At 44.4% G+C, this 288,358-nt stretch overlaps 2 protein-coding genes, 1 long non-coding RNA gene and 1 pseudogene across 3 annotated transcripts; 3 read left to right on the forward strand and 1 right to left on the reverse strand.

The window, feature by feature from the left end:
* Positions 1-18,380: 18,380 nt before the first annotated feature.
* On the forward strand, positions 18,381-118,555 carry LOC134921338 (uncharacterized). The gene is made up of 3 exons (XR_010177477.1): positions 18,381-18,456; positions 99,498-99,702; positions 118,468-118,555. It is a non-coding gene; the product is annotated as an uncharacterized LOC134921338 (long non-coding RNA).
* Positions 91,246-91,364, forward strand: LOC134953301 (5S ribosomal RNA; annotated as a pseudogene).
* On the reverse strand, positions 117,381-193,381 carry EDNRA (endothelin receptor type A). The gene is made up of 8 exons (XM_063920586.1): positions 193,211-193,381; positions 186,934-187,375; positions 153,909-154,036; positions 139,917-140,115; positions 128,649-128,801; positions 127,071-127,204; positions 122,676-122,784; positions 117,381-120,731 (listed from the first exon to the last, which is right to left on the reverse strand). Exons 2-8 carry the CDS (start codon positions 187,330-187,332, stop codon positions 120,594-120,596), a joined length of 1,260 nt encoding a protein of 419 aa, XP_063776656.1. The 5' UTR covers positions 187,333-187,375; positions 193,211-193,381; the 3' UTR covers positions 117,381-120,593.
* A 37,297-nt stretch (positions 193,382-230,678) lies between these two features.
* LOC134980899 (uncharacterized) lies at positions 230,679-232,350 on the forward strand. Its single transcript, XM_063947956.1, has 3 exons — positions 230,679-230,735; positions 230,811-231,023; positions 231,642-232,350. The coding sequence occupies exon 3, from the start codon at positions 231,653-231,655 to the stop codon at positions 232,307-232,309; it is 657 nt and encodes a 218-aa protein (XP_063804026.1). The 5' UTR covers positions 230,679-230,735; positions 230,811-231,023; positions 231,642-231,652; the 3' UTR covers positions 232,310-232,350.
* The last annotated feature ends 56,008 nt before the right edge of the window (positions 232,351-288,358 follow it).

Raw genomic sequence — 288,358 nt, forward strand, 5'->3', positions numbered from 1 at the left:
TAATTGGTTATATACCCTAGCAAATAAACAGCAGCACATATTGCCGGATTTACAAGTCTGATTACTTGTCAATACTGTATATCACTGTAATCATACGGATACGCTGAGCAGAAAATCACAACTGTACAGAGAAACTCTTAGAGTATCAGCAAAGTAGAAAAATCAGTAATGGTTTGAAAACTACAAATATTAATTCCTCCGTTTAGTATAGGAGGAAATGCTTATTGTATTATGTCTTATGTTCTCATATCTCATACACCATCCAGTATACCAGTCCCACTTCTTGCAAAGAAAAACTTTTCATTGAATTAATCTCATCTGCAAATATTAAGTAAAACAGGTATTCCTTGCAATTTTTACACCATATGTCTGTTTACCAGTGTACAGATATAAGTATGGAGACACACCTGTCTTTGGTGCCAGCGGAACAGCTGCTCCTCACTGTGTGCTAGGCATTAATACAGCGAGTGAGCGTGTTCCTTGTGCACCTCAGGGTTAGACATTTAGGCAAGTATTGTTTCTGCTTTTGTGGTGATAGTCTGGGTCACCTTGTCAAATCAGCGCAAGGGTCCCCAAGATTACCAATCACAATGAGAGAGCATAGAATAAGTATAAATATGAGGTAGTAGTAGGGAGTGGAAAAGCAGGGTGCACCATCCAGCAATGCTGCTTCTCTGCATATGCCTATAGCCTTGATGCAGAGTGAGCGATATACTGTTTAAAAGTGCTGGAAAGAGGCAGTCAAATGGTTAATTCCATTCCCTTAATTGTGGAGACACCCTGATACTGCATAGTCTTGCAGGATCTCTGAGCCACCATGCGGTCATGTACCTTAACCATGGATTGAGTATATGAGGTACCTGTACAGTAGTGTGATGTGAATATGGCTGCTTCTACTGCTATGGTCCGGCTATGCTGCTGTAGCGGTGGCCCACTGGTGCACTCGCGGCCGGACGCACCTCTCAGACAGCTGTTTACAAATGAGCTTCGTCAGTGAGACTTCTGGGTGCCATTAGTCACTAGCACTTTGGGAGAGCACACATGAACACACAGGGATCTGTAAGTACTAGCCACTGTGTATAGATGGTTAAATGATTATAGACTTGGATACAATTTATATTCATATTGAACAAATTCATTGTAGGTTTAATCCACCTGTGGTTAAATCCATTGTTTATTTGAAGCTCACCCGAAGGGAGTAGGTATATACATATATTCATATATTTATTAAATATATTCACATTAAATGTTTTGGGAATAACTGACCCCATTTTTGTTTAGGATTTTTCACCCGTTTTGATAGTTGGACCTTCACACATTATGAGTAGAGGTCCTATTGGTTCATAAGTAAGTCCTTATAAGAGTTCATACAGGTATTTCTCCTCCTTATATGGAATGTAAATTGATTAAATGAACACAGACATTACATATAGATAAAAAACATAATTGCTCATATGCAGATAGGTTTGAGTAATGAGATGGTTCTCAGAATGGCAAGCTTAGCGAAGTGTTATTATATAATGCTAAATATCATGTGGGGTACTGATACCCTTTACTAATCAAATTGATATCTTAATTGGTTATATACCCTTGCTATGTAGCAAATAAACAGCAGCACATATTGCCGGATTTACAAGTCTGGTTACTTGTCAATACTGTATATCACTGTAATCATACGGATACGCCGAGCAGAAAATCACAACTGTACAGAGAAACTCTTAGAGTATCAGCAAAGTAGAAAAATCAGTAATGGTTTGAAAAATACAAATATTAATTCCTCCGTTTAGTATAGGAGGAAATGCTTATTGTTTTATGTCTTGTGTTCTCATATCTCATACACCATCCAGTATACCAGTCCCACTTCTTGCAAAGAAAAACTTTTCATTGAATTAATCTCATCTGCAAATATTAAGTAAAACAGGTATTCCTTGCAATTTTTACACCATATGTCTGTTTACCAGTGTACAGATATAAGTATGGAGACACACCTGTCTTTGGTGCCAGCGGAACAGCTGCTCCTCACTGTGTGCTAGGCATTAATACAGCGAGTGAGCGTGTTCCTTGTGCACCTCAGGGTTAGAAATTTAGGCACGTATTGTTTCTGCTTTTGTGGTGATATTCTGGGTCACCTTGTCAAATCAGCGCAAGGGTCCCCAAGATTACCAATCACAATGAGAGAGCATAGAATAAGTATATAGATGAGGTAGTAGTAGGGAGTGGAAAAGCAGGGTGCACCATCCAGCAATGCTGCTTCTCTGCATATGCCTATAGCCTTGATGCAGAGTGAGTGATATACTGTTTAAAGTAGAGATGAGCGGGTTCGGTTCCTCGGAATCCGAACCCGCCCGAACTTCAGGTTTTTTTACACAGGGCCGAGCGACTCGGATCTTCCCGCCTTGCTCGGTTAACCCGAGCGCGCCCGAACGTCATCATCCCGCTGTCGGATTCTCGCGAGGCTCGTATTCTATCGCGAGACTCGGATTCTATATAAGGAGCCGCGCGTCGCCGCCATTTTCACACGTGCATTGAGATTGATAGGGAGAGGACGTGGCTGGCGTCCTCTCCGTTTAGACTAGAGTACTAGAGAGAGACACAAATTTTGGGGAGCATATTATTAGGAGAAGTACTACTTGCTGCTGATAATGTGACCAGTGACCACCAGTTTAATTAATCCGTTCTCTGCCTGAAAAAAAACGATACACAGTGTGACACAGTCACATACCATATCTGTGCTCAGCCCAGTGTGCTGCATCATATGTAATACTGTATATCATTATCTGACTGTGCTGAGTGCTCACTGCTCACACAGCTTAATTGTGGGGGAGACTGGGGAGCAGTTATAGCAGGAGTACATATTTTAAGTACAGTGCACACTTTTGCTGCCAGAGTGCCACTGCCAGTGTGACTGACCAGTGACCACTGACCACCAGTATTGTGATTGTCTGCTGACCACCAGTATATTGTGATTGTCTGCCTGAAAAAGTTAAACACTCGTCGTGTGGTGTTTTTATAAACGCATTCTGCAGACAGTGTCCAGCAGGTCCGTCATTACATAATATATACCTGTCCGGCTGCAGTACTAGTGTGATATATATATATATTTTAATTTTATCTCATTATCATCCAGTCTATATTAGCAGCAGACACAGTACGGTAGTCCACGGCTGTAGCTACCTCTGTGTCGGCAGTCGCTCATCCATCCATAATTGTATACCACCTACCAGTGGTTTTTTTTTTCTTCTATCTTCTTGATACTAGTAGCTTACTTTAGGAGTCTGCAGTGCTGAGTCTGACAGACAGTGTCCAGCAGGTCCGTCATTACATAATATATACCTGTCCGGCTGCAGTACTAGTGTGATATATATATATATATTTTAATTTTATCTCATTATCATCCAGTCTATATTAGCAGCAGACACAGTACGGTAGTCCACGGCTGTAGCTACCTCTGTGTCGGCAGTCGCTCGTCCATCCATAATTGTATACCACCTACCCGTGGTTTTTTTTTTTCTATCTTCTTGATACTAGTAGCTTACTTTAGGAGTCTGCAGTGCTGACAGACAGTGTCCAGCAGGTCCGTCATTACATAATATATACCTGTCCGGCTGCAGTACTAGTGTGATATATATATATATATTTTAATTTTATCTCATTATCATCCAGTCTATATTAGCAGCAGACACAGTACGGTAGTCCACGGCTGTAGCTACCTCTGTGTCGGCAGTCGCTCGTCCATCCATAATTGTATACCACCTACCCGTGTTTTTTTTTTTTCTATCTTCTTGATACTAGTAGCTTACTTTAGGAGTCTGCAGTGCTGACAGACAGTGTCCAGCAGGTCCGTCATTACATAATATATACCTGTCCGGCTGCAGTACTAGTGTGATATATATATATATTTTAATTTTATCTCATTATCATCCAGTCTATATTAGCAGCAGACACAGTACGGTAGTCCACGGCTGTAGATACCTCTGTGTCGGCAGTCGCTCGTCCATCCATAATTGTATACCACCTACCCGTGGTTTTTTTTTTCTATCTTCTTGATACTAGTAGCTTACTTTAGGAGTCTGCAGTGCTGAGTCTGACAGACAGTGTCCAGCAGGTCCGTCATTACATAATATATACCTGTCCGGCTGCAGTACTAGTGTGATATATATATATATTTTAATTTTATCTCATTATCATCCAGTCTATATTAGCAGCAGACACAGTACGGTAGTCCACGGCTGTAGCTACCTCTGTGTCGGCAGTCGCTCGTCCATCCATAATTGTATACCACCTACCCGTGGTTTTTTTTTTCTATCTTCTTGATACTAGTAGCTTACTTTAGGAGTCTGCAGTGCTGACAGACAGTGTCCAGCAGATCCGTCATTACATAATATATACCTGTCCGGCTGCAGTACTAGTGTAATATATATATATTTTAATTTTATCTCATTATCATCCAGTCTATATTAGCAGCAGACACAGTACGGTAGTCCACGGCTGTAGCTACCTCTGTGTCGGCAGTCGCTCGTCCATCCATAATTGTATACCACCTACCCGTGGTTTTTTTTTTTCTATCTTCTTGATACTAGTAGCTTACTTTAGGAGTCTGCAGTGCTGACAGACAGTGTCCAGCAGGTCCGTCATTACATAATATATACCTGTCCGGCTGCAGTACTAGTGTGATATATATATATATTTTAATTTTATCTCATTATCATCCAGTCTATATTAGCAGCAGACACAGTACGGTAGTCCACGGCTGTAGCTACCTCTGTGTCGGCAGTCGCTCGTCCATCCATAATTGTATACCACCTACCCGTGGTTTTTTTTTCTATCTTCTTGATACTAGTAGCTTACTTTAGGAGTCTGCAGTGCTGAGTCTGACAGACAGTGTCCAGCAGGTCCGTCATTACATAATATATACCTGTCCGGCTGCAGTACTAGTGTGATATATATATATATTTTAATTTTATCTCATTATCATCCAGTCTATATTGGCAGCAGACACAGTACGGTAGTCCACGGCTGTAGCTACCTCTGTGTCGGCAGTCGCTCGTCATCCATAAGTATACTAGTATCCATCCATCTCCATTGTTTACCTGAGGTGCCTTTTAGTTGTGCCTATTAAAATATGGAGAACAAAAATGTTGAGGTTCCAAAAATAGGGAAAGATCAAGATCGACTTCCACCTCGTGCTGAAGCTGCTGCCACTAGTCATGGCCGAGACGATGAAATGCCAGCAACGTCGTCTGCCAAGGCCGATGCCCAATGTCATAGTACAGAGCATGTAAAATCCAAAACACCAAATATCAGTAAAAAAAGGACTCAAAAATCTAAAATAAAATTGTCGGAGGAGAAGCGTAAACTTGCCAATATGCCATTTACCACACGGAGTGGCATGGAACGGCTGAGGCCCTGGCCTATGTTCATGGCTAGTGGTTCAGCTTCACATGAGGATGGAAGCACTCAGCCTCTCGCTAGAAAAATGAAAAGACTCAAGCTGGCAAAAGCACAGCAAAGAACTGTGCGTTCTTCGAAATCCCAAATCCACAAGGAGAGTCCAATTGTGTCGGTTGCGATGCCTGACCTTCCCAACACTGGACGTGAAGAGCATGCGCCTTCCACCATTTGCACGCCCCCTGCAAGTGCTGGAAGGAGCACCCGCAGTCCAGTTCTTGATAGTCAGATTGAAGATGTCAGTGTTGAAGTACACCAGGATGAGGAGGATATGGGTGTTGCTGGCGCTGGGGAGGAAATTGACAAGGAGGATTCTGATGGTGAGGTGGTTTGTTTAAGTCAGGCACCCAGGGAGACACCTGTTGTCCGTGGGAGGAATATGGCCATTGACATGCCTGGTGAAAATACCAAAAAAATCAGCTCTTCGGTGTGGAAGTATTTCACCAGAAATGCGGACAACATTTGTCAAGCCGTGTGTTGCCTTTGTCAAGCTGTAATAAGTAGGGGTAAGGACGTTAACCACCTCGGAACATCCTCCCTTATACGTCACCTGCAGCGCATTCATAATAAGTCAGTGACAAGTTCAAAAACTTTGGGCGACAGCGGAAGCAGTCCACTGACCAGTAAATCCCTTCTTCTTGTAACCAAGCTCACGCAAACCACCCCACCAACTCCCTCAGTGTCAATTTCCTCCTTCCCCAGGAATGCCAATAGTCCTGCAGGCCATGTCACTGGCAATTCTGACGAGTCCTCTCCTGCCTGGGATTCCTCCGATGCATCCTTGCGTGTAACGCCTACTGCTGCTGGCGCTGCTGTTGTTGCTGCTGGGAGTCGATGGTCATCCCAGAGGGGAAGTCGTAAGCCCACTTTTACTACTTCCACCAAGCAATTGACTGTCCAACAGTCCTTTGCGAGGAAGATGAAATATCACAGCAGTCATCCTGTTGCAAAGCGGATAACTGAGGCCTTGACAACTATGTTGGTGTTAGACGTGCGTCCGGTATCCGCCGTTAGTTCACAGGGAACTAGACAATTTCTTGAGGTAGTGTGCCCCCGTTACCAAATACCATCTAGGTTCCACTTCTCTAGGCAGGCGATACCGAGAATGTACACGGACGTCAGAAAAAGACTCACCAGTGTCCTAAAAAATGCAGTTGTACCCAATGTCCACTTAACCACGGACATGTGGACAAGTGGAGCAGGGCAGGGTCAGGACTATATGACTGTGACAGCCCACTGGGTAGATGTATGGACTCCCGCCGCAAGAACAGCAGCGGCGGCACCAGTAGCAGCATCTCGCAAACGCCAACTCTTTCCTAGGCAGGCTACGCTTTGTATCACCGGTTTCCAGAATACGCACACAGCTGAAAACCTCTTACGGCAACTGAGGAAGATCATCGCGGAATGGCTTACTCCAATTGGACTCTCCTGTGGATTTGTGGCATCGGACAACGCCAGCAATATTGTGTGTGCATTAAATATGGGCAAATTCCAGCACGTCCCATGTTTTGCACATACCTTGAATTTGGTGGTGCAGAATTATTTAAAAAACGAGAGGGGCGTGCAAGAGATGCTGTCGGTGGCCAGAAGAATTGCGGGACACTTTCGGCGTACAGGCACCACGTGCAGAAGACTGGAGCACCACCAAAAACGCCTGAACCTGCCATGCCATCATCTGAAGCAAGAAGTGGTAACGAGGTGGAATTCAACCCTATATATGCTTCAGAGGTTGGAGGAGCAGCAAAAGGCCATTCAAGCCTATACAATTGAGCACGATATAGGAGGTGGAATGCTCCTGTCTCAAGCGCAGTGGAGAATGATTTCAACGTTGTGCAAGGTTCTGCAACCTTTTGAACTTGCCACACGTGAAGTCAGTTCAGACACTGCCAGCCTGAGTCAGGTCATTCCCCTCATCAGGCTTTTGCAGAAGAAGCTGGAGACATTGAAGGAGGAGCTAACACAGAGCGATTCCGCTAGGCATGTGGGACTTGTGGATGGAGCCCTTAATTCGCTTAACAAGGATTCACGGGTGGTCAATCTGTTGAAATCAGAGCACTACATTTTGGCCACCGTGCTCGATCCTAGATTTAAAACCTACCTTGGATCTCTCTTTCCGGCACACACAAGTCTGCTGGGGTTCAAAGACCTGCTGGTGAGAAAATTGTCAAGTCAAGCGGAACGCGACCTGTCAACATCTCCTCCTTCACATTCTCCCGCAACTGGGGGTGCGAGGAAAAGGCTCAGAATTCCGAGCCCACCCGCTGGCGGTGATGCAGGGCAGTCTGGAGCGACTGCTGATGCTGACATCTGGTCCGGACTGAAGGACCTGACAACGATTACGGACATGTCGTCTACTGTCACTGCATATGATTCTCTCCCCATTGAAAGAATGGTGGAGGATTATATGAGTGACCGCATCCAAGTAGGCACGTCAGACAGTCCGTACTTATACTGGCAGGAAAAAGAGGCAATTTGGAGGCCCTTGCACAAACTGGCTTTATTCTACCTAAGTTGCCCTCCCACAAGTGTGTACTCCGAAAGAGTGTTTAGTGCCGCCGCTCACCTTGTCAGCAATCGGCGTACGAGGTTACTTCCAGAAAATGTGGAGAAGATGATGTTCATTAAAATGAATTATAATCAATTCCTCCGTGGAGACATTGACCAGCAGCAATTGCCTCCACAAAGTACACAGGGAGCTGATATGGTGGATTCCAGTGGGGACGAATTGATAATCTGTGAGGAGGGGGATGTACACGGTGATATATCGGAGGATGATGATGAGGTGGACATCTTGTCTCTGTAGAGCCAGTTTGTGCAAGGAGAGATTAATTGCTTCTTTTTTGGTGGGGGTCCAAACCAACCCGTCATTTCAGTCACAGTCGTGTGGCAGACCCTGTCACTGAAATGATGGGTTGGTTAAAGTGTGCATGTCCTGTTTATACAACATAAGGGTGGGTGGGAGGGCCCAAGGACAATTCCATCTTGCACCTCTTTTTTCTTTCATTTTTCTTTGCGTCATGTGCTGTTTGGGGAGTATTTTTTTGAAGGGCCATCCTGCGTGACACTGCAGTGCCACTCCTAGATGGGCCAGGTGTTTGTGTCGGCCACTAGGGTCGCTTATCTTACTCACACAGCTACCTCATTGCGCCTCTTTTTTTCTTTGCGTCATGTGCTGTTTGGGGAGTGTTTTTTGGAAGGGCCATCCTGCGTGACACTGCAGTGCCACTCCTAGATGGGCCAGGTGTTTGTGTCGGCCACTAGGGTCGCTTATCTTACTCACACAGCTACCTCATTGCGCCTCTTTTTTTCTTTGCGTCATGTGCTGTTTGGGGAGTGTTTTTTGGAAGGGCCATCCTGCGTGACACTGCAGTGCCACTCCTAGATGGGCCAGGTGTTTGTGTCGGCCACTAGGGTCGCTTATCTTATTCACACAGCTACCTCATTGCGCCTCTTTTTTTCTTTGCGTCATGTGCTGTTTGGGGAGTGTTTTTTGGAAGGGCCATCCTGCGTGACACTGCAGTGCCACTCCTAGATGGGCCAGGTGTTTGTGTCGGCCACTAGGGTCGCTTATCTTACTCACACAGCTACCTCATTGCGCCTCTTTTTTTCTTTGCGTCATGTGCTGTTTGGGGAGTGTTTTTTGGAAGGGTTATCCTGCGTGACACTGCAGTGCCACTCCTAGATGGGCCAGGTGTTTGTGTCGGCCACTAGGGTCGCTTATCTTACTCACACAGCTACCTCATTGCGCCTCTTTTTTTCTTTGCGTCATGTGCTGTTTGGGGAGTGTTTTTTGGAAGGGCCATCCTGCGTGACACTGCAGTGCCACTCCTAGATGGGCCAGGTGTTTGTGTCGGCCACTAGGGTCGCTTAGCTTACTCACACAGCTACCTCATTGCGCCTCTTTTTTTCTTTGCGTCATGTGCTGTTTGGGGAGTGTTTTTTGGAAGGGCCATCCTGCTGTTATGCACACCAGTGCCTGCAGGAAAGTACTGGTGTCAGAACTGTTATGCACTCCAGTGTCTGCAGGAATGTACTGGTGTTTGAACTGTTATGCGAAACAAATGGACTCACAGACAAACTGGGGAATATGACATAACGTACACAGAAGGTGATAGGGTAACAAAATACACACAAAGTGAACAGAGAAGCCCAGAGGCTAAGGAACTGGGTATCTCCCTTGTATTAGAACTGCACAGATGGAAAAGCAAGATGTTGTGTTTTAATACGTAGAGAACCCGAAATGCTGTTGCTAAGGGCAACAGCAAAACCCTAAAGGGTTACCAACGGGTGTGGCAGTAAACTCCTTGGTCAGAGATGGAATGATAGACACAAGGAGAATCTCCACAATCCTAATTCTCACTTGCAGTGCACAGGTTTTAGCTTACTGCCACTAAACTGACCCCTGACACCTAGCACAGTGAGACAGGATTTAGGCAGGCAAGTCTTAGAATACAGCCGCAAACTTGCTAAGTTCACAGAGTAGTAACAGAACCCCAGCAAGCTAAACGACTGACTCCAGTCTTACTGCTAGGTCTGGATTGGCAGAGTGTAATACCAAATCCCCAGGCCTATTTGCAGTAAGCAACAAACAAATACAAAGCTACACAGTACTGGCTAACTTTCATGAACTGACTAACCAACAAAGATTCAGCAGCATCTGCTTACTCTGAAAAGAGGCCTTATAAAGCAGGTGCTGTCCACGCCCCACTCAGACCTCACAGACTGTGAGCACAAAAACCAGCACCGGATCCCCTGCTGTGCACAGAGCCTATAACCACTGCACAGCAAAAGACCCGAACCGGAGTATCAGCTGCGCTCAGGTTACTCCACTAGCACTTGTCTCCCGGTTGCCATGACGACGTGGCAGCACAGGGCAGGAGACCCTAACAGTACCCCCCCTCTGACGAGGGGTCAAAGAACCCCTACCACCGGGTTTATCGGGGAACTGCGAGAAGAAAGAGCGTATCAGTCTGGGGGCATGAAGATCACAACTGCGCACCCACGACCGCTCCTCCGGGCCATACCCCTTCCAGTGCACCAAAAATGACAGCCGACCCCGAACCACCTTGGAGTCAAGAATCCTTTCAACAACAAACTCCCTCTGGCCACGTATCAGAAGAGGGGAAGGTCTTCCACTGGAAGAAGGATTACTAATCGCCCGTTTTAAAAGGGAACAATGAAATGTTTTATTGATACCCAAAGAACGGGGCAGATCTAACTGAAATGCCACCGGATTGATAACCCTGGTGATCTTATAAGGGCCGATGAACCGGGGGCCTAACTTATGAGATGGCTGTCTCAACTTCAAATTCTTGGTAGACAACCAGACGAAGTCTCCTAATTTGAAGCTGCAGGGTCTTTTCCGCTTATCAAAAACCCTTTTGGTCACTAATGACACAGACACAAGGGCTTTCTTCACTTTCCGCCAAATACCTCTAAGGACCGAAACCACAGAGGAACCACCAGGCGTGGAGTCCAGGGGGTCAAAAGAATTGGCCTTAGGATGATGCCCATACACACAAAGGAAGGGAGAGATCCCTGTAGCAGAGTGAGCCGCGTTGTTATAGGCAAACTCCGCCATGGACAGATGAGCAACCCAGTCAGTCTGACACTTGGAGACATAACACCTGAGGAACTGCTCCAAGGACTGGTTCACCCTTTCAGTCTGCCCATTAGACTGCGGATGGTAGCCTGACGACAAGCTGACAGAAATCTGGAGATCGGAACAAAATGCCCTCCAGAATTTGGCCACAAACTGGGATCCGCGGTCAGAGACCACATCAAGTGGCAACCCGTGGAGACGCACAACATGCAGCATAAATAATTCAGACAGGCGTCTGGCCGATGGCAGCCCAACCAGTGGAACGAAGTGCGCCATCTTCGAAAACCTGTCAACGACAACCCAGATGGCTGTCATCCCCGAGGATTTGGGCAAGTCCACCACAAAATCCATTGAAATGTGGGTCCATGGCTTAGATGGGATAGAGAGTGGATGTAATGGGCCAACAGGAACCCCTCTAGGAGTCTTATTTCGGGCACAGATGTCACATGCCCGAACCCACTGATCCACATCCTTAGCCACCGAGGGCCACCACACCGCCCTAGATAGCAACTCCCGAGTTCTGGCAATACCCGGGTGACCTGCCGACTTCTTGGCATGGAATTCCAGAAACACTCGCTGTCTTAACCTAGGAGGCACAAACAAAAGACCTACCGGAAGGTCTGGAGGAGCCTGCTCCTGTGCTCTAAGGACTAATGATAAGAGGTCCTGGGTAATGCCCACTTTAATACATGATGGGGAAACAATGGGCAACGGCTCCTCGGTGGTCTCCTGGATTGGAGCAAAACTCCGCGAGAGCGCATCAGCCTTGATGTTTTTTGACCCAGGGCGATATGTTATCAAAAAATTAAAGCGAGCAAAAAACAAAGCCCATCGTGCCTGCCTGGCATTGAGACGCTTCGCTGACTCTAAATATGCCAGATTCTTATGGTCAGTGAGAATTGAGACCACAAACTTAGCCCCCTCAAGCCAGTATCTCCACTCCTCGAGTGCATCCTTAATAGCCAACAATTCCCGGTTACCCACGTCATAATTCATCTCGGCAGGCGAAAATTTACGGGAAAAGTAAGCACAGGGATGAAGGCGATTATCAGACACTCCCATCTGAGAAAGCACTGCCCCAATACCCATCTCAGAGGCATCCACCTCCACCACAAAAGGACGCTCTGGATCTGGGTGTCGCAGCACCTTGGCCGAAACAAATGCCCTTTTGAGACGGGCAAAAGCCGCTTTAGCCTCACAAGACCAGTGAGCAACATCCGCCCCTTTCTTAGTGAGTGCCACCAAGGGCGCCACTATAGACGAAAATCCAGCGATAAATCGTCTATAAAAATTCGCAAAGCCCAGGAAACGCTGAAGCGCCTTCAAACTAGTGGGCAGCACCCAATCCAGGACTGCCTGTACCTTGGAACCCTCCATTTGGAAACCTTCTGGGGAGATAATATATCCTAGAAATGCGATTTGCTGAACTTCAAATTCGCACTTCTCCAGCTTCGCCCCAAGCCGGTGGTCTCTGAGTTTCTGGAGGACTAAGCGTACATGCTTCCGATGTTCCTCCAGGGAATGGGAGAAGATTAGGATGTCATCTAAGTATACAACTAAGAATCTATCCAAATATTCCCTGAGCACATCATTCATGAAATCCTGGAAGACTGCCGGGGCATTACAGAGCCCAAAAGGCATCACCAAATATTCATAATGCCCTGAGTGGGTATTAAAGGCAGTCTTCCATTCATCCCCCTCTCTTATTCGGATTAGATTGTACGCACCGCGTAGGTCAATCTTAGAAAAAATGGTGGCAGTACGAAGCTGGTCAAACAAGACCGAAATGAGAGGCAGTGGGTATGAGTTTTTAATTGTGATACGGTTCAATTCCCTGAAGTCGATGCAGGGTCGCAACGAACCGTCCTTTTTACCCACGAAGAAGAACCCCGACCCAACTGGAGACTGTGAAGGTCTGATAAATCCCTTAGCCAAGTTCTCCTGAATGTACTCTGCCATAGCCTGAGTCTCAGGACGTGACAGGGAGTACAACCTGCTCTTGGGAAGCTTAGCATTTGGCAACAAATCAATGGCACAGTCATAGGGGCGATGGGGAGGTAGTACCTCTGCAACTTTTTTGGAGAACACGTCCGCAAAATCTGCATAACACCCTGGCAATCCTGGCAAATTTAGCTGCGAGAGCCTGACTGGAAGGCTCAAGCAACTCCTGAAACAATCAGTACCCCAACTAAGAATCTCCCCAGAGACCCAGTCAAATTGAGGATTGTGGGCCCTTAACCAGGGTAACCCCAACACCAATGGGGCAAAAGTACAGACAGTCACATAAAAGGACAATTTTTCAGAGTGTGTGGCTCCAATAAACAAAGAAATCTGGCTAGTGCAAGAGGTAATTTTACCTTGGGATAATGGTTCCCCGTTTAACCCACAAATCTCAATTTCCGATGCCAAGGGTACTAAGGGAACAGAGTGTTTCAGGGCGAATTGGCGGTCCATAAAAACCCCGTCTGCCCCACTGTCCACAAAGGCCTCAGTCTTGACAGTTTGACCGAGGATCTTCAAGGTCACCGGAATGATAAAAGTCTTCTTGGGAAATTCTGACTTCTGGCCTGACAGGATATTTCCCATCACCCTCAGGCCCTGAAGTTTTCCGGCTTTTCTGGGCATGATACTACCACATGACCTTTATTCCCACAGTACAAACACAACCCCTGCTGTCTCCTCCGCGTCTTCTCACGCGAGGAGAGGCGGGTAGCTCCAATCTGCATAGGCTCCTCAGAAAATTCCTCAGAGTCCGAGGTTCCCTTGGGAAGGAAGGAAATCTCAGTCTCCCTTTCAAGCCTACGCTCTCTCAGCCGTCTATCCACCCGGATGGATAACTGCATGAGCTGATCCAAGCTATCAGGCAAGGGATATTGTACCAGTTGGTCCTTTATCTGGTTAGAAAGACCTCTTCGGTACTGGTGTCTCAGGGCTGGGTCATTCCACTGGGTATCATGGGCCAACCTCCGAAACTCCGTACAGTAAACCTCAACTGGCCTTCGCCCTTGCTTAAGGATCGAAATCTGAGCCTCGGCTGAGGCCGTCTTGTCAGGGTCATCATACAACATGCCCAGTGCCGTAAAAAAAGCATCAACACTTTTAAGCGACGGACAGTCAGGCTGCAACCCATATGCCCAGACCTGTGGGTCTCCTTGTAGCAAGGAAATCACTATGCCCACCCGCTGAATCTCCGACCCAGAAGACTGAGGCCTAAGCCGGAAGTATAGCTTGCAGCTCTCCTTGAAACAAAAGAACTGCGAGCGATCTCCAGAAAAACGATCCGGGAGATTTACTTTCGGCTCCTTAACCCCTGCAGGTGCTGCTGCTGCGGGAGCTCCGCCAGCAGCCTGGGAGGTGTGCATTTTAATGGACAAATCATTAAATTGTCGGGTCAGGACCTGCACCTGATCGACCACCTGTTGCAACGTATTTTGAGGGGTATGCTCCATATTCCCACAAAATTTCAACAGGAGTATTGGGCTGCTGAATATGTTATGCACACCAGTGCCTGCAGGAAAGTACTGGTGTCAGAACTGTTATGCACTCCAGTGTCTGCAGGAATGTACTGGTGTTTGAACTGTTATGCGAAACAAATGGACTCACAGACAAACTGGGGAATATGACATAACGTACACAGAAGGTGATAGGGTAACAAAATACACACACAGTGAACAGAGAAGCCCAGAGGCTAAGGAACTGGGTATCTCCCTTGTATTAGAACTGCACAGATGGAAAAGCAAGATGTTGTGTTTTAATATGTAGAGAACCCGAAATGCTGTTGCTAAGGGCAACAGCAAAACCCTAAAGGGTTACCAACGGGTGTGGCAGTAAACTCCTTGGTCAGAGAAGGAATGATAGACACAAGGAGAATCTCCACAATCCTAATTCTCACTTGCAGTGCACAGGTTTTAGCTTACTGCCACTAAACTGACCCCTGACACCTAGCACAGTGAGACAGGATTTAGGCAGGCAAGTCTTAGAATACAGCCGCAAACTTGCTAAGTTCACAGAGTAGTAACAGAACCCCAGCAAGCTAAACGACTGACTCCAGTCTTACTGCTAGGTCTGGATTGGCAGAGTGTAATACCAAATCCCCAGGCCTATTTGCAGTAAGCAACAAACAAATACAAAGCTACACAGTACTGGCTAACTTTCATGAACTGACTAACCAACAAAGATTCAGCAGCATCTGCTTACTCTGAAAAGAGGCCTTATAAAGCAGGTGCTGTCCACGCCCCACTCAGACCTCACAGACTGTGAGCACAAAAACCAGCACCGGATCCCCTGCTGTGCACAGAGCCTATAACCACTGCACAGCAAAAGACCCGAACCGGAGTATCAGCTGCGCTCAGGTTACTCCACTAGCACTTGTCTCCCGGTTGCCATGACGACGTGGCAGCACAGGGCAGGAGACCCTAACACCTGCGTGACACTGCAGTGCCACTCCTAGATGGGCCAGGTGTTTGTGTCGGCCACTAGGGTCGCTTAGCTTACTCACACAGCTACCTCATTGCGCCTCTTTTTTTCTTTGCGTCATGTGCTGTTTGGGGAGTGTTTTTTGGAAGGGCCATCCTGCGTGACACTGCAGTGCCACTCCTAGATGGGCCAGGTGTTTGTGTCGGCCACTAGGGTCGCTTATCTTACTCACACAGCTACCTCATTGCGCCTCTTTTTTTCTTTGCGTCATGTGCTGTTTGGGGAGTGTTTTTTGGAAGGGCCATCCTGCGTGACACTGCAGTGCCACTCCTAGATGGGCCAGGTGTTTGTGTCGGCCACTAGGGTCGCTTATCTTACTCACACAGCTACCTCATTGCGCCTCTTTTTTTCTTTGCGTCATGTGCTGTTTGGGGAGTGTTTTTTGGAAGGGCCATCCTGCGTGACACTGCAGTGCCACTCCTAGATGGGCCAGGTGTTTGTGTCGGCCACTAGGGTCGCTTAGCTTAGTCATCCAGCGACCTCGGTGCAAATTTTAGGACTAAAAATAATATTGTGAGGTGTGAGGTGTTCATAATAGACTGAAAATGAGTGGAAATTATGGTTTTTGAGGTTAATAATACTTTGGGATCAATATGACCCCCAAATTCTATGATTTAAGCTGTTTTTTTAGTGTTTTTTGAAAAAAACACCCGAATCCAAAACACACCCGAATCCGACAAAAAAAATTCGGTGAGGTTTTGCCAAAACGCGGTCGAACCCAAAACACGGCCGCGGAACCGAACCCAAAACCAAAACACAAAACCCGAAAAATTTCAAGTGCACATCTCTAGTTTAAAGGTGCTGGAAAGAGGCAGTCAAATGGTTAATTCCATTCCCCTAATGGTGGAGACACCCTGATACTGCATAGTCTTGCAGGATCTCTGAGCCACCATGCGGTCATGTACCTTAACCACGGACTGAGAATATGAGGTACCTGTACAGTAGTATGATGTGAATATGGCTGCTTCTACTGCTATGGTCCGGCTATGCTGCTGTAGCGGTGGCCCACTGGTGCACTCGCGGCTGGTCGCACCTCTCAGACAGCTGTTTCGCAATGAGCTTCGTCAGTGAGACTTCTGGGTGCCATTAGTCACTAGCACTTTGGGAGAGCACACATGAACACACAGGAATCTGTAAGTACTAGCCACTGTGTATAGATGGTTAAATGATTATAGACTTGGATACAATTTATATTCATATTGAACAAATTCATTGTAGATTTATTCCACCTGTGGTTAAATCCATTGTTTATTTGAAGCTCACTCAAAGGGGGTAGGTATATACATATATTCATATATTTATTAAATATATTCACATTAAATATTTTGGGAATAACTGACCCCATTTTTGTTTAGGATTTTTCACCCGTTTTGATAGTTGGACCTTCACACATTATGAGTAGAGGTCCTATTGGTTCATAAGTAAGTCCTATAAGAGTTCATACAGGTACCGTATTTGCCGGCGTATAAGACGACTGGGCGTATAAGACGACCCCCAACATTTCCACTCAAAATATAGAGTTTGTTATATACTCGCCGTATAAGACTACCCCCTCTTCCGCACACCTTCCACACACCAAATAAAACGTAAAAGAACAAAGAAGTTTAAAACTTGCATCATATTTCTTTCTTTTTGCTGGTGCCATGATAGGGTTGATAGGCGTTTGACGGCTGGACTTTTTCTATGCTGTATTGTACTGTATTGTACTGTACAATGGTGCAGTACTGTGGTTGGCTGTTGGCTGTATACAAAGCCTGATTGGATTGGTCCCTGCTCCCTGTCTGCCCTCCCTGTCTCCCTGTCACTAGCAGCAGTCTATTAATACCAAGTGACATTACTATATTATGACCGCAAGGGGCGGGCCGGAGCGACGCTGCTTCCCGAGCAGAACGGGCTGGTCACGCCGAAAAGGCTGGCACCCCTGTATCGCCGCAGCCACGCTGATGACCCGCCGCGGCCGCAGTGCATCGGGAGGCACTGCGGCGTATACGACGTATAAGACGATCCCCAGCGTATAAGACGACCCCCGGCGTATAAGACGACCCCCCCACTTGGTGGCATGTTTTGCAGGGCCAAAAAGTCGTCTTATTCGCCAGCAAATACGGTATTTCTCCTCCTTATATGGAATGTAAATTGATTAAATGAAATTGTTTTTTAGAATTGCGGAACAAACCAGAACTATAAAGTGGCTTAATGGGCCCGAATATTCCTCTGATTGCCATTGTTTGAATTGATGTTGTAGGTATATACTGTTATGAAGCATCTGATTATAATCTGTACCTCATGAGTTATGAAGGAGATGGACCTGGTTTGGTATTCTATAGCACCACCCGGGTAGCATTCATGACTGTATGTCTCCATCTCCTCGGAATTTAATGTTTTGATAATGATTTAGGCAAGTATTGCTTCTGCTTTTGTAGTAGGGAGTGGAAAAGCAGGGTGCACCATCCAGCAATGCTGCTTCTCTGCATATGCCTATAGCCTTGATGCAGAGTGAGCGATATACTGTTTAAAGGTGCTGGAAAGAGACAGTCAAATGGTTAATTCCATTCGGAGGGGTAACTAAGGGGGGTCGAGCAGGGCACATGCCCTGGGCGCCGTGGCAGGCCCTGCAGAAGGGGGCGCCGCCGGCCAGGGCATCGTACCTGCTCGCCTGCCCCCGCCTCCATTAATGTGCTGCTGCTGCAGCCGAGTGCCTGCTGTGTGATAACGAGGAGCAGCAGCAGCAGCAGCAGCAGCAGAGAATAACCTGCTGACAGTGGGGGTCAGAGGAGCATGTGCTGAGCCCAGATTGGTGATCCCAGCACATGCTCATCTGACCCGATTAGGGGGCGGGGCTACATCAGCATTTTCTACAGCTCTTCTCCTGGGCCCTGGCTGGCAGCGTGGAAGAGGAGGGAGGAGCTGCTGGAGGCTACAAGTTATCAAAGGTGAGTGCACCTCTGTCTGCGTGTGTGTGTGTGTGTGTGTGTCCCTGAGTGTCTCCATGTCCCCCATCAGCAGTGTGTGTGTGTCTCCATGTCCCCCTCCCCCATCAGCAGTGTGTGTCTTCATGTCCCCCTCCCCACACCAGAGTGTCTCCATGCCCCCTACCCCCCATCAGAAGTGTGTGTGTCTCCATGTCCCCATCCCCCATCAGCAGTGTGTCTCCATGCCCCCCCATCAGCAGTGTGTGTGTTTGTCTCCATGTCTCCCTCCCCACACCAGAGTATCTCCATGCCCCCTACCCACCATCAGCTGTGTGTGTGTGTGTGTGTGTGTCTCCATGCCCCCCATCAGCAATGTGTGTGTCTCCATACCCCCCAACAGCAGTGTGTGTCTCCATGCCCCCTTCCCGCCAGCAGTGTGTCCCCATGCCCCCTCCCCACCAGCAGTATGTCCCCATGCCCCCTCCCCACCAGCAGTGTGTCTCCATGCCCCCTCGTTTAATACATCCCACCCTCTCTGTCAGAATGCCAGCACAGGGCGCTCAGGTGCGGTGCAGTCTCGCTGACTGCAGCAGCATGGGCTCCTAGCGCATGGGACACACACAGAGACACAGAGTGCGATGGCATGTGCTGAGTGACAACGCAGGGGGAGGTGATGGTGTGCTGTGTGACGACGCAGGAGGAGGTGATGGTGTGCTGTGTGATGACGCAGGGGGAGGTGATGGTGTGCTGAGTGACGATGCAGGGGGAGGTGATGGTGTGCTGAGTGACGACACAGGGGGAGGTGATGGTGTGCTGAGTGATGACGCAGGGGAGCTGATGGTGTGCTGAGTGATGACGCAGGGGGAGGTGATGGTGTGCTGAGTGATGACGCAGGGGGAGGTGATGGTGTGCTGAGTGATGACGCAGGGGGAGGTGATGGTGTGCTGAGTGATGATACAGGGGGAGGTGATGGTGTGCTGAGTGACGACGCAGGGTGATGTGATGGTGTGCTGAGTGACGACGTAGGGGGAGGTGATGGTGTGCTGAGTGACGACGCAGGGGGAGGTGATGGTGTGCTGTGTGACGACGCAGGGGGAAGTGATGGTGTGCTGAGTGACGACGCAGGGGGAGGTGATGGTGTGCTGAGTGACGAAGCAGGGGGAGGTGATGGTGTACTGAGTGACGAAGCAGGGGGAGGTGATGGTGTGCTGAGTGACGAAGCAGGGGAGGTGATGGTGTGCTGAGTGACGAAGCAGGGGGAGGTGATGGTGTGCTGAGTGATGATGCAGGGGGAGGTGATGGTGTGCTGAGTGACGACCAGGGGTAGGTGATGGTGTGATGAGTGACGACTCAGGGGCTAGGTGATGGTGTGCTGAGTGATGACGCAAGGGGAGCTGATGGTGTGCTGTGTGATGACGCAGGGGGAGGTGATGGTGTGCTGAGTGATGATACAGGGGGAGGTGATGGTGTGCTAAGTGACGACGCAGGGGGAGGTGATGGTGTGCTGAGTGACGACGTAGGGGGAGGTGATGGTGTGCTGAGTGACGACACAGGGGGAGGTTATGGTGTGCTGCGTGACGACGCAGGGGGAAGTGATGGTGTGCTGAGTGACGACGCAATGGGAGGTGATGGTGTGCTGAGTGACGAAGCAGGGGGAGGTGATGGTGTGCTGAGTGACGAAGCAGGGGGAGGTGATGGTGTGCTGAGTGACGAAGCAGGGGGAGGTGATGGTGTGCTGCGTGACGACGCAGGGGGAAGTGATGGTGTGCTGAGTGACGACGCAATGGGAGGTGATGGTGTGCTGAGTGACGAAGCAGGGGGAGGTGATGGTGTGCTGAGTGACGACCAGGGGTAGGTGATGGTGTGCTGAGTGACGACCAGGGGTAGGTGATGGTGTGCTGAGTGACGACTCAGGGGCTAGGTGATGGCGTGCTGAGAGACGACCAGAGGCGTAACTAAGGGGGGTCGAGCAGGCCCAGCAGAGGGGGGCGCCTCCGGCGGCCAGGGCATCATGCTCACTCGCACCCGCTACTATTGCTCAATGGTCTGGCACCCCCCCCCCCCCCACACACACACACACACACACACACACGTCTCCCATGCGATCCCATCATCGCTGTCTATGTGCTGCTGTTGTACACTGATAGCGATGATCGGATTGCTGCCCGGGTCACCCCCTCCTGCTGCGCCGCCGGACTCTTGACTCAGAGTCCGTTGTGGATGGCTGGCTGCCCAGCCCACCCCACCCCACCCGCCGTCATTTCCTTGTGGTGTGACATCAGCACGTCACACCGCGCGTCCTCCTTCCCTCCCTTCCCACCTGCCCTGCGCTGCCACTAACAGTACAGGACTGGAGCCCCTAGGACCGCCGGAGGAGAACATAGTGGTGGTGACACTGACAGTGTAAGTATATTTTCTATTTGTGTATATGTGTTCAGTGTGTTTGTGTATAATTGTGTATTTCCTGTGTTTGTGTATGTGTTCCATGTATGTGTTTTATGTGTGTGTATAAGGAAGTGTATGTGTTCTATGTGTGTGTATAAGTAAGTGTATGTGTTCTCTGGCTATGTGTGTGTTTTATGTGTGTGTGCGTGTGTGTGTGCGTGTGTGTGTGGAGAAGTGCCACATATATATATATATATATATATACTGTATATATATATATATATATATATATATATATACACATACCAGATAGATATACCCTTGTCCTGCGCTTTTTTGCTGCTGCCCTCTGATACGATCCTTCTGTTAGCCAGGACCAGACACAAAACACCTCAGAGCAATGAATCAGAGGGCGCTAATAATCACTTCCCAATTATACCAGCAATATAATTGACCACACCACATATATCAATTAATAGCAATTTATTAAAAGCACATAATGCAAACAGAGATAACCCTTTCAAGTACACAGTCAATAATTTGTGTCATAGATGAAATGAAGGGTATTGTTTCTCTCTCTTCAACCCTGAAGCATTTCGTCTTTTACGGACTTCTTCAGAGGGATGATCAAAGTAGCTGGTAAAGATATATACATTTCAGTAAATACTAGTGATGAGCGGGTTCGGTTTCTCGGAAACCGAACCCCCCCGAACTTCACTCTTTTTACACGGGTCCGAGCAGACTCGGATCCTCCCGCCTTGCTCTGCTAACCCGAGCGCGCCCGAACGTCATCATCCTGCTGTCGGATTCTCGCGAGATTCGGTTTCTATATAAGCAGCCGCGCGTCGCCGCCATTTTCACACGTGCATTGAGATTGATAGGGAGAGGACGTGGCTGGCGTCCTCTCCATTTAGTTATAGAGCCTTAGAGTTAGTTGATCTGATTGATTGCTACTGCTTAGCTTATTGTGGGGAGGATTGGGGAGCAGCTGTTACGACAGGAGGAGTACAGTGCAGAGTTTTGCTAGGTTTTTTTTTATCCGTTCTCTGCCTGAAAAAAACACTCCATACCATATCTGTGCTCAGCCTTAGTGTGCTGCATGATATATCTGACTGTGCTGAGTGCTCACACTGCTTAATTGTGGGGGAGACTGGGGAGCAGCTATAGCAGGAGTACAGTGCAGAGTTTTGCTGACAGTGACCACCAGTATACGTTTGTCTGCCTGAAAAACACTCCTGTGGTGTCTTTTTTTCTTTATACTATAAACGCAGTCTGCTGACAGTGTCCACCAGGTCCATTATACTGTATATAGCAGTACGGTAGGCCACTGCTGTACCTACCTCTGTGTCGTCACTCGTCGTCATACATAAAGTATACTAGTAGTATATCCATCCATCTACATTGTATACCTGTGGTGTCTTTTTTTTTTTATACTATAAACGCAGTCTGCTGACAGTGTCCACCAGGTCCATTATACTGTATATAGCAGTACGGTAGGCCACTGTTGTACCTACCTCTGTGTCATCACTCGTCGTCATGCATAAAGTATACTAGTAGTATATCCATCCATCTACATTGTATACCTGTGGTGTCTTTTTTTCTTTATACTATAAACGCAGTCTGCTGACAGTGTCCACCAGGTCCATAATACTGTATATAGCAGTACGGTAGGCTACTGCTGTACCTACCTCTGTGTCGTCACTCGTCGTCATACATAAAGTATACTAGTAGTATATCCATCCATCTACATTGTATACCTGTGGTGTCTTTTTTTCTTTATACTATAAACGCAGTCTGCTGACAGTGTCCACCAGGTCCATTATACTGTATATAGCAGTACGGTAGGCCACTGCTGTACCTACCTCTGTGTCGTCACTCGTCGTCATACATAAAGTATACTAGTAGTATATCCATCCATCTACATTGTATACCTGTGGTGTCTTTTTTTCTTTATACTATAAACGCAGTCTGCTGACAGTGTCCACCAGGTCCATAATACTGTATATAGCAGTACGGTAGGCCACTGCTGTACCTACCTCTGTGTCGTCACTCGTCGTCATACATAAAGTATACTAGTAGTATATCCATCCATCTACATTGTATACCTGTGGTGTCTTTTTTTCTTTATACTATAAACGCAGTCTGCTGACAGTGTCCACCAGGTCCATAATACTGTATATAGCAGTACGGTAGGCCACTGCTGTACCTACCTCTGTGTCGTCACTCGTCGTCATACATAAAGTATACTAGTAGTATATCCATCCATCTACATTGTATACCTGTGGTGTCTTTTTTTCTTTATACTATAAACGCAGTCTGCTGACAGTGTCCACCAGGTCCATTATACTGTATATAGCAGTACGGTAGGCCACTGCTGTACCTACCTCTGTGTCGTCACTCGTCGTCATACATAAAGTATACTAGTAGTATATCCATCCATCTACATTGTATACCTGTGGTGTCTTTTAGTTGTGCGCATTAAAATATGGAGAACAAAAATGTGGAGGTTAAAAAAATAGGGAAAGATCAAGATCCACTTCCAACTCGTGCTGAAGCTGCTGCCACTAGTCATGGCCGAGACGATGAAATGCCATGAACGTCGTCTGCCAAGGCCGATGCCCAATGTCATAGTACAGAGCATGTAAAATCCAAAACACAAAAGATCAGTAAAAAAATGACCCAAAAATCAAAATTAAAAGCGTCTGAGGAGAAGCGTAAACTTGCCAATATGCCATTTACGACACGGAGTGGCAAGGAACGGCTGAGGCCCTGGCCTATGTTCATGGCTAGTGGTTCAGCTTCACATGAGGATGGAAGCACTCAGCCTCTCGCTAGAAAAATGAAAAGACTTAAGCTGGCAAAAGCACAGCAAAGAACTGTGCGTTCTTCGAAATCACAAATCGCCAAGGAGAGTCCAATTGTGTCGGTTGCGATGCCTGACCTTCCCAACACTGGACGGGAAGAGCTTGCGCCTTCCACCATTTGCACGCCCCCTGCAAGTGCTGGAAGGAGCACCCGCAGTCCAGTTCCTGATAGTCAAATTGAAGATGTCAGTGTTGAAGTACACCAGGATGAGGATATGGGTGTTGCTGGCGCTGGGGAGGAAATTGACAAGGAGGATTCTGATGGTGAGGTGGTTTGTTTAAGTCAGGCACCCGGGGAGACACCTGTTGTCCGTGGGAGGAATATGGCCATTGACATGCCTGGTCAAAATACAAAAAAAATCAGCTCTTCGGTGTGGAATTATTTCAACACAAATGCGGACAACAGGTGTCAAGCCGTGTGTTGCCTTTGTCAAGCTGTAATAAGTAGGGGTAAGGACGTTAACCACCTCGGAACATCCTCCCTTATACGTCACCTGCAGCGCATTCATCATAAGTCAGTGACAAGTTCAAAAACTTTGGGCGACAGCGGAAGCAGTCCACTGACCAGTAAATCCCTTCCTCTTGTAACCAAGCTCACGCAAACCACACCACCAACTCCCTCAGTGTCAATTTCCTCCTTACCCAGGAAAGCCAATAGTCCTGCAGGCCATGTCACTGGCAAGTCTGACGAGTCCTCTCCTGCCTGGGATTCCTCCGATGCATCCTTGAGTGTAACGCCTACTGCTGCTGGCGCTGCTGTTGTTGCTGCTGGGAGTCGATGGTCATCCCAGAGGGGAAGTCGGAAGACCACTTGTACTACTTCCAGTAAGCAATTGACTGTCCAACAGTCCTTTGCGAGGAAGATGAAATATCACAGCAGTCATCCTGCTGCAAAGCGGATAACTGAGGCCTTGCCAGCCTGGGCGGTGAGAAACGTGGTTCCGGTATCCATCGTTACTTCAGAGCCAACTATAGACTTGATTGAGGTACTGTGTCCCCGGTACCAAATACCATCTAGGTTCCATTTCTCTAGGCAGGCGATACCGAGAATGTACACAGATGTCAGAAAAAGATTCACCAGTGTCCTAAAAAATGCAGTTGTACCCAATGTCCACTTAACCACGGACATGTGGACAAGTGGAGCAGGGCAGACTCAGGACTACATGACTGTGACAGCCAACTGGGTAGATGTATTGCCTCCCGCAGCAAGAACAGCAGCGGCGGCACCAGTAGCAGCATCTCACAAACGTCAACTCGTTCCTAGGCAGGCTACGCTTTGTATCACCGGTTTCCAGAATACGCACACAGCTGAAAACCTCTTACGGCAGCTGAGGAAGATCATCTCAGAATGGCTTACCCCAATTGGAATCTCCTGGGGATTTGTGGCATCGGACAACGCCAGCAATATTGTGCGTGCATTACATCTGGGCAAATTCCCATGTTTTGCACATACCTTGAATTTGGTGGTGCAGAATTATTTAAAAAACGACAGGGGCGTGCAAGAGATGCTGTCGGTGGCCAGAAGAATTGCGGGCCACTTTCGGCATACAGGCACCGCGTACAGAAGACTGGAGCACCACCAAAAACACCTGAACCTGCCCTGCCATCATCTGAAGCAAGAGGTGGTAACGAGGTGGAATTCAACCCTCTATATGCTTCAGAGGATGGAGGAGCAGCAAAAGGCCATTCAAGCCTATACATCTGCCCACGATATAGGCAAAGGAGGTGGAATGCACCTGTCTCAAGCGCAGTGGAGAATGATTTCAACGTTGTGCAAGGTTCTGCAACCTTTTGAACTTGCCACACGTGAAGTCAGTTCAGACACTGCCAGCCTGAGTCAGGTCATTCCCCTCATCAGGCTTTTGCAGAAGAAGCTGGAGGCATTGAAGGAGGAGCTAAAACAGAGCGATTCCGCTAGGCATGTGGGACTTGTGGATGGAGCCCTTCATTCGCTTAACCAGGATTCACGAGTGGTCAATCTGTTGAAATCAGAGCACTACATTTTGGCCACCGTGCTCGATCCTAGATTTAAAACCTACGTTGTATCTCTCTTTCCGGCAGACACAAGTCTGCAGAGGTTCAAAGACCTGCTGGTGAGAAAATTGTCAAGTCAAGCGGAACGTGACCCGTCACCATCTCCTCCTTCACATTCTCCCGCAACTGGGGGTGCGAGGAAAAGGCTAAGAATTCCGAGCCCACCCGCTGGCGGTGATGCAGGGCAGTCTGGAGCGAGTACTGACATCTGGTCCGGACTGAAGGACCTGCCAACGATTACTGACATGTCGTCTACTGTCACTGCATATGATTCTGTCACCATTGAAAGAATGGTGGAGGATTATATGAGTGACCGCATCCAAGTAGGCACGTCAGACAGTCCGTACGTATACTGGCAGGAAAAAGAGGCAATTTGGAGGCCCTTGCAGAAACTGGCTTTATTCTACCTAGGTTGCCCTCCCTCCAGTGTGTACTCCGAAAGAGTGTTTAGTGCCGCCACTCACCTTGTCAGCAATCGGCGTATGAGGTTACATCCAGAAAATGTGGAGAAGATGATGTTCATTAAAATTAATTATAATCAATTCCTCCGTGGAGACATTCACCAGCAGCAATTGCCTCCAGAAAGTACACGGGGACCTGAGATGGTGGATTCCAGTGGGGACGAATAAATAATCTGTGAGGAGGGGGATGTACACAGTGAAAGGGGTGATGAATCGGACGATGATGATGAGGTGGACATCTTGCCTCCGTAGAGCCAGTTTGTGCAAGGAGAGATTGATTGCTTCTTTTTTGGTGGGGGCCAGAACCAACCAGTCATTTCAGTCACAGTCGTGTGGCAGACCCTGTCGCTGAAATGATGGGTTCGTTAAAGTGTGCATGTCCTGTTTATACAACATAAGGGTGGGTGGGAGGGCCCAAGGACAATTCCATCTTGCACCTCTTTTTTCTTTCATTTTTCTTTGCGTCATGTGCTGTTTGGGGAGTATTTTTTTGAAGGGCCATCCTGCGTGACACTGCAGTGCCACTCCTAGATGGGCCAGGTGTTTGTGTCGGCCACTTGGGTCGCTTATCTTAGTCACACAGCTACCTCATTGTGCCTCTTTTTTTCTTTGCGTCATGTGCTGTTTGGGGAGTATTTTTTGAAGGGCCATCCTGCGTGACACTGCAGTGCCACTCCTAGATGGGCCAGGTGTTTGTGTCGGCCACTTGGTTCGCTTAGCTTAGTCATCCAGCGACCTCGGTGCAAATTTTAGGACTAAAAATAATATTGTGAGGTGTGAGGTGTTCAGAATAGACTGAAAATGAGTGGAAATTATGGTTATTGAGGTTAATAATACTATGGGATCAAAATGACCCCCAAATTCTATGATTTAAGCTGTTTTTTAGGGTTTTTTGAAAAAAACACCCGAATCCAAAACACATCCGAATCCGACAAAAAAATGTTGGTGAGGTTTTGCCAAAACCCGTTCGAACCCAAAACACGGCCGCGGAACCGAACCCAAAACCCAAAAAATTGCCGGTGCACATCACTAGTAAATACACAAATAAAAATCCAAAACCATAAAAATTATAGTAAAAAATGGACAAACGATAATAACATTATTACCAAAAAGGAGAGATTAGGACATATGATAAAATAATCAAATCATTATCAAAACATAAAATTCCGAGGAGATGGAGACATACAGTCATGAATGCTACCCGGGTGGTGCTATAGAATACCAAACCAGGTCCATCTCCCTCATAACTCATGAGGTACAGATTATAATCAGATGCTTCATAACAGTACATACCTACAACATCAATTCAAACAATGACAATCAGAGGAATATTCGGGCCCATTAAGCCACTTTATAGTTCTGGTTTGTTCCGCAATTCTAAAAAAAAATTTCATTTAATCAATTTACATTCCATATAAGGAGGAGAAATACCTGTATGAACTCTTATAAGGACTTACTTATGAACCAATAGGACCTCTACTCATAATGTGTGATGGTCCAACTATCAAAACGGGTGAAAAATCCTAAACAAAAATGGGGTCAGTTATTCCCAAAATATGTAATGTAAATATATTTAATAAATATATGAATATATGTATATTAGAGATGAGCGCCTGAAATTTTTCGGGTTTTGTGTTTTGGCTTTGGGTTCGGTTCCGCGGCCGTGTTTTGGGTTCGAACGCGTTTTGGCAAAACCTCACCGAATTTTTTTTGTCGGATTCGGGTGTGTTTTGGATTCGGGTGTTTTTTTCAAAAAACACTAAAAAACAGCTTCAATCATAGAATTTGGGGGTCATTTTGATCCCAAAGTATTATTAACCTCAAAAACCATAATTTACACTCATTTTCAGTCTATTCTGAATACCTCACACCTCACAATATTATTTTTAGTCCTAAAATTTGCACCGAGGTCGCTGTGTGAGTAAGATAAGCGACCCTAGTGGCCGACACAAACACCGGGCCCATCTAGGAGTGGCACTGCAGTGTCACGCAGGATGTCCCTTCCAAAAAACCCTCCCCAAACAGCACATGACGCAAAGAAAAAAAGAGGCGCAATGAGGTAGCTGTGTGAGTAAGATTAGCGACCCTAGTGGCCGACACAAACACCGGGCCCATCTAGGAGTGGCACTGCAGTGTCACGCAGGATGTCCCTTCCAAAAAACCCTCCCCAAACAGCACATGACGCAAAGAAAAAAAGAGGCGCAATGAGGTAGCTGACTGTGTGAGTAAGATTAGCGACCCTAGTGGCCGACACAAACACCGGGCCCATCTAGGAGTGGCACTGCAGTGTCACGCAGGATGTCCCTTCCAAAAAACCCTCCCCAATCAGCACATGATGCAAAGAAAAAGAAAAGAAAAAAGAGGTGCAAGATGGAATTGTCCTTGGGCCCTCCCACCCACCCTTATGTTGTATAAACAAAACAGGACATGCACACTTTAACCAACCCATCATTTCAGTGACAGGGTCTGCCACACGACTGTGACTGATATGACGGGTTGGTTTGGACCCCCCCCAAAAAAGAAGCAATTAATCTCTCCTTGCACAAACTGGCTCTACAGAGGCAAGATGTCCACCTCATCTTCACCCTCCGATATATCACCGTGTACATCCCCCTCCTCACAGATTATCAATTCGTCCCCACTGGAATCCACCATCTCAGCTCCCTGTGTACTTTGTGGAGGCAATTGCTGCTGGTCAATGTCTCCGCGGAGGAATTGATTATAATTCATTTTAATGAACATCATCTTCTCCACATTTTCTGGATGTAACCTCGTACGCCGATTGCTGACAAGGTGAGCGGCGGCACTAAACACTCTTTCGGAGTACACACTTGTGGGAGGGCAACTTAGGTAGAATAAAGCCAGTTTGTGCAAGGGCCTCCAAATTGCCTCTTTTTCCTGCCAGTATAAGTACGGACTGTGTGACGTGCCTACTTGGATGCGGTCACTCATATAATCCTCCACCATTCTATCAATGTTGAGAGAATCATATGCAGTGACAGTAGACGACATGTCCGTAATCGTTGTCAGGTCCTTCAGTCCGGACCAGATGTCAGCATCAGCAGTCGCTCCAGACTGCCCTGCATCACCGCCAGCGGGTGGGCTCGGAATTCTGAGCCTTTTCCTCGCACCCCCAGTTGCGGGAGAATGTGAAGGAGGAGATGTTGACAGGTCGCGTTCCGCTTGACTTGACAATTTTGTCACCAGCAGGTCTTTCAACCCCAGCAGACCTGTGTCTGCCGGAAAGAGAGATCCAAGGTAGGCTTTAAATCTAGGATCGAGCACGGTGGCCAAAATGTAGTGCTCTGATTTCAACAGATTGACCACCCGTGAATCCTTGTTAAGCGAATTAAGGGCTGCATCCACAAGTCCCACATGCCTAGCGGAATCGCTCCCTTTTAGCTCCTTCTTCAATGCCTCCAGCTTCTTCTGCAAAAGCCTGATGAGGGGAATGACCTGACTCAGGCTGGCAGTGTCTGAACTGACTTCACGTGTGGCAAGTTCAAAGGGCATCAGAACCTTGCACAACGTTGAAATCATTCTCCACTGCACTTGAGACAGGTGCATTCCACCTACTATATCGTGCTCAATTGTATAGGCTTGAATGGCCTTTTGCTGCTCCTCCAACCTCTGAAGCATATAGAGGGTTGAATTCCACCTCGTTACCACTTCTTGCTTCAGATGATGGCAGGGCAGGTTCAGTAGTTTTTGGTGGTGCTCCAGTCTTCTGTACGTGGTGCCTGTACGCCGAAAGTGTCCCGCAATTTTTCTGGCCACCGACAGCATCTCTTGCACGCCCCTGTCGTTTTTTAAAAAATTCTGCACCACCAAATTCAAGGTATGTGCAAAACATGGGACGTGCTGGAATTTCCCCATATTTAATGCACACACAATATTGCTGGCGTTGTCCGATGCCACAAATCCACAGGAGAGTCCAATTGGGGTAAGCCATTCCGCGATGATCTTCCTCAGTTGCCGTAAGAGGTTTTCAGCTGTGTGCGTATTCTGGAAAGCGGTGATACAAAGCGTAGCCTGCCTAGGAAAGAGTTGGCGTTTGCGAGATGCTGCTACTGGTGCCGCCGCTGCTGTTCTTGCGGCGGGAGTCCATACATCTACCCAGTGGGCTGTCACAGTCATATAGTCCTGACCCTGCCCTGCTCCACTTGTCCACATGTCCGTGGTTAAGTGGACATTGGGTACAACTGCATTTTTTAGGACACTGGTGAGTCTTTTTCTGACGTCCGTGTACATTCTCGGTATCGCCTGCCTAGAGAAGTGGAACCTAGATGGTATTTGGTAACGGGGGCACACTGCCTCAATAAATTGTCTAGTTCCCTGTGAACTAACGGCGGATACCGGACGCACGTCTAACACCAACATAGTTGTCAAGGACTCAGTTATCCGCTTTGCAGTAGGATGACTGCTGTGATATTTCATCTTCCTCGCAAAGGACTGTTGAACAGTCAATTGCTTACTGGAAGTAGTACAAGTGGGCTTACGACTTCCCCTCTGGGATGACCATCGACTCCCAGCGGCAACAACAGCAGCGCCAGCAGCAGTAGGCGTTACACGCAAGGATGCATCGGAGGAATCCCAGGCAGGAGAGGACTCGTCAGAATTGCCAGTGACATGGCCTGCAGGACTATTGGCATTCCTGGGGAAGGAGGAAATTGACACTGAGGGAGTTGGTGGGGTGGTTTGCGTGAGCTTGGTTACAAGAGGAAGGGATTTACTGGTCAGTGGACTGCTTCCGCTGTCACCCAAAGTTTTTGAACTTGTCACTGACTTATTATGAATGCGCTGCAGGTGACGTATAAGGGAGGATGTTCCGAGGTGGTTAACGTCCTTACCCCTACTTATTACAGCTTGACAAAGGGAACACACGGCTTGACACCTGTTGTCCGCATTTCTGGTGAAATACCTCCACACCGAAGAGCTGATTTTTTTGGTATTTTCACCTGGCATGTCAACGGCCATATTCCTCCCACGGACAACAGGTGTCTCCCCGGGTGCCTGACTTAAACAAACCACCTCACCATCAGAATCCTCCTGGTCAATTTCCTCCCCAGCGCCAGCAACACCCATATCCTCCTCATCCTGGTGTACTTCAACACTGACATCTTCAATCTGACTATCAGGAACTGGACTGCGGGTGCTCCTTCCAGCACTTGCAGGGGGCGTGCAAATGGTGGAAGGCGCATGCTCTTCACGTCCAGTGTTGGGAAGGTCAGGCATCGCAACCGACACAATTGGACTCTCCTTGTGGATTTGGGATTTCGAAGAATGCACAGTTCTTTGCTGTGCTGCTTTTGCCAGCTTGAGTCTTTTCATTTTTCTAGCGAGAGGCTGAGTGCTTCCATCCTCATGTGAAGCTGAACCACTAGCCATGAACATAGGCCAGGGCCTCCGCCGTTCCTTGCCACTCCGTGTGGTAAATGGCATATTGGCAAGTTTACGCTTCTCCTCCGACAATTTTATTTTAGGTTTTGGAGTCCTTTTTTTACTGATATTTGGTGTTTTGGATTTGACATGCTCTGTACTATGACATTGGGCATCGGCCTTGGCAGACGACGTTGCTGGCATTTCATCGTCTCGGCCATGACTAGTGGCAGCAGCTTCAGCACGAGGTGGAAGTGGATCTTGATCTTTCCCTAATTTTGGAACCTCAACATTTTTGTTCTCCATATTTTAATAGGCACAACTAAAAGGCACCTCAGGTAAACAATGGAGATGGATGGATTGGATACTAGTATACAATTATGGACGGGCTGCCGAGTGCCGACACAGAGGTAGCCACAGCCGTGAACTACCGCACTGTACTGTGTCTGCTGCTAATATATAGACTGGTTGATAAAGAGATAGTATACTCGTAACTAGTATGTATGTATAAAGAAAGAAAAAAAAACCACGGTTAGGTGGTATATACAATTATGGACGGGCTGCCGAGTGCCGACACAGAGGTAGCCACAGCCGTGAACTACCGCACTGTACTGTGTCTGCTGCTAATATATAGACTGGTTGATAAAGAGATAGTATACTCGTAACTAGTATGTATGTATAAAGAAAGAAAAAAAAACCACGGTTAGGTGGTATATACAATTATGGACGGGCTGCCGAGTGCCGACACAGAGGTAGCCACAGCCGTGAACTACCGCACTGTACTGTGTCTGCTGCTAATATATAGACTGGTTGATAAAGAGATAGTATACTCGTAACTAGTATGTATGTATAAAGAAAGAAAAAAAAACCACGGTTAGGTGGTATATACAATTATGGACGGGCTGCCGAGTGCCGACACAGAGGTAGCCACAGCCGTGAACTACCGCACTGTACTGTGTCTGCTGCTAATATATAGACTGGTTGATAAAGAGATAGTATACTCGTAACTAGTATGTATGTATAAAGAAAGAAAAAAAAACCACGGTTAGGTGGTATATACAATTATGGACGGGCTGCCGAGTGCCGACACAGAGGTAGCCACAGCCGTGAACTACCGCACTGTACTGTGTCTGCTGCTAATATATAGACTGGTTGATAAAGAGATAGTATACTCGTAACTAGTATGTATGTATAAAGAAAGAAAAAAAAACCACGGTTAGGTGGTATATACAATTATGGACGGGCTGCCGAGTGCCGACACAGAGGTAGCCACAGCCGTGAACTACCGCACTGTACTGTGTCTGCTGCTAATATAGACTGGTTGATAAAGAGATAGTATACTCGTAACTAGTATGTATGTATAAAGAAAGAAAAAAAAACCACGGTTAGGTGGTATATACAATTATGGACGGGCTGCCGAGTGCCGACACAGAGGTAGCCACAGCCGTGAACTACCGCACTGTACTGTGTCTGCTGCTAATATATAGACTGGTTGATAAAGAGATAGTATACTCGTAACTAGTATGTATGTATAAAGAAAGAAAAAAAAACCACGGTTAGGTGGTATATACAATTATGGACGGGCTGCCGAGTGCCGACACAGAGGTAGCCACAGCCGTGAACTACGGCACTGTACTGTGTCTGCTGCTAATATATAGACTGGTTGATAAAGAGATAGTATACTCGTAACTAGTATGTATGTATAAAGAAAGAAAAAAAAACCACGGTTAGGTGGTATATACAATTATGGACGGGCTGCCGAGTGCCGACACAGAGGTAGCCACAGCCGTGAACTACCGCACTGTACTGTGTCTGCTGCTAATATAGACTGGTTGATAAAGAGATAGTATACTCGTAACTAGTATGTATGTATAAAGAAAGAAAAAAAAACCACGGTTAGGTGGTATATACAATTATGGACGGGCTGCCGAGTGCCGACACAGAGGTAGCCACAGCCGTGAACTACCGCACTGTACTGTGTCTGCTGCTAATATATAGACTGGTTGATAAAGAGATAGTATACTCGTAACTAGTATGTATGTATAAAGAAAGAAAAAAAAACCACGGTTAGGTGGTATATACAATTATGGACGGGCTGCCGAGTGCCGACACAGAGGTAGCCACAGCCGTGAACTACCGCACTGTACTGTGTCTGCTGCTAATATAGACTGGTTGATAAAGAGATAGTATACTACTAATATTATATATACTGGTGGTCAGGTCACTGGTCACTAGTCACACTGGCAGTGGCACTCCTGCAGCAAAAGTGTGCACTGTTTAATTTTAATATAATATTATGTACTCCTGGCTCCTGCTATAACCTATAACTGGCACTGCAGTAGTGCTCCCCAGTCTCCCCCACAATTATAAGCTGTGTGAGCTGAGCAGTCAGACAGATATATAATATATATAGATGATGCAGCACACTGGCCTGAGCCTGAGCAGTGCACACAGATATGGTATGTGACTGACTGAGTCACTGTGTGTATCGCTTTTTTCAGGCAGAGAACGGATATATTAAATAAACTGCACTGTGTGTCTGGTGGTCACTCACTATATAATATATTATGTACTCCTGGCTCCTGCTATAACCTATAACTGGCACTGCAGTAGTGCTCCCCAGTCTCCCCCACAATTATAAGCTGTGTGAGCTGAGCAGTCAGACAGATATATATAATATTATATATAGATAATAGATGATGCAGCACACTGGCCTGAGCCTGAGCAGTGCACACAGATATGGTATGTGACTGAGTCACTGTGTGCTGTGTATCGCTTTTTTCAGGCAGAGAACGGATTATAAATAAAAGTGGTGGTCACTGGTCACTATCAGCAAAACTCTGCACTGTACACTACTGAGTACTCCTAATGCTCCCCAAAATTAGTAAATCAAGTGTCTCTCTAATCTATTCTAATTCTAAACGGAGAGGACGCCAGCCACGTCCTCTCCCTATCAATCTCAATGCACGTGTGAAAATGGCGGCGACGCGCGGCTCCTTATATAGAATCCGAGTCTCGCGATAGAATCCGAGCCTCGCGAGAATCCGACAGCGTCATGATGACGTTCGGGCGCGCTCGGGTTAACCGAGCAAGGCGGGAAGATCCGAGTCGCTCGGACCCGTGAAAAAAAACATGAAGTTCTGGCGGGTTCGGATTCAGAGAAACCGAACCCGCTCATCTCTAATGTATATACCTACCCCCTTCGGGTGAGCTTCAAATAAACAATGGATTTAACCACAGGTGGATAAAATCTACAATGAATTTGTTCAATATGAATATAAATTGTATCCAAGTCTATAATCATTTAACCATCTATACACAGTGGCTAGTACTTACAGATTCCTGTGTGTTCATGTGTGCTCTCCCAAAGTGCTAGTGACTAATGGCACCCAGAAGTCTCACTGACGAAGCTCATTTGTAAACAGCTGTCTGAGAGGTGCGTCCGGCCGCGAGTGCGCCAGTGGGCCACCGCTACAGCAGCATAGCCGGACCATAGCAGCAGAAGCAGCCATATTCACATCACACAACTGTACAGGTACCTCATATACTCAATCCGTGGTTAATGTACATGACCGCATGGTGGCTCAGAGATCCTGCAAGACTATGCAGTATCAGGGTGTCTCCACCATTAAGGGAATGGAATTAACCATTTGACTGCCTCTTTCCAGCACCTTTAAACAGTATATCACTCACTCTGCATCAAGGCTATAGGCATATGCAGAGAAGCAGCATTGCTGGATGGTGGGTGCACCCTGCTTTTCCACTCCCTTCTACTACCTCATCTATATACTTATTCTATGCTCTCATTGTGATTGGTAATCTTGGGGACCCTTGCGCTGATTTGACAAGGTGACCCAGACTATCACCACAAAAGCAGAAACAATACTTGCCTAAATTTCTAACCCTGAGGTGCACAAGGAACACGCTCACTCACTGTACTAATGCCTAGCACACAGTGAGGAGCAGCTGTTCCGCTGGCACCAAAGACAGGTGTGTCTCCATACTTATATCTGTACACTGGTAAACAGACATATGGTGTAAAAATTGCAAGGAATACCTGTTTTACTTAATATTTGCAGATGAGATTAATTCAATGAAAAGCTTGTCTTTTCTCTTACGTCTTAGAGGATGCTGGGGTCCATTTTAGTACCATGGGGTATAGACGGTTCTGCAGGAGCCTTCGGCACTTTAAGGCTTTTCAACAGTGTGAACTGGCTCCTCCCTCTATACACCTCCTCCAGACCTCAGTTTTGAAAATGTGCCCAGGATACTGGATGCACACTAGTGGAGCTCTACAGAGCTTTGCTGGAAAAAGACTTTCTTAGGTTTTTTATTTTACAGGGAAGCTGCTGGCAACAGCTTCCCTGCTTCGTGGGACTTAGAGGGGGGGAAGTAAGAACCAACTTCTCAATTAGTTAATGGTTCTGCTTCCGCTGACAGGACACCATTAGCTCCTGAAGGGTATTGAACACAGCCCAAGCCTGGCCAGCGTTCACTCCCACAGTACTGCCGCCACCCCCTAACAGAGCCAGAAGTCAGAAGGCTGGTGAGTATACTACCGGAGTCCTGCAGAGAGGGGATCCTCCGGTCATCTTTGGTGGCATACAGATACACGGGCAGCGGAGGGACGCTGCGCGCCATGTCTCTCAGCACAAGGGTGAAAAGCGCGGGGGGGGGGGGGGGGCGCTCTGAGGGCATGTTTTAAAACCTTACTCTCACTGGCAAAAAGGGTACATACATGTACAGCCGCTGATGTGCCATCCCCAGCCAGTAAAAATATTACATTGCTGAGGCTGAATGGCGGGGCTTTCTCCTCAGACTTGCCAGAACACTCACTGGGTGCCATTTTCTCCTGCAGAAACTCCAGTGTGAAGCTCCTGAACGCTGTTTCTCCTCATGACAACGCTGATACAAGTACAGGGTGTTATGGAAGGGGCAGAGAGTGTTCATTATAATTAGGTCTGTGGACCTATTATTGGTATATGCGCTGTAAGTGGGTAGTATTTCCACAATTCACAATAAGGCGCAGTGTGTGGACTGGCAAATCCCTTTGTGTCTCTGTGACAGACTTTAGTGTGGGTCTGTCCCCAATAGCTCCCCTGTGTGATAAGGGTGTGTGTGTGTGTGTGTGTGTGTGTGTGTGTGTGTGTGTGTACACAAGTGTGTAACATGTCAGACATTGGGGAGGGTTCTTCCCAGGAAGAACCCATTTTAGATGCACAAGAGGGTAATGTGGTGGCCCTTCCCTCTCAGAAAGAGCCGGAGTGGGTGCGAATGTTGTAAAAGAATATGTCAATGCTTGCAAAGAAATTCTCTGAGTCTGAACAACAGACTAAATATTGGAGGCAGTCTGTGGAGGATGCACTGTTTACTGACCCCTCAGCCCAGATGTACCCTTTGACTCATATATTGTGTGTAAATCTGGCTCTGGGGCCAGGTAGTTCCACCTGAGCCATTTAGCTCACCGCACGTCCCTACCCTCCATATCATACACTCGGGTCCCATCCAGTTCCCAGAAAAGGTCTCTGGCCCAGATAATGTAAGGGGACACAGACACAGATTCCGACTCTGACGTAGACACTGGGGATTTGAGAGGGGTCGATCCAAAATTAGCCAAAAGCATACAATGTATGATAATTGCCATAAAGGAAGTATTGGAGTTTCTTGAAACAACACTGGTCCCAGAGGAAAAGGATTATTTTAAATTAAATAAAAAGCAGGTTGTGACTTTTCCTACTTCAAAGGATTTGAATGCGTTCTTTGAAGAATCCTGGGATAACCCTGAGAAGAAGGATACGTGTAGCGTACCCTTTCTCTGAGGAAGACAGGCACAAATGGGAGACTCCCCCAATGATAGACACCTCAGTTTCTCAGCTGTCTAAGAAAATAGTTTTGCCTGCCCCTGGTTCAGCCTCTTTAAAAGATCCAGCTGACCTTAAATTAGAAACAACCCTGAAATCCAGTGCTCAGGCCCACCATTGCTTGTGAGTGGGTGGGTAACACTGTGGAAAAATGGTCTGACAACTTGCTTATTAACATCGACACAGTAGACAGGGATGAAATAGTCCTAACTCTCGGCCATATCAAAGATGCTGCAGGTTACTTAGTTGAAGCTATGAAGGATATTGGGTTGCTGAGTTCAAGATCCTCTGCTATGGCAATTTCAGCCCGCAGGGTGCTATGGATCCGCCAATGGAAAGCTGATGCGGAATCAAAACAAGAATATTGAGGCGCTCCCTTACAATGGAGAAGCCCTCTTTGGAGACAAGCTGGATGCCATGATTTCAACAACTACATCAGGCAAGTCAGCATTTCTGCCTTCCGCAGCTGCTCCACCTAGGAAAGGATATCATTCTCATACAATGCAGTTCTTTCGGCCCAACAAGTCCAAAAAGGCAAAGGATACCCCCTTCTTCGCAGGAAGAGGGCGAGGAAGAGGTAAAAAATCTACAACACCATCAGGCTCGCAGGAGCAGCTACTTCTGCTAAAACTTGAGCATGACGCTGGGGCTCCCCTGCGGGAGTGCGATCGGGTGAGGGTACGTCTACTGTTTTTCAGCCAGGTCTGGATTCACTCAGATCTGGATCCTTGGGTATTACAGATAGTATCCCAAGGGTACAAATTGGAATTTCAAGACCTTCCCACATGCCGATTTTTCAAATCAGCCTTACCAGCTTCTGTTCAGGACAGAGCAAAAGTGCTGAACGCACTACAGAAATTATGTCAAGACAACGTAATTTCCTTAGTTCCTGTGCCACATTAGGAAAAAGGGTTTTATTTAAGCCTGTTTGTAGTGCTGAAACGGATGGCTCGGTCAGACCGATTTTAAACCTAAAGACTCTGAACCTCTATTTGAAAAGGTTCAAATTCAAGGTGGAATCCCTGAAAGCGATGATCTCCAGCTTGGAGGAAAAGGAATTTCTGGTGTCAATGGACATCAAAGATGCTTATTTACTAGTTCCCATCTACCCTCCGCATCAGGCATACCTGAGGTTTGCGGTGCAGGACTGCCACTACCAGTTCCAAACATTGCCTTTCGGGCTCTCCACGGCTCCGAGAAGATTCACCAAGGTGATGGCGGAGATGATGGTGCTTCTTCGCAAGGAAGGAGTCAACGTAATCCCATACTTGGACAATCTCCTCATTAAAGCGAGATCCGGGGAGAAACTAGTGCAGAACATTGCGTTTTCCCTGACGGTGCTTAAACCTTCCAAAATCACAATTGGAACCCACAATGAGGTTAGCATTTCTGGGAATGATATTGGACACGGAAGCACAGAAAGTATTCCTATCGGTGGAAAAGGCTCTGGAGATCCAGAAGACCTACGAGGCTCTACAATTTGGCCGATTACATGCCAGGGTGTTCCAATGGGACCTACTGGACAAGTGGTCAGGATCGCTCCTACACATGCACCGGAGGATAATCCTGTCAATAAAAGCCAGAATTTCACTCCTTTGGTGGCTTCAAAGTTCTCACCTCCTGGAGGGGCGCAGGTTCGGGATTCAGACTTGGATCCTGGGGACCACAGATGCAAGTCTCCGAGGTTGGGGAGCAGTCACACAAGTGGAAAGCTTCCAAGGAAGATGGTCAAGTCAAGAAGTACTCCTTCACATAAACATTCTGGAATTGAGAGCTGTGTACAACAGCCTTCATCAAGCGGCACACCTTCTTCAAGGTCGTCCCATACAGATACAGTCAGACAATGTAACGGCAGTAGCTTACATAAACCGTCAGGGCGAAAAAAAAAAAGCAGAGCAGCAATGGCAGAGGTGACAAAAATTCTCCTCTGGGCAGAAAGACATGCAAAAGCTCTGTCGGCAATTTTCATTCTGGGAGTGGACAACTGGGAAGCAGACTTCCTCAGCAGACACAATCTCCATCCAGGAGAATGGGGCCTCCACCCAGAAGTCTTTGCAGAGGTAGCAGGTCATTGGGGCGTTCCTCAAGTAGATATGATGGCATCACGTCTCAACAAGAAACTTCAGAAATATTGTTCCAGGTCGAGAGACCCACAAGCAATAGCAATAGATGCACTGGTGACCCAGTGGGTGTTTCAGTCAGTGTATCTGTTCCCTCAACTTCCACTAATACCAAAAGTTCTCAAGATCATCAGAAGAACAAGGGTTCGAGCAATTCTCATTGCTCCAGACTGGCCAAGGAGGGCTTGGTATCCAGATCTTCAGGAGTTACTACTGGAAGATCTTCGACCTCTTCCTCCTAGCGGGGACCTGCTTCAGCAGGGGCCGTTAGTTTATCAAGACTTACCACGGCTACGTTTGACGGCATGGCTGTTGAGCGCCAGATCCTAGCCCGTTAAGGGTATTCCCAATGAAGTAATTCCCACTCTTATTCTGGCCAGGAAAGGGGTAACGTCTAAACATTACCATCGTATTTGGAGAAAATATGTATCTTGGTGTGAATCCAACAAGTCTCCTTCGGTGGAGTTTTAATTAGGACGTCTTCTCCTATTTCCACAGGCGGGTGTGGATGCTGGCTTGAGATTAGGGTCTATCAAGGTCCAAATTTCGGCCTTGTCCATTTTCTTTCAGAAACAGTTGGCTTCCCTTCCTGAGGTCCAGACGTTCGTGAAAAGGGTTCTGCGCATCCAACCTCCCTTTGTGCCTCCTGCGGCGCCATGGGTTATTAATGTGGTGTTGCAGTTCCTTAAATCGGACTGGTTTGAGCCTCTGCAAGAGGTAGAATTGAAGTTTCTCACTTGGAAAGTCGTCATGCTGTTGGCCTTGGCCTCAGGCAGACGAGTGTCTGAATTAAGGGCTCTGTCACACAAGAGTCCTTATTTGATTTTTCATGAAGATAGAGCTGAAATGCGGACGCGTCAGCATTTTCTTCCAAAGGTTGTGTCTTCTTTCCATATTAACCAACCTGTGGTGGTGCCAGTGGCTTATGACTCCTCAGCCATTTCAAAGTCCTTGGATGTCGTCAGAGCTTTGAGGACTTATGTTGCAAGAATGGCTCGGATAAGGAAAACAGAATCTTTGTTTGTCCTCTATGACCCCAACAAGATTGGGGGTCCTGCTTTTAAGCAGACTATTGCGTGCTGGATCAGAGGTACCATTCAGCACGCTTATTCCACGGCAGGATTGCCGTTACCGAGTTCGGTAAAGGCCCACTCTACAAGGAAAGTGGGTTCTTCCTGGGCGGCTGCCCGGGGTGTCTCGGCTTTGCAAATTTGCAGAGCAGCTACTTGGTCAGGGGCAAACACGTTTGCAAAGTTTTACAGGTTTGACACCTTGGCTGCTGACGACCTTCAGTTTGGTCAGTCAGTTCTGCAGGAACATTAGCACTTTCCCGCCCGTACTGAGAGCTTTGGTACATCCCCATGGTACTAAAATGGACCCCAGCATCCTCTAGGACAGGCATTTTCAACCGATGTGCCGCGGCACACTAGTGTGCCGTGACTGGTTGTACGGTGTGCCGCAGAGCCAGAACCGCTGCCGCACCTTCAAAACAAACTGTGTGCCCAGGCAGCAGCAGCGCTGGGATCCTCTGGGAGGCACAGACTCAAGCGCGCATGGGCCGTGACCTATGCCATGGAGATGCAGCGGTGACATCATAGGTCACGCCTGCCGCATTCCACAAGCCAGGCAGCCCGCCCGCCTGCATCCACACCTACCCTCCCTCCTGCCCGCCACGCTCCTGTATCCACACCTGCCCTGCCTCCTGCCCGCCACCCTCCCGCATCCGCACCTGCCGCCCGCCCGCACGCATGCAGGCACCCACAGCTGCCCGCCTGCTGCTCAGTGCTCACAGCACTGTATGCAACCCCCGCCATTGAGGGACCGACAAGGCGGAGGACAGATGACGGTAGGGGCTAATATTTGTGGGGAATAAAGTATGGGGGGGCAATGTAACTTATGTGGGGAGCAATGTATGTGGGGGGCAATGTAACTTATTTGGGGAGGAATATATTGTATGTAGGGAGCAATGTAATTTATGTGGGGAGGAAAATGGTTTATGTAGGGTGCAATGTGATTGTTTTTTCTATGGGGAATAATGTAATCGTTCTTTTCTGTGGAGGCCAATGTGTGTGTGTGTGGGGGGGCTTTTTGTTTTACTGTGGGGGGGCAACGTCTTTGTTTTTTTTCCTCGTGGGGGACTGATGGTGTGCCTTGGCAATTTAAAAATATTGTTCGGTGTGCCACGAGTTAAAAAAGGTTGAAAATCACTGCTCTAGGACGTAAGAGAAAATAGGATTTTATGTACCTACCGGTAAATCCTTTTCTTGTAGTCCATAGAGGATGCTGGGCGCCCGGCCGGTTCTCATTTTTCCTGCAGAATTACTTTTTGTCTTTTACACAGGTTCTCATGTGTTAAGATGTTCACAGCTGTTGCTATTGCGTTAGGCATTTCACGTTGGCATGGGTTATGTTGAAGGCCATGTTAGGCGGCGTGTTTTGTTAGGTGTGAGCTGGTGTGAATCTCGCCACTAGTTTAATGTAAATTCTTCTCTCGAAGTTGTCCGTCTCCTCGGGCACAGTTCCTATACTGAGGTCTGGAGGAGGGGCATAGAGGGAGGAGCCAGTTCACACTGTTGAAAAGTCTTAAAGTGCCGAAGGCTCCTGCGGAACCGTCTATACCCCATGGTACTAAAATGGACACCCGCATCCTCAACGGACTACGAGAAAAGGATTTACCGGTAGGTAATTAAAATCCTATTTTTCTTTGCAAGGAGTGGGACTGGTATACTGGATGGTATATGAGATATGAGAACACAAGACATAATACAATAAGCATTTCCTCCTATACTAAACGGAGGAATTAACATTTGTATTTTTCAAACCATTACTGATTTTTCTACTTTGCTGATACTAAGAGTTTCTCTGTACAGTTGTGATTTTCTGCTCGGCGTATCCGTATGATTACAGTGATATACAGTATTGACAAGTAACCAGACTTGTAAATCAGGCGATCTGTGCTGCTGTTTATTTGCTACATAGCAAGGGTATATAACTAATTAAGATATCAATCTGATTAGTAAAGGGTATAAGTACCCCACATGATATTTAGCATTATATAATAACACTTCGCTAAGCTTGCCATTCTGAGAACCATCTCATTGCTCAAACCTATCTGCATATGAGCAATTATGTTTTTTATCTATATGTAATGTCTGTGTTTTTCTGTCTGTTTGTCTTTTGATATACTCAACCCCCATTTTTTAATAGCTCTAATAAAAGTTAATTTTTAAATATATCATACAACATAAGAGTGCCCCCCAAACCAGAGAGTTTCTTTTTCTTTCCTTTGCGCCATATTACCTGACTCTTCGGGGTGCACCTCCACATGAGATATTTCATAGAATAAACACAGCCACTTGATTAAATTATTGTGGATCACATCACAAATTCCTACCCTGTGTAGGGAATAATCATTACCTGTGATTGGTTTCTCCCAATCTCCCCTTTCCCTCAAAAGCATACTTAGCGGGATGCCGGCAGTCAGGATTCCGACGTCAGCTTTATGAATAGTGTCGGAGTTCCAGTGCCGGACTTCTGACCAGTGTTGGGATTACAGTGTCTCGATTCCGACTGCCGGCATCCCCAATGCCAGCATGCCAAACTCATCCCATTTTATATATTTATCAGTAAACAACACTTCTATGTAATATAGATATGTGGAGCTAATTTGTTTAATACAAGTTGTACTGTAGGTATATGACCATTTTATGTTCACACAAGCATGTGTGTTCAGTCAGTAAATAATTCCAAAGGTCAAAATAGAAAATCCTTCTTTTTCCCCTCTTTAAGATAATTGTGTTTTGAAATACACAAGATCCTATTTCCAATTCTTCAGTATTTGTTCAGGTGCAAAATGCAAATACTAGTTGAGAGTGGATGAGGGTTTAAGTGTAATAGGATTAGGTATAGAGTTACAGGCAGGTATTGTTTCTTCACCAGTGTTTATTATTGTATTTAAATGAAATCTTTCATAGTTTTTTTTTTTTTTAGTTTTTTTTTTAATTAGAAGTATTATTTTCTTTCCTGTGTATTGCTGCCTATATACAGTAGGTGATAATGTCAATTATTACCATTAAACATAAAGCTATACACTATTACAGACTGAGTACGCTATTTGCGTACTGAGTACCATAGGGGTGCGCACTTAGCGTAACAGACGCTAGGCCGTGGGCGCGACGCACGAGCGACACGTACGCTCACGGATTCACGATTCATATCGAGCACGTTATAGGCGTAGCGAGTACCGTACTGCTACGCTATTGGCATAGCGGACGCTGATCCGTGAGAGTGAGACACGAGCGGCGCAGACGCTCACAGAATGATACGCAGTAAACCTTATTAATAAAACACAGTAAGAATATGCTTATACTCTAAACCTAAGTAGTCAGATACTACAATGATGTAACGCTTAAAAACCTTAACAATGTGTATGCTGTTTGAGCGATTGAGACGCTAAGAAAAGCCCTTTGCAGTAAACAGGGAAAACACAAGACATGGTTTGGATTAAAAAAACCACAGCAGCTCTGACACCGCCGTGGATGGTTTAGAGAAAAAGGGAAACACAATACAAGTTATACACTACAAACTAACATAGAAATCTAAACAGAATAACAGAAAATAATGTGAACAATGGCGAATAATTGCAAACAAGAGCGAACAAATGAGAACATACATGGCGAACAAAATGGCAAACAAAATGGCTACAGAGAATATACATACGTGGGGATGATTCGCAGGCGCGACCTGGATCCAGTCCTCAGCATTCAGAGAGAAAGCCTTCAGAGAGAGTGAGGCTGGCCAATCTAGCACCGGTGATAGCTTAGATTTTAAGCAGCGATCGCTCCGTGAGTACCCCCCTTTTCTTTATTTCTTTCATTCCTCCATACAGTGTCGGACTGGGGCATGAAGGGCCCACCGGAGGGGATGCAGTTATAGGGGACCATACTTAGGGGTGTGGCCAGCCTCCACAGAGGCTTGAAATACACAATAGTTCAGTGTAGTGTAATGCAACATATCTACCATGTATAATACAAGTGCACAGTCTGGAACCTGATCCCTAGAGGACGTAGTGGGTCCTCAGGCAGTGGGGCCTACCGGTGGTTTCCCTGGTACCCCTGTGGGCCAGTCCGACCCTGCCTCCATATATTTTAGTCTTTAGAGAGTACCACACTCAGTGCAAATATAGATAGAAGGCAATATCATAGCATAATACTGTTTTATTACAGAAATTAAAAACATAGGTAAAAACATAAATGGACAAAAAGTGGTTTGCAAGTGACAAAGAGATATGGAGGAATAAAAGAAATAAAGAAAGACAAGAGAGTAGAGTGATGTGCTGCTGTCATAATGCAGTGCTGCTGTCAGTGAGGCTGCGATGTGCTGCTGTCAGTAGGGCAGTGATGTGCTGCTGTCAGTGAGGCTGTGATGTGCTGCTGTCAGTGAGGCTGTGATGTGCTGCTGTCAGTGAGGCTGTGATGTGCTGCTGTCAGTGAGGCAGTGAGGGGCTGCTGTCAGTAGGATAGTGATGTGCTGCTATCAGCAAGGTTCGGAGGTGCTGCTGTCAGTGAGACGGGTACGGGCTGCTGTCAGTGACGCAGGGGTGTGCTGCTGTCAGTGAGGCAGTGATGTGCTCCTGTAAGTGAGACAATGATGTGCTGCTGTCAGTGAGGCAGTGATGTGCTGCTTTCAGTAAGGCTGGGATGTGCTACTGTCAGTGAAGCAGCATTGTACTGCTGTCAGTGAGGTGGGGATATGCTGCTGTCAGGGAGGCTGGGATGTGCTGCTGTCAGTGAGGCAGGGATGTGCTGCTGTCAGTTAGGTTGGTATGTGCTGCTGTCAGTGAGGCAGGGATGTGCTGCTGTCAGTGAGGCAGGGATGTGCTGCTGTCAGAGAGGCAGGGATGTGTTGCTGTCAGTGAAGCAGGGATGTGCTGCTGTCAGTGACGCAGTGATGTGCAGCTGTCAGTGAGGCAGGGATTTGCTGCTGTCAGTGAGGTTGCTATGTGCTGCTGTCAGTGAGGTAGTGATGCACCGCTGTCAGTGAGGCTGCGATGTTCTTCTTTCAGCAAGGCAAGGCAGTGTTGTGCTGCTCAGTGCCATCTTACCGTAGAGTAGGCCCCTGGGCAAAGCAGTGCACTGAGGCCCCTACCCATCTTCCAGTGGGGTAGGGGTGGGGGTGCTATTAGCGGCAGCTTTGATGTCCCGTGGGTAGTAGGGGGTGTTCTGTTTTCCGCTCAGCATGTAGGACCTGGAGCAGTAATTTTTGCTAATTACTCCTTTACTGTAGAGATGGTGGGAGGTGGGGCGGGAGGGAAAACACTAAACTGTAGAAGGGGGCACTGGGCTGAATGAAGGGGCTGTTTTCTGGCCAAGACTGGTCATGTTGCTACCATGCCACTCATGCAGCAGCACAACATCACTGGGGACTGGTACGCCTACAATGCCTGTCACAAGTGCCGAAAGCCATTTCCAGGCGCCATCCAAGAACTCATGCTGGTGGTGCCTTTCTCAATCACTACAATGTACCTGCCAGCAATTCCAACAAAGTGGTGGATTTTCTGGCCCATGAACTCATCTTACTCTTTCATAGTAATACAGTACGTCTGGCTAGATAACAGTTCACCAGAACACAGAACAAGTTCTTCATTATGAGTTTGTTAGAACTTACAGCAATATTCCAGCTCACAGATGATATTATCCCACTCCCAAAAGTGCAAGAGGGGTGAACAGGTACTGTTTTCAATGACTTGTTGGTACGCATACCTCATCTTCCCGTAACACTTTTCACCTGTCAGCAGCAGCAACCGCTAGTCCCAACCACACTGCAGTGTGCTTGGCTGAGGAGGGTGCAGGGAGGCTGCTCGCTTTGCATGATGTGCAGATCTGCTCCTGACTTAGCAGCGTGTGGTGCCCCCTGTGCAGAGCATTTTCTTTATATTTTTATTGGGGGTGTGGCAACACAGCAATGATTTGGCCATGCTGATTAGTACCTACCCAGACTCGACCAAGGTGACCCTATAGAGACCCTATTGACAGGCTAGGAGAACTGTATTCTGGAAAATATTTTGATTGATACCATAGTAAAAATATAGAGATTTATACTGTGATGGCACATCTAACCATGGCTAAAATGTAATTACAGGTCGGATATCCGTTATCAGGATACCTGTTAACTGAAATATTCAGAAAACTGGAATATTTTGGCCCTCTAGTGTGTCACTGACCTAGGTTGGGGGTGTTGTGAACTCGGGGGTTCTCCCGATGGTAGAGGAGAGGAACCACAGTTGGGTCGGAACAGGGATGGCTTGATATAGGTCTTCCTCATACAGGACTCTGACAGAGAAGCTTGGTGAAAATATTAAAGGAATTTATTGCAGGAAGAGAGCAACACAATGTCACATAACAGAGAAGGAGCGTATGGAGAAATGTCCAGGAAGTACTTGTGAGTGATGGTAATAGATACTGGTGACTGAAGAACTTGAGAGCGGTGGTTAAAAGACACTGATGATTTGAAGAACTTGAGAGCAGTGGTTAGAACTCTGATAATTTGAAGAACTTGAGAGCGGTGGTTAAAGACACTGATGATTTGAAGAACTTGAGAGCGGTGGGTTAAAGACACTGATGATTTGAAGAACTTGAGAGCGGTGGTTAAAGACACTGATGATTTGAAGAACTTGAGAGCAGTGGTTAAAGACACTGATGATTTGAAGAACTTGAGAGCGGTGGTTAAAGACACTGATGATTTGAAGAACTTGAGAGCGAGGGTTAAAGACACTGAGGACTTGTATAACTTGAGAGCGAGGGTTAAAGACACTGAGGACTTGTATAACTTGAGAGCGAGGGTTAAAGACACTGAGGACTTGTATAACTTGAGAGTGAGGGTTAAAGACACTGAGGACTTGTATAACTTGAGAGCGAGGGTTAAAGACACTGAGGACTTGTATAACTTGAGAGCGAGGGTTAAAGACACTGAGGACTTGTATAACTTGAGAGCGAGGGTTAACCTGCAGCCCACGCTGACTCCAAGAAGCACTGGTGACTGGAGCGCAGTGGAACCCAGCAGCGGCTGGGAACGCTGGAAGCTGTGCAACAACTGACACCTGGAAATGCCGGAGACACTGGGGTATGCTGCAGAGAGATCCGCCGAGGACAGAAGCACTGGCATCAACTTCAGAGGAAAAGACGATACTCAGGCGCCGAGGCGCTGCCCGGCGTCTGCCTTTGAATCTCCCGCCTCCGCTGGATTGGCGGAACAGTCTGATGACGTCACCTGCTCCCCGCCCACGTGATGCCGGGTGTCATGGCGGCGCCCCTGCCCCGGGGAACCGCCGGGAGCCGCGCCAGCCAGGCGCCGGAGCCCGTGGACCACCGAAGGTGGAGGCCGCAACACAGACCAGCAGGCACGCAGGGGTAAGCGCGGTGAACGCCGCCTATGGCGTGTGACATAGTGACGTCTTGGCATGGCAGGCATCATGATGTCATTGGAGCCCATGGCCAATCACAGACAGGTGGGGGAGGGGCTTTGCAGCCATTCACTCACCATTGCTACTCCCAGGTCCTGCTGCTGACCCGCAAGACCCCCCCGCCGGCGTGCCAGACTCTCCCGCCAATGCGCTGGACCTGCCGCCGACCCCCTGGATCCCCCCGCTGACATGCCGGACCCTGCCCCTAACCCCTTGGACCCCCCTGCCGACACGCCAGACTCACCACGAACCCCAGGGAGCCCTCCAGTTAACAGGTATTCTGTTATCTGGAAAATACCATTATACTCGACCTGTACTGTATTTCTGTTTTATATGCTATACAAAAATGCAGCAAATGGAAAAAGCACTATGTCGTGCATTTCCTTAATCAGAATAGATCAGAGACTCTCAAACGTGGTCCTTAAGGCACCCCAACGGTCCAGGTTTTAAGTAGAGATGAGCGGGTTCGGTTTCTTTGAATCCGAACCCGCACGAACTTCACTTTTTTTTTCACGGGTCCGAGCGACTCGGATCTTCCCGCCTTGCTCGGTTAACCCGAGCGCGCCCGAACGTCATCATGACGCTGTCGGATTCTCGCGAGACTCGGATTCTATATAAGGAGCCGCGCGTCGCCGCCATTTTCACACGTGCATTGAGATTGATAGGGAGAGGACGTGGCTGGCGTCCTCTCCATTAGAATAGATTAGAAGAGAGAGAGAGAGAGAGAGATTGTGCAGACAGAGTTTACCACAGTGACCAGTGCAGTTGTTGTTAAGTTAACTTTTATTTAATATATCCGTTCTCTGCTATATCCGTTCTCTGCCTGAAAAAAACGATACACAGCAGTCACACAGTGTGACTCAGTCTGTGTGCACTCAGCTCAGCCCAGTGTGCTGCACATCAATGTATAAAAGCTTATAATAATTGTGGGGGAGACTGGGGAGCACTGCAGGTTGTTATAGCAGGAGCCAGGAGTACATAATTTCTCTATCGTCCTAAGTGGATGCTGGGGTTCCTGAAAGGACCATGGGGAATAGCGGCTCCGCAGGAGACAGGGCACAAAAAAGTAAAGCTTTACTAGGTCAGGTGGTGTGCACTGGCTCCTCCCCCTATGACCCTCCTCCAGACTCCAGTTAGATTTTGTGCCCGAACGAGAAGGGTGCAATCTAGGTGGCTCTCCTAAAGAGCTGCTTAGAGAAAGTTTAGTTTAGGTTTTTTTCTTTACAGTGAGTCCTGCTGGCAACAGGATCACTGCAACGTGGGACTTAGGGGGAAAGTAGTAAACTCACCTGCATGCAGAGTGGATTTGCTGCTTGGCTACTGGACACCATTAGCTCCAGAGGGATCGAACACAGGCCCAGCCGTGGAGTCCGGTCCCGGAGCCGCGCCGCCGACCCCCTTGCAGATGCTGAAGCGTGAAGAGGTCCGGAAACCGGCGGCTGAAGACTCCTCAGTCTTCATAAGGTAGCGCACAGCACTGCAGCTGTGCGCCATTTTCCTCTCAGCACACTTCACTGGGCAGTCACTGAGGGTGCAGAGCGCTGGGGGGGGGCGCTCTGAGAGGCAAATATAAACCTTATACAAGGCTAAAAATACCTCACATATAGCCCATAGGGGCTATATGGAGATATTTAACCCCTGCCTGACTGGAAAAATAGCGGGAGAAGAACCCGCCGAAAAAGGGGCGGGGCCTATCTCCTCAGCACACGGCGCCATTTTCTGTCACAGCTCCGCTGGTCAGAACGGCTCCCAGGTCTCTCCCCTGCACTGCACTACAGAAACAGGGTAAAACAGAGAGGGGGGGCACATTAATGGCTATATATATATATATATATTAAAGCAGCTATAAGGGAGCACTTAATATAAGGATATCCCTTGTATATATAGCGCTTTGTGGTGTGTGCTGGCAGACTCTCCCTCTGTCTCCCCAAAAGGGCTAGTGGGTCCTGTCTTCATTAGAGCATTCCCTGTGAGTTTGCGGTGTGTGTCGGTACGTGGTGTCGACATGTATGAGGACGATATTGGTGTGGAGGCGGAGCAATTGCCAAATATGCAGATGTCACCCCCCAGGGGGTCGACACCAGAATGGATGCCTTTATTTGTGGAATTACGTGATGGTTTATCTTCCCTTAAACAGTCAGTTGAGGACATGAGGCGGCCGGACAATCAATTAATGCCTGTCCAGGCGCCTCAAACACCGTCAGGGGCTGTAAAACGCCCTTTGCCTCAGTCGGTCGACACAGACCCAGACACGGGCACTGATTCCAGTGACGACGGTAGAAATTCAAACGTATTTTCCAGTAGGGCCACACGTTATATGATTTTGGCAATGAAGGAGACGTTACATTTAGCTGATACTACAGATACCGTAAAACAGGGTATTATGTATGGTGTGAAAAAACTACAAACAGTTTTTCCTGAATCAGAAGAATTAAATGACGTGTGTGATGAAGCGTGGGTTGCTCCTGATAAAAAGTTGATAATTTCAAAAAAGTTATTGGCATTATACCCTTTCCCGCCAGAGGTTAGGGCGCGCTGGGAAACACCCCCTAAGGTGGACAAGGCGCTCACACGCTTATCCAAACAAGTGGCGTTACCCTCTCCTGAGACGGCCGCACTTAAGGATCCATCAGATAGAAAGATGGAAGTTATTCAAAAGAATATATACACACATGCAGGTGTTATACTACGACCAGCTATAGCAACTGCCTGGATGTGCAGTGCTGGAGTAGTTTGGTCAGAATCCCTGATTGAAAATATTGATACCCTAGATAGGGACAATGTTTTACTGTCGTTAGAACAAATAAAGGATGCATTTATCTATATGCGTGATGTACAGAGGGATATTTGCACACTGGCATCTCGGGTGAGTGCTATGTCCATTTCAGCCAGAAGAGCCTTATGGACACGACAGTGGACAGGCGATGCGGATTCAAAACATCACATGGAGGTTTTGCCGTATAAAGGGGAGGAGTTATTTGGAGTTGGTCTATCAGACTTGGTGGCCACGGCTACTGCCGGGAAATCCACTTTTTTACCTCAAGTCACTCCCCAACAGAGAAAGGCACCGACCTTTCAACCGCAGCCTTTTCGCTCCTACAAAAATAAGAGAGCAAAGGGCTTGTCGTACCTGCCACGAGGCAGAGGAAGAGGGAGGAGACACCAACAGGCAGCTCCTTCCCAGGAACAGAAGCCCTCCCCGGCTCCTGCAAAAACCTCAGCATGACGCTGGGGCCTCTCAAGCGGACTCGGGGACAGTGGGGGGCCGTCTCAAAAATTACAGCGCGCAGTGGGCTCACTCGCAGGTAGACCCCTGGATCCTGCAGATAATATCTCAGGGGTACAGGTTGGAATTAGAGACGGATCCTCCTCATCGTTTCCTGAAGTCTGCCTTACCAACCGTCTCTTCCGAAAGGGAGAGGGTGTTGGAAGCCATTCACAAGCTGTACGCTCAGCAGGTGATAGTCAAAGTACCCCTATTACAACAAGGAAAGGGGTATTATTCCACTCTATTTGTGGTACCGAAGCCGGATGGCTCGGTAAGGCCTATTCTAAATCTGAAGTCCTTGAACCTCTACATAAAAAAGTTCAAGTTCAAGATGGAGTCACTCAGAGCAGTGATAGCGAACCTGGAAGAAGGGGACTTTATGGTATCCTTGGACATCAAGGATGCGTATCTACACGTTCCGATTTACCACGCACACCAGGGGTACCTCAGGTTCATTGTTCAAAACTGTCACTATCAGTTTCAGACGCTGCCGTTCGGATTGTCCACGGCGCCTCGGGTCTTTACCAAGGTAATGGCCGAGATGATGATTCTTCTTCGAAGAAAAGGCGTATTAGTTATCCCATACTTGGACGATCTCCTAATAAGGGCAAGGTCCAGAGAACAGCTGGAGACAGCTTTAGCACTATCTCAAGAGGTGCTAAGACAACACGGGTGGATTCTGAATATTCCAAAATCCCATTTAATCCCGACAACTCGTCTGCTGTTCCTAGGAATGATTCTGGACACGGTTCAGAAAAAGGTTTTCCTTCCAGAGGAAAAAGCCAAGGAGTTATCCGATCTGGTCAGGAACCTCCTAAAACCAGGAAAAGTGTCAGTACATCAATGCACAAGAGTCCTGGGAAAAATGGTGGCTTCTTACGAAGCAATTCCATTCGGCAGATTCCATGCAAGAATATTCCAAAGGGATCTGTTGGACAAATGGTCAGGGTCGCATCTGCAGATGCACCTGCGAATAACCCTGTCACCAAAGACAAGGGTGTCACTTCTGTGGTGGTTGCAGAAGGCTCACCTATTAGAAGGCCGCAGATTCGGCATTCAGGATTGGATCCTGGTGACCACGGACGCCAGCCTGAGAGGCTGGGGAGCAGTCACACAAGGAAGAAACTTCCAGGGAGTATGGACGAGTCTGGAAAAGTCTCTTCACATAAACGTTCTGGAACTAAGAGCAATCTACAATGCTCTAAGCCAGGCGGAACTTCTCCTGCAAGGAAAGCCGGTGTTGATTCAGTCGGACAACATCACGGCGGTCGCCCATGTAAACAGGCAGGGCGGCACAAGAAGCAGGAGTGCAATGGCAGAAGCTGCCAAGATTCTTCGCTGGGCGGAGAATCACGTGATAGCACTGTCAGCAGTGTTCATCCCGGGCGTGGACAACTGGGAAGCAGACTTCCTCAGCAGACACGATCTTCATCCGGGAGAGTGGGGTCTACATCCAGAAGTCTTTAACATGTTAATAGACCGTTGGGAAAGACCAATTGTAGACATGATGGCGTCTCGCCTCAACAAGAAACTGGACAAATATTGCGCCAGGTCAAGAGATCCACAGGCAATAGCTGTGGACGCACTGGTAACTCCTTGGGTGTACCAGTCAGTGTATGTGTTTCCTCCTCTGCCGCTCATACCAAAGGTATTGAAGATCATACGGCAAAGAAGAGTAAGAACAATACTAGTGGTTCCGGATTGGCCGAGAAGGACTTGGTATCCGGAACTTCAAGAGATGCTCACGGACGAACCGTGGCCTCTACCTCTGAGAAGGGACCTGCTACAGCAGGGTCCCTGTCTTTTTCAAGACTTACCGCGGCTGCGTTTGACGGCATGGCGGTTGAACGCCAGATCCTAAAAGGGAAAGGCATTCCAGAAGAAGTCATTCCTACCTTGATTAAGGCACGGAAGGAAGTCACCGTGAAACATTATCACCGCATTTGGCGAAAATATGTAGCGTGGTGCGAGGATCGGAGGGTTCCGACGGAGGAATTCCAACTGGGTCGTTTCCTACATTTCCTGCAATCAGGATTATCTATGGGTCTCAAATTGGGATCCATTAAGGTTCAAATTTCGGCCCTGTCAATATTCTTCCAAAAAGAATTGGCCTCTGTCCCTGAGGTCCAGACTTTTGTCAAGGGAGTACTGCATATACAGCCTCCTGTGGTGCCTCCGGTGGCACCGTGGGATCTAAATGTAGTTTTAGATTTCCTCAAATCCCATTGGTTTGAACCATTGAAAAAGGTGGATTTGAAATATCTCACATTGAAAGTGACTATGTTACTAGCCCTGGCCTCTGCCAGGAGAGTATCTGAATTGGCGGCTTTATCTTATAAAAGTCCTTATCTAATCTTCCATTCGGATAGGGCAGAACTGCGGACTCGTCCGCATTTTCTCCCTAAAGTGGTATCAGCATTTCATCTGAACCAACCTATTGTGGTGCCTGCGGCCACTAGCGACTTGGAGGACTCCAAGTTGTTGGACGTTGTCAGAGCCTTAAAAATATACATTGCAAGGACGGCTGGAGTCAGAAAATCTGACTCGCTGTTTATATTGTATGCACCCAACAAGTTGGGCGCACCTGCTTCTAAGCAGTCGATTGCTCGTTGGATTTGTAACACAATTCAACTTGCACATTCTGTGGCAGGCCTGCCACAGCCTAAAACTGTAAAAGCCCACTCCACAAGGAAGGTGGGCTCATCTTGGGCGGCTGCCCGAGGGGTCTCGGCATTACAACTCTGCCGAGCAGCTACGTGGTCGGGGGAGAACACGTTTGTAAAATTTTACAAATTTGATACCCTGGCAAAGGAGGACCTGGAGTTCTCTCATTCGGTGCTGCAGAGTCATCCGCACTCTCCCGCCCGTTTGGGAGCTTTGGTATAATCCCCATGGTCCTTTCAGGAACCCCAGCATCCACTTAGGACGATAGAGAAAATAAGAATTTACTTACCGATAATTCTATTTCTCGGAGTCCGTAGTGGATGCTGGGCGCCCATCCCAAGTGCGGATTATCTGCAATACTTGTACATAGTTATTGTTAACTAATTCGGGTTATTGTTAAGGAGCCATCTTTAAGAGGCCCTTTCTGTTGTCATACTGTTAACTGGGTTTAGATCACAAGTTGTACGGTGTGATTGGTGTGGCTGGTATGAGTCTTACCCGGGATTCAAAATGCCTCCCTTATTGTGTATGCTCGTCCGGGCACAGTACCTAACTGGAGTCTGGAGGAGGGTCATAGGGGGAGGAGCCAGTGCACACCACCTGACCTAGTAAAGCTTTACTTTTTTGTGCCCTGTCTCCTGCGGAGCCGCTATTCCCCATGGTCCTTTCAGGAACCCCAGCATCCACTACGGACTCCGAGAAATAGAATTATCGGTAAGTAAATTCTTATTATTATATTAATTTAAAATTAAACAGTGCACACTTTTGCTGCAGGAGTGCCACTGCCAGTGTGACTAGTGGTGACCAGTGCCTGACCACCAGTATAGTAGTATATTGTTGTATACTATCTCTTTATCAACCAGTCTATATTAGCAGCAGACACAGTACAGTGCGGTAGTTCACGGCTGTGGCTACCTCTGTGTCGGCAGTCGGCACTCGGCAGGCAGTCCGTCCATCCATAATTGTATAATTATATACCACCTAACCGTGGTATTTTTTTTTCTTTCTTTATACCGTCGTCATAGTCATACTAGTTGTTACGAGTATACTACTATCTCTTTATCAACCAGTGTACAGTGCGGTAGTTCACGGCTGTGGCTACCTCTGTGTCGGCAGTCGGCAGGCAGTCCGTCCATCCATAATTGTATTATTATAATATATACCACCTAACCGTGGTTTTTTTTTCATTCTTTATACCGTCATAGTGTCATACTAGTTGTTACGAGTATACTACTATCTCTTTATCAACCAGTGTACAGTGCGGTAGTTCACGGCTGTGGCTACCTCTGTGTCGGCAGTCGGCAGGCAGTCCGTCCATCCATAATTGTATTATAATATATACCACCTAACCGTGGTTTTTTTTTCATTCTTTATACCGTCATAGTGTCATACTAGTTGTTACGAGTATACTACTATCTCTTTATCAACCAGTGTACAGTGCGGTAGTTCACGGCTGTGGCTACCTCTGTGTCGGCAGTCGGCAGGCAGTCCGTCCATCCATAATTGTATTATAATATATACCACCTAACCGTGGTTTTTTTTTCATTCTTTATACCGTCATAGTCAGTCATACTAGTTGTTACGAGTATACTACTATCTCTTTATCAACCAGTGTACAGTGCGGTAGTTCACGGCTGTGGCTACCTCTGTGTCGGCACTCGGCAGGCAGTCCGTCCATCCATAATTGTATTATAATATATACCACCTAACCGTGGTTTTTTTTTCATTCTTTATACCGTCATAGTGTCATACTAGTTGTTACGAGTATACTACTATCTCTTTATCAACCAGTGTACAGTGCGGTAGTTCACGGCTGTGGCTACCTCTGTGTCGGCAGTCGGCAGGCAGTCCGTCCATCCATAATTGTATTATAATATATACCACCTAACCGTGTTTTTTTTTTCATTCTTTATACCGTCATAGTGTCATACTAGTTGTTACGAGTATACTACTATCTCTTTATCAACCAGTGTACAGTGCGGTAGTTCACGGCTGTGGCTACCTCTGTGTCGGCAGTCGGCAGGCAGTCCGTCCATCCATAATTGTATTATAATATATACCACCTAACCGTGGTTTTTTTTCCATTCTTTATACCGTCATAGTCAGTCATACTAGTTGTTACGAGTATACTACTATCTCTTTATCAACCAGTGTACAGTGCGGTAGTTCACGGCTGTGGCTACCTCTGTGTCGGAACTCGGCAGGCAGTCCGTCCATCCATAATTGTATTACAATATATACCACCTAACCGTGGTTTTTTTTTCATTCTTTATACCGTCATAGTCAGTCATACTAGTTGTTACGAGTATACTACTATCTCTTTATCAACCAGTGTACAGTGCGGTAGTTCACGGCTGTGGCTACCTCTGTGTCGGAACTCGGCAGGCAGTCCGTCCATCCATAATTGTATTACAATATATACCACCTAACCGTGTTTTTTTTTTCATTCTTTATACCGTCATAGTCAGTCATACTAGTTGTTACGAGTATACTACTATCTCTTTATCAACCAGTGTACAGTGCGGTAGTTCACGGCTGTGGCTACCTCTGTGTCGGAACTCGGCAGGCAGTCCGTCCATCCATAATTGTATTATTATAATATATACCACCTAACCGTGTTTTTTTTTTCATTCTTTATACCGTCATAGTGTCATACTAGTTGTTACGAGTATACTACTATCTCTTTATCAACCAGTGTACAGTGCGGTAGTTCACGGCTGTGGCTACCTCTGTGTCGGCAGTCGGCAGGCAGTCCGTCCATCCATAATTGTATTATAATATATACCACCTAACCGTGGTTTTTTTTTCATTCTTTATACCGTCATAGTCAGTCATACTAGTTGTTACGAGTATACTACTATCTCTTTATCAACCAGTGTACAGTGCGGTAGTTCACGGCTGTGGCTACCTCTGTGTCGGAACTCGGCAGGCAGTCCGTCCATCCATAATTGTATTACAATATATACCACCTAACCGTGGTTTTTTTTTCATTCTTTATACCGTCATAGTCAGTCATACTAGTTGTTACGAGTATACTACTATCTCTTTATCAACCAGTGTACAGTGCGGTAGTTCACGGCTGTGGCTACCTCTGTGTCGGCACTCGGCAGGCAGTCCGTCCATCCATAATTGTATTACAATATATACCACCTAACCGTGGTTTTTTTATACCACCTAACCGTGGCAGTCCGTCCATAATTGTATACTAGTATCCAATCCATCCATCTCCATTGTTTACCTGAGGTGCCTTTTAGTTCTGCCTATAAAATATGGAGAACAAAAAAGTTGAGGTTCCAAAATTAGGGAAAGATCAAGATCCACTTCCACCTCGTGCTGAAGCTGCTGCCACTAGTCATGGCCGAGACGATGAAATGCCAGCAACGTCGTCTGCCAAGGCCGATGCCCAATGTCATAGTACAGAGCATGTCAAATCCAAAACACCAAATATCAGAAAAAAAAGGACTCCAAAACCTAAAATAAAATTGTCGGAGGAGAAGCGTAAACTTGCCAATATGCCATTTACCACACGGAGTGGCAAGGAACGGCTGAGGCCCTGGCCTATGTTCATGGCTAGTGGTTCAGCTTCACATGAGGATGGAAGCACTCAGCCTCTCGCTAGAAAACTGAAAAGACTCAAGCTGGCAAAAGCACCGCAAAGAACTGTGCGTTCTTTGAAATCCCAAATCCACAAGGAGAGTCCAATTGTGTCGGTTGCGATGCCTGACCTTCCCAACACTGGACGTGAAGAGCATGCGCCTTCCACTATTTGCATGCCCCCTGCAAGTGCTGGAAGGAGCACCCGCAGTCCAGTTCCTGATAGTCAGATTGAAGATGTCAGTGTTGAAGTACACCAGGATGAGGAGGATATGGGTGTTGCTGGCGCTGGGGAGGAAATTGACCAGAAGGATTCTGATGGTGAGGTGGTTTGTTTAAGTCAGGCACCCGGGGAGACACCTGTTGTCCGTGGGAGGAATATGGCCGTTGACATGCCAGGTGAAAATACCAAAAAAATCAGCTCTTCGGTGTGGAGGTATTTCACCAGAAATGCGGACAACAGGTGTCAAGCCGTGTGTTCCCTTTGTCAAGCTGTAATAAGTAGGGGTAAGGACGTTAACCACCTCGGAACATCCTCCCTTATACGTCACCTGCAGCGCATTCATAATAAGTCAGTGACAAGTTCAAAAACTTTGGGTGACAGCGGAAGCAGTCCACTGACCAGTAAATCCCTTCCTCTTGTAACCAAGCTCACGCAAACCACCCCACCAACTCCCTCAGTGTCAATTTCCTCCTTCCCCAGGAATGCCAATAGTCCTGCAGGCCATGTCACTGGCAAGTCTGACGAGTCCTCTCCTGCCTGGGATTCCTCCGATGCATCCTTGCGTGTAACGCCTACTGCTGCTGGCGCTGCTGTTGTTGCCGCTGGGAGTCGATGGTCATCCCAGAGGGGAAGTCGTAAGCCCACTTGTACTACTTCCAGTAAGCAATTGACTGTTCAACAGTCCTTTGCGAGGAAGATGAAATATCACAGCAGTCATCCTACTGCAAAGCGGATAACTGAGGCCTTGACAACTATGTTGGTGTTAGACGTGCGTCCGGTATCCGCCGTTAGTTCACAGGGAACTAGACAATTTATTGAGGCAGTGTGCCCCCGTTACCAAATACCATCTAGGTTCCACTTCTCTAGGCAGGCGATACCGAGAATGTACACGGACGTCAGAAAAAGACTCACCAGTGTCCTAAAAAATGCAGTTGTACCCAATGTCCACTTAACCACGGACATGTGGACAAGTGGAGCAGGGCAGGGTCAGGACTATATGACTGTGACAGCCCACTGGGTAGATGTATGGACTCCCGCCGCAAGAACAGCAGCGGCGGCACCAGTAGCAGCATCTCGCAAACGCCAACTCTTTCCTAGGCAGGCTACGCTTTGTATCACCGCTTTCCAGAATACGCACACAGCTGAAAACCTCTTACGGCAACTGAGGAAGATCATCGCGGAATGGCTTACCCCAATTGGACTCTCCTGTGGATTTGTGGCATCGGACAACGCCAGCAATATTGTGTGTGCATTAAATATGGGCAAATTCCAGCACGTCCCATGTTTTGCACATACCTTGAATTTGGTGGTGCAGATTTTTTTAAAAAACGACAGGGGCGTGCAAGAGATGCTGTCGGTGGCCAGAAAAATTGCGGGACACTTTCGGCGTACAGGCACCACGTACAGAAGACTGGAGCACCACCAAAAACTACTGAACCTGCCCTGCCATCATCTGAAGCAAGAAGTGGTAACGAGGTGGAATTCAACCCTCTATATGCTTCAGAGGTTGGAGGAGCAGCAAAAGGCCATTCAAGCCTATACAATTGAGCACGATATAGGAGATGGAATGCACCTGTCTCAAGTGCAGTGGAGAATGATTTCAACGTTGTGCAAGGTTCTGATGCCCTTTGAACTTGCCACACGTGAAGTCAGTTCAGACACTGCCAGCCTGAGTCAGGTCATTCCCCTCATCAGGCTTTTGCAGAAGAAGCTGGAGGCATTGAAGAAGGAGCTAACACGGAGCGATTCCGCTAGGCATGTGGGACTTGTGGATGCAGCCCTTAATTCGCTTAACAAGGATTCACGGGTGGTCAATCTGTTGAAATCAGAGCACTACATTTTGGCCACCGTGCTCGATCCTAGATTTAAAGCCTACCTTGGATCTCTCTTTCCGGCAGACACAGGTCTGCTGGGGTTGAAAGACCTGCTGGTGACAAAATTGTCAAGTCAAGCGGAACGCGACCTGTCAACATCTCCTCCTTCACATTCTCCCGCAACTGGGGGTGCGAGGAAAAGGCTCAGAATTCCGAGCCCACCCGCTGGCGGTGATGCAGGGCAGTCTGGAGCGACTGCTGATGCTGACATCTGGTCCGGACTGAAGGACCTGACAACGATTACGGACATGTCGTCTACTGTCACTGCATATGATTCTCTCAACATTGATAGAATGGTGGAGGATTATATGAGTGACCGCATCCAAGTAGGCACGTCACACAGTCCGTACTTATACTGGCAGGAAAAAGAGGCAATTTGGAGGCCCTTGCACAAACTGGCTTTATTCTACCTAAGTTGCCCTCCCACAAGTGTGTACTCCGAAAGAGTGTTTAGTGCCGCCGCTCACCGTGTCAGCAATCGGCGTACGAGGTTACATCCAGAAAATGTGGAGAAGATGATGTTCATTAAAATGAATTATAATCAATTCCTCCGCGGAGACATTGACCAGCAGCAATTGCCTCCACAAAGTACACAGGGAGCTGAGATGGTGGATTCCAGTGGGGACGAATTGATAATCTGTGAGGAGGGGGATGTACACGGTGATATATCGGAGGGTGAAGATGAGGTGGACATCTTGCCTCTGTAGAGCCAGTTTGTGCAAGGAGAGATTAATTGCTTCTTTTTTGGGGGGGGTCCAAACCAACCCGTCATATCAGTCACAGTCGTGTGGCAGACCCTGTCACTGAAATGATGGGTTGGTTAAAGTGTGCATGTCCTGTTTTGTTTATACAACATAAGGGTGGGTGGGAGGGCCCAAGGATAATTCCATCTTGCACCTCTTTTTTCTTTTCTTTTTCTTTGCATCATGTGCTGATTGGGGAGGGTTTTTTGGAAGGGACATCCTGCGTGACACTGCAGTGCCACTCCTAGATGGGCCCGGTGTTTGTGTCGGCCACTAGGGTCGCTAATCTTACTCACACAGCTACCTCATTGCGCCTCTTTTTTTCTTTGCGTCATGTGCTGTTTGGGGAGGGTTTTTTGGAAGGGACATCCTGCGTGACACTGCAGTGCCACTCCTAGATGGGCCCGGTGTTTGTGTCGGCCACTAGGGTCGCTAATCTTACTCACACAGTCAGCTACCTCATTGCGCCTCTTTTTTTCTTTGCGTCATGTGCTGTTTGGGGAGGGTTTTTTGGAAGGGCCATCCTGCGTGACACTGCAGTGCCACTCCTAGATGGGCCCGGTGTTTGTGTCGGCCACTAGGGTCGCTAATCTTACTCACACAGCTACCTCATTGCGCCTCTTTTTTTCTTTGCGTCATGTGCTGTTTGGGGAGGGTTTTTTGGAAGGGCCATCCTGCGTGACACTGCAGTGCCACTCCTAGATGGGCCCGGTGTTTGTGTCGGCCACTAGGGTCGCTAATCTTACTCACACAGCTACCTCATTGCGCCTCTTTTTTTCTTTGCGTCATGTGCTGTTTGGGGAGGGTTTTTTGGAAGGGACATCCTGCGTGACACTGCAGTGCCACTCCTAGATGGGCCCGGTGTTTGTGTCGGCCACTAGGGTCGCTTATCTTACTCACACAGCGACCTCGGTGCAAATTTTAGGACTAAAAATAATATTGTGAGGTGTGAGGTATTCAGAATAGACTGAAAATGAGTGTAAATTATGGTTTTTGAGGTTAATAATACTTTGGGATCAAAATGACCCCCAAATTCTATGATTTAAGCTGTTTTTTAGTGTTTTTGGAAAAAAACACCCGAATCCAAAACACACCCGAATCCGCCAAAAATAATTCGGTGAGGTTTTGCCAAAACGCGTTCGAACCCAAAACACGGCCGCGGAACCGAACCCAAAACCAAAACACAAAACCCGAAAAATTTCAGGCGCTCATCTCTAGTTTTAAGTTTATCCATGCTTGGCCACAGGTAACTTAATTAGCATCTCAGTCAATTTGATTTAACCATCTGTGCTGAGCCATGGACCGTTGTGGTGCCTTGAGGGGGTGTGGTATGTAAGGTCGACCAGACTTAGGTCGACAGTGTCTAAGTCGACAACTATTGGTCGACAGTAAGTAGGCCAACATCGTTTCTAGGTCGACAGGGACTCCAGGCAAACATGTTCTAGGTCGACATGACAGAAGGTTGACATCAGTTTTTTCACTTTTTTTGGTTTAGTTTTCTCCGTACAGTGACCGGGAACACCAATTAGTGCACCGTGTCCCCTCGCATGGCTCGCTTCGCTCGCCATGTTTCGGGCATGGTGCCTCGCTCTGCTACCGCTGCACTCGGCACAGGTTATTGTTCCCAATTGTAGTCCACGTGGATCGTAAAGTATGAAAAAGTTCAAAAAATGGGAAAAAAATGGGAAAAACTCATGTCGACCTTTTGTCATGTAGACCTAGAGTCCCTGTCGACCTAGAAACTATGTCGACCTACTTACTGTCAACCAATAGTGGTCGACCTAGACAGTGTCGACCTAAGTGTGGTCGACCTAGAGATAGGATACCGCCTTAAGGACCTTTGAGAACCTCTGGGTTAGATCTTTACGCTGTAGCTGCATCTCCTGCTTTATAACTGAAACACTTTCCTAATAGATACTAAAAATTTAATTATTAAAGAAAATAGTTAGGCACTTTGTTTCAGTGCTCTGTTTTGCGTTGAGTAATTACAGAGATTCTCTACTGTGTGAAGTCCTGAGAACAGGACATTTTAGATTCTAGGTAAAGTGTTTCCCAAGGTGCCATAATAATGCTATATGTCTCCTGGCTCTGCAGTGTTCCACTCAATTCCCATAGCTTATTCTGCAAAGAGAATATGCCACTAAGGGGGTCATTCCGAGTTGATCGCTAGCTGCTGTTGTTCGCTGTGTAGCGATCAGTGAAAAAAATGCGCACGCGCGTCGTACTGGTACAAAGTCCTTTGTGGTTTTGCACTGGTTCTAACGACGATTCCAAACGCACAGCCGATCGCAAGGAGATTGACATGAAGTGGGCGTTTCTGGGTGGCAACTGACCATTTTCAGGGAGTGTTTGGCAAAACGCAGGCGTGGCTGATAAAACGCAGGCGTGGCTGGGCGTTCGCTGGGCGGGTGTGTGACGTCAAAAGCCGTCCCTCCGTCGTTAGAATCAACACGCACGAAGAGTAACTACAGGGCTGGTCTTGTTTTGCACAAAAAGATTTTGCAGGCGCTTTGCTGCACAAGCGTTCGCACTTCTGCAAAGTGAAAATACACTCCCCAGTGGGCGGCGACAATGCGTTTGCACGGCTGCTAAAAACGGCTAGCGAGTGATCAACTCGGAATGACCCCCTAAATCAAGAAAACATTTAATGTCTGCTTTATATACATCAGTTATACACATCTCATTGAAATCTTCTACAATAATACAGTCATATACAGGTTAATAGAATATTTCTCTTTGTCTTCTTCCACATACAAAGTAATATAGAAGAGATGATGGTGTGAATAAGTCAGAAAGCATCACTGAGTCTGGAAATGTGTGCGGCTGATTTTTGTCTTTGTACCAGAGAATAGTTTAAGGCCAACAAATAAGAGTACACCAAGGTCAGCTAACATTGAGAAAACAGTACTAGAGGAAATGTCGTGGGACCTTACTAACAGGCAGAACAAAAAGTTCAACACAAACGTTCATTACAGCCAATTTTCCAGCTAACAAGAAAAATCAGTTAGAATTGTTTTTTAAATGTAGATTTTATTGAAGTTTTTAAAGATAGCCAGACACAAATCAACATATCATACTTGCCTACTCTCCCGGAATGGCCGAGACACTCTCGAAAACCGGATGACCCTCCCACCCCCCCAGAAGAGCAGGCAAGTCTCCCGATTCTTAAATTCCCCCCTGCCCGGCCCCCCACTTTGTGAGTAAAGTGGGTGGTCCAGGCAGTCGATGACGCAATTCTTGTTGAATCGCGTCATCATAGCCACGCCCCCAGAGGGGTGGAGCGGAGGATATAGGGTGGGGTGGAGGCGGGGCGGGGCATGGCTACAGAGGGACGTCATTTAAGCCATGCCCACCCCGCCCTATATCCTCCGCTCCGCCCCCTCTGCTCGTCATTGTCCTGCCCCGCCCTCCTGCTGAGCCGACCTGGCTGCTCTCTCCCAGAGAGAGCAGCCAGGAAGTAGGTAAGTATGACATATACAACAGTGAGAAATACAGTGTCAAAGAGAGCGAATGACCAAACCAACGAAACGGCGGCCAAATGCCGCAGTTCCTCCCCCTCCCGCCCAGCGATCGCCTCTGCCTGTCAATCAGGCAGAGGCGATCGTATCCCTGCTACAGCCTTTGGCCGTCTGGCATGCGCCGGCGCACTAAAACACAGCGAGCGAACGGGTCAGAATGACCCCCTAAGTACCACTGATATACAATAGACATTTATAAGTGTTTTCCTGGATCCTAACACAGATAGAGGATTTGGCCACATTTTCAAGAATTTAAATTCACTAATCTGGCTCTAGAGGCCCCTGAAGTCTCTCTCTAAGGTAAGCTCATGGGACTCCTTTGGAGGGTGGTTGTGGGAGAGCAGAAGACCATAACGGGAAGAAATAAGGCCCTTAGAATAAGATAATTGAAGACAGAATGTTTCCAAGGGGGTTTAGGTAGGGCACCTACATGAGCCCAAAAGTGAAGAGTAGTGATGGCAGAGTTGTAGACAGAGGTGTAACTAGGGTAGGGCGAGGGGCGCCTTGGCAGGCCCAGCAGAGGGGGTTGCCGCCGATGGCCAGGGCATCATGCCTCACTCGCCCCTGTGATGCCGCAATGTGAGGGGAGTAGAGCGCAGCGTCTCTTCCTCCCCTCACCGCCGCTGCCAGAACCAGCAGCGCTGGTGTGTCCAGTCTCCGGCGGCGTTAGCCAATCAGAGCTTGCGGACCGGCTCCTGATTGGCTGCCGGTCCGCGAGCTCTGATTGGCTAGCGAACCGGCGCCACATAGCCGCCGCCGGAGACCTGGAGCGGTGAGGGGCAGGAGAGGCGCTGCGCTCTCCTCCCCTCTCATAGCACAGCCACGAAACGGGAAGAAGCGGTGAGTGAGCGGGGGGGGGGGGGGGAGGCACTGTGGGGCATGTATCTGGCACTGTGGGGCAATGTAACTGGCACTGTGGGGCAATGTAATATGCACTGTGGGGCATGTATCTGGCACTGTGGGGCATGTGTCTGGCACTGTGGGGCAATGTTACTAGCACTGTGGGGCATGTAACTGGCACTGTGGGGCATGTAACTGGCACCGTGGGGCATGTATCTGGCACTGTGGGGCATGTATCTGGCACTGTGGGGCATATATCTGGCACTGTGGGGCATGTAACTGGCACTGTGGGGCATGTATCTGGCACTGTGGGGCATGTATCTGGCACTGTGGGGCATATATCTGGCACTGTGGGGCATGTAACTGGCACTGTGGGGCATGTATCTGGCACTGTGGGGCATGTAACTGGCACCGTGGGGCATGTATCTGGCACTGTGGGGCATGTATCTGGCACTGTGGGGCATATATCTGGCACTGTGGGGCATGTAACTGGCACTGTGGGGCATGTATCTGGCACTGTGGGGCATTGTAACTGGCATTGTGGGGCAATGTAACTGGCACTGTGAAGCATGTAACTGGCACTGTGGGGCATTTTCAGTGGCCACACCCCTTCTAGTGCGTGGCCACACCCCTTCTGGTGTGTGTCCAGGCCCATTTTTTCACCACTTTGGCGCGCGCACATACTTCTTTTGGTGTGTTTTTTTTTTTGGGGGGGGGGGGGGGGGGCGCCACTCTTCATCTTGCCTTGGGCTCCGAAAACCCTAGTTACACCTCTGGTTGTAGATATTGATGAGAACACTTGGGGAGGAGATCAAATCTATTTTGAAAAGAACTGGAAATATGCAGAAGGGATCAGTGTCAATAAGAAATTTTATGTTTTGATAAGTCCAATAGACAAAAGGCTTAGGGTGAAGCCCAGAAGAAAAGTCTTGGTTGTTCCACAAGGGAGTCATAAGTAGCCGGTTTTGGATCAGTGAATAGGTTTTATTACAATAGTCCCAGATCGATAGAGAGAAACGGAGTGTCACACGCCATAGGTGGCGTTCACCGCGCTTACCACTGCGTGCCTGCTGGTCTGTGTTGCGGCCTCCACCTTCGGTGGTCCACGGGCTCCGGCGCCTGGCTGGCGCGGCTCCCGGCGGTTCCCCGGGGCAGGGGCGCCGCCATGACACCCGGCATCACGTGGGCGGGGAGCAGGTGACGTCATCAGACTGTTCTGCCAATCCAGCGGAGGCGGGAGATTCAAAGGCAGACGCCGGGCAGCGCCTCGGCGCCTGAGTATCGTCTTTTCCTCTGAAGTGGATGCCAGTGCTTCTGTCCTCGGCAGATCTCTCTGCAGTATACCCCAGTGTCTCCGGCATTTCCAGGTGTCAGTTGTTGCACAGCTTCCAGCGTTCCCAGCCGCTGCTGGGTTCCACTGCGCTCCAGTCACCAGTGCTTCTTGGAGTCAGCGTGGGCTGCAGGTTAACCCTCGCTCTCAAGTTATACAAGTCCTCAGTGTCTTTAACCCTCACTCTCAAGTTATACAAGTCTTCAGTGTCTTTAACCCTCGCTCTCAAGTTATACAAGTCCTCAGTGTCTTTAACCCTCGCTCTCAAGTTATACAAGTCCTCAGTGTCTTTAACCCTCGCTCTCAAGTTATACAAGTCCTCAGTGTCTTTAACCCTCGCTCTCAAGTTATACAAGTCCTGTGTCTTTAACCCTCGCTCTCAAGTTATACAAGTCCTCAGTGTCTTTAACCCTCGCTCTCAAGTTATACAAGTCCTCAGTGTCTTTTAACCCTCGCTCTCAAGTTCTTCAAATCATCAGTGTCTTTAACCACCGCTCTCAAGTTCTTCAAATCATCAGTGTCTTTAACCACCGCTCTCAAGTTCTTCAAATCATCAGTGTCTTTAACCACCGCTTTCAAGTTCTTCAAATCATCAGTGTCTTTAACCACCGCTCTCAAGTTCTTCAAATCATCAGTGTCTTTAACCACCGCTCTCAAGTTCTTCAAATTACCAGAGTCCTAACCACCGCTCTCAAGTTCTTCAAATCATCAGTGTCTTTTAACCACCACTCTCAAGTTCTTCAGTCACCTGTATCTATTACCATCACTCACAAGTACTTCCTGGACATTTCTCCATACGCTCCTTCTCTGTTATGTGACATTGTGTTGCTCTCTTCCTGCAATAAAGTCCTTTAATATTTTCACCAAGCTTCTCTGTCAGAGTCCTGTATGAGGAAGACCTATATCAAGCCATCCCTGTTCCGACCCAACTGTGGTTCCTCTCCTCTACCATCGGGAGAACCCCCGAGTTCACAACACCCCCAACCTAGGTCAGTAACAGTATACTCAGGCCTCATGGACCCGGGGGATCGGAGCCCAGAGGCAAGTACCATCCAGGACTTGATTTCTCAAGTACAAAGTCAGGTAGCAGCACAGGGCCAGGTGATGCATTATCTCCAGGAATTATCTGGCTGGCTGGATCAAATTCAGACTTCTCTGGCTTCAGTAGTACCGGCCCCAGCTCCAGTACCCACTCCAGTGGTAGTCTCTAGTAATATTCCATCCTCCTCTGGAACTAGGTCACGCCTTCAGCTCCCTACTCCTTCTCGCTATAATGGGAATTCAAAGAATTGCCGTGGTTTTCTCAATCAGTGCGAGGTACACATAACTTCCCTACTGATCGGTCCAAGGTGGCATACATTATTTCTTTGCTCGAGGGTTCAGCGTTGGATTGGGTGTCTCCGTTATGGGAGCGATCTGATCCATTGGTTTCTAGTTACACCAATTTCATTACGTCGTTCCGGAGGATCTTTGATGAGCCTGGCAGGATGACCGCTGCCTCTGCAGACTTGCTTCGTGTCCGACAAGGCTCTCGTTCAGTGGGACAGTATGTGATTAATTTTCAGACCATAGCCTCAGAACTGCGTTGGAATAATGATGCTCTTAGGGCTGCCTTTTGGAACGGGCTATCCGACCGCCTAAAGGACGAGTTGGTCACTAGAGATTTGCCGGATTCTTTAGAACAGTTGATCTCGCTCTGTGTAAAGGTGGATCTTCGCATGCAGGAACGAGGTGGCGAACGTAGTCGGTCAGATCGATCAAGGGTCCGATCTCTTCCGTCTAAGCAAACGATTATTCCAAGTCCTGATGAACCTATGCAGATTAATCGATCCCGGCTGTCCCCAGAAGAACGTCAGTGTCGTCGTGAGGGTAGACTCTGCCTCTACTGTGGAGCCGCGGGAAACGGGCAGTCCTAGCTTGTTCCGGAGGAGTCGAGCTAGGAGTTTCTGCTAAACCTTCTCCGCCAGTGGACTGTTTACTCTCCGTGTCTTTGTTCTCCGAGTCAATAGCCAAACCCGTTAAGGCTCTGCTGGACTCAGGGGCTGCAGGGAATTTTAATTCCCTTTCCTGTGCCCAGGATCTGGGTTGTCAGCTACGGTCGGTCGAACGACCTATTACGTTGACTGCTATCAATGGTACCCGAATTTGTAACGGTCTGATTTCAAGTTGTACAGTACCAATCAAACTGCAAGTGGGAGTTCTGCATCAAGAACACCTAGAGTTCCTAGTGATTCGGGAGATGCCCCACGATCTGGTTCTTGGCCTTCCTTGGCTTAAACTTCACAACCCTCACGTCGACTGGAGTTCGACACAAATAACATCTTGGAGTTCTTTATGTCATTCAAATTGTCTCACCCCAGTCTATCCGCTCCGTGTATCTTCCAAGTCAGATGAAGGGCTCATTCCAGAGGCCTATCGGGAGTTCTCTGACGTGTTCTCGGAGCAAGCGGACGATCAGCTACCACCGCATAGACCCTGGGACTGCCCCATTGAGCTCATTCCGGGGAAAATGCCACCTTGAGGTCGCACTTATCCCTTGTCATTGCCCGAGACCAAAGCTATGTCGGACTATATTAAGTCCAGTCTACAGAAGGGATTCATCCGCCCCTCTACTTCTCCGGCGGGGGGAGGTTTCTTTTTTGTGAAGAAGAAGGACGGAGGGCTGAGACCATGTATTGACTATCGTGGTCTAAATGATGTCACCATTAAGAATAAGTATCCTTTGCCGCTCATTACGGAGCTTTTTGATAGAGTTTGCGGAGCCCGAGTTTTCACCAAGCTTGATTTAAGGGGAGCTTATAATTTGATCCGTATCCGACAAGGGGACGAATGGAAGACGGCCTTCAATACCAGGGACGGGCATTACGAGTATCTGGTAATGCCGTTTGGCCTCAGCAACGCCCCTGCCATCTTCCAGGGATTCATTAACGAAGTCTTTCGGGATATGCTATACCTAAGTGTAGTGGTATATTTGGATGACATTCTGATATTTTCTAAAAATCTCACAGAGCACAGAATACAGGTCAAAGAGGTACTTCTTCGATTGCGAAAGAATCATCTTTATGGCAAGATTTCCAAATGTACTTTTGAGGTTCCTTCTATTCCATTTCTTCGTTACATCATTTTGGGCACGGAGCTTCGTATGGATCCAGAGACACTCACTGCCATCCGGGACTGGACTCAGCCTCTTTCCTTGAAAGCGGTACAACGATTTCTGGGCTTTGCAAATTACTACCAGAAATTCATAAAGGGATTCTTTACCATCGTGGCACCCATTACTGCCCTAACCAAGAAGGGTTCCGACCCAAGTCATTGGTCCTCCGAAGCTGTAGCAGCGTTCGCTCAGTTAAAGGCAGCCTTTATGTCCGCTCTAGTCCTTCAACAACCAAATTTTTCAAAACCATTCTTCTTGGAGGTTGATGCTTCCTCTGTAGGCATAGGTGCCGTGCTTTCGCAGTACGCTCCAGATGGGAAGTTACATCCATGTTGTTTCCATTCTCGCAAATTCTCTCCTGCGGAACAGAATTACACCATTGGAGACAAAGAGCTTTTGGCAATAAAATCTGCTTCGGAGGAATGGAGATACCTTTTGGAAGGTGCTAAACACCTAATTACACTTTTCACTGATCATAAGAATTTGCTGTACCTCAAGATGGCCCAGTGCTTGAATCCCCGTCAAGCTAGATGGGCGCTCTTCTTTACCCGGTTTTCGTTTGTTATTAAGTACCGGGCTGGGACTTTTAACACCAAAGCTGATGCTTTATCCCGTTCCTTAACAGCTTCGGATGAGGAGAATTCCGTTGAGAAGGCTTTGATTCTCAGTCCAGTTTCTATGTCAGCGGCTCCCACCGCTTTGGGTCCTCCACCTGGGAGAATGTCTGTGCCAGCTAAATTTCGACCAAGGTTGTTGCAGTGGGCTCATGTTTCCAAGTTTTCTGGTCATCCGGGAGTTCAAAAAGATGTGGGAGTTTCTACGAAGGTCTTACTGGGGGGACACTATGAAGAAGGATATTCAAGATTATGTCAACTCATGTCCTCAGTGTGCTCAGCACAAAATTCCTCGTTTGCCTTCTGCGGGGTTATTGCATCCACTGTCCATTCCTCGGAGGCCTTGGACCCATATCTCTATGGACTTTGTCACCGAATTGCCCCTCTCCAAGGGTCACAATACTGTCTGGGTAATTATCGACCGTTTCTCTAAGATGGCACATTTTGTACCTTTGACTGGGTTACCCTCAGCTCCCAAGTTGGCATTGTTATTCATCCGAGAACATTTCCGCCTGCACGGTTTACCTCAGGAAATCGTCTCTGACCGGGGGGTACAATTCACTGCAAGATTCTGGAGAGCTCTGTACGGCCTTACAAATAAAACTCAAGTTTTCATCCGCTTACCATCCACAAACCAATGGGCAAACTGAACGCGTCAATCAAGATTTAGAGACTTTTCTCCGTGTTTATCTTTCTCCTTCGCAAGATGATTGGGTGGAACTGTTGCCATGGGCCGAGTTTGCCCATAATCATCTGTACCACTCTTCGACTGGTGAGTCCCCATTTTTCATTAATTATGGGTTCCATCCTCAAGTTCCTGAATTACCCATTTGTCCTCCGAAAGAAGTTCCTGCTGCAGCTTCTACTCTTCGGCACTTCAGTCAAATTTGGAGTCGAGTTCATGCTAATCTCAAGAGAGTTTCCGGTCGCTATAAGTTCTTTGCGGATAGAAAGCGACGAGCAGCTCCCCAATACAAGGTTGGTGACAGGGTATGGCTTTCCACCCGCAACCTCCGGTTAAGGGTGCCCACTATGAAGTTCGCCCCAAAGTTTATTGGTTCTTACCCCGTGTTACAAGTCCTGAACCCGGTTGTCTGCAAATTGGGATTGCCTTCCCACCTCCGGATACCAAACTCCTTTCATGTCTCTCTCCTTCGCCCCCTTATTTTAAACCGGTTCCATATAAAGTCCCAGAGGCCAACCTCTGCAGAGTCTGAAGCTGGAATGGACTTTGAAATCAAAGCTATTCTTGACTCTCGTTATCTTCACAAGAAGCTACAGTATTTGGTGGAGTGGAAAGGTTTTGGCCCCGAGGAGAGGAGCTGGGTCAAGGCTACTGAAGTTATGGCTCCCCGACTGGTGCGGATTTTCCATTCCAGACATCCGACAAAACCTGGAAAGTGTCCGGGGGCCACTCCTGGAGGAGGGGGTACTGTCACACGCCATAGGCAACGTTCACCGTGCTTACCCCTGCGTGCCTGCTGGTCTGTGTCGCGGCCTCCACCTTCGGGGGTCCACGGGCTCCGGCGCCTGGCTGGCGCGGCTCCCGGCGGTACCCCGAGGCAGGGGCGCCGCCATGACACCCGGCATCACGTGGACGGGGAGCAGGTGACGTCATCAGACTGTTCCGCCAATCCAGCGGAGGCGGGAGATTCAAAGGCAGACGCCGGGCAGCGCCTCACCGCCTGAGTATCGTCTTTTCCTCTGAAGTGGATGCTTCTGTCCTCGGCGGATCTCTCTGCAGTATACCCCAGTGCCTCCGGCATTTCCAGGTGTCAGTTGTTGCACAGCTTCCAGCGTTCCCAGCCGCTGCTGGGTTCCACTGTGCTCCAGTCACCAGTGCTTCTTGGAGTCAGCGTGGGCTGCAGGTTAACCCTCGCTCTCAAGTTATACAAGTCCTCAGTGTCTTTAACCCTCACTCTCAAGTTATACAAGTCTTCAGTGTCTTTAACCCTCGCTCTCAAGTTATACAAGTCCTCAGTGTCTTTAACCCTCGCTCTCAAGTTATAAAAGTCCTCAGTGTCTTTAACCTTCACTCTCAAGTTATACAAGTCCTCAGTGTCTTTAACCCTCGCTCTCAAGTTATACAAGTCTTCAGTGTCTTTAACCCTCGCTCTCAAGTTATACAAGTCCTCAGTGTCTTTAACCCTCGCTCTCAAGTTATACAAGTCCTAAGTGTCTTTAACCTTCGCTCTCAAGTTATACAAGTCCCCAGTGTCTTTAACCCTCGCTCTCAAGTTATACAAGTCCTCAGTGTCTTTTAACCCTCGCTCTCAAGTTCTTCAAATCATCAGTGTCTTTAACGACCGCTCTCAAGTTCTTCAAATCATCAGTGTCTTTAACCACCGCTCTCAAGTTCTTCAAATCATCAGTGTCTTTAACCACTGCTTTCAAGTTCTTCAAATCATCAGTGTCTTTAACCACCGCTCTCAAGTTCTTCAAATCATCAGTGTCTTTTAACCACCGCTCTCAAGTTCTTCAAATTACCAGAGTCCTAACCACCGCTCTCAAGTTCTTCAAATCATCAGTGTCTTTTAACCACCGCTCTCAAGCTTCTCTGTCAGAGTCCTGTATGAGGAAGACCTATATCAAGCCATCCCTGTTCCGACCCAACTGTGGTTCCTCTCCTCTACCATCGGGAGAACCCCCGAGTTCACAACACCCCCAACCTAGGTCAGTGACACCTTGGTCTGGGCTTCATCCTGAACAGCGAGTAGGGGGAGAGAGAGTTCAAAGTATCTGCCTCAAGATCAGCCCATGCTCTGCAGTGTCAACTGGTGTGAGCGAGGTCTGCCTGGATTAGATGAGTCGCTAAGTAAAATTTCTGAAAGTTCGGGAGACCCAAGCTACTATCTTTGGAGCAATAACATATTATTCAAAATCACAGTAAGTGGCATATTCAATTAGCTGTGTGGTTAAATGCTCTTCAATTAATTAACCTTTTCCCCACATTGAAAATCAGGGGATAACGCATGGAAAAGCACTGATTTCACGTAAGCTGCGGGAGCAGTGGGTTTTCCCCATACGTTAACCCCCGATGGTGCCTTTTTCCCCCGCACACTTTTCTTTGCATCTCCTGAAGCTATGAGAAAAAGTAGACCTTCTGGGATTAAAGTGCAGGTTAATTCTGATAATCACAAAAAAATGGGAGTGCTAAGGAGGAGTATATGTTTAATAAAATAACAAGAATAAAAAGCAAGATAATTGCAACTATGTACATATATTAATAATAGATTCACAGAAACATCAATAGTAGCTCTATAAAATGGTAATTAGTGAAATAAAAACAATTGATGGACATCAGGCTGTAACAATGTTGAGAAAGCAGTCTTTTTCAAATATACACCGTATTCACAGCAATATGAAACAGAGGAGGATGCAGGTCAAAAAGTTGTGGTATTATGGCCCTCATTCCGAGTTGATCGCTCGCTAGCTACTTTTAGCAGCCGTGCAAACGCATAGTCGCCGCCCACGGGGGAGTGTATTTCCGCTTTGCAGAAGTGCGAACGCCTGTGCAGCCGCGCGGCAACAAACACATTTTGTGCAGAACAAGACCAGCCCTGTAGTTACTTATTCTGTGCGATGATTGTTGCGACGAGTGACACGGTAATGACGTCAGATACCCGCCCAGCAAACGCCCGGCCACGCCTGCGCTTTTCCAAACACTGCCTGAAAACGGCCAGTTGCCACCCAGAAACTCCCTCTTCCTGTCAATCTCCTTGCGTTCGGCTGTGCGATTGGAATCGTCGCTATAACCAGTGCAAAATCACAAAGGACTTCGTACCCATATGACGCGCGTGCGCATTGTGGTGCATACGCATGCGCGGATTAGCCTTTTTTTCACTGATCGCTACACAGCGAACAACGGCAGCTAGCAATCAACTCAGAATGACCCCCTATATCCAACTTAGGGGGTAATTCAGGGTTAATCGCAGCAGCAAATTTTCTAGCAGTTTGGCAAAACCATGGGGGTCTTTCCGAGTTGATCGCTAGCTGCATTCGTTCAAGGTGCAGTGATGAGGCAAAAAAATGGCACTTCTGCGCATGCGTATGCGGCGCAATGTGCACGCACGACGTACTATTATAATGAACAATGTATTTTCACACAGGGTCTAGCGAAGCTTTTCAGTCGCACTGGTGGCCGCAGAATGATTGACATGAAGTGGGCGTTTCTGGGTGTCAACTGACCGTTTTCAGGAAGTGTTCGGAAAAACGCAGGCGTGGCAGAAAAAATGCAGGCATGGCTGGGCGAACGCACAGCGTGTTTGTGACGTCAAAATAGGAACTGAACAGTCTGAAGTGATCGCAAGCGCTGAGTAGGTTTTGAGCTACTCTGAAACTGCACAAAAACAAATTGTAGCCGCTCTGCGATCCGTTGGTTCGCACTTCTGCTAAGCTAAAATACACTCCCAGTGGGCGGCGGCATAGCGTTTGCACGGCTGCTAAAAACTGCTAGCGAGCGATCAACTCGGAATGACCACCCATGTGCACTGCAGGGGGGGCAGATATAACATTTGCAGAGAGAGTTAGATTTGGGTGGGTTAGTTTGTTTCTGTGCAGGGTAAATACTGTCTGTTTTAATTTTACACTGCAATTTAGATTTCAGTTTCAATACACCCCACCCAAATCTAACTCTCTCTGCACATGTTATATCTGCCCCTCCTGCAGTGCACATGGTTTTGCCCAACTGCTAACAAATTTGCTGCTGCGATCAACTCTGAATCCCCCCCTTAATGTGCAGGTTTTGAAGAATATTTTCACCTCGTCAGACATCCGCCCTCCAAACGCCTGGACACATCTGCGTTCAGATCTCCACACCCGAAAAACGGCGAGTAGATGCCCCAGAACTCCTCCCCACCATCAATCTTTTTGCGATCATCGCTGCAATCACTTTCAGCCCTGGCGACGTTGATGGCGCGCGGGTGCATTGCGGGCACCGCACAGCCGCAGTCCCGACCCGTTTGCACCACGGTGAAGAACCACTGCGTGTGAATGAGTCGGAATGACCCCCTATCTGTTCACAGCAGTGCAAAAAAACCCTAGCGAGAGATCAGGTCTTATTTAGGCCCAATGTGCCTTACCCCCTTAGTTCCAGACCATAAGTTAATGCCGCTGTGTACAGACTGGTTAGACTGCAAAACACTAGAATTAGCAGAGTCTGTATACCTGCCGTTCGTCCACGGATTAAGCTGTAGGTCCGTCCCAAACCGCAGCATTAACTAAGTGGCTGTAAATTGTAAAAAATACAGGGGTGTTGTATAAATAAAGGTACACTGGCCATGTCTTGTATGCTGTAAAAATACAGGGGTGTTGTTAAAATACAGTGGTGCTGGCCCTGTCCTTTATGCTGTGAAAAATACAGGGATGTTGTATAAATAAAGGTACACTGGCCCTGTCTTGTATGCTGTACAATTACAGGGGTGTTGTTAAAATACATGGGTGCTCGCCGTGTCCTGTATGCTGTAAAAAATACAGTGGTGTTGTTAAAATAAAGGTACACTGGCCCTGTCCTGTATGCTGTAAAAATACAGGGGTGCTGGTCCTGTCCTGTATGCTGTTAAAAATACAGGGGTGTTGTATAAATAAAGGTACACTGGCCCTGTCTTGTATGCTGTACAATTACAGGGGTGTTGTTAAAATACAGGTGTGCTGGCCCTGTCCTACATGCTGTAAAAAATACAGGGGTGTTGTTAAATTACAGGGGTGCTGGTCCTGTCCTGTATGCTGTAAAAATACAGGAGGGCTGTGAAAATACAGGGGTGCTGTGTTCCTGTATTGTATGCTGTAAAAATACAGGGGTGTTGTTGAGTAAAGGTACATTGGCCCTGTCCTGTATACTGTAAAAATACAGGGGTTTTGTTGCTAAAATACAGGGGTGCTGGTCCTGTCACGTATGCTGTAAAAATACAGGGGTTTTGTATAAATAAAGGTACACTGGCCTTGTCTTGTATGCTGTAAAATTACAGGGGTGTTGTTAAAATACAGGGGTGCTGGTCCTGTCCTGTAAGCTGTAAAAATACAGGGGTACTGTGAAAATACAGGGGTGCTGTGTCCCTGTCATTGTATGCTGTAAAAATGCAGTGGTGTCGTTACAATAAAGGTACACTGGCCCTCTCCTGTATGCTGTCAAAATACAGGGGTGTTGTGAAAATACAGGGATACTGGTCCTGTCCTGTATGCTGTAAAAAATACATGAGCGTTGTTAAAATAAAGGTACACTGGCCCTGCCCTGTATGCTGTAAAAATACAGGGGTGCTGTAAATATAAAGGGGCACTGCCCTGTTTGCTGTAAAAATAAAGGGACGCTGTCCTGTGACATGGAGAACCAAAATTTGGAGGAAAAAATAGTGAAAGATCAGGAACCACTTCCAGTTCCTAGTACTAGTGCTGAAGCTACTGCTGCCACCAGTCATGACATTGACGATGCAATTCCATCAACGTCGTCTGCTAAGGCCGATACCCAATGTCATAGAGGGCATGTATAATCCAGGAAGCAAAAATTAATAACCGGAAGAAGAAGAAAAAATCTGATGAGAAACGTAAAATTGCCAATATGCCATTCACGGCATGGCCTATGTTCATGACTGGTGGTTCAGCTTCTCATGAAAATGGAAGCCCAAGAAAAAACAAGCCCAAGAAAAAACAACTGTGCGTTCAGACTCACAAATCCCCAAGGAGAGTCCAAGTGTGATATCTAGGCCTGACCTCCCAAGACTGCATGGGTAGAGGAGGCACCTACCACCATTTGCACGCCCTCTGCAAGTGCTGGGAGGAGCACCGCCAGTCCAGTTGCTGAGTTTGAGATGTCACTGTATAAGGAGGATATTGGTGTAGCTGGCGCTGAGGAGGAAGTTGATGATGAGGATTCTGATGGTGATGTGGTTTGTTTGAATAAGGCACCAGTGTAGACAGTTGTTGTCCATGGGATGAAAAAGCCCATTGTCATTCCTGGGCAAAATACCAAAAAAGCCACCTCTTCGGTGTGGAATTATTTCTCCACAAATAAGTAGGGGTAAGGACGTTAATTACCTAGGAACAGCCATCACTTGCAGCGCATTCATCATATGTCATTGTCAAGTTTAGAAACTTTGGGTAATAGCGTAAGCAGTGCACTGACACCTAAATCCCTTTTTCCTGTTGTATCCAAGCACCCTGCAATCCACACTACCAACTCCCTCAAAGTCAATTTCCTCCTCAGTCAGGAATGTCAGTAGTCCTGCAGGCCATGTCACTGGCATGACTGATGAGTCCTCTCCTATCCGGGATTCCTCTGAAGGATCCTTGAGTGCTAAGCCAACTGCTACCGCTGCTGTTGCTACTGGGAGTCAATCGTCATCCCAGAGAGGAAGTCGGAAGACCACCTGTACTACTTTAATTAAGCAATTGACTGTCCAACAGTCCTTTGTGAGGAAGATGAAATATGACAGCAGTCACTTTGTTGCAAAGCGGAATACTGAGGCCATAAGAACTATGCTGGTGTTAGACGTGCATCCGGTATCCGCCATTAGTGCAGTGGGATTTAGACAGTTGGATATACCTTCCTACCTCTATGTCTGTCTGTTTTTACCCAGTTTTGTTCTATTACTATTGTTCTAATTGTAAAGTGCAACAGAATATGCTGCGCTATATAAGAAACTGTTAATAAATAAATAAATACTGTGTCCCCGGTACCAAATCCTGTCTATATTCCACTTCAATAGGCAAGCGATTCCCTGACTGTACAGGGACATTAAGAAAAGTGTTCTTAAAAATGCGGTTGTACCCACTGTCCACTTAACCAGGGATATGTGGACAAGTGGAGCAGGACAAAGGACTCCATGACTGTGACAGCCCACTGGGTAGATGTATTGCCTTCCGTAGCAATAACAGCAGCAGCAGCACCAACAGCAGCATCTCACAAACGCCAACTCGTTCCTACTAGGCAGGCTATGCTGTGTATCACTGGTTTCCGTAGGAGGCACACCACTGACAACCTCTTACAGAAACTGAGGGACATCATTGCACAATGGCTTACCCCACTTAGACTTTCCTGGGGATTTGTAATATCTGACAACGCCACCAATATTGTGTGTGCATTACATCTGTGCAAATTCCAGCACATCCCATGTTTTGCATACACTATTAATTTGGTGGTGCAGATTTTTTTATTTTAAATGACAGGGGCGTGCAGGTGATGCTCTCGATGGCCTGAAAAATTGCAGGCCACTTTCGACATTCAGCGACTGCGTGCCGAAGACTGGAGTGCCAGCAAACACTCTTGAACCTGCCCTGCCATCACCTGAAGCAAGAGGTATGCTTCAGAGGATGGAGGAGCAGCAAAAGGCCATTCAAGAATATACATCCACTTATGATATAGGCAAAGGAGGGGGAATGCACCTGACTCAAGCACAGTGGAGAATGATTTCTGTGTTGTGCAAGGTTCTTAAACCCTTCGAACTCAGTTCAGACATTGCCAACAAGAGTCAGGTCATTCCCCTCATCAGGCTTTTGCAGAAGCAGGAGCTAAGATGGAGCGATTCCACAAAGTATGTGAGACTTTTGAATGGAGCCCTGCATTCGCTTTGCCAGGATTCAAGGGTGGTCAATCTGTTGATATCAGATCACTACATTTTGGCCACCAAGCTCAATCCTAGGTTTAAAGCCTACGCTATATCTCTCTTTTTAGCGGACACAAGTCTGCAGAGGTTCTGGGGAGAAAATTGTCAGCTCAAGTGGAACGTAACCCGTCAACAGCTCCTCCTTCATTTTCTCCCGCAACTGGGGCTGCGAGGAAAATTTCCTAGCCAACCTGCTGTCGGTGATGCAGAGCAGTCAGGAGCAAGTATTGACAGCCAGTCCAGACTGAAGGAGCTGCCAACAATTACTGACATGTCTACTGTCACTGCAAATGATGCTATCACCATTGAAAGAATGGTGGAGGATTATATCAGTGACAGCATCCAAGTAGGCATGTCAGACAAACGGTATGTATACTGGCAGGATAAAGAGGCAATTTGGAGGCCTTTGCACAAACTGGCTTTATTTTACCTCCAGTGAGTACTCCGAAAGAGTTCTTAGTTGAGCCGGTAACCTTGTCAGTGATCGGTGTAGGAGGTTACTTCCACAAAATGTGGAGAAGATGATGTTCATTAAAATTAAACTTATAAATTCCTCCGGGAAGACCTTTGCCAGCAATTGCCTCCAGAAAGTACACAGGGACCTGTGATGGTAGATTCCAGTGGGGACGAATTAATACTCTGTGAGGATGTAAACACTGAAAGGGGTGAGGAATCGGCGGATGAGGATGACATCTTGTCTCTGTAGAGCCAGTTTGTGCAAGGAGAAATTAATTGCTTCTTTTTTGTTGGGGCCCAAGCAAACCAATCATTTCATCCACAGTGGTGTGACAGACCCTGTCGCTGAAATGATTGGTTTGTTAAAGTGTACATGTCCTGTTTATTCAACATAGGGTGGGTGGGAGGGCACAGGGACAATTCCATCTTGCACCTCTTTTATCCTATTATTTATTTATTCTTTGCATTATGTGCTCTTTGGGGCCTAGTTTTTAAAACTGACATCCTGTCTGCCACTGCAGTGCCCCTCCTAGATGGGCCACATGTTTGTGCCGCCCACTTGTGTCACTTAGTTTAGTCATCCAGCTACCTTGGTGCAACCTTTTGACCTAAAAACAATATTATGAGGTGTTCAGAATAGACTGGAAATGAGTGTCAATGAATGTTATTGAGGTTAATAATACTGTAGGATCAAAATTACCCCCAAATTCTGTGATTTTATCTGTTTTTGTGGGGGGTTTAAAAAAATCCAGATCCAAAACCAAAACCCAAAAGGGTGGTTTTGGCAAAACCAATCTAGATCCAAAATATGAACAGAGATTCAGATCCAGATCCAAAACCAAAACCCGAAAAGTGTCCGGTGCACAAATTACAAATTATGTGATTTTAGCTTTTTTGCAAATTTTTGAAAAAAGTAAATACAAAACCAAAACCAGTGAAAGTGGCTTTGGCAAAATCAAATCCAAAAAACGAATTAGACCCAAACCCAGTAAAAATGATCCTGCGTACATCTCTAGTGCCGTCCTGACAATCCTGCTAATTCTGAATAAACTTCAGTAAGCTGGTTCTACGAGACATCTGTGGACATTCAATTATACCTGGATTGCCACATAATGTATTTTATCAATATTGCAAATGATCACCCGACCACACTGCATTATCATTAATTACACAAAAAAATTACAAAAATAAAAAAACTAAACAAAAAAACCCCCAAACTTTTGTTGAGGGGCATATCTCTATCTCTGTACAGGTTAAATAATATCCCACTTATGAAGTGAAGCCATCCAGGCAACTTTACCAAAATGGGTGTTGGGAGAATCACTGTGCATGCGCAGCCCCACGCAATTCACCATGTTAAGTGTTGCAGTGCTGCATGGATGTGCATCACCTAGCTCCTCATAAGTGTGAGTACCTGTTACCCAGTGGTTCAAGTAGAAATATTTTCTTAGTGGTACTGAGTGCCGAAAAATGGGCGTGACCATGTGTTATGAGGGGGCTTGGCCACATGTCACAAGTGGGACTGGCTACATGACACTAGTGGCGTGGCGACACTACAAAGCCCCTTTTCTTTGCACTCTGGAGGCAAGGCTAGAAATATATAGTACTATCTCCAGTATAATAGAAATATATAGTGATACCCCCAGTATAGTAGAAATATATAGTAATGCCCCCAGTATAATAAATATATATAGTAATGCCCCCAATGTAATAACAATATATAATAATGCCTCCATTATATCAGGAATATATAGTGTTGTAGTGCCCCTGGTATAATAGAAATATATAGTAGTGTCCACATTATATTAGAAATGATTGCACCCAGCAAGAGACGCTGCGGGAAAGTGCAATGAGGCTCCTATCTTCACACCAGCCACAGCCACCAGAGGAGGAAGTGTGATGTGGCGTCATGATATCACTGTTGCGCTCCCAGTAACTCAGACAAACTGAGAGGCACTGTCATGCTGCCAAGCACATGGTCTTGTTACTTTGTGGCGCATTATAATTGTGGTAATGGCGGCCACGGGTGCAAAGTGTGTGTGGCAGGTGGTACTGAGTACCCGCTGCCATATTCTTAAGGGTACTCCGCACCCGAGTGTACCCGCATGCTTGCACCACTGCAGTTACCTCTGTGCCACTTGTAGTGTAGGCTGACCATTCTAGCCCTTTAAACTGGGACACTCATGAATTACACAGGTTCTGGGGCTGGCTGACTTCAAGCCTGCATGTTACCTGGTTTTAATCAGCCACAGAACCTGTGTAATTCATGAGCATTCCAGTTTAAAGGGATAGTATGGTCAGCCTACTGTAGTGTCTGTGTAAGTGATCACTCATACCAACAAACATGGGGGGTCATTCCGACCTGTTCGCACGCAGCAGTTTATCGCTGCGGTGCAAACGGGTGAGGAATGCGCATGCGCGGCATCCGCAGTGCGCGTGCGCGATGTTGCCCGGCGACAGGGGTCACAGGTTACGTCGCGACTTACAAAGGAAGCGGTCGCAGAGCCGACCGCAAAGAAGATTGACAGGAAGGAGGCGTGCCAGGGCTGGTCCGGACGGTTTGGAGCCGTTTTCGGGGAGTGGTGAGTAAAATGCAGGCGTGTCCATAAGAATGGAGGGCGGATGTCTGACGTCAAAGCCGGCTCCAGCATCGCAGGGATTGTCGCACAGGGTAAGTATGTATAGGGCTAGTTATCTTTTGCTTGAAATTTTTTTAGGTTAGCAGGGCTGCACAAGCGTTCGCAGCCCTGCTAAGCTAAAATACACTCTCCCATAGGTGTGTACTAGTTGATCACAGCAGCAGCAAAAAGTTGCTGGCTGCTATCAACTCAGAATGACCACCTTGGAGACAGAAGCTGTGATGGGTATGCTGTCAAATACTCCACTGAACTGAATAACAAACATAGGGCCTAATTCAAGGTTGATTGCAAAATAAAATTTTCCCCTTATGGGCAAAACCATGTGCACTGCAGGTGGGGCAGATATAACATGTACAGAGACGAGAGAGTTTTGGCCATTAGGGGAACATTTTATTTTGCAATCAACTTTGAATTAGGCCCTTAAGCAACACATTTTTGCAGAAGGCTGCATAACAGCACCGTAAAGCAACACAGTGGTGAGGCATGGTACTGCAGGAATAACACAGCAATGTGAATCTAGCAGAGGCAGATTCCAATATCTCACACCATATTACTTGGTTACACCACCGCTGTATCGTTTACAGCTATTGCTGTTATTACTGCTGTTACCACTGTTGCTGCTGTTCCACTATAAATCTGAATAAGAGTAACTGTGTGGCCTTAACTCCATTCCACAATTACGCTGGTGCCTTTTGTTAACATCCTAGGTTTTACACCAATAGGACCTATCAACAACCTGAGCCATTTTCTCATAGATTTATTTGAGGCAACAGCAAGGTAAGTATGTTCAATGGGTGCATTGGGTGCAGTGTGGGCCAGGGTACATGTACAGTACACAGCACACGCTGCACCCAGAATAGATAGCCTATACCAATGCATAGAAGCAGTGGTGTATCTATAATGGGTGCGGTGTGCACACAGACCCCTGGGTCCAGAGGGGGCCCACACTGCACACACTGCACCCATTTCTTCTATACTTACCTTTCTGGAGTCCGTGCGTGGGCGTATCCAAGAAAATGGCTTCCGCCCCATTTTTTCAGAGACTTGCGCATGCGCTGTAGACTCTGGCACTGTGCCAGAGTCTCTAATGTTCAGACACTGCGCTAACAACGCTGCTGCCGGCTACGGGACGGGAGAGGAGGGGGCCCACACACGGTGACTGCACACGGGTCCCCTCCTCTCTAGATACGCCCCTGCATAGAAGTATAATTCCTTTATATTGCAAATATAAATGAAAGAAAAATCACTGGTAAAAGTTTGATACAGTTTAGAATCTTAACTACCACAAAATATGCCAAATAAGAAATCATGTCATGTGGGAAGGTGATTTTTATCATATAGAAGCATGCATACATTTTACTATTTGTCTAAAATCTGCAGAATGCAAGTGTAATTGTAGGGTGTGTTGCTCTTCCTGATTGGATATCCTGGCAGTGATTCAAACTGCCGGAGTTTTCTGCCTCCTAAGTGCAGCTGGCTGGACTGATGCCAATACCCATCACTCCATTCAGAGCCGGCCATAGGCATAGGCAAACTAGGCAATTGCCTAGGGCATTTGATATGCCTAGGGGCATCATCAGCTTCTGCTGATTACAATGATATGCGGCATGCCTATATTCTGTATGTAGCAATTCATATGCAGATACAGCCACAGTCTCACACAGTATATAGGCATGCTGCATATCAGTTTAATCAGCAGAAGCTGCTTGTGCACCCTAGCCACATAGCAATGCAAATATGATGCATTTTCATTAAAAAAAGGTGCCCGACGTTAGCATTGATGCAAGATTTGTGAGGACACATCTGTATCCAAGCAGAGGCCACAGTGTTAGTGGAAGTGTGAGTGCTGTGTGCATGTGAGTGGGTTGGTTGTGCAGTAGTGTTCGGAATATTTGTAAGGAGCATTATGTGTGTCATGTAAAAATACATTAATAATGTGCGGTATATGTGTAACAGGGTACTACTGTATGTGTGTTATTATGTGTATAGGGGCACTAATAATGTGCAGCAAATGTGTAGGGGGCACTATGTGTGTCATTATGTGTATAAGGGAATTAATAATGTGCGGCATATGTGTAAGGGACATTATGTGTAAAAGGGCATTAATAAAGGTTGTCATAATGTGTAAGGTGCATTATGTTTATAAGGACATTAATGTGTCTCATATGTGTAAGGGGCACTACTGTGTGGAATTGTGTATAAATGCATTACTAATGTGTGGCATTATGTGTATAAGGTGCTCTACTATGTGGCGTTGCATATAGAAAGGGCACTACTGTGTCGTCTAATGTGAATAAAGAGCAATAACGTGTGGTGTAATGTGAATAAGGAGCAATTCAGTGTGATGTAATGTGATATAATGTGAATAAGGGGAGTTATGTTTATAAGATAAAGTGATACTACTGTGGGATGTAATATGAATTATGGACACTATCGCAAGATAAAATGTGAATACAGTTGCAGTACTGTGTGGCGTAATTGGAATTGGGGTTACTATTGTGTGGCCATGCCTCTTCCCAGCAAGAAGATGCCCCTTTTTGGGCTGTGCGTCAAATGTGTGAACTGTTCCTATTTAAAATATAGGGGGTACAAGGACCGCTATGGGTGAGGGGTGATCGTGCTTGGAAAGAAGTGCAAGGTCAGAGGCAGAACCAGCGGTGGTGCTAGGGGGCACCTAACAAAATCTTGCCTAGGGCATCATATTGGTTAGGGCCGGCTCTGACTCCATTACATTACTGACCTGCTTGCAACTGGTACTAAGAAAAGTTTTTTTTTTTATGTTTGCCCTGAGAGCTAAACATGGGGTTTGCAATACCACCAAAGGCTCCTATCTATCTGACTGCCCCTATCTGACTGTCTGTCATCACAAAATATTGATTGAAGACTGCAATGATTAATACAAATGGTTTACAGCCTGTGGAATTTGTAAGAATATTGTTATTAGAATTATTTGTAAACTAGTTAAGAAGCCCGTCAAAATGACAGAACAACAGTAATGTCAGCGCTGGCGGTTGTGCTCGCCAGAATGTAGCAACACTTCAATTGCTCTGTCGGGTGACATCTAGTCGCCGTCGGTGCGCAAAACATTTGAATTCCCCCATAAAGGTGAGGAGAAGCGTTAGCCTTTTATTATATTGGATGTATTCAAAGATGCTATTGAGAACTGACATTCTTTATACTCAATAACTTGCTTTGCAAAAAGTATTACAAACAAATAGCTGTATATGACATAAATTGTGGTTAGCTGTGAAATGTAACATGGTGATGCAAATAAAATAATTTACAGTCAGTATATAAATTTCTGTTTTTCTTCTTAGTGGGGCAATAATAATGATAATATAGGGTAAGATTCAAAAACAGTGGCTATCTTCTTCCCCAGCAGTGCTAAGATAGGACTTCCCTGGCCTTCGCAACTACTATTCTTGGATGCTCATATTATGCCAGAAGCTACGTAACACATTTTGGAGTAAATGTATTACAGCGGCATGGATCGTGCTGCTATTTCGCATTATTACTAGTGATGAGCGGGTTCGGATCCTCGGGATCCGAACCCGCCCGAACTTCACCTTTTTTTGCACGGGTCCGAGCAACTCGGATCCTCCCGCCTTGCTCGGTTAACCCGAGCGCGCCCGAACGTCATCATCCCGCGGTCGGATTCTCGCGAGATTCGTATTCCATATAAGGAGCCGCGCGTCGCCGCCATTTTTCATTCGTGCATTGGAGATGATCGTGAGAGGACGTGGCTGGCGTCCTCTCAGTTTCTATGTTCAGTGGGCTGCAAATATCTGTGCTCAGTGTGCTGCAAATATCTGTGCTCAGTGTGCTGCAAATATCTGTGCTCAGTGTGCTGCAAGTGCAAATATCTACGTTCTCTGCCTGAAAAACGCTCCATATCTGTGCTCAGTGTGCTGCAAATATCTGTGCTCAGTGTGCTAATTGCTTTATTGTGGGGACTGGGGACCAGCAGTATTATATAGTAGGTGGACAGTGCAGAGTTTTGCTGACCAGTGACCACCAGTATTATACGTTCTCTGCCTGAAAAACGCTCCATATCTGTGCTGCATTGTAGTATATAGTAGGAGGACAGTGCAGAATCTTGCTGACCACCAGTATATAATATATAGCTGTACGGTACAGTAGGCCACTGCTCTACCTACCTCTGTGCTGTCAAGTATACTATCCCATCCATACCTGTGGTGCATTTCAGTTTTGCACAGTTTGCTGACCACCAGTATATAATATATAGCAGTACGGTACAGTAGGCCACTGCTCTACCTACCTCTGTGTCGTCAAGTATACTATCCATCCATACCTGTGGTGCATTTCAGTTTTGCACAGTTTGCTGACCACCAGTATATAATATATAGCATTACGGTACAGTAGGCCACTGCTGTACCTACCTCTGTGTCGTCAAGTATACTATCCATCCATACCTGTGGTGCATTTCAGTTTTGCACAGTTTGCTGACCACCAGTATATAATATATAGCATTACGGTACAGTAGGCCACTGCTGTACCTACCTCTGTGTCGTCAAGTATACTATCCATCCATACCTGTGGTGCATTTCAGTTTTGCACAGTTTGCTGACCAACAGTATATAATATATAACATTACGGTACAGTAGGCCACTGCTGTACCTACCTCTGTGTCGTCAAGTATACTATCCATCCATACCTGTGGTGCATTTCAGTTTTGCACAGTTTGCTGACCACCAGTATATAATATATAGCATTACGGTACAGTAGGCCACTGCTGTACCTACCTCTGTGTCATCAAGTATACTATCCATCCATACCTGTGGTGCATTTCAGTTTTGCACAGTTTGCTGACCACCAGTATATAATATATAGCATTACGGTACAGTAGGCCACTGCTGTACCTACCTCTGTGTCGTCAAGTATACTATCCATCCATACCTGCGGTGCATTTCAGTTTTGCAGTTTGCTGACCACCAGTATATATAATATATAGCAGTATGGTACAGTAGGCCACTGCTCTACCTACCTCTGTGTCGTCAAGTATACTATCCATCCATACCTGTGGTACATTTCAGTTTTGCACAGTTTGCTGACCACCAGTATACAATATATAGCAGTACGGTACAGTAGGCCACTGCTCTACCTACCTCTGTGTCGTCAAGTATACTATCCATCCATACCTGTGGTGCATTTCAGTTTTGCACAGTTTGCTGACCACCAGTGTATATAATATATAGCAGTACGGTACAGTAGGCCACTGCTCTACCTACCTTTGTGTCGTCAAGTATACTATCCATCCATACCTGTGGTGCATTTCAGTTTTGCACAGTTTGCTGACCACCAGTATATATAATATATAGCAGTATGGTACAGTAGGCCACTGCTGTACCTACCTCTGTGTCGTCAAGTATACTATCCAACCATACCTGCGGTGCATTTCAGTTTTGCAGTTTGCTGACCACCAGTATATATAATATATAGCAGTATGGTACAGTAGGCCACTGCTCTACCTACCTCTGTGTCGTCAAGTATACTATCCATCCATACCTGTGGTGCATTTCAGTTTTGCACAGTTTGCTGACCACCAGTATATAATATATAGCAGTACGGTACAGTAGGCCACTGCTCTACCTACCTCTGTGTCGTCAAGTATACTATCCATCCATACCTGCGGTGCATTTCAGTTTTGCAGTTTGCTGACCACCAGTATATATAATATATAGCAGTACGGTACAGTAGGCCACTGCTCTACCTACCTCTGTGTCGTCAAGTATACTATCCATCCATACCTGTGGTGCATTTCAGTTTTGCACAGTTTGCTGACCACCAGTATATATAATATATAGCAGTACGGTACAGTAGGCCACTGCTCTACCTACCTCTGTATCGTCAAGTATACTATCCATCCATACCTGTGGTGCATTTCAGTTTTGCACAGTTTGCTGACCACCAGTATATATAATATATAGCAGTACGGTACAGTAGGCCACTGCTCTACCTACCTCTGTGTCGTCAAGTATACTATCCATCCATACCTGTGGTGCATTTCAGTTTTTGTGCGCAGTATATATAGTAGTAGGCCATTGCTATTGATAAATATATTACTGGCATATAATTCCACACATTACAAAATGGAGAACAAAAATGTGGAGGGTAAAATAGGGAAAGATCAAGATCCACTTCCACCTCATGCTGAAGCTGCTGCCACTAGTCATGGCCGAGACGATGAAATGCCATCAACGTCGTCTGCCAAGGCCGATGCCCAATGTCATAGTAGAGAGCATGTAAAATCCAAAAAACAAAAGTTCAGTAAAATGACCCAAAAATCAAAATTAAAATAGTCTGAGGAGAAGCGTAAACTTGCCAATATGCCATTTACGACACGGAGTGGCAAGGAACGGCTGAGGCCCTCTCCTATGTTCCTCATGATTAGTGGGTCAGCTTCCCATTAGGATGGAAGCACTCATCCTCCTGCTAGAAAACTTATAAGACTTAAGATGGCAAAAGCACAGCAAAGAACTGTGCATTCTTCTAAATCACAAATCCCCAAGGAGAGTCCAATTGTGTCGGTTGCGATGCCTGACCTTCCCAACACTGGACGGGAAGAGGTGGCGCCTTCCACCATTTGCACGCCCCCTGCAAGTGCTGGAAGGAGCACCCGCAGTTCAGTTCCTGATAGTCAAATTGAAGATATCACTGTTGAAGTACACCAGGATGAGATTATGGTTGTTGCTGGCGCTGAGGAGGAAATTGACAAGGAGGATTCTGATGGTGAGGTGGTTTGTTTAAGTCAGGCACCCGGGGAGACACCTGTTGTCCGTGGGACGAATATGACCATTGACATGCCTGGTCAAAATACAAAAAAAATCACCTCTTCGGTGTGGAATTATTTCAACAAAAATGCGGACAACTGGTGTCAAGCCGTGTGTTGCCTTTGTCAAGCTGTAATAAGTAGGGGTAACATCCTCCCTTATACATCACCTGGAGCGCATTCATCAGAAGTCATTGACAAGTTCAAAAACTTTGGGTGACAGCGGAAGCAGTCCACTACCAACTAAATCCCTTCCTCTTGTAACCAAGCTCCTGCAAACCACACCACCAACTCCCTGAGTGTCAATTTCCTCCGTAGACAGGAAAGCCAGTAGTCCTGCAGGCCATGTCACTGTCAAGTCTGACGAGTCCTCTCCTGCCTGGGATTCCTCCGATGCATCCTTGAGTGTAACGCCTACTGCTGCTGGCGCTGCTGTTGTAGCTGCTGGGAGTCGATCGTCATCCCAGAGGGGAAGTCGGAAGACCACTTGTACTACTTCCAGTAAGCAATTGACTGTCCAACAGTCCTTTGCGAGGAAGATGAAATATCACAGCAGTCATCCTGCTGCAAAGCGGATAACTAAGGCCTTGGCAGCCTGGGTGGTGAGAAACGTGTTTCCGGTATCCACCGTTAATTCACAGGGAACTAGAGAATTGATTGAGGTACTGTGTCCACGGTACCAAATACCATCTAGGTTCCATTTCTCTAGGCAGGCGATACCGAAAATGTACACAGACGTCAGAAAAAGAGTCACCAGTTTCCTAAAAAATGCAGTTGTACCCAATGTCCACTTAACCACGGACATGTGGACAAGTGGACCAGGGCAGACTCAGGACTATATGACTGTGACAGCCCACTGGGTAGATGTATTGCCTCCCGCAGCAAGAACAGCAGCGGCGGCACCAGTAGCAGCATCTCACAAATGCCAACTCGTTCCTAGGCAGGCTACGCTTTGTATCACCGCTTTCCATAAAAGGCACACAGCTGACAACCTCTTACGGAAACTGAGGAACATCATTGCAGAATGGCTTACCCCAATTGGACTCTCCTGGGGATTTGTGACATCGGACGACGCCACCAATATTGTGCGTGCATTACATCTGGGCAAATTCCAGCAGGTCCCATGTTTTGCACATACATTGAATTTGGTGGTGCAGAATTATTTAAAAAACGACAGGGGCGTGCAAGAGATGCTGTCGGTGGCCTGAAGAATTGCGGGCCACTTTCGGCATTCAGCCACCGCGTGCCGAAGACTGGAACACCAGCAAACACTCCTGAACCTGCCCTGCCATCATCTGAAGCAAGAGGTGGTAACGAGGTGGAATTCAACCCTCTATATGCTTCAGAGGATGGAGGAGCAGCAAAAGGCCATTCAAGCCTATACAGCTACCTACGATATAGGCAAAGGCGGGGGAATGCACCTGACTCAAGCGCAGTGGAGAATGATTTCAACGTTGTGCAAGGTTCTGCAACCCTTTGAACTTGCCACACGTGAAGTCAGTTCAGACACTGCCAGCCTGAGTCAGGTCATTCCCCTCATCAGGCTTTTGCAGAAGAAGCTGGAGAGATTGAAGGAGGAGCTAAAACAGAGCGATTCCGCTAGGCATGTGGGACTTGTGGATGGAGCCCTTAATTCGCTTAACCAGGATTTACGGGTGGTGAATCTGTGGAAATCAGAGCACTAGATTTTGGCCACCGTGCTCGATCCTAGATTTAAAACCTACATTGTATCTCTCTTTCCGGCAGACACAAGTCTTCAGAGGTTCAAAGACCTGCTGGTGAGAAAATTGTCAAGTCAAGTGGAACGTGACCCGTCAACAGCTCCTCCTTCACATTCTCCCGCAACTGGGGCTGCGAGGAAAAGGCTAAGAATTCCGAGCCCACAGGTCCGGAAGTGAACCAGCCCGATACTGGTGAAACGCGTCTTCCTACGGGGGTCCGCATATGGTGTGACTACATGGCACCAGACTTCTGCACCTGACCATGCGCTGATCCATTCGTCTGCCCTCTGATTGGAGTGCTGTAAGCCCCCGCTGTTCTGTGGACACACAGACAGCAATATCACACTCAGGCACACCACCAGTGCATCTATACTAATTGCCTATTACAGCATAGAATTTTTTCCCTATGTAAGGTATTGTCCTCTGATACGGGCTACATTTCCAGTCTCCAACAGAGGCCAGCACATTATTATCCTTTACATTTTCACCTACATGTTTATTCATTTATTTCTTTGCGGCACCTGACAGATATAGCCTGTCAGGTTCATTCCTAATCACAGGTCAGCTGTTTTGTTCTTCCTATTTAGGATTATGAATTTGTATGATACTGTTTGATTTTTTTGCATTTGTTTGCATTTGATCTGTATGAATTGTGAATTGTTGGCATGCTAAATTCATCACTGTGTTCTCTGTGTAGGAAATTCATTGTGCATGCTATATACATGCCTGTGTTCATTTACTATTCTTAGAGCATTTTTGGGCAGGCTGCCTAATTAACTTATTTGTTTATTGTGGCGATAATACCGCCGCCTAGCACCATACTCTGTGATAACTGATATTTCCTAGGAAGATCCTAGTGACAGCATTTGGGGGCAGGCTGCCTAAACAATTTACTGTGGTGATCATTTTTGTTAGATAAACCGTATCCACAGTAATACTCTGTGTCATTAACTTAATCTATTACCCAGTCTGGGTCATAACCCTAACAATCAAGAACACCAATCTAGATTCATTCACTTCTTCACCTGTCTCGTGGACTCTCATCCATGATCCACGGAGCACAGAACCATGGACGTGGGTACTGTTGAACCGTGCCTAACGTGGAAAGCAGATCCACCTGTTTTTGCTTATCTTTCAATTTCTTTCTCATTTTTTCTATCATTTCCTACCTATTACTTCCTATATAGGTGCACTCTCATTGGCGTACTGATCATACTATTCTCTACTATCATACCACGCTGCCATCGCCCGATCTCGTCCGATCTTGGAAGCTAAACAGCGTTGGGCCGGGTCAGTACCAGGAAAGGAGACTGCCTGGGAATACTTGGTGTTGTAGAGCAGGAATCTGTTTCCTCTCTGTGTGTGAAGAACTCGCCAACAGCAGTATCACCACTATTTCTATTCTATATCTCTTTATTTACTCAGTGAATGTTCAGTGCAGCCCAATGTCTTCTCTACTCATAATTGTGATATTTGTCAAGTGATTCAGGTGCTAAAGTCTGGTGATCATTGATTAACAACATATCCACTTAATAATAGTGATTATAGTTGGATATTCCTACAATAATGCTTTGACCACTCCTCGGTCCGATTAATACAGAAATCTGTACTGGTCAGGGGAAATGGTGGTATGACAATTCTGTGTCTACAACCTTTCCAATCACTCTTCTTAACAAGAGACCAGAACATTTTAATATTTTTTATAAATCCCTATTTTTTTCATGGATCATTTAGATGGGTAAATTATGTTTACATGAATACCAATAAAAGTTATGTTTTAAACATTCTTTGACATATTTCATAGGAACTTTTTCCTGTACAGAGTGCGCCCACACAAGAGCCTTCTTTCTCTCCCACTCCTAGATGGGCCAGGTGTTTGTGTCGGCCACTTGGGTCGCTTAGCTTAGTCATCCAGCGACCTCGGTGCAAATTTTAGGACTAAAAATAATATTGTGAGGTGTGAGGTGTTCAGAATAGACTAAAAATGAGTGGAAATTATGGTTATTGAGGTTAATAATACTATGGTATCAAAATGACCCCCAAATTCTATGATTTAAGCTGTTTTTGAGGGTTTTTTGTAAAAAAACACCCGAATCCAAAACACACCCGAATCCGACAAAAAATTTTCAGGGAGGTTTTGCCAAAACGCGTCCGAATCCAAAACACGGCCGCGGAACCGAATCCAAAACCAAAACACAAAACCCGAAAAATTTCCCGTGCACATCACTAATTATTAAGAAGGCGAAGCAGTAAGGGACATTGACAAGATGTCAGATGTTAGTTACATTACATTCAAAGAATACATTAATGATAATTTGACTAGACAGGGGCTATTGTGCTTGAATGCAGTAACCATACACAAATGGTATACACGTTATTATCGTTCATACCGAAATTATTTGAAAGACTCCATTCAGCCTGAATTTATACAAAGTTAAACTTAAGTGGTAGATGTGTTTCTTCTGGATACAATGAGTTTTTTGTGATGCTCTTTAGCTTAGCCGATGACCCTACAACATTCCAAAATTTTCTAAACAATATTTTCTGGGACAACCTTTGTCTGCTCATTGTCTTATGTGTTGCACTAACTTATCGCTCATTCAGAATTTGTACATATGGATCCCTAACACCTGGCATGGTTTAAAAGTGTGTGCAAATGTGCTTCCTTCTAACCTGTCTAAGATTAGAATCCCACACCGTAACACTTAAACTGAGACCTTACCTAGCAGTCAATGCTAGTTGATTGTTCTTTAAACTTGCTCTTGCGCGAAACCCTGCGAACATTTGAATGAGCCATCTGACTTCTAACTCTTTTTGACTACTTTCCTGTCCAGTGTTTTCACTTTCAAATTTATAGATTTCCTGTCCTCTTCCTTTTTTTTCTCCTTGTCAAATGCTGTACTTAAAATGCTGTGCTGTGGTAAGTACATAACAGGAGAGCTAACAAAACATAATTGGATAAAGTTGTCTTCTCTGGTTAAACGCATTTCAAGAATCAAATCTCCCTGTGACCAGGAAAAAAATCACTGCCTGCTCCCATATTGGATTTAACCATGTACTGGCCTGGCATGTTTACTGACTCTGCTGTGCAGTCCCTTTGCTAACAACCACTGTGTACCAAATATTGGACTTGTCTTTAGATCATGTTTCTATTTCACTCATGCATGCTAATATTGCCTTCCTATTGACTATTATTCGGACCTCACTTAGTATATTATTGTCTGCTGAACAGTATGGATTTACCACTAGGCAACATGAGCAGCCGCTTAGGGCCCGGCGGGGCTCAGGGGGCCCGCCGATAGCAGCCGCATGTGTGATAAGATCTGAATACTGTACTTCTGGGTTCAGATTGCCTCTGGGGCCCGCCTCCACCCTGCACCCAGTCATACACCAGCAGGCCATCAGTAAGGGAGGGTGGAGGGTCTGCGAGTGTTAGGGTGCGTGCTGTGTGGAGAGGATAATGCGGGGATCAGAACGTGTGTTTCAAACGACAGTGCTGCAGTGATCTGACATATGTGGCTGTGGGCACTGGACAGACAGCTGAAGAGAAGTTTTAAAGTAAGGGCTCTATTTATTAAATTCCTCTTTATACTTTACTTTATATTCTTTGCATTGTATTGTTGACACTGTGTTGGGGAATGTAGGGGGGAGAGAAGCAGCCAGACTGTGATGGTGAGGGGGGAGACAGCTGGCACTGCGATCAGGAGGAGGGGGTAGTAGAGATAGAGACAGCTGGCACTTTGATGGTGAGGGGAGACACAGCCAGTGCTTATATCAGGTGGGGAGGTGTGAGGGGAGAGAGACAGCTGTCACTGTGATGGTGAGGGGGGACACAACCTGTGCTGCAATTGGGATGGGGGGGGGGAGAGACAGTCGGCGCTGCAATCAGACGGGAAGGGGGGGGGGGAGTTAAGAGAGCCAGCACTATGATGTTGAGGGGACACACAGGCGACGCTATGATTGAGGGGTGGAGTGTGAAAGGAAGAACTTTGATGAGTGCACTCACAAATAAGTAAAGCTCTGTCTCTGGTGGCTCATCCCTACCTTAACTAACATCTGTAATCTCTCTCTCTACTGGTATTTTTCCTTCACTCTTCAAGCATGCAGTGATTACTCCCATTTAAAAAAGACAAAATTCTGACCCTAACGCTCTCTCAAACTACCGCCCTTTCTCTCAGCTCCCTTGTGTCTCTAAGTTACTTGAGAGACTTGCCTACACTCGACTCACACATTTTCTTAACTCACACACTTTCTTGGACCCACTTCAGTCAGGCTTCCGTTCCCAACACTCCACAGAGACAGCACTGACTAAAGTGGTTAATGATTTGGTCACTATGAAGTCTAAAGGCCATTACTCACTACTTATTCTTCTAGATCTATCTGCTGCATTTGACACTGTTGACCACTCTCTTCTCATACAAACACTACAATCCCTAGGTCTTAAAGACACAGCCCTTTCTTGATTCCTATCCTACCTATCTAATCGCTCCTTCAGTGTTCGCTTTCTGAATCTACCTCCTCTTTGCTACCTCTTTCAGTTGGAGTACCGCAAGGCTCAGTCTTGGGTCCTCTGCTTTTCTCTATCTATACCTCATCTCTTGGTAAACTAATCAGCTCTTTTGGATTTCAGTATCATCTGTACGCAGATGATACTCAAATCTACCTATCCTCCGCTGACTTGTCCCTATCTGTACTGGACCGTGTCACTGAATGCCTTTCTGCCATTTCATCTTGGATGACATCTCGCCACCTCAAACTTAATATTTCAAAGACAGAGTTAATTATATTTCCACCGGCCAATAGTAGGTACCAACCTGATGTCTCTATCACTGTTGAAAACTCGACTATCTACCCTACCTCACAAGCTCGCTGCCTAGGTGTCATCCTTGACTCTGATCTGTCCTTTGTTCCCCACATTCATTCTGTCTCAAGATCATGTTACATGCATCTAAAAAACATATCCAAAATACGACCATACTTTACACAAGACACTGCTAAAACTCTAATCCATGCTCTCATTATCTCCCGCATTGATTATTGCAATAGTCTCCTAACTGGTCTTCCAAAACGAGACTCTCACCACTACAATCCATTCTGAATGCAGTGGCAAGGCTAATCTTCCTCGCTATACGTTCATCGTCTGCAGATCCACTCTGTCAGTCCATCCATTGGTTACCTGTATTCTACCGTATTCAATACAAAATACTTTTATTCACACACAAGGCCATTAACCAAACTACACTAACGTACATCACTTCCCTTATCTCAAAATATCTCCCAACCCGACCTCTTCGCTCTTCACAAGACCTGCGTCTCTCACCCACACTCATTACTTGCTCCCACTCACAATTGCAGGACTGTCTTCAGGCTGCACCCACTCTGTGGAATGCCCTACCATACACAATAAGACTCTCCTCTAGTCTCCAAACCTTCAAGTGTTCCCTGAAAACTCACCTCTAGGCAAGCATGTTAAATTCCAGAACCGCCCACATAACTTTCATAAACCTTCCTATCAAATTGCATCCACTCTGCACAGTCTACACATATCCTCACATGTCTTGTCATTCTTCACTTTCCCTTCCTCTCGATCCCGGTTCATCATTGCTGTATGACCATATCATACAGCCCACCAAGAACCTTTGCAATCTGGCGGACAACTATGCAATAGATAGCACCTTTCCTTGTGCATACATGCCTATTTTCCTATAGATTGTAAGCTTGCGAGCAGGGCCTTCCTACCTTTATGACTGTTTGTTATTACCTAGTTTTGTTATATCATTGTTATTTCCAATTGTAAAGCGCAATGGAATTTGCTGCGCTATATAAGAAACTGTTAATAAATAAGTAATAAATAAATGAGGAGACACAGCTGGCGCTGCAATTGTGTGGGGGTGGGGAGGGAGACAACAGGCACTTTGATGGTGATGATGGAGACAGCTGGCACTTAGATGTTGAGAGGGGAGACGGGTGGCTCTGTGATGGTGAGGGGGACACTGCCAGCGCTGCGATCGGGTGGTGGTGGTGGTGGTGGTGGGTGCAGAGAGAGAGACAGATGACACTTTGATGGGGAGGGGGGAAACAGCCGACAATTCGATTGGGGCGGCCTCTTACATGTTTTACACACACACGCACACACACACACACACACACACACACACACACACACACACACACACACACACACACTATGCCCTCCAATATACTACATATCAGTTGTGCCCTCCTGCTATATATATATAAATACACACACACACACATATATATATATATATACAGTTGTGCTCGTAAGTTTACATACCCTAGCAGAATTTGTGATTTTCTGCCCATTTGTCAGAGAATATGAATGATAACTCACAAACTTTTCTTTCACTCATGGTTAGTGATTGGGTGAAGCCATTTATTGTCAAACAACCGTGTTTCCTCTTTTTAAATCATAATGACAACAGAAACTACCCAAATGACCCTGATCAAAAGTTTACATACCCCAGTTCTTAATACCGTGTATTGCCCCCTTTAACATCAATGACAGCTTGAAGTCTTTTGTGGTAGTTGTGGATGAGGCTCTTTATTTTCTCAGATGGTAAAGCTGCCCATTCTTCTTGGCAAAAAGCCTCCAGTGCCTGTAAATTCTTGGGCTGTCTTGCATGAAATGCATGTTTGAGATCTCCCCAAAGTGGCTCAATGATATTGAGGTCAGGAGACTGAGATGGCCACTCCAGAACCTTCACTTTATTCTGCTGTAGCCAATGACAGGTCGACCTAGCCTTGTGTCTTGGATCATTGTCATGTTGGAACGTCCAAGTACGTCCCATGCGCAGCTTCCAGGCTGATGAGTGCAAATTTTCCTGCAGTATTTTCTGATAACATGCTGCATTCATCTTGCCATCAATTTTGACCAAGTTTCCAGTGCCTTTTGTAGCTCACACATCCCCAAAACATCAGCGATCCACCTCCGTGTTTCACAGTAGGAATGGTGTACCTTTCATCATAGGCCTTGTTGACTCCTCTCCAAATGTAACGTTTATGGTTGTGGCCAAAAAGTTCAACTTTGGTCTCATCACTCCAAATGACTTTGTTCCAGAAGTTTTGAGGCTTGTCTTTGTGCTGTTTGGAGAATTGTAAGCGGGATGCTTTGTGGCATTTGCGTAGTAATGGCTTTCTTCTGGCGACTCGACCATGCAGCCCATTTTTCTTCAAATACCTCCTTATTGTGCATCTTGAAACAACCACACCACTTTTTTTTCAGAGAGTCCTGTATTTCAGCTGAAGTTATTTGTGGATATTTCTTTGCATCCAGAACAATTTTCCTGGCAGTTGTGGCTGAACTTTTTGTTGGTCTACCTGACCGTGATTTGGTTTCCACAGAATCCCTCATTTTTCACTTCTTAATTAGAGTTTGAACACTGCTGATTGGCATTCTCAATTGCTTGGATATCTTTTTATATCCTTTTCCTGTTTTATACAGTTCAATTACCTTTTCCCGCAGATCCTTTGACAATTCTTTTGCTTTCCCCATGACTCAGAATCCAGACACGTCAGTGCAGCACTGGATGAAAGATGCAAGGGTCTTTCAGGAGTCCAGAAACTCACTGACCTTTTATACACACACACTGATTACAAGCAAACAGATCACAGGTGAGGATGGTTACCTTTAGTAGCCATTCAAACCCATTTGTGTGAACTTGTGTGGATGTTATCATGCCAAAATCTCCAGGGTATGTAAACTTTTGATCAGGGTCATTTGGGTAGTTTCTGTTGGCATTATGATTTAAAAAGAGTAAACACAATTGTTTGACAATAAATGGCATCACTCAACCACTAACCATGAGTGAAAGAAAAGTTTGTGAGTTATCATTCATATTCTCTGAAAAATGGCCAGAAAATCACAAATTCTGCTAGAGTATGTAAACTTATGAGCACAACTGTATATATATATATATATATATATATATATATATATATATATGTTTGTGTCTATGTACCATAACATATATATGTATATATATTATATGTTTAAATATGGTCGACCACTATGCCTGTCTTTGCACAATATAATTTTTCCTTTATCCAGTCTGTGGCGTGCTGCCTGTTCTTTCCACTAATGGGGTCTCTATCATCTTAATTTGTCAGAACACAATCATCTCTATCTATCTAGATATATTTGGCCTGATTCAGAGGTGAACTTAGTTGTAGCTGTGACTGCATTTTTTGGCGCAGCGCATCTACAATAATATACTGAGACGCTCAAGTGCTGCATCACATTTTCCCGCACTAACATACCAATGGACACAATACACCGCCAGAACATGGCAGGTGATGCCAGTGCAACTGTGTCTTTGGACGCAGTCACTGGACAGGGCATGACTGCATCTGACTAGCCACCTTACCTACTAGGATTGCCCCCAAAATTGCTTCTGTCTGTGTCTAAAATCATTCTGCGATCCGCCGGTAGGTACAATCAGGATACATGTGCAGTGCGACTCATATGCATGCACAGGTGGAAAACATTGGCTGTTTGCTTCCGACATCTGCGTTGCATACACCTATGCAGGGATCAGTAGGATTTACTGGTGGTTGGGATGCCGGCTGGCAGTATACTGACAGCGGTATCCTGGCTGCCAGTATGACGGCAGCAGGGCGAGTGCAAAGAGTCCCCTTGCGGGCTCACTGCGCTGGCCACGCTGCAGGCTTAGTGTCTAGTTACACTCACCACACGAGTGGGAATAGCCCCTGCTTGCTGGGATACCAGCTGTCGGCATTGTCGGCTGTTGGGATTCCGGTGTCGGTATCCTGACCATCGGGATCCAGACAGCGGGTAAATTAACTGCATATCCCTGTGAATCAGGCCCAATATGTGCGCATGGGAATGTAGTGCTGACAGGGTACTGAGGGGAAAGTTTACATATCACCATCTGGAGAAGCTGCACCCACCTCTAAATCAGGCCCACTATGTGTGTATGGGAATCTAGTGCTGACAGTAAGGGTACTGAGGGGAAAGTCTACTGACAGTATCACCATCTGGGATGGAGATAAGTTAGTTATAAATAAAAGAGATAAATATCTCTTGTCCAGTTAATATAAATATCATCAGGAAAAAGCCCCCATTAGATTCTAAGGGGGAGGCACTGTGTTTTGAAAAGTAAGTGACATCAGTAATTTCTCCTAGTTTTCACTGTACTTAAATATGGAGAAAACATAAATATCAAATTTTCCAGCTTTTACGCTGGAATAATGAGATAATTATGTTTAATAAATATGGCCCTAAGATAGGAGTTAGCACGCAGATCCTCTCCTGGCACAGAATGTAAGGGGCTGTCTATGTAGTGTCCAAGCTTATATCGGACTGGGCATGATTGAACAATTGTATTATTCGCATTGCCTGATGTATCAATGTATTGTAAAAGTTGAATGTCTTCGCATGTCAAATGGTAGAAAGTTAATTGATCTGCTGGAATGTGCTCATTTCCAACAGACGTTCAGAGACAGATGCTAATCAGCCCTAGAATCCTGTGTAAACACAGCAGGGGTCAAGCCTTCAGTGCATGGAAGACACATTGTCTACGCAGGTGTGAAATGGTCTTCCTGGCCTGGTGTACCAGAACAACAGTCTGTTTGCCCAGGAACCAGGTTCAGGGCTTTAAAGCAAGCCATAAAGATGAAAGCATTCGACTCTACAGGTAATTGTAACGTAGTCTTTTTTCCCCTTATTGTTATTTCTTGAAATTGTGATTACTGATGTGACTATTTACACTATTATATTCTTGTAACCATTCTTTTTTTTGTAACTATTTGCAACTATAAGGTTTGAAGTTTTTACTTGAATTAAAAATCTTAATTTTAGGTCTGGATTCTGTGTTTTCACACCCAAACCCAGAGAGGCTCATGTCACATTTTTTTGTTTATGTATTCATAATGGTGTGTGTGAGTTGGAGCAGAGCTTGCCCTGGGCGTGGTCTCTCAAGGTCGCTTGGCCTGACTGGCACAGTAATCAGTACTTCTGTTGGTGGCAGTAACTGCGTTGATTAATCACATGCGTTAAGGCAATCAGTAAGGTGTTACGGGCAGCGGTTCTCAGATTGATGTACAGATGGAGCCGTGCTCATCTGAGGCTTCTCCATTACAGGTGTGTACTCCGAGCATGACTAGGCGATCCGTCCACCTAGCCCCGTTGGGAGTGCACAGAGACGCTCTCCATTCTAGTGAATGTGGCGCATTTCTGCCAGCGTCTCCGTCACGAACGCCCTGGATGGAAACGCTCTCCCATTCTAGTGATTGGGGCGCGTCTCCATCATGGGTGCATGCACACCCGGACGGAAATGCTCTCGGAATTAGGCGCGTCCGGACGGGCATGCCCAGGCACATTCGGAGCCACGACTGGTGTGGCTCCATCTGTATATGGAGAATCGCTGCGCTGGAATCATGACAGGAGGGATCAGAGTAAATAGGCTGTGGGAGGAGGAGGAAGAGAGGTGCTGCCTCCCACTTCTTACACTGTGGGGAAGATGCATTGAAAAATAATATATTTCATAGTGATAAAGTACCAGCCAATAAGCTCCTAACTGCCATGTCACAGGCTGGGTTTGAAAAATGACAGGAGCTGATAGGCTGGGACTTTATCACAAGGCCTAGTACATCTGTCCCCAGGACTGCCATCAGAAATTGTGGGGCCTGGGACTGACAAAATAGGCAGGGCCGCCCCCCACCCCACTATATATATATATATATATATATATATATATATACAGGTTGAGTATCCAATATCCAAATATTCCGAAATACGTAATATTCCAAAATACGGACTATTTTGAGCGAGAGTGAGATAGTGAAACCTTTGTTTTTTGATGGCTCAATGTACACAAACTTTGTTTAATGCACAAAGTTATTAAAAATATTGTATTAAATGACCTTCAGGCTGTGTGTAAAAGGTGTATATGAAATATAAATGAATTGTGTGAATATACACACACTTTGTTTAATGCACAAAGCTATAAAAATATTGGCTAAAATGACCTTCAGGCTGTGTGTATAAGGTGTATATGAAACATAAATGCATTCTGTGCTTAGACTTAGGTCCCATCACCATGATATCTCATTATGCTATGCAATTATTCCAAAATACGGAAAAATCCGATATCCAAAATACCTCTGGTCCCAAGCATTCTGGATAAGGGATACTCAACCTGTATATATATATAGTAAAAAAAAAAAAAAATTCTAAAAATAAATAAATAATTCCTGTAAACAGTAGTGGTGGTGTTTATACATGCCTCCAATAGTAGCGCCGCACCGCTTACACATAATGACAACACACACACACACACACACACACACACACACACACACACACACACACACACACACACACTTTCTCTTACTCTCCCTAACTTACCTATCACAGGAGCTGTTGCAGAGCATACTCCTGTGACCTGTGGTAGCAGCCAGCCTGGTCCCGTGTAGACTCACCCCCTCCATTCTGGTCACCCCGCCCCTTTTCATACCCGAGTTCTGACACTGACACAGGAGAGGGAGAGAGGATGCTGCAAACTTCAATTGAAAACGTCCCTCCCAAAATGGCCGCCGCCTCAGAGGGGACAGCTATTAAAGATACTAGAGGAGCCTCCTCTAGTATCTTTAATAACTGTCTCCTATGAGGCAGCGGCCATTTTGGGAGGGATGCTTACAACTGATGGTAGCAGCGTCCTCTCCCCCTCCTGTGACTGTCAGATTTCGGGCACGAAAAGGGAGCGGAGCAAAGCGGCGGGCGGACGGCGACATGAGCGGTTTTGGCTGTTAAAGAGACTGGGACCGGGACTACTGTGCCCGCAGCACCCCCCTGGTTCGGGCCTGTCTGTCCCACAATGTGATTGTGCAGGTGAACCATTGAGCATTCCATGCACCCAGCAGAGCAGCAGAGTGGATCTGACCGGAACTCCTCTTAGACATGAACACTCCCAGCTTTCCCCAGCCCATCACACACTGACTGCTGATAATTGCTAGCAGAGCAAACAGTGCAGCTCTAATGCATATTTTTGCCTATTACATGTAATATAGTATTTATTTGCCCTGATGTACTAGGCTATTTGTTGTACACAGTGGGGGTGAATCATAGGTGGGTGAAAAGTCAATGGGCCTAATTCAGACCTGATCGCAGCAGCATATTTGTTAGCAGTTGGGCAAAACCATGTGCACTGCAAGGGGGTGGCAGATACAACACGTGCAGAGAGAGTTAGATTTGGGTGGGTTATATTGTTTTTGTGCAGAGTAAATACCGCCTGCTTTATTTTTACAATGCTAGATTTCAGTTTGAACACACCCCACCCAAATCTAACTCTCTCTGCACATATATCTTTCCCCCCTACAATACAAATGGTTTTGCCCATTAGCTAACAAATTTGCTGCTGCGATCAGGTCTGAACTAGGCCCAAAATGTATTTTCTCTAACGTCCAAGAGGATGCTGGGGACTCCGTAAGGACCATGGGGAATAGACGGGCTCCGCAGGAGATAGGGCACTTTAAGAAAGCTTTGGATTCTGGGTGTGCACTGGCTCCTCCCTCTATGGCCCTCATTCCGAGTTGTTCGCTCGCAAGCTGCTTTTAGCAGCTTTGCACACGCTAAGCCGCCGCCTACTGGGAGTGAATCTTAGCTTATCAAAATTGCGAACGAAAGATTAGCAAAATTGCGAATAGACACTTCTTAGCAGTTTCTGAGTAGCTCCACACTTACTCGGCATCTGCGATCAGTTCAGTCAGTTTCGGTCCTGGTTTGACGTCACAAACACACCCAGCGTTCGCCCAGACACTCCTCCGTTTCTCCAGCCACTCCCGCGTTTTTCCCAGAAACAGTAGCGTTTTTTCGCACACACCCATAAAACGGACAGTTTCCGCCCAGAAACACCCACTTCCTGTCAATCACATTACGATCACCAGAACGAAGAAAAAAACTCGTAATGCCGTGAGTAAAATACCTAACTGCATAGCAAATTTACTTGGCGCAGTCGCACTGCGGACATTGCGCATGCGCATTAGCGACTAATCGCTCCTTTGCGAAAAAAAAAATAACGAGCGAACAACTCGGAATGACCCCCTATGTCCCTACTCCAGACCTCAGTTTTACACTGTGCCCAGAGGATGAAGGGCGCACTGCAGGGAGCTCTCTTGAGTTCTTTGCTACAGAAAGCATTTTTGTTTGGATTTTTACTTTCTTCACAGGGAGCACTGCTGGCAACAGGCTCCCTGCATCGAGGGACTGAGGAGAGAGGGGCAGACCTACTTAACTGATAGGATCTGCTTCCTCGGCTACTGGACACCATTAACTTCAGGGGGGTGAACACAGGTTCGTCCTGGGCGTCCACCCCCGGAGCCACGCCGCCGTTCTCCTCACAGAGCCAGAAGAACAGAAGCAAGAAGACGTCTCAGGCGGCAGAAGCCTTCAGCTTCACAGAGGTAACGCACAGCACTGCAGCTGTGCGTCATTGCTCCACATCACCTCACACACTACGGTCACTGTATGGCTGCAGGGCGCAAGGGGGGGCGCCCTGGGCAGCAATAATAACACCTCTTAGATGGCAAATAGGTATATAGATGTACAGCTGGGCACTGTACATGTATATAATTGAGCCCCCGCCATTTTACACGATTTTGAGCGGGACAGATGCCCGCCGCCGAGGGGGCGGGGCTTCTTTCTCAGCACTCACCAGCGCCATTTCTCTCTCCACAGAACGCTGAGAGGAAGCTCCCTGTACTCTCCCCTGCTTTCACACGGTGAAGGGAGTTTAAAAAGAGAGGGGGGGGAGGGGAACATAATTGGCGGATAAAGTATAATACAGCGCTGCTGGGGAAAAGCATTCTGTGTTGGTCTCCAGGTTGTTGCGCTGGGGTGTGTGCTGGCATACTCTCTCTCTGTCTCTCCAAAGGGCCTTTCAGGGGATACTGTCTTCAGAAAAAGTTTCCCTGGGTGTGTGCAGTGTGTCGATACGTGTGTGTCGACATGTTTGATGAGGAAGGCTCGCTTAATGTGGAGGGGGAGTGCTTGAATGTCAGGTCGCCGTCTGCAACGCCGACACCGGACTGGGTGGATATGCTGAATGTCTTGAATGCAAATGTAAATCTCCTGCATAAAAGATTAGACAAGGCTGAAGCTAGGGATCAGTCAGGTAGCCAGTCCGTGCCTGTCCCTGTGGTGCCAGGACCTTCAGGGTCTCAAAAGCGCCCCATATCCCAGGTCGCTGACACAGATACCGACACAGATACTGACTCTAGTGTCGACTATGAGGATGCAAAATTACAGCCGAAGGTGGCAAAAGGTATTAGGTACATGATTATTGCCATAAAAGAGGTTTTGCATATCACGGAGGAACCCCCTGTCCCTGACACGAGGGTTCACATGTATAAAGGGAAAAAGCCTGAGGTCACGTTTCCGTCCTCATTTGAGCTAAGCGAATTATGCGAAAAGGCTTGGGAATCTCCGGATAGGAGACTCCATGTTCCCAAAAGGATTCTCATGGCGTATCCTTTTCCACAGAAGGATCGGATACGATGGGAATCTGCGCCTAAAGTAGACAAGGCGCTGACACACGCTTATCCAAGAAGGTGGCACTGCCTTCTCCGGAAACTGCTTCCCTCAAGGATCCTGCTGATCGCAAGCAGGAAATTACCATGAAGCACATTTACACACATTCAGGAACTATAGTTAGGCCGGCCATGGCGTCGGCCTGGGTTTGTAGTGCTGTCGTGGCATGGGCAGACTCCTTATCTACGGAGATGGACACCTTAGATAGGGATACCATTCTAATGACCATGGAGCATATCAGAGATGCTGCCTTGTATATGAGGGATGCTCAGAGAGACATTTGTTTACTAAGCTCTAGAATAAACGCTATGTCTATTTCTGCTAGGCGGCTCTTGTGGACCCGACAGTGGACGGGAGACGCCGACTCAAAGCGGCATATGGAGTCATTGCCTTACAAGGGGGAGGAGTTGTGTGGAGAAGGCCTCTCGGACCTAGTCTCTACTGCTAATGCCGGTAAATCGAATTTTTTTACCTTATGTTCCCCCGCAGCATTCTAAGAAGGTACCACATTATCAAATGCAGTCCTTTCGTTCCAATAAAAACAAGAAGGTACTAGGATCGTCCTTCGTTGCCAGAGGTAAAGGCATGGGAAAAAAGCTGCACTCAGCTAGTTCCCAGGAGCAGAAGTCCTCCCCTACTTCCGCAAAGTCCACAGCATGACGCTGGGGCTTTCCGGGGGGGGGGGGGGGGGGTCAGATCAAGTGGGGGCACGTCTTCGTCTTTTCAGCCACGTCTGGGTTCAATCACAGGTGGATCCCTGGGCAATAGAGATTGTTTCCCAGGGATACAGACTGGAATTCGAAGACATGCCCCCTCGCCGGTTTTTCAAATCGGCTCTGCCGGCTTACCCGTCAGAGAGGGAGCTAGTGTTAGCGGCAATTCACAAATTGTACATTCAACAGGTGATAATCAAGGTTCCTCATCTCCAGCAAGGAGAGGGTTATTATTCATCCCTGTTTGTGGTACCGAAACCAGACGGTTCGGTCAGACCCATTCTAAATCTAAAATCCCTGAACCTGTACTTGAAGAGGTTCAAGTTCAAAATGGAATCGCTCAGAATGGTCATCGCCGGCCTGGAGGGAGGGGATTGCATGGTGTCCCTGGACATAAAGGATGCGTACCTTCATGTTTTGTTAAGAGACCAAAGAAAAAATCTCCAAGCGCTCTGGTATCAGATATTGACACTTATTTAAAATTAATAATTAAACATTTTAATGAGGAATATTTTTTATTTATTTAAAATGTAAATATAAACACAAGAAAATACATTTATTGATTTTTAATCTATAAAAGTGAGTCCTAATACCGGTATACTAACATACAGACAATACAACATATAACATATATTATAGGTAAAGGACCTCCACAGATTTTATAACTTAAGGAATAATTAGTCCTTTATAATATGCTGTATACTGAATCCCAAGCTTTTATAATGTCCTTGTTTGGGAATTTAGTGTTAGATGTGACTCAGGCAAAGTCCATAATCTTCTTGGGCATTCATCAGCATAGATAAAAAGTCACTTTTAAAAGTTGGGAATCACCTCAACTTACTTGTACATCCGTTGGTGTCAGAGAGAGCAAAGCATCAGATGTCCGCCGGCAGACGTGGTAAGGTGCTCTAGTATCAACTAGTTTCGCCTGTCTAGCAGGCTTCGTCAGGATAACCGAGTGCACCCTCTGTCATGCTTTTAAAGCTCCCTCTGATGACGGTTCTCATGGAGACGGATAGATACTTCCGCTCCTCCGGTAATGGTTCCTATGGAGACGGACAAACACTTCCGCCCCTCTTGGTAGCGGTTCCCATGGAGAGGGATCAACACTTCCGCCCCTCGTCCTAGCTTCCACCCTTGCTTCAGTTTTCCTCCACAGGACGCGTCACTTCCGTCCTCATTCTTCCCTTTTGTTATTCACCGTTGTCATGGCTATGGATGCTCCGTTTATATTTCCATTTTGATTGGTTTCCTCCATCTGTTCCACCCTTAACTCCCTTTAGTAGCGGTTTCCATGGGGACGGGTGAAAACTTCCGCACCTCTTCTCACTTATGATGTAGTTTCCGCCCTTATTTCAGCTTTATATGTCGCCTTCATTGCCCACAGCTTCTGCCCTTCTTTAACCAGTATTTTTCTCTGATCATGGGATTAATTTACCCCCTTATTGACCACACGAACAAAACAACATAAATCACAGTGATTAGAATTCATAATATATTTTTTTTATATAATTTTTTTTTATTTTAAATTACTTAATACCTAATTGCTTTAGAAAATATAAATATATATTTTTTTAAAATAATAGTATGTATATAGTTATACCAAATATTTAATAGATAAATAAAAGTGATACTAATAGAACCAGTCCTTTTTTTAATTCTCCTTCAGAAATGGATGAAGGTCCCATTCAGCATTAAGGCCTCCCGGTATTAGTGTTCCTAGATTAAACATTGTTCTTGCTTCTTCCTTTAATAGCAGATCATTCCAGTTACCACCTCTCCAGGGTTTCTTTACCATTTTAATACCTATAAACTTTAGACCTGAGGGGTCACTATTGTGTTTCTTGGTGAAGTGTTCTGGAATACTATGATGTTCCTTATTCTTCCTTATATTATTTAAATGCTCATTGATTCTGACGTATAGATTGCGATACGTCTTCCCCACATACTGTAGCCCACATGGGCATATAAGTAAATAGATCACCCCTTTCGAATTACAGGTAATTCTTTCATTTATTTTGTATTCCTTTCCTGTTTTGCTTGATGTATATTTTTGAATTGGTTTCGTCGATGTATTCTTGGTTTTTTTACAGGCTATACAATTATGACAGTTGAAGAAACCTGGTTCTGATTCTTTTAGCCAGGTTTCTTTCCCTTTTGTTTCTTTCTTGAGGATCCCTTTTACGATTTTATTTTTTATTGTAGGCGCTCTCCTAAAGATCACTTTTGGTTTCCTGGGAAGAATATCTTCCAATTCTTTATCGGCTGTCAATATATGCCAATGTCTAAAAATACTTTTTTCTAATAGACCTCGTTGACTAGAGTAATTCGTTAAGAACAGAATTTCTTCTTGGATGTTCTTCTTTTCTTTATAGCGAAGGAGATCATTTCTGTCTATTAGATCCACTTCCTCTTTATTCTTTTTTAGGCTTGATCTTTCATAGTTCTTCTTCTCAAATTGTTGAATTATTTTCTTAGTTTGTTGTTCATAGTCTTCTTTCCTTGAGCAGTTTCTCCTAATCCGCTTCATCTGCCCCTTTGGAATATTCGAAAGCCACTTCAGATGGTGATTACTCTGAAAATTTAAATAGCTATTACAATCTACATCCTTTGTAAAAGTTCTGGTCTCTATTTTATTTTCCTGGATGAATATAGTCAGATCTAAAAAATTCACGCTAGATTCACTGATTTCTTTTGTGAATTCTAAATTGAACACATTATTATTCAGCTGCTCCATAAATTTCTCCAAGTCCATGGACTTTCCATCCCAAATAAGGAAGACATCGTCAATATATCTTGCCCATAAGACGATTTTGTTTAAATATGGGTTATTCGCCCATATATGCTCATTTTCCCATTGTGCGAGAAATAAATTCGCATAGGAAGGGGCAAAATTTGTGCCCATAGCTGTTCCTTGGGTTTGAATATAGCAATCATCTGCATATCGGAAATAGTTATGGTTAAGAGTGAATTTTATTCCTTCCAAGATGAAATCAATTTTTTCTTTATTCATACTTGATTCATTTGTAATAATCCTGCGGACATTTTCCATCCCTTGGTCATGTTTAATTAAGGTGTACAAAGACTTGACATCACATGTGGCCAAAAGGTAGCCCTCTTTCCACATAATCCCATTAAGTTTATTTAGAATTTGTGTGGTGTTTTTAATAAAACTTCGCTGATTTATTACAAAGGGTTTCAAGAATGTATCTATATAACAAGAAAGGTTGGAGGTCAATGATTGGATTCCAGCTATTATTGGCCTTCCCGGTGGAGTGGTCTGATCCTTATGGATTTTTGGCAGGTGGTAAAAATAAGCCATCATCGGGTATTCTGGATATATAAACTTATATTCATCTTTTGTTAGAATCCCTTTCTCCTTAGCTTCCTTAAGGATTTTTTCTAGTTCTTTTCTGAATCCATCTGTAGGATCTTTCTGTAAAACTTGATAGGTTGTTTCATCACTTAGGAGTCTTCTTGATTCTTTATCATACTGATCTGTGTCCATAAGGACAATACCCCCACCTTTATCCGCCTGTTTTATCACGATCTTTTCATTCTTTTGTAGCATTTTGAGGGCCTTGCTCTCATTCTTGGTTAGATTCCATTTTCCTTTCTGTCTGATGTTGTCCGGTATTCTTCTGATATCATCTTCTACCATTCTTTGGAAAGTGGTAAGGTAGTGATCTTTCAGATGGGCTGGATAAAACGTAGATCTTTCCTTTAGGTTTGAATGTTCAAATCTGTCCAGTCTTGTTTCTCTTTCTCCTGTATTTTCTTTTTCTTTCCGCTTAAAGAACTTTTTCAACGCGATTTTTCTAATAAACTTCTCCAAATCTATAAAAGTATTAAATTTATCTAGAGTATTGGTCGGTGCAAATTTCAGGCCTTTCTGCAAAATTGATGTCTCAGAGGCACTTAGATTATATTTACTTAGGTTGAAAATCCCCTGCGTTGAGACTTCTTCGCTGTTTTTTTCAGTTTTTTATTTTGACCTGTTTTTTGTTCCACCTCGCTTTCCCCTTCTGTTGTATTTGAGTCTCTCTTTCGTCTCCGTCTTTTTTTCATGTTCAGGTCTGGTGATTTTTTTGGGATTGCGCCTAGATTTAAAGAGGAGGTGTTCTTCTGAGCTAGTTCTAAAAAAGCATCTAGAAAAGCTTCTGTATCATCCACTTCTTCATCTTCTTCCTCTACTGAATGTTTTTCTCCACTTCCCGGTTTACCTTTTCCTCTATTATTCAATCTGGCCATCAAGGTTCGAGCTGAGACATCAAGTTTTTCTTGGTGATCTTCTCTTCCATGATTGAAACTTTTTTTCAAAGTCTCCGCTGTGGGATATCTATCTCTCTTGTATCTATAAGGAGCCTCATATCTTCGTTCTTCTCTTTCCAACTTCCGATATCCTTCCTTATTGTTCCAGGTGCTTGGGTACCTATCTGTCATTAGTTTCCTAGTTGTTGGTGACCTCATTCTGGTACGTGATTGTTCCCAATATCTATCATTGGGATTCCTACTTCTATACCCATACTTCTCATTTGGTATCGGATAGGTCTGTTCCCTAGTTTCATCTCTGTCCTTCCGTTGAGTTGAAGTATCTCTAGTCGTATTCCATTGGCGAGCCAAACGATAGTCATTTCTTGATCTATTTTCTATTCTGTTCATTTGGTTTTCTATTTTCCAATTCCTAAAATCCCCCTTATAGTCTTCCAGATCTCTGACCAGTTTCTTCCGTTTCTGCTCAATTACTTCATGTTCTATTCTCTGCAACTTATTCTTGGTCAGAGTCTCCAAGTTTTGAAAATCTGTCAATTTTTCTAGGGGTTTAAATTTTTTTCGTATAATGAGAATTTCTTCCTCTAGATCTCTAATAGATGCTTCCCTGTCCTCAATAATTAATTTCATTAGACGAAAGGAACATGCATCTAATATATCGTTCCATTTTTTTACAAATTCCCCATTTTTTGATAAAAATGATGGTACTTTAGTCATTCTTAAACCTCTAGGGATCATCTGTTTTTCAATATATTTCCCAAGTGTGGTACTTTCCCACCATTGTTTGATTTCTTGTATTTCTAGTTTTTCTAGTCTAGTATACAATTCACAAAATGTTTCCTCTGTCACTTCTGTTGTTATTTGTGGAATTCTTCCCTGTACTGGTATCAGATCATTTAATAGCCTTATACGTTCTTCTTTATTAAGTGTCATCGTGCAAATAGCTGCTGCCCTTTGAGTGGAAAAAAGACTTTGAAAAGACAAAATAAAAGGACCGCGCTTTACGCTTACTGATGGACCAAGCTGCTATAGGAGTATGGAGGGAATCCACTTATCCCAATGTTTTGTTAAGAGACCAAAGAAAAAAATCTCCAAGCGCTCTGGTATCAGATATTGACACTTATTTAAAATTAATAATTAAACATTTTAATGAGGAATATTTTTTATTTATTTAAAATGTAAATATAAACACAAGAAAATACATTTATTGATTTTTAATCTATAAAAGTGAGTCCCATGGAGAGGGAAGTGTTGATCCCTCTCCATGGGAACCGCTACCAAGAGGGGCGGAAGTGTTTGTCCGTCTCCATAGGAACCATTACCGGAGGAGCGGAAGTATCTATCCGTCTCCATGAGAACCGTCATCAGAGGGAGCTTTAAAAGCATGACAGAGGGTGCACTCGGTTATCCTGACGAAGCCTGCTAGACAGGCGAAACTAGTTGATACTAGAGCACCTTACCACGTCTGCCGGCGGACATCTGATGCTTTGCTCTCTCTGACACCAACGGATGTACAAGTAAGTTGAGGTGATTCCCAACTTTTAAAAGTGACTTTTTATCTATGCTGATGAATGCCCAAGAAGATTATGGACTTTGCCTGAGTTACATCTAACACTAAATTCCCAAACAAGGACATTATAAAAGCTTGGGATTCAGTATACAGCATATTATAAAGGACTAATTATTCCTTAAGTTATAAAATCTGTGGAGGTCCTTTACCTATAATATATGTTATATGTTGTATTGTCTGTATGTTAGTATACCGGTATTAGGACTCACTTTTATAGATTAAAAATCAATAAATGTATTTTCTTGTGTTTATATTTACATTTTAAATAAATAAAAAATATTCCTCATTAAAATGTTTAATTATTAATTTTAAATAAGTGTCAATATCTGATACCAGAGCGCTTGGAGATTTTTTCTTTGGTCTCTTAACAAAACATTGGGATAAGTGGATTCCCTCCATACTCCTATAGCAGCTTGGTCCATCAGTAAGCCTAAAGCGCGGTCCTTTTATTTTGCGTACCTTCATGTTCCGATTTCCCCCCCTCACCAGGCGTTTCTGAGATTTGCAGTACAGGATTGTCACTACCAATTTCAGACGTTGCCGTTTGGTCTTTCCACGGCCCCGAGAATTTTCACCAAGGTAATGGCGGAAATGATGGTGCTCCTGTGTAAGCAGGGAGTCACAATTATCCCGTACTTGGACGATCTCCTTATAAAGGCGAGATCTCGGGAGAAGTTGCTGGACAGCGTGTTTCGGTCCGTGAAGACGGTGCAGATGCACGGCTGGATTCTCAGTTTACCGAAATCCCAGCTAGTACCTGCAACGCGTCTGACCTTTTTGGGCCTGATTCTAGACACAGACCAAAAAAGAGTTTTTCTTCCGGTGGAGAAGGCTCAGGAGCTCATAGCCCTGGTCAGGAACCTTTTAAAGCCAAAAAAGGTTTTGTGCATCATTGCACAAAGGTTCTGGGGAAGATGGTGGCTTCATACGAGGCCATCCCCTTCGGCAGGTTCCATGCGAGGACTTTCCAATGGGACCTATTGGACAAATGGTCCGGGTCCCATCTACATATGCAGAAACGGATCACCCTGTCTCCCAGGGCCAGGGTATCTCTCCTGTGGTGGCTGCACAGTTCCCACTTCCTAGAGGGTCGCAGGTTCGGCATCCAGGACTGGATCCTGGTGACCACGGACGTGAGCCTCCGAGGTTGGGGGGCGGTCGCACTGGAAAGAAATTTCCAAGGTCTCTGGTCAAGCCTAGAGACTTGTCTCCACATCAATGTCCTGGAGTTAAGGGCCATTTACAACGCCCTATGCCAGGCGGAGGAGTGGCTTCAGAACAAACCGGTTCTGATTCAGTCGGACAATATCATGGCAGTGGCTCATGTAAACCGCCAAGGCGGCACAAGGAGCAGAGTGGCCATGGCAGAGGCGACCAGGATTCTGCGCTGGGCGGAAGGCCATGTAAGCGCACTATTAGCAGTGTTCATCCCGATGGTGGACAACTGGGAGGCGGACTTCCTCAGCAGGCACGACATGCATCCGGGAGAGTGGGGACTTCATCAAGAAGTCTTCACACAGATCGTGGATCGGTGGGGACTGCCTCAAATAGACATGATGGCGTCCCGTCTCAACAAAAAGCTAAAGAGGTATTGCGCCAGATCAAGAGAGCCTCAGGCGGTAGCGGTAGACGCTCTGGTGACACCATGGGTGTTCAGATCGGTCTATGTGTTTCCTCCTCTTCCTCTCATACCCAAGGTGTTGAGATTAATAAGACTAAGAAGGGTCAGAACAATTCTCATTGTTCCAGATTGGCCAAGGAGGACTTGGTGTCCGGATCTGAAAGAGTTGCTCACAGAAGATCCGTGGCCTCTTCCTCTAAGGCAGGACCTGCTGCAGCAGGGGCCCTGTCTGTTCCAAGACTTACTGCGGCTGCGTTTGATGGCATGGCGGAAATATGTTTCTTGGTGTGAGGCCAGAGCTGCTCCTATGGAGGAGTTCCATTTGGGCCGTTTGCTTCACTTCCTTCAAACGGGAGTGAATTTGGGCCTAAAATTAGGGTCCATAAATGTCCAAATTTCGGTCTTATCCATTTTCTTTCAAAAAGAATTGGCTTCTCTTCCTGAAGTACAGACTTTTGTGAAGGGAGTGCTGCATATTCAGCCTCCCTTTGTACCTCCGGTGGCGCCTTGGGATCTTAACGTGGTATTAAGTTTCCTCAAGTCACCTTGGTTTGAACCACTCAAAACAGTGGAGTTGAAATACCTCACTTGGAAAGTGGTCATGTTGTTGGCCTTGGCTTCTGCAAGGAGTGTTTCGGAATTAGCGGCTTTATCATATAAAAGCCCATACCTGATTTTTCACGTGGATAGGGCAGAGTTGAGGACTCGTCCTCAATTTCTGCCCAAGGTGGTCTCATCTTTTCATATGAACCAACCTATTGTCGTGCCTGTGGCTACACGGGACTTGGAGGACTCCGAGTCCCTGGATGTGGTCAGGGCTTTGAAGATTTACGTGACCAGAACAGCTAGGATCAGGAAGACTGAAGCTCTGTTTGTTCTGTATGCGGCCAACAAGGTTGGCGCTCCTGCTTCAAAGCAGACAATTGCTCGCTGGATCTGTAACACTATTCAGCAGGCGCATTCTACGGCAGGATTGCCATTGCCTAAATCGGTTAAGGCCCATTCCACTTGGAAGGTGGGCTCTTCTTGGGCGGCTGCCCGAGGGGTCTCGGCATTACAACTGTGCCGAGCTGCTACTTGGTCGGGGTCAAACACCTTTGCAAAGTTCTATAAGTTTGATACCTTGGCTGAGGAGGACCTCCTGTTTGCTCAATCGGTGCTGCAGAGTCATCCGCACTCTCCCGCCCGTTTGGGAGCTTTGGTATAATCCCCATGGTCCTTACGGAGTCCCCAGCATCCTCTAGGACGTTAGAGAAAATAGGATTTTACTTAAATCTATTTCTCGTAGTCCGTAGAGGATGCTGGGCGCCCGTCCCAAGTGCAGACTTCTTCTGCAAGACTTGTATATAGTTATTGCTTACATAAGGGTTATGTTATAGTTGGTCGGTCTTGAACCGAGGCTATGTTACTTGTTCATACTGTTAACTGGGTAGTTTATCACAAGTTATATGGTGTGATTGGTGTGGCTGGTATGAATCTCGCCCTTAGGTTACATAAATCCTTTCCTCGTACTGTTCATATCCTCTGGGCACGGTTTCTCTAACTGAGGTCTGGAGGAGGGACATAGAGAGAGGAGCCAGTGCACACCCAGAATCCAAAGCTTTCTTAAAGTGCCCTATCTCCTGCGGAGCCCGTCTATTCCCCATGGTCCTTACGGAGTCCCCAGCATCCTCTACGGACTACGAGAAATAGATTTACCGGTAAGTAAGATCCTATTATTTTAAATTAAACATTATGTCAGTTGTCACACTATAAGATCTATATAAAAGCTAAGTAATATTTGAATATATATTCAAACCACTGAAACTTTATAGTATAGTGATAGATATTAGTCACTTATCCAGAGCTGGCCCTAGGCATAGGCAAATGCCTAGGAGCATCTGGAAAAACCTAAGAGCATCTTGACAGACTGGACATCTAAGTTTCGCTGTGCTGGCTCCAGATTTCAGAAGTCCCGGCTGACAGTTGCTATCCTCCAATGGGATGTACAGGCTTCCAGCGCTGCTGAGCCATTGCCTGTCATCATATTATATGACAGTAGCAGAGCTGCAGCAGCAGAAAGCCTGTATAGCCCAGTGCCAATCATACAGCTTCCATCAGTGTGAAGCTGGCATGGCCTAAGGTGACATCAGCGATATTCACAGAAGAGAGCACGCCGTGGAGGAGAAAAACAGAAGAAAGGCATCAGAGAATAGTAAATTATGAGAGCTTGTTAAACAGATACTGTAGGTTGGGAATTGAATTGCTGGAGTCAAACAAGAGGGAGAGGTTTGATTGCTGAAGACACACAAGAGGGAGAAACTTAATGGCTGCAGACACAAGGTAGGGGGAGACTTAATGACTGGAGACACACAAGGGGGAGAAACTTAATGGCTGGAGACACAAGGGAGAGAGATTTGATTGCTGGAGACACACAAGGGAGAGAAACTTAATGGCTGGAGACACAAGGGAGAGAGATTTGATTGCTGGAGACACACAAGGGAGAGAAACATAATGGCTGGAGACACAAGGGAGAGCGATTTGATTGCTGAAGACATACAAGGGGGAGAAACGTAATGGCTAGAGACACAAGGGAGAGAGATTTGATGGCTGGAGACACTGGCACCCTCTGCCTACCCAGTCACCCACTTCCACTTGGCCATACCCATTCAGTTACACCACAGCCCTTTCTCGGGTGCTTGTGCACCAAAGGATCCCAGATTGGGCAGGCACCAGACAGAATCTTGCCTAGGGCATCAAATTGGTCAGGATATCACTTACGGAACAATTCTGTGTCCTTCCCTTCTTAGTATGAATTATAACATAAAGTTGGAATATATTACTTACAGACCAGGCATTGCTAAGCAAACAAAACCTAATTATTCTATACAAAAGAGACCTTAAAATACAGACCATATTCTAATTTTTTTTTTTTATTGGAGTAAAATACTCTCGGAAAGGTCCATGGAACATACACAATCATTTATCAAACAGGACGTAATAAGAAACAAAGCTCACTTTATTTAGTTCTCCAACCCTCGATCTTGCATAATTTTAGCAAATACTCTGGAAATTAGGAGAAATATTTGTGAGATTATTTACAAGTATTTAATACATATGTGGCTCTGTGGCAGAAATCACTAGGCCATAATGAAACAATTAATGTGGATATCAACCATAACTAAAATTATATAAATAGAATTTCACCCACATATAAAATATATAAAACACCAGAGCCTCCTGCCTGCTAAGAGAGTGATGACAATCCCTTGCCCAGCTCCGACATGGGAAAGATTTATCAAAGCTTAGAGAATGATAAAGTAGAGATAAAGTACCAACATATCAACTCCTGACATTTTTCAAACACGACCTGTAAAATGACAGTTTGAAACTGATTGGCTAGTAATGTATCTCTCTCCACTTTACCACTTTCCAAGCTTTGATTAATCTAGCCCATAGTTCTGGAGTCACTCCCCCTTTATGGCAACAGTAATGGTAAATTCTTCCTGACAGTCGAGAGAAGTTTGAACGTAAACTGCAGTAAATGGATAGTTGCTGTTGGAGCTGATTGAATGACTGCAACGGAAATTTAATATTTATGTAATGAAATTATAATGAACACTTTAGTAAATATGTGGAATGTTCCTGAAAATCTAGGACTTCAGATATATTTACATAAGTAGTAGAAATGGCTCAGAAATACTCTAATAAATAGATTGGGTTACTACACATACATGCCCCTGGGTATTACTACAGAGCACTGTCTAAAGATTATTTAGAATTATGTTAAATAGTAACACTAATACAATGAATCAAATGAGTATATACATAATTACATACAGTATGTTTAAAATACCAAGAGAGTAAAGTACCAAAGGTATTTTATACACCATTAAACAGGACAGCAACGTTTTATAGAGCACGAATTGGCAAAAATGAGAAATCACAATTTATAATTTCTACTTTTATTTCTATATAGAATTTTTTTTAAATGATACATTATATTTTTGGGTTTGTGATCTTCTTGTGTGCAATATGAAAATGATGCAAAAGAAATCTTGAGCCCTCACTGGAAAACAACTTCTAAGAAGGTTATCCTATACCAGTAACATTTCTGTCTCCGCTGAAGTGGCAGAGCATGGAACCAATCTCACTGATTTTATAAAGAGTATGTTGCAATGCCTAAATGTACCAGTGCTGTAAACAGTCATAATTCAGTGCAGAGAGCATGTTTACATATTTCATATGAATGTTATAGATCTGCCAACCAATTACCCAAAGAATGGAACTGTTATTCTGATTTCTCTTTGAAGTGAGGTATGTGTAGTACTGGTGAAGGATGTTCCTCCTTGATTACACAGCTGCACAATTTCATCAAAAAGTATATGTTAATATTCTCATATAGCTTTAAATATATGTTAGATTTGATAGGAAACACATGGGATGCCTTTTACTTACCACAGTATTGCCTCCATGACAGGTCATGAGTCTGCTGCTAGTTAGGCTGAGCAGCCTCATAATCATTGCCCAGAGCAAAAGACAACATGGGCAGAATAGTACATTACTTGTGCCTGTGCTAGGGCCACTACCCTGGTGCATTGTGAGATTAGTTCCCCCCCCCCCCCCCCCTCTCTCTCTGGGATAAATTTACTAAAACGGGAGTTCTATTTAAGATGGGATGTTGCCCATAGCAACAAATCAGATTCTACTTCTCATTTATCTAGCACCTTCTAGAACGTAATACCTGGAATCTGAGTGGTTGCTATGGACAACATCATATCTTAAATTGAACTTCAATTTAAGTATATTTCACCAGTGTGTATATATAAATATATATATATATATATATATATATATATATATATATACACATACATACATACATACGTATACAGGTTGAGTATCCCATATCCAAAATCACACAATTTTGGTTCCCCTAATGAGATAAAGACATATATGTAGATATATTATTATATTATATATCTAAATAATATATCTATATATACACATAATATATAATATATTGGTCATTATCTCAGTAGAGGACCCCAAAATGTGGGATTTTTAATTTTGAATAAGGGATACTCAACCTGTATATGTAAATAGGTGCTCTTACCTATTAAAGATGTTGTCCTCTTTCAGATGGCTATCATATTTATTTAATTGTACATGGTCTTTTTCAACTTTCACTAAATACCGTATACAGCAGAGCTGGCCAAACCGGTCCTCGAGATCTACATACAGTTCATGTTGTCCAGGCCTCCTGGAGATCTGTAGAATGTCAGTTAGGAATGAATGCAGTACATCTTAATTAGTAATGACTACACCTGTGCAACTGGTCTGGAAAATGTGAACTGTTGGTAGATCTCGAGGACTGGTTTGGCCAGCCCTGGTATACAGTGTCTCTTTACTGTGCTTTTCAGACAAGTATTTACTTAATCAGAGTATTTTTTTTTTCCTGGTAGAAGACACAACACTGTTCTTCTGTTTGTTTTGGATACAATGGTATCAAGACAACAGTGTTGTGTCTAATACTGGGGCAATATGAACCTCTCATTATATAAATAAATGGCTGAAAAGCACAGAAATAACAATAAATAAGCATAATGTTCATTGGTGCATGTATCTGGGGAAAATAAGAACCCTTCTACATGTATCATCAGTATATGTTCTCTTCATCACTCTCGCTGGTTGGTATAATAAATGCATGTATTGCAGATTATGTGACAGTCATGTTTAAAGGTACCATAGAATGTGTACAGGCACTGATACAGCCAACACAACGTAGGTTTTACATTCGTCTTTGGAAATGTAAGTACCTACAAAAGTCCATGTCTTTCTATACTAATAATTTCTGCTACATTTTCTTATTTTCTGGGTATAAGTTGCAATAGCCATGAAATGCTTTTTCCACTAACTAAAACCAGTTAGTAGTAAATAGGAAGTTTCCTCAAAAAAAAAAATTTCTTATCCAAATCTTATCTATAGAGCTCTTTTAAATAAGATTGAACCAGTGGATCCTTCCACTATTTCGAGCCACGGTGACATAGGAGCCTGGGTTTAAGGTTAAAGGGAGGTTTGAAGGTTTCAATTCTTAACCCCCTATTTACTACTATATGGTGGTCAGTAAATATTAAAGCTATCTGTACAAAGGCAGAAACTCATTAATGTATTCTTAGTTATTAAAGCATGATTTTAAAATGAGCATAAAAATGATTTAATATTGTTAAACATGGTGGAGAATAAAATATACCTGGATAGCACAATGCACACAGTACTGTATGTAGTAGGCCAGATGGCCATGGCAAAGTGAAGGCCATAACTAGCTAAAACTGCTACTTAGCTGCATCATAACAACATAAAGTCACACTCACTCCACTTCTGGAGAATCTATGATGGAGAACAGAGACAGGAGCTTGGACCAAAAGGCAAGACTGGTTTCATTTTTCAGGCAGACTTCCCTGGTGTTGGGTGGCTGCTTGTCCTCCAGGAGATACAATCTTTGGGTACCTGAGCTGGGCATCACCCACTCTATCCCTTCCTCTATTAGCGTCCCTGGTGTGTGCCACCTTAGCCAACCAGTAGCTACGACACTTCATTCCCAACATGTGAGATGTTCCTGGAAATTATTTTCTACTGTTGTCCTCCATGATTGTACTTTCCATTGATGCATTGGGTTGGGGCTGTAATGCCGGCGGTCGGGATCCCGGAGGTCAGCATCCCGACCATGGGATCTTGGCCGTCAGAATGCCGGCGGGAAGGGGGGCTGAGCGCAACGGAGCCCCTTGCGGGCTCGCTACGCTAGCCACACAGCTGGCTCGGTGGCTCGCTGCACTCACCACAGGTTCTATTCCCACTCTATGGGTGTCGTGGAAACCCACGAGTGGGAATAGCACGTTTGCCGGCTTTTCGGCTACCGGCATTGTAAGCGGTCGGGATTCCGGCATGGGTATCATGACCACCGGGATCCCAACCGCCGGTCAAGCCACTATATCCCAATGCATTATAAAACGGAATATCTGCATCCTAAAAATGTGCTGTGTTAAGTTTGTATAATATGTTCCATTTGACGTTTGATGTTAAACTGTGAATAATACTTCTTTAAAATAATCAGTGCATGAACACACTTATCGTCATGTTGCCATGCATTAACAAAGATCCACTATTTGCACACACAGTATAAGGTGAGGCATTAAATAATGAAGTGCTACAAAATACATCTCTTATGCCTAACATTTTACTTTCCTGCACAAAAGCTAGTAAAACACATGCTATTATGCAATACTTCACAATCCTCTATGCTTTAAGTTTAAAAATATATATATTTAGAGAAACAATGTTAAATAAAAATTGATATATACAAAGTAATTATAGTTTCATATAATAATTCCATAGAAATACTGTTAGTTTATCCACCTTTTGCACACAGTGGGACTTGCAGTACATTCAGTGACATTCTGAAGCTCCATTTGGGGAAGGTCCCAGCATTTACAATTACTGGCCCAAAGTTTTCCTGAGGGATTCCACCACTGTTAACCAAAGTAATTTCATGACAGTCTCAAAATAACTTTATTTATCTCTTCGCTGTCTGGAACGCTTGTAGAATGTCAATTGCCTGGTTGCACACATTGCCAAGTATGAAACATAAAGACTGTATTACAGCCAATAAAAAAACATGTGCTTGTAACTGTGATTTGACAGTGCTTCAGTTTCTCTAAAATGGAATGGTGGGTTCATTATTATCTGCAGGTATAGTTTTATCTTGTTTTAAGAGAATTTATTGGAGAAAGCAGCCACTTTGGTTTCTTTCGTGTGGTTCAAGGTGCTGTTGTTTGAGTTTGAGGCTAGTTGAGGCTGTCCTTGTGGTTGCTTCTGTCAGCTATGTAGTAATTTTGGTCATGGTTTTTCCACTGAATGCTGGTAACATTCATTGGTGATGTGCTTGTCAGGGTCTTCGACTGGCAGCAGCAGCACAGGCATGACTGGAGTAAAAATAAATAAATGTTAGCAGGTATTGGTATAATTGGTGTTTAATAATGATATACACTGCCAGAATTTTACTGACATCCTCACTACAGCAAGCTGTGTGCTGAATGATTACTTTGTTATACTTACAGGTAACTACCAAACCAAAGCAAACACTGGAGGATACAAATTACTGTATATTCAAAGTAGGTACTTTCAGATGGGAAGCAGTTAAGATACTTCCGCACAGGATCCCAGTGATCGCAATGCTGACGCCGGAATCCCGCACAGCAGTTCAATGCTGGAACCAGCGAATACCAGTGAGACAGGCTATTACCCCTCTGTGGGTATCCACGACACCCATAGAGGGAGAATATAGCCTGTGTTGAGCACAGCGAGCCACCGTGGCCCGTAAGGGGCTTTCTAGCGCTCACCCTGCTGCCGGCATACTGGTGGCCAGTATGCCGCTGTCGGTATACTGATGGCTGGCATCCCGGCCATCAGTATTTCATACTGAATCCCTTTCAGATAGGTATGGTACCTGAGGGAATATTAGGCATCTTGAATTATTTAGGTTCAAGTAAAAAAAGAAGACTGGTCAGGCCCTGATGCCAAATGGTTCCCCTGCCATGACTAAAAGAGGTTACCATAGTGACGTTGAGTGTAGGGCTTCTTTTGGGACATGATTAACAGTAGCTATGGCAGTATTTCGCAAATCCAGTAATTAGGGCGACCTAACAATGTTTTACATCTCTCCTTGCTGAAGCTCAGGTGTATTCATTCCGAATTATTCAACTTGTGATTCTGTGAGAACTGGATAACATGCAACCACAGGACTGAATGTGGGAAACACTGAGCTATGGTGAAAAAGACTAGCCTCACCACAATGTTTCAGTGGCCAGGGTCATGGTGGCACAATATCATCAATGAATGCATGTGAAGGGCAGATATCATCAGTCGTTGGCCAAGACGATGGTGGCTGGAAAGTCTGAGGGACAGATACCATCAATAATTGGGCACGGTGATGGTGGCAGGAAAGTGTGAGGGACAGGTACCAATACCATCAATCATTAGCCAAGGTGATGGTGGCAGGAAAGTCTGATGGACAGATATAATCAATCATTGGTCAAGGTGATGGTGGCAGGAAAGTCTGATGGACAGATACCATCAATCTTTGGCCAAGGTGATTGTGGCAGGAAAGTCTGATGGACTGATACAATCAATCATTGGCCAATGTGATGATAGCAAAAATGTCTGAGGAACAGATATCAGCAATCATTGGCCAAGGTGATGGTGGCAGGAATGTCTGATGGACAGATACCATCAATCTTTGGCCAAGGTGATGGTGGCAGGAAAGTCTGATGGACAGATATCATCAATCATTGGTCAAGGTGATGGTGGCAGGAAAGTCTGATGGAGTGATACCATCAATCATTGGCCAATGTGATGGTAGCAAGAATGTCTGAGGAACAGATATCAGCAGTCATTGACCAAGGTGATGGTGGCAGGAAAGTCAGGAGATGCACTTGAGAATTCATTTTCTTACATCATAAACCTAACTTCAACTGATACAATTAAAAAAGGAACAATAGCTCCAGACTGATCCAATAGAGATAGTGATGTTTGTAGAATAAACCCCAAGGTGGGCAAACATCATAGTAAAATGTGTGTGTCTTTCAATTGGTTGTTATATGTATTTGTGAAAAATTCTTTAATATACACAATAAATAACAAATCATTAATTCACACTTAATTTTCACAAATTTGAATGACCACTGACTGCTTGTAACCCATGCGATTTGTCAAAATATATCAATAATGATTAGAAAACTAAATTCAATATCTAATGTTTTCTTTCACTTTCATGCACATGTATGTGTGTATTAAAACAGCCGCAGACAATGGGAAATGTGTGCACGAAGTTTGTGTAGACACTTTCACTGATTCAAACATTTTATTACCTGGAAACAGTTTTTAAACTTCTTGCTCACAAAGTAGAGTGCTATTGGATTTATACAGGAGTTTAGTGCCGCCAAGTTAATACTGATGTAGTCCATCACCAGCAGAAAGCTAGACATAAAAAAAAATATATATATATAAATACACTAATAATGAGTTGTCTGTCAGATCATGATGTATAGTCCTGCAAGAGTATTATCTGGACCTCAATATCTTATTACACTTGGAGACAGACATACTGTAGATGTAAAATATGAATAGCAGTATTAACATGGGTCTTTCAGAAGTTGGAACATGCTACATTATAACACATCCTATCTTTTAGATGAAGCTGGAAACAAATAAATGGAAAACAGGATTCTGGAAGATTAATTAGAGGGGGTTTTCATTTGTTTAATAGCTTTAATAAATCTCCATTTTCAAATAATTGTACTTTTGTAGGGATACCAGAATTGGGCTTTGGGCTCCCTACCCTTTGCTTTGTCTAGAAGGTTGCCAGCACTCACATATATCCAGAATCGAGGCTGAGCCCCATTGCTGCTGGTCAGGTCTATCCTGCTACAGAGAGTGGAGCCAATGCGAAGGTGAACACAGCTACGATCTTCTTCCCTGACATGCGGGGGGACGCCCAGCACAGGGCTAGTCCGCCCCGCATGTCAGATCGGCCCCCCCTCTCGCAGAAGTGCAAAGGAATCGCACAGCAGTGATTCCTTTGCACTTCAAGAGTAGCTCCCGGTCAGCACAGCATTAACGTGCTGGCCGGGAGCTACTCCTTGCTCCCTGGCCCGCAGCGGCTGCGTGTGATGTCACGCATCCGCTGCGGCCCGCCCCTCGTTCGGTCCGGCCACGCCTGTGTTGGCCGTACCAAACCCACGAAACGTCGTCCAAACATCGCAGTTCCACCCCCTCCCGCCCAGCGATCGCCTCTGCCTGTCAATCAGGCAGAGGCGATCGCATCCCTGCTACGGCCTTCGACCGTCTGTCATGCGCCGGCGCACTACGGCGCCGGCGCATGCGCAGCAGGGACCTGTTCGCTCTGCTGCGTTAAAACGCAGCGAGCGAACGGGTCAGAATGACCCCCTATATGTGAGTGTAGCAAGACCCTGATAAATAGAGTGGATGGTGGGGATCCAGGAGGAATGATATTCACTAAAGTGCTATCACTGGGGGTGAGTGGGATTAGTCAAGTTCTTTTCCGGCAGTAGACTCTTTGTAAGCACAAGGAGTCGACAGTGCATGCGTCGATCTCTGGGAAAATGACCCCTGTGTCATGTTTCTGGTGATATCTGTGGCACAGATCACAGAAAACATGGCATTTGCACTATGTTCCCGATGATACCTGCAGCGCCAAGGGAGAGGTAAGTATTTTGAATGGGTGCAGGGTGTGCTTTGTGGGCCATGTGCACCATGCACCCATTATAGATACACCCATGGCCACTAGGGCTGAGCGAGAGGGGCAACCATTTAGGGTGCAAAGCTGAAGAGGGATGCAGGGAAATAAGTATTTTAGGTGACTTTGTTTGAACTTGCAGACAAGGGGTTATCAGTCTTCTTTCTTGTCCCAGGTCCTACAATTTACAGTTCTCGCTCTGGAAAGCAGATTTTAATTTTCCTTATAGGATTTTCCCCCCCAAAAGTCTCCATATTATCTAGGTCAATTGTTTATTTTAATTTCACCTGGAATTGATATAAAACCACTTAGACAGAAGAGTTCTGTAAATAAGCAATTTAAACCTAGATAAAGTAAGTGCTATGAAGAAAATCCAAGAAGGATGCTATAAGAAAGATAAAGCAATATATTGAGTATAAGTTGCCAAATATATTATTGAGAGAGTAATGCCAATGAATGCAGTTCATTAATGCAAATATATAACCATCCAAGCATGTAGCAGCAACTCCACGTGGAAAAGCATACAGACATAGGGGGTAATTCAGACCTGATTGCTGCTGTGTGTTTTCGCAGAGCATGCGCAGGCACGTCGCACGGGTACAAAGCAGATTGCCGCACAGTGATGGGTTTGTGCGACGGATCAGTTCACACGGGCGATCGCAAGGAGATTGACAGGAAGAAGGCGTTGTTTGTGGGTGTCAAGTGACAGTTTTCAGGGAGTGTCTGGAAAAACACAGGTGTGTCCATGCGTTTGCAGGGAGGGTTCCTATCGTCAATTTCGGTCCCAGACAGGCTGATATGATCATAGCGGCTGAGTAAGTTCTGGGCTGCACACAGACTGCACAAAATCAGTTTGTACAGCTCTGCTACACATGCGTTTGCACACTTGCACAGCTAAAATACACTCCCACTGTAGGCGGTGACTATCTGATCGCAGCCGTGCAAAAATCGCTCGCTAGCGATCAGGTCTGAATTAGGCCCATAGGGACTTATTCAGGTTTGTTAGCAAACCAAAAAAGCACACTCATAGGCAAAACCATGTTGCACTGCAGGTGGGGCAGATACAACATGTGCAGAGAGCGTTAGATGGGGGGGTGTTCAAACTGAAATCTAAATTGCAGTGTAAAAAGTAAAGCAGCCAGTGTTCACCCTGCACAGAAACAAAATAACCCACCCAAATGTTACTCTCTCTGCACATGTTACACCTGCCCCACCTACAGTGCAACATGGGGCCTAATTCAGACCTGATCGCTGGGCAGTGATTTTTGCAGCTCTGCGATCAGACAGTCGCCGCCTACTGGGGAGTGTATTTTAGCTGTGCAAGTGTGCGAACGCATGTGTAGCAGAGCTGCTCAAACTGATTTTGTGCAGTCTCTGTGCAGCCCAGGACTTACTCAGCCGCTGCAATCACTTCAGCCTGTCTAGGACCGGAATTGACGTCAGACACACAGGTCTGAATTACCTCCATGGTTTTGCCCATTAGTGAGCTTTTTTTGTTTGTTAAGAAACCTGAATAATCCCCATAGTCAGGATGTTCAGTTGTTGTTGTTGAGATTAATCACCAGAGTGAGTGAGAAATCTGACCAAAGTAATTTTGACCATTAACTGATTGTTGGTGCTAGATGATCTGGTTTGAATATCTCAGAAACTGCTGATTTTCTAAGTTTATTAAGAATGGTGCACAAATCAAAGACTATCTAGTGAGGGCAGTTCTGAGGATGAAATGGCCTTGTTAATGACAGACTTCAGATGAGAGTGGCCATAGTACTTGCAGGAGACAGAAAGTGAAATAACTACATTATAACAGTTTATGTAGAAGAGTATCATTGAATGCACAGCATCTTGAACCTTGAAGTGGATAGTTTGGAGCTACAGAAGACTACGCCTGGTTTTAGTCCTGTCAGCTAAAAATTGAGGACTGAGGCTACTTTGGGCTACCAAAATTGGACATTAGGAGACTGGCAAAACATTTAATTTTTTTTGAAACATACATATGATAGAGTCAGAATTTTTTATAACCAAAAGAAACCATTCCCCACATCAATGGTGTTCTGATGTGAGGAATGAGTGTTTGGCACACATTAGGCCATGTAATATGAATTAAGCAAAAATTAGAGGGTGTACTACGAATGGCCGGCTGTCGAGATCTCGGTGCCCAGCAGTTGGGAGGCTCCTGATCACTCGCTGCTCTGCTCAGTTCAGAGTAGAGCAGCGGTGAATAGACACTGTGAGCATGCGCAGTGTCTAACTGTCTATTCCAGTGAGGGAGAGGGACTGGGGGCATGGCTAGCAGCTCATAGAGCGCTGGCCATGCCCCCTCTGTGATGAAAATTGGAGCCGTGGCTCGCGATCGCGCCATCCACGTGAGGCCACACCCCCTTTCTATTAGGCCATGTCCCCTTTCGGCGCCATGCGCTACGCCACTCAAAGAGTCCCTCCTTGCCGAATCAGAATGTTGGGAGGTATGCTATTATGTCAATACCACAAATAATTGTCACTGCTCTGAGGTCATACAAGAATCCTATACAATACTACAAAGGAGCACCTAATAAAGTGCCCACTATAAGGAATAATCCAATATACTCTCTCCTTAATGGGCTTATTATATTTAAATAAACATGCAGACAGTGAGTTTACAGTAAGATAATAAAGTACTGTAGTAGCAATAATCCTTAGTCCATCCAAATTATTATATACATTTCAAGGTAACTTCTAGAAATGTTCTTATATTATATTTGTTTCTTTACAAAATGATCTTTACATCTATCTCCTCTGTGTCATTGCCTCCGACACTGTATGCAAATGAGAAGGTGGAGTCATCTGATTTAGCAGAGTAAAAAAAAGTTCTGGACTAGATATTAGATTTATATTTTTTACCTAAGCAGAACTCACTATTTCTGGCATTTGAAATACATTAATGTTTTTGTAAGTCATGACAAGATCAATCAAGCAAGTTAAATACATCTTGGGAAGAGAACTGTACAGTAGTTCAATGTATATATATTACCTGAGAAACTCACATCGGCCAGAATCAGATTCATTGTATACTGTTTTTCGAATTATTCTACTCAGATGCACAGGGATCCAGCAAAGGGCAAATATCACCACCAAGCAGAACACTGTCTTTGCAACTTCACGCCGCTGTGTAAAGACATTGAACAAAAAAAAAATCATAATTATAACTTAACAGTAATAGCTTAAATATCATAGATAAGTAAAAGTGTTTCGACATCTGATCTGAAACATAAAAGGCAGAAATTTTTACATTGTAGGACAGATGCCTTGGAGAGTGATGACGTGGAGAGAGACAAAGGGGGTCATTCCGAGTTGATCGCTCGTTGCCGATTTTCGCAACAGAGCGATTAAGGCTAAAATGCGCATCGCATGGTACGCAGTGCGCATGCGCTAAGTATTTTAGCACAAAACTTAGTAGATTTACTCACGTCCGAACGAAGAATTTTCATCGTTGAAGTGATCGGAGTGTGATTGACAGGAAGTGGGTGTTTCTGGGCGTTTTCTGGGAGTGTGTGGAAAAACGCAGGCGTGCCAGGAAAAAACGCGGGAGTGTCTGGAGAAACGGGGGAGTGGCTGGCTGAACGCAGGGCGTGTTTGTGATGTCAAACCAGGAACGAAACGGCCTGAGCTGATCGCAATCTGTGAGTAGGTCTGGAGCTACTCAGAAACTGCTAAGAATTTTCTATTCGCAATTCTGCTAATCTTTCGTTCGCTATTCTGCTAAGCTAAGATACACTCCCAGAGGGCGGCAGCCTAGCGTGTGCAATGCTGCTAAAATCTGCTAGCGAGCGAACAACTCGGAATGACCCCCAAAGTACCAGCCAATGAGCTCCTTCATCTTACAGGGTGAGTTTGACAGTTAGGAGCTGATTGGTTGGTAGTTTATCTCTCCACTTGGGGCCTAAATCATGTTTGTACACTATGGGTGATGTTCATACAATGGAACGATTATCCGGACCGCGCCCAGTAAACGCCATGGCGCCACCCCCCTCGACGCCCGTGGCTGTTAATCACTATACAATCGCATACTTCTGGGATGCGATCTCATGGTCACGGTCGCGCACTATTGCCAGTGCGCGTGCACAGACCAGATGCAGATGGACACAGTGGCTGTGTACAGATGCGCGGATGCGTCCATCTCTGAATCCCCCCCTTAGTTATCTTCACTTCAATACCTTGTCAGGAAATTGTGGATTGGGCAGGGTCCAAAAGCAAAGCATACTGGTGAATGGGATATATCACTATAACAAACAGGATTAGTCTTGTAATTCCTCTCGTTCATTCTGTCAAATTCCATACCACACTATTGATATATGCATTTATTTTATCATATATGTATGTATATGTATTTTTATTTTTTAAATGGTGTGGTCACATAATTTAGGCACCGCAGATGGTTGAGTGCCATGGATTAAGCCTATTGTATTGTATGTTGAACATTTTTGCTCTGTGCTAGCTAGTAATGCATGCACTACCACCACTAAGCTTTTAATGTTACGTTCTCAGGTAAAAAAGTATACAGTTGAATCAGGTAATGCCACTCAGCCCTATGTTGCTATACTTTAATTACCTGTTTCAGGTGCTCGCTTAAAGCGATCCTAAGGCTTCCTTTCCTCTGATGTAGCATCTCACACGACATTAGTGTATAAAACACTCCAGTGCAGGCCAAGGGTATGCAGAAATAAAAGCCAAACAGCCACCAATCCTTTGCATGCTTGTAAAACTGAAAGGAAAAGGAAAATGCATGTTACTTACAGTATATTCCGAAGTGCTTGAACTTTTCTGCAACTGTATAAAAATTCACATTTTGCTACTTGATTTGGGGCCTAATTAAGCATAAGTTGTAGTTCTGTGAAATTTGCAAAATTACAACTCCTTTCTCTAGCATGCGGGGGGCTGCCCAGCATGTTGTGTTCTTCCTCCCGCTAAAATGCAACCCCCTGCCTTCACAGCCTAGCTGTGAAGGCAGTCGCCAGGCCGCAATGTTTTGGGTCGCAGCGGCTGCAAGTGACATCACGCAGCTGCCACGGCCCACCCCGCAAACTGTCCAGACATGCCTCCATTGTCCGGACCACGCCCCCCAATGCTGCGATGATGCCCAGAAAAAGCTGCGTCGCCGCCCCGTCACTGCCTTCCGCCGTCACTTAGACTGCAGTTTAAGTCCTTTTGCATGTGCGCAGCACCGAATAGTGATTTCCGCAATTCAGTGATTGATGCTGAATCGGGCCCTTAATGTGTAAGCCATTTCTCACAAGCGACGATCCCTAAAGCTAGCCACATGCAGTGGTTTGGTTACCCACACAGTAGTTTGGTTACCCATTTTCTTTTAAAATAACTTCTGAGTGGCAAGATTATCCAGCCAGAAAGATCCATTTTGAACGTACATTGATCATATTGGTTATCATGTAGTACTCTACTAAAAAACTACCCTATAGGCAGACATACTGGGAGTCATTTAGAAGTGGAGGCTTTTACATTATTAGAAAATCTTCATGTTACACAACATAATCTAGGATTAAGGCTAAACTTGTCGTTAAAGTGCCGCTTCATGTGACAGGGGTCAAAGATGACTACATGCTTAATTAAGTCAGAGTGCCTTCTTACAGTGCACAGAGTGATGCTGGTCTCAGGGCATTAACACAGTACGGGATATAATTGAACTGGGAGGCTACACATGGTCCATTGTTCTTTTGCCCTCATCACTCATAGTCAGCATCATTACTCACCTATATAACATGTTTATGTGGGAAGGAATTCATCCATTTATTTCATATAGCAATGTTATAAAAAACAAGTCAATTTTTATACAAACACATGTAAGGTAGGGAAGAAAATAAAGTTTAAAACATACAAGTGTATTTTCTTATTCTTCCCCATAAATGAAGGAATTAGTTTTATATGGAATGCCTGTGACTGATTAAATATGAGTACTGAACAGGGCGTCCCTCTCATCTTACATCAAGGCTTGACTGAGAAGAATAAAAGTGCTTTTGTTTCTCCCGCAGGTCCAGATGTTAACAATTTTAAACAGGAAGTGTGCATTTAAAGTAAGCTTCCTTGTGTGCCACAATTCTTCTAGAAATCTAGCATGTCGATTTCCAAGAGAGATAAGCACTGTTCAACAACAGTTCTTGTCCTAGCTGTACTCCACTCAGTCCGATCAAGTAACAATCTGAATTTCCAAACGTTTTAGGCAATATGGCTGAAACGCTGAAACCTCATTAATTATCTGTATAACATTTGGGCTCAAACTAAATATTCATAGCAAGGAACACTATATTAGTTCCTGATATATAGAAATGAGTATAATTGTGGTGACATTTTACACAAATAGTTTGCCAGCAGAACAAGCATACGAGGTCCAATTTTTTTGCGACACAATCTTTGTGTTCAAGGCAACGCATCAAAAGAGGATATCTGTCTATCTAATACTGTATATAATAATGATGAGTCAATTTACATTGAGGTAAATTAGGTAAATGCCGGCTCTGTGTACTTTGACAAACCAGAAATGTAGCTGAATCAATAGCTTTCAATTAAGGTATGGGCTCTCATATGGTATGGTCCTTCATAAGGAAATATGTTGTAGTAGTGTACGCCTCAAATAATGCAAAATAGTGTATTGTTCTTCATTTTAATAATGGGTGCTAGACAACAATAAAAAGAAGAATAAGGTCGGTAATTAAAATTGCACAGTAAACTTTGTCCAGTTTCATCTCTACTCTTTCATACGGTACTATTATTATTATCCAGAATGATAACTTACCTTTCATCTTCCAAATAAAACATTACAAATAAGTATTACTGCCATACACACAGTGTGAAGTGTGCTTTACAGGTTTCGCTCTTTAAGTCTCTTCTTTTTAAGAGACAATCAAAAATAGAATATTAAACTAAACGTAAAAAGACATTATGCAATTATTTTTTTTTACAAGACCTAAATGAGGATGAGGTTGTGGACTATCATTGGACATTTTCAAGGAATAAAATGAATAAGAATAAAATTGATACATAATTTTATTTGTAAGAATAACATGCATGGCATTATTATTATTATTATTATTATTATTATTATTATTATAATACCGATTTTCTCATTGGAATCTTCCGTTTGTTTATTTCTCATGTTGCAAGTTTTAGATGGCATAATTGTCAGCCAGATACAATGCAGTGATAAACATTGGGTCTGATTCATATGTGTACAAAAACCTGATGATTTGCGTACAAAATACGATGTTTGGAGATCTGCACAGGCGCACAACCCGTTCTGCGCATGTGCATAATGGCTCTTGTGATGTCGCTTGCAACCCCATCAGTTTTTTTTTGAGGGGGTCTGTGACATCGGACACAGACAACCTGGACCCCGGTGTCCGGATTCTATGGCCAGCCTGAGTAAGCTTCAGCTTATGCAGGCTGACCAGTGCCTGTAACCATAGCGAATTGCGACCGATGGTCGCGATGGTGATCTGAGGCTTTGCCTAAGAAGCAGCACTCAGATCCTCGATAATGGTAACAGGAGGCATCTATCTTCTACAGACGCTTCCTGCTGCATTCAAATTTTAATTAGACAGGATTGCACAGCCGCTTCCAACAGCTATAGGCTGCTTTGCAGTATATTCTTTAAAAAAAAATAGTGCCAGCAATCAGGCTTGCAGTAAATGGTTAGTTCCTACAGTGGACCTGACCTATATGCTGTGTGTGTGTGTGTGTGTGTGTGTGTGTGTGTGTGTGTGTGTGTGTGTGTGTGTGTGTGTGTGTGTGTGAGTGGGTGGGCAATACGGCTGCTGTAATGGTTAGCACAGCACTAAGGTCTAGGGTTCAGCTGCCACCGTGGCTCTAACTATGTGGAGTTAGTATATTCTCCCTGAGCTTGCATGTATTTCCTCCAGGTACTCCAGTTTCCTCCCAAACTCCAAAAATTTACTGGTAGGTTAATTGGCTCCCAAATAAAAAATTGTCCCTAGTGTGTATGTATACTGCATGTGGTAGGGAATATAGATTATAAGCTTGGTTGTAGACACATTCACTACACTGATCAGCAATAACATTAAAACCACTGAAAGGCGAAGTGAATAACATTGATTATCTTGTTACAATGGCACCTGTCAAGGGGTAGGATATATTAGGCAGCAAATGAACACTCAGTTGGAAGCAGGAAAAATGGGCACGTGTAAGGATCTGAGCGACTCTGACAAGGGCCAAACTGTGATGACTATGTGACTCGGTCAGTGCACCTCCAAAACAGCAGGTCTTTGGGGTGTTTACGGAATGCACTGGTTAGTACCTATCAAAAGTGGTCCAAGTAAGGACAACTGGGAAAAAAGTGACAAGTCTATCCAGTCTGGTCCTATCTCACAGAAGAGCTACTCTAGCACAAACTGCTGAAAAAGTTAATGCTGTCTATGATAAATAGGTGCCAGAACACACAGTGCATTGCAAGTTGCTGTGTAAGCGCATACCGGTCCAAGCAGGGGCGGATCCAGAAGAAAATCAAAGGGGGGGGGCACCATGATAGGGGAACGGTAATAGTTATATTTACATGCACCTAAGGCACGCGTTCTCCCAGATAAGAGGAGTGGTATCACAGGGGGTGTGGCCTCACAGAATACGCCATCAGGTAATGATTGGCTGTAGGAGCGCATCCTGGTTTATTGCCAATGTTTCACCATGATGAAAAGGCTGATTGGGCCTTGAAATGTTGGTCACCTGTTCCATTAGTTATGGGAGCCTGGAAGGCACCCCAGCACAGTATAATTATTATAGTTTTTAGTTGGTGGTGGCAGGTGCAGCATACCTTGTTTTGGGCACTGCAGTGAGACTCAAACTGCTGGACACGAACTGCCCATCTTTGATTAGCAGAAGCAGCCAGTGGATCTCCAACAAGCAGCATAAGACTTCTGCAGGACAGCCCTGTCACAATCACACGGGCCGCCGTCTCAAAGCTGAGGCTGAGTTTGACTGCACCTAGCATGGTGGTAAAGGAAGTGGAGGAGGAAGTGCTGGGAAACTGTGCGGTGCAGTGAGGGCTAATGAAGCCTTCTGCGCCGTCATAAGTAACAGTCTTACTCAATGCTGGCATTTGAACCCCGTGACTGGGCTGGACTTTGGCTGGCTGGCAGTGGGGAAGGTAGGTTGCAGTGTGAGCAGGGGGAGGCTGGAGCTGCAGCTCCAGCATCCCCATTGGTTACCACACAGACTTGCTGTTAGAGCAGCTGTGGGTCCTAGTGCCTGCCGGCTCTTTTATCAAGTGTGACTGACGGAAATAGCAGTAGTGCTGCTGCTGCTGTTCTCCTTTTGAAAAAATAAGTCAGAAACGACAGGGGGGGGGGGGGGGGGGGCACGGGCCCGAGTGCCCCCTCCCCCCCCTGGATCCGCCTATGGGTCCAAGTGCCCATACTGACCCCTGCCCACTACCAAAAGTGCGTACAATGGGAGCATGAATGTCCGAACTAGACCATGGACAATGGAAGAAGGTGGCCTGGTCTGATGAATCATGTTCTCATTTGCATCATATGGATGGCTGGGTGCATGTGCACTGTTTACCTGGGGAAGAGACAGCACCAGGATGCACTATGGCAGCGTGATACTCTGGGCAATATTCTACTGGAAACTTTGGGTCCTGGTGTTTATGTGAATGTTACTTTGACATTACCACCTGCCTAAACATTGTTGTAGACCAAGTACACCCCTTCATAGCAATTGTATTCCCTGATGGCAGTGGTCTCTTTAGCTGGACAATGCGCAATGCCGCACTGCAAAAATAGTTCAGGAATGATTTGAGGAACATAACAAAGAGTTCAAGTGTTGACTTGGCCCCCAAATTCCCCAGATCTAAATCCGATGAAGCATGTGTGGGATGTACTGGGAAAAAAAGTACGGGTCACAGTGGTGCCGCCTCACAACTTGATGGACATAAATGATCTGCTGCTAATGTATTGGTGCCAGATACCACATGACACCTCCTTAGGTCTTGTGGAGTCTATGCCTCAGAAATACAAAAGGGATTTTTCCCACGCACTCTGCTGGCTGTTAGTAAGAAGAACTATATACTATGTAATAATAGGAAATTTAGAGCTCTTCGTTACATATGTTTTGCAAAAGATATGATAAGCCTCCAGGCCACTTCACGGCTGCTCTATTGCTGGAGGTCCCTAACTAAGCATAGGTCCAAGGCTTGGACCCCACAAAGTCGGCTCAGGCCCGACCACCCCAGGGCAGCACACCATTGAAATACTAAAGTGTTAATATGTGTTAAGAAAGAAGCAGAAGCTATGGGTTAGAAAGTGCTACAAAAATAAGGGTGTTAATAAAATACTCAAAAGAGTAATATTAGTGAAAAAATAGGAGTGTTACATAAGTGCTAAATAAATAATATGGCATGCTACCCCAAGGTGGCCCAGCCCCACCAGACCCGGGGGGTACCACTCCCCAAACCCATACACAGCATAATAATAATAACATCCAATATGGGTCATACAATTGCTTAATATATGGCCACATGATAATGGCACATACAGAACATATCCAGATTGAGAGCTAGTTTACCTGGAGGCACCCCTGTATCCTCCAAATGGCACTACAGGACCCAGCATGCCCTCCTAATGCTGGCTCCATCTATGCCTCTCTGAACTGCAATAAATAGTGGAAAACTGCTCTAATCAAGCTGGTAACAATCCCCAGGTGCTGCGGGAGGGGGTTACTCTAGACAAGAAATACAAAAGGGATTTTTCCCACGCACTCTGCTGGCTGTTAGTAAGAAGAACTATATACTATGTAATAATAGGAAATTTAGAGCTCTTCGTTAAGAGTCTATGCCTCAACAGGTCAGAGCTGTTTTGGTGGCAAGAGAGGGACCTACATAATATTATGCAGTTGGATTTAATGTTATGGCTGAATGGTGTATGTCCCAGTCCAGTGGCGGAACTACCACCAGTGCAAGCGGTGCCTTGCACTGGGGCCCACCGCTGTGAAGGGGCCCAAAGCCTGCGGCATGTAAGGAGTCAAACTGACTCATTACATGCCGCCTGCCGCTATGTGCTGCGGACCACCGAGGGGGTAAGCAGGAGAGCACAGAGACACAGTCACGGGGGGAAGGAGAAGGAGGGTGGGGGACTTGGGAGCCGCAGCAGCGCTATGTAATTGGTGGAGACGCTGCTGCAGCTGTCCCTCTCCTTCCACATAGGCTGGCCGCCGCCGCTGTGAATGCTGGGATGCGCTTCCCTCATCACAGCGGTGGCCAGCCTATGTGGAAGGAGAGGGACAGCTGCAGCGGCGCCTCCACCAATTACATAGTGCTGCTGCGGCTCCCAAGTCCCCCTCCCTCCTCCTCCTTCTCCCCTACCGGGATCTGCCAGAAGCTGCACGTAGGAGCCTGACTGCCTGAGCCAGCGGAGACAGTATCATCTGTTCTTTCTGTCTGTCTGTCTGTCTATCTATCTATCCTGTCTGCCGTAATGTGTAAAAAGGGGGACGCTGTCTGCCGTAATGTGTAAAAAAGGGGACACTGCCATAAAAGTGTAAAAAGGGGACGCTGTCTGATGTAATATGTAAAAAGGGGACACTGTCTTCCGTAATGTGTAGAAAGGGGACGCTGTCTACCGTAAAAGTGTAAATAGGGGGACTGTCTGCTGTAATGTGGAAAAAGGGGACGCTGTCTGCCGTAATGTGTAAAAAGGGAACAATATCTGCCATAATGTGTAAAAAAGGGGACGCTGTCTGCCATAATGTGTAAAAAGCGGGACGCTGTCTGCCATAATGTGTAGAAAGGGGACGCTGTCTGCCGTAAAAGTGTAAAAAGGGGGACTGTCTGCTGTAATGTGGAAAAAGGGGACGCTGTCTGCCGTAATGTGTAAAAAAGGGACAATATCTGCCGTAATGTGTAAAAAAGGGGATGCTGTCTCCAGTAAAAGTGTAAAAAGGAGGACGCTGTCTGCTGTAATGTGTAAAAAGGGGACACTGTCTGCCGTAATGTGTAAAAAGGGGACGCTGTCTGCCGTAATGTGTAAAAAAGGGGATGCTGTGTGCCGTAATGTGTAGAAAGGGGACTCTGTCTGAAGTAATGTGTAAAAAGGGGACGCTGTCTGCCGTAAAGTGTAGAAAGTGGACTCAGTCTACCATAATGTGTAAAAAGGGGACAATATCTGCCGTAATGTGTAAAAAAGGGGACGCTGTCTCCAGCAAAAGTGTAAAAAGGGGGACTGTCTGCCGTAATGTGTAGAAAAGGGGGACTGTCTGCCGTAATGTGTAAAAAGGGGACGCTGTCTGCCATAATATGTAAAAAGGGGATGCTGTCTGCCGTAATGTGTAAAAGGTAGACTCTGCCGTAATGTGTAAAAAGGGGACGCTGTCTGCCGTAATGTGTAAAAAAGGGGGACTGTCTGCCGTAATGTGTAAAAAAGGGGACTCTGCCGTAATGTGTAAAAAGGGAACGCTGTCTGCCGTAATGTGTAAAAAGGGCTCTACCTGGTGTAGTGGCGCTACTGTGCGGCGTAATTTAAATAATGGAGACTACTGTGCACTGTAATATGAATTGGGATTATTTTGTGGCCACACCCCTTCCCCATGAAGCCACGCCCTTATATTTTTTGTGCGCACTGCCCCTATTTTACATAAAGGGGGGAGGGGTAGCGCTGATGCCATTTCTTGCACACAGTGCTAAAATGTCCAGTTACGGCACTGTTGCTAGATATCCATTTCCCTGGCCCTGAGCAGGTCCCCTCACCAGATCCTCTCCAGCACAGTGCCGTAACTGGACACCCCCCCCTCTCTACATCCTAAATCTAGAACACAGCCACATCCTAAACCTGAACGGATCCCATCTGTATGTGTATCTCTACCCTGTTATGTCATAGTGTATTTTGCATCCCCGAGTGCCGCTGAATACACCTGTGTGGCCAGCAATCCCTTTTTGAAATAATATATCAATACCTATACATTATATATATATATATATATATATATGGGAGAGAATAAGAGATCCTTTTTGCGCTCTAAAATTGGACCTATACCTTTGATTGTACTCAATAATTTTATTAAGGGGCAAGCTTCTACACAGAGATGGTCCCCTGTCGAACAAGACCAAAAATAGAAATCAAGAAATAGTATATCTCTGTGGAGCGCACTTAATGACTGAAATAAATATATTTATTTATGTATAATACAATTTAATATGGTTATATTGGTTTCTGACAAAAAGAGGATGACATCACACAAACACCCTTTAAACTTTAAAACATCTGTTGCTTTTTATTGCTAAAATAATTAAATTTCAATACTGATAAAAAATGATGTACACTTTTACAATGTGTTATTGTTCATTACAGCCAAAAAATTGAATAACAACTTTTCCAAACAATAAAAGATTTTTTTCACTCAACGCGTTTCGTCATATGTCGACTTCTTCAGGAGTGTTTTTTATGAAAAGGTAATTAATTAGTTTGAAACAGCTGTATTTTCACAAAATTATAATCCATATTTTACTAAGAATTATTATGTATAATTAACTTCCATAGTTTTGTAGTATTTAATGAATCTTCCTATTTGCGACCATCTGATGGTTAATATTAATCTTCCAAATGCTTGTAATTAATTTGTCCAAATTTTTATTTAATTTACCTACAATACTTTCATATGTCCAAAATATATATATGAGGATCCGGCAATGGGATAAATAATATTAAGCTTCTTTAATTTCCCAGCAGCTCTCCTTGTGTGTCCTCATACACAGAGATCCAAAAGTGGAAAAACAAGCCTTTGGAAGATTAAAATTAACCATCAGATGGTCGCAAATAGGAAGATTCATTAAATACTACAAAACTATGGAAGTTAATTATACATAATAATTCTTAGTAAAATATGGATTATAATTTTGTGAAAATACAGCTGTTTCAAACTAATTAATTACCTTTTCATAAAAAACACTCCTGAAGAAGTCGACATACGACGAAACGCGTTGAGTGAAAAAATCTTTTATTGTTTGGAAAAGTTGTTATTCAATTTTTTGGCTGTAATGAACAATAACACATTGTAAAAGTGTACATCATTTTTTATCAGTATTGAAATTTAATTATTTTAGCAATAAAAAGCAACAGATGTTTTAAAGTTTAAACGGTGTTTGTGTGATGTCATCCTCTTTTTGTCAGAAACCAATATAACCATATTAAATTGTATTATACATAAATAAATATATTTATTTCAGTCATTAAGTGCGCTCCACAGAGATATACTATTTCTTGATAGATATATATATATATATATATATATATATATATCAGGGACGTGCAATGAGCTAAATGGCTCAGGAGGCACTGGCTAGCATCAGAGCCAGATTTACACGCAATATTTGAACCAAAGGATACATATGGTCATTTTACACAGGTGCAGCAGTGTATACTGCTGGAAATTTTGGTGAGTATTGATAAGAAATGTGCAGAAAAGATAGGCAGGGGAGGCACTGCGTCACCTGCCATAGACTTTTTACTCCAGAGTTTTGGCTATAAAAATTATTAGAATAATGCAAAGAAGATATTTCAAACAAATTCTTTGTATTTTTCACATACTTTATACAGTCAAAACTCTAGCACAAACATTGGTATGACAGGAAAGGCTCTGCCTCACCTGACCCACCCCACCGCACCGCACGTCACTGATGGATATATATATATATATATTTATTTATTTTATATGGGAGCATGCAAAGAATCCCTAATTTGGAGTTGGGGGTGAGGTGGTGAACTTGGACGGGATGAGGAAGGGGGGGGGGGGCAAAGCATTTTGTTGCACCTGTGCCCACTGCTCGCTAGTTCCACCACTGTCCCAGTCAATCATAGTAACTATGATAATCAGGAGTATTTTTTGGTGAATAAAATTGAGGGACTGGTGTGCATGATTTATGGGTCAGAAAATGGCAGCAAATAAGTGCATATTTTCTTTATAGCACTGTCTGAAATAGTGTCCTTCGATAATTGTTATGATACTGAATAAAGTTATACGTCTCAGATGAAATACTGTATTGCACTGAAATAAATCATTTTGTTGATATTCATTCTGCACTACAGTATAAGGACACCATATTACTCTGTTTGGGGCAGTAAAATCTTGATTTACCCTACTGATAAACAGTCATCTGATCCATCCACAAAGGTTTAGGGCCTGAGTCAAAGAGGTACAGTACGCTAATGCATTTGTTTGCTAATGCAAATTTGTATGCAGTGGATGTGCCAAAATATGCTACTGCTGCAGCCGCTTGGAAATGTATGGAGACGCCTGTCAGCCTCGGAGATCCAAGCAAATGCAGAAACATTCAGCGATGGTCGTAAATCTTTCAATAATCAACCAATGGTTATGCAGAATGGGCATGGGACCTGAGATGCTGGCGCCATATTTTCTGTGAATGGGATTGCAGATGTAGAAACACAACCCTGATAAAGGTGGAAACAAGCCTACATTTTTCCTGCCACCCATTACCTCCTCGAAACACTCCCTGACTGCCAATCACTTTGTGGAGAAATCCTCACCGCGAGCAACATCGCTAAAGTACGTTGACACACGCGCAGTGTGACTGTAAATATCAGCATTGCATAAATCTCTGATTCAGGCCCTTAGTTTGTAGTAAATTATTGTACTTTCCAACAGAAATTCAGACAGTACTACTACTTCCTCTCCTCAGGATGTGAACTGTGTGAACTGAAGACATTCCTATACAGTATGTAACAAACATACAGACTAGGTTACTAAAGGAATTTCTCTGTAATAGTTCTGAAATTATTAACATGATTTAGGAGCAATAAAAGTGTAGCTATCCCTGATTGCATGCACTTCATATACACGGTATACATACCTCCATAAATGGAGATGTAGCGTTGAACATGCAAGTTCGGTATTGTTCACCCCGGTAGTCAAATTTTATCATGACAAATCCAATCGCTTCAGGGATTGCAAGGACAAATGAAAGAACCCAGATAGAAATGATTTCAATGGCTGTGATCAGAGGGATTCCATTGCCTTGAACTCGGCTCCATGATACAACTGCTCTGTACCTGAAATTAAGAATATGTTCATTTAGTCTGAAATGTTTAACAAGCAAAGCAAAGTCTGTGCATATTGTATTCACATCATTCTAATTTTTACCATTTCACACTGTTTTCGTGTATCTGTTTTTTATTTGTTTTTGGCAGTGGACTAAGTTACAACAACCAACTATTGTAATTCATAAAAGTCTGATTAATGGTGGTCATTCCGAGTTGTTCGCTAGCTGTTTTCGGTCGCTGCGCATCGATCAGGCAAAAAAACTGCACTTCTGCGCATGCGTATGCAGCACAATGCGCACATGCGACGTACTTTCACAACAGCCGATGCAGTTTCACACAAGGTCTAGCGACGCTTTTCAATCGCATTGCTGGCCGCAGAGTGATTGACAGGAAGTGGGTATTTCTGGGAGGTAACTGACCGTTTTCGGGGAGTGTGTTGAAAAACGCAGGCGTGTCAGATTCAAACGCAGGCGTGCCTGGGGAAACGCAGGCGTGGTTTGCCGAACGCAGGGCGTGTTTGTGACGTCAAAACAGGAACTAAACAGTCTGAAGTGATCACAAGCTAGGAGTAGGTCTGGAGCTGCTCAGAAACGGCACTATCTTTTATTGTAGCAGCGCTGCGATCCTGTCCCAGAGGGCGGCGGCTTAGCATTTGTACGGCTGCTAAAAGCAGCTAGCGAGCGAACAACTCGGAATGAGGGCCATTATCTGAATTGGAATCTGTAAACTGTGGAACAAGTGAAACCTATAACCTGTATGTAAGAATAGGGTAACTTGTGTATTGCAGCTTTCACACATACAGTAGGGTTAATATTAGAGATGTGCACTTGAAATTTTTCGGGTTTTGTGTTTTGGTTTTGGGTTCGGTTCCGCGGCCGTGTTTTGGGTTCGACCGCGTTTTGGCAAAACCTCACCGAATTTTTTTTGTCGGATTCGGGTGTGTTTTGGATTCGGGTGTTTTTTTCAAAAAACACTAAAAAACAGCTTAAATCATAGAATTTGGGGGTCATTTTGATCCCAAAGTATTATTAACCTCAAAAACCATAATTTCCACTCATTTTCAGTCTATTCTGAATACCTCACACCTCACAATATTATTTTTAGTCCTAAAATTTGCACCGAGGTCGCTGGTTGACTAAGCTAAGCGACCCTAGTGGCCGACACAAACACCTGGCCCATCTAGGAGTGGCACTGCAGTGTCACGCAGGATGGCCCTTCCAAAAAACACTCCCCAAACAGCACATGACGCAAAGAAGAAAAAAAGAGGCGCAATGAGGTAGCTGTGTGAGTAAGATAAGCGACCCTAGTGGCCGACACAAACACCTGGCCCATCTAGGAGTGGCACTGCAACGTCACGCAGGATGGCCCTTCCAAAAAACACTCCCCAAACAGCACATGACGCAAAGAAGAAAAAAAGAGGCGCAATGAGGTAGCTGTGTGAGTAAGATAAGCGACCCTAGTGGCCGACACAAACACCTGGCCCATCTAGGAGTGGCACTGCAGTGGCACGCAGGATGGCCCTTCCAAAAAACACTCCCCAAACAGCACATGACGCAAAGAAAAAAAGAGGCGTTATGAGGTAGCTGTGTGAGTAAGATAAGCGACCCTAGTGGCCGACACAAACACCTGGCCCATCTAGGAGTGGCACTGCAGTGTCACGCAGGATGGCCCTTCCAAAAAACACTCCCCACACAGCACATGACGCAAAGAAGAAAAAAAGAGGCGCAATGAGGTAGCTGTGTGAGTAAGATAAGCGACCCTAGTGGCCGACACAAACACCTGGCCCATCTAGGAGTGGCACTGCAGTGGCACGCAGGATGGCCCTTCCAAAAAACACTCCCCAAACAGCACATGACGCAAATAAAAATGAAAGAAAAAAGAGGTGCAAGATGGAATTGTCCTTGGGCCCTCCCACCCACCCTTATGTTGTATAAACAGGACATGCACACTTTAACCAACCCATCATTTCAGTGACAGGGTCTGCCACACGACTGTGACTGAAATGACGGGTTGGTTTGGACCCCCACCGAAAAAGAAGCAATTAATCTCTCCTTGCACAAACTGGCTCTACTGAGGCAAGATGTCCACCTCATCATCATCCTCCGATATATCACCGTGTACATCCCGCTCCTCACAGATTATCAATTCGTCCCCACTGGAATCCACCATCTCAGCTCCCTGTGTACTACTTTGTGGAGGCAATTGCTGCTGGTCAATGTCTCCACGGAGGAATTGATTATAATTCATTTTAATGAACATCATCTACTCCACATTTTCTGGAAGTAACCTCGTACGCCGATTGCTGACAAGGTGAGCGGCGGCACTAAACACTCTTTCGGAGTACACACTTGTGGGAGGGCAACTTAGGTAGAATAAAGCCAGTTTGTGCAAGGGCCTCCAAATTGCCTCTTTTTCCTGCCAGTATAAGTACGGACTGTCTGACGTGCCTACTTGGATGCGGTCACTCATATAATCCTCCACCATTCTTTCAATGGGGAGAGAATCATATGCAGTGACAGTAGACGACATGTCCGTAATCGTTGTCAGGTCCTTCAGTCCGGACCAGATGTCAGCATCAGCAGTCGCTCCAGACTGCCCTGCATCACCGCCAGCGGGTGGGCTCGGAATTCTGAGCCTTTTCCTCGCACCCCCAGTTGCGGGAGAATGTGAAGGAGGAGATGTTGACAGGTCGCGTTCCGCTTGACTTGACAATTTTGTCACCAGCAGGTCTTTGAACCCCAGCAGACTTGTGTCTGCCGGAAAGAGAGATCCAAGGTAGGTTTTAAATCTAGGATCGAGCACGGTGGCCAAAATGTAGTGCTCTGATTTCAACAGATTGACCACCCGTGAATCCTTGTTAAGCGAATTAAGGGCTCCATCCACAAGTCCCACATGCCTAGCGGAATCGCTCCCTTTTAGCTCCTCCTTCAATGCCTCCAGCTTCTTCTGCAAAAGCCTGATGAGGGGAATGACCTGACTCAGGCTGGCAGTGTCTGAACTGACTTCACGTGTGGCAAGTTCAAAAGGTTGCAGAACCTTGCACAACGTTGAAATAATTCTCCACTGCGCTTGAGACAGGTACATTCCACCTCCTATATCGTGCTCAATTGTATAGGCTTGAATGGCCTTTTGCTGCTCCTCCAACCTCTGAAGCATATAGAGGGTTGAATTCCACCTCGTTACCACTTCTTGCTTCAGATGATGGCAGGGCAGGTTCAGGCGTTTTTGGTGGTGCTCCAGTCTTCTGTACGTGGTGCCTGTCCTCCGAAAGTGTCCCGCAATTCTTCTGGCCACCGACAGCATCTCTTGCACGCCCCTCTCGTTTTTTAAATAATTCTGCACCACCAAATTCAAGGTATGTGCAAAACATGGGACGTGCTGGAATTTGCCCATATTTAATGCACACACAATATTGCTGGCGTTGTCCGATGCCACAAATCCACAGGAGAGTCCAATTGGGGTAAGCCATTCCGCGATGATCTTCCTCAGTTGCCGTAAGAGGTTTTCAGCTGTGTGCGTATTCTGGAAACTGGTGATACAAAGCGTAGCCTGCCTAGGAAAGAGTTGGCGTTTGCGAGATGCTGCTACTGGTGCCGCCGCTGCTGTTCTTGCGGCGGGCGTCCATACATCTACCCAGTGGGCTGTCACAGTCATATAGTCCTGACCCTGCCCTGCTCCACTTGTCCACTTGTCCACATGTCCGTGGTTAAGTGGACATTGGGTACAACTGCATTTTTTAGGACACTGGTGAGTCTTTTTCTGACGTCCGTGTACATTCTCGGTATCGCCTGCCTAGAGAAGTGGAACCTAGATGGTATTTGGTAACGGGGGCACACTCCCTCAAGAAATTGTCTAGTTCCCTGTGAACTAACGGCGGATACCGGACGCACGTCTAACACCAACATAGTTGTCAAGGCCTCAGTTATCCGCTTTGCAACAGGATGACTGCTGTGATATTTCATCTTCCTCGCAAAGGACTGTTGGACAGTCAATTGCTTGGTGGAAGTAGTAAAAGTGGGCTTACGACTTCCCCTCTGGGATGACCATCGACTCCCAGCAGCAACAACAGCAGCGCCAGCAGCAGTAGGCGTTACACGCAAGGATGCATCGGAGGAATCCCAGGCAGGAGAGGACTCGTCAGAATTGCCAGTGACATGGCCTGCAGGACTATTGGCATTCCTTGGGAAGGAGGAAATTGACACTGAGGGAGTTGGTGGTGTGGTTTGCGTGAGCTTGGTTACAAGAGGAAGGGATTTACTGGTCAGTGGACTGCTTCCGCTGTCGCCCAAAGTTTTTGAACTTGTCACTGACTTATTATGAATGCGCTGCAGGTGACGTATAAGGGAGGATGTTCCGAGGTGGTTAACGTCCTTACCCCTACTTATTACAGCTTGACAAAGGCAACACACGGCTTGACAAATGTTGTCCGCATTTCTGGTGAAATACTTCCACACCGAAGAGCTGATTTTTTTGGTATTTTCACCAGGCATGTCAACGGCCCTATTCCTCCCACGGACAACAGGTGTCTCCCCGGGTGCCTGACTTAAACAAACCACCTCACCATCAGAATCCTCCTGGTCAATTTCCTCCCCAGCGCCAGCAACACCCATATCCTCCTCATCCTGGTGTACTTCAACACTGACATCTTCAATCTGACTATCAGGAACTGGACTGCGGGTGCTCCTTCCAGCACTTGCAGGGGGCGTGCAAATGGTGGAAGGCGCATGCTCTTCACGTCCAGTGTTGGGAAGGTCAGGCATCGCAAACGACACAATTGGACTCTCCTTGTGGATTTGGGATTTCGAAGAACGCACAGTTCTTTGCGGTGCTTTTGCCAGCTTGAGTCTTTTCATTTTTCTAGCGAGAGGCTGAGTGCTTTCATCCTCATGTGAAGCTGAACCACTAGCCATGAACATAGGCCAGGGCCTCAGCCGTTCCTTGCCACTCCGTGTGGTAAATGGCATATTGGCAAGTTTACGCTTCTCCTCCGACAATTTTATTTTAGATTTTGGAGTCCTTTTTTTACTGATATTTGGTGTTTTGGATTTTACATGCTCTGTACTATGACATTGGGCATCGGCCTTGGCAGACGACGTTGCTGGCATTTCATCGTCTCGGCCATGACTAGTGGCAGCAGCTTCAGCACGAGGTGGAAGTGGATCTTGATCTTTCCCTAATTTTGGAACCTCAACATTTTTGTTCTCCATATTTTAATAGGCACAACTAAAAGGCACCTCAGGTAAACAATAGAGATGGATGGATACTAGTATACTTATGGATGGACCAGCGACTGCCGACACAGAGGTAGCTACAGCCGTGGACTACCGTACTGTGTCTGCTGCTAATATAGACTGGATGATAATGAGATGAAATTAATATATATATATATATATATAATATCACTAGTACTGCAGCCGGACAGGTATATATATTTATTATGTAATGACTGATGACGGACCTGCTGGACACTGTCAGCTCAGCAGCACCGCAGACTGCTACAGTAAGCTACTATAGTAGTATGTATCAAGAAGAAAGAAAAAAAAAACACGGGTAGGTGGTATACAATTATGGATGGACCAGCGACTGCCGACACAGAGGTAGCTACAGCCGTGGACTACCGTACTGTGTCTGCTGCTAATATAGACTGGATGATAATGAGATGAAATTAATATATATATATATATATATATATATATAATATCACTAGTACTGCAGCCGGACAGGTATATATATTTATTATGTAATGACTGATGACGGACCTGCTGGACACTGTCAGCTCAGCAGCACCGCAGACTGCTACAGTAAGCTACTATAGTAGTATGTATCAAGAAGAAAAAAAAAAAAAAAAACACGGGTAGGTGGTATACAATTATGGATGGACCAGGGACTGCCGACACAGAGGTAGCTACAGCCGTGGACTACCGTACTGTGTCTGCTGCTAATATAGACTGAATGATAATGAGATGAAATTAATATATATATATATATATATAATATCACTAGTACTGCAGCCGGACAGGTATATATATTTATTATGTAATGACTGATGACGGACCTGCTGGACACTGTCAGCTCAGCAGCACCGCAGACTGCTACAGTAAGCTACTATAGTAGTATGTATCAAGAAGAAAAAAAAAAAAAAAAAACACGGGTAGGTGGTATACAATTATGGATGGACCAGCGACTGCCGACACAGAGGTAGCTACAGCCGTGGACTACCGTACTGTGTCTGCTGCTAATATAGACTGGATGATAATGAGATGAAATTAATATATATATATATATATATATATAATATCACTAGTACTGCAGCCGGACAGGTATATATATTTATTATGTAATGACTGATGACGGACCTGCTGGACACTGTCAGCTCAGCAGCACCGCAGACTGCTACAGTAAGCTATTATAGTAGTATGTATCAAGAAGATAGAAAAAAAAAACACGGGTAGGTGGTATACAATTATGGATGGACCAGCGACTGCCGACACAGAGGTAGCTACAGCCGTGGACTACCGTACTGTGTCTGCTGCTAATATAGACTGGATGATAATGAGATGAAATTAATATATATATATATATATATATATATATATAATATCACTAGTACTGCAGCCGGACAGGTATATATATTTATTATTTAATGACTGATGACGGACCTGCTGGACACTGTCAGCTCAGCAGCACCGCAGACTGCTACAGTAAGCTACTATAGTAGTATGTATCAAGAAGAAAGAAAAAAAAAAACATGGGTAGGTGGTATACAATTATGGATGGACCAGCGACTGCCGACACAGAGGTAGCTACAGCCGTGGACTACCGTACTGTGTCTGCTGCTAATATAGACTGGATGATAATGAGATGAAATTAATATATATATATATATATAATATCACTAGTACTGCAGCCGGACAGGTATATATATTTATTATGTAATGACTGATGACGGACCTGCTGGACACTGTCAGCTCAGCAGCACCGCAGACTGCTACAGTAAGCTACTATAGTAGTATGTATCAAGAAGAAAAAAAAAACACGTGTAGGTGGTATACAATTATGGATGGACCAGCGACTGCCGACACAGAGGTAGATACAGCCGTAAACTACCGTACTGTGTCTGCTGCTAATATAGACTGGATGATAATGAGATGAAATTAATATATATATATATATATATATATATATAATATCACTAGTACTGCAGCCGGACAGGTATATATATTTATTATGTAATGACTGATGACGGACCTGCTGGACACTGTCAGCTCAGCAGCACCGCAGACTGCTACAGTAAGCTATTATAGTAGTATGTATCAAGAAGAAAAAAAAAAAAAAAAACCACGGGTAGGTGGTATACAATTATGGATGGACCAGGGACTGCCGACACAGAGGTAGCTACAGCCGTGGACTACCGTACTGTGTCTGCTGCTAATATAGATTGGATGATAATGAGATGAAATTAATATATATATATATATATATATAATATCACTAGTACTGCAGCCGGACAGGTATATATATTTATTATGTAATGACTGATGACGGACCTGCTGGACACTGTCAGCTCAGCAGCACCGCAGACTGCTACAGTAAGCTACTATAGTAGTATGTATCAAGAAGAAAGAAAAAAAAAAAACACGGGTAGGTGGTATACAATTATGGATGGACCAGCGACTGCCGACACAGAGGTAGCTACAGCCGTGGACTACCGTACTGTGTCTGCTGCTAATATAGACTGGATGATAATGAGATGAAATTAATATATATATATATATATATATATATATAATATCACTAGTACTGCAGCCGGACAGGTATATATATTTATTATGTAATGACTGATGACGGACCTGCTGGACACTGTCAGCTCAGCAGCACCGCAGACTGCTACAGTAAGCTATTATAGTAGTATGTATCAAGAAGAAAGAAAAAAAAAAAACACGGGTAGGTGGTATACAATTATGGATGGACCAGCGACTGCCGACACAGAGGTAGCTACAGCCGTGGACTACCGTACTGTGTCTGCTGCTAATATAGACTGGATGATAATGAGATGAAATTAATATATATATATATATAATATCACTAGTACTGCAGCCGGACAGGTATATATATTTATTATTTAATGACTGATGACGGACCTGCTGGACACTGTCAGCTCAGCAGCACCGCAGACTGCTACAGTAAGCTACTATAGTAGTATGTATCAAGAAGAAAGAAAAAAAAAACACGGGTAGGTGGTATACAATTATGGATGGACCAGCGACTGCCGACACAGAGGTAGCTACAGCCGTGGACTACCGTACTGTGTCTGCTGCTAATATAGACTGGATGATAATAAGATGAAATTAATATATATATATATATATATATATATAATATCACTAGTACTGCAGCCGGACAGGTATATATATTTATTATGTAATGACTGATGACGGACCTGCTGGACACTGTCAGCTCAGCAGCACCGCAGACTGCTACAGTAAGCTACTATAGTAGTATGTATCAAGAAGAAAGAAAAAAAAAAACACGGGTAGGTGGTATACAATTATGGATGGACCAGCGACTGCCGACACAGAGGTAGCTACAGCCGTGGACTACCGTACTGTGTCTGCTGCTAATATAGACTGGATGATAATGAGATGAAATTAATATATATATATATATATATATATATATAATATCACTAGTACTGCAGCCGGACAGGTATATATATTTATTATGTAATGACTGATGACGGACCTGCTGGACACTGTCAGCTCAGCAGCACCGCAGACTGCTACAGTAAGCTACTATAGTAGTATGTATAAAGAAGAAGAAAGAAAAGAAAAAAACGGGTAGGTGGTATACAATATTATATATATATTATATACAATTATATATATATATATATATATATTAAACTGGTGGTGATTATTAAACTGGTGGTCAGGTCACTGGTCACACTATCAGCAACTTGCAAGTAGTACTCCTAAGCAGACAATCACAATATATATTATACTGGTGGTCAGTGTGGTCACAATGGCAGTGTGGCACTCTGGCAGCAAAAGTGTGCACTGTACGTTATATGTACTCCTGAGTCCTGCTCTCAGACTCTAACTGCTCCCCACTGTCAGTGTCTCCCCCCACAAGTCAGATATACATTATACAGTCACACTATCTATCTATCACTTCAGCAAGTAGTAGTACTCCTCCTAATGCTCCCCAAAATTACTACTGTGTCTCTCTCTACTCTAGTCTCACTCTCTTCTCTATAAACGGAGAGGACGCCAGCCACGTCCTCTCCCTATGAATCTCAATGCACGTGTGAAAATGGCGGCGACGCGCGGCTCCTTATATAGAATCCGAGTCTCGCGATAGAATCCGAGCCTCGCGAGAATCCGACAGCGGGATGATGACGTTCGGGCGCGCTCGGGTTTACCGAGCAAGGCGGGAAGATCCGAGTCGCTCGGACCCGTGTAAAAAAACATGAAGTTCGGGCGGGTTCGGTTTCCGAGGAACCGAACCCGCTCATCTCTAGTTAATATTTGTCACAATCCGCATCTCAGGTGCGGATGGGCTGTGATAAATTCACCCATATTTGCATTGCGATATTTGAATACATGCCAAGAATGCTCTGTCCTTAAGAATCTGCAAATCTTTCCCCTGCACTTCTCAGGGTATTTTTTGCAAAAACTACCCTGAGACTGCATGTGTCGCCGTCTACCACCCCAAGCCCAACCCTGCCACCCCCCTCTCCCTGCTAAGCTAACATTTACCTCACGCTGCAACACCCAGGGATTGGTGTCCAGCTCCTTCTCTCTGTGACCCCGGTTAGCTGATCGGTTCTGTAAACTGAGATGCTGGACAGGAGTATCACAGAATCAGCTGACCGGGGTCACAGAGAGAAGGAGCAGGACACCGATCCCTGGCTGCAGCAGCGTGCAGGTAAGTTTTATTCTATTATTTTCTTATTCAACTTTTTATTTTCTTCAGTGATCAGCCTGTGTTCTATTTAATCAGCCTGTGTTCTATTTAGACACACTAGTCTGTTCACAGGTATCCGTTCCTTGCTCTGTTCTGTCACAGCATGGCAGGAGTAGGGGAATTGGAGGAGAGCCCTAATAACACCATCTGAAAATGGCTTTATAATCACATGGCTCCCTCCATTTTTTTTTTAAATTTCATTTTAGTAAATTTGGGCAGATAACATTTCGCATTACAAGTGTGGGAAATGTGATCTGCAACTGAAACAAATGCGATATTAAGAGCTTGTAGGAGATTTTTGCGAATTGTCCTCCAAATTGCCCTTTCATGCATTTCTGTGATACTACAATACTGTGAAAAGGGTGTGAAAACAACCACTTTCACATTATTTTAGTATACATAATATTGATAAATATGCTCCAGATTGCGTTACAAGCTGATCATTTAAAACCCCCTTTTATCTATCTTCAATTTCCTCTGAAGATCACAGTTTGTATTTGTGTACCTGCTGCTTTGAATTACTGAAGATTATACCACTGGCTTTGATGGAAATTTAGTATTTGTTTCTTCTGAGAAGTGAGGTCACTGCTAGCTGTGTAGGATGTTCTGTCTAGTGCTGATCCACATCTGGCTGTTTTATTATAAGAGCAGTAATACACATTCTGTACGCAGATGTCGTCTGTGTTGCAGTGTAAGCAGATAGAGATCACAGAAGTGCTGTTGGATTCATGTCTCCTGCTGCCTGTCAGAGTCCCAGTTTCATTAATGACCTTTTACCAAATTCTTAACAAATGTGTCAGATGGTAGCTCTTGCTTTACTCACGTGTGTGTTAAAACAATGGTACCTGAACATCATGGAGCAGCAAAGGCCATGCCAAGTCATTAAAAATGTGGGGTATTAAATGACTACATGCAATACCATGACTTTTACCACAATTATAATCCATCCGGGATATAAATGGGAAATTTAGACTTTAAAGTTGTATAACAATTTCTATGAATCTGCCAATTTCTATGAATCTATGAATTTGTTTTCCTTAGCATACAAATTTGCCTATTTTATGTTTATTTATTTATCAGTTTATTACAATTATTAAACCAAAGTTACTTTTGGTTCTAACAGCAAATACATATCTTAGATATTAAGGAGAGTAATAATAAGTAGATAGCTCATAGTCACAGTTCAGGAAAAGTTGTGAACTGTTGTGGTGTGTACAAGACACGATGGTTAAACTGGTACTGTTATAAATTATTAGACTATATCAGAGGTTTCAAGGCACCCTAATGGTCCAGGTTTTGGGTGTATCCATGTTGGGCCACAGGTAACTGAATTAGTACCTCAATCAGTTTGATTTAAACATCTGTGCTGAGCCATGGATATCTTTAAAACCTGCACTGTTGTGGTGCCTTGAGGACTGAGTTTGGGAACCACTGGGCTGTATGGTTTTTGCTTTCAAAGAACTCCTAACTTCTTCTTGTTTGTGAATGCCAGAATTGCTGTATTGAACAACCATAAATGTCCCAGACTCTGTGACATGTGTTGTGACTATACAGAAGCATACTGTAAGAGGAGGGGGCCCGTATGCAGTATTCATTTTGGCCCCCTCCTTTGTCTCTAGCTGGCAGTGTGGTCTCTGTCAACAGCGGTGCTAGTAATGCGGCGGACATTTTCCCTGTAATACCCCTGCTGCGCATGTGCAAAATGCCAGGAAAATGACAGCTGCACCATTTTCCTCGTGATTTTGCAAGACTGACACAGCAAACACGTGACTTCCGGAGAGGTGAGTATAGAAGAAATTGGTGCAGCATATGCAGTGTGGGTCCCCCCTTGACCCAGTGGGCCCATGTGCACCGGACACACTGCACTTATTATAGATACGCCACTGTCACTATCTGGTCCATGTACTATATGGTCCATGCACACATACCACGGAGTAAAAGCCGCGACTGCTTCACCTGTTACCACTGTTGAAGCAGAAACCAGCTACCGTAATTGTTACAATAATAAACCTGCCGAGGCAGTGTAGGCAAATAGCACAGACACTGGACTCACCCTGTCTCCGGAGTCCTGTCCTGTGCAGATACAGCAGGGATTTTTCCCCATTATTATTATTATTATTAATATTATTGTTATTATTATTATTATTATTATTATTAAACAAACTATATTGCATACTTGCATTCTCTCCCAAAATGGCCGAAAGCCTCCTGAAAATCGTGTGGTTCTCCCGGCCACCTGGAAGAGTGGGAAAGTCTCCCGGAGCCGGCTTACACCCGCTTACAAAATTCTATAGTACAGTATATTAGTGTGGAGTCTGTCTATTCTACCCTTGCTTGCATGGGTTTTATCCGATTATTCCTTTTCCTTCCACATTCCAAAGACACCAGTAAGTTATTTGGCTTCAGATAAGAACATATCACTAATGTGTGTGTGCACATGTGATAGGGAACTTCTAAGCACCACTGGGCTGGGACTAACGTGAAGGACAGAAATATTCTCTGTAGAGCACTGCGGAATATGTATGTGCTGCATATATAAATAATAAATAGTATATAACAGCAGGGGAAAACTTGAACCTACCTGGGGCTTAGCTAGGGTTGATGAAGGCTAGTTGGACAAATGCTGCAACTTGGGCAGTTAGGTTTTTCGTCATGTGAATACGTTTAAAGCATATATGGGTGGGGGGGTGGAGGAGTTGTGTAACTCCTGAAGTGGTAGTGTAGTTGAACTTGATGTATGGGACACATCTGGTTCTAATAGTTGGGGGACATAGTGTTTCCAAGACATTTTGTTTCTTGCTTAAGTAATGTCCTGTAACTAAAGTTACAGAGGAAAAAAAGCTCACATCTGCCCCCCACAACGCACTTCCTAATGAAGAACTGTAAGCTAGGGGTACAATATTTTTCGACCAGTGGTAGCTATGGTTTACTCTAAAGAACCTACTGTAATTTACTTGATCACCAAAAGATGCGTGGGTACAGTGCACAAAGATACCGTAGAAAGGTTAGATCACAAATTGACCAAAATATATGGTATGTGACAATCCAGAAGGGTATTGCTTAAAAAAATAGAAAATACTTGAAACGTTATACATTATCTTTTTATAGATATAGAATATATTTAAGTGATTGATTAATGCTAACGTAATTTAATTAACTTATATATATATAAAAAAAAAATATTCAAAAAGTAAAAATTGGCAGTAGTTAATCCAGTTCAATGCCATTATGTATGTCTCACTGCCAAATCATTCCTACTCATGTTTTATGCTCTCATGTTAGAAGCTGTTGTCTGAGTGTTAACAGATGGTCGGAAATGTTCTGGTTAAAACTTGTTCTCTTGAACCCTCTATAAAATCCTTCATGAATCCTCCTCAGCAGAAATAACACATTTATGGTTATATAAGTAAGGCACTGTGATTATATCTTGCTGCAGCTAGAGATATTCTGATTGTACAGTATGTATGGGTAATTAACCAGAATTCCACATGCCAATAAATAGGAGTTTAGGGATCCATGTTACAATTCTGCCTATAGTCTGCAAAAAGACAAAGTTCTGCTTTGAATACATACAGTAATGGGAAAAAATACCACGTATAACTAGAACTGGAAGTAAAGCTTCTAGATTTGGGGTAAACAAACAAGCTCTATGGTTGTTGAAATAAAACAATGAATAAAGCAATTGCAGAATTACAGCTTATACAGCTCTGCAGAGCATACAATGTGTTTTAAATTTTCATCAGATCTACTATGAGGGGAAAAAACATGACCTCTGTGGGTAATGCTGATTAACTGAGGATGCCCTAGGATACAGAAACGGGAAGTGAAATACGTACCTGTCTACACTCAGAGCGCACAGGTTGAGCACTGTGATTCCAACTGAAGCCTTTTGTATGAATGGAACCAGTTTGCAAAGACATTCTCCGATTAGTGACTGATCAAAGGGCCATCGCTCGGCAAGAAGCTGGAGAGTAGAACAAACCATTGGTCATTTTTACTAAACCTGCATAAATTTCAAATCATCTATATCTGTACATTAAACATGGAGAACACATACAGTGCTACGGCTAGCTAGTACAATAATTATTAACTACACATACTGTGTTTTTTATTTCATTGTAAACAGACAACTAAGCATACATTTTATATATTATTAATGGACTATCTTACCTTACACAACCTGCTTAGCATACATTTTATCCATTATTCATGAACTACATATATCCTTATAGCCAGCTAAGCACACAATTTATATATTATTAATGGACTACATTTAATGGACTCTCTTACCTTATACACCCAGCTGATCATGCATATTATATAATAATATACAATATATAATAAACATTGCAGTGCATCCCATTCTATTTAACCTTATATAGTCAGGCAATCATAAATTACGCATGGGATACATATGCTCTTCCATCTTATTTTACACATCAGCTAAGCATAGATATATAATAAGTATCCTTGGAGTATGTTACATAAAATCATACTGAATAGAACACGGTTTATAATTACATGAAGCATGTTTATCTTAAGTCTACATTTATATAGTAAAAGCAGGTAGTCAGAATAGCTAATGTCTCAGGAAGTAAAGAATCTTTATAATGGAAATGCAAATGGCACAAATGTATCTAATGTTTCCTCAAGGTACTCCTGTCATTTATTATGCATGTGCACATACTGTTCCTGCTAAGAGCCGATTCAGCATGTTGCAGAGCCAGACCCTTCAGCGGTTCTTCCCCCTAGACCTGAGATACCTGTTTGAGTTAATGTACAGAACAATGTGTTGTTATGAGCGTTTATGTTATGTTTTATATGGAGCAGGAAACACAATGCAACTATATGTGATAATAAGAATAAAATACATGACTGCTGATGTGACAATAACGCACAATTGATTAAATGCCACAAAATTGCAAATCATATAAACAATAACAAAACAAACATTACAAATATAACTTCCAGTGGTATTTCAATCAAAGCAATGCCATGTGACATAAATTGTGACTGCTCACCATGTAAAGGTATATATTTATCAAGCCTCTGGGAGTGATAAATTGCATGGTGATAAATTGTATGGTGATAAAGTACTAACCAATCAGCTCATAACTGTTATTTTTCAAATACCGCCTGCAACATGGCAGTTAGGAGCTGGTTGGTTGGTACTTTTTTACCGTGCAATTTATCACTCTCCAAGGATTGATAAATCTGGGCCAAAATTCCTAAATTCTGTTAGAATAGTTAAGAATAAGGGGGGGAATTCAGTTGATGCTGTACAGATTCGCCCGGCCGAATGTGCATGACACCTGCCGCACTGTACGGTTGCAGAATCTCACTCATATCACGGAGTAGTAAACACTTTTGAGCAAACAGGGGAGCAAAGGGTGCAAGCCGGGCTTTCATTGCTGGAATTTAAATGCTGTTGTAATGGCAGTTCCCAACCTTTGCTCAAAGAACTCTCCCAATGACTAATGATTGATATATACAGAACCAAAAATCTTTTAAAGTGCCTGTTATATGATAGGATACTTGTACATACTATAACTATGTGACTCCCATCTAGAGTGACGATGACAGTGAATAATTCATCACTATATATTCATCAGGATATAGTTCGCGCATATTTTCCCCAGAAAGGGGTGATGGATTCTAAAAGATATCAAGTTGGCTCAATGCAAGTCTCACTGTACTCTAGCTGATGTAAGCCGTCACAGAAATCCAGTCCGTGATCTAGATCAGATCAGTATATTGTACAGTCCCTGATGCATTCTCCTGGGTACTTCTCAGTCAACTAAAGTAACACTCACCCGACATGTTTCTAGGGAACATAACTGTTTTGTCAGAGGCATATTTCTTTTTCTTTCTTTTTTTTGTATATATGATAATAGTTGAAATTTCAGGGAATTCTCCCTGACTCCCGGGAAAGCAGGGAATGGTTTTCCACTTGTACAGTAATTCACTTATAGTACAAATATAGTTTTTTTGCTGCTCAAATTACAACATTTTTAAAAACTATTATTAAATGTCACCACAAACTCCAATAGGAAAAAGTGTCTACTTAAATGTCTTTTGTTTTAACTTCAACTTGAAATTTGAACTTGAACTTTGAATTGTAAATTCGAGCTATGAACTGAAATCTTACTAGCACAAATATCACAACATTTTGAGGTCCCTCGCTTCAAATAATTGGAGAATCACTATTTGCAAGCAGGTTCACCACTGAATTTTCCTAGAAGCTATGCTCCATCATTGTAATTCTTATTAGTGATCATTACATGTTACAATGTAATGACACTTACAGTATATGAAAAGGAAAACCAGTACAAAATAATGCACCTCATGATTTGCCGAGCCACGCCCACAAAATCTGCCTTACATACATACCTATCTACTGTTTGCTGCTCCTCCTAAAGCCATGTTGCCTCCTGCTGCAACCTTATGCAAATTGCGGGCAGGTTACAATGACAAGAGTCAGATTCATTGACAAGAAATGTGTCATTATGATTCCCTTCCTGTCCAGTGGGCATGAACCGGGAGGGAAGCCCAGCCGTCCATTCTCCAGAACGTTTGGAAGAAACACCAAAATGTGGGAGTCTCACATAGAGTCCAGTAGCATATGCCAGTTTGTTTACGACTGGCTTCACTCCTAAAGTGTCTGAGAATCAGGAGTATTGTGAATGCATTGGTGCTTTACACATGAAACAGTGATATAAAAATAAAATAATCATATCAAAAAGACAAGAGGTGTAAATCCATTAAAAATATTAATATTATTATCCTTTTTTTTATATGGAACCACAAGGGATCCGCAGCGCCCATTACACAGTACATAATGAAATGAGCATACAAGAAAACAGCACTTACAGTTCAAGACAATATAGGACAGGTATGGAAAACCCGGGGTTAGGTGCCATCAAAGGGAGTATGGAGTATAAGTGTAATAGGCCCTACACACTGGGTGATATTACTGAAAGATATGAATGATCTCGTTCATTAATGAATGAGATACCGTTCATATCTTTCAGTGTGTAGGCACCAGCGATGAACGATGCTCGGCTCCGCTTGGGCATGCAGGCCAATATGGACGATCTCGGCCATATTTGCCTGCACTGCTATGGAGCCGGGTGACGGGGGGGAGTGAAGAAATTTAACTCCCCCATCACTGCCCCCCCCCCCCTCCCGCCGTCGGGTCGCCCGTCAGCCGTATCCGCCGTCGGGCAGCTCAGCGGTGGATCACATAGTGTGTAGGGCCCTAACGTAAGAAAAGGAAAGGCACATGAGGAAAGAAGGCCCTGCTCTTGTGAGCTTACAATCTGAAAAATATATAACAATAATAACCTAAGGGTAGTAGGTTGTAATTACTATTCACTATACAGTAATTATTTGCATACAGAGATTTACTTTCCTTGAAACTAAATATGGTTATACTTCGATAACTACCTTTTATCTATAAACCTTTCATATTCCAAACATTTTGTAGCACTTATTTATTTTCCTGTAAAACTTACTTATTCTGTTTTCTTACATAGCAACGTTTTCTTTTGAACTATATACTTCATCACAAGTAGGACAACCTTTGTTGCTGTGTGTAGATAAACTACAGACATCTGCTCAGCAGCTCTCGCCCATGGAATGCACCAAGGTACAAACATATCTATTATACAGGGTAGAGACTCAGCAGGGGAGACGTGTATCCTCAGAATTATTTCTCAAGTATAAATACAACTTGTTTGTAGAAATCAACAAAGCGGAAACCATATTGCAATGAAACCACTATGTTAGTTTCGTGACATTTGGAAACATGATGGGATATACACACACACAAACTGCTTCTTTGGTAAACATTTCAGGGAAGGTTTACAACTGCTTAAAATTATTATTCTTGGGAAAAGACTTTCAAAATACCTAAAACATACAATATTACTATTTATTCTTGCAGTAATGTCCTTCTTGCACCCCTACATAACCTTATGTCTACTGTTTATGGCTTTAAACTAGTCCAAAAACCATTTGTGGACTTCACTTCCATAAATTCTCTTTAACTTGGGAATTTCTCACTGGAGCCAGGATGCAGAAAGGGTTTTCTCCCATCAACCTTATAACCTTCTTAACTGAAGGTCTTCACCTATGCCCTGCAGCCTTCAATTCATCAACAAATCCTGCTGCTCTCTTGTAAATTACACAAATACTACTTTGTAAATTCCACTGTTGCTAATGGATTCATATGCCAGTTTAAAAGAATAAAAAGAGATCTCCTCCATCGGCACAGCATGAACAAGCTCGTTCAATGATCAAAAATATTTTTGGAACAGCAGTCACAACAGTGGATAAACTGGTGATTGGCATTTATGTGCAAATCAAACATTGGGCTGTGGTGTTGATGTTATACTTCTATTTAGTCAGCAAATTCAGATGTTTAACTGGCATTTAAAAAATTGAAAATGAATTAATTTTAGTTGAGTATGCTTGTTATGAAAACCCATTTAATAAATTAATCTTGGAGATTGGAAGTGACACTAGGATTGGACTTTGAGGGGGTAACACTCAAATTATTGGTAAGAGCTGAACCGCTCCATACTGTACTTCCAGGATATTGGGATACAGCCATTTTAGTATCTGTTGCCAGGGTTGCTGGGCCGGTACATGCAACAGCTCTTTAATGACCAACCAAATCCACTCTAGTTCAGAAATCATATGCTGGGAATTGCATTGCACCAAGGTCCACTTAGATAGTACAACACATAAAAGACTGTGGAGTCTATGTACTAAACCATGGAGATAAAGTGGATGGAGATATAGGGGCAGACGTACTAAGCTGTGGAGAGAGATAAAGTACCAAGCAACCAGCTCCTAACTGCCATGTTACAGGTTGTGTTAGGAGCTGATTGGTTGGTACTTTATCACCGTGCAATTTCTCACTCTCCAGTGCTTGATAAATCTAGGCCATAGCCTGTAACATGGCAGTTAGGTTGGCTGCTACATTATCTCTGTCCACTTTATCTCTCTCTACATGGCTTAGTACATAGACCCCATAAGAGAGAAATAGCAAACCTTAGAGAGAGATAAAGTGAAGTTACAGATAATAACCAATCAGCTTCTGTCGTTTGTCTAGCACAGTCTTTAAAATGACAGGGTGGAATTCAATTGTTTGAAGAGTCGGTTAACTAGTGACAATAACAGGATCCATTTGATGATCTTCATTTCAGTTTCAGATGTGGGTGCATCTAACTGTTTCTTATATTTAGAAATTTGCCCTGGCAGTGGCACTGCATGTTTGTGCAGCTTGTTTCTCTCATCTAGTTTAACAGCACTGAGTAAATTTGCTGATTCCCACAATTCCCAGCATAATTCTGTGTTTGTACTGGCAGCTATTTTCAGAACAATATATGCAGTCCTAGACTACTTATTACCGGTTATTTATATAGGGGGTCATTCCGAGTTGTTCGCTCGCAAGCTGCTTTTAGCAGCTTTGCACACGCTAAGCCGCCGCCTACTGGGTGTGAATTTTAGCTTCTCAAAATTGCGAACGAAAGATTCGCAATATTGCGAAAAGACTTCTCTGTGCAGTTTCTGAGTAGCTCGAGACTTACTCTGCCAGTGCGATCAGTTCAGTGCTTGTCGTTCCTGGTTTGACGTCACAAACACACCCAGCGTTCGGCCAGACACTCCTCCGTTTCTCCAGCCACTCCCGCGTTTTTCCCAGAAACGGTAGCGTTTTTTCACACACTCCCATAATACGCCCAGTTTCCGCCCAGAAACACCCACTTCCTGTCAATCACATTACGATCACCAGAACGAAGAAAAAACCTCGTAATGCCGTGAGTAAAATACCTAACTGCATAGCAAATTTACTTGGCGCAGTCGCAGTGCGAACATTGCGCATGCGCAGTTAGCGGAAAAACGCTGCGATGCGAAGAAAATTACCGAGCGAACAACTCGGAATGACCCCCATAGTGCACACATATTCCGCAGCGCTTTACAGAGGATATTTGGCCGTTCACATCACTCCCTGCCCCAGTAAAACATGGCTTAATAATGCTGCCACAATATTCATGTCATTATTGACTTTTACGGCTTGTTAATGTGTTACAAGTGACATGACAAAAACAATAGAAATAGTATAAATAAGAGTCAAAGTATACCAATCCCACCATTGTATTCTAAAGTTTTAATAATGTTGAAAATGCTAGATTGTATTGACTGTGGCACGGTGACACAGTGTATAGCATTGCAATCTTACAGTGCAAGTGACATGGGGGGTCATTCCGAGTTGATCGCTAGCTGCATATGTCCGCAGCGTAGCGATCAGGCTAAAAAAACGTCAGTTCTGCGCATGCGTATGCGGCGCAATGCGCACGCACGTCGTACAGGCACAACGAATTATGCCGTTTTGCACAGGGTCTAGCGAAGCATTTCAGTTGCACTGGTGGCCGCAGAGTGATTGACATGAAGTGGGCATTTCTGGGTGTCAACTGACCATTTTCAGGAAGTGTTCAGAAAAATGCAGGCGTGCCAGGAAAAACACAGGCGTGGCTGGGCGAACGCTGGGTGGATTTGTGACGTCAAATCCGGAACTGACAAGTCTGAAGTGATCGCAAGCACTGAGTAGGTATTGAGCTACTCTGAAACTGCACAAAAAAACTTTGTAGCCCCTCTGCGATACATTCGTTCGCACTTCTGCTAAGCTAAAATACACTCCCAGTGGGCGGCGGCATAGCGTTTGCACGGCTTCCAAAAACTGCTAGCGAGTGATCAACTCGGAATGACCCCCATGGCTAGATTCCGACCAGGACAGTCCAAGATCTTTTAACCTTGCTCCTCCTGTAACCTATTATTAAGGATCCCTGGATCTGTTATCTAATTCCAGATTCAGATAATCTGCCAAATAGGCCTCCCATATCCCGGCAGCTGGCCCTTCATAGCCAAGTCCTGGAAAAAGCAAAACCTAGTCCATGTTTCTTCTCTTATATCTGGTTTATAGCACACATGGAGAGTGTCAGGTCTCATACCATTTACACAATAAAGGTGGCGACACCACCTTCCCTTTCCCCAGAGCCGGCCATAGGCATAGGCAAACTAGGCAATTGCCTAGGGCATTTGATATGCCTAGGGGCATCAGCAGCTTCTGCTGATTAAAATGATATGCGGCATGCCTATATTCTGTGTGTAGCATTTCATATGCAGATACAGCCACAGTCTCACACAGTATATAGGCATGCTGCATATCATTTTAATCAGCAGAAGCTGTGTGTGCATCCTAGCCACATAGCAATGCAAATAAGATGCATTTTCATAAAAAAAAAAGGTATGCCCGACGTTAGCATTGAGGCAAGATTTATGAGGACACATCTGTATCCAAGCAGAGGCAGAGGTCACAGTGTTAGTGGCAGTGTGAGTGCTGTGTATGTGAGTGGGTTGGTTGTGAAGTAGTGTTCGGAATATGTATAAGGAGCATTATGTGTGTCATGTAAAAATGTATTAATAATGTACAACATATGTGTAAGGGGCACTATGTGTGTCATTATGTGTATATTATCAAGGCCTGCAGTCAGGACTTGGCCTGCTTGCATTTGCGAAGAATGCATTTGTTAAGAATGTGTTTTAAGAATGAACTTAGAACCGGAGTTTGAACTGGATTTGGACTACGCTAAAATCTTTAATTAAACAAGTTCCCCAAACACTGCAACTCAGGACCATTATGTGGCCTCTCCTCACCTCTGCCATGAGAACACCAGGACCAATGCCTACTACTCCTGACTGCCATCATGACTGCCCCCCAGGACTACCCCTCAAGCTGAGCAGGGAACTGAGGGACGTGCGCACCAGGACCAAACTTTGCTGGGTCAGTTCCATTTGACATTAGTGTGCACCTCACATTCTTGCACCCACCCGCACTGCTCTCATGAGACCAGGACATTTATCATTTTCACAAAATAATGTTAGTACAGTTTTCCTGCAAATGTGTTTTTCTCTTCTTTCTTCTTACAGGGTACTTCCACCCACTGTGTGCTATTCCTGTAATGTGTACCTCCATTGGTTGCACATCTTGCCAGCAGTAACCTACGCAGTGCGCCCCACATGGCTGCCTCGGATGGTTCCTCCATGGGCAGGGTCTGATTCATTTGGATCTTTCCATGCAGGGTACATCATACTCCTACCACGTGTCAGTTTTTCCATACATGCATATGGCCCTTGTATGGCTCATCTCCCACTGTGTAACCTTCGTAGTGCGCCCAACATGGCTGCCTTATCTGGTGCGCTTGTGGGTGGGATGACAAATACATGGACCTAGTGGTTTTGTTGGAACCCTACTCTGAACTTAAGGACTCTGCAATCTCCCCATTTTGTGTTCTCTTCTAGGGGTGGACTATTCCACCCTGGGTAATCCTACGCAGTGCGCCTAAGATGGCTGCCGCACCTGGTACCTTGTGAGGGTGGAATACACTGCCCCTGGAGGTTATTACCCAAAATGCCTACACCAATCATGCATTATTGTTTCTGTGTGTTTTTTTCTTCTTCTATTGTCTGTGTGGTTTATCTTTTGATGTAATACTTAAATCTTCTGTATTATGTGCACTGTTTGAGTTCTACTTGGCGCCGCGGATGGCTGCCTCGGTGCTGCTCTGCCAAGCAGCCTTCGTTTTTAGTCTTGCATGTATAATATGTCGAGTCTATTGTACAGTTGCAATGTGCAGTATCAACTTATACGTGTAATGTTTGTAATGTACGCTATGTTTTCTACCCCCTACTTAGGCTATGTATTCCCCCTTCATGTTGCTGCTTGGCAATGCATTGTACCACAAAGAATTCCTAGTGTACGTGAGTACACCTGGCCAATAAAGCTGATTCTGATGGGCATTAAAAATGTGCGGCACATGTGTAACAGGGTACTACTGTATGTGTGTCATTATGTGTACAGGGGCACTAATAATGTGCAGCAAATGTGTAGGGGGCACTATGTGTATCATGTGTATAAGGGCATTAATAATGTGGGGCGTATGTGTAAGGGACATTATGTGTAAAAGGGCATTAATAAAGGTTGTCATAATGTGTAAGGCGCATTATGTTTATAAGGACATTAATAAGGTGTCTCATATGTGTAAGGGGCATTACTGTGTGGAATTGTGTATAAATGCATTACTAATGTGTGGCATTATGTGTATAAGGTGTTCTACTATGCGGCGTTGCGTATAGAAAGGGCACTACTGTGTCGTCTAATGTGAATAAAGAGCAATAGGGTGTGGTGTAATGTGAATAAGGAGCAATTCAGTGTGATGTAATGTGAATAAGGGGCTCTACTGTGAGGAGTAACGTTTATAAGGTAAAGTGATACTACTGTGGGATGTAATATGAATTATGGACACTATTGCATGATAAAATGTGAATAAAGTTGCACTACTGTGTGGCATAAATGGATTTGGGGTTACTATTGTGTGACCATGCCCCTTGCCAGCAAAAACACACCCCTTTTTGGGCTGTGTGCCAAATGTGTGAACTGTTCCTATTTAAAATATAGGGGGTACAAACACCAAAATAAGGACTGCTATGGGTGAGGGGGTGCTGGTGCTGGGAAAGAGGTGCAAGGTCAGAGGCGGAACCAGCGGTGGTGCTAGGGGGCACCAGTCAAAATCTTGCCTAGGGCATCATATTGGTTAGGGCCGGCTCTGCCTTTCCCCTAAGCTACCCTTCTCTCTTCCTCCAACTCCTTCTTTGTTTTGTCTTTGGTCTTTTTTTTCTGTTTATGACTACGTTTCCTTGTATTGCTTCATGGATATAACTGCAAAAACGTGGATATTGTTGGACTTTACAGAGCTATTTATTTTTGCTTTTGTACTGTATCTCTGTTACATAAAATATATATTTTTTTTTAAATGTCGGAAAATGTGTGTACAGGTCCGTCCAGGTTATTACTTTGTTGGACTATCAGTAACATACCTTCTTTATGTGCTTTAAAATAAGGACATTGTGTATGAGGCGGTAAATGTATTTTCTAAATTTCCAAAAGTATAAAGTACAGAGTGATGCAATGGTTTCTTTCTGGGGGTATCAGGTTACCGTAGGAACATGATTACAAGAAAGACAGTGGCTGGGACTCATCAACATTCAATTCCTGAAAGTAAGCCAGGTAGGCATTTATGACAATAACATACGTCTGCGTATCACAGCTATTTGTCAAGTGTTTCCATGCAATAGACATGAGGTAATCTATGCTGCCAAATGTGTCTTTAGCCCCAAAGGTAATTGTTTGTTTAATGCAATATCACTAGCTGACTACAGATAACACGCATTAAGAATTATCTGTGTTGTTGTAAAGTGACTTCTTCAACGATTGTGTTATTACAACACAGAACTCCAGAGTGCCCTGAGCTGATGTCTGGGGTTAATGTCTTACTAAGTAAATATTGAAAGCAACGTTTAGTCAATCAACAGAAAGAGAGAAATGACAGCCATACAGTATACAGTACACACATACTTGCATATGCTCCGACCATTGTGTTCAGTACAGTTCAGTAGTTTGGTTTATCGGAATCAAATTTTTTTTATTTTTGAATATTTTTACAAAGATATGAAGTGTCATATTTATATACCGTAATACGTACAAAGGGAGTATCCTTTTAATTGTCTTGTTACTTTGTAATATAGAATATTACACCAAACACTGATTAGTTACAGTATTTATAGACACTATTTATGATGGCGATGGCAAAAAGAGCACAATATTCTATAATTTCTTCTGCTAGCTGAGCATAGAAAAAAGAAGCCTGATACTATGGGCCCTACGTGGGTGCCTAACTCTAACCCCCCTCCCTGGAGCCTAACACCAACCTTCCCCCCTCCTCGCAGCCTAACCCTAATCTCTCTCCCTCCCCACAGCCTAACCCTAACCTCCCGCCCTCCCCGCAGCCTAACCCTATCTTCCCTGGGGGCGGTTAAACTAAAAACCACCTGCCCTAAACCTAACTGAGGTGCTATACTTACATAGGCCGGGATGCCGACTGTAGGGATTCCGACGTCAGGCTCCTGACCATTTTGGGATTCCGGCGCTGGCACTGTCACGGGTGTCGGGATTCTGGCATAGGTATTCTGACAGCCGGGATCCGGTATGCCGGTAAATTAACTGCATCCCATGTGAACAGACATTCACCGTAATGTGCTTCAGAAGTCTCAATTATACTGTACTTATTGTTTTTAATACACCAGACAAACTTTTATAGACGATCAGGGCTTTCTCTACCAACCAACAACAAACCCAACAAGAAAATGTTCTCTGTAGAGGCTTTTGCTAGAAGCATACTAATAACAATCTGTGGTAAAATTAACATTGTATTTTTTCAGCAATAGTCACATAATTGTGACTACATTTCAAAGGGAAATTGAAGTCATAATATCCTGAATCACTAGGCTGATGAAAGAAAGATGGGGGAACAGCAGACTGTAATTGTGTACATGAAGTCTCAGCCATGATGAAAACCAGCTTTGTACAATACGTTTACCGTAACGGAGCCATCTTATGGGAAAAGCAGAAGGAAGCATTTTCTATTTCAACTAGTTATTGTATTTAGACAAAGTAATGCAAAGTATGGGTAAATGCTCCAGTAAAACACTTTTTCTTCTCTCTCTGTAGTCTATCTTCTAGGCCTGGGAATACCTCAGTATTAATGAACGAGTGTTATCAAACAGCTTGTAAAACTGTGTAGCGTACATCTGTGCAGTGTCATTTTGTAATGACAATAAAGTTAATGAAGCTTCTATTTATCAAACGCATTATGACCATAAAACATGTGAAAACAGTCATCCCTATAGTATTCTATTTAAAAAGCCCCAGAAAGCTTTTCTGATCATAACTTGCCCGCGGTCTTTGTTCCCACCATGGGCCGGAGTGACTGCAATGGCCATTGCATACTTTGTGCACAGTGCATGTGTGGCTGGGTGGCCACGCATGTGCAGATTGAATGCCGGGTCCGACCACTCAATCTCAAACACCATTAGAGTCCAGGATAACATAAACACTTAATGACACTTACAGTATGACAATATTATGTCCATTAAGAAATCTGAGAACAACTGAACTCTACAAGTATTGCCATTACTTTTCCACTTATACATATGGAAACTAATATGTAAATTATTTTTCAATACATATCATTGCCCTTACAAAGTTACAATGCTCTCCCTTTGTCACGAATGTAAATTGTCGACTCTGTTGACATGCGTCAGCCTCTTTTTAAAATAAGAGTTAAACAACTTCCCTGCAATGCTATACAAATTCAATGCATATAAAAATGCAAATATGTATTTCATAACTAAAATACTGAGCAATAGCGCCCATGTGTACTCAGAAGTACACACACATCTGTAAGCTGATGGTATATCATTAGACGGCACATGTGCAATAGCATGTGTATGTGGTACTGCACGCCACTGGGAGATCTGTATTAAATACCATCTGCAATAGGGAAGATGATTAATTCAGTGGCTGCAGCGACTGGATGGCTAATTTGGAAAAGGAGCAAAGTAATATAAATAGTTCTGAGAAATACTGATGCAGAATGTAGTACAGGAAACTTTGATTGTAGTAGAGAGAATATTTCTATATACAGCTGCGGCTGTTGCTTATGACTCCACAATTACATTTTTTGAGGGTTCAGGCCCTCATTCTGCATGGATTGCATTTGTAAAGCTGTTCGCAGGCAGATTCATTATAATGCAAATGCAGTAGGTGTTAAACACCTCCTTGCTGCATTTGCGATCCCAGCGCTGCGTGTCGCAGCCTGGGATCAACATTGTGAATGATGGTAGGGATATTCCCTGCAGACCGCCAGCTGAGGAAGCCTGATCTTACTCGGACTGGGCACTGAAGGGGGCCTTGCGAGGCCAAGAAATCTGTTTCTGAGACGCAGACCTTGTCCTCGCCATTCCCAGAAAATGGAGCAACATGCCCCCATTTTCGAAGATGCTGAATGTCTCCGCCCCCCCCTCCCCCTGAACGTCTCTGCCTGTCAATCAGGTAGAGGCTGTTGTAAAAGTGGAAGTCACATGCAAGACCCGCTCTGCACATGCTCAAAACTGGTTCTGCCCCTGCGCAGTTTCCCGATAATCGCAGGGAACTGCACAAGTGATCCATCCTGAATCAGGGCCTCAAATATCAATCATCCTCTATACTGTATTTACAATATGCTCATACTTAATATAAATAAGAAGAAAACAAAATGCATAGCTTTACTTTTGCTTTTCAATTCACATTATTTGAGTTATTATAAATGGGAGAAATAGTAAGGAAGGAAACCACGTATTTATTATAATCTTTCAAATAAATTTATTTTTCACAAATATACAGATACAGAGCTATACAGATTCACACACTATGTCATTTTTATTTTATTTTACTGCATCTACTGAAGTCACACAACGCATGCTCCTGATTAGGGGTATTCAGAGTTGGACGCTATTGCTGCGAATTTGCAAACAGACAATTTTCGGGCATCTGCACATGTGCAGCGATCGCATTGTGCATGCGCAAGCTTACACTATGTGATAGCATCCTGGAAGGATGCGATCACATAGTGATTGACAGGCGACGGGCGTTCAGGGGCGGCAACGCAGCGTTGGGGGATGAGTGGAGCAGGAAATGCAGGCATGTCATGGCCATTTTGGGGGTGGCCCGATGAAGTTGCCTGCATTTCCTGCGATAGGAAACATGGCGCCAGACCGCCTGCACACGCAGCCCGGCTGAGTATGCAAGGGGACTGCCTCTAATTCCCGATTCTGCAATGTGATGGCAATTGAATTGTGATCACATCACTGGGCGGTGGTACGCATCCGATTTTATGGGTAGCAGTTTTTGCTAAAATAACCCCCAATGTTAGTACAGAGTTGCAGTTACGATTTCAGATGCACACATGGAGCAATGTATTGGAAATGTATGGTGCGTTCCTGGGAGGTGGCTCGGAGATACTGGTCCATCTTATAGGTGTGTTATGTGAGTGTCGCATGCGTGTGTATGAAGTGTTTGCATAACACACACACACACTTAGTTACTTACATTGCAGGCTCTGCACCTACCATAGGGCTGGTGCAAGTCTCAATGGTGTGACTGATCATGGCATTTAAAGATGCACTAAGCAACAGTACAGCTTCTAAAGGCGTTCAAAGTGGGTGTCTCAGTCCTCGCACATTCAGACGAACACTTGTACACTATATAGTCACAGACGCCACTACAGCAAAAGTTGCGACTCAGAATCAGCGCCAGAGTGACAACAGATTATAATAGATGTGATTATAGGTGGCAGTGGTGTGTGGTGGAGATCAGTCCACATTATGAAGAACTTAACCAGGTTGTGGTTTATTTACCAGGTAGAACCGGTTGCTGAATAACACAATGCAGTAGGCAAACAATGTACATAGCAGGTTCAACAGATCCAGCCAGGACCCTATGAGGTTTACTATAGGTGGTGTGCTGTTTAGTAAGGCACACAGCTGCATTAACACACAGTGGTGGCAGTGGCGAATATGGTACAACTAGCAGTGGTGAAACAGTGGCACTTACAGTGTCTCTGGTGTAACTCACACTCTCTACACAGGAGAGACACACACAGAGACACATCCTTCCATAATGGAGAACAGAGATGAAGATGTTTGGATAAGTAGATGGGCAAGTCTGAGATCTCGGTGACGTGGCTCCAGCAGTATGGCGTACCGGTAGCTCACAAGAGACATCACAGAGCCCTCTTCGCCAACAAATTCAAAGGAACATTTTTATTTTAATTCAGAACTATGTTAATTGTAGATAATTATGTTAAATTACATTAGCCACTAATGCCCTTTACATACATCTCTCTTTGAGTCACAGTGAGTCACTATGGTGAGGAGTGGGAACTATAGACAGCTGTAGCAGACCTGATACTAAGAATTAATGTCCCTCATAATCTCCGTAACTTTGACACTTGTTCATACAGATGATACGTTAATAGTCATGTTTTTAAATAAGCTTTAAAGTTTAAAAACATAAAAGTGTTATGACTTAAACACAGCTTAATTATGTATATGTTATATTATTAACACTTATGATGTTGAACATGTATTTACTGTATGGTTACAAAGGTTTACGTTATTTGATGGCACTGTAATCAGATTTAATTTGTTCACAGGCCCTGGTGTATAACTCCTATTATACTATGATTCACCATGCCATACAATACACACTTTCACAGATCAAACCCAAGGAGATATACTGTAGGAGTAGGCCAGGAAGATAAACCATAGTTGGACATGGCAACTGTGTACAGAATACAAGAAACACATTATTGATCGCCTCCAGTAGTGATAAACCTTTTAATCGTGAGTACTGGACCCACTCACTGAAGACAATGTTTCCTTTCACTAAGAAATATGTCTTGTCATTGGTATGGTACTCCATTTAAAAACCTAATAGTTAAAAATAACATGGGAGTTTTGCAGCAGGCTTCTCTATAGTCTGGAATTTGGGACACTACATGTTATATATTGTCTCTGGTCAACACTTCACAGAATGCATAACGACGTGTCAAATATGGATAATATACAGTTAATCTAAATGGTACAAACTAATTGCTAAGCTGGGTACACACTAATAATAATAATAATAATAATAATAATAATATAATTTTATTTATATAGCGCATTTCTCCCATAGGACTCAAAGTCGCTTTACAGACATCAAAAACATGATACATTATACAGAGAATTTAGAATTACAGCAAGTACAAAACTACATAGAAGTAATTAAGAACCACAAAAACCTAGAGAGCACAATAAGCATAATTCCAGGGTGTGGTGCAGACATTTTGGGTAATAACTTCCACGGGTTGTCCATTCAACCCACAAAAGGCACCAGATGAAGCAGCCGTCTTTGGCGCACTACATAGGATTATCCTGGGTAGAATAGGTTACACCTAGAAGAGATGACGCTAAATGACTGGTTGCAGCATACTAATTCTAGGAGTAGGGTCCCAAAGTAACCGTCAGATCCACGTATTTTCCATCCGATCCACAAGTGCACCATGTAAGGCAGCCATGCTGGGTGCACTATGAAGGTTACACTGTAGGAGGTAAGCTATGACAAGGACCCAAGGCACATATGGAAAAACTGGCACATGTGTATTAGTACAGTATGATATACACTGTATGAAGAACCTGCACACAGGCTAAGTAGTACTGTGGGGTGGAATTATGCAGCCATAGCAAATGGCCCAAAATGCAGGCCACATGCTCTGGAACCCAAGCAGAGCTGTCCCTAGTAGCCGAATGAGGATCCCGGTGGGCAGGGGTTGGACCAGCAGGTGGGAGTTGCAACTGTCCATAGAGATCAGTTCACCAGGGTCCAGCAATCAGAGGTCAGGTACCGGACTTCCATCTGTGGTAAGCCCCTCATCCCCCAGGCTGCTGGTCTCCAGGATGATAAACCATGAGTGGCGGGGCAGCTGTGGAGCAATGCAAGCTGGAGAGAGGCATCAGCAGTGACTGGTAGGTGGATGAGGGAGTAGTTTGCTGGATAATTTGGGGGCTCAGTCCATGAGAAATTATGAGCCCCCGAGCGGAGAGCTCACCTGGATGTGACTGCTCTGGCCAAGAGCTGAAAGCATATAGATATACATCACCCGTTCCACTGAAAAGACGATATATCAGTAATGCACTGGCAGGCAAAACACCCAATATGTCTGTGAATGATGTCGTTCATAGTTATATCGGGTCAGCACTGCAGCACAGCCAATGCTAATATGTCTTGCAGATATATGGGCAGCTGGGTGGACAAATTCAATGCACTCCCAGTTGTGACTTCAGAAAGGACACATCAACTGACCATACGGTAAGTGTGCATGCTTGTCACATTGGCTGCTATGTCGGCGGATCCATCAGCATAGTGTGTCCCCAGCCTTACTATTAGGATTAGTAGACAAAATGGAGAAGTTTTAATAAACTGTAGATAGTTCCAACTATTTTAAACACCATACTGCACCCTCTACAAATGCTGCAATCGTGATCATTTAAAATCATACACAGCAAGATACCATCTGGGGCATTACAATTTGAAAGAGAAACAATATCACTTTATCCACATTAGATCTATCATCAAAAGATGACCACTACATAATGGCAAGAGGATGGAAGTCTGGAAAAATGTTGTGTTGGTGCAGCATCACTTGTATGCTGTTGACAGATCCCATACTATCAAATTTAGGGTATGATCTTAGCAGTATTGAGAACAAGTTTGTGTGCAGCCAAATCGCATCCTGGAGGGTTTAGATTAGTTTGCTGGTCATGGCCCCAATGCCAATATGCCATCATAACATGCACCATGACTGCATCAATATACAGGGCTGTAACAAGGGTGGTGCAGCTGGTGCCACCACACAGAACTCAGGATGCTCAGGCGGCTCCGGCCATTACTATCTCTATTTACATTGTGATGTATGCTGCTAGCAGTGCACCTGTCATGACTTACAGGGCACAGGAGGAGAGGCAGCAGCACAGATGAGGAGTGGGTAGCAGTGAGTGAGCGGAAATTGGCAGCTGCACCTGCAACACCTTCTGGGCTGACAGGCAGCTGATACAGCTGGATCAAGTGTAGTAGTTTGGAGCTCTACCCCTCTCCTCATGTCAGCCACCCCTGGCTTCTCTCTGAGGTTGTCCTACTGCAATTGGTGCCTGATCTGATGTCCCCAGCATGAAAGCTCTGGGCCTGGCCTGACAGGAGCCATTGTGCCTGCTCCTGACAGCACTCATAGTCACTTCCTCCTACCCACTGCTCTCCTTCCATTCTTATATAAAGTATCTACTACTGTGTGGCATAATGTGTAAGGGCCTTACTGTGTGGCATACTTTGTTGAGGGGACACTACTACTGGTTGGCATTATGTGTATAAGGGGCACTACTACTACTATATGTCATTATGTGTTTAAGGGGCACTACTACTGTGTGGCAAAATGTGTATAAGGGGCACTACTAGTGTGTGTAATTATGTGTATAAGAGGCACTGCCTCTGTATGGCATGTGTATAAGAGGCACTACTGTGTGTTATAAGGGTTACAGCTATATGGCGTAATTGAATAAGGGGCACTACTGTGTGACATAATATGAATAAAGGGCACTTACTGTGTTGCATAATGCATATAAGGGATGCTACTGTATTGTATAATGTGTTATAAGACCGTAATACTACAGTGAGGCATACCATAAATAAGTGACACTACTGTGTGGCATAATATGAATAAGTAGCACTACTGTATGGCATAACATGAATTAGTGGCACTACTGTGTGGAATCACGTATATAAGGGGCACCACTGTGTGGCATAATGTTTATAAGGGGTACTACTGTGTGGCATAATATGAATAAGGGGCTCTACTGTGCAAAAATGTGTTATAGGGAGCACTACTATTATGGGTCGTAATGTGAACAAGGGTATCTACAGAGTGACATATTGTGGATAAGGGGTACTACTGTTTGACGTAATGTGAATAAGGGGCACTACTGTGTGACAAAACATGAATTAGAGATGTGGTGTAATGTGAAAAAAGGGCACTACTGTGCAGTGTAATGAGGATAAGGTTGCAATACGCCCATTTTCAAAATATGGGGGGGGGGGGGGTGAGGGCACCAATGCTCTTTCTGGCACAGGGCACCAGAATGTCTAGTTACGACTCTGCCAGTATATACTTCCTAGGACGCTAAGCTCATCCTAAGATTGTGCATGTGTACAGCTGGCAGACTTGGTGCTGTCAGGAAGTTTGAATGAAGAGAGTACTCAATACTACAATAGCTGATGGTAGTGATGAAAGTAGGTTAGTTTAGATATGGCCTCTGTTGATCTCTCATTCCTCTTTATGTGTGACAGCTTTAACTTTCTTGCATGCTGTTAACCCAAGTCTTAGGCTGTTATTGTTACCAATACTAGTTTGGTGGTGTTTGCCTTCTCTGCAGAACAGGCTGCTTTGCCTACAGGAGAGTCAAGCTCTGTTTACATAAAAATATATATAGCTCAAATACGTTCTCTACCTTGGTTGAGATATTAGTGGTTTTAGGTCAGGGAGTCAGACCTGTAGTTGTGTCCTTGTTCAGCTGTTTTTTTTTAATACAGAAGTCTAGATCATTTGATATAGTGAAAAGCTGTTAGACTAGTGCGAAGTACAGAGTTCCGGTGTTGAGATTCTAAAGGGTGTCGGGATTCCTGCTCTGGTATTTCGACTGCCGTGATCCCGACAGCTGGCATATTGACTACATCCACTCATCCATGCCCATAAGCAAGGGTGCCTTTGTATGCATCTTTTTAACTCTTAACTAATACAATTTAGAAGGTTTAGTATATGTCTATTTTTATGGTTATACAATACTAAAGGGGCTTCCAACCCTGAAAAACAAAACTGGAAAAGGAGTACTGTAGTTTGAGTGACATCTGCTGCATAAACAGGTGAGGTATTTATTTGGTGTGAAGGTGCCATAATTATGTCCTAAGATTATGTAGGATTTGTAAGTGGTTTATGGGGTTCAGCCTGATGGAATAATGTAGACCTTCATTAGCCTATCATAAACATGTGCAGGGTGATATTTCTGCTTTCTTCAGAATGTAAAGTCTTAGGAACAAGGGGCAAATAAGGCAGCAGGGTTGAACGGTGACCATTCCAGTGAGTTAGGACAGATAATACATTGGCATTGCATGGTCCTCCTATCATGCCTCCCTGACTTCCACCTCTCTCCACTCCAATCTGTCCTACATGCTTATCTGCCTCTCCTCTCCTACAAACCCTACACTGGTACACCATATATTGTTCTCTTTTTTAAACGTATAGAATAATTTTTTTTTTAATTTATTCACCATTTCGATACATATAAATGTGCCCCAGACAAGAGTCTCCTTTTACCTTTGCAATATACTTTGTATACTTTTTTTTTGACCTTTTTGACTCTAGGGAACACCACCAACAACACAAATTATGAGATAATTATTTCCCATACATCCCCAGTGTGATTGTTTTTTTTAAATATTCTAATATACTAAAATCCTGTGCGGAACCATCATCCATCCTCCTACCCGCTTTTTGAATGTATTACAGAATGTCATTTTCTATACATATTATTTCTGCGCTTGTTACTGGATAACAAAATCTAAATTAAGAATATCTTTAAAAAATAATCATGCTCTAAACCTACATTTTACTGTAATTCATGTCCAAATAACCTCATTGGTGGTGCCAAGCAGCTGGATTTGGACAACCAAGTGACAGAATCAGCCAGCAAGTGCCTAGACATAGTTGCTGTATTGTAGGATAACACTGGGTTTGACTTGCAAAGATATATTCCTCTATACCCTATATAGCAGGCTTTTTCAACCAGTGTGCCGTGGCACACTAGTGTGCCGCGACCAGTTGGAAGGTGTGCCGCGGAGCCAGAGCAGCTTCCTGCACCTACAGAGTGAACTGTTGGCCCAGGCTCTTTTTAGAGGATTAGTCGTGCTCCAGCCGTGACCTATGCCTTGAAGACGCGGCGGTGTGATATCATAGGTCACGGCCGCCGCATCTCACCACCCAGCCAGCCCACCCGCCTGCATACACATCTTGCAGTTCCTGTCAGCATACACAGCTTTCCTTGCCCACCCACATCCACACCTGCCCGACTGCCCGCTGCTCAGTATTGGCAGAACTCCACTATGAACAACCCCCACCACTGAGGGACAGGAAGGAGGACAGCTGACTGGTAGGGGCTAATATTTGTTATTTTATTTCTCCTGTGGGGAACAATAGGATTTATGTGGGGAGAATAAGGATTTATGGGGGGAACAATGTGAATAATTCATGTGGGGAGCAATAGGATTTATGTGGGGAGAAATGTGATTGATTTATGTGTGAGCAATATGATTTATGTGGGGATCAATTTAATTGATTTATGTGGATAGCAATAGGATTTATGTATTGAGCAACATGATTTATGTGGGGAGCAATGGGATTGTTTTTTCTGTGTAGGCCAAGGTATATGTGGATTTTTTTTTAATGTGAGGGCCAATGTGTGTGTTTTGTTTTTTTTCTGTGGGAAACTTATGGTGTGCCTTGGCAATTTTAAAATATTGTTTGGTGTGCCGCGAGTAAAAAAAGGTTGAAAATCACTGCTATATAGAAACATATAATTTGATGGCAAATAAGAACCACTTAGCCCATCTGCCCTAAACACAAATACAATTATACATAAGGGTTAATTTTTTGTCGGGAGCCATTTAACTTACCAGTATATTTTTGGATTGTGGTAGGAAACACACGCAAGCACGGGGAGAATATACTGTACAAACTCCACACAGTTATGGCCATGGTGGAATTTAACCCATGACCTTAGTGCTGTGGGGCCGTGAGGGATATTCACTTGTTTGAAAAGTCAGTTGGGTGTCTGTTTTAACCTGTCTATTAGATAGGAAAAAAACAGACACCCAACTGACTTTTCAAACAATTGAATACCCCCCAGTAATGCTACCTGTAATCATTATACCATAACAATAAATAATAAGAGATGGCAGCAGTAAAGGGGCTTATCTATTCTTAGCAACTAATCTATCTCGAACTGCTCTGAAACCCTCTCCACGTAATATTTCCACTTACATACATACAGTACACAGATATCTGTTATTTATTGTTTGGCCATTAATATCGCTCAGAATTACTGTGTTATCTACATGTAAAACAATTGTAGCAGTAATAATACCAAAGACATGGGGTATGCTTTCTAGATGGCAGCTTTTCTGCCATTCAAAATAGCAATAATGTTAAATGCGAAACACACCTTGTTTTACACTTAATAGTATTACCATTTTAAATTCTGCGGAAAAGACACCATTTAGTATATATACCCCATGGAAAGAAAATGACATATTCTAAAATGTTGTACTGACATGCATAATATACAGCAAAGTAAGTAATTGGACAGTATTGTTCCAACTAAACAACTATAATTTGGCACTGGAAAAACTAAAACGACTCATGAAACATTCTTACAGCCGGTCTGTGTCTAAATATTCTGTTCCAGTTCAACGCTGCCAGTAGTTAGTTAGTTGCCATAAACAGTTCTTCTCTCTCAGACAAACAAAACACTGCAAGGGGAATGAAAATTAACACTAAAAAAATGCATTTACTAAATGTAGATTGGAAACAGGAAGCCTCATTTACATATCATACTTTAATTGGTTGGCTCAACCTTTCTATCCTTTGAAATGCATGCAACAAAGACTTAAAAAATTCAATAAAATAAATACAAACCATTTGACTATTGACTAGTAGAAGAAACTTTAACTCCAAAACACCAAGAAGAATTACAATTGTCAGACTAGCTTAACCAGTTGCTACTTCTGCCATATTTTTATTTGTTTTATATAAAAGAAGCCAGCACAAATTTTTACCAGTCTAGATTGCATAGTATTTGTATGGTATGCAGAAAATTAAACAGGCTTCTATTGTATGACATTGGGCTTTAATAGGAATTGTCCATCAAGCCTGTTAGTAACAAATATGTGACCTACCACTTGACAAAGAGTTCAAGAGCACTTCCTCAATCAAACAGTCCCTCTGTGAATGGATAATAGAGTAGCTTGGAAAATAGTGAAGCAATTCTTGTAACTATAATGTAGCAATAAGCACCTATGTTCAAGCACTAGCCTAAAGAAAGAGACATCGCAACTCCCACATTTATATTGCTTTATAAATAATGATGAAGTAAGGCTTTGCATTATGAACACTTTTACCCCCAAGAGTAGTGACCTTCAATCATTTATTTCAAGCATATAATGATTTACTTAAAATAGCCAGTTTGTTTGCTCCTCCAATCACAGAACTTTGGAGGTTATTTATTTCTATATGGCGTAAAATTTTGTTCTAAATAATATCAGCTCTAAAGAGCAAGTAAAGCAACTAATAGGGGTATATTTGCTAACATTTATAGAAGTGGAGATGTTGCCCATAGCAACCAATGAGATTCTTATTATTTTTTATCTAGCACCTTCTAGAACATAATAGCTAGAATCTGAGTGGTTGCTATGGGCAACATTTTTACTTATTTATACCCTCACTTAAGTAAATATACACCTTTGACTTTGAACTATAGATGACACTGAGTATTGTTGGATAATATGCAGGAAATAATTGAACAGGTATTACTTAATAGAATAAATGCACTAAGCTCTTTTACGGCTGTGTAGCAAGTTGCCATGTTAGGTGAGAAGTGCTTTTCTGATAGATTCTCGTAGGGATTGCCATTAACCATCGATGGTTCAAAATCATCAATGGTCTATTACTAATGATGCATACTTTTGCTATCCATGGAAAAGAACTAGATGGTTTCCCACCGATTATGCGCAAGCAATATTTATTTTTATTTTTTACAAAGTCCCATGACACGGAGCTTAGCTCAGCCCCCCAACACTTCCACGAAGCTCCGCCCAGGCTTTACTGAATTGTAAAGCAGCGGTGACCATCAGTGGGTGAAATCATTAATGGTTCCCTTGCAGATGGTTTCACAACCATCGAGGTTACCTATCAATGGTACCATTGATGAGTAACCCACCAATGGCCATCCCTAGAGTATAGTAGACACAGAATTAGTGGCAGATTTTCAGTCCTGCTCTTTGTAGATTGGAAGTTTATACTGGGAGATGCCAGCAAGCTGGGCAGCGGTCAAAAGGAGTACAATCTCGGGTCCGTGGGGCCGTGCCCATGGTGCGTGGCAATTTCTCGTCATGCAGGGGGCTTGCCCAGCAGTACGGGAGCTGCTCGCAGCGCTGACAGAGTTGTCCCCCAACCAGAGCCGGATTAATGCTTCGGGGGGCCCGGTACTTAAAACAGCAAGCGTTGCCATGACTCGCAGCACGCCCCCGTACATCGTGCCGGTGCGCCCCCCGTGACGTGCATGTGTTCACGAGTGCCCGGGCTGAAACGGAGCACCAGTCCGTCACTGCTTCTACATATGATATATATTCTACATATGATATATATATATATATATATAGAAATCGGTGGACAAGGCACTCCAAAAGCTTAAACAAGTCGAAAGCCGGTGCCTCCGTGAAAATAGAATAATAGCAAAGGAGAACAAAGTGGCACTCACGGCAAATTTCAATAATCACAACCACAGCGTTAGAGTAGAGCAACGTTTCAGTGGCACCCCACTGTCGTCAGGCTTTGTGTATATTTTTCCCCCCGCCAAATATTTTTTGGCAATGAATGGGTTAATTAACACTTTCTCCCCAAAACACCAGAATGAATGTAAGAAATATGGATGAGTGGGGAAGGGGGGCACGACTTTTAGAAGACAGATGGTCACATCCTCACCTTAGTAATGTCAGTGGGAATTTCCCACTGTTATGTGGGCCACTGTCTGATCCTGCGCAACTCCGTCAGCGGTCAGTCACAGAACACTTCAAGTTCTGTGTGTGGGTTGGCGGGCCGCTGGCGGGAGGACAGGACAGCGCAGGACGGGCGGGCGTGAGGGAGTGCGGTGTGATGTCAGCACGTCATACCACGGCCAGGTACACAGCACAGGGCGGGCAGGAGCACAGCGCAGGGTGGGCAGGAGGGAGCGCAGTGTGACGTCAGCACATCACACCGCGACCAGGAACACAGCACAGGGCGGCAAGGAGGGAGCGCGGTGTGACGTCAGCACGTCGCATCGCGAGCCGGCCGGTGCTGGACGGGGCTGTGTCTCGGCAGCACGCCCGTCCATTACCCCCAGGAATTTCATTTTTACCCCATTTTGGGGTAATTTACCCCTGTTCCCTGACCCTGCAATAGAGTCTGCATGTTTAACCTGTAACTGGACTGGTTAAATTGAGTTATCGTTAGGTCTGAAAGGTGTCAGAGTACCAAGAAATGGGGGAAGCAATGAAAATATAGTCAAATAAAATGAAACTGGCTGTCCACTTACATGAGAGTAACATTCTAGGCCCAATTCATAAGTATGTCTAGTTGTGGCCACGTCTTTTCTCCAAACAGTGGGGTAAATTTACTAAGATGGGAGTTCTATTTAAGATGGGATGTTGTCCATAGCAAACAATCAGATTACAGGTATTATCTTCTAGAAGGTGCTAGATAAATGAGAAGTAAAATCCAATTGTTTGCTATGGGCAACATACCATCTTAAATAGAACTCCCATCTTAGTAAATTCACCCCAGTGTTTGTGTCTGTATGCAAATGCAGCAACCGATTTCCAGCCTACTTAAGGCATGTAGTAAAATGCATCAGTTTGCACCATCGGTGGCAACATCGAAGATTGTACCTACCTTATCCTATACCAGGTGCAAATTTGCTGTCTGATCATGGCATTGTAAATGAGTGCACCTGCATCTTCACACGCACTTGCTGGCTCACCCCCCCCCCCCTCCATTACTTCCATCTCTCTGCATGAAAAAAAAAAAAGATTCTGCTGCACCTTTCAACCACTATGTGATGTCATACATTGTGATGTTACATATAGGTGAAGCATTGCGGACCTACAGGAATGGTTCACAGAGGGCTGATGCACAGGGAAGGCTTGCCTGCTTTAAGAAGTCATCCCTGTGCATCAACTGTTGTTTTACAGTCTGGTGCAGCTCTCCAGGTATTGGCGGTAAAAGCCAGGGCTGGGCGAACCCTCTTTGCAAGGGCCCGGACACCAGTCCCCACAGTTTCCCCCTGATGGCTGCGCTGGCCATCAGGACATATGCACAATGCAAGTCGGACTCAAGTAAAGACTGAAATATGGGCCACAAGCGGCATAGACACCTCTGAATCAGGCCATCTTTATCATGTACTTTCAATTCTGTAACTGTTACACAGGACATGCCAAACCTGGGATTACATGCAGGAAAGTGATACAGATTACATCTGTCCTATGCAGTGTATACAGTTTTATTGAGATAGTAGACATCATACCTGGATGATATAAAATTTTCACTGGAAAACATAGATGAAAGCCAAGAAAACATAAAGCAAAGCATTTATAATAAAAGTTCAATACGATCTCGCATAAACCAATAAACGAAAGATGTCTGAAGATAAAAATCCCTTTTAAATACTTTCTTAAGCTAAATGAGAACGTAATACATTTTTCATGTTAGGGAATGTAGATACAATAAATATTGTTTGTGCGGAATAGAACTTTGGAACCTTGTTTTGGCAGCAAAGTTATTTAAACAAAACAAATAAACATAAAGTTAATATATGCTCTATCACATAACAGATGAAAAAGGAGAACATTTCTCAAGAGGGGCTGCAATAAATCTGAGTCTGACATTTCAGCTGATGCTCAGTGAAAATGATCTCCATATGTTGGGTGAATGTTAAAGTAATGCAGATGTGACCTGTGTGACCATTCATCCTAACGTGGTGTTTTTTCATATACTCAGATGTGAGCTGATACTGTTATGGCCAAAACCATGGCAGCTAGAAACATTGTAATTACTCTTATCGCAACTAAGAAGGAACCCTGTAAAGGGTTATAAACTGAGATTTCATCATTCCTAAAACCATACTTGGGTTCTGTGCATTTACATTGATTTTAATGTGCTTTCACCAGGGTCTATGCCGTAAACATAAACGCAATCAGCACTGTATACTGACAGTTTATTTTAGAACTATTTAAAAAAAATCAGGCTTTATGTCTTTACCATGCAAAAAACCCCTCCACATATAGGGGGTCATTACGAGTTGATCGTTAGCTAAAAATGTTTGCTGCGCTGCGATTAAGCAAAAAAACAGCACTTCTGCGCATGCGGCGCAGGGCGCACGCGCGACATACTTTCACAACGGCCGATGTAGTTTTACACAAGGTCTAGCGTACCATTTCAGTCGCACTGGTGGCCGCAGCGTGATTGACATGAAGTGCACATTTCTGGGTGTCAACTGACCGTTTTCAGGGAGTGTTCGGAAAAAAACGCAGGCGTGCCAGGAAAAATGCAGGCGTGGCTGGCCGAACGCAGGGCGTGTTTGTGACGTCAAATCCGGAACTGAATGGTCTGAAGTGATTGCAAGCGCTGAGTAGGTCTGGAGCTACTCTGAAACTGCACAATATTTTTTTTTAGCCGCTCTGCAATCCTTTCGTTTGCACCTCTGCTAAGCTAAAATACACTCCCAGAGGGCGGCGGCTTAGCATTTACATGGGTGCTAAAAACAGCTAGCGAGCAATCAACACGGAATGACCCCCATAGGGTCCTAATCAGAGGTGGACACAGAACGCACGGAGCAGCATCTTCTGGCTGACTGGTGTCTGCGACTTTATGCAAAGTAATAAAAACACCTTCCCTTGTGTACATTTGCACGGCTGTTGTGTTGACACACCCATTTTCACTGTCTGTACACGCAGTAATACCATCGGTCGCACAATTGAAACTTGCAGCAGACCTATGGCAGGAGCAGTTTCTCCATCTGACCATGGCCTCCTATGCCGGCGGCTGTGCGCCAGTGTACACAGTCACTTGCACGGGCATGCCTGCGACACTCTCATAACATGCACACTAAACGGACCATTTTTTGCATCCAGTTTTAGCCGCCTCCCAGTCACCGCCCAGGAATGCCTATCACTTTTCCACAACAATTCTGATACCGTCTGTCCCGATTGCAGCAGCACCTCTGTGTGTAAGGCACGTGCTGTATGAATTATTAGGGATTCTTGCTCATACACAGTAGCAGAAAATGACTTCAGTATGCAAATTTTTTCCATTACATGCAGCTCTGAATCAGAGCGATAAACTGTAAACCTGTATGCTGTGGAACATGCAGTGGTCCAAGTACTCTTACAGGGCTACTCGCGTCATCCGTCGGCACTACATGCAGGGCATACGGAAGAAATTTCTAGCAAGGGCTATGCTGCCGACTGCAGCATGGCCCCACCATCGCTCAATTGCTGCTGACATCATGTAGTGTATACACAGTTTGAAAGGCCTTAAAGCAGGGTACGGCCAACCAGTCAGTGACAAAGAGCCAAAAAACCTTGTTAGGTACGTCAAAGAGCCGACATCGAGCCGAAGGCGCGCATGCAAAAATGGAATGTGGCCTTGTGCCTGCTAGACCACGCCCCTGGTATAAAATACATTGAAAAAGCCAGAACGACATCAAATAAAAAAAATTAAAGTCCGATCCATTGAAAAAGCCACTTTCACATAAAATAATTGAAAAAGCCAGATTCACATAATAAACTTAAGTTCCCCCATGTGTCACTCCAGCCAGCTCCCCATGTGACATTCCTGCTAGAACCCTCCTATGTCACTCCTGCCAGCACCCCCATGTCACTCCAGCCAGCTTTCCCATGTGTCACTACTTCCAGCACCCTCCTTCATCACTCCAGTCAGCTCCTCCATGTGTCACTCCTGCCAGGACCCTTCTGTGTCACTCCAGCCAGCTCCACCTTGTGTTACTCTAGCCCACCCTCATGTGTCACTAAAGTTCCCCCACCAAGTCGTGCCATTGCTGCAGCCCCTAATGTGTTCTCTGTTTGCCAGTGGGTGTCTCGCCTCTAATATCTGGCTCCTTCAATTTTCAGTCCCTGTAGTGCTGCTACATGTCTGGCTGGAGTGTAGCAGTTTCTGTATCTGTTGTGGTCACATGATTTAGAGTGTTGGGAGCCACATTTAAATAAAGAAAGAGCCTCATGCGGCTCAAGAGCCACTGGTTGGCCACCACTGCCTTAAAGCTATTAACTTCACACCAGGAACTTCAATGTATGTGAGGAGAGTATGATCATTCTAGTGTACCCTCCTCACATCCATTAAAATTTCTGGAGTATAGGGTGACAACATGCTAAGTCACCACCACCTCAAAGCTGATAACCCCATGACTAAAGTTCTTCTCTAAAAGCCTATGTATAGGCAAGTAAAGTGATAAGGGACTGGGACAGACAAATTACTTTACTGTCCTTTATTTTCCCAAAGATGTATGCTGGAAGGTGGAATCTACAGTTGAAGAGTGTATATTTCAATGACCGAATCTGCTCCAGCCATTTTATCTTCTCTACATTACATCGAATTGTTCCAAAAGGGCAGAATTTCTAGCATCTCTGAGCTCCGCAATGATACTGGTCAGCAGCAGTAAGCCTAAACTTACCGCACTGCTGGCCAGTTGGGTCCCTTCTGTGCATTTATTGTTTAATAAAAAACAGAAAAACCGATTTTTTATTATAATCAGTCCAGCAAGTATGGCGAAACGCCGGTTCGTGAGCCAATCAGAGCTCGCGGACCAGCAGCCAATCACGAGCCGCCACTGCTGGACAGCAAGCTCTGATTGGCTCACGGACCGGCACCAGATCTGATATACAGGACACCGACGCCTACGCAGGAGGACTGGAAGACCGGAATGAGGGCATGAGAGGGGCAGGAGGGACGCGTGCTGTGCTCTCCTCTCCCCGACAGCAGCAGCAGCAGCAGACAGTGCAGGCCCCAGGCAGCAGCAAAAAACGGTGGGTTGCACTGCTGAGGGCATATCTGGCACTGTGGGGGCATATCTGGCACTGTTTGGGCCTATCTGGTACTGTGGGGGAATATCTGGCACTTTGGGGGCATATCTGGCAAAGTGTGGGCATATCTGGCACTGTTTGAGCATATCTGGCACTGTGGGGGCATGTGTATCTGGCAAAGTGGGGTCATATCTGGCACTGTTTGGCATATCTGGCACTCTGGGAACATATGTGTATCTGGCACTGTTGGGGCATATCTAGCACTGTGGAGGCATGTGTATCTGGCAAAGTGGGGGCATACCTGGCACTGTTTGGGCATATCTGGCACTGTGGAGGCATATATGGCACTGTTGGGGCATATCTGGCATTGTGGGGGCATATTTGTATCTGGCACTATTGGGGGCATAGTGTATCTGGCACTATCGGGGGCATATGTGTATCTGGCTTGGCACTATTGGCATATGTGTATCACGCCCCCATTTTCATTGGCCACGCCCCAAGTTGCATGTGGCCACACCCATTTTCTGGGGGGCACGCACACAGTGCCACCAACAATTTTTTTCTACTGCACCACTGAGTGTAATTAACAATGGAAATAATGTTTTCCTTTACTTCTTTTAAATAACTTTTTCCTACATCATTTCTCGCTCTTGCCATTTGGAGATGACCTAAGTATTTAGAGGAAAACAGCACTACTAGCCCTGCCACAGTCCTTCTCAAATTTCTGACTAGTTATCACAAGAGAGCGTTACTGTTGGTGATTCTGCACAGTAGCCGCGGCCTGCGGTAGCCCTTGATAGCATAAAATAGCTGTTTTCGCCAGGCTTTGACCCAGATTTATCAAAACCTTGGAGAGTGATAAATAGCACAGTGATAAAGTACCTGCTAACTGTCGTTTTTCAAACACAGCCTGTAACATGGCAGTTAGGAGCTGGCTGGTTGGTACTTTATCACCGTTCAATTTTTAACTCTCCAAGGATTGATAAATCTGGATCTTGGAGCTTTTGGGTTCTAATAAATATACCTCTGAGAATTATTCATATTTCTCTAACTTCCCAAAATATTGTATTCCCTATTTAAAAATGCAAGGAGATATGCTAATAACAAGGCACAAACTCCACAAACGTTAGGCTGAAGTTACAGCTTAATTAATGGAATCCTACATTATTATATTTGTTTTTCAGAAAAGTTTTTTTTACACATGGTGACTTATTGTACTACATCTGCAGCTTCAGTGCAAAATCTCACAGGGCAATTTAATGAAATGCAATGTTGGGACTCAATGTGGACTGTGCATATTGCCAATAGTTAAGCTGGACCAAAATAACTCCTTTTATTGTGCACCCCTATGAGGGGGTGTGAGGTATAATGATCAATGTTGCGATCAGGATTTGCTGCCGTTATAAATGTTCTCATTTTGTTCCGATGGCATCACTATCATTGCTTTTAATCAAATTTCCCCCCTGCCGCAGGAGGGGTGAAAGAATTAGATTCTTGTTATTTTTTATCCACCTTTTGATCCAAATACTTTAAGTTTCTTAGTTTATATCCAAACTTTTGTAGTTCATAGTCATTGAATGAATGCTTCCCCCATTGCTTTCTATCTATATCTTGTCAGGGAACTCTCCATGTGGTAAGACTAAACAAATATAGCACTTTTATTTCTGTGTGATCGTCAGATATCTTTTCCTTTTAACAAACATTTCAGATTGTATCTGTACCACTCTCTGCCCTCATAGATGTCACACTTGTTGTTTCTCCACTTTCAAACCCACTCCCAAGTCAGTACAAATAAATGGTGAAAAGATAAATTACCAAGAAAAACCAACGTCTGTAATTCTATAACCCTATGATAATCTACGGAGCTGACTGCAGTGTAGAGTGTAGTTTTGATCTGCAGTTTATCTTAATGTCAGCTACTGCAGTATTATTGTAACACTGATTTCACATGTTAAGTGCCTTCCACTACCACACTATTTACCGTAGGATTTTTTCAGTGTGTGCACAGAACTTTAAAGGAAATCTAGCACAATATTTTGTTTACATCACCTTTGTATGTATCTAAGGGGTCAATTTCCTAAGCCTTCAAGAGAGATAAAGTGGAGAGAGATAAAGTACCAGCAAATCCACTCCTAACTGTCATGTTATGGTCTGAGGGGTAAATGTATGAAACAACGATATGGGAGAGGAAGAGGTACCAGCGCACGTTATGTCAACCACAGGGAATGAACAGGACACTCGTGCGTCGTAGATGAGCGCGTGCCCCATTCAAAGTGAATAGGAGTGTCTCTGTGCGCTTGGCGGCATGCCGAGGAGCAGGTGCACCTAGGCATGCCACGCGTCCCCGTCTGCGATGCAGCCACGCTAAATGAGCGTGGCTCCCTCTGTAGTGTTAGAATGTATGTACTGTATGTATGTATGTATTTAATTTTGTACTATTGTTAAATGATGACTCTACACAAAATGGACAATGCAGCTTTGGGTGTAATATCTGAAGAAGAGCACAGGGCTTGATTCAGAGGTGGACGCAAAGTGTTCGCAATGCCGATGTTTGCGCAGTTGAGCAATATTTTTCTGTTCTGTGCATGCATCTGAGTCACACTGTGTAAGCGTCCCGATGGGCTTGTGTCAGTGGTCTCAATCTATATGCAGATTGGTTGAATGGCAGGGGGCCGTTTGCTAATGGTGGATTGTTTCGGAGGCGTGTCTCAGCCTGCTTGTGCATCACTATACACAGTGGAAGGCTCTGGTGGCTTGCTTGTGATGGACATTGTCAGCAACTATAGGATTACCCAGAGATCCGATGCTGTGACCAATATGTGCCAATGTTGCAACTTTGTACGCAAACGGCTGATCAGAGACACTGCCGGTGGGTGTCGTTTTACAAATAACAGCGGATGCATCATCAGCATATATTCGCAGAGCAGCTGCATGCAAACTCAATTGTGAATGCCACTACATCCACCTCACAGTCAGGCCCACAGTAACTTACCTGGCGTACATGCCGCTGGAACTTTAAAATGTTAAGACTTACAAGACCCTACAGTAGATTGTTCTTCAACTGGAGCACATACCCATGTGCAAATAACAAAATACTTTTTGTTATTCATAGACTTTTATTTTGAAGACATTTGTAGGATAATCTTTCTAGTTAACATTTTTTAGAAGATTGTGAAACATAGATATGGTGACATGACAGTAATTCAATCACCAGATAAATAGAAAGTAAGAATTTAATGATAGTGACATCACTGAAGGAAATATTAATGGAATATTTCTATTGAAGGCTCCAAACTTTAAATCATCATAGGGCCAACTTGTTTAAAAGGTCCCCAGCACTATATAGCTGTGAGTTACACAGGGCGTCACCAGACTATGAGGCCCCTACTTTACAAGATACTTAGGAGAGGAAAGACGAATCTTACCTTAAACACGACAATAGGAATGTCAATGACAATGTAGATAAGGTCTCCCAGCGCCAGGCTGGCTATCAGAGCATTTGGCCCATTCCTCATGCACTTGTTCTGGTAGATTATTCTGAGTAGCGTTGCATTCCCAACCATTCCAGTGATGAAAATAGCACAAGATATTGCAGTGTTTATATACTTGAAGACATGACTGATTTTAGTCTTGGCAGGGCACATGAGGCTGGATCTGTTTGGCTTCATTGTGGGCATAGGGGAGCTCCAATTCATTACTGAGAAATCTGTGTTGGTTTCAGTAAGATTTTGAAAGTACCCCCCAGCATTTTTACTGATAGCCAGTCCAGTTAGTGCCAGGAGCACGGCAACTCTCAGGGTAGCAATGCCCATGTTTCTTTTCATCTGTCAGCTGATACAGAGGTCTGGAGAGTCACACAATGCTTACCTGAAACAGAGAATGTAGTTGTGTTACAGGTATCATCACATGTCCACAGTTTATATTATGTGCACATATGTTATATGCACAATTAAAATATAGAAGCAAACATTATTTTTAACCTGTTTACCTAATTTAGCTTTATAGAAACCAAATAATTAAATACAAAAATGGCTCATGAAAAAACATTTAGTACTGTATAATAATAATAATAATAATAATAATAATAATAATAATAATAGAAATAATAGTAGTAATAATAATAATAATAATAATAATAATTTTGAAAACTATAATGCAGTGGAAAACGCAGGATTTCTATAGTGGGGTTTCCAAATTCAGTCCACAATCTCCCACTCTGCGGAACATTGGAGCAAGTGCTGGAGTCTGGTGGAAACTGTAGAAGAACCAAGTAATGACCCTGGACATTATTGTACACATTGGGCTTTTTATACAATGGATACTGTATGGAATACAGTATTAATATTTAACACTATAGCTGGTCTAGGGTATAGGCTGTATCAAACATATTTAAATAAAATAAGTAAGACAAGTGGTCAGGGAAAGGTTAAACATACCATAATAAATAAATACACAAACATAATATATCCAGTACTGTATTTTCTAAGTACACATTCTCCCACCTCATGGTAAGGCTCCTGTCTTTTCTTCTTGGTAGCTACTCTTTGGTCCAGTGCACGGATTGAGGACTCAAATTCACATACACAGCAAACTTAGTAGAAGAAGCTGCTACCTTTTAGCATGTGCAGCAGCTCTGCTGTGCCCACAAACTGCATGACGTGGTGACAGCTCTAGTAATAGTATTATATACCATAATTTGAGCCATTTGCCAAGAGGAGGGAGGGGGTGGGGGGAGTTTCCTGGCAACCAGAACACCCCCTGCATTTGAATATGTAATAATAAATACCACATCTTTTTATGTATACTTGTATGTGGCCAAAGTATAGGCACAATTCTTTTTACAATCAGGATGTTTGCACTATAGCATAAATTTGAGATTAAATGCAAAGTTTAAGATATTAGTGGTGCAATAGGGTTGGGGTTACCATAAGGTAAAAAAGGGCAGACTAGATGGGCTAAGAAGTGGTTCTTATCTGCTGTCAAATTCTATGTTTTCATTTAATGAACCTAAAGAGCCAATCACAGTATCACTTCCTTGGATCCCACAACATCAAAAGCAACATTAATGTGCCACGTAATGAACGTGCATTTTCGGACAGCGTCAAAAATCATAAGTGCTTGGAATTTATAATTTGAGATTGGGGGTTTGTGCACATTAATTAGTATAACAAAAGGTCCAATTGTTTGTACCACACCCTTTTAACATATGCACAGTAAAAGACTTTTATTGCAAAATGAGAATACACTATAAACTTACTACGCCTTTTGTCATTTATGTTTTCTTATTTATGTTATACATATATGAGTCCTGTTACATCCTTGCTGCAGTCACGCTAAACAGCCCTTCAAGTCGCGCCATACTGGTAGAGCTGAGCGTCTTTTTCCCCACAAAAATGCATCCTATAGTTGCAGAGTAATGCAATAGGACACACAAGCAGCTTCTGCTGATTAAAATTATATGTAGCAATTCTATATTCTGTGTGTATTTGCAGCTGTATCTGCATCCAAAAATGCCACGTTACGGTGTTTTCCAGGAAAACACTGTAGCATAGCAATTTGTATGCAAATACAGTTGCAGTCACACACAGAATAAAGGCATGATTTTAATCAGCAGAAGCTGCTTGTGCGTCCTATTGCATTACTTTGCAAGTAAGACGCATTTTTCATGGGAAAAACTGCAAAAAAAGATGCTCGGCGCTACCGAGCCACACGACACTCGTGCATTATGTGTAACGTGACTTGTAGCGCATGGAGCAAAGATGTAAGAGGACACATCTGTAGGCATATGTTCTAGTTTTGCTCTACAAAACTGCACTGGATAAACTCCAGCAATATCAACAGATGTCATTTTTATATATAGTTTATGTATTGCAATAACAGCATTTCTGTATCATAAACAATATTTAGACATTGAACTAGTTTAGGTGAGAACTAACGATTTCAAAATCCATCTACCTGACATTTTGTCTAGAAACGCCTTAGCTCAGGATTTTTAGAGAATTTCAAGCTGTAAATTGACATTTGAAGCTTTTTATAGGAGAAATGATGGGAAATGTGAAAGTCGAATAGATTGATTATTATCATGTAGTGTGAAAACCTTTAGCCTTCAGTTCCATTATCCCTGGCTTGTGCCAGGACTTCATGTCTACAAATAGCTCCCCAATGCAATTCCAGAACCTCAAACAATTAAATTGGAGATATATTGTCTTGATGATTTAAAATATGTACATTCGGGAAAGAGTACAAGTTGTAGCAAAGAAGTAAAGTACTTAGGTATTGGTGATGGCAATAAATATAAGGTGTTTGTCTTGATATCATGTGACTCTATACCATGCTACAAGTGTTTGTGTGTTGAACCTGAGTATGGAGTATAATTAACAATAGCAGCTGAAAAGGTAGTTTGTGCTCTTGCTGCTATAATAATGTAATGAACCACTGTAGTAATGTTTCTCATTTATTACTCGCACTACAAATTTTTTTAAAACATTAGGAATTTTAATGAGAGCATTGAAAATGTTACATGACAATAATTATATATGTATACTTATGTATGTGCCAAAACCACTGTGCACCAAACTTGTTCTATAAACAAATGAATCATATGTGTAAAGTTTTAATATAAAGCTAACTTAATCTCCTCCCTTCCCAATGATAATACTAGGATGAGTGTTTTTCTTTTGGGATGCTCCCCATTTGCAGCAATGTCTGACTCCTGAATTTGTGGAGCTATCCTGGAATACAAAGAGAGTAGATCAGCCTCCCAAGTCTGCACACATTCCCAGAACAGTAGGCAGCAAGGGGCCTGATGACATGATTTGCGGTGCCACACTGCTCTAATGATTACATCTACTGGGTAAAAGTCACAATTCAACAGGGTTCCAGCACTTACATATATATATATATATATATATATATGGACTCTGATGATCACCCTCAGCCCTGAATGACTCTCACGGTAGCAAGAGCTCCAACAATTCTGCTGTAGTACCGCCAATTACATCTAATGTATTGGATCTCCCAGCTATGCAGAAAACCAGCTATGGAGAGAACCAAGGTGCATGGTTGTATGGAAGGGCCTGTCCTCGTATGGAAGGGCCTGGTAAACACTGCAGACAGTCAGTGGGGCACCAATGTGATAACCATGCCAAAAGTTAAATCCATATTTAAAGTCTTTTATTTATTATAAGATCAGCTCTTGCAATAAAGGGTTTGTATGGGCAATCACTAAAGTGCAAAAGAAAGAAACATGCAGTATTCCAGAGCACCCACACATCAAATACAGGTATCTGTGGTAGGTGTATGGCAGGCAAAGCAGCGTAAGCCAAAGTAAAATTGGTTACTATGTGTCAGTGCCCATTTTCAATTGATTCTACTTTAAATCTTGTGTCTTTATATTAAAATATCCATCAACTACTTTGTGGTTGATGTTGTGATTAATGTTGTGGTTAATGTTGCTCCAGATTTGAAACAACTTTATTAGCATGTTCTCCACAGACTTATTTATCTTTAGAAGGGTTTGACAGAATTTATTATTAATTTATCAAGAATACAGCATTTCTATAGGCTAGTGTACTTACAAATGCCAAATGTATAAACTATACCCAACTCTGATCTTTACATTGATGTGTCTGTTACCACAATATACTCATGTTTAAGCACAGATCCGTGCAAAAGAATGTATAAGGTTTGTTTACATTCTGTCTGGAGTACATTTGTAAATGAGTATACTGCATGTGTTGTGGTATATAGATCTATGATAGTTACAGTAAATCACACAACAGGAAGGACAAATGATAATTTCTTACTTAAAGCCAAAAGGAAAGTGCAGACTCTGTTTTATTGCTCTCCTTTGCCCTCTCCTGAAGACTACATAGTAAAGCACAAACTAAATATTTGGATTGTGACCCTGGGAAACACGTTCATTTTGGACTAAAACATATTCACTCGGCTATTTATAAGTAGCACTCCAGTGAGAACATGATGGCAAAGCAGCCACCTATGGGATATAAAGAGCAGGAAAGGTGCATATACAGTAACAGCAATGGGATGGTGAAAGCAGGTATTCTCTCTCACAGTGAGCAACAATTAAATGTATTCTTCAAACAGAACATTACTCTTATTTATTACTATATTATGCAACATAGCACACTATTATACCACCAGAGGAATGTCACAGCGCAACATCCTACAAGCTATACGTCACCACCATACTATGCTTTACTAGCTAATACAGTACTATGGGATGCATTAAAAATGCCGGCTGTTGGGATTCCGGCGTTCAGGATACCGATGCCTGAATCCCGACAGCCGACATTAAACCGGCTGCCAGAAACCCGACATCCACCCGTAAATCCCACTCAGTGGGAGAATCCACGAAGCTCGCCACCGGACCCAAAGCGTGGCGAGTGGACTCACAGACTAGCTGCCACCATTCCAGCAGACAGGATGCTGCTGTCACTGTACTGACATATACCGTATACCGGCTGACGGTATTTCATACCGGACACAATACTACATATACCACATTTCTTTTTAAAATGATTGATTAAAATGAGTAGCATTACGTTAGCTAAGCACAAGTATAGTGTACTCTGAAACCACCTCTGATCTTGATATTCATATTTAAATCATCTATTTATAAAGTGCTGACATAAGAACATTTGGCAATACAACCGAATCACAAACAACTAGACCATGGGTCACTGTCAACATGTGCTCACATATAAGGCACAGGATCATTTCAGAGATCACATGAGCTGATAGGGGATACTTCTCAATCACTGTACTATATGTATATATATATATATATATATATATATACATACATACATCTATGACTGTGTATTACCACCTAGCTTTGTTTTATCATTGTTGTTTCCAATTGTAAAGCACAATGGAATTTGCTGTGCTATATGAGAAACTGTTAATAAATAAATAAATATATATGTATATATACATGCACATACTGTACATTAACTTTGAATTTTAAGTAGTAAATTTATATGCCACTGTCCTGACAAGCAAGGACCCAGACGGTACCTATAGCTGCAGAAAATTGATCACTGAATAATACGGAATTACCCGTAAAGACACATGAGACAAGCAAAGGAAACAGCAACAAGAGTGAGATACAGACTACATACTCCTAATGCAGTTTTGCAGTTTTATAACTTCTACCAAAGTAGTATAATTGTTGTTTTTTTATTCGCATCTATAATTTACAGTGTCATTCTGGACAATACAATATAATATTTAACAAAAACAAAAAAAGGCAAAGAGCCCATTCAGAAAACTGATCTTACAGACTATGTGACTTTGAAAAAGAGCAGAAGACAGATAGGGTGTAAATATTGTGTAGCTGAAGGGTAATGAGTATAGATACCATTGCCAGCACATACCTCTAAACATGCATCTTCCCAATAGATACATACAGTAGTCTTTAGAATGTGATTATTTCATTACAGCAATTATGAGATTACTTGTTATATTTTTTTCAGTTGATCAGATAGCCAAAAACATAAAGATCATTTAGCTATAATGCCTTCCCCAGCTCACACCCCAGAAAGCTATTTCCCACAAGTAAAATTCAGATGTAAAAGTTTTTAACATATATTGATGAGACAGCAACTGGTATCTCAGGGTAAAGTTGGCACAAAAAGTCAGCATTATCCAGATAACATTCAGTATAAAAAAGAGTATTACCAGGTAGAGATAATGGTGAGATATTTCCAGTGATGCCGGTCATGGGAAGTGTGAGCCTGGGAACTGGATGATCCAAACTTCTCTCTCCCCAGCACCTCAATCACTGCTGCTGCTGCATCTGTGTCTCAGTCCTGTCACAGACCCTGGCTGGGTGGGATGGATAATCTCCACCTCCTGCTGAAGACAAAAGAGGCAGAACAGAGAAAATACAATCCAGAGAAGGCTGATCCGCTGCCAACCTCAGGAGCATACATCAAAAAGCCTCTGCTGCTGCCTTGGGGGCATAGTAAGAACGGGGCTCCTTAACCCTATCCTGTGTGGATCTCACTAGCCTTGTTGCTGCCTCTTAACCCTGACAGCTTCTCCTTGTGTCTCCCATAGGGGGAAGGAAGTTTGTGTTTGAATAATTAATGGAAAGGGGTGTAAAACAATATATAGGCAGGATTTACCACAAAGATATACATTTGATGTTTGGTTTCAACATTGTACAGTATGTTTAATATTCTCACTCTTTGGACCAAGATCTTCCATTTATATGATGTCTCTTTTGTTTTGTTTTTATGTAACGGTGTGATATTATATACATTGTATTTTCACATTGTAAAGTGCTTAAATAAAAAAATATAAAAATAAGTAAATAAATAAAGTTTTCAGCGAAAGACAGGTAACCAGAGAACCCCAGCCCAGGTGTGTACATGTATTAGAAATACTGTACAGGTCACCATGCCACAGTGTTGTGCAGCCTCCATTTTTGCAGGATTGGGGCTGGCATTGATTGACATATGCTTTGCATGGGGTTGGGCACGGGTTCCCAGTCAGAATACGAACTCTTTCGACTCACATAATCCTGACACTTTTCTCAAACTAAACTAATACCCCTTTCACATTACACAAATAACCCTGTATATTGCCAGGATGACGCGGGTCGAGGTGCGGTGTGAAAGGGGTATGTTACAATTACCTGGTATTTCGACCCAGGAATAAAGCAGGGTTATTCCCAGGTTGAAGTGCAGTGTGAATGGGCTGACGGGTCGGTGCGAGTACTAAAATACCTAACCTGTACGGAAAATCACATCCTCAATTGTCCACCATTTTTATGTAGCCCATTCAAAGTCCGGCTGTTGCCAATACAAACTACACCTCCACTTTTCACAAAATAAAATCATAATATTTATTACCCATAGAGTGATAAATATATTGAAAGTATGTATTACATGTAAAAGATATTTAATAACTCTTCTTTTATCAACAGTACTCAATTGCACATAGCGAGGGCTGTTTCTAGGACCAGACGAGTCGTTCACCCGCACAGGGCGCCTGCGGTCATGGCCACTGTCCCTTGTAGGCTGGGGCAGACTGAGGGTTGAGGGTGCCCCTAGGCACAACAGTAATGCCCCTACCTCCCCCCACTTTGCCTAATTTTATTAGTTTCATTGATTGGTTAAAAGCTCTCATTTGATGATAGCCAATTTAATAGAATAATAAAAAAGCCACTATGATTTTTTTTTTTAAATTACTGAATGTATACATATTTACAAAGTAGGACAGCTTACAGGGGCAGTATGTGCATGTCCTACCCATTTACACTCCAATCAAGATGGCATATGGTACAGTATGGTGAAAATTAGAGATGAGCGCCGGAAATTTTTCGGGTTTTGTGTTTTGGTTTTGGGTTCGGTTCCGCGGCCGTGTTTTGGGTTCGACCGCGTTTTGGCAAAACCTCACCGAATTTTTTTTGTCGGATTCGGGTGTGTTTTGGATTCGGGTGTTTTTTTCAAAAAACCCTAAAAAACAGCTTAAATCATAGAATTTGGGGGTCATTTTGATCCCAAAGTATTATTAACCTCAAAAACCATAATTTCCACTCATTTTCAGTCTATTCTGAATACCTCACACCTCACAATATTATTTTTAGTCCTAAAATTTGCACCGAGGTCGCTGTGTGAGTAAGATAAGCGACCCTAGTGGCCGACACAAACACCGGGCCCATCTAGGAGTGGCACTGCAGTGTCACGCAGGATGTCCCTTCCAAAAAACCCTCCCCAAACAGCACATGACGCAAAGAATAAAAGAGGCGCAATGAGGTAGCTGTGTGAGTAAGATAAGCGACCCTAGTGGCCGACACAAACACCGGGCCCATCTAGGAGTGGCACTGCAGTGTCACGCAGGATGTCCCTTCCAAAAAACCCTCCCCAAACAGCACATGATGCAAAGAAAAAAAGAGGCGCAATGAGGTAGCTGACTGTGTGAGTAAGATAAGCGACCCTAGTGGCCGACACAAACACCGGGCCCATCTAGGAGTGGCACTGCAGTGTCACGCAGGATGTCCCTTCCAAAAAACCCTCCCCAAACAGCACATGACGCAAAGAAAAAAAGAGGCGCAATGAGGTAGCTGACTGTGTGAGTAAGATAAGCGACCCTAGTGGCCGACACAAACACCGGGCCCATCTAGGAGTGGCACTGCAGTGTCACGCAGGATGGCCCTTCCAAAAAACCCTCCCCAAACAGCACATGACGCAAAGAAAAATAAAAGAAAAAAGAGGTGCAAGATGGAATTGTCCTTGGGCCCTCCCACCCACCCTTATGTTGTATAAACAAAACAGGACATGCACACTTTAACCAACCCATCATTTCAGTGACAGGGTCTGCCACACGACTGTGACTGATATGACGGGTTGGTTTGGACCCCCCCCAAAAAAGAAGCAATTAATCTCTCCTTGCACAAACTGGCTCTACAGAGGCAAGATGTCCACCTCATCATCATCCTCCGATATATCACCGTGTACATCCCCCTCCTCACAGATTATCAATTCGTCCCCACTGGAATCCACCATCTCAGCTCCCTGTGTACTTTGTGGAGGCAATTGCTGCTGGTCAATGTCTCCGCGGAGGAATTGATTATAATTCATTTTAATGAACATCATCTTCTCCACATTTTCTGGATGTAACCTCGTACGCCGATTGCTGACAAGGTGAGCGGCAGCACTAAACACTCTTTCGGAGTACACACTTGTGGGAGGGCAACTTAGGTAGAATAAAGCCAGTTTGTGCAAGGGCCTCCAAATTGCCTCTTTTTCCTGCCAGTATAAGTACGGACTGTGTGACGTGCCTACTTGGATGCGGTCACTCATATAATCCTCCACCATTCTTTCAATGTTGAGAGAATCATATGCAGTGACAGTAGACGACATGTCCGTAATCGTTGTCAGGTCCTTCAGTCCGGACCAGATGTCAGCATCAGCAGTCGCTCCAGACTGCCCTGCATCACCGCCAGCGGGTGGGCTCGGAATTCTGAGCCTTTTCCTCGCACCCCCAGTTGCGGGAGAATGTGAAGGAGGAGATGTTGACAGGTCGCGTTCCGCTTGACTTGACAATTTTCTCACCAGCAGGTCTTTCAACCCCAGCAGACTTGTGTCTGCCGGAAAGAGAGATCCAAGGTAGGCTTTAAATCTAGGATCGAGCACGGTGGCCAAAATGTAGTGCTCTGATTTCAACAGATTGACCACCCGTGAATCCTTGTTAAGCGAATTAAGGGCTCCATCCACAAGTCCCACATGCCTAGCGGAATCGCTCCGTGTTAGCTCCTCCTTCAATGTCTCCAGCTTCTTCTGCAAAAGCCTGATGAGGGGAATGACCTGACTCAGGCTGGCAGTGTCTGAACTGACTTCACGTGTGGCAAGTTCAAAGGGCATCAGAACCTTGCACAACGTTGAAATCATTCTCCACTGCGCTTGAGACAGGTGCATTCCACCTCCTATATCGTGCTCAATTGTATAGGCTTGAATGGCCTTTTGCTGCTCCTCCAACCTCTGAAGCATATAGAGGGTTGAATTCCACCTCGTTACCACTTCTTGCTTCAGATGATGGCAGGGCAGGTTCAGTAGTTTTTGGTGGTGCTCCAGTCTTCTGTACGTGGTGCCTGTACGCCGAAAGTGTCCCGCAATTCTTCTGGCCACCGACAGCATCTCTTGCACGCCCCTGTCGTTTTTTTAAAAATTCTGCACCACCAAATTCAAGGTATGTGCAAAACATGGGACGTGCTGGAATTTGCCCAGATTTAATGCACACACAATATTGCTGGCGTTGTCCGATGCCACAAATCCACAGGAGAGTCCAATTGGGGTAAGCCATTCCGCGATGATCTTCCTCAGTTGCCGTAAGAGGTTTTCAGCTGTGTGCGTATTCTGGAAAGCGGTGATACAAAGCGTAGCCTGCCTAGGAAAGAGTTGGCGTTTGCGAGATGCTGCTACTGGTGCCGCCGCTGCTGTTCTTGCGGCGGGAGTCCATACATCTACCCAGTGGGCTGTCACAGTCATATAGTCCTGACCCTGCCCTGCTCCACTTGTCCACATGTCCGTGGTTAAGTGGACATTGGGTACAACTGCATTTTTTAGGACACTGGTGAGTCTTTTTCTGACGTCCGTGTACATTCTCGGTATCGCCTGCCTAGAGAAGAGGAACCTAGATGGTATTTGGTAATGGGGGCACACTGCCTCAATAAATTGTCTAGTTCCCTGTGAACTAACAGCGGATACCGGACGCACGTCTAACACCAACATAGTTGTCAAGGCCTCAGTTATCCGCTTTGCAGCAGGATGACTGCTGTGATATTTCATCTTCCTCGCAAAGGACTGGTGAACAGTCAATTGCTTACTGGAAGTAGTACAAGTGGGCTTACGACTTCCCCTCTGGGATGACCATCGACTCCCAGCAGCAACAACAGCAGCGCCAGCAGCAGTAGGCGTTACACGCAAGGATGCATCGGAGGAATCCCAGGCAGGAGAGGAATCATCAGAATTGCCAGTGACATGGCCTGCAGGACTATTGGCATTCCTGGGGAAGGAGGAAATTGACACTGAGGGAGTTGGTGGGGTGGTTTGCGTGAGCTTGGTTACAAGAGGAAGGGATTTACTGGTCAGTGGACTGCTTCCGCTGTCGCCCAAAGTTTTTGAACTTGTCACTGACTTATTATGAATGCGCTGCAGGTGACGTATAAGGGAGGATGTTCCGAGGTGGTTAACGTCCTTACCCCTACTTATTACAGCTTGACAAAGGGAACACACGGCTTGACAAATGTTGTCCGCATTTCTGGTGAAATACTTCCACACCGAAGAGCTGATTTTTTTGGTATTTTCACCAGGCATGTCAACGGCCATATTCCTCCCACGGACAACAGGTGTCTCCCCGGGTGCCTGACTTAAACAAACCACCTCACCATCAGAATCCTCCTGGTCAATTTCCTCCCCAGCGCCAGCAACACCCATATCCTCCTCATCCTGGTGTACTTCAACACTGACATCTTCAATCTGACTATCAGGAACTGGACTGCGGGTGCTCCTTCCAGCACTTGCAGGGGGCGTGCAAATGGTGGAAGGCGCATGCTCTTCACGTCCAGTGTTGGGAAGGTCAGGCATCGCAACCGACACAATTGGACTCTCCTTGTGGATTTGGGATTTCGAAGAACGCACAGTTCTTTGCTGTGCTTTTTCCAGCTTGAGTCTTTTCATTTTTCTAGCGAGAGGCTGAGTGCTTCCATCCTCATGTGAAGCTGAACCACTAGCCATGAACATAGGCCAGGGCCTCAGCCGTTCCTTGCCACTCCGTGTGGTAAATGGCATATTGGCAAGTTTACGCTTCTCCTCCGACAATTTTATTTTAGGTTTTGGAGTCCTTTTTTTACTGATATTTGGTGTTTTGGATTTGACATGCTCTGTACTATGACATTGGGCATCGGCCTTGGCAGACGACGTTGCTGGCATTTCATCGTCTCGGCCATGACTAGTGGCAGCAGCTTCAGCACAAGGTGGAAGTGGATCTTGATCTTTCCCTAATTTTGGAACCTCAACATTTTTGTTCTCCATATTTTAATAGGCACAACTAAAAGGCACCTCAGGTAAACAATGGAGATGGATGGATACTAGTATACAATTATGGATGGACTGCCGAGTGCCGACACAGAGGTAGCTACAGCCGTGGACTACCGTACTGTACTGTGTCTGCTGCTAATATAGACTGGTTGATAAAGAGATGTAGTATGTATGTATAAAGAAGAAAGAAAAAAAAACCACGGGTAGGTGGTATACAATTATGGACGGACTGCCGAGTGCCGACACAGAGGTAGCTACAGCCGTGGACTACCGTACTGTACTGTGTCTGCTGCTAATATAGACTGGATGATAATGAGATGTAGTATGTATAAAGAAGAAAAAAAAAACCACGGGTAGGTGGTATACAATTATGGATGGACTGCCGAGTGCCGACACAGAGGTAGCTACAGCTGTGGACTACCGTACTGTACTGTGTCTGCTGCTAATATAGACTGGATGATAATGAGATGTAGTATGTATAAAGAAGAAAAAAAAAACCACGGGTAGGTGGTATACAATTATGGATGGACTGCCGAGTGCTGACACAGAGGTAGCTACAGCCGTGGACTACCGTACTGTACTGTGTCTGCTGCTAATATAGACTGGATGATAATGAGATGTAGTATGTATAAAGAAGAAAAAAAAAACCACGGGTAGGTGGTATACAATTATGGACGGACTGCCGAGTGCCGACACAGAGGTAGCTACAGCCGTGGACTACCGTACTGTACTGTGTCTGCTGCTAATATAGACTGGATGATAATGAGATGTAGTATGTATAAAGAAGAAAAAAAAAACCACGGGTAGGTGGTATACAATTATGGATGGACTGCCGAGTGCCGACACAGAGGTAGCTACAGCCGTGGACTACCGTACTGTACTGTGTCTGCTGCTAATATAGACTGGATGATAATGAGATGTAGTATGTATAAAGAAGAAAGAAAAAAAAACCACGGGTAGGTGGTATACAATTATGGATGGTCTGCCGAGTGCCGACACAGAGGTAGCTACAGCCGTGAACTACCGTACTGTGTCTGCTGCGACTGGATGATAAATAATGATATAAAAAATATATATATATCACTACTGCAGCCGGACAGGTATATATTATATAATGACGGACCTGCTGGACACTGTCTGTCAGCAGAATGAGTTTTTTATAGAATAAAAAAACACCACACAAGTCACACGACGAGTGTTTAACTTTTTCAGGCAATCACAATATAGTATACTATACTGGTGGTCAGTGTGGTCAGGTCACTGGTCAGTCACACTGGCAGTGGCACTCCTGCAGCAAAAGTGTGCACTGTTTAATTTTAATAATATGTACTCCTGGCTCCTGCTATAACCTATAACTGCTCCCCAGTCTCCCCCACAATTAAGCTGTGTGAGCACAGTCAGATATTATACATAGATGATGCAGCACACTGGGCTGAGCACAGATATGGTATGTGACTGAGTCACTGTGTATCGTTTTTTTCAGGCAGAGAACGGATTATATTAAATAAAACTGCACTGGTGGTCACTGGTCAGTGGTCAGTAAACTCTGCACTCTCTAGTACTCCTAAGCTCCAGTAAATCAAGTGTCTCTGTCTCAATCTCACTCTCTCTCTTCTAATCTAAATGGAGAGGACGCCAGCCACGTCCTCTCCCTATCAATCTCAATGCACGTGTGAAAATGGCGGCGACGCGCGGCTCCTTATATAGAATCCGAGTCTCGCGATAGAATCCGAGCCTCGCGAGAATCCGACAGCGTCATGATGACGTTCGGGCGCGCTCGGGTTAACCGAGCAAGGCGGGAAGATCCGAGTCACTCGGATCCGTGTAAAAAAAGCTGAAGTTCGGGCGGGTTCGGATTCCGAGGAACCGAACCCGCTCATCTCTATATTTAGCAGTTACTGGAGCATTACTTGTTGACAGTATCAACGCAAGCATCCAAGTGCAGCGCCCAAATAAGTGCCACCCCTAGGCACGTGCCTCACATGCCTAATTGGAAATTTGCCACTGCCTGCATGCAGTATTCCATGTGAAATACTGTTGAAAAAGTTCCTCCCAAAATGTCCACTGCCTAAGAGAGGGAGGGGCATTTGCTATAATGGCATATGAGAAAGGACTTGGTGGCAGCAGACGCAAAAACAGAAGTGCCAGGACCTGTGGGGAGTGGGTGCACTGGTGGTGCGAATCACAATGCTGCAGCCTGCATCTAGAAGAAGGCAGTGGCGGCAGCGAGTAATCCCTGACAACGAGCAGGTAGTGGGGCATTACTATGTGAGGCAGCTGCCTCGCGGGGGTATGTAATATTGTGTCAGGGGCATAACTGTGGGGCATAATATGGTGCAAGGGCATTACTGTGTGGAGGCATAATATGATGCAAAGGGCATTACAGTGTGGGGCATAATATGGTGCAAGAGGCATTACTGTGTCTGCCATATGGTTCAAGGGGCATTACTGTGTGGCATAATATGGTGCAAAGGGCATTTATGTGTGTGGTATAATATGTTGTATTTTTTTTTTACTGTGGTGGTTGAGGTCAAAAACTGAGGTGTAAGATAGTCTTTTCCTGCAAGGCCACGCCCATTGTAGCGAAGTCTCATCCACTGCAGCGAGGCCATGTCCACTTTCGAGGTGCACGTGCCTTTGGCGCACGCTAATGATTATGGGGACACACACACATTTTTTTACTGTTCACATTGGGAGCCAATTTGTCTAGAAACAGCCCTGCACTTAGCATATACAATATATAACACTTTAAATTGACTGAGAACTGAGAGCTACCTGGTTGATCCTGCCAATAGCATATGCTTGGCTCAAAGATTAAGCACACATGGACGGTACAGTGAAACTGCGAATGGCTCATTAAATCAGTTATAGTTCCTCAGTTTCGGTGACCATTTTTGGATAGATCATTGAGTATAATTTTACCCACGGGTTGCACACAATATAAAATATACATTTTATTCTTAAAAAATAATACACTGTTAAGAACAATTAAAAAATAAATTTAAATAAATAAAAAAAACTTTGACATTGTTAAATAGACACATTTCATATGGAGAGAAACAAATATATAATATGATCGAGTACAAGAAATACATGACACCACATATTGCACAATACTAATGATCCTACCAAACTTCTATAGGCAGAGCATCGGAACTCATTGGTTTAACAACTATGGGGGTAATTCCAAGTTGATCGCAGCAGGATTTTTTAAAGCAATTGGGCAAAACCATGTGTACTGCAGGGGAGGCAGATATAAAATGTGCAGAGAGAGTAAGATTTGGGTGGGTTATTTTGTTTCTGTGCAGGGTAAATACTGGCTGCTTTATTTTTACACTGCAAATTAGATTGCAGATTGAACACACCCCACCCAAATCTATCTCTCTCTGCACATGTTATATCTGCCTCCCCTGCAGTGCACATGGTTTTGCCCAATTGCTAACAAAAATCCTGCTGCGATCAACTTGGAATGACCCCCAATATATGCTGATAAAAGCAAAAATGGAGTGATGTCATAATTTTCATTCAAACTGTCTGGAGTCAGTGTCTTTAACATATCGATCCAGAACGTTTCTCTTTTACCCAGTTGTTTCAAAAGATCACCACCTCTATCATCCAGTTTTACTTGTTATATGGCCTTAAAGCTACATTTTTCTAATGTTCCCCCACAGCAACCCAAGAAATATCTTGGTACTGTGCAGGGCCGGCTCCAGGCCTACTAGCACCCTGAGTGAGAAAATTTCAAAGCGCCCCCTCCCATCCTCTATGCACGCGCCTTTGGCGCATGCACGCCTGGAAAAGTGGGCGTGGCCTCGCAACTTCATATTATCAAACTATAAATAAATATATTTTCACACACCCCTACGCACACAATTAGCAGCCTTACACAAAACAGCCACAGTAGTGTTCCTTACACACAATGTCTCCAGTATAGTGCCAGCTACACATAATGTCTACAGTAGTGCAGTGCCAGATAGACATGATATACCCCCCAGCAGTGCCAGATAGACATGACATGCCCCCCAGCAGTGTCAGCTACACATGACATGCCCCCCAGCAGTGCCAGCTACACATGACATGCCCCCCAGCAGTGCCAGCTACACATGATATGCTCCCCGGCAGTGCCAGCTACACATGATAGTGTTCACTCTAGGATTTTTTATGGACAGGGTGCTGATCATGGGGAGGGCACATTTTGCATTCAGGAGGGCACATTTTTAAGTTAGAAGGGCAAAATTATGTACATACCGAAATGCTTGGTGCTCCTCTGGCGAAATCATGGACAGTGCGCGCCTTCGTTGTGCAGCAAAAATGTAGGGGCGTTGCTTCGTGGGGAAGGGGCGTGGCCACATAATAGTGGCAAATCGCATTACACCACACAGTAGTGCAGCTAATATATACATTGCACCAGGTAGAACCTCCTATACACTTTGCGCCAGGCAGAGCACATTATACACTTTGGGCCAGGCAGAGAACGTTATACACTTTGCGCCAGGCAGAGAACGTTATACACTTTGCACCAGGCAGAGCACGTTATACACTTTGCGCCAGGCAGAGCACGTTATACACTTTGTGCCAGGTAGAGCACTTTCAGGCACCGGCGCCGCACAGCGCAAACAGATCACTTTAGCATAGGACCGCCTACAGCACTCCTCCTAACAGACAGAAGGCGGCCCGGGATGGACAGCTTCTGCAGGCTACAGGACAGGGCCGGCTCCAGGCTCCAACATGGCGGTGCCAGCGTGCTTGAAGCCGGCCCTGGTACTGTGGTTATTCAACTTAAGTATACTTCTAGTATGCTCTAATATTCTTATTTTTAACTATTGTTTTGTTTTCCCTATATCGCAAGCTCCACATTTGCACTCCAAACATATACATTACACAGGTTGTTTGACAAGTAATCCTTCCTTTAATGTTCCATGATTTAATATTGTCAGAGTTCCAAAACCTTTTTCTCTCTTTACTAACATACTGATTAATGATTACATGACAAAAAACAATTATTGTATTCAACTACATCTCTAATTAGTGGTAAGTTGCTTGGTGCAAGGACATTTTTAAGTGTCCACGCTCTTCTAAATACTACTTTTGGTAGTGACCCCTTTAAAACCGAGTCTAATATCAAAACATCCCAATACTTCCTTAATATGCTTTTGATCTCCCTACTCTTTGGGGTATATTCAATCAAGGTCAAAACTGCCGTCTTGTCGAAAAGACAACAGTTTTCGTCTTTTTCAGTCGGAAGGGGTTCCGACCTATTTAGTCCCCAGCTTTTTTATTCGACAAGTCGGGGAATTCGACTTGTCGAATAGTACATGAATCGGCGGTATAGCTGCTGATTCACGTGCTTCTGAGGAACAGGTTTTGGCCCCGTTTCTGACCATCTGAGTTCGACTTAAATTTTTTTTTAACTGAGATGAGGGACCTGAGAGGAGGAGAGGGGGGAGAGCCGCGAACAGACGGGGGAGAGCCGCGGCAGATGGGGGACAGCAATGCTACAGCACAGTGCTGCAGGAGGATGTGGCACAGTTGCCACTCACGGCAGCGTCCACCTGGCTCCAGCTGTGCCACATCCTCCTGCAGCGCTGCTGTCCCCCGTCTGTCCGCGGCTGTCCCCTGTCTCCCCGTTGGTCTCCCCGCTCTCCGGTCCCTCATCTCAATTCGACTTTTTTAAAGTCAAATTGAGATGGGCATTGAATATCCCTTGTCGGATCCATTCTGACAAATGCATGTCGGAATGGATCCAACCTTAATTGAATATACCCCTTAGTGTTGAAACTGATAATAAAAGGAACAAACAAGTTATCCTTGGTTTTGGTCTTCTCTTTATACAGTACACTAACAATTCAACTCTTTCGCCATTTCCAGCTTTTTCCTTACATCTGTTGACTAATTCAGTAGGATATATTTTCTCATAAAGTAGCAAAAAAACAGCGCTCATATATATTAAAAAGATAAGAACAATTTAAGAACAATTTAATCCACATTTAAATAAAACAATTACTGTATGTAAGAAACGTATCTGTTAGTGGTACACAGGTAGTTATTAAGTCTCTGGATTCAATCCACCAATAAATGCACTCCTTTGTAATGTATTGTCCAATGTATATTCGTGGTTACTCACACATGGCCATGTTTTACCAGCAATCAGATTTTTCCAGCTGTGTGGCGTTTCCAAACTGTGTTCCAATAAGGGAGTCCAGATAATATTAAGCTCGTTCAGCGATGGCAAAGGCGATGATGGATCCTGGTTTACAGAACGATTTTGCTTGATTTGCTGTGTGGCTGTATTTTCGTAATAAATGGATGGTGCTAGTTGGAGAATTCCAGTACCTTGTATATGCAGAACTAACGCGTTTCGCCACTCTTGGCAGCTTTTATCATAAAACCTGTCTCTATATATCTCAGTCTGTTCTTCATACATCAAGTCTTCAGCACAATTTCTCCTTATCCGGATAAATTGGGAATAAGGTATGTTGGAGACCTAATTTCTCAAATGACAACTATGAAAAGCAGTGGGGGGCAGGGTGGAGCTGCAGTTGGACTGAGGTGACCAGGCATATGCCAGATCCCTTTTCTAGTATTTGCAATAGTTTTCTTTTTTATTTAATGTACAATAAGAAAATGTCCACCATAAGAAGGATGTTTCTTAAAGAAAAGTGCCTAATTACTGTGGTTCCCAAACTTTTTGTAAATCACGGTGCCCTAAGCATCTGAATTTATTTCATGGCACCCCTAGGCCAAAAGTTTCTTCTTGAGAAATTCAGAAATATATATTATGTTAAGTAAATGGTGTTTATATGTCATCCTTAGGTTCAGTTATTTGGTGAGCGACAAGATTTGCTTCTGTTGGTCCACATGTTTTATGATTGACAGCCACCAGCACTGGTTTTGCCTATTACATAGATCATACATCATTTTAATGTCACTGTAGGATGCTCCTAACACAGATGGAACTGATGTCTCTTCTCGCTGAGGCCCTGGTTGAGATGTCTCCCTCTGTTCTTATTGACAGGAATGAGCACAGCTCTGTATCTCACTTTACCTCTCTTTCACTGACAGGACAGAATTGTATCACCACACCCCTTTCTTCACTAGCAGATCACACACTGAGCACTGTTTCACTCTGCCTACTGTCACAGGAGGGTGATACATTGAGACAGGTGACACATTCACTGCATTGTAACCCATCTACATCAGTGATTAAGAAATGTGTTGATCCTTTAGAAAAATGAAGGCTGGGTACACACTTACCGTTGCACATCGGATATGACATCCTGCAAGATCACCCCCCCCTCCCACAAACGATTTAGTTCATACACACTGAACGCTATACTGGATGATGGCACCCGGACACATCCAGCCTTGTACAATATCTATAGATTTAAAGGTAAAAACTACAGATATTGTACATCGTTAATGACCAGCGGGAGCGTGAATCGATAATGATATAGTGAATACACACTGGACAATGTGAACGATCTATCTGGTACATATAGCCAAGTGTGTACCCAGCCGTAGAGTGTCCAGGGTTGCGTCTGATGGCCTTCCGGTAGTGTGGGCAGTTATGTTGGAAATATTATTTGAAAAGCATTTAAGAAGATAACCAATGTGACAGTAAATTAGATATTAATATATTGCGATGAATGAGTGCTCCACTCTTTATTGCAGTAATCTCTATACAAGAAAAAAAGGATATCACCGATATGTCTTCAGGCGCTGATGTAAGTCATAGGGCGTATTAAACATCAATTTTCAACCCTCAAACAAAACATAGGAAAATACAATAGTGTAGTACTGATAAACAAATAATTATTGATGTCTTTCATATGCAGGTAACATCCGTACCGTATCGTAGTGTCTAACTAATAGACAATATGCGCATTGTGTGGTGACACCTTTGTTTTCACTTGAAAGTCTATAGGCAGCTTAAGCGCACCAAAAGTCTTCACAACTTTTTCCATAGTAATCTCTATACAGTTTATTACAATGTCTGTATGTTTCTTAAAGGGAATGCTTGTTTTGTAGTCAGATTAGAAAAACTATTTATAATGAATGACATAAGGTAAAAGGGCCTAGAGAAGCCATAGTCCAAGCACACACTTAACACACATTAGCTAGATGTGGGATCAATATTGTAACCTTATTAATTTAACATAAGACAATTAAACAGATTGAAAATCTCATACTACTTACAGTGATGCACTGTAAAAAATGTTTTTGAATGATGGAACTTGGACTTTTATCTAATTTATAAGATATATTGGAAGGAACTAGGGTTAGCTTTTCAGCACTAGGGGCCTAAATCAGACCCGATCGTGCTGGGCATCCCCCCGCATGTCTGTGTGACTGATCGTTAGTGATGTGCACCGGCAATTTTTCGGGTTTTGTGTTTTGGTTTTGGGTTCGGTTCCGCAGCCGTGTTTTGGGTTCGAACGCGTTTTGGCAAAACCTCACCGAAATTTTTTTGTCGGATTCGGGTGTGTTTTGGATTCGGGTGTTTTTTTCAAAAAACCCCTAAAAAACAGCTTAAATCATAGAATTTGGGGGTCATTTTGATCCCATAGTATTATTAACCTCAATAACCATAATTTACACTCATTTTCAGTCTATTCTGAACACCTCACACCTCACAATATTATTTTTAGTCCTAAAATTTGCACCGAGGTCGCTGGATGACTAAGCTAAGCGACCCAAGTGGCCGACACAAACACCTGGCCCATCTAGGAGTGGCACTGCAGTGTCACACAGGATGGCCCTTCAAAAAAATGCTCCCCAAACAGCACATGACGCAAAGAAAAAAAGAGGCGCAATCAGGTAGCTGTGTGACTAAGATAAGCGACCCAAGTGGCCGACACAAACACCTGGCCCATCTAGGAGTGGCACTGCAGTGTCACGCAGGATGGCCCTTCAAAAAAATACTCCCCAAACAGCACATGACGCAAAGGAAAAAAGAGGCACAATGAGGTAGCTGTGTGACTAAGATAAGCGACCCAAGTGGCCGACACAAACACCTGGCCCATCTAGGAGTGGCACTGCAGTGTCACGCAGGATGGCCCTTCAAAAAAATACTCCCCAAACAGCACATGACGCAAAGAAAAAAAGAGGCGCAATGAGGTAGCTGTGTGACTAAGCTAAGCGACCCTAGTGGCCGACACAAACACCTGGCCCATCTAGGAGTGTCACTGCAGTGTCACGCAGGATGGCCCTTCAAAAAAATACTCCCCAAACAGCACATGATGCAAAGAAAAAAAGAGGCGCAATGAGGTAGCTGTGTGACTAAGATAAGCGACCCAAGTGGCCGACACAAACACCTGGCCCATCTAGGAGTGGCACTGCAGTGTCACGCAGGATGGCCCTTCAAAAAAATACTCCCCAAACAGCACATGACGCAAAGAAAAAAAGAGGCGTAATGAGATAGCTGTGTGACTAAGATAAGCGACCCAAGTGGCCGACACAAACACCTGGCCCATCTAGGAGTGGCACTGCAGTGTCACGCAGGATGGCTCTTCAAAAAAATACTCCCCAAACAGCACATGACGCAAAGAAAAATGAAAGAAAAAAGAGGTGCAAGATGGAATTGTCCTTGGGCCCTCCCACCCACCCTTATGTTGTATAAACAGGACATGCACACTTTAACGAACCCATCATTTCAGCGACAGGGTCTGCCACACGACTGTGACTGAAATGACTGGTTGGTTTGGGCCCCCACCAAAAAAGAAGCAATCAATCTCTCCTTGCACAAACTGGCTCTACGGAGGCAAGATGTCCACCTCATCATCATCGTCCGATTCATCACCCCTTTCACTGTGTACATCCCCCTCCTCACAGATTATTAATTCGTCCCCACTGGAATCCACCATCTCAGGTCCCCGTGTACTTTCTGGAGGCAATTGATGCTGGTAAATGTCTCCACGGAGGAATTGATTATAATTCATTTTAATGAACATCATCTTCTCCACATTTTCTGGAAGTAACCTCGTACGCCGATTGCTGACAAGGTGAGCGGCGGCACTAAACACTCTTTCGGAGTACACACTGGAGGGAGGGCAACTTAGGTAGAATAAAGCCAGTTTCTGCAAGGGCCTTCAAATTGCCTCTTTTTCCTGCCAGTATACGTACGGACTGTCTGACGTGCCTACTTGGATGCGGTCACTCATATAATCCTCCACCATTCTTTCAATGGTGACAGAATCATATGCAGTGACAGTAGACGACATGTCAGTAATCGTTGGCAGGTCCTTCAGTCCGGACCAGATGTCAGCACTCGCTCCAGACTGCCCTGCATCACCGCCAGCGGGTGGGTTCGGAATTCTTAGCCTTTTCCTCGCACCCCCAGTTGCAGGAGAATGTGAAGGAGGAGCTGTTGACGGGTCGCGTTCCGCTTGACTTGACAATTTTCTCACCAGCAGGTCTTTGAACCTCTGCAGACTTGTGTCTGCCGGAAAGAGAGATACAACATAGGTTTTAAATCTAGGATCGAGCACGGTGGCCAAAATGTAGTGCTCTGATTTCAACAGATTGACCACCCGTGAATCCTGGTTAAGCGAATGAAGGGCTCCATCCACAAGTCCCACATGCCTAGCGGAATCGCTCTGTGTTAGCTCCTCCTTCAATGCATCCAGCTTCTTCTGCAAAAGCCTGATGAGGGGAATGACCTGACTCAGGCTGGCAGTGTCTGAACTGACTTCACGTGTGGCAAGTTCAAAAGGTTGCAGAACCTTGCACAACGTTGAAATCATTCTCCACTGCGCTTGAGACAGGTGCATTCCACCTCCTTTGCCTATATCGTGGGCAGATGTATAGGCTTGAATGGCCTTTTGCTGCTCCTGCATCCTCTGAAGCATATAGAGGGTTGAATTCCACCTCGTTACCACCTCTTGCTTCAGATGATGGCAGGGCAGGTTCAGGTGTTTTTGGTGGTGCTCCAGTCTTCTGTACGCGGTGCCTGTACGCCGAAAGTGGCCCGCAATTCTTCTGGCCACCGACAGCATCTCTTGCACGCCCCTGTCGTTTTTTTAAATAATTCTGCACCACCAAATTCAAGGTATGTGCAAAACATGGGACGTGCTGGAATTTGCCCAGATGTAATGCACGCACAATATTGCTGGAGTTGTCCGATGCCACAAATCCCCAGGAGAGTTCAATTGGGGTAAGCCATTCTGCGATGATCTTCCTCAGTTGCCGTAAGAGGTTTTCAGCTGTGTGCGTATTCTGGAAAGCGGTGATACAAAGCGTAGCCTGCCTAGGAACGAGTTGGCGTTTGCGAGATGCTGCTACTGGTGCCGCCGCTGCTGTTCTTGCAGCGGGAGGCAATACATCTACCCAGTGGGCTGTCACAGTCATGTAGTCCTGAGTCTGCCCTGCTCCACTTGTCCACATGTCCGTGGTTAAGTGGACATTGGGTACAACTCCATTTTTTAGGACACTGGTGACTCTTTTTCTGACATCTGTGTACATTCTCGGTATCGCCTGCCTAGAGAAATGGAACCTAGATGGTATTTGGTACCGGGGACACAGTACCTCAATTAAGTCTATAGTTGGCTCTGAAGTAACAATGGATACCGGAACCACGTTTCTCACCGCCCAGGCTGCCAAGGCCTCAGTTATCCGCTTTGCAGCATGTGATATTTCATCTTCCTCGCAAAGGACTGTTGGACAGTCAATTGCTTACTGGAAGTAGTACAAGTGGTCTTCCGACTTCCCCTCTGGGATGACCATCGACTCCCAGCAGCAACAACAAAAGCGCCAGCAGCAGTAGGCGTTACACTCAGGGATGCATCGGAGGAATCCCAAGCAGGAGAGGACTCTTCAGACTTGCCAGTGACATGGCCTGCAGGACTATTGGCTTTCCTGGGTAAGGAGGAAATTGACACTGAGGGAGTTGGTGTTGTGGTTTGCGTGAGCTTGGTTACAAGAGGTAGGGATTTACTGGTCAGTGGACTGCTTCCGCTGTCGCCCAAAGTTTTTGAACTTGTCACTGACTTATGATGAATGCGCTGCAGGTGACGTATAAGGGAGGATGTTCCGAGGTGGTTAACGTCCTTACCCCTACTTATTACAGCTTGACAAAGGCAACACACGGCTTGACACCTGTTGTCCGCATTTGTGTTGAAATAATTCCACACCGAAGAGCTGATTTTTTTTGTATTTTGACCAGGCATGTCAATCGCCATATTCCTCCCACGGACAACAGGTGTCTCCCCGGGTGCCTGACTTAAACATACCACCTCACCATCAGAATCCTCCTTGTCAATTTCCTCCCCAGTGCCAGCAACACCCATATCCTCATCCTGGTGTACTTCAACACTGACATCTTCAATTTGACTATCAGGAACTGGACTGCGGGTGCTCCTTCCAGCACTTGCAGGGGGCGTGCAAATGGTGGAAGGCGCAAGCTCTTCACGTCCAGTGTTGGGAAGGTCAGGCATCGCAACCGACACAATTGGACTCTCCTTGGGGATTTGTGATTTCGAAGAATGCACAGTTCTTTGCTGTGCTTTTGCCAGCTTAAGTCTTTTCATTTTTCTAGCGAGAGGCTGAGTGCTTCCATCCTCATGTGAAGCTGAACCACTAGCCATGAACATAGGCCAGGGCCTCAGCCGTTCCTTGCCACTCCGTGTCGTAAATGGCATATTGGCAAGTTTACGCTTCTCCTCAGACGCTTTTAATTTTGATTTTTGGGTCATTTTACTGATCTTTTGTGTTTTGGATTTTACATGCTCTGTACTATGACATTGGGCATCGGCCTTGGCAGACGACGTTGATGGCATTTCATCGTCTCGGCCATGACTAGTGGCAGCAGCTTCAGCACGAGGTGGAAGTGGATCTTGATCTTTCCCTATTTTTTTAACCTCCACATTTTTGTTCTCCATATTTTGCGCACAACTAAAAGCCGCCACAGGTATACAATGTAGATGGATGGATAGTATAGTATTATTACTTATGGACGACGAGTGATGACACAGAGGTAGGTACAGCCGTGGCCTACCGTACTGCTATATATATAATATATACAGAATAAAAATAACGGACCTGGTGGACACTGCCAGCAGACTGCTAAACTAGTATGAAGAAAAAAAAGCCACCACAGGTATACAATGTAGATGGATGGATAGTATAGTATTATTACTTATGGACGACGAGTGATGACACAGAGGTAGGTACAGCCGTGGTCTACCGTACTGCTATATATATAATATATACAGAATAATAATAACGGACCTGGTGGACACTGTCAGCAGACTGCTAAACTAGTATGAAGAAAAAAAAGCCACCACAGGTATACAATGTAGATGGATGGATAGTATAGTATTATTACTTATGGACGACGAGTGACGACACAGAGGTAGGTACAGCCGTGGCCTACCGTACTGCTATATATATAATATATACAGAATAATAATAACGGACCTGGTGGACACTGTCAGCAGACTGCTAAACTAGTATGAAGAAAAAAAAGCCACCACAGGTATACAATGTAGATGGATGGATAGTATAGTATTATTACTTATGGACGACGAGTGACGACACAGAGGTAGGTACAGCCGTGGCCTACCGTACTGCTATATATATAATATATACAGAATAATAATAACGGACCTGGTGGACACTGTCAGCAGACTGCTAAACTAGTATGAAGAAAAAAAAGCCACCACAGGTATACAATGTAGATGGATGGATAGTATACTATTATTACTTATGGACGGCGAGTGACGACACAGAGGTAGGTACAGCCGTGGCCTACCGTACTGCTATATATATATAATATATACAGAATAATAATAACGGACCTTGTGGACACTGTCAGCAGACTGCTAAACTAGTATGAAGAAAAAAAAGCCACCACAGGTATACAATGTAGATGGATGGATAGTATAGTATTATTTACTTATGTACGACGAGTGACGACACAGAGGTAGGTACAGCCGTGGCCTACCGTACTGCTATATATATAATATATACAGAATAATAATAACGGACCTGGTGGACACTGTCAGCAGACTGCTAAACTAGTATGAAGAAAAAAAAGCCACCACAGGTATACAATGTAGATGGATGGATAGTATACTATTATTACTTATGGACGACGAGTGACGACACAGAGGTAGGTACAGCCGTGGCCTACCGTACTGCTATATATATAATATATACAGAATAATAATAACGGACCTGGTGGACACTGTCAGCAGACTGCTAAACTAGTATGAAGAAAAAAAGCCACCACAGGTATACAATGTAGATGGATGGATAGTATACTATTATTACTTATGGACGACGAGTGACGACACAGAGGTAGGTACAGCCGTGGCCTACCGTACTGCTATATATATAATATATACAGAATAATAATAATGGACCTGGTGGACACTGTCAGCAGACTGCTAAACTAGTATGAAGAAAAAAAAGCCACCACAGGTATACAATGTAGATGGATGGATAGTATAGTATTATTACTTATGGACGACGAGTGATGACACAGAGGTAGGTACATCCGTGGCCTACCGTACTGCTATATATATAATATATACAGAATAATAATAACGGACCTGATGGACACTGTCAGCAGACTGCTAAACTAGTATGAAGAAAAAAAAGCCACCACAGGTATACAATGTAGATGGATGGATAGTATAGTATTATTACTTATGGACGACGAGTGACGACACAGAGGTAGGTACAGCCGTGGCCTACCGTACTGCTATATATATAATATATACAGAATAATAATAACGGACCTGGTGGACACTGTCAGCAGACTGCTAAACTAGTATGAAGAAAAAAAAGCCACCACAGGTATACAATGTAGATGGATGGATAGTATACTATTATTACTTATGGACGACGAGTGACGACACAGAGGTAGGTACAGCCGTGGCCTACCGTACTGCTATATATATATATAATATATACAGAATAATAATAACGGACCTTGTGGACACTGTCAGCAGACTGCTAAACTAGTATGAAGAAAAAAAAGCCACCACAGGTATACAATGTAGATGGATGGATAGTATAGTATTATTTACTTATGTACGACGAGTGACGACACAGAGGTAGGTACATCCGTGGCCTACCGTACTGCTATATATATAATATATACAGAATAATAATAACGGACCTGGTGGACACTGTCAGCAGACTGCTTAACTAGTATGAAGAAAAAAAAGCCACCACAGGTATACAATGTAGATGGATAGATAGTATACTATTATTACTTATGGACGACGAGTGACGACACAGAGGTAGGTACAGCCGTGGCCTACCGTACTGCTATATATATAATATATACAGAATAATAATAACGGACCTGGTGGACACTGTCAGCAGACTGCTAAACTAGTATGAAGAAAAAAAAGCCACCACAGGTATACAATGTAGATGGATGGATAGTATACTATTATTACTTATGGACGACGAGTGACGACACAGAGGTAGGTACAGCCATGGCCTACCGTACTGCTATATATATAATATATACAGAATAATAATAACGGACCTGGTGGACAGTGTCAGCAGACTGCTAAACTAGTATGAAGAAAAAAAAGCCACCACAGGTATACAATGTAGATGGATGGATAGTATACTATCATTACTTATGGACGACGAGTGACGACACAGAGGTAGGTACAGCCGTGGCCTACCGTACTGCTATATATATAATATATACAGAATAATAATAATGGACCTGGTGGACAGTGTCAGCAGACTGCTAAACTAGTATGAAGAAAAAAAAAAGCCACCACAGGTATACAATGTAGATGGATGGATAGTATACTATTATTACTTATGGACGACGAGTGACGACACAGAGGTAGGTACAGCCGTGGCCTACCGTACTGCTATATATATAATATATACAGAATAATAATAACGGACCTGGTGGACACTGTCAGCAGACTGCTAAACTAGTATGAAGAAAAAAAAGCCACCACAGGTATACAATGTAGATGGATGGATAGTATACTATTATTACTTATGGACGACGAGTGACGACACAGAGGTAGGTACAGCCGTGGCCTACCGTACTGCTATATATATAATATATACAGAATAATAATAACGGACCTGGTGGACACTGTCAGCAGACTGCTAAACTAGTATGAAGAAAAAAAAGCCACCACAGGTATACAATGTAGATGGATGGATAGTATACTATTATTACTTATGGACGACGAGTGACGACACAGAGGTAGGTACAGCCGTGGCCTACCGTACTGCTATATATATAATATACTGTATAATAAATGGACTTGGTGGACACTGTCAGCAGACTGCTAAAGTACTAGTATAAAGAAAAAAAGCCACCACAGGAGTGTTTTTCAGGCAGACAAACGTACACTGGACTGCTGGTCACTGTCAGCAAAGCTGTGCACTGTACTCCTGCTATAACTGCTCCCCAGTCCCCACAATTAGGCAGTGTGAGCAGTGCACTCAGCACAGATATATCATGCAGCACACTGAGCACAGATATGGTATGGAGCGTTTTTTTCAGGCAGAGAACGGATTAAACTGGTGGTCACACTCACTACTATCAGCAAAACCCTGCACTGTACTCCTAACAGCTGCTCCCCGTCCCCAATCCTCCCCACAATTATAACAATGTCACTCTTAGTTTTTTCTATTATGACTATAACGGAGAGGACGCCAGCCACGTCCTATCAATCTCAATGCACGTGTGAGAAAATGGCGGCGACGCGCATCTGCTTATATAGAATCCGAATCTCGCGAGAATCCGACAGCGGGATGATGACGTTCGGGCGCGCTCGGTTTACCCGAGCCACACGGGAGAATCCGAGCACGGCTCGGACCCGTGTAAAAAGGCTGAAGTTCGGGGGGGTTCGGTTTCTGAGAAACCGAACCCGCTCATCACTACTGATCGTAGATGTGCTAAATTTAGCACATCTACGCAGTGGCGGATCCAGGGAGGGGGGCACTCGGGCCCCAGGCCCCCCCTGTCATTTGTGGCCTTCTGTCCCCCCCCCCGGCGCCGCACAGGGAGATGACGGACGCCCACTGAGATTGTGTTACCAGCGGGCGCCCGTCTCCCTGCACAGCGGCAGCCGGAGGCAGGAGCTCAGTACTGCAGCGGCCTGGAAGCGGGATCGGGGCTCGGTAAGTATGTTTTTTTCTTCCTTAATGCAGCGGGGGCATCTACTGGGGGCAAACTACGGGGGACATTACTACTGGGGGGCATCAACAAGGGGCATTACTACTGGGTGGGGGCAAACTACTTGGGTCATTATAACTGGGGGCATCACTACTGAGGGGTCATCTATTGGGGGCAGCTACTGGGGGACATTTTTACTGGGGTCCATCTACTGGGGGCATTACTACTGGGGGTCATCTATTGGGGCAAACTCGTAGGGGGCATTATTACTGGGGGGTCATCTATTGGGGGCAACTACTGGGGGCATTATTACTGGAGGGCATCTACTGGGGGCATTACTACTGGGGGTCATCTATTGGGGGCAGCTACTGGGGGACATTTTTACTGGGGGCCATCTACTGGGGGCATTATTACTGGGGGGCATCTACTGGGGGCATTACTACTGGGGGGTCATCTATTGGGGGCAAACTCCTAGGGGGCATTACTACTGGGGGCAAACTACTGGAGGACATTATTACTTGGGGGCATCTGCTGGGGGCAAACTGCTGGGGGGACATTATTACTGGGGGGCATCTACTGGGGGCAAACTGCTGGGGGACATTATTACTGAGGGGTATCTACTGGGAGCAAACTACTGGGGGACATTATTACTGGGTGGCATCTACTGGGGGCAATCTGCTGGGGGACATTATTACTGGGTGGCATCTACTGGGGGCAAACTACTGGGGACTATTACTGGGGGCCAACTACAAAGGTGCTAACTACTGGCGGCGTAACTACAGGGGCATTACTACTGGCGGCTTAACTACAGGGGCATTACTACTTGGGGGCTAAACTACAGGGGGGCCAACCTACTGGGGGCTTAACTACAGGGGCCAAACTACTGGGGGATAACTACAGGGGCCAAACTACTGGGGGCATTACTACTGAAGGCTAAGCTACAAGGGGGCATAACTACAGGGGCTAAACTACAATGGGGCAAACTACAGGGGGGCATTACTACTGGTGGCTAAACTACTGGGGGCATTACCACTGGGAGGCTAAATTAAAAGGGGGGGGGGGGTAAACTACTGGGGTCATAACTGCAGGGGAATTACCACTGGGGGCATAATGACTGGGGGCATTACTACAGGCAACATTACTACTGGGGGCAATACGGGCATTGCAAAAGGGGCACCACTACTATGGGGTCTATATAAGGGGCACTACCAGTACAGTGGACATTGCATAATGAGCGCTACAACTGTGGGCATTGTATAAGAAGCGCCACCTCACATGCACCGAAGCCGCACGCAAATGTACTTGCCCCTTCCATGGTGCCCCCCCTATCATTTTCTTCTGGATCCGCCCCTGCATCTACGATCAGGTCTGAATTAGGTTCTAGGATTCTTGGCACATATACTGTATTATGGGTCGTATACAGTGCAGATAATAATGTAATATCCCTAATAAACCCATAAATACCAGCCAGGAACCAGCCCTTTAAGCATGTATCAGTGCAGAATATGTTCTCACATTGGCAGCTAATGATTGGAGGGAATTTTTCTATTATAATTATTTTTATTATTTTTTGTTTTCATTCTATACTAGTAGTTTAAATTTAGTTTTACTTATTTTTAACTGTGTTAAGTTTTATGTCTTTTAGCAAGACAGGATTATAAGTCAAGAAGATGTATGTAAAGCCACATTTTAGTGTTAAAGAAAAACATATTTTATCATATGTGACAATAAATAACTTTTTTTAATTTGTATATAGATTTCACATTTTCTTTTTAATCTCAGGTGTCAATAAAAAGACAAACTGATGGTGGGCCCTGCACCTCTTTGAAGCTGTAACCTATTAAACAGACCACGTTGACCTGTATTGATGAGCTGGAAGCTGAAGGTGTTGTAGGTTGGATTGTGACAGAGGTTCCACTGAATTTCGTCTCCAGCCAAACTCATGTCATTTTTAACACACTCAAAAAAAATGACAGTTACAAAATGTGAGTACTGTAAAACATTAGCTAATAAAATCACCCTTTGATTTACTAACACCTAACTTAGGGCCTTATGCAGCATGAGTCGCATCTGAGATGCAATGGCATGCTCCCAAATATCATCCCAGGGCGCACGCGCAGGGCCCACACTATAGCATTATATCCCCTCCAGGACTTACTGCGCTCGAGGTTGGAATTTCTACTGTCAGGGATCCTGACAGTCGGCATTTCATACTGAATCCATTTCGCCAGGGGGAAGCAGTTAGTTTCCCTGCTGTCGGGATCCCAGCGGTTAGGATACCGATTCCAGAATCCCAACAGCCAAGGAAAAACCCAGCGGTCGGAATCCCGGCCGGGACCTGAAATCCCCACTCGGGGGGTGGTCCTAGCCACACCCCGAGGGGGAATACATTAGTGTGTACGCTCGCCACCAGGCTCAAATCGTGGTGAGCGCAGCAAGCCCACGAGGGGACACGCTGCACTTGCATTGGGATCCCGCCTGATGGGATTCCGGCTTCGGTCTTATGACTATTGGGATCCCGACCATCGGGATCCCATACTAAATCCTCGCCAGGTGTCATTAATTAGTATGAATGGATGAGGCTCTGTCTCTTTAAGTCAATGAGCTGGCAGAATCAGACCCTGATTAAAAAAACGTAAATTGTTTTTAAAATATGTGGAAAATGATGTAGAGGTAGTGTAGGGACCGTGACATGGTTGGTCAGCTTGGAAAAATATTGCAATTTTTTGGAACTAACATTCCCTGACTCTAAATGAAATACTGTGTGCAATGTAATAAGGGGAAGCAGTTACCATACCCCTAGTCGGGATCCCAGACGTCACAATGTCGACATCAGAATCCTGACTACGGCTGAAATCCTGCTGCTGGAATCCCGCCGCCAGAGGCTTTCTTCCTTCTGTGGGTGTCCACGATCCTGTGACTTTTTTTATAGTGTCGTCAAATACATCAGTGGATTAAATCTGTGATACTGTCCTTTCTTGGCTGTCCTCCTACTTCTCTGAACCTCTCTGAACGTTCCTTCTCTGTCTCCTCTCATGACTTCCCCCCCCCCCACCCACCACGCACTTCCACTAACTGTAGTTGTCCCCCAAGGTTCTGTTCTTGGTCCTCTCCATTTCTCTCTCTATGGGGGTAATTCCAAGTTGATCGCAGCAGGATTTTTGATAGCAACTGGGCAAAAACATGTGCACTGCAGGGGAGGCAGATATAACATGTGCAGAAAGAGTTAGATTTGGGTGGGTTATATTGTTTCTGTGCAGGGTAAATACTGGCTGCTTTATTTTTACACTGCAAATTAGATTGCAGATTGAACACACCACACCCAAATCTAACTCTTTCTGCACATGTTATATCTGCCTCCCCTGCAGTGCACATGGGGGGTCATTCCGAGTTGTTCGCTTGGTAAATTTCTTTGCATCGCAGCGATTTTCCGCTTAGTGCGCATGCGCAATGTTCGCACTGCGACTGCGCCAAGTAAATTTGCTATGCAGTTAGGAATTTTACTCACGGTTTTTTCTTCGTTCTGGTGATCGTAGTGTGATTGACAGGAAGTGGGTGTTTCTGGTCGGAAACTGGCAGTTTTATGGGTGTGTGTGAAAAAACGCTACCGTTTCTGGGAAAAACGCGGGAGTGGCTGGAGAAACGGAGGAGTGTCTGGGCGAACGCTGGGTGTGTTTGTGACGTCAAACCAGGAACGACAAGCACTGAACTGATCGCAGATGCCGAGTAAGTTTCGAGTTACTCAGAAACTGCACAGAGATGTCTTATCGCAACATTGCGAATCTTTCGTTCGCAATTTTAAGAAGCTAAGATTCACTCCCAGTAGGCGGCGGCTTAGCGTGTGCAAAGCTGCTAAAAGCAGCTTGCGAGCGAACAACTCGGAATGACCCCCATGGTTTTGCCCAGTTGCTATCAAAAATCCTGCTGCGATCAACTTGGAATTACCCCCTATACGTCCTGAAACAATAAATTGTAATTGCCCATATATCAGCTAACACAAATTATTATTTCACAGATCCAGTGATTTATTTCCCAGATATATTGTTACCCCAATCTGTCTGCTTTGCCCATACATTACAGACATATTTCAGTGATTTGCAGATCATTTTTAGTTAAAAACTCCTTACAATCTTGAAAGACTCATCAGTTTACTAGAAATGGTATGCAGATCTGCTGATTGTTACCCATACACTAGCCATCGACTACAGTCCCAATCTATCTGTGGGATTGGTTAATCCTATATACTGAAAGCGGTGCCATATTTCTCTCCTTTGAAAAAAAAAAAGTTAATTGTTTAATATAATGTGCTATGTATGAATGGAATATTGTTTTTTTAATCATGGTATTATATATATATATATATATATATATATATATATGTAGTATTAGTGTAATTGGCGCCTTGGGGTTGTTATAACACCCCTATTTTTGTGACAGAATGACCTAATGTCAAATAAAATCTTGTTTAGGAAAACAAACAATATGTTCCAATATGGAAAATTGATTAATATTTATAAAAGATTATCTGATACTGTATTGATATAACTGTCCATAAAACATTTCAACCACCACTAACAATCAGTGGTGGTCCACATAAGAACAGATGTACAAATATTTATTTTGCGAACTCATCCTTCAAGGAAGTTGGAGGTCAGATCACAACAAATTTGATAACCCAACGCGTTCCGTCTTTATGTGATATTGAGACACACAGCACAGCACACTATTGGTTGTGAATTATATGAATCTCCAGTGGGTTTTTGATTCCATAATTTCCACACTTTTATTCCTCCTGAGTGGCCAGGCATTATTGGCTATGTACTCATAGTGGATGATCCACTTTTTACCGATGTTAATATCCCAGAGCAAATGAATCCATTGATTGTTTGAGGCTAATTACTCAAATAAGTTGTAACCCTGATGAAGTCTCTGTGAGAGACGAAACGTATTGGGTTATCAAATTTGTTGTGATCTGACCTCCAACTTACAATCCTTGAGTGAGGAGTTAGCAAAATAAATATTTGTACATCTGCTCTTATGCAGACCACCACTGGATGTTAGTGGTGGTTAAAATGTTTTATGGACAGTTATATCAATACAGTATCAGATGATCTTTTAGAAATTTTAATAAATTTTGCGTGTTGGAACATATTGTTTGTTTTCCTAAACAAGATTTTATTTGACATTAGGTCATTCTGTCACAAAAATAGGGGTGTTATAACAACCCCAAGGCGCCAATTACACTAATACTACATATTTGTTTTTTGGTTCCTCATAACAGGGAACCTAGTGTAATAAGGCAGCCGATCCTAATTATTGAGTGTGATCTCTACCCTATTACTCTATTTTCAATCAGAGCAGAAAGAGGGTTTTTTTGTTTTTTATATATATATATATATATATATATACCAAAACAGACGGGCGGCACTCAGAGCATATAATCAGATGAAAAATGCAGTGACTTTATTGTCAAGGAGACATCTACGTTTCGGGGACGCAGCCCCGTCGTCAGGATAAGTGCAAATAGGTAAAATAAGTGAATAAATACCTTTTGATGTAGGAGGGACTCCTCCCGCCCGTGGATTCCACGCCGCCCGGATCCCGGTCAGGACGTCCCATATAACCGGAAGTGACGTAATGCCGGTCCGTCCAGCTGACGTGTTACCTCTGAGGGGGAGATCACCATGGTTACTGTGCACATACAAAAGTAAATGTATAAATACGTTTACATGGATAACAAGAAAACGAAAAAAATAAAAAAATAAAAAAATATATATACATATACATTGCTTTAGTTGATCATCTATATCGTGCAATCTGTGAAATAAAAACCTTACAAACAAAAACAGCATGTGTAAAAAGTGTGATAATAACAGTAACCTAAAGCAATGTGTCGTGTTCAATATACATATCACATGTCTGTGATCCTGTGACATCAGTATTAGAGCATTATGGGACAATTAATCTTAGAACTGGAGAGCAAGTATAAACTCTCTTCGTATTATTAACATGGTCAAAACACCTGCTGCCTGGAGAATAAAAAATGACAACAATAATCTGACATATAGAAGTTTAAAAAAATTTTTTTAAACAGTACTGAACTTATTAAAAGAAAAATTATATATAAGTTAAGCACTGTATAGATATGAAAGAAAACTCTGTAACAATTGGCTCATAGAAAACATCTCAGATTCATATGATCATTTAAACCCTTCGGGTGAATGGTATTTAATCTATATATCCATCTAGATTCTAATTGCAGAAGTTTCCTAGATCGATCACCACCTCGTAGTGATTTAGGTACCTGATCTATTATTTTGTACCTCAATGTGGCCATGCTATGTTTGGCTTTGGCAAAATGCCTGGCCACAGGTTGTTCACTGTCGCCTGATTTAATGGCCTCCCGGATTGCATACCTGTGTTGCGCCATACGTATTTTGAAAGTGCAATCCGTTTTGCCCACGTAAGATAATCCACATGGGCAAGTAATGAGGTATATTACAAATCTGGACTCACAGGAAAGTGGGTGTTGTATGGTAAATAACTTCCCTGTGTGTGGATGCCTAAATTTGTCACCCGGGGTGAGGTAGCTGCATGTTGTGCAGCCACTGCATCGAAAACATCCCGGTTTCCTACTGAGAAAGTGTCGTTTTTGTGTTTCAAAATTAGAGATATCAGTTTTAACTACATAATCCCTGATACTTTTGTTTCTAGTGTGACTAACCAGGAGTTTTGAATCAAAGACTTCCCCAAGATCCTTATCTGTTGACACTATTGGCCACAATTGTTTCATTTTTTTAGTAAGATGTTTGCTACTAGAATTATATTGTGTGACCCATGGAAATCTACCTGTCAACGTTTTTTTGTCTTTGGGGGCTAACAGTTGTTCTCGTGTGTAGTCAAGCGCATGTGTCCTGGCTTGTTGTAACTGTCTCAGTGGGTATCCTCGTTCTTGGAATTTTTTTAGCATCATGTCTAGATCTAGGTCTCTTTTTTCAGGTGTGCTATTGATGCGACACACCCGGAGAAACTGGGAAAAAGGTAAACTGTTGGTGGTTGATCTTGGGTGGAAACTATCATGCTTAAGGAGATTGTTTCTATCTGTAGGTTTGACATAAAGTGATGTGTTAATTATGCCATTTTGTACCGTAATTTGTACATCCAAGAAAGTAATAGTGCTTGAATTGGATTCCATGGTAAATTTTACCGGACTGGATGTCAAATTATGTGTTTGTATCAAAGTGTACAGTTGTTCCAGGGGCCCTGTCCAGAATATCAACACATCGTCTATATACCTAGTATATAGCTTAAGATGGCAGTTGATGTGTTGATCTTGTAGGAATAAATCTTTTTCCACTTCCCACATGTATATATTCGCAAAGGCTGGGGCCACTGCTGACCCCATCGCACAACCTGTGCGTTGGATGTAATACCTTTTGTCATGTAGGAAGTAATTGTGTGTCAAGGTGTATCTGAGTAGTTGTAAGAAAAACTCAGTTTCTGGACCTTTAAATAGTGGGTTATTAGTAATGAGACGTCTTACCGCCAGCAGTCCTGCTTCATGCGGTATGCATGTGTAAAGACTAGTGACGTCAATAGATGATAATGTGGTTTCTGGGGGAAGTGTACCAACTGTCTGTAACATCCTAAGTAATGAGGATGTGTCTTTTAAATGAGTACTGGTCTGTTGGATACAGGGTTGTAAATAAGTATCACAATATACAGCCAAAGGCTCACATAATGACCCCCTTGCCGAAATAATCGGTCTACCAGGGGGCTTAATTGGGTCCTTGTGTATTTTCGGGATACAGTAAAATATAGGTACGATGGGATTTTCTCTACTTAAAGCTTTGGATGTAGATGTAGAGATGATCCCTGCAGAAACTGCTTCAGACAGAATGGTGTCTAATTCACGTTTAAAGATTATAGTGGGGTCTTTCTGCAGACCTCCATACGTGTTGGAATCTGACAATAAGCGTGTACATTCTGTTTTATATGCATCCGTATCAAGAACCACAATGCCTCCCCCTTTGTCCGCACCCCTAATAATAATGTCCTGCCTTTTACTGAGTCCATTCAGGGCTGCAAATTCATCCTTGGACATATTGGGGTATGGTTTGTTACAGGGTTCATCATCCAAATGTTCCATCATCCTGCTAAAAGTCCTGATGGAGGGATTATAAGTGAGGTAGGTTCAAATGTAGATTTGTTAAGTTTACTCACCTGGGGGGGGATTTCACAAGAAGCCGTTTTAATATGTCCCGGAGGTTGTTTATGAAAAAATTCCTTTAACTTGAGAGATCTAGATAATTTGTATGTCTCTATCTTCCATTGAAAAGAATCAATGGAACTGGTGGGGACAAATCCAAGTCCTTTGCTTAACACCTTGGTTTCCAAAGGTGTTAATACTTTTGTGGATAAATTGAATATCAATTGCGTCCCCTCCTCGGTGGTTTGGAGTTGTTCTTGGGTCCTCTTTTTCCTCCTTGTCTGTCCCCCTCTCCTCGTGAACGTGCTCCTCTGCCTGCGATGATAGCCCTGGTACGAACCCCTAAAGGGGCCTCTCCTGCCTGTTGTGTGTATATGGGGGTCTCTTCAATTTCGCTGGCAGATGTACTGGAGTATGGTTGGCGTTGTTCACGGCGTCTGGTATATTGTTGTCTTGTAGGAGTATATCTAGTATTGCTGTTATAAAGCCATGAATATACTCGGTGTTGAGCATAGTCTTGTTGTACTTTGATCAGTTTCTGTTTCTTAAACTTGATCAAATTGATCTTATATTGCTCAACTTCTCCTTCCAGTTTTGTCATCCAGTCTGGGGGTGGGGAAAGCGGTATGGCATGTTCAATGTTAAATGCTCCAATTTTTTGTTTGGTGATATTCATCTCCCGTGTGGCTTCTTCAATCACAAGGAGTAACAAGTCCATGGAGCATTTATTTAGGACAGAGATCCACTTTCTGCAAAATGACACGTCATATCTCCCAATTGTGGGCATATTGTGAATGCGAAATCCACGTGGGATTTGCTTCGCCCTGAAATAGTCTGACAGTGTCATGCCATGATAGAGATAATCGATCTCCCGTTTACGTAGTTTTAGCAAATCTGTCCAGGTGGAGCAAACAATGTGAAACAAAGTGCTGAGTGCTGTGCAAAAATAAGTAAAGTGCAAATCCGCAAACTGTGCGTGTGCTGCGGGTGAAAAAGTCCTCCTGAGTCAATAAACCATAGGATATACGTGGTGCCCTGGTCAACAAATGGTTAACCCCTGCCAGGAACCAATTTGTAATACACCTGGACATTATTTATTGAGCAACATGGCTGCACTGGATGATGAAGTAGCTGATGGTGCTACACATTTTTTACAATGTGACAATTCTGACACACTCAGTTTCTCAGAAGCTGAGGCAGAGAATATTCTTTTCAAAACTTCGGCATTTGAAACAGATGCAGGGACCACAAGTGATGAATTATATAGAGATTTGCTAAAACTACGTAAACGGGAGATCGATTATCTCTATCATGGCATGACACTGTCAGACTATTTCAGGGCGAAACAAATCCCACGTGGATTTCGCATTCACAATATGCCCACAATTGGGAGATATGACGTGTCATTTTGCAGAAAGTGGATCTCTGTCCTAAATAAATGCTCCATGGACTTGTTACTCCTTGTGATTGAAGAAGCCACACGGGAGATGAATATCACCAAACAAAAAATTGGAGCATTTAACATTGAACATGCCATACCGCTTTCCCCACCCCCAGACTGGATGACAAAACTGGAAGGAGAAGTTGAGCAATATAAGATCAATTTGATCAAGTTTAAGAAACAGAAACTGATCAAAGTACAACAAGACTATGCTCAACACCGAGTATATTCATGGCTTTATAACAGCAATACTAGATATACTCCTACAAGACAACAATATACCAGACGCCGTGAACAACGCCAACCATACTCCAGTACATCTGCCAGCGAAATTGAAGAGACCCCCATAAACACACAACAGGCAGGAGAGGCCCCTTTAGGGGTTCGTACCAGGGCTATCATCGCAGGCAGAGGAGCACGTTCACGAGGAGAGGGGGACAGACAAGGAGGAAAAAGAGGACCCAAGAACAACTCCAAACCACCGAGGAGGGGACGCAATTGATATTCAATTTATCCACAAAAGTATTAACACCTTTGGAAACCAAGGTGTTAAGCAAAGGACTTGGATTTGTCCCCACCAGTTCCATTGATTCTTTTCAATGGAAGATAGAGACATACAAATTATCTAGATCTCTCAAGTTAAAGGAATTTTTTCATAAACAACCTCCGGGACATATTAAAACGGCTTCTTGTGAAATCCCCCCCCAGGTGAGTAAACTTAACAAATCTACATTTGAACCTACCTCACTTATAATCCCTCCATCAGGACTTTTAGCAGGATGATGGAACATTTGGATGATGAACCCTGTAACAAACCATACCCCAATATGTCCAAGGATGAATTTGCAGCCCTGAATGGACTCAGTAAAAGGCAGGACATTATTATTAGGGGTGCGGACAAAGGGGGAGGCATTGTGGTTCTTGATACGGATGCATATAAAACAGAATGTACACGCTTATTGTCAGATTCCAACACGTATGGAGGTCTGCAGAAAGACCCCACTATAATCTTTAAACGTGAATTAGACACCATTCTGTCTGAAGCAGTTTCTGCAGGGATCATCTCTACATCTACATCCAAAGCTTTAAGTAGAGAAAATCCCATCGTACCTATATTTTACTGTATCCCGAAAATACACAAGGACCCAATTAAGCCCCCTGGTAGACCGATTATTTCGGCAAGGGGGTCATTATGTGAGCCTCTGGCTGTATATTGTGATACTTATTTACAACCCTGTATCCAACAGACCAGTACTCATTTAAAAGACACATCCTCATTACTTAGGATGTTACAGACAGTTGGTACACTTCCCCCAGAAACCACATTATCATCTATTGACGTCACTAGTCTTTACACATGCATACCGCATGAAGCAGGACTGCTGGCGGTAAGACGTCTCATTACTAATAACCCACTATTTAAAGGTCCAGAAACTGAGTTTTTCTTACAACTACTCAGATACACCTTGACACACAATTACTTCCTACATGACAAAAGGTATTACATCCAACGCACAGGTTGTGCGATGGGGTCAGCAGTGGCCCCAGCCTTTGCGAATATATACATGTGGGAAGTGGAAAAAGATTTATTCCTACAAGATCAACACATCAACTGCCATCTTAAGCTATATACTAGGTATATAGACGATGTGTTGATATTCTGGACAGGGCCCCTGGAACAACTGTACACTTTGATACAAACACATAATTTGACATCCAGTCCGGTAAAATTTACCATGGAATCCAATTCAAGCACTATTACTTTCTTGGATGTACAAATTACGGTACAAAATGGCATAATTAACACATCACTTTATGTCAAACCTACAGATAGAAACAATCTCCTTAAGCATGATAGTTTCCACCCAAGATCAACCACCAACAGTTTACCTTTTTCCCAGTTTCTCCGGGTGTGTCGCATCAATAGCACACCTGAAAAAAGAGACCTAGATCTAGACATGATGCTAAAAAAATTCCAAGAACGAGGATACCCACTGAGACAGTTACAACAAGCCAGGACACATGCGCTTGACTACACACGAGAACAACTGTTAGCCCCCAAAGAGAAAAAAACGTTGACAGGTAGATTTCCATGGGTCACACAATATAATTCTAGTAGCAAACATCTTACTAAAAAAATGAAACAATTGTGGCCAATAGTGTCAACAGATAAGGATCTTGGGGAAGTCTTTGATTCAAAACTCCTGGTTAGTCACACTAGAAACAAAAGTATCAGGGATTATGTAGTTAAAACTGATATCTCTAATTTTGAAACACAAAAACGACACTTTCTCAGTAGGAAACCGGGATGTTTTCGATGCAGTGGCTGCACAACATGCAGCTACCTCACCCCGGGTGACAAATTTAGGCATCCACACACAGGGAAGTTATTTACCATACAACACCCACTTTCCTGTGAGTCCAGATTTGTAATATACCTCATTACTTGCCCATGTGGATTATCTTACGTGGGCAAAACGGATTGCACTTTCAAAATACGTATGGCGCAACACAGGTATGCAATCCGGGAGGCCATTAAATCAGGCGACAGTGAACAACCTGTGGCCAGGCATTTTGCCAAAGCCAAACATAGCATGGCCACATTGAGGTACAAAATAATAGATCAGGTACCTAAATCACTACGAGGTGGTGATCGATCTAGGAAACTTCTGCAATTAGAATCTAGATGGATATATAGATTAAATACCATTCACCCGAAGGGTTTAAATGATCATATGAATCTGAGATGTTTTCTATGAGCCAATTGTTACAGAGTTTTCTTTCATATCTATACAGTGCTTAACTTATATATAATTTTTCTTTTAATAAGTTCAGTACTGTTTAAATTTTTTTTTAAACTTCTATATGTCAGATTATTGTTGTTATTTTTTATTCTCCAGGCAGCAGGTGTTTTGACCATGTTAATAATACGAAGAGAGTTTATACTTGCTCTCCAGTTCTAAGATTAATTGTCCCATAATGCTCTAATACTGATGTCACAGGATCACAGACATGTGATATGTATATTGAACACGACACATTGGGGTATATTTACTAAGATTCGTATTTTTCAGAATCATGTTCAAGTTCAATCACGACTGACATCGACAGTGTAAATCTGCAACTTTTTGAATTGATTACGACTCATTTACTAAGCAGTCGTATTCGTATTTTCCGTATCTTCCGATGTCGATGTCATTCGTGTTTTTTTGCTGCTGAATGCGGCCGCGTTTGCTATTTTGCGGCCGCGTTGTTGCGTTTTTTTTACGACTGCGTCACAAGTCTGTTACGGCAGTGATTTGGAATTTGCGGCCGCGTTTTTACTCCTAAGTTTCGTTTACGTCACGCGGCCGTGATTGGTTGTATTCGTGAAGGAGGAGTGTCTGTGCATGTTACTATAAAAACGCCCCAAACACTCCGCACCTCGTGGGTTTAGCTAGTGGAGAGGAGAGAGGAAGGTGTATTTGGAGTTGGTGAGTTTGGTGGAGTTTTTGGTGGATTTAGAGAGGAGTTTGGTGATTGTTGAGTGCTGTACTGTGTGTGTTAGTAGTCTTGTGATCTTTGTAGTATTGTTTTTTCCCAGTTTGTAAACTTTTTTGTCCTTGTTTTTTTTTTTCAGTCTTTTGTCATTGTTTGTGAGTGAGTGAGTGAGCGTGTGTGTTGGCTGTGTGGTGTGTAGTAGGAGTAGTGGAGGAGTGTGTTTTGTGTTTTCATTTTTGTGTGTTTTATGTTGTTTGTCATGTCCGACTCAGAGGTCAGTGTGGTGGCGGAGGTTAGTGAGGTGGAGGCTGGTAGTGAGGTGGAGGCTGGTAGTGAGGTGGAGGGGGGTAGTGAGAGGGAGGAGGTTAGTGAGGAGGAGGAGGAGGAGGGGGTGCCTGTTGCTGGATTTTCCAGTGATAGTGATGGTGTTGTGGCACCGCAGCCACGCACCACTACCAAGACTGGCAGGAATATAAAGTTCAGCTATGCTGAAAACATGGCGTTGGTGCGTGAGCTGATGAAGCACCATCGCCAATTGTTTGGTCAGGATGCTGCCAGGGTGTCCTCCCGCAGGAAGTCTGCCCTGTGGGGGCAAGTCATACTTGCTGTGAATAGTGAGGGTGTGGTGAGGCGGACAGAGGACACGTGCCGCAAGCGTTTCTATGATATTAAGCGGCGTGTCAAGGCCAAGATGGCCAAAGAGTCCAAATCTGCACGGAGAACCGGAGGTGGGCCTCCTTTACGTGTAAGCTATCGGGACTGGGAGGAGCCTGTGCGGGCATTGATTCCTGGCGAAGTGGTGTCTGCTACTCATGTCCGGGATTCGGACCGACCCACGCAGGATGGTAAGTTTGTTTTGTAATATTGTTCTTAAAATGTCTGTAAAATTTAGTTAATTTCATTTTTAAAGTTTAAAGGATGATTTTTTTCTCACAAAACAGATTGCATGCCTATGCTCCCTTAAGGTGTGTTTGTGTTTTGAATGTTTTTTTTTCTTTTTTTGTTGCAATTTTTGGCGATAATGCTTGAACATGTGTGTTTGTTTAAAATCCACAAAAGGTTTTTGTTTTTTTAACAAACAGAAAAGCGGGGAAATTTTTAAAACATTACATTTTAAAAATATTTGCAAGTACTCAATCTCTGCAATATCTGAGACCAAAAACTTATTTTAAATAAATTTATTGTGTGCCACATCAAGTACATTTTGATATTCAACTCAAAATCATGAATGTAGAAGCTCTTAAGCTTAAAAATTTGTTTTAAACAAAACCATATAGATGCTTACAGTACATTAATGGTTTTCAGTGGGTCATTTTTCCAAAAACATGGTAATAATGTTGGGGTCACTTTTTCCACAGTCACACAGACCAGCCGCCCAGACAGGCCTCACACAAGTCAGGATGATGCCGGTATTGCAGGTAAGTCTTCACTGTAGTCACATATTCTGAAAACACATAGAAGTACAAAATATTAAGTTTAAATTTTGCACCTAGGTTCTGCTTCTGGAAGCCGACCTCCTGTAAGCCGCCCATCACAGGGCTTGGGCCACTTACCCAGGAGGCCAACTAAGACACGGCGTCTTGGCTCTGATTCCGCACCTCCATCATCCCCACCCAGGCGAAGACTTTCGGCAGTGTCACCCCAGCCACCACTGGCACTATTGTCGAGTTCGCAGAGTGATGAGGCCAGATCACCTCAGTTATCTGGTGAGTAAAAACATAAATTAAACACATAAGCAATAATATACACAGTACACTTAAGATGTTGTTAGTTGGTTTGGAGTTTACATGTTTTCCTCAACAATCAATGTGATGTAACGTCTTCAATTGCTCAAGGTGCTTTAATAAAATTAGATAAGGTCTTAGTGGATGGTCTAGACAACCTATTTGTATGAAAACAACAGATTTGAGGATACATTAAGCACACACACGTTCACATTTTAAAAAAAATATGAATAAAATTAAATGTTGGACCGAAATAAAAAAACCATTAGAGTGTTCACACATCGCCCCTGTCCAGTATGTAGATGGCTTACTTGCTCCGCTCCTCTGGACTATACAGGTAAGTAGTCTATATCGTGGTGAGGGGAGGGAATCTAACAGTGTAATGGTGTGGAGGGAAGTTAGTTAAGTGAGGAATATGCAAATTTGGCAATGTTTGCGCCTGTGTTGGTTTTTTAAAATATAAAAATTATAAATTGTTAACGTTGAGAAAAACAAGTGCTAATAATGCAAAAATGTAGTATTAGGAATGTATTAATGTGTTGCATTAGCCAGGCCAAATTAAAAAAAATTACAACATTGCATGTTGCCTACCCCATACAGAGCACAACTTGATGTCCGCCGAGGACCAGCAGGGACCAGAACAAGAGCCATCCTTCACACTGCAACTTACAGCTGTTGATCCAAGCATGCCAATACAGTTGCAGGATATACCCCAACCATCCATCAGTCCCCAACTGGCACAAGCTCCGCCCCCAAGCCAAATTCCTGGCGATTTTTGGGCCAGTTGGACAAGCCAACAGGCCCAAAGCAATGCCACCCTGACCCAACATACACAACACCTTGCCAGTCTGCCCCATCATCTACCGCGTATTAGTCGCAACTCGGGCAGACTGATAGTACAAGTAGGGAGAATGGCTACCTCAATGGAGCAAATTAGGGCTGAAAACAGCCAAATGAATGCACATTTATCCCGCATTATAGATGAGCAACAGCGACATCAGCAGGCACTCGTTCAGATCATTCAACACAATCAAGTGGTTAATGAGGCCTTATCCAGGATTGTAGCCAGCCACACTGCTACAAACACTCAGCTGATTGCCAGTTTAAATAATTTGAGCAGCAATATTGCTATGATGGGAGCTCAGCAAGTTACCTCCAGCTCGGGGACCACGACCCCTGTTCAAACGCCAGTAACCTCCCCTGTCCGGCGTTCCTCAAGAGCACGTGCCAGTGAGCCAGCACCCAGCACACACAAGCGAAAAAAATAACACCAATCTTTTTGTGCAAATAAATACAAAAATTTGTTAAAAAAAAACATTCCTGTGTCCGTCTCCAAAATTTTTAAAGCTGGTCTGTATGTATGTAGTTATGTTTTTCAAGGGTAATGACTGTAAATGTTTTGTTAGCATCAACTAAGCACAATGGACACACCACTATAAACAACAAACAGTAAGTAACAGAACACACAATAGAAAGTAGAGCAAAGTGTTTAGTGAAGGATAATTACAGCATAATAAAACTTACCTGTAAAATATCGCAGGATCACTTCTTGACGTACCTGCCTCCCTACAATTGTACTCACACTGTCACCAGATGTATCTAACTCCTCTGCTTGCTGACTGCTTTCTCCCTCACCATGTGCCAGATGTTGACTTAAACACAGATTATGGAGAAAACAGCAGCAGAACACAATCCGAGTCACCTTTGAGGGACTATACAACAAAAGGCCACCAGATTTATCCAGACACCGAAAACGTGACTTCAGCACCCCAAAACATCTTTCTATCACATTCCGCGTAGCCTTATGTGCATGATTATAACTGTGTTCAGCAGGAGAATCAGGTTGGGACAATGGAGTAAGGAGCCAAGAGTAGCAGCCGTAACCCCCATCACCTGAAAAACATATATAGTCAACATTAGGACATATGTTAGATTATTCTATCACCTCCTCCAAAATCTAGGCTGTGGTTAAAAGACATACACACATAACATTTTCAACATACCCAACAGCCAGCCATCAGGCATTTGTCCCTCCTCAAATTTATCGAAGAGCGATGACTGACTGAGGATGAAGGAGTCATGGCAGGCACCAGGGTAACCTGCAACAACACTCATAATTTTTAAATTTGCATCACAGACCACCTGGACATTAGTTGATTGATCCATATGCCTATTAGTATATATATACTGGCGGCCCTTAGGTGATCTCAGCTGAACGTGTGTGCAATCTATGGCCCCCAGCACATTGGGCATGCCTGCAAGCTCATAGAAAGCTACCCTGACAGCACTCCACTCCGACTCCTCAGTAGGGAAGCAGATTGAGGCTTTAATGTGTGGCTCCAACACATCCAAAACCTGAGTGGACATTAAATAAGCTAAGGTGAGTGTCATGTTAGGTATTCTCTACAATACTGTGGTGTTTCAACTTACACAAGCAACACTTAGCCATAACCGCATATGTATTTTTAGACTCACCTGCATCAAAAATCTTGAAAAGGTGGGCTGTGAGATCCCAATGACGTCGCCTGCCACAGCCTGGAAGCTCCCAGTAGCCATAAAGTGTAACACAGCCAGGAGTTTGTGTAGGCCTGAGACAGAGCAAGAGCGTGCTGTCTCAGGGTCTATGCCCAGTTTGACAAGGTCATACAGGTGGAAAATGTTGTTTCTATTTAGGCGGAACATCTGTATGACCCTATCATCGGACAATGCATTTAAGTTTAAACGCCCTCTAAAAAAACGAGGCTGGCGCAGCCTCCGCGGTACCTGGACAACCTGTTGGCCATGTTCACTTACCTGGTCCTGATTCCTGGAAGCCTCATGGAGCAGTCTAACGTATCCCACAGCCAACAAAAAACCATTGCCACACACTACAGCCGCCATTTCAGAGTGAGAGTAGTTCAGAATGTGCCTGAAACACTTTTATAGGCCCAAAAAAACAGGTGTGAGTAATGGATAATTAAGTTCACATGTAAACGCGGTTTTCAAAGGCTGGCGCGTTTTTTTTTAGGAAAAAAATGCGAATCGTAATTTTTCGCGGCCGCGAAATCATTTTCGCGGCAGCAAATGCAATTACGAATGGTTAGTAAATGACCGAGATTCATATCTAAACAGGCGTAATTTGACCGATGGTGTATTAATTCGTAATTTTGAACTTGGACTAGCAAAAAAATACGAATGACCTCATCACTGCCGTGATTAGTGTTTAGTAAATGACCGAGATGACACTTTGAAGAAAAAACGCCATCTCGGTCAAAATCGGGAGCTTAGTAAATATACCCCATTGCTTTAGGTTACTGTTATTATCACACTTTTTACACATGCTGTTTTTGTTTGTAAGATTTTTATTTCACAGATTGCACGATATAGATGATCAACTAAAGCAATGTATATGTATATATATTTTTTTATTTTTTTATTTTTTTCGTTTTCTTGTTATCCATGTAAACGTATTTATACATTTACTTTTGTATGTGCACAGTAACCATGGTGATCTCCCCCTCAGAGGTAACACGTCAGCTGGACGGACCGGCATTACGTCACTTCCGGTTATATGGGACGTCCTGACCGGGATCCGGGCGGCGTGGAATCCACGGGCGGGAGGAGTCCCTCCTACATCACAAGGTATTTATTCACTTATTTTACCTATTTGCACTTATCCTGACGACGGGGCTGCGTCCCCGAAACGTAGATGTCTCCTTGACAATAAAGTCACTGCATTTTTCATCTGATTATATGCTCTGAGTGCCGCCCGTCTGTTTTGGTGTATTATCGGGTCGTTGCCTGAGGGAGGGCACCGTGAGCGAAGGAATTCTTTTGAAAGGAACTGTGAGTGCCGGGTCATTTTGTTTGTTTATATATATATATATATATATATATATATACACTGCTCAAAAAAATAAAGGGAACACTAAAATAACACATCCTAGATCTGAATGAATGAAATATTCTTATTAAATACTTTGTTCTTTACATAGTTGGATGTGCTGACAACAAAATCAAACAAAAATTATCAATGGAAATCAAATTTAATAACCCATGGAGGTCTGGATTTGGAGTCACACTCAAAATTAAAGTGAAAAAACACACTACAGGCTAATCCAACTTTGATGTAATGTCCTTAAAACAAGTCAAAATTAGGCTCAGTAGTGTGTGTGGCCTCCACGTGCCTTTATGACCTCCCTACAATGCCTGGGCATGCTCCTGATGAGGTGGCGGATGGTCTCCTGAGGGATCTCCTCCCAGACCTGGACTAAAGTATCCGCCAACTCCTGGACAGTCTGTGGTGCAACGTGGCGTTGGTGGATGGAGCGAGACATGATGTCCCAGATGTGCTCAATTGGATTCAGGTCTGGGGAACGGGCAGGCCAGTCCATAGCATCAATGCCTTCGTCTTGCAGGAACTGCTGACACACTCCAGCCACATGAGGTCTAGCATTGTCTTGCATTAGAAGGAACCCAGGGCCAACCTCACCAGCATATGGTCTCACGAGGGGTCTGAGGATCTCATCTCGGTACCTAATAGCAGTCAGGCTACCTCTGGCGAGCACATGGAGGGCTGTGCGGCCCCCCAAAGAAATGCCACCCCACACCATTACACACCCACTGCCAAACTGGTCATGCTGGAGGATGTTGCAGGCAGCAGAACATTCTCCTTGGCGTCTCCAGACTCTAACATGTCTGTCACATGTGCTCAGTGAGAACCTGCTTTCATCCGTGAAGAGCACAGGGCGCCAGTGGCGAATTTGCCAATCTTGGTGTTCTCTGGCAAATGCCAAACGTCCTGCATGGTGTTGGGCTGTAAGCACAACCCCCACCTGTGGACGTTGGGCCCTCATACCACCCTCATGGAGTCTGTTTCTGATCGTTTGAGTAGACACATGCACATTTGTGGCTTCTGGAGGTCATTTTGCAGGGCTCTGGCAGTGCTCCTCCTGTTCCTCCTTGCACAAAGGCGCAGGTATCGGTCCTGCTGCTGGGTTGTTGCCCTCCTACGGCCTCCTACGCGTCTCCTGATGTACTGGCCTGTCTCCTGGTAGCGCCTCCATGCTCTGCTCACTACGCTGACACAGCAAACCTTCTTGCCACAGCTCGCATTGATATGCCATCCTGGATGAGCTGCACTACCTGAGCAACTTGTGTGGGTTGTAGACTCCGTCTCATGCTACCACTAGAGTAAAAGCACCGCCAGCTTTCAAAAGTGACCAAAACATCAGCCAGAAAGCATAGGAGCTGAGAAGTGGTCACCTGCAGAACAACTCCTTTATTGGGGGTGTCTTGCTAATTGCCTATAATTTCCACCTGTTGTCTATTCCATTTGCACAACAGCATGTGAAAATGATTGACAATCAGTGTTGCTTCCTAAGTGGACAGTTTGATTTCACAGAAGTGTGATTGACTTGGATTTACATTGTGTTGTTTAAGTGTTCCCTTTATTTTTTTGAGCAGTGTGTGTGTATATATATAAAATGAGGCGGCACCCCAAGACTTGTAAATGAATAAATTTAGTGCACACTACAAAGTGCAAGCATTACAGTGTTTCGGGGAATGATACCCCATAATCAGGATAACACGTCAGAGTGAAATAAAACAACTTTATACTTAAAGACACCTCTTGTCCCGCTCGCAGACGGATGCCGTCCGGGGACTCCGCAGCATTTCTGATGTCACAGAACCACAGCACTCGCCACCCCAGAAGTGGGGTGCAATGTCTGCACTCACCACTCATAGGGTGGGGTGCATGTAGCCCATGGCCACCTACTTAAATATATACAAACAGGAAATTCAGCACCTACCATAGTAAGCTCACTTATTCTCAAAACATCAATAAATAAATTATGGGGGTTTAGTTAGTGAATTGGCCAATGCACAGAGGCCTGCAAACCGATTGCCAAGGTACCCTACCTTCTTGCAGGTTCTACACTGTCACAGAGTCTTAAAAATTAAAACCTGGCAACTGTATCACACATAATATAACTGCAAATATGCCCACTAGGTTTAATGTGCACCTGCCACATACCTTATGACTTTTAAAGGTACTCTAGTCACCTGACTCTGGCTGATAAATTACTAAGGAACAGCTGACACAGGTTTAGGACAATTGAGTTTACATAGGGGTGCATGAAAAAGCTTGTGGCCACATTTAATAAGAGTTAACCAAATATTAACCCTGTAATATACAAACAAATATAAAACCACAGCACTCGCCACCCCAGAAGCGGGGTGCAATGTCTGCACTCCCCACTCATACGGTGGGGTGCATGTAGCCCATGTGTTTCCTTTACATATATATATATATATATATATATATATAGAGAGAGAGAGAGAGAGAGAGAGCGGAGAGAGAGAGAGAGGAGAGGAGAGAGAGTCCTATGTAATTAAAGTGAAGCAACACAACACTCAAGGTCATACATGATCAGTAATCAACATCTCATGGTTGATCAATAAAGAAAATAGGCTTCAAAGACCTCTATTTTAGAAGACAGATCAAACGGTTTAATTTAATAAAGGAGGTGATTCTAAAGTAGTAACATGTAGGGCAGAGATGTTTGAAAATGTATAATGGATTGAAATGTGATCATTTTTCGTTAGATCAATTGTTACAAACATGCTAGCAATACAAAGCTCATGTTCAACATTCACAATTTGCATTTGTAGTTCGTGTTCCTGCACACAGTTCACCGTTCTTTCGCGGTTTGTTGTTCTAGGTTCATGTTTGCTGCTCACACTAAAATTAGTGTTTTTAAATATTTGCAAACACTATAAAAAACTTTAAGTAATTAAAAAGTACTTTTAGATTTTTTTATAGTTACAAGTACTGTATTCAGAATGGAAACGATAGCCTTAGCACTGTGGTACTGCAATGCTGACCACTGGACTGCCCTTCCTTTGTGTTGTGCTTTTCTGGAGATACTTTGGATTTCTGTTACAAGTTATTCTACATCTAAGAGAAGCCAAGGGTTCCTTAGCACCGCACAAAAGGGATATAACACACAACAAATTAAGGGGTCTATTTACTAAGCCTTGGACGGAGATAAAGTGGATGGAGATAAAATACCAGCCAATCAGCTCCTAACTGCCATTTTTCAAACACAACCTGTAACATGGCAGTTAGGAGCTGATTGGCTGGGACTTTATCTCCGTCCAAGGCTTAGTAGATAGACACCTAAGACAGTTACCAAAAAGTTTACAAATGTATATATATGCATACTTACATGAACACAACCTGAAAGTTCCAGAATTATGAAAACCATACAATAGGGAGGAGGGCACTGCACACAAATCTTACAGAGGGCATGTGGTTAGCTACAGTGTAAGAGGCCAGGGAAACAGAGTTATGGAATACAGAAACTGGAGAACTACTGAAAGTTGTGGTATGCTTGAATGAATAGATGTCTTAAAGGTATGCTTGAAGGGCAAGGTGGTTGTTAGACAGTTATAAGGTTGACAATCAATAGGCTAACAATGAAAAGGTCGACAAGGTCAAAAGGTAGTCACTCAAAATGTCAACAGAGACAAAATGTCGACATGAAAAAGTTTGACACACATATGACTAACACTTATATTTTAGGTTTTTTTTTTCTAGAGATGTGCACTGACCCCCATATTTTGATTTTGGTGTTGGATATGTATTTGGTTTTGCCAAAACTGCCTTGTGTTGTTTGGTTTTGGATCTGTATTTCTGTCCAAAAATCATTATATAAGCTAAAATCACACAGTTTGGGCCTGTTTTTATTCCTTCAGTATTATTAACCTAAGTAACATTCATTTCCAGTCATGTCCAGTCAGTTTTGACCACCTCACTGCTCACAATATTGTTTTAATCTTTTTAGGTCAAAGACTGAAGCGAGCTGGCTGATTACTAACCAACAGAGCAGCGGCACAAACTCATGGCAGTTTATAGCACATCTCTGAAACATTGACACACAGCAGTGGCAGAAGAAAAAAGTGGGGAAGATGGAATAGTCCTTGGGGCCCCTCCTATGATTTATATTAAAAAGTACATGCACAGTTTAACAAACCAAGCACTTCAGTGAAAGGGACTGCTACTTTTGTGGCTGAAGTGTTTGCTTTGTTTGGACCCCAACAAAATAATTTTTTGGAAGGACTACCGCTGATTAATAATGAGAAGTTTGATGATGAAGGCATTAATTACATTCTAATCTTGACAATACATTTCATGAACTAGCCGCAAATGATGTAAAATGAAGGAGTTGTCTAGATTGCTTATGTCTCTACCTCTACTAACTTTGGCCTCACAAATGGAGCTGATGCCTTCACAAACATTGTCAGGATTTGAGTAAAGATAATCCCACACCCAAGAGGTGGCTTTTTTGGTCTTATGCCCAGGCATCACAATGGCTTTCTTTTTATCACAGGCAAGAACTGCATCCATTGGTGGCTGACTTACACAAACATCATCAACAACATGCTCAGTGTCAGATAGTAGTACATACACATCCCCCTCATCCTGTTCCATTTTCACACACAAATCCTCAATTTCTATTATGCCTTCATCGTCACCATCTTTACTTGTACTGCTCCCCACATGTGCAGATGTATATATATATAGTACAAGAACATGGAACCCCTTTCAGTTCGTGGTTCGGGAATTTCGTTTTATTATTTTACACAAGTCCATGGATTACAAATTTAAAGAAAAGGACCGATCTACACTGGATTGTTTGTAAGTATATTTTTTATTTACAGGCACCCAGTGGATTCTACCGGAGAAGAGGACCAAGGGTCTCCGTGTCAGCATAGGTAAGTATGTGTGTATGTAAGTGTGCATGTATGTAAATTAAAGTTTTACTGTCACGGTGTGTGTGTTTTGTTTTTATTTGGGTATTTTTTTTGTAGTAGAACTACAGGTACCAGCGGGCTCGTTTTTCCCCTGCATGCTTGTACTTGTTCTCCAAGTACCAGCTTGCGGGGGAGGCTTGCTTCACCCCTGGTCATTGGGTGCCTGGAGGGGGGGACCCCTTGATTTAAGGGGTCCCCACTCCTCCAGGGTCCCCCGGCCAGGGGTGACTAGTTGGGGATGTAATGCCAGGGCCGCCGGGACCAGTATAAAAGTGTCCCTCGGCTGTGGCATTATCTCTCTGGCTAGTGGAGCCCGGTGCTGGTGTTAAAAATACGGGGGACCCCTACGTCTTTTCCCCCCCGTATTTTTTGCACCAGGACCAGGCGCAGAGCCCGGTGCTGGTTGTTTAAATATGGGGGGACCCTATTCATTTTTTTACCTTGTATTTTTAAAACCAGGACCGGCTCAAAGAGCCCGAGGCTGGTTATGCTTTGTATGGGGGGACCACACGCAATTTTGGGGGGGATTTTTAACACTTTACAGACTTCTTTTAAGGTACACAATGAAGCCCTGCACGGATCTCACTTATCCGGCTGGGATTCATTGTGCTAAGTACGGCAGTGTTTTACTAATCACTCCCGTAAAACACTGCCTAACATTACGAATGACATCGACATCGGAAAAAACGAAAATGCAGAATACGACAGCATAGTAAATGCTACTTAAAAAAACAAAAAGTTGCAAATTCACACTACCGATGTCATTCGTGTTTAATCTCCCACCAAATCCCTACAATTACGAATCTTAGTAAATAATATACCCCCTAGAGTTAATTGTAGATACCTGTGTGCCTTTGCTAGATCATGCAATCACAATTCAGTTCAGAACCACAGTCCAAAACAAGGCAGAGCACTCCAGGAATTTTTAAAAACACTTATATTAGTGGTAAACAATATGGGTGGGTGGTCTTCAGTTTGCTGGCTGTCGGGATCCCGGCGCATAGTATACCGGTGCCGGAATCCTGGCAGCCGGCATACCGACACTTTTTCTCCTCTTGGGGGTCCACGACCCCCCTGGAGGGAGAATAAATAGCGTGCACGCTTAGTGCACCACTGTGCCCGCAAGGGGCTAATTTGAACTCGCCACACTGTTGGTATGCCGGTGGTCGGTATGCCGGCGCCGGTATGCTGGTCGCCGGGAGCCTGGCCGCCGGCATACCATACTACACCCAACAATACATCTCACCCGAATGTGAGTGTACGGTAAATATATAGCATTGCTTCCAGAATCCATACAACCTTGCTATTTCTATGGTTATAACAGTAATATTCCATACTTAAACATAGAAACATAGAATTTGAAGGCCCATCTAGTTTGCCCCTTTACCTAGCTACTAGGTAATCTCAACACTTTTTGATCCTTAGTTCTTTGTAAGGATATTCATATTCCTATCCTGCTCTTCAGTCTTAGCCTATACCCACTCTGATGGGAGGCTATTCCACTTATCCACTACCCTTTCTGTGAAGCAATTTTTCCTTAAATTTCCCCTGAACCTACCTCCTTCCAGTTTCAGTGTATGTACAGTAGTTATGCTTTGCAGTATTGTTTAAATGCTATAAACAATGCTATTTAAATCTAAGAAAAAGCTGCAGTGGGATCCCATTTTCATGAATTCTGCTGTTTGAACAAAAGCTGTGATACCTCCTGGAACCATCCACTATTTGTAAAAGAGGCATTAAGCCACTCCTATAACTTACCTTCTGTATCTACCGTACATTTGCAATGTTTACTGCCAAAGAACAAAGTAAGTTCGGCTTTGGAACCATAATACAGGTATAATTATGAAGTAGTAATAATAACAATGATAAGTTGAAAGCAATCTCTCTGAACTGCCATATGTAGCAGGTGTAATCCCAGGAGGCCTCTCAGACCACGGCTAACCCGGTACTTTGCCAGTAAACCTTCAAGCTCAAGAGAGGTTTGTAGACCCTTTATAAAGCCTGCACAGGGCCTCTTTTAGCCGTAGGCTAACTCCAGTTGCACAAATATTGAAAATGCAGTTTCTAAGCTAAATAAAACATCTGGATGTAATTTACTAATTAACTGCACACATAATACTAGACACAATGAAGGTCAATGGAAATATAATTTCTGGACCTTTTTATACCCTTAAAGACTTAAAGACTGCAGTACTTTACTGTTTAAATGAAAAACATTTGGAATTGAAAACAGAGAATGTAAAGTTTTTGTTTTCAGTACTTTTAAAATGAGTGTATAATATTTGTAAAAATACAAACCAGGGATGTAGGTACATTTGTATTCTGAATGAATCACAGTAGAAAAATAACACTGAAATTAACTTAATAAGTTAGGTGGTTATTTTTTTATGTGATTAATAAGCATTTAACCCGTTCATTGCTGAAGGTTTTCTTATATTTATGCTGAGACCATTTTCCGGCTATAACATTCCTGTTTAAAAAAAAATACAGTATTAGTACCCACACAAATTATATCTTGTTTTTTTATATATAAGAACACGTTGTATTGTCTGAAAATACTGTTAGTATTTTTACTAATTGTAAACTGTCTAATATAGTTTAACTAATATTGCAGTAATATTTTTGGAGGGTAATTTTCGACCACCAGAATTTAAACGGTTACTATGTGTAGATATAATTTTCCCTCTCATAGCAGATGACTAGTCCCATTCATCATCCGCTGTTTTAGAGTACATTCAGTTGACTAGTGGTGAGACTTGTCGTCTGCAACAACGGAGTTAAGCAGCTTGTAACACAGAACTTATAATATTGAGATATTTTTGGTGCAAATTGTAAAAAGAATAAAAAAAACATCCTGGGGGGATGTAACATGGTGTGAGAATCAGAAAAAGAGAGTTTTTGTGAGAGTTCTCCTGTTTTTTTTAAGTGGCAATCATTTACATTACTTTAAAAAACCAGGAGAACTCTCACAAATTCTCTTATATTCTGAGTCTCACACCCTATTACATTTCCCCCAATATAAGTTTAATAGCTACAGGTTTACTTGGGCATTCTATTGCGATAAAAATATCAAACTGAGAATTCATCTGAGTGGGTAAAGTTCTGTATATTTACAGTGCATGCAGGCCCGGCGCTACCCGCTCAGCGAAGGGATGCAGTGCAGGGAGGCGCTGGGACGGAGAGGCGCTCCCCCTGCTCTGCATTCCTTCCCTGCTGCGCCGTCCTGGCCCCCCTGCTGCTGCTGCTGCTGCTGTGTCTGTCACTGTATGACTGTGACAGTCACTGGCAGCGGAGCCTGCAGCGTGAAAAGCCTCCTCCCTCACCTGTGTGGCAGCGGCTGTGTACGGGACGGAAGGGGGCGGAGCTAAACGGTCCAGAAGGGGGCGGGGCTACACGGACCAGGCTGCTGTACCGAGGGAGACTGGCTTAGGTAAGTAGAGGGTGAGAGAGAAGTGTGTGTTTGTATATATGGTGTGTGTGTGTGTGTGTGTGTGTGTGTGTGTATATGGTGGGTGTGTATGTGTGTGTATATATGTGTGAATTGTGTGTTTGTGTGTGAGGTATGTCTGTGTACGCGCACTTTATGGATGGTAGTACTGGGGGGGCATTACGTATAATGACGCTATTACTGGAGGGGGGCATTACATGTAAGGACGCTACTACTACTGGGGGGGCATTTTGTGAAACAACGCTACTACTGGGGGGCCATTACGTATAAGGACGATACTACTACTAGGGGGGAATTACGTATAAGGACGCTTCTACTACTGGGGGTGCACTACGTATAAGGACGCGTCTACTACTGGGGGCACACTACATATAAGGATGCTACTACTACGGGTGGGGCATTATGTATAAGAGGAATAAGATTGTGCTACATTGTGGCGTAATTTTAAATGGGGGTACTATTGTGTGGCCATGCCCCTTACTTGTGAGCCCACACCCCTTTTCCCGGCGCGAATATGGGAGGGCGCAAATTTATAGTTTGCAGGGGGGCGCCGAACACCCTAGCACCGGCCCTGAGTGCATGTGTGCTTGAATCTATTTTCCTTATGCTTGTGTTAGTGTATAGGTGGATGGATGAGCATTGGGTGTTCTCCTTTCTCATGTGCTACAGCTATGCAGGTGTACATTAGTACAGTACCTCAATCTCCTCCTCAGGGTACCTTTGACTAACTCTGTTGTCTTGGGTGTAATGGAAGACTTACACAAAATGGGAATAGAACTCAGCATAGAGAGCTCCTGAGATCATACAGAATGTATTCAACATATTTTATTAATCATAACAATTTTCAGATTAAATTTTTTTTCTCAATAAAAATGAAATAACATTTAAGGCCCAATTCATGTTTGTATGAACTTTTACAGCCAAAAGGAAGTAGTTGTGCAATTCCATCTACTTAAAATTCTAATGCAGCATTAGCATACCTCCCAACATTTTAAAATCCATGAGCGGGATTCCAGCGTGAGACCAAAAAAGGGGAGTGGCCTAGGGATATGGTCGTTAGGTCGACACAACTTAGGTCGACACTCATTATGTCGACAATTGAAGGTCAACATGCATTCTGTCGACATGGCCATTACTTCGACATGTACTAGGTCGACAGGTCAAAGGGTCGACAGGTCAAAGGGTTGACATGAGTTTAAAAAAAAAAATCATTTTTGGGATTTTTTCATACTTAATGATCCATGTGAACTACGATTGGAACGGTAATATGTGAAGCGAGCCATGTGAGGGGACACGGTGCACTAATTTGAGTTCCCCGTCACTTTATGGAGAAAACGACACCAAAAACAGTCAAAAAAATAATTTCGACCTTTTGACTTGTCGACCTAGTACATGTCGACCTAACAGGCATGTCGACCTAATGGGCAATGTCGACCTTCAGTGGTCGACCTAATGAGTGTCGACCTAAGTTGGGTCGACCCAACGACCCATACCCGTGAACTATATAAACTAGCATGGCCCTATGGCAGTGCTGCAATCATTAGCCACTCCCCCATTTTCCATCACTGAAGGGGGTATGCCCAGCGCTCTGTGAGCTGCTGGCATGTCCCCAGTCTCTCTGTTGCCATTGAATAGACGCTGTGTGCATGCTCTGCCAACTGCCCCCACCATGGGACACTTCGGCCCACGGGTAGGAAAGCAAGACAGTCCCTAAAAAACTGAACTGTGCCCCGAAAATTAGGACAGCTGGGGGGTATGTCATTAGGTGTCTCTAGAAGATAGACGCCTCCTGTTAGCATTAGCAAGGATCTGAGTAATGCATCTGCACTTGCATAGAAAGGGTCTTACGTCTGCGCAGGTCCTAAATTAGGACCTGCCTAATCTGCTCAGCAAAGGATGCAAAGCAGGGAGGTGCTTGCTCTGCTCTGCAACCCTGCTGATGTTCCCTGTTGATGCTGGCTGCCATTGCACCTGTCACATTATATGACAGGCAGCAGAGCCGGCAGCTTGAATTTAACACCCACCCCCTTGAAAGCATCAGTGATCAGGGCCTGAAAAGGGGGCAGAGCTACAAGGGAATTAGGGGCAGAGCTACACAGGACTGAGGGGTTTGAGCTACATAGGACCAGGGCTGCTGTATGTTAGCGGGAGAGAATGAGCTACTACAGTTTCGACCAACTGGACTCTGTTAGGTAAGCGAGGGAAAGACAGCGAGAGAGAGAGAGAAAGTGTGTGTGTGTGTGTGTGTGTGTGTGTGTGTGTGTGTGTGTGGGGGTGGCATTATGTGTATAAGTAGCGCTACTACTTTGGGCATTATATGTGTATGTGGTGATATTTTAACTATTTTTTCAAGCCATTTTGTTCATGTATAACTCAATTTTGTATATGTATAACTTCATTGCTTTATATATGAACTTTTTATTAGGATTATAGTTAGAAATATAGCTCCACAGCTGTCTTCCACCTTTGACCTAGAGCGAAGGATATAGTGAGTGGAGAGTGTACACTGCTTTTAGCCTTGCTGATTGTAATAAATATATGTTGCTATTATCAGTATCTCAGATGGAAACTGTCTAGTAAGCTTTTGTGGTGTATTGTGTTCATAAGTGGTGGGTTAAAGGGAAACCTCTCAGGTCTACAATAAATGATCTTATGTGAACAACTAGTGCACCCAGCTTCACAGACACTGAATGTAATATATGTTAAGACGATGGCCCTCATTCCGAGTTGATCGCTAACTAGCTACTTTTTGCAGCCGTGCAAACGCATAGTCGCTGCCCACAGGGGAGTGTATTTTCGCTTTGCAAGTGTGTGATCGCATGTGCAGTGGAGCGGTACAAAAACATTTTGTGCAAAAAACAAGAACAGCCCTGAAGTTACTTATCCTGTGCGATGATCCTAGCGACGGAGGTCCCGGAATTGACGTCAGACACCCGCCCTGCAAACGCCTGGACACGCCTGCATTTTCCCTACCACTCCCAGAAAATGGTCAGCTGACACCCATAAATGCCCTCTTCCCGTCAATCTCCTTGCGATTGGCTGTGCGAATGGATTCGTCGCTAGAAGCATTGCGCTGCAACGATGCTCTTTGTACCCATACGATGCACGTGCGCATTGCAAAGCATACGCATGTGCAGTTTTGCCGTTTATTTAACTGATCGCTGCGCTGCGAAAATCGGCAGCGAGCGATCAACTCGGAATGACCCCCAATGTTAGAGTATTTCTTGTAGGAGGGCTATAAAGCCTTGAGACTTACACATAGCAGATCAGTTCCAATTGAAGGTAGGTTTGTCTGCAGCAAATTCAGACTTCTATAACCTCACCTCCGTTTAATCATTCACATGGAGTTATTAAAGAAAGACCATGAGGGTGACTGGATTTCATTATTTAAACTACTTAAGCGATGACCACCATCTGGGACATATCTTAAAACATCTGAGATAAGAGCTGAATATCCTAATTTGTTTTTGCTATTATTGTAACTGAGTATAACTTGTCACTTACTTGCATGTTTTCGTTAATGTAACTTAGATAAATAAATAGTTATCCTTTTTGAAATGTCCTGTGTCAGTCTCCATATTGAACACATTGTATCCGCATACGCAGTTCAGACCTGATCGGCTGATGTGCGAAAATGCACAGCAGTGATCAAGTCTGAATTAGGCCCTAGAAGTTAATCAAAAGCAATAACTTGGTTTGTCTAACAATTGTTCTTTTGTAGCACACAATTACTAATACAGGTTGAGTATCCCATATCCAAATATTCCGAAATATGGAATATTCTGAAATACAGACTTTTTTGAGTGAGAGTGAAATAGTGAAACCTTTGTTTTTTGATGGCTCAATGTACACAAACTTTGTTTAATACACAGTTATTAAACATTTTGTATTAAATGACCTTCAGGCTGTGTGTATAAGGTGTATATGAAACATAAATGAATTGTGTGAATGTAGACACACTTTGTTTAATGCACAAAGTTATAAAAAATATTGGCTAAAATGACCTTCAGGCTGTGTGTATAAGGTGTATATGTAACATAAATGTATTCTGTGCTCAGACTTAGGTCCCATCACCATGATATCTCATTATGGTATGCAATTATTACAAAATACGGAAAAATCCGATATCCAAAATACCTCCGGTACCAAGCATTTTGGATAAGGGATACTCAACCTGTATTACCTGTGTCACTACTAAGACTTGTTTCTCGGTAAGGTCTTTAGCTCTCTCTTTCTACAGTATTTCACAAAATATTTCCACAAGTTATTTAAATTAGAGATAATATCAACCTACGAGGATGAATTTATGGAGGATGGGGCCTATGTGCAGTCTCTTTTCAGGTCCCCTTCCTCTCTAGCCGGCAGTGCTCTACTGCTGGGTGTAGTATGGTTTACCGGCGGTCGGGGTCCCGGCGACCAGCATACCGGTGCCAGAATCCCAACCGCTGGCATACCGACAGCTGGGTGAGCGCAAATGAGCCCCTTGCAGGCTCACTGCGCTCGCCACACTGCGCTTGCCACGCTATCTATTCTCCCTCCAGGGGGGGCATGGACCCCCAAGAGGGAGAAAAGATGTTGGTATGACAGCAGTCAGGATTCCGGCGCTGGTATGGTGGTCGCTGGGAGCACGGCCGCCGGCAACCTGAAGACCACCCCTTCTGAGTATAAGCAGAGGCGGATTTAGATCTCATAGGGCCCTAAGCAAGATACTGGTTTGGGGCACCCCTTCCTCAAACAGTCCTCTGTGTGCCCCCCTGCACCGATTGTAGCAGACAGGTCTCTGCTCATTATGCTTCCCCAGTCAATGTATGCTCCTCAATCTGCCCCAGCCGATTATAGCAGGCCTGATGGTAGTTGTACTAGAGTATTATTATTATTTATTTCCAGTTATTTCTATAGCGCACACATATTCCACAGAACTTTACAGAGAACATTTGGCTATTCACATCAGTCCCTTCCCCAATGGAGCTTACAATCTATGGCCCTCATTCCGAGATGATCGCTAGCTGCCGTTGTTCGCAGCACAGCAATCAGGCTAAAAATCGGCATTTCTGCGCATGCGTATGGGCCGCAGTACGCACGCGCAAAGTACTTTCACACAAAACTATGCAGTTTTACACAAGGTCGAGCAACGCTTTTCTGTCGCTCTGCTGATCGTTGAGTGATTGACAGGAAGTGGGTGTTTCTGTGTGGCAACTGAGCGTTTTACGGGAGTGTGCTAAAAAACGCAGGCGTGTCAGGTAAAAACGCAGGCGTGCCTGGGGAAACGGGGGACTGGCTGGCCGAACGCAGGGCGTATTTGTGACGTCAAAGCAGAAACTAAACAGACTGAAATGATCGGAAAGTAGGAGTAGGTTTGGAGCTACTCAGAAACGGCACGCAAATTTTTCAGTGCAGTTCTGCGATCCTTTCGTTCGCACTTCTGCTAAGCTAAGATACACTCCCAGAGGGCGGCGGCTTAGCGTGTGCAATGCTGCTAAAAGCAGCTAGCGAGCGATCAACTCAGAATGAGGCCTGTACGCATGCGCAGAAATGCCGATTTTTAGCCTGACCACTGTGCTGCGAACAATAGCAGCTAGCGATCAACTCAGAATGAGGGCCTATATTCCCTACCACATGTACACATTCACACTAGGGTTTATTTTTGTTGGGAGCCATTTAACCTAGCAGTATAGTTTTGGATTGTGGGAGGAAACCGGAGTACTTGGAGAAAACCCATGCAAGTACGGGGAGAATATACAAACTCCACAGAGTTAATGCCATGGTAGGAATTGAACCCATGACCTGAGTGCTGTGAGGCAGTAATGCTAACCATTACACCATCTGTGCTGCCCTTAAAATCACACATAGCAGCTATCTAGTCACTGACAGCCTGCCAGGAGAATTCAGCCAGCCCTGCACTCTAACATTTTCAGTGGAAATCAAAAATGCCCTCCCAACTCCATGATCTGTCGGTGAGCCCCCTGGGCCCTTGCGGTTGCCTAGTGATAAATCCACTATTTGTGGTGGTGAATTTGCTAACTTAATTGTCAGACCTCGTATAATGGAGCCACACTAAAGGCACTGATATATAGTCAATACACTGAGGGGTACAATAATGGATATTATATGGGATGGGAGACCTGCTAATAGTGGATGGGAGACAAGCTACAATCAGTGTGTGTGTTTGGGGGGCACTTATATATAATGCAGACACCCATACCTTATAATATTTATTATTACACCCAATTACATTAGTGTTGACTGCATTATATATGAGTGTCTCCCCACCCCTACTGATTGTAGCAGCCTAGTAGGTCCCCCATCCATTATAATACCCATTATTTATTACACCCCTCAGACAGTGTGACTGTATTGATTATATCTCAGTGCCCCAATGATTGTGGCAGGCATCTCGTATACACGGTAGTACTTAAGTATTATAGCATATTGCTATATCACCAGTCAGTGAATGTAGCAGGCAGATGTTAGACACTGTACTTAAAATAACACTGTCCAATTTAACTCCTCCTACCCCCTCTGCTCCCGCCTGATTGGAATTTGTAGGTGGATGTTATATACCGTAAATTTAACATATACTGTAATAAAGTACACTGAAAGACACCATGTTTTCTTCTGTGCACATACCGGCTCCTCTCTCTAAGCATCTGACACGTCATACATGACTGGTCACATGCACAGTATTGCAGGACTGGAGACACAGGCATGTGCTGGAGCCGGTATCCAACAGCTGTCTAATCACTGACAGCCAAGGGCATAGCTACCATAGGTGCAGGCAGTGCAGCTGCTATGGAGTCCAGAGCTGAGAGGGGCCACCTTCCCTGTCACAGTTACTGTGTTGTATTGCAGCCTGCTGGGAGTAATCAGCCAGCCCAGTTCTCTGACAATTTTGGCGAAGCTCACGGTCTGCCAGAATTGCCCTTTATACAGTCTTGTCGGCGGGCCTCCTGGGACCAGCAGGGCCTCCTGAGACCAACAGGGCCCTAAGCAGCCATTTTGGTTGCCTTGTGGTAAATCCTCCTCTGAGTATAAGTAGACTTTGGCTCTACAGCAGAGTCTATTGCTTATGGGCAGGACTCTGGGCAAATGACCGTTGTCCTATTTTTCCTGTGATTTGCACAGCAATGCCGATTTGGGACTCTGTAAAGTTGAGTATAGAAGAAATGGGTGCAGGATATGCGGTGTGAATCCCCCTGGACCCAGGGTCCAGTGTGCACCGCACACCCTGCACCGTTTATAGATACACAACTGTTTACCAAACTCTCCTGTCATTAACTACAGTACAGTATGTAGTGTTAAAAAAAATCAAGCACATTCAACACATGAGAATATACTGTAGAATAAGGACTCAGAGTTACAACATTAGAAAGTTTAATTTCCAAAAATATCTACAATGCATAAGTTCAATATAATAATAAAAAAAAAATTACATATGAGTTCAACTAATATAAAAGGCATTAAATACTCTTAAAATTATAAGGATAAAATACAGAAGAGAGAAAATATAATTGTGCCTGGTTTCTGCTTGGCGAATAACCCTAAATGTAGGAATACTCTTCAATCTGATGACTGGCTCCCTGGAAATAAACACTTCTGTACATTTATTATAACAAATTATACTTGTCTGGGGCAGTTAAATGACCCCCGGTTCTTGTGGTCACATGAGTAAATTATAATGGAGACTTCAACACCCTTACCCTAATAATCCCTTTTTTCCTAATCCATTTCCTAAAGGGAATTTGAACTGGCTGACGGGTTTTGTGGAAAGATCAGGGGCTGTGATGTTTCACAGAGCTTCAAGGAATTTGGGGAGTGAATTAATGTGTTATATAAAAAATTACGTATTAGTTAGAAGAGTTAGTATGCATTGACTTTTACAACCTTAATCAGAAACTGTTATCTGTCCCATGATGTAAGCATACATTTACCCCCCTGTCTCTACACAGGTCATGAGAGAGAACCCACAACTTAAAAAAAACCCAAGTGATTAAATACATATATTTACTTGTGGCATTCCCCCGTGATATGACATTTCCCTGACAGTCTATAGAGCAGACATTACGTATAGAATGCAGAGTTATCCTTGAGTCACATTCCTGTGTTGTTTATATATGATTCTCTTCCTTATGCTACACTTAAGGGGGGTACTCACGGAGCGATATTCTAAGCAATCTGACTAGATTGCTTAGAATATCGGCAGGATCGCTCCGTGTGTAGCCCCCTCGGCGATAGCGATGCGCGGCCCCGCACATCGCTATCGCCGCTGCTAGATTGGCCTGCATGCAGGCCAATCTAGCGGGTCGCTCACTTCACCCGCTGGGTGAAGTGAGCGGCCCCCCGTCTCCCCCCACACGCTCAGCACAGATCGCGCTGTGCTGAGCGGCAGGAGAGATGTGTGCTGAGCGGTTCGCTCAGCACGCATCTCTCCTTGATCGGCCCGTGAGTACTGGGCTTTAAGGTTAAGAGAAAGATCACAATAGTGTGGTATAGTCAAAACATAAAATAGTCATAAGGAAAAGTCCAGGGGTTGTCAATAGTGGAGGTAAAATCTAACTTCTTTACCCCCTACAGGGTTTTGGTTACTTAAATTTCTGTCCAATTACCAGACGTACAGTGCAAGCAGTGGCAGCTCCAGAGGTGGGGCTGCAGCACAGTCCAATACTCAGATAGGGGAGCCAAACCAACTGTCAGTGAGTCCCGGCAGGTGATGTTTGGCAGTGTTTGATGTGACAGTAGATGTTGCTTTCTATTTGAATTTTGGACTGCTCTGCAGCTACCACAAGTGACTAAAACCCTGCCCATCCCGGAAGTAAACATGCGGCAGCACCAGGTTCAGGGACAATGGGAGGCAAGTAGCATGAGGACATGCACAACAGTGGTAAACAAAGCAACACTACAGTGACTGAACCACTGCCGAGGTGTGAAGATAACAGGAAGACACTCAATACGTACTGGTAAGCAACACTACTACTTTCCATAAACCAATGGTGATCAAGCTCCTTGACATACAGTACTGTGTTTCTTTTCTTTTTTTAAAATTATAATCATTTTGGATAAAGTTAAATATATGTTCTTCACCTAATTCACTTATTAAAAAAAACGGACAATTCCTGAGTGGTTTTTTGGGGAAAAAAAATCGTCAGTTAAGTGGTTAAACAAACTTATCTCCATCTCCGGAAAACATAATAACATTTTCCTGATTATTTTTTAGATAATTGGCTGGCTCCTCTTACATGGTCACATCAGATATGGCCTTGTCATGGAAAGCCCAGCCTGGTATAGTAGCATCTCATGCAAAATAGCCTACAGCTTTTCTACGAATATCTAGCAGTTTAATTAATAAGAACTCTAAGGATAGTTTGTCCCTTTATTAAAACAATGGGGCAGATGTATTAACCTGGAGAAGGCATAATGAAGTGATAAACCAGTGATATGTGCAAGGTGATAAATGCACCAGCCAATCAGCTCCAATATGTAAGTGAACAGTTTGGAGCTGATTGGCTAGTGCGTTATCACCTTGCGTTTATCACTGGTTTATCACTTCCTTATGCCTTCTCCAGGTTAATACATCTGCCCCAATATTTCTTATTCATGGCCAGATTACCCACAATGTAACATAGGGGTAGATGTATTAACCTGTAGAATGCATAAGGAAGTGATAAGCCAGTGATTTAGCAGTGTTAAGTGCAAGGTGATAAATGCACCAGCCAATCAGCTCCTGTTAATTTACATATTAGAGCTGGTTGGCTGGTTCGTTTATCACCTTGCACATATCACTGGTTTATCAATTCCTTATGCCTTCTCCGGGTTAATACATCTGCCCCTTAGTGCTTAGTTTACCCTAGGTGGACTGTCTGGCCCAGATGACCCCAAACTGTTTTATTTCCAATATTACACTATGTCCATCACTGAGTTTGAGTGGTGTCTGGATCCTAATACAGTATGTTGAAAGGATGGTGGTCTATGGGGCAAACAGAGCCCTGAATGAGGACCTGAGCTGTTGGTGGTGTACTTTAAAGAGCTCTAGCTGACACAGATGGAACTAACCTTTATGCTAGGCACCCACGGTCAAATAAAATGCCTGTCAGACATTTTATCTGACAGCCAGTAACCCTGCAATATCTGTGTTCAATCACAGTAGAGGAGACATTTCCCCGTCCCTGTCCTGTGAAGGAACGGGAAATGTCTGCCGGTCTGCCTCGGTAGTGTACACGATCCGGTCGACTTGAAACTCCAAAAATAATACATCTGTTGGACAGTGCAATTATCTGGGTGATCCGCCGATATGAGGAAGATTGCCCTGATAGTTCTGTAATGTATGCCCAGCATTCAGAATGTCTGCAACCTTCCTAAAATCATATGATTATGTTATGCACTAAGCAATCTCTACACTTCAAAAATAACTGAAGAAATGTCCCAAGCAATGCTTCATGTACAGTAGGTGTAACGAGATGCAGGTAATTTTTTCCAGTTATCGGGATCCCGGTGGTCTGGATACCGGCGCATAGGGGCTATCCCCACTCGTGGGTGTCCAAGACAGCCACAGAGTGGGAATAGAACCTGTGGCGAGCGCAGCGAGCCACCGAGCTCACAGTGTGGCAAATGCAGCGAGCCTGCAAGGGGACTCTTTGTGCTCGTCCCGCTGGCGGCATTCTTGCGGCGTGATGCCGCTGTCGGGAATACGTATGTGTTCTGGAGTAACTTCTCTATGCAGGGGCATATTAAGGAGGACATGTACCAAGCAATGACAAAAGTGGAGAAGTGAGCCAGTAGAGAAGTTGCCCAAGGCAACCAATCAGCTGCTCTGTATACGTTTATAGTATGTGTAAAACCCCCACATATGTCTATGCATTTTTTTTTATTTTATTTAAACATACAGGGGTCCCCCTTGGTTTAAATTGTCCCCTCACATATAGGGATAAAATCAATAAAGCCCGTAGCACAAATATAGACTGCACTCTAGGGGACGCTGTCAGCTCTGGACAGGGAGATTGGCGCCACTAAAGTTAGATCTGTTCCCATCCCTGGCCAGCAACAGCCAAGCCCGGGAAGATTGTCCCCTACTGATTGGGCCCTCCAGGTTGCAGGGCAAAAGGCATCTGGGGCGGTCTGTTGCTGGGGCTAGGGAACCAGTTAGGACCCAGAGCAGGGGAGGTCCAAAAGGATAGAGTCCCATATAGGCAGGTCCCCAGCGAGGGAAAGGGGGCCGGGGGGACTGGATTACTGACCTGTGAAGCAGCTGAACGGAGCGAGAAAGGAGCAATGCACCTGAGGGAAGATTGAGGTGTCCGGGGTTTCCGAGAAGCCGCGCTGCTGAGTCCCAAGGGAGAAGGAGAGACCAGAGCCACCAGCTCTGATGGGATTAAAGCCCCTGGAAGGACCCCGTGAAGCTGCAGCAGAAGAAGGGTTGCCGACTGCCTAGAAGATTGTGACCGGAGGTTGCACTGATTGAAGCCGACCCGAAGAAGGAATCGCGGAGAGAAGAGGAAAATTGGTGCCGTCATCCCCACTGGAGCAAAGCCGAGCCAGGACAGGACAACGCGCACTGCGCTGGATGACCCCGCATGGAGGACTTGCAGTCGAGGACCCCTGACTCGGGAGGAAACTGGGAGAAGCACGGACCTGAACTGAGAGGACGGACGGAGGACCCCGACCGGAGCTGAGGAGGACACCGTGAGTGGGAGGAGTCTTCCGAACAGCCGCCAGGACAAGGAGCACAGCGCGGTGCGGTGCTAAGTATCCCGGGTGGAGCAAAAGGTTTATGGAGCCTGTCGGAGGGGGCACAAGAGCCGCAACTAGTGGTGAGACCCTGGTGCTCCCGTATCCCTTCCGCTGTGGTACTCTACCCAATAAATGCCCTTCCGCTGCATCACTCTGCCATTGGGGTTAATAGGAGAAAGGGGGTAGGCTCCCCTAAGCACCCATAGTGCCCCTTTCTTAACCCCTTCTGCAGCATAGACTCTGCTGTTGGGGAACACTTTGTTGAAGAAAAGGGAGTAGGCTCCCCTCAACTCCTAGTGTCCTGTAGGATAAGTATAATAAACTCCCCTCAGCCAGTGCCCGCAGTATTAAGGAATCAAGGGTGTAGGCTCCCCTTACCTTCTTGCCCCATTAATTAAAAGAGGGGGTAGGCTCCCCTAAAATTATTAGTGCCCCAGGTTGTGAAAAGGGGTTAGGGGTTGTATTCCCCTGGGTACTTATTGCTGAAGTACTTCAAAGGTGGTTGCGTTTGATTTGTTTTTGTTAAGTGCTTTCAGAGGCTATGTGTTTGATGCTAATGTTTGCCATTCGTTGGCCCAGCAGTGCCTGTTAAAGCTGATATACCTATGTGATTCTTACTTCAAAGGCAGGATTATTATTGACTGTGTTTATGCAAGCTCCGCCCAGCAGTGCCTGTTAAAGCTATTATACCAATGTGCTTACTGTTACAAAGGCAGGATTATTGATCACTGTGTTATGCAAGCTCCGCTCAGCAGTGTCTATTAAAGCTATTATACCACTTTGCTATTTAGGTACAAAACCAGCTTGCTTACTTCTTCCCGCAACTTACCTGCCTAGTTGTTAGTGCACAATGACAGCTTGCTTACCTGTTTCCACACATCACCTGCCTAGTTGTTATTGCTGATTATATGAGACTGTGCTATTTAAGGACAATGCCAGTTTACTTACCTGTTCCCGCAACTCACCTGCCTAGTTGTTATTGAATAACGCCAGCATGATAACCTGTTCCCGCAACTCACCTGCCTAGCTGTTATTGCTGGTTATACGAGATTGTGCTATTTAGGTACAACACCAACTTGCTTACCTGTTCCCGCAACTCACCTGCCTAGTTGTTATTGCTGGTTATATGAGACTGTGCTATTTAAGGACAACGCCAGCTTGATTACCTGCACCCGCAACTCACCTGCCTAATTGATATTGATGGTTATACGAGACTGTGCCATTAAAGGACAACGCCAGCTTGCTTACCTGTTCCCTCAACTCACCTGCCTAGTTGTTATTGCACAAACCCTGCTTGCTTACCTGCTCCCGCAACTCACCTGCCTAGTTGTTATTGCTGGTTATACGAGACTGTGCTACTTAAGGACAATGCTAGCTTGCTTACCTGTTCCCGCAACTCACCTGTCTAATTGTTATTGAGGGTTATACGAGACTGTGCTATTTAAGGACAACGCCAGTTTACTTACCTGTTCCCGCAACTCACCTGCCTAGCTGTTATTGCTGGTTATATGAGACTGTGCTATTTAGGGACAACGCCAGCTTGCTTACCTGTTCCCGCAACTCACCTGCCTAATTGTTATTGCTGGTTATACAAGACTGTGCTACTTAAGGAAAACGCCAGCTTATTTACCTTTTTCTGCAACTCACCTGCCTAATTGTTATTGATGGTTAGACGAGATTGTGCTATTTAGGGACAACGCCAACTTGCTTACCTGTACCCGCAACTCACCTGCCTAGTTGTTATTGCTGGTTATATGAGACTATGCTATTTAAGGACAACGCCAGCTTGATTACCTGTACCCGCAACTCACCTGCCTAATTGATATTGATGGTTATACGAGACTGTGCTATTAAAGGACAACGCCAGCTTGCTTACCTGTTCCCTCAACTCACCTGCCTAGTTGTTATTGCACAACGCCTGCTTGCTTACCTGTTCACGCAACTCACCTGCCTAGTTGTTATTGCTGGTTATACGAGACTGTGCTACTTAAGGACAATGCCAGCTTGCTTACCTGTTCCCGCAACTCACCTGTGTAATTGTTATTGAGGGTTATACGAGACTGTGCTATTTAAGGACAACGCCAGTTTACTTACCTGTTCCCGCAACTCACCTGCCTAGCTGTTATTGCTGGTTATATGAGACTGTGCTATTTAGGGACAACGCCAGCTTGCTTACCTGTTCCCGCAACTCACATGCTTAATTGTTATTGCTGGTTATACAAGACTGTGCTCCTTAAGGACAACGCCATCTTATTTACCTGTTGCCGGAACTCACCTGCCTAAGTGTTATTGATGGTTATACGTGACTGTGCTATTTAAGGACAACGCCAGCTTGCTTACCTGTTCCCACAACTCACTTGCCTAGTTGTTATTACTGGTTATACAAGACTGTGCTACTTAAGGACAACGCCAGCTTATTTACCTGTTTCCGCAACTCATCTGCCTAATTGTTATTGATGGTTAGACGAGATTGTGCTATTTAGGGACAACGCCAGCTGGCATACCTGTTCCCGCAACTCACCTGCCTAGTGGTTATTGCCCAACGCCAGCTTACTTACCTGTTCCAGCAACTCACCTGCCTAGTTGTTATTGCTGGTTATACGAAACTGTGCTACTTAAGGACAACGCCAGCTTGCTTACCTGTTCCCGCAACTCACCTGCCTAATTGTTATTGCTGGTTATACAAGACTGTGCTACTTAAGGAAAACGCCAGCTTATTTACCTTTTTCTGCAACTCACCTGCCTAATTGTTATTGATGGTTAGACGAGATTGTGCTATTTAGGGACAACGCCAACTTGCTTACCTGTACCCGCAACTCACCTGCCTAGTTTTATTGCTGGTTATATGAGACTATGCTATTTAAGGACAACGCCAGCTTGATTACCTGTACCCGCAACTCACCTGCCTAATTGATATTGATGGTTATACGAGACTGTGCTATTAAAGGACAACGCCAGCTTGCTTACCTGTTCCCTCAACTCACCTGCCTAGTTGTTATTGCACAACGCCTGCTTGCTTACCTGTTCACGCAACTCACCTGCCTAGTTGTTATTGCTGGTTATACGAGACTGTGCTACTTAAGGACAATGCCAGCTTGCTTACCTGTTCCCGCAACTCACCTGTGTAATTGTTATTGAGGGTTATACGAGACTGTGCTATTTAAGGACAACGCCAGTTTACTTACCTGTTCCCGCAACTCACCTGCCTAGCTGTTATTGCTGGTTATATGAGACTGTGCTATTTAGGGACAACGCCAGCTTGCTTACCTGTTCCCGCAACTCACATGCCTAATTGTTATTGCTGGTTATACAAGACTGTGCTCCTTAAGGACAACGCCATCTTATTTACCTGTTGCCGGAACTCACCTGCCTAAGTGTTATTGATGGTTATACGTGACTGTGCTATTTAAGGACAACGCCAGCTTGCTTACCTGTTCCCACAACTCACTTGCCTAGTTGTTATTACTGGTTATACAAGACTGTGCTACTTAAGGACAACGCCAGCTTATTTACCTGTTTCCGCAACTCATCTGCCTAATTGTTATTGATGGTTAGACGAGATTGTGCTATTTAGGGACAACGCCAGCTGGCATACCTGTTCCCGCAACTCACCTGCCTAGTGGTTATTGCCCAACGCCAGCTTACTTACCTGTTCCAGCAACTCACCTGCCTATTTGTTATTGCTGGTTATACGAAACTGTGCTACTTAAGGACAACGCCAGCTTGCTTACCTGTTCCCGCGACTCACCTGCCTAGTTTTTATTGCTAGTTATACGAGACTGTGCTTTTTAGGGACAACGCCAGCTTGCTTACCTGTTCCCGTAAATTACCTGCCTAATTGTTATTGCTGGTTATACGAGACATTGCTACTTAAGGACAACGCCAGCTTGCTTATATGTTCCCGCAACTGACCTGCCTAGTTGTTATTTTGAGTTATATGAGACTGTGCTATTTAGGGACAACGCCAGCTTGCTTACCTGATCCCGAAACTCACCTGCCTAATTGTTATTGCTGGATTTTGCTATTTAAGGACAACACCAGCTTACTTACCTGTTCAAGCAATTTACCTGTCTAATTGTTTTTGTTGGTTATATGAGACTGTGCTATTTAGGGACAACGCCAGCTTGCTTACCTGTTCCCGCAACTCACCTGCCTAATTTTTATTACTGGTTATACTAGAGATGAGCGCCGGAAATTTTTCGGGTTTTGTGTTTTGGTTTTGGGTTCGGTTCCGCGGCCGTGTTTTGGGTTCGACCGCGTTTTGGCAAAACCTCACCGAATTTTTTTTGTCGGATTCGGGTGTGTTTTGGATTCGGGTGTTTTTTTAAAAAAACCCTAAAAAACAGCTTAAATCATAGAATTTGGGGGTAATTTTGATCCCAAAGTATTATTAACCTCAAAAAACATAATTTACACTCATTTTCAGCCTATTCTGAACACATCACACCTCACAATATTATTTTTAGTCCTAAAATTTGCACCGAGGTCGCTGTGTGAGTAAGATAAGCGACCCTAGTGGCCGACACAAACACCGGGCCCATCTAGGAGTGGCACTGCAGTGTCACGCAGGATGGCCCTTCCAAAAAACCCTCCCCAAACAGCACATGACGCAAAGAAAAAAAGAGGCGCAATGAGGTAGCTGACTGTGTGAGTAAGATTAGCGACCCTAGTGGCCGACACAAACACCGGGCACATCTAGGAGTGGCACTGCAGTGTCACGCAGGATGTCCCTTCCAAAAAACCCTCCCCAAACAGCACATGACGCAAAGAAAAAAAGAGGCGCAATGAGGTAGCTGTGTGAGTAAGATTAGCGACCCTAGTGGCCGACACAAACACCGGGCCCATCTAGGAGTGGCACTGCAGTGTCACGCAGGATGTCCCTTCCAAAAAACCCTCCCCAATCAGCACATGATGCAAAGAAAAAGAAAAGAAAAAAGAGGTGCAAGATGGAATTATCCTTGGGCCCTCCCACCCACCCTTATGTTGTATAAACAAAACAGGACATGCACACTTTAACCAACCCATCATTTCAGTGACAGGGTCTGCCACACGACTGTGACTGATATGACGGGTTGGTTTGGACCCCCCCCAAAAAAGAAGCAATTAATCTCTCCTTGCACAAACTGGCTCTACAGAGGCAAGATGTCCACCTCATCTTCACCCTCCGATATATCACCGTGTACATCCCCCTCCTCACAGATTATCAATTCGTCCCCACTGGAATCCACCATCTCAGCTCCCTGTGTACTTTGTGGAGGCAATTGCTGCTGGTCAATGTCTCCGCGGAGGAATTGATTATAATTCATTTTAATGAACATCATCTTCTCCACATTTTCTGGATGTAACCTCGTACGCCGATTGCTGACAAGGTGAGCGGCGGCACTAAACACTCTTTCGGAGTACACACTTGTGGGAGGGCAACTTAGGTAGAATAAAGCCAGTTTGTGCAAGGGCCTCCAAATTGCCTCTTTTTCCTGCCAGTATAAATACGGACTGTGTGACGTGCCTACTTGGATGCGGTCACTCATATAATCCTCCACCATTCTATCAATGTTGAGAGAATCATATGCAGTGACAGTAGACGACATGTCCGTAATCGTTGTCAGGTCCTTCAGTCCGGACCAGATGTCAGCATCAGCAGTCGCTCCAGACTGCCCTGCATCACCGCCAGCGGGTGGGCTCGGAATTCTGAGCCTTTTCCTCGCACCCCCAGTTGCGGGAGAATGTGAAGGAGGAGATGTTGACAGGTCGCGTTCCGCTTGACTTGACAATTTTGTCACCAGCAGGTCTTTCAACCCCAGCAGACCTGTGTCTGCCGGAAAGAGAGATCCAAGGTAGGCTTTAAATCTAGGATCGAGCACGGTGGCCAAAATGTAGTGCTCTGATTTCAACAGATTGACCACCCGTGAATCCTTGTTAAGCGAATTAAGGGCTGCATCCACAAGTCCCACATGCCTAGCGGAATCGCTCCGTGTTAGCTCCTTCTTCAATGCCTCCAGCTTCTTCTGCAAAAGCCTGATGAGGGGAATGACCTGACTCAGGCTGGCAGTGTCTGAACTGACTTCACGTGTGGCAAGTTCAAAGGGCATCAGAACCTTGCACAACGTTGAAATCATTCTCCACTGCACTTGAGACAGGTGCATTCCATCTCCTATATCGTGCTCAATTGTATAGGCTTGAATGGCCTTTTGCTGCTCCTCCAACCTCTGAAGCATATAGAGGGTTGAATTCCACCTCGTTACCACTTCTTGCTTCAGATGATGGCAGGGCAGGTTCAGTAGTTTTTGGTGGTGCTCCAGTCTTCTGTACGTGGTGCCTGTACGCCGAAAGTGTCCCGCAATTTTTCTGGCCACCGACAGCATCTCTTGCACGCCCCTGTCGTTTTTTAAAAAATTCTGCACCACCAAATTCAAGGTATGTGCAAAACATGGGACGTGCTGGAATTTGCCCATATTTAATGCACACACAATATTGCTGGCGTTGTCCGATGCCACAAATCCACAGGAGAGTCCAATTGGGGTAAGCCATTCCGCGATGATCTTCCTCAGTTGCCGTAAGAGGTTTTCAGCTGTGTGCGTATTCTGGAAAGCGGTGATACAAAGCGTAGCCTGCCTAGGAAAGAGTTGGCGTTTGCGAGATGCTGCTACTGGTGCCGCCGCTGCTGTTCTTGCGGCGGGAGTCCATACATCTACCCAGTGGGCTGTCACAGTCATATAGTCCTGACCCTGCCCTGCTCCACTTGTCCACATGTCCGTGGTTAAGTGGACATTGGGTACAACTGCATTTTTTAGGAGACTGGTGAGTCTTTTTCTGACGTCCGTGTACATTCTCGGTATCGCCTGCCTAGAGAAGTGGAACCTAGATGGTATTTGGTAACGGGGGCACACTGCCTCAATAAATTGTCTAGTTCCCTGTGAACTAACGGCGGATACCGGACGCACGTCTAACACCAACATAGTTGTCAAGGACTCAGTTATCCGCTTTGCAGTAGGATGACTGCTGTGATATTTCATCTTCCTCGCAAAGGACTGTTGAACAGTCAATTGCTTACTGGAAGTAGTACAAGTGGGCTTACGACTTCCCCTCTGGGATGACCATCGACTCCCAGCGGCAACAACAGCAGCGCCAGCAGCAGTAGGCGTTACACGCAAGGATGCATCGGAGGAATCCCAGGCAGGAGAGGACTCGTCAGACTTGCCAGTGACATGGCCTGCAGGACTATTGGCATTCCTGGGGAAGGAGGAAATTGACACTGAGGGAGTTGGTGGGGTGGTTTGCGTGAGCTTGGTTACAAGAGGAAGGGATTTACTGGTCAGTGGACTGCTTCCGCTGTCACCCAAAGTTTTTGAACTTGTCACTGACTTATTATGAATGCGCTGCAGGTGACGTATAAGGGAGGATGTTCCGAGGTGGTTAACGTCCTTACCCCTACTTATTACAGCTTGACAAAGGGAACACACGGCTTGACACCTGTTGTCCGCATTTCTGGTGAAATACCTCCACACCGAAGAGCTGATTTTTTTTGGTATTTTCACCTGGCATGTCAACGGCCATATTCCTCCCACGGACAACAGGTGTCTCCCCGGGTGCCTGACTTAAACAAACCACCTCACCATCAGAATCCTCCTGGTCAATTTCCTCCCCAGCGCCAGCAACACCCATATCCTCCTCATCCTGGTGTACTTCAACACTGACATCTTCAATCTGACTATCAGGAACTGGACTGCGGGTGCTCCTTCCAGCACTTGCAGGGGGCATGCAAATAGTGGAAGGCGCATGCTCTTCACGTCCAGTGTTGGGAAGGTCAGGCATCGCAAACGACACAATTGGACTCTCCTTGTGGATTTGGGATTTCAAAGAACGCACAGTTCTTTGCGGTGCTTTTGCCAGCTTGAGTCTTTTCAGTTTTCTAGCGAGAGGCTGAGTGCTTCCATCCTCATGTGAAGCTGAACCACTAGCCATGAACATAGGCCAGGGCCTCAGCCGTTCCTTGCCACTCCGTGTGGTAAATGGCATATTGGCAAGTTTACGCTTCTCCTCCGACAATTTTATTTTAGGTTTTGGAGTCCTTTTTTTTCTGATATTTGGTGTTTTGGATTTGACATGCTCTGTACTATGACATTGGGCATCGGCCTTGGCAGACGACGTTGCTGGCATTTCATCGTCTCGGCCATGACTAGTGGCAGCAGCTTCAGCACGAGGTGGAAGTGGATCTTGATCTTTCCCTAATTTTGGAACCTCAACTTTTTTGTTCTCCATATTTTATAGGCAGAACTAAAAGGCACCTCAGGTAAACAATGGAGATGGATGGATTGGATACTAGTATACAATTATGGACGGACTGCCACGGTTAGGTGGTATAAAAAAACCACGGTTAGGTGGTATATATTATAATAATAATACAATTATGGATGGACGGACTGCCTGCCGACTGCCGACACAGAGGTAGCCACAGCCGTGAACTACCGCACTGTACACTGGTTGATAAAGAGATAGTAGTATACTCGTAACAACTAGTATGACACTATGACGACGGTATAAAGAATGAAAAAAAAAACCGCGGTTAGGTGGTATATATTATAATAATAATACAATTATGGATGGACGGACTGCCTGCCGACTGCCGACACAGAGGTAGCCACAGCCGTGAACTACCGCACTGTACACTGGTTGATAAAGAGATAGTAGTATACTCGTAACAACTAGTATGACACTATGACGACGGTATAAAGAATGAAAAAAAAACCACGGTTAGGTGGTATATATTATAATAATAATACAATTATGGATGGACGGACTGCCTGCCGACTGCCGACACAGAGGTAGCCACAGCCGTGAACTACCGCACTGTACACTGGTTGATAAAGAGATAGTAGTATACTCGTAACAACTAGTATGACACTATGACGACGGTATAAAGAATGAAAAAAAAACCACGGTTAGGTGGTATATATTATAATAATAATACAATTATGGATGGACGGACTGCCTGCCGACTGCCGACACAGAGGTAGCCACAGCCGTGAACTACCGCACTGTACACTGGTTGATAAAGAGATAGTAGTATACTCGTAACAACTAGTATGACACTATGACGACGGTATAAAGAATGCAAAAAAAACCACAGTTAGGTGGTATATATTATAATAATAATACAATTATGGATGGACGGACTGCCTGCCGACTGCCGACACAGAGGTAGCCACAGCCGTGAACTACCGCACTGTACACTGGTTGATAAAGAGATAGTAGTATACTCGTAACAACTAGTATGACACTATGACGGTATAAAGAATGAAAAAAAAACCACGGTTAGGTGGTATATATTATAATAATAATACAATTATGGATGGACGGACTGCCTGCCGACTGCCGACACAGAGGTAGCCACAGCCGTGAACTACCGCACTGTACACTGGTTGATAAAGAGATAGTAGTATACTCGTAACAATTAGGATGACACTATGACGGTATAAAGAATGAAAAAAAAACCACGGTTAGGTGGTAGGTATATAATAATAAATAATACAATTCTGGTCGGACGGACTGCCTGCCGTGTGCCGACACAGAGGTAGCCACAGCCGTGAACTACCGCACTGTACACTGGTTGATAAAGAGATAGTAGTATACTCGTAACAATTAGGATGACACTATGACGGTATAAAGAATGAAAAAAAAACCACGGTTAGGTGGTAGGTATATAATAATAAATAATACAATTCTGGTCGGACGGACTGCCTGCCGTGTGCCGACACAGAGGTAGCCACAGCCGTGAACTACCGCACTGTACACTGGTTGATAAAGAGATAGTAGTATACTCGTAACAATTAGGATGACACTATGACGGTATAAAGAATGAAAAAAAAACCACGGTTAGGTGGTAGGTATATAATAATAAATAATACAATTCTGGTCGGACGGACTGCCTGCCGTGTGCCGACACAGAGGTAGCCACAGCCGTGAACTACCGCACTGTACACTGGTTGATAAAGAGATAGTAGTATACTCGTAACAATTAGGATGACACTATGACGGTATAAAGAATGAAAAAAAAACCACGGTTAGGTGGTAGGTATATAATAATAAATAATACAATTCTGGTCGGACGGACTGCCTGCCGTGTGCCGACACAGAGGTAGCCACAGCCGTGAACTACCGCACTGTACACTGGTTGATAAAGAGATAGTAGTATACTCGTAACAATTAGGATGACACTATGACGGTATAAAGAATGAAAAAAAAACCACGGTTAGGTGGTAGGTATATAATAATAAATAATACAATTCTGGTCGGACGGACTGCCTGCCGTGTGCCGACACAGAGGTAGCCACAGCCGTGAACTACCGCACTGTACTGTGTCTGCTGCTAATATAGACTGGTTGATATTTAAAGAGATATTAGTAGTATACAACAATACTATACTGGTGGTCAGGCACTGGTCACCACTCCTGCAGCAAAAGTGTGCACTGTTAATTAATATAATTGTACTCCTGGCTCCTGCTAACAACCTGCAGTGCTCCCCAGTCTCCCCCACAATTAATTATAAGCTTTTAATTTATACATTGATGACTGTGCAGCACACTGGGCTGAGCTGAGTGCACACAGACTGAGTCACACTGTGTGACTGACTGTGCTGTGTATCGTTTTTTTTTTCAGGCAGAGAACGGATATAGCAGAGAGAAGTGAACGGATATATTATATTAAATAAAAGTTAACTAGCAACTGCACTGGTCACTGACTGTGGTAAACTAACTCTGTCTGCGACTCTGCACAATCTCTCTCTATCTAATCTATCTATCTCTATTCTAATGGAGAGGACGCCAGACACGTCCTCTCCCTATCAATCTCAATGCACGAGTGAAAATGGCGGCGACGCGCGGCTCCTTATATAGAATCCGAGTCTCGCGATAGAATCCGAGCCTCGCGAGAATCCGACAGCGTCATGATGACGTTCGGGCGCGCTCGGGTTAACCGAGCAAGGCGGGAAGATCCGAGTCGCTCGGACCCGTGGAAAAAAAAGTGAAGTTCGTGCGGGTTCGGATTCAAAGAAACCGAACCCGCTCATCTCTAGGTTATACGAGACTGTGCTACTTAAGGACAACGCCAGCTTACTTACCTGTTACCGCAACTCACCTGCCTAATTATTATTGCTGATTATACGAGACTGTGCTATTTAGGGACAACACCAGCTTTCTTCTCTGTTCCTGCAACTCACCTGCATAATTGTTATTGCTGGTTACATGAAAACATGCAATATAAGGACAACGCCAGTTTACTTACCTGTTCCCATAACTCACCTGCCTAGTTGTTATTGCACAACGCCAGCTTGCTTACTTGTTCCCGCAACTCACCAGCATAGCTGTTATTGCTGGTTATACGAGACTGTGCTATTTAGGGACAATATCAGCTAGCTTGCATGTTCCCGCAACTCACCTGCGTAAGTGTTATTGCTGGTTATTCGAGACTGTGCTAGTTAAGGATAATGCCAGTTTACTTACCTGTTCCCATAACTCACCTGCCTAGTTGTTATTGCACAACGCCAGCTTGCTTACTTGTTCCCGCAACTCACCAGCATAGCTGTTATTGCTGGTTATACGAGACTGTGCTATTTAGGAACAACATCAGCTAGCTTGCATGTTCCCGCAACTCACCTGCCTAATTGTTATTGCTGGTTATTCGAGACTGTGCTAGTTAAGGATAATGCCAGCTTATTTACCTGTTCCCACAACTCACCTGCCTAATTGTTATTGCTGGACTGTGCTATTTAAGGACAACGCCAGCTTGCTTACCCATTCCCGCAACTCACCTGCCTAGTTTTTATATTGCTAGTTATACGAGACTGTGCTTTTTAGGGACAACGCCAGCTTGCTTACCTGTTCCCACAACTCATCTGCCTAATTATTATTGCTGATTATACAAGACTGTGCTACTTAAGGACAACGCCAGCTTACTTACCTGTTCCCGCAACTCACCTGCCTAGTTGTTATTGCTGATTGTACAAGACTGTGCTATTTAGGGTCAACGCCAGCTTGCTTACCTGTTTCTGCAACTCACCTGCCTAGTTGTTATTGCTGGTTATATGAGACTGTGCTACTTAAGGACAACACAAGCTTACTTAGCTGTTCCCGCAACTCACCTGCCTAATTGTTATTGCTAGTTATACGAGACGGTGCTGTTTAAGGGCAGCGCCAGCTTGCTTACCTGTTCCCGAAACTCACCTGCCTAATTGTTATTGCTGGATTTTGCTATTTAAGGACAACGCCGGCTTACTTACCTGTTCCCGCAATTCACCTGCCTTATTGTTTTTGCCGGTTATATGAGACTGTGCTATTTAGGGACAACGCCAGCTTGCTTAACTGTTTCCTCAACTCACCTGCCTAATTTTTATTACTGGTTATACGAGACTGTGCTACTTAAGGACAACGCCAGCTTACTTACCTGTTACCGCAACTCACCTGCCTAATTATTATTGCTGATTATACGAGACTGTGCTATTTAGTGACAACACCAGCTTGCTTATCTGTTCCTGCAACTTACTTACGTAATTGTTATTGCTGGTTACATAAGACTGTGCTATTTAAGGATAACGCCAGTGTACTTACCTGTTCCTGTAAGTCACCTGCCTAGTTGTTATTTCACAACGCCAGCTTGCTTACTTGTTCCCGCAACTCACCAGCCTAGCTGTTATTGCTGGTTATACGAGACTGTGCTATTTAGGAACAACGTCAGCTAGCTTGCATGTTCCCGCAACTCACCTGCCTAATTGTTATTGCTGGTTATTCGAGACTGTGCTAGTTAAGGATAATGCCAGCTTACTTACCTGTTCCCGCAACTCACCTGCCTAATTGTTATTGCTGAATTGTGCTCTTTAAGGACCGCGTCAGTTTGTTAACCCGTTCTCGCAACTCACCTGCCTAGTTTTATTGCTAGTTATACGAGACTGTGCTTTTTAGGGACAACACCAGCTTGCTTACCTGTTACCGCAACTCACCTGTCTAGTTTTTATTGCTAGTTATACGAGACTGTGCTTTTTAAGGACAACGCCAGCTTACTTACCTGTTCCCGCAACTCACCTGCCTTAATTGTTATTGCTGATTATACAAGACTATGCTATTTAGGGACAACGCCAGCTTACTTACCTGTTCCCGCAACTAACCTGCCTAATTGTTATTGCTGGTTTTACGAGACTGTGCTATTTAGGGACAACGTCAGCTTGCTTTCCTGTTCCTGCAACTCACCTGCCTAATTGTTATTGCTGGTTTTATGAGTCTTTGCTACTGAAGGAAAAACGCCAGCTTACTCTCTTGCCTAATTGTTATTGCTGATTATATGAGACTGTGCTATTTAGGGACAACTCCAGCTTGCTTACCTGTACCCGCAACTCACCTGCGTAATTGCTATTGCATAACGCCAGCTTGCTTTCCTGTTCCCGCAACTCACTTGCCTAGCTGTTATTGCTGGTTATACGAGACTGTGCTATTTAAGAACAATGCCAGCTTGCTTACCTGTTCCTGCAACTTACCTGCCTAATTGTTATTGCTGGTTATACGAGTCTGTGCTACTTAAGGACAATGCCAAGTTACTTACCTGTTCCCGCAACTCACCTGCCTAATTGTCATTGCTGATTATATAAGACTATACTATTTAGGGACAACGCCAGCTTGCTTACCTGTTCCTGCAACTCACCTGCCTAGTTGTTATTGCTGGTTATACAAGATTGTGTTACTTAAGGACAACGCCAGATTACTTACCTTTTCCAGCAACTCACCTGCCTAATTGTTATTGCTGAGTGATTATACGAGACTGTGCTATTTAAGAACAACGCCAGCTTACTTAACTGTTCCCGTAACTCACCTGCCTAAATTGTTATTGCTGATTATACAAGACTGTGCTATTTAGGGACAACGCCAGCTTGCTTACCTGTTCCTGCAACTCACCTACCTAGTTGTTATTGCTGGTTATACGAGATTGTGCTACCTAAGGACAACGCCAGCTTGCTTTCCTGTTCCTGTAACTCACCTGCCTAATTGTTATTGCTGGTTATACGAAACTGTGCTATTTAAGAACAACGCCAGCTTACTTACCTGTTCCCGCAAGGCCGCAACTCACCTGCCTAATTTTTATTGCACAACGTCAGCTTGCTTATCTGTTCCCGCAACTCACTTGCCTAGCTGTTATTGCTGGTTATATGAGACTGTGCTATTTAGGGACAACGCCAGCTTGCTTACCTGTTCCCGCAACTCACCTGCCTAATTGTTATTGCTGGTTATACAAGACTGTGCTACTTAAGGAAAACGCCAGCTTATTTACCTTTTTCTGCAACTCACCTGCCTAATTGTTATTGATGGTTAGACGAGATTGTGCTATTTAGGGACAACGCCAACTTGCTTACCTGTACCCGCAACTCACCTGCCTAGTTGTTATTGCTGGTTATATGAGACTATGCTATTTAAGGACAACGCCAGCTTGATTACCTGTACCCGCAACTCACCTGCCTAATTGATATTGATGGTTATACGAGACTGTGCTATTAAAGGACAATGCCAGCTTGCTTACCTGTTCCCTCAACTCACCTGCCTAGTTGTTATTGCACAACGCCTGCTTGCTTACCTGTTCACGCAACTCACCTGCCTAGTTGTTATTGCTGGTTATACGAGACTGTGCTACTTAAGGACAATGCCAGCTTGCTTACCTGTTCCCGCAACTCACCTGTGTAATTGTTATTGAGGGTTATACGAGACTGTGCTATTTAAGGACAACGCCAGTTTACTTACCTGTTCCCGCAACTCACCTGCCTAGCTGTTATTGCTGGTTATATGAGACTGTGCTATTTAGGGACAACGCCAGCTTGCTTACCTGTTCCCGCAACTCACATGCCTAATTGTTATTGCTGGTTATACAAGACTGTGCTCCTTAAGGACAACGCCATCTTATTTACCTGTTGCCGGAACTCACCTGCCTAAGTGTTATTGATGGTTATACGTGACTGTGCTATTTAAGGACAACGTCAGCTTGCTTACCTGTTCCCACAACTCACTTGCCTAGTTGTTATTACTGGTTATACAAGACTGTGCTACTTAAGGACAACGCCAGCTTATTTACCTGTTTCCGCAACTCATCTGCCTAATTGTTATTGATGATTAGACGAGATTGTGCTATTTAGGGACAACGCCAGCTGGCATACCTGTTCCCGCAACTCACCTGCCTAGTGGTTATTGCCCAACGCCAGCTTACTTACCTGTTCCAGCAACTCACCTGCCTAGTTGTTATTGCTGGTTATACGAAACTGTGCTACTTAAGGACAACGCCAGCTTGCTTACCTGTTCCCGCGACTCACCTGCCTAGTTTTTATTGCTAGTTATACGAGACTGTGCTTTTTAGGGACAACGCCAGCTTGCTTACCTGTTCCCGTAAATTACCTGCCTAATTGTTATTGCTGGTTATACGAGACATTGCTACTTAAGGACAACGCCAGCTTGCTTACATGTTCCCGCAACTCACCTGCCTAGTTGTTATTTTGAGTTATATGAGACTGTGCTATTTAGGGACAACGCCAGCTTGCTTACCTGATCCCGAAACTCACCTGCCTAATTGTTATTGCTGGATTTTGCTATTTAAGGACAACGCCAGCTTACTTACCTGTTCAAGCAATTTACCTGCCTAATTGTTTTTGTTGGTTATATGAGACTGTGCTATTTAGGGACAACGCCAGCTTGCTTACCTGTTCCCGCAACTCACCTGCCTAATTTTTATTACTGGTTATACGAGACTGTGCTACTTAAGGACAACGCCAGCTTACTTACCTGTTACCGCAACTCACCTGCCTATTTATTATTGCTGATTATACGAGACTGTGCTATTTAGGGACAACACCAGCTTGCTTCTCTGTTCCTGCAACTCACCTGCATAATTGTTATTGCTGGTTACATGAAAACATGCAATATAAGGACAACGCCAGTTTACTTACCTGTTCCTATAACTCACCTGCCTAGTTGTTATTGCACAACGCCAGCTTGCTTACTTGTTCCCGCAACTCACCAGTATAGCTCTTATTGCTGGTTATACGAGACTGTGCTATTTAGGAACAACGTCAGCTAGCTTGCATGTTCCCGCAACTCACCTGCGTAATTGTTATTGCTGGTTATTCGAGACTGTGCTAGTTAAGGATAATGCCAGCTTATTTACCTGTTCCCACAACTCACCTGCCTAATTGTTATTGCTGGACTGTGCTATTTAAGGACAACGCCAGCTAGCTTACCCATTCCCGCAACTCACCTGCCTAGTTTTTATATTGCTAGTTATACGAGACTGTGCTTTTTAGGGACAACGCCAGCTTGCTTACCTGTTCCCACAACTCATCTGCCTAATTATTATTGCTGGTTATACAAGACTGTGCTACTTAAGGACAACGCCAGCTTACTTACCTGTTCCCGCAACTCACCTGCCTAGTTGTTATTGCTGATTATACAAGACTGTGCTATTTATGGTCAACGCCAGCTTGCTTACCTGTTTCTGCAACTCACCTGCCTAGTTGTTATTGCTGGTTATATGAGACTGTGCTACTTAAGGACAACACAAGCTTACTTAGCTGTTCCCGCAACTCACCTGCCTAATTGTTATTGCTAGTTATACGAGACGGTGCTGTTTAAGGGCAGCGCCAGCTTGCTTACCTGTTCCCGAAACTCACCTGCCTAATTGTTATTGCTGGATTTTGCTATTTAAGGACAACGCCGGCTTACTTACCTGTTCCCGCAATTCACCTGCCTTATTGTTTTTGCTGGTTATATGAGACTGTGCTATTTAGGGACAACGCCAGCTTGCTTAACTGTTTCCTCAACTCACCTGCCTAATTTTTATTACTGGTTATACGAGACTGTGCTACTTAAGGACAACGCCAGCTTACTTACCTGTTACCGCAACTCACCTGCCTAATTATTATTGCTGATTATACGAGACTGTGCTATTTAGTGACAACACCAGCTTGCTTATCTGTTCCTGCAACTTACTTACGTAATTGTTATTGCTAGTTACATGAGACTGTGCTATTTAAGGATAACGCCAGTGTACTTAACTGTTCCTGTAAGTCACCTGCCTAGTTGTTATTTCACAACGCCAGCTTGCTTACTTGTTCCCGCAACTCACCAGTCTAGCTGTTATGGCTGGTTATACGAGACTGTGCTATTTAGGAACAATGTTAGCTAGCTTGCATGTTCCCGCAACTCACCTGCCTAATTGTTATTGCTGGTTATTCGAGACTGTGCTAGTTAAGGATAATGCCAGCTTACTTACCTGTTCCCGCAACTCACCTGCCTAATTGTTATTGCTGAATTGTGCTCTTTAAGGACCGCGCCAGTTTGTTAACCCGTTCTCGCAACTCACCTGCCTAGTTTTTATTGCTAGTTATACGAGACTGTGCTTTTTAGGGACAACACCAGCTTGCTTACCTGTTCCCGCAACTCACCTGCCTAGTTTTTATTGCTAGTTATACGAGACTGTGCTTTTTAAGGACAACGCCAGCTTACTTGCCTGTTCCCGTAACTCACCTGCTTTAATTGTTAGTGCTGATTATACAAGACTATGCTATTTAGGGACAACGCCAGCTTGCTTACCTGTTTCTGTAACTCACCTGCCTAGTTGTTATTGCTGGTTATACAAGACTGTGCTACTTTTGGATAACACAAGCTTACTTACCTGTTTCCGCAACTCACCTGCCTAATTGTTATTGCTAGTTATACGAGACTGTGCTGTTTAAGGACAACGCCAGCTTGCTTACCTGTTCCCGCAACTCACCTGCCTTATTGATATTTTCTGGACTGTGCTATTTATGGACAACGTCAGCTTGCTTACCTGTTCTCGCAACTCACCTGCCTAGTTGTTATTGCTGGTTATACGAGACTGTGCTATTTAGGGACAACGTCAGCTTGCTTACCTGTTCCCGCAACTCACCTGCCTAATTGTTATTGCTGGTTATACAAGACTTTGCTACTTAAGAACAACGCCAGCTTACTTACCTGTTCCCGCAACTAACCTGCCTAATTGTTATTGCTGGTTTTACGAGACTGTGCTATTTAGGGACAACGTCAGCTTGCTTTCCTGTTCCTGCAACTCACCTGCCTAATTGTTATTGCTGGTTTTATGAGTCTTTGCTACTGAAGGACAATGCCAGCTTACTTACCTGTTCCTGCAACTCTCTTGCCTAATTGTTATTGCTGATTATATGAGAATGTGCTATTTAGGGACAACTCCAGCTTGCTTACCTGTACCCGCAACTCACCTGCGTAATTGTTATTGCATAATGCCAGCTTGCTTACCTGTTCCCGCAACTCACTTGCCTAGCTGTTATTGCTGGTTATACGAGACTGTGCTATTTAAGAACAATGCCAGCTTGCTTACCTGTTCCTGCAACTCACCTGCCTAATTGTTATTGCTGGTTATACGAGTCTGTGCTACTTAAGGACAATGCCAAGTTACTTTCCTGTTCCCGCAACTCACCTGCCTAATTGTCATTGCTGATTATATGAGACTATGCTATTTAGGGACAACGCCAGCTTGCTTACCTGTTCCTGCAACTCACCTGCCTAGTTGTTATTGCTGGTTATACAAGATTATGTTACTTAAGGACAATGCCAGCTTACTTACCTTTTCCAGCAACTCACCTGCCTAATTGTTATTGCTGAGTGATTATACGAGACTGTGCTATTTAAGAACAACGCCAGCTTACTTAACTGTTCCCGTAACTCACCTGCCTAAATTGTTATTGCTGATTATACAAGACTGTGCTATTTAGGGACAACGCCAGCTTGCTTACCTGTTCCTGCAACTCACCTACCTAGTTGTTATTGCTGGTTATACGAGATTGTGCTACCTAAGGACAACGCCAGCTTGCTTTCCTGTTCCTGTAACTCACCTGCCTAATTGTTATTGCTGGTTATACGAGACTGTGCTATTTAAGAACAACGCCAGCTTACTTACCTGTTCCCGCAACTCACCTGCCTAATTTTTATTGCACAACGTCAGCTTGCTTATCTGTTCCCGCAACTCACTTGCCTAGCTGTTATTGTTGGTTATATAAGACTGTGCTATTTAAGGGCAACTCCGGCTTGCTTACCTGTTCCTACAACTCATCTGCCTAATTGTTATTGCTGGTTATACAAGACTGTGCTACTTAAGTACAACGCCAGCTTACTTACCTTTTCCCGCAACTCACTTGCCTAATTGTTATTGCTGATTATACGAGACTGTGCTACTTAAGGACAACGCCAGCTTACTTACCTTTTACCGCAACTCACCTGCCTAATTGTTTTTGCTGATTATTCGAGACTGTGCTATTTAGGGACAATGCCAGCTTGCTTACCTGTTCCTGCAACTCACCTGCCTAGTTGTTATTGCTGGTTACACGAGACTGTGCTACTTAAGGACAACGCCAGCTTATTTACCTTTTACCGCAACTCACCTGCCTAATTGTTTTTGCTGATTATTCGAGACTGTGCTATTTAGGGACAATGCCAGATTGCTTACCTGTTCCTGCAACTCACCTGCCTAGTTGTTATTGCTGGTTATACTAGATTGTGATACTTAAGGACAATGCCAAGTTACTTACCTGTTCCCGCAACTCACCTGCCTAGTTGTTATTGAACAACGCCAGCATGATAACCTGTTCCCGCAACTCACCTGCCTAGCTCTTATTGCTGGTTATACGAGATTGTGCTATTTAGGTACAACGCCAACTTGCTTACCTGTTCCCGCAACTCACCTACCTAGTTGTTATTGCTGGTTATATGAGACTGTGCTATTTAAGGAAAATGCCAGCTTGATTACCTGTACCCGCAACTCACCTGCCTAATTAATATTGATGGTTATACGAGACTGTGCTATTAAAATAAGATTTTACTTACCGATAAATCTATTTCTCGTAGTCCGTAGTGGATGCTGGGGACTCCGTCAGGACCATGGGGATTAGCGGCTCCGCAGGAGACAGGGCACAAAACTAAAGCTTTAGGATCAGGTGGTGTGTACTGGCTCCTCCCCCTATGACCCTCCTCCAAGCCTCAGTTAGGATACTGTGCCCGGACGAGCGTACACAATAAGGAAGGATATTGAATCCCGGGTAAGACTCATACCAGCCACACCAATCACACCGTATAACTTGTGATCTAAACCCAGTTAACAGTATGACAAACGTAGGAGCCTCTGAACAGACGGCTCACAACAATAACAACCCGATTTTTTTGTAACAATAACTATGTACAAGTATTGCAGACAATCCGCACTTGGGATGGGCGCCCAGCATCCACTACGGACTACGAGAAATAGATTTATCGGTAAGTAAAATCTTATTTTCTCTGACGTCCTAAGTGGATGCTGGGGACTCCGTCAGGACCATGGGGATTATACCAAAGCTCCCAAACGGGCGGGAGAGTGCGGATGACTCTGCAGCACCGAGTGAGAGAACTCCAGGTCCTCCTCAGCCAGGGTGTGCCCCTGACCAAGTAGCAGCTCGGCAAAGTTGTAAAGCCGAGACCCCTCGGGCAGTCGCCCAAGATGAGCCCACCTTCCTTGTGGAATGGGCATTTATATATTTTGGCTGTGGCAGTCCTGCCACAGAATGTGCAAGCTGAATTGTACTACACATTCAACTAGCAATCGTCTGCTTAGAAGCAAGAGCACCCAGTTTTTTTTTTGTTTTTTTTTGGGTGCATACAGGATAACAGCAAGTCAGTTTTCCTGACTCCAGCCGTCCTGGAAATCTATATTTTCAGGGCCCTGACAACATCTAGCAACTTGGAGTCCTCCAAGTCTCTAGTAGCCGCAGGTACCACAATAAGCTGGTTCAGGTGAAACGCTGACACCACCTTAGGGAGAAACTGGGGACGAGTCCGCAGCTCTGCCCTGTCCGAATGGACAATCAGATATGGGCTTTTGTGAGACAAAGCCGCCAATTCTGACACTCGCCTGGCCGAGGCCAGGGCCAACATCATGGTCACTTTCCATGTGAGATATTTCAAATCCACAGATTTGAGCGGTTTAAACCAACGTGATTTGAGGAATCCCAGGACTACGTTGAGATCCCACAGTGCCACTGGAGGCACAAAAGGGGGTTGTATATGCAGTACTCCCTTGTTAAATTTCTGGACTTCAGGAACTGAAGCCAATTTTTTCTGGAAGAAAATCGACAGGGCCGAAATTTGAACCTTAATGGACCCCAATTTGAGGCCCATAGACACTCCTGTTTGCAGGAAATGCAGGAATCGACCGAGTTGAAATTTCTTCGTGGGGCCTTCCTGGCCTCACACCACGCAACATATTTTCGCCACATGTGGTGATAATGTTGTGCGGTCACCTCCTTCCTGGCTTTGACCAGGGTAGGAATGACCTCTTCCGGAATGCCTTTTTTCCCTTAGGATCCGGCGTTCAACCGCCATGCCGTCAAACGCACCCGCGGTAAGTCTTGGAACAGACATGGTACTTGCTGAAGCAAGTCCCTTCTTATCGGCAGAGGCCCTGAGTCCTCTGTGAGCATCTCATGAAGTTCCGGGTACCAAGTCCTTCTTGGCCCATCCGGAGCCACGAGTATAGTTCTTACTCCTCTACGTCTTATAATTCTCAGTACCTTTGGTATGAGAAGCAGAGGAGGGAACACATACACCGACTGGTACACCCATGGTGTTACCAGAACGTCCACAGCTATTTCCTGAGGGTCTCTTGACCTGGCGCAATACCTGTCCAGTTTTTTGTTCAGGCGGGACGCCATCATGTCCACCTTTGGTCTTTCCCAACGGTGCACAATCATGTGGAAACAACTTCTCGATGAAGTCCCCACTCTCCCGGGTGGAGGTCGTGCTGAGGAAGTCTGCTTCCCAGTTGTCCACTCCCGGAATGAAAACTGCTGACAGTGCTATCACATGATTTTCCGCCCAGCGAAGAATCCTTGCAGTTTCTGCCATTGTCCTCCTGCTTCTTGTGCCGCCCTGTCTGTTTACGTGGGCGACTGCCGTGATGTTGTCCCACTGGATCAATACCGGCTGACCTTGAAGCAGAGGTCTTGCTAAGCATTGTAAATTGCTCTTAGCTCCAGTATATTTATGCGGAGAGAAGTCCCCAGACTTGATCACACTCCCTGGAAATTTTTTCCCTGTGTGACTGCTCCCCAGCCTTTCAAGCTGGAATCCGTGGTCACCAGGACCCAGTCCTGAATGCATAACTGTGGCACTTTAGTAGATGAGCACTCTGCAGCCACCACAGAAGAGACACCCTTGTCCTTGGAGACAGGGTTATCCGCTGATGCATCTGAAGATGCGATCCGGACCATTTGTCCAGCAGATCCCACTGAAAAGTTCTTGCGTGAAATCTGCCGAATGGAATCGCTTCGTAAGAAGCCACCATTTTTCCCAGGACCCTTGTGCAATGATGCACTGACACTTTTCCTGGTTTTTGGAGGTTCCTGACTAGCTCGGATAACTCCCTGGCTTTCTCCTCCGGGAGAAACACCTTTTTCTGGACTGTGTCCAGAATCATCCCTAGGGACAGCAGACGTGTCGTCGGAGACAGCTGCGATTTTGGAATATTTAGAATCCACCCGTGCTGTCGTAGAACTACTTGAGATAGTGCTACTCAGACCTCCAACTGTTCTCTGGACCTTGCCCTTATCAGGAGATCGTCCAAGTAAGGGATAATTAAGACGCCTTTTCTTTGAAGAAGAATCATCATTTCGGCCATTACCTTGGTAAAGACCCGGGGTGCCGTGGACAATCCAAATGGCAGCGTCTGAAACTGATAGTGACAGTTTTGTACCACGAACCTGAGGTACCCTTTGTGAGAAGGGCAAATTTGGACATGGAGGTAAGCATCCTTGATGTCCAGGGACACCATATAGTCCCCTTCTTCCTGGTTCGCTATCACTGCTCTGAGTGACTCCATTTAGAATAGGTCTCACCGAGCCGTCTGGCTTCAGTACCACAATATAGTGTGGAATAATACCCCTTTACTTGTTGTAGGAGGGGTACTTTGATTATCACCTGCTGGGAATACAGCTTGTGAATTGTTTCCAATACTGCCTCCCTGTCGGAGGTAGACGTTGGTAAAGCAAACTTCAGGAACCTGCGAGGGGGAGACGTCTCGAATTTCCAATCTGTACCCCTGGGATACTACTTGTAGGATCCAGGGGTCCACTTGCGAGTGAGCCCACTGCGTGCTGAAACTCTTGAGACGACCCCCCACCGCACCTGTTTGTACGGCCCCAGCGTCATGCTGAGGACTTGGCAGAAGCGGTGGAAGGCTTCTGTTCCTGGGAATGGGCTGCCTGCTGCAGTCTTCTTCCCTTACCTCTATCCCTGGGCAGATATTATGGGGACGAAAGGACTGAGGTTGAAAAGACTATGTCTTTTTCTGCTGAGATGTGACTTGGGGTAAAAAAGGTGGATTTTCTAGCTGTTGCCGTGGCCACCAGGTCCGATGGACCGACCCCAAATAACTCCTCCCCTTTATACGGCAATACTTCCATGTGCCGTTTGGAATCTGCATCACCTGACCACTGTCGTGTCCATAAACATCGTCTGGCAGATATGGACATCGCACTTACTCTTGATGCCAGAGTTTCGCATATATAGAAATGCATCTTTTAAATGCTCTATAGTCAATAAAATACTGTCCCTGTCAAGGGTATCAATATTTCCAGTCAGGGAATCCGACCAAGCCACCCCAGCGCTGCCCATCCAGGCTGAGGCGATCGCTGGTCGCAGTATAACACCAGTATGTGTGTATATACTTTTTAGGATATTTTCCAACCTCCTATCAGTTGGCTCCTTGAGGGCGTCCGTATCTGGAGACGGTAACGCCACTTGTTTTTATAAGCGTGTGAGCGCCTTATCCACCCTAAGGTGTGTTTCCCAATGCGCCATAACTTCTGGCGGGAAAGGGTATACCGCCAATAATTTTCTATCGGGGGAAACCCACGCATCATCACACATTTCATTTAATTTATCTGATTCAGGAAAAACCACATGTAGTTTTTTCACACTCCACATAATACCCTTTTTTGTGGTACTTGTAGTATCAGAAATATGTAACATCTCCTTCATTGCCCTTAACAAGTAACGTGTGGCCCTAAAGGAAAATACGTTTGTTTCTTCACCGTCGACACTGGAGTCAGTGTCCGTGTCTGTGTCTGTGTCGACCGACTGAGGTAAAAGGACGTTTTAACGCCCCTGACGGTGTTTTAGACGCCTGGACAGGTACTAATTGGTTTGCCGGCCGTCTCATGTCGTCAACCGACCTTGCAGCGTGTTGACATTATCACGTAATTCCTTAAATAAGCCATCCATTCCGGTGTCGACTCCCTAGAGAGTGACATCACCATTACCGGCAATTGCTCCGCCTCCTCACCAACATCGTCCTCATACATGTCGACACACAAGTACCGACACACAGCACACACACAGGGAATGCTCTGATAGAGGACAGGACCCCACTAGCCCTTTGGGGAGACAGAGGGAGAGTTTGCCAGCACACACCAAAAACGCTATATTATACAGGGACAACCTTTATATAAGTGTTTTTCCCTTATAGCATTTTAATATATATATATATACATATCGCCAAATAAGTGCCCCCCCTCTCTGTTTTAACCCTGTTTCTGTAGTGCAGTGCAGGGGAGAGCCTGGGAGCCTTCCCACCAGCCTTTCTGTGAGGGAAAATGGCGCTGTGTGCTGAGGAGAATAGGCCCCGCCCCCTTTTCGGCGGGCTTCTTCTCCCGTTTTTCTGAGACCTGGCAGGGGTTAAATACATCCATATAGCCTCCAGGGGCTATATGTGATGTATTTTTAGCCAGAATAAGGTATTATACATTGCTGCCCAGGGCGCCCCCAGCAACGCCCTGCACCCTCCGTGACCGTTGGTGTGAAGTGTGTGACAACAATGGCGCACAGCTGCAGTGCTGTGCGCTACCTTCATGAAGACTGAAAAGCCTTCTGCCGCCGGTTTCTGGACCTTTAATCTTCAGCATCTGCAAGGGGGGTCTGCGGCGCGGCTCCGGGACGAACCCCAGGGTGAGACCTGTGTTCCGACTCCCTCTGGAGCTAATGGTGTCCAGTAGCCTAAGAAGCCAATCCATCCTGCACGCAGGTGAGTTGAACTTCTCTCCCCTAAGTCCCTCGATGCAGTGAGCCTGTTGCCAGCAGGACTCACTGAAAATAAGAAACCTAAAAACTTTTTCTAAGCAGCTCCTTAAGAGAGCCACCTAGATTGCACCCTGCTCGGACGGGCACAAAAACCTAACTGAGGCTTGGAGGAGGGTCATAGGGGGAGGAGCCAGTACACACCACCTGATCCTAAAGCTTTAGTTTTGTGCCCTGTCTCCTGCGGAGCCGCTAATCCCCATGGTCCTGACGGAGTCCCCAGCATCCACTTAGGACGTCAGAGAAAGGACAATGCCAGCTTGCTTACCTGTTCCCTCAACTCGCCTGCCTAGTTGTTATTGCACAACGCCTGCTTGCTTACCTGTTCCCGCAACTCACCTGCCTAGTTGTTATTGCTGGTTATACGAGACTGTGCTACTTAAGGACAACGCCAGCTTGCTTACCTGTTCCCGCAACTCACCTGTCTAATTGTTATTGAGGGTTATGCGAGACTGTGCTATTTAAGGACAATGCCAGGTTACTTACCTGTTCCCGCAACTCACCTGCCTAGCTGTTATTGCTGGTTATATGAGACTGTGCTATTTAGGGACAACGCCAGCTTGCTTATCTGTTCCCGCAACTCACCTGCCTAATTGTTATTGCTGGTTATACAAGACTGTTCTACTTAAGGACAACACCAGCTTATTTATCTGTTGCCGGAACTCACCTGCCTAAGTGTTATTGATGGTTATACGTGACTGTGCTATTTAAGGACAACGCCAGCTTGCTTACCTGTTCCCACAACTCACTTGCCTAGTTGTTATTACTGGTTATACAAGACTGTGCTACTTAAGGACAACGCCAGCTTATTTACCTGTTTCCGCAACTCACCTGCCCAATTGTCATTGATGGTTAGACGAGACTGTGCTATTTAGGGACAACGCCAGCTGGCTTACCTGTTCCCGCAACTCACCTGCCTAGTGGTTATTGCACAACGCCAGCTTACTTACCTGTTCCAGCAACTCACCTGCCTAGTTGTTATTGCTGGTTATACGAGACTGTGCTACTTAAGGACAACGCCAGCTTGCTTACCTGTTCCCGCAACTCACCTGCCTAGTTTTTATTGTTAGTTATACGAGACTGTGCTTTTTAGGGACAACGCCAGCTTGCTTACCTGTTCCCGCAACTCACCTGCCTAATTGTTATTGCTGGTTATACGAGACATTGCTACTTAAGGACAACGCCAGCTTGCTCACCTGTTCCCGCAACTGACCTGCCTAGTTGTTATTTTGAGTTATATGAGACTGTGCTATTTAAGGACAACGCCAGCTTGCTTACCTGATCCCGAAACTCACCTGCCTAATTGTTTTTGTTGGTTATATGAGACTGTGCTATTTAGGGACAACGCCAGCTTGCTTACCTGTTCCCGCAACTCACCTGCCTAATTTTTTATTACTGGTTATACGAGACTGTGCTACTTAAGGACAACGCCAGCTTACTTACCTGTTACCGCAACTCACCTGCCTAATTATTATTGCTGATTATACGAGACTGTGCTATTTAGGAACAACACCAGCTTGCTTATCTGTTCCTGCAACTCACCTGCATAATTATTATTGCTGGTTACATGAAAAAGTGCTATATAAGGACAACGCCAGTTTACTTACCTGTTCCCATAACTCACCTGCCTAGTTGTTATTGCACAACACCAGCTTGCTTACTTGTTCCCGCAACTCACCAGCCTAGCTGTTATTGCTGGTTATACGAGACTGTGCTATTTAGGGACAATGTCAGCTAGCTAGCATGTTCCCGCAACTCACCTGCGTAAGTGTTATTGCTGGTTATTCGAGACTGTGCTAGTTAAGGATAATGCCAGCTTACTTACCTGTTCCCACAACTCACCTGCCTAATTGTTATTGCTGGACTGTGCTATTTAAGGACAACGCCAGCTTGATTACCCGTTCCCGCAACTCACCTGCCTAGTTTTTATATTGCTAGTTGTACGAGACTGCTTTTTCGGGACAACGCCAGCTTTCTTACCTGTTCCCACAACTCACCTGCCTAATTATTATTGCTGGTTATACAGACTGTGCTACTTAAGGACAACGCCAGCTTACTTACCTGTTCCCGCAACTCACCTGCCTAGTTGTTATTGCTGATTATACAAGACTGTGCTATTTAGGGTCAACGCCAGCTTGCTTACCTGTTTCTGCAACTCACCTGCCTAGTTGTTATTGCTGGTTTATATGAGACTGTGCTACTTAAGGACAACACAAGCTTACTTAGCTGTGCCCGCAACTCACCTGCCTAATTGTTATTGCTAGTTATACGAGACGGTGCTGTTTAAGGGCAGCGCCAGCTTGCTTACCTGTTCCCGAAACTCACCTGCCTAATTGTTATTGCTGGATTTTGCTATTTAAGGACAACGCCGGCTTACTTACCTGTTCCCGCAATTCACCTGCCTTATTGTTTTTGCTGGTTATATGAGACTGTGCTATTTAGGGACAACGCCAGCTTGTTTAACTGTATCCTCAACTCACCTGCCTAATTTTTATTACTGGTTATACAGACTGTGCTACTTAAGGACAACGCCAGCTTACTTACCTGTTACCGCAACTCACCTGCCGAATTATTATTGCTGATTATACGAGACTGTGCTATTTAGTGACAACACCAGCTTGCTTATCTGTTCCTGCAACTTACCTGCGTAATTGTTATTGCTGGTTACATGAGACTGTGCTATTTAAGGATAACGCCAGTGTACTTACCTGTTCCGGTAACTCACCTGCCTAGTTGTTATTGCACAACGCCAGCTTGCTTACTTGTTCCCGCAACTCACCAGCCTAGCTGTTATGGCTGGTTATACGAGACTGTGCTATTTAGGAACAACGTTAGCTAGCTTGCATGTTCCCGCAACTCACCTGCCTAATTATTGCTGGTTATTCGAGACTGTGCTAGTTAAGGATAATGCCAGCTTACTTACCTGTTCCCGCAACTCACCTGCCTAATTGTTATTGCTCGATTGTGCTCTTTAAGGACAGCGCCAGTTTGTTTACCCGTTCCCGCAACTCACCTGCCTAGTTTTTATTGCTAGTTATACAAGACTGTGCTTTTTAGGGACAACGCCAGCTTGCTTACCTCTTCCTGCAACTCACCTGCCTAGTTTTTATTGCTAGTTATACGAGACTGTGCTTTTTAAGGACAACGCCAGCTTATTTGCCTGTTCCCGTAACTCACCTGCCTTAATTGTTAGTGCTGATTATACAAGACTGTGCTATTTAGGGACAACGCCAGCTTGCTTACCTGTTTCTGTAACTCACCTGCCTAGTTGTTATTGCTGGTTATACAAGAATGTGCTACTTTAGGATAACACAAGCTTACTTACCATTTTCCGCAATTCACCTGCCTAATTGTTATTGCTAGTTATACGAGACTGTGCTGTTTAAGGACAACGCCAGCTTGCTTACCTGTTCCCGCAACTCACCTGCCTAGTTATTGTTGCTAGTTATACGAGACTGTGCTTTTTAGGGACAATGCCAGCTTGCTTACCTGTTCCCGCAACTCACCTGTCTTATTGATATTTTCTGGATTGAGCTATTTATGGACAACGTCAGCTTACTTACCTGTTCTCGCAACTCACCTGCCTAGTTGTTATTGCTGGTTATACGAGACTGTGCTATTTAGGGACAACGTCAGCTTGCTTACCTGTTCCCGCAACTCACCTGCCTAATTGTTATTGCTGGTTATACAAGACTTTGCTACTTAAGGACAACGCCAGCTTACTTACCTGTTCCCGCAACTAACCTTCCTAATTGTTATTGCTGGTTTTACGAGACTGTGCTATTTAGGGACAACGCCAGCTTGCTTTCCTGTTCCTGCAACTCACCTGCCTAATTGTTGTTGCTGGTTTTATGAGTCTTTGATACTGAAGGACAATGCCAGCTTACTTACCTGTTACTGCAACTCTCTTGCCTAACTGTTATTGCTGATTATATGAGACTCTGCTATTTAGGGATAACGCCAGCTTGCTTACTTGTTCCCGCAACTCACCTGCGTAATTGTTATTGCATAATGCCAGCTTGCTTACCTGTTCCCGCAACTCACTTGCCTAGCTGTTATTGCTGGTTATACGAGACTGTGCTATTTAAGAACAATGCCAGCTTGCTTACCTGTTCCTGCAACTCACCTGCCTAATTGTTATTGCTGGTTATATGAGTCTGTGCTACTTAAGGACAATGCCAAGTTACTTACATGTTCCCGCAACTCACCTGCTTAATTGTCATTGCTGATTATATGAGACTATGCTATTTAGGGACAACGCCAGCTTGCTTTCCTGTTCCTTCAACTCACCTGCCTAGTTGTTATTGCTGGTTATACAAGATTGTGTTACTTAAGGACAACGCCAGCTTACTTACCTTTTCCAGCAACTCACCTGCCTAATTGTTATTGCTGATTATACGAGACTGTGCTATTTAGGGACAATACCAGTTTACTTACCTTTTCCCGCAACTCACCTGCCTAATTGTTATTGCTGGTTATATGAGAGTGTGCTGTTTAAGAACAACGCCAGCTTACTTAACTGTTCCCGTAACTCACCTGCCTAAATTGTTATTGCTGATTATACAAGACTGTGCTATTTAGGGACAACGCCAGCTTGCTTACCTGTTCCTTCAACTCACCTGCCTAGTTGTTATTGCTGGTTATACGAGATTGTGCTACCTAAGGACAATGCCAGCTTGCTTTCCTGTTCCTGTAACTCACCTGCCTAATTGTTATTGCTGGTTATACGAGACTGTGCTATTTAAGAACAACGCCAGCTTACTTACCTGTTCCCGCAACTCACCTGCCTAATGTTTATTGCACAACGTCAGCTTGCTTTTCTGTTCCAGCAACTCACTTGCCTAGCTGTTATTGTTGGTTATACAAGACTGTGCTATTTAAGGGCAACTCCAACTTGCTCACCTGTTCCTACAACTCATCTGCCTAATTGTTATTGCTGGTTATACAAGACTGTGCTACTTAAGTACAACGCTAGCTTACTTACCTTTTCCTGCAACTCACCTGCCTAATTGTTATTGCTGATTATACGAGACTGTGCTATTTAGGGACAATCCAGCTTGCTTACCTGTTCCTGCAACTCACCTGCCTAGTTGTTATTGCTGGTTCCACGAGACTGTGCTACTTAAGGACAACGCCAGCTTACTTACTTTTTCCCGCAACTCACCTGCCTGATTGTTTTTGCTGATTATTTTAGACTGTGCTATTTTAGGACAACGCCAGATTGCTTACATGTTCCTGCAACTAACCTGCCTAGTTGTTATTGCTGGTTATACAAGATTGTACTACTTAAGGACAACGCCAGCTTACTTACCTGTTCCTGCAACTCACCTGCCTAATTGTTATTGCTGATTATACGAGACTGTTCTATATAGGGACAACTCCAGCTTCTTACCTGTTCCCGCAACTCACTTGCCTAGCTGTTATTGTTGGTTATACAAGACTGTGCTATTTAAGGGCAACTCCAGCTTGCTTACCTGTTCCTACAACTCATCTGCCTAATTGTTATTGCTGGTTATACAAGACTGTGCTACTTAAGTACAACGCCAGCTTACTTACCTTTTCCCGCAACTCACTTGCCTAATTGTTATTGCTGATTATACGAGACTGTGCTATTTAGGGACAAGCCAGCTTGCTTACCTGTTCCAGCAACTCACCTGCGTAATTGTTATTGCTGGTTACATGAGACTGTGCTATTTAAGGATAACGCCAGTGTACTTACCTGTTCCTGTAACTCACCTGCCTAGTTGTTATTGCACAACGCCAGCTTGCTTACTTGTTCCCGCAACTCACCAGCCTCGCTGTTATGGCTGGTTATACGAGACTGTGCTATTTAGGAACAACGTTAGCTAGCTTGCATGTTCCCGCAACTCACCTGCCTAATTGTTATTGCTGGTTATTCGAGACTGTGCTAGTTAAGGATAATGCCAGCTTACTTACCTGTTCCCGCAACTCACCTGCCTAATTGTTATTGCTCGATTGTGCTCTTTAAGGACAGCGTCAGTTTGTTTACCCGTTCCCGCAACTCACCTGCCTAGTTTTTATTGCTAGTTAGTAGTTATACAAGACTGTGCTTTTTAGGGACAACGCCAGCTTGCTTACCTGTTCCTGCAACTCACCTGCCTAGTTTTTATTGCTAGTTATACGAGACTGTGCTTTTTAAGGACAACGCCAGCTTATTTGCCTGTTCCCGTAACTCACCTGCCTTAATTGTTAGTGCTGATTATACAAGACTGTGCTATTTAGGGACAACGCCAGCTTGCTTACCTGTTTCTGTAACTCACCTGCCTAGTTGTTATTGCTGGTTATACAAGACTGTGCTATTTAGGGACAACGCCAGCTTGTTTAACTGTATCCTCAACTCACCTGCCTAATTGTTTTTGCTGATTATTCTAGACTGTGCTATTTAGGGACAATGCCAGATTGCTTACCTGTTCCTGCAACTCACCTGCCTAGTTGTTATTGCTGGTTATACTAGATTGTGATACTTAAGGACAATGCCAAGTTACTTACCTGTTCCCGCAATTCACCTGCCTAGTTGTTATTGAACAATGCCAGCATGATAACCTGTTCCCGCAACTCACCTGCCTAGCTCTTATTGCTGGTTATACGAGATTGTGCTATTTAGGTACAACGCCAACTTGCTTACCTGTTCCCGCAACTCACCTGCCTAGTTGTTATTGCTGGTTATATGAGACTGTGCTATTTAAGGAAAATACCAGCTTGATTACCTGTACCCGCAACTCACCTGCCTAATTGATATTGATGGTTATACGAGACTGTGCTATTAAAGGACAATGCCAGCTTGCTTACCTGTTCCCTCAACTCGCCTGCCTAGTTGTTATTGCACAACGCCTGCTTGCTTACCTGTTCCCGCAACTCACCTCTGCCTAGTTGTTATTGCTGGTTATACGAGACTGTGCTACTTAAGGACAACGCCAGCTTGCTTACCTGTTCCCACAACTCACCTAATTGTTATTGAGGGTTATGCCAGACTGTGCTATTTAAGGACAACGCCAGGTTACTTACCTGTTCCCGCAACTCACCTGCCTAGCTGTTTTTGCTGGTTATATGAGACTGTGCTATTTAGGGACAACGCCAGCTTGCTTACGTGTTCCCGCAACTCACCTGCCTAATTGTTATTGCTGGTTATACAATACTGTGCTACTTAAGGACAACACCAGCTTATTTACCTGTTGCCGGAACTCACCTGCCTAAGTGTTACTGATGGTTATACGTGACTGTGCTATTTAAGGACAACGCCAGCTTGCTTACCTGTTCCCACAACTCACTTGCCTAGTTGTTATTACTGGTTATACAAGACTGTGCTACTTAAGGACAACGCCAGCTTATTTACCTGTTTCCGCAACTCACCTGCCCAATTCTTATTGATGGTTAGACGAGACTGTGCTATTTAGGGACAATGCCAGCTGGCTTACCTGTTCCCGCAACTCACCTGCCTAGTGGTTATTGCACAACGCCAGCTTACTTACCTGTTCCAGCAACTCACCTGCCTAGTTGTTATTGCTGGTTATACGAGACTGTGCTACTTAAAGACAACGCCAGCTTGCTTACCTGTTCCCGCAACTCACCTGCCTAGTTTTTAATGCTAGTTATACGAGACTGTGCTTTTTAGGGACAACGCCAGCTTGCTTACCTGTTCCCGCAACTCACCTGCCTAATTGTTATTGCTGGTTATACGAGACATTGCTACTTAAGGACAACGCCAGCTTGCTTACCTGTTCCAGCAACTGACCTGCCTAGTTGTTATTTTGAGTTATATGAGACTGTGCTATTTAGGGACAACGCCAGCTTGCTTACCTGATCCCGAAACTCACCTGCCTAATTGTTATTGCTGGATTTTGCTATTTAAGGACAACACCAGCTTACTTACCTGTTCCCGCAATTCACCTGCCTAATTGTTTTTGTTGGTTATATGAGACTGTGCTATTTAGGGACAACGCCAGCTTGCTTACGTGTTCCCGCAACTCACCTGCCTAATTGTTATTGCTGGTTATACAATACTGTGCTACTTAAGGACAACACCAGCTTATTTACCTGTTGCCGGAACTCACCTGCCTAAGTGTTATTGATGGTTATACGTGACTGTGCTATTTAAGGACAACGCCAGCTTGCTTACCTGTTCCCACAACTCACTTGCCTAGTTGTTATTACTGGTT

The sequence above is a fragment of the Pseudophryne corroboree genome, chromosome 1 (assembly GCF_028390025.1).
Source record: "Pseudophryne corroboree isolate aPseCor3 chromosome 1, aPseCor3.hap2, whole genome shotgun sequence".
NCBI classification, from domain to species: domain Eukaryota; kingdom Metazoa; phylum Chordata; class Amphibia; order Anura; family Myobatrachidae; genus Pseudophryne; species Pseudophryne corroboree.

Coding starts and splice junctions, on each gene's coding strand:
- EDNRA (XM_063920586.1), bottom strand. CDS start 187,332: ATGAAAAGAAACATGGGCATTGCTACCCTGAGAGTTGCCGTGCTCCTG. Junction 154,037..186,933: donor TTCCTATTGTCGTGTTTAAG/GTAAGATTCGTC, acceptor TCTACTCTCCAG/CTTCTTGCCGAGCGATGGCC. Junction 127,205..128,648: donor TAAGCGAGCACCTGAAACAG/GTAATTAAAGTA, acceptor GTCTTTACACAG/CGGCGTGAAGTTGCAAAGAC.
- LOC134980899 (XM_063947956.1), top strand. CDS start 231,653: ATGTCCGCCGAGGACCAGCAGGGACCAGAACAAGAGCCATCCTTCACA.